At 42.9% G+C, this 288,358-nt stretch overlaps 1 protein-coding gene across 9 annotated transcripts; it reads right to left on the bottom strand.

Moving 5' to 3' along the window:
- Positions 1 to 149,798: 149,798 nt before the first annotated feature.
- CHD7 (chromodomain helicase DNA binding protein 7) lies at positions 149,799 to 282,393 on the bottom strand. 9 transcript variants are annotated; one of them, XM_049820536.1, is made up of 39 exons: positions 280,024 to 280,221; positions 279,261 to 279,364; positions 238,223 to 240,080; positions 208,523 to 208,944; positions 200,021 to 200,159; positions 196,506 to 196,643; positions 195,357 to 195,422; positions 190,320 to 190,375; positions 188,792 to 188,906; positions 186,976 to 187,059; positions 186,086 to 186,223; positions 185,868 to 185,989; positions 185,147 to 185,390; positions 179,242 to 179,418; positions 177,617 to 177,760; positions 175,037 to 175,292; positions 170,222 to 170,432; positions 169,487 to 169,682; positions 169,089 to 169,256; positions 168,258 to 168,437; positions 167,860 to 167,970; positions 167,558 to 167,763; positions 166,408 to 166,607; positions 165,652 to 165,811; positions 162,490 to 162,579; positions 161,815 to 161,918; positions 160,308 to 160,437; positions 159,955 to 160,027; positions 159,693 to 159,747; positions 158,742 to 158,970; positions 158,361 to 158,569; positions 157,543 to 158,220; positions 156,972 to 157,132; positions 155,101 to 155,328; positions 154,429 to 154,872; positions 153,631 to 153,852; positions 153,074 to 153,214; positions 152,472 to 152,576; positions 149,799 to 151,689 (listed from the first exon to the last, which is right to left on the bottom strand). In XM_049820536.1, the coding sequence occupies exons 3-39, from the start codon at positions 239,903 to 239,905 to the stop codon at positions 150,736 to 150,738; spliced, it is 9,039 nt and encodes a 3,012-aa protein (XP_049676493.1). In that variant the 5' UTR covers positions 239,906 to 240,080; positions 279,261 to 279,364; positions 280,024 to 280,221; the 3' UTR covers positions 149,799 to 150,735. The 9 variants fall into 9 exon arrangements, with proteins under 9 accessions (XP_049676493.1, XP_049676519.1, XP_049676477.1 ...); XM_049820562.1 differs by lacking the exons at positions 279,261 to 279,364; positions 280,024 to 280,221 and adding an exon at positions 282,376 to 282,393; XM_049820520.1 differs by lacking the exons at positions 279,261 to 279,364; positions 280,024 to 280,221 and adding an exon at positions 281,556 to 282,032.
- Between the last annotated feature and the right edge of the window lie 5,965 nt (positions 282,394 to 288,358).

Raw genomic sequence — 288,358 nt, 5'->3', positions numbered from 1 at the left:
AGCAAAAAGCAAGCTATCCATAAAATCAGCAGATGGTAAGAGGGAGATAATAATGAGTGGTGTTACAAGCAGCGGTTGCAGCTCAGCAGCCGCCGCAGCATTATTAAGTGTTTGTTGTGGAGCGCTCAGTGTGACTCCGTGAGCCCCCCTGAAAGGAGCCGTCAGCTCCCTGCAAGGTAGACTCTGTACCACCTACAGCTGAGCCCTAAATACAGCCCCTACAAGATAGGGCTGGCAATATTTTCTTCCCTCCCCCTTGACCTTCCTGACTACTTATAGATCAGCCACTGCTGTTCCAGTGTTTCTGTAACCTCTGGCAGGATTCAACAGTGTGGACCCATAAACCCTCATCTGGCAAGCGTGGAAGTCAAAAGTGCTGCAATTTTGGGATGAGTGCAATGGTAATTTCAATCACACAGAAGAGCAGAAAGGAAAATCAATACATCTAAATGGGGAAAGGAAAATGTGAAGAAAGAGGAATAATTCCCTAGCCTCCGTGCAGATATGACAAACACTGGAGAGCAGGACCGAAGTACAAAGCCTAAAAGAATTACTAGGTGGAGTTCTGTCAAGATTGTCCCCCTAGGCTTCTCCTGGATCTTTCTCTCTGCAGCTCTTACAATGGCATCGACAAAGGGAAGTGCAAAACACTTAGAGACATATTTTGGTATCTACAGTCTTCCTTTCTTATCTTCTCAAGCTGCACAGGAAAAGTGAACTGTTATATCTTAATAGGATTTAGGCTATAAGGTTTCAAGTCATCTGTTCTTTCTCTGATTCATACTGGATGGTCAGTTCCTGACAATGCTGTAGGTGGGATTTTCACAAGTCCTTAGCATTGGCCTAATTCCTCTCTCATTCAATTCATTGGAAAGATCTGCGCTAAAAATAAGAATTTATGCAAACTGCTTGCATCAGGGACCAATATGAGGCCTGGTATGAAGGACAGGTCACCCTGTCTCTGCTTCAGTCACTTTCTTTCTCTAACAGGTCTGACACATATCCTGAGATGGCATGCAGAGCTAAATCTGACCCTTTGGGGTATGGCTAACCCCATGCTTCCTGGCAGCCATACTGGCATAGGTAACTCCATTGTGTTTTCTATATATGTTTTCAGCAAGATATTTCAGAAAAATCAGGGAAGACAGTTTGAGTGCTTCAGGAAGAGATAGGAATCCTGGAGGCCAGTCACATGCAATGCAAGTTGGAGCAGGCGGCAGGACTGCTGACAGCAGTGTGATTGCAGCTGCCTGGCTAAACTCCAGACCCAGCATTGGGTGAAATCGCTAGCGTTCACTGCTGCCACAGCTGACAAGCCTTTGTCTGCAGCTAAAGTGGCCTGTCAGTCCCTGGGATCCAGTGGGTCCAGTCAGAAGACATCACAGATTCTTCTGGGCTTACTCAGACCGTTTTTCTCCCTCAGGAAGCAAAAGAAGGAATGGCCCTGGTTTTTATTTTGGTCTCCTCCCATTGTCCAAATTATATCCAGATTCAGGAGCTTGGAAGCTCTTATGTCACCTCTGGATTAGAAACAGTTTAGTAGGCAAAACCCACCAGCCCCAGGAATATTGCCCTGCCTATGGAAGCTATCAGAATGCGCATCAAGTCACTCGCAGAACACCACTGGTTCAAAGGCAGAGGGCAGCCAAAGCTGCAGTCCTGGGGCCACTGAAAGGGGTTTGAAATCCCAGAGGAGAAAGCTGGGGATAGGTCAAATTGAATTATTATGGGAGAACATCGTATTTTATTTTGTGTCTATATTCTTGACTTGTAGGTAGTTGTTCAATTTTCCTGGGCAGTTTTTGTTGGCATGAAAGCTTAGAGTGATGCCAGAATTAGATAGTGTACCCTTACTCTGATTATATTGATCTGCCCATAGGCATGGATACACACATGCATTGACAAGCAAAATTCCTCACTTCTGCACACAGACACCAAGCTATATATGAAAAACTGCTGGTTTTGAGATTGAATTTCCTGCTCAACAAAAATGAATGTCAGGGCTGTTCTGTTGCAGAGCTCCAGACCAGAGGCACTAAAATTAACACTGTTAAGCTTGTGGTGGGATGTGAACACACACTTTAGAGCAAGGCCCTCCAACGGTAGGTCTACCAGGGAGGAAATTAACTCAAAGAGTCTGGCTGTTCCCTTCACAACCAGAAAGGAATGTGCAACATGCGGCATAATCACCTGGAAACAGAAAATTTGGTCAAAAATCTTCCAAAAACACCTGATAGATCCAAGGTTTAGCCATTTGTCTATTTTCTGTATTCATATGCTTTCAGTCAAGGATGAACACTCTAAACTTAAGGCTTGCGTACCATTTACACAGACAGGTTCCGCTCGTCTCCTGTTCCATCCCTTCTTTGAGACCTTGCCTCAGAGATCCAAGGTCTCCTTCTGTATGGTATGTAGAGAGTTAATAATCTACTCACAAAGGCTGTAGGGAAGAAGCCATTTATAAAAGTCACTCATATGTGTGGCTAATGCCTTTTTGAGAGACCTGTTTCCCTGCATAAATATGACACATGACCAATCAGATGGAAGCTAATTGAAAGAGGGAGTTCTTGCACCATGTATTTTCTAAAAAATGCTATTGCTTTTTATGATACTTTCCTTACTATTTAGCCTTTCAGGGCTGTCCTTTCATCACAAAGTCCCTTAAGGACTGCTAGGAAAAAAAAATTCTCATTTAGCCTGTCTTCCTAGGGCAGTGAAACTTATGAGGTCCTGCTATCTGTCTGTCCTTTGCCCTCCTAAAGAGTGTTGAAACCCCTAACTGGTTTCAACCCAATTTTAAAAAAGGGTAGGAGTCTCAAATATATTTATGTTCTCACAAGCTTTGTGAAAGCCAGCAGCTGAGTAAAGGCAAGACAGACAAATCAGTGCCATCAGTGAAGGAAAAGTTGCAGTGCAAATGTGCAATACTAGCTAAGAGCAGATTCAAAGAGACCCATATGAATGGGAAAGCCTTGGTGAGAGCTAACACCCTACCACACAGGGGATAATTTAATTGTATAAGCCCCTTATTTACACAGGCTTAGTTTAGTATCAACTAAAATAACTTGAAGGCAATTGTGAGAAACATTCCGGCTGCTCATGACTGGTCCTGATGCAAGGCTCTACACTGGTATTTTATGGGGGAAGATGGAATAACCTGGGCAATAACCAACTGACCCAAAGCAGGAAGGGATCTTTGGTGCTCTGCATCCAACCAGGGGTTGAGCAAGGAAGGAAGGGAGAAAAGGGCTCCCCGCCACAGCACTGGTGTTGGCTGACACCACTGCCAACCAGGGCCCCAGACTTCCCTCACAGACCCTTTAGGCTACCCCAGAGCTACAAAGCTCCCCATCACACCCAAGAAGCACCATGATGGCTGTCCTCTTTCCAGCATATTGAACAGCCACTACAGTCAGCAGTAGGATCTGTCTTCAGTGCATACTCAGTGCTACAGTCCTAAAGATAGACCCATCCCACATAGTTTGGCCCCAGCAGAAAACAACAGCGCATTAAGCTGTCCATCATGGCCCTAACCACCATACCGCTGCAGTAGCACAGTAAGCTTGTGCACACCTACCCGTCTCTGTCCTGGGTGGTTGTCTGCATTGGGTAACTGGAGAAGTCCAGTGGGAGATCTGGCAAAGCTCTAGGCAGTGACATAAGGACTCTCTGGCCCTTCACCAAAGGGCCTTGTTTTAGCTGCTGTAATGGATGCTATGACTTCACCTGCCCCTAATCCACCCCTCGCCCCCATCTTTTCCTGAAGCATGGTGAGTCAGCAATGCCTTCCTGACCCAGCTGAGATTAAGCAGAGCAAGTGACCTTGAATGTGCTGATAGCAGCAGGAAGAATAGTTGTCAGCGCCATAGCTCAAGGGCATCCAGATCCTAGAATGTGACTCAAATACAGAAATCAGACAGACTTAAAATCATACCTTACTCAAAGTGCATTTGGGAACTTTATGCCCTTCTGTGCCTTCTGAATGTTTTTTGTCCTTTCATTTAAGGACTGGTTCTTGCTTACACCATTGAATCATCCTTATGTTTCACACTGGGCGATTCTAATATAGTTGTGTTGTATACTGCTCACACTCCAGCTTGACTTTTCTCCACCTAGGAAAAGATGCTGTGATTTTTATTCACGCTTTCTGACCTTGAGTGGATGCATCAGACATCTGTTCAAAAACATATTTTGCAGGGACCCGTCATGACACGTTCCTCACGCTGTGCAGTCCTTGGTTGTGTTTGAAGACCAGGCTCTAATGCCACTAAGGGACATAGGCATCTAACTGCCTTTTTAAGATCTGAAGTCTGAAAAATATCTCTCAGTTGCCTAGCACCTGTGTTTCTGCCAAAGACATTTCCCACTGCTAGACATAGAGAACTACCTAATTTAGAGGGTGACAAACAGATCCTGCAAAAGGCCTGAGTACTGTGGTGACTAGGGCTGCAGTGTCAAATGCTCATCTCAGGTGCAGAATGTACAGACCTGAGTTACTTAACATACCCAGAAATCCTGAAAAATGAGTGTGGGAGGATTCAGTGCTAATTTGCCTAACATACCCAAGCCACAGCAGTCACAAGGTAATAGTAATGCTTGCAGATCAAGATTGATAGTTCTGAGGTCTGGTCTTACGATTACAAAGAAAGCCAGAGCTGATGAAAGGACTTTTCACCCAAGTAGTTCAGTAGATAACAGGTCAGCCAGGCACTGGGACATCATGGGTCAAAGGACACTTATTTTCAACTCCCTCTTTTGCCTGTAGATATCTGATACCTCTTCTCTCCCAAGCAAATGGTCTCATCACCAGACTATGTAACACATTCATGAATGTGACTCTCTGACTTTCAGTTGAAGTACTTCCAATCTGAACAACATAAATAAATAGCCTTTTTGCTCAAACTGGAGCCAGTGGAAATACTGCAGTCTAGAGGTTAGAGCACTCAGCTGGGAAGGAGTCCTAGATGTGCAGCCCTGCTCTAGTGAATGTTTACATATTGTACACAAAATATAGCACTGTCGCCAAGGAGAAAGGAGAAAACCTCACTTTCTGGGCAGACGACACCATGCCAATTTGACTCAGTACCTAGAGGAATAACGGGAGGGAGTGGTTTGAGATGATCAAGTTCAAGTCTCCCCAGATGTTGGTAGGATTTGAGCTTCATGCACTCTAACCTCTTCAGGCTAAGCAACAAGATGCTTACCAACTGCTGAGAGCTGGCTTTTACTGCTTTTATGCATTGGTTACTTACCCTGCAGCTATTTAAGGTGAGTCAGGGTGCCAAAATCTGCCTTAGGCTTTTTCCGCAGTTCAGCATTGTGTAGAAACCTTTTCCACTTAGATTCTGTCAAGCTCCAAATACTGTTTCCTGAGAAATCTTTTCAGTTCCCAGAAATCTTTGTGTGGTGCATAAACTATTGCCTATCATCAGCCAATGGTTCACTAGCACTTGTAAAAATAACAGCATTAGCAATAATAGCAATTTAACACAGTCCATTCAAATTTTCATCTAGAGAAATGAGTCACATAATCAATACCGAATCTTTACAAGTGGACATAGTAAATTTCAGAAAGATTTGTAAATTAATACACCAAGAACAATTCATTGTGATTCAGTGGCAGCATATGGAAATTCCAAGTATGAGCTCATGAGCTGCAAAGCATCCAGTGGACCTAAACCGGCAGAATGGATGCAGAGATCTAACAAAATTAAAGTGATTAAAAACAGGAAAAGGAAGAATTTCCAATGCCTGTTTTAATCACTTGGCAAGGTGTCCCCATGGTAAACTACTATTATTCTTAAAATGTGCATCATCTTCATCCTGGGATTTCTCTAGCAAACAAGGTAGCAAGATCACTCCTGTTCTTCCTGGAAAAACTAACAGAAAAATGTTGTGTGTGTCCTGAACTGAAGGCAATAAAGAAGCGTTGAGTGAAGGTAGCTTTTAAGTGGTCTTTGTAGACAGATGTAACCTGCGGTCTGGGGAAAAGTTCTTTGTCACTATGTATGAATTGGAGTAAGAGCCTGAATGAGCAGTCATCCTCTGTCTGGGTACACTTGTTACTACTTTCACTTCAACAAAAATAATAACATTTGCTGGTTAAAGCAAAAGTAGTAACTGCAGCAGCAAAGTAAAATGTTATTATTCTCATATAACTGCAGTTTGATAGATCTCATTCTAATATGTCCCGACTGAGGAGTTTGCCCGGCCAGCAGCTCAGCTGCATATCCCAGGCAGAAAAGCTGAAGGAGACAGGAGATTTACCAGCTTTGGCATTATTTAGAGCTGTTGGAAGTCATTAGTCATCTCCACAGGGTAAGAGCAGAGGTGAGATCCTGCACCTAACATGTCAGTGGAGAGGGATAGCAACTCCTCTCTGACTCGACAAGGGCACTCAACAGGGGTTTTCCTTGTCAAACAGAGATGATCACCACACTAGGGCAGGACCCTTGTGACTGAAAATTCAGCAAGAAGCAAGCCTGGTTTCCTACTGCAGTTACTGCAGTACAGCTGGTAGACTCACATGAGGGATGCTTTGCGCAGCACCCAGACAGCCAACAGCATGAGGGTGATGTTTTCAAACCACATTGTTTGGAAGCAAAAATGTGGTGCAAAAAGACTGCCAGTAGTGGCAAGATGTTCCTCCACAGAAGCCCTGTAACACCTCCTTGAGGGGCTAGAGAAGGGCATCTGAGAGAAACTCCCTGAGTCTTCACAAAACACCAGAAACCACACATGAATAAAGCATGCAGGAGAACATAAAAAGGGCATGCACAGGATGGTCACCCAGTGCAGGGAACTCAATGTTTGTGAATGGAAAAGTGTTACATATCATGAAGTGATTTATGCTTTCCCATGTTTTGTACTTTTGATGAACACCTATCTCCTGGATACAGCCCTAGTTTCTGCAGATAATAGATGTTGTATGGTTGTGCAATTTTACTCCCATATATATGGTCCTAACTCCCATTAACTTCAGTGCAAACAGCAATAAAAAATTTCCTGTTTTGGAAAGTGCTGCACAAAGTAAGTAGTAAGTATCTGTAGCATTTCATAAAGTCAAGGATTATCACACCAGATTGGAGGGTCTCTTTCCCACTAACCTTCATAATTCATGTGAAACTTTCCACAAACACCTGGATACTGCAGTTTTCCTTTTTTGATGTTTTGTATTAAGCATTTGTACACACTAAGAGTTTGTATTTGTAAAGGCCAAGGCTTCCCCAAGTAACTATGTGAGCAGCTATAAAGATTTTCAGAGGAATATAACCTGTACTAGGATTTACTTAGAAGTCCCTTCACTATCTTTGTGTAAAAAGTTGTCTATTTGATAAATCAGTTATCCTGGATGCTGATCATGACCTGTTATATGAATCTCTAGGCATATTGGGGTTCTTTCTCTTTTAATTCTCAGATGCTTGCACTCTACCATGTTTTCTGTTGACCTTTAAATGCCTTTTCTGTCTCAAATACTGAACATGTAAACTCTCGCTTGCCATTTCTTCTTCCTTGGATTTTGTACTTTTGAAACTGGTATTTCAAAAACTGTTCAGGATACAAAAATTAATTTTAGCAATTGCTTTTCTCCTTTTTCTCCTACAATGGAGAACGTTCTTTTTTTTTTTTTAAATTGCATCAGAAGTCTAGTCTTACGTTGTCTCAAGTATGCCTTCCTGACATATACTGAGCCCTGTTAAGAAGGCATGGCTTTGGATGATTTATGTTTCAGAGGAGTTTGCTGATTTGGGGATTGCTGTTATTTGTTGTCTTTCCTCACTGGTAGCAAGCCTTGCATCTCACCTTGCTGGGGCCCAGCATGTTGGACGCTGGTGCTGTGCACCTCACAGACTGTGAGCCAGGGGACAATTCAATAACTACCTTGTGTTTCAACCTCATGGAGAGCTCAGAGTCTCAGGGACAAGAGGTTAATTGGAAATTGCATGATGCCCAGAGATCACATCTTCGCCTCCCTAAGCCTTTTCGGTGGTGTTGGACTGCATGATTTCTCTTTTTTTTCTCACACTGGGCTCCTTTTCATCTTTTGAATCACTCAAACAATGACAATCTTTACAAATACGACAAGCCCTCCTCTTTATATCAGGCATTCTTCCCTCTAGGGATACAAGTGATCTGAGCTGAAGCAAGAAGTAATTAAGGCCATTTTTAAAAGCTGTGTTTCCCCCTGTATAGCCTTAGCAAAAGTTGTGTCTAATTTATCACTTTGGTGATGTGTTTGTGCTCTCTGCTGGTTTTGACCTCTTCCTTTGAAAGACACTTGTATAACTTCAAAGAGGTCTCAGATTTAAAGTGTCCCCAAAAGGGATGATGTAAAAACTTTTTGACTTCAGACCATTCTGCCTCTCTCAGAGTGGGAAACAAATACAGACTTCCTCATATATTTGAAAATCTGCTCTTTGCTGGTTTGAAAGGATGCAGCAGAAGCACCTCTGAGATTACATGCGCAATTATGTCCCAGTACTACTTCTGTTAGTGGGAATGAACAAAAAAATCTTAAGGGCTCCCCCTCCTCCCAGTGAATCATGTCCCAGAGCTCATTATTATGAACAGCAGATAGAGAGGTAAGAGATGGAAACTAAATCTGAAATCATAAACTCATTAACAGACATCTATGACCATGTCCCACATGGCCATGAATGTGGGCCATCAGGTATTTCTGAATAGCTGTTGAGGTCTGAAGTGTACCATAGGGAAAACAAACATTTCTTCACTGAATACTCCTTCTCAGCAGCTTCATAGTAAGGTCGAAGTTATACAAATGAGTAGGTGTAAGCAAAGGAATAGATTTGAGAAATACTTGTGGTCTGTCCCTCTTAGGAAAAGGCTTAGGTGTTGGCCAAATCATCTATTACCAGCCATAAGGTGCTATTGCTGCAGTGTACGTTTTGTGTGACCTCTTGCTTGCCTGTGGGCATCAATTGAGCTTTGAGTTTATATGTTGCTGGAAAGTTGAAGCCAAGCTACAACCTGTATAAAACTGGAGGAATTTCATCTGTCATTTGTCACAAACTTTCAGCCAATATGTGAATGCACCTTGTCACCCCATGTCTTTCAGCTGTTCCACAGGTGACTATATCACATCATGGCTTATCTCCAAGCAGCTCGGAAAGGTAGTGGGAGATCATCTTTACTCTCTGACTGGGAGTGGGGGAAATCTGTAAATGTTCAACACAAATCTCTCAAATACAACTCATCGGGACAGAGATAGCAAGTGACAGGTTTTAGTATTATCGCCTTAATATAAACCCTGAATTACTCTGCTGGCTTCGATGAGAGTAAGAACTAGAACTTCATAGAGCTTCTTCGTCTTGTGATCTGACCTTCATATTCTCTTGCTAACCTGCTGGACTTGGACAAATCCTCAGTTTTCTTGGAAAACCTGGGACTCTTTCCAAGAATCATTTGCAGTCACCACTTGAATGCCTTTGAAGTCATGTACCTAGAAACAGAACCTAGGCATAGATAATAATGTGTACTTTAATTAGGATTCAGAAGACCTAAATAAAAAGAAGATAGATAGATAGATAGATAGAAACTATTAAAAAATCAGAAAAAAAAATCTTATAAAAGTCAGAATTCCAGATAATTTTGATGTTAGGAAAAAGTTAAATTTGGTTTGAAATAATGAATGTAAGTCTTACAATTTGAAAGAATATACCTGGTCAGAAAAATTACAAACCAGCTGTGCTCATAAAGCTATCTCATTGGAACCCAGCTCCATAGCTTATATTTTAACAGGAGAAGGTGTCACAGAGGGAATTTAAAAATGAGAGAGGCATTTGGATCACTTAAAGAATCAATTTCAATTGTATTAAAAATAGAAAAAATTATTTAATAGAAAATTGCATAAAAGTGCAACTTCACAGAATTTGTTGGCAAGGTTCACTCTATTACTTAGTACATGGATGAAATGCACACAGGAAAAATAAATCAGAATCAAACTAAACTTATGTATATAGGGACCGAAAACATAATAGGGTAAAAGGAAATGTGGGAAAAGATAAGGGAGACCCTCCTATTGAGTCATGAGGTTCAGAGAAGACCCCCTTGCTTTCTAAACTCCTGTCAGAGTCTAGGTGCGGCTGGATCGATTCCTAGTCCCAGACTTGGACAATGGTTTATGTCTAATAGAATAAAAGGGTAAGAGAAACCCTCCCATTGAGTCATGAGGTTCAGAGAAGACCCCCTTGCTTTCTAAACTTCTGTCAGAGCCTAGGTGTGGCTGGATCGACTCCTAGTCCCAGACTTGGTCAATGGTTTATATCTAAAGGGATTATAATAGCAGCCTAAAATTCATTCACAGTTGCATAAAAATCACAACAGTAATTTAACTATAAATTTGAAAGTACTAACTTATAATATATCTTATAATATCCTTGCTATAACTTACTTAATAACTCATAATACACTTTCTATAACTTACTTACTATAGCCTATTCAGGTTAGTACACATGCATGCATAAAGACACTAAAGAAATATATATAAGAGAAAAAGAGAATAAAAGAGAGTAAGAGAGAGATAAAAAGAGGTATATCTGTTAAAAACTCCCATCAAGGTCAGTGAAAATATTCATGTCAAATGCTTCAGCATTTGTCTCAATAGGCAAAGGGTCAAGCCTCAAGGAGCGAAAAGAATCAGCCCAGGTCATGTCAGCTTTCAGCGACAGACCTCCAATTTTTGCAAACAGGAAAGTTTGCAAGCTCTGGGAAGTGTCCCACTCAGAGGGAGATGCTGGTCACAGCCCACTGTGGTCCAGGAGAGCTCAAAGGACCTCACTTAGTACCGCTGTTTATGGGTTTGGGAGGTGATTGGCTTTCATCGTTAACAAATTTCTAGAATCCCAGCTGCACTGGAAAATTCCAAGACTGTCGGAGAAGAACTCAAAATATAGATACAAGATGCTCCAAGATTGTATGGGGAGGATTGTAACATCTCAAGGTTGTTACGAAAAAGAACTAGCTGCAGGTTGTTATGAGAACTGGCTATCTCTAATCCCATCCCCCTGCCTTTGCCAGGCAGCAGGAGTCCTTGAGATGCACAGTCTTAGCTGTGTAAGAGTTCCTAGCACAGTCAAGGGTCGCTTAACTGCTCGACTCATTACACTTATGCTAAGGCCTAGTGAGCCTTCCTGAGTTCGTAAATCAGCCTGGAGAGGGGGAAAGAAATGCACCACCACAGAAGGAAAACTGGATCCCATTCACTGTTTTATGTCAGAGGAATCCAACTTTGCACACCACTGAATTTCCCAATCAATTCCATTACTTTTTGTACTTACGTGACACCAAGATGAATGCATTCCTGCACAACAGAAAAACCAAGCATCATAAATACAGAAAAGAGACTCTGCCACACAGGTCACTTGAGCTTGTGAAAACCTAGGCCCTTGCATCACTGAAAAGCGGAGTATTCATCTGTGTTGCTTTGTATCAGGGAAGTATGTTGATGCAGCGCAGCAAAGAAGATTTTGGAACATATTTATAAAGATATCACTTTGTTCATGTAACTTTGGGTTAGCAAATACACTGTCAGAGGGACTCTTACTGAGAGGTTTTGGAGAAGACCAGCTTCATTGCGATGAGAATGATCACAGAGTGAAACAGAAGAAAAGGGTACTCAGTATCTTGCTAGTCCTAGTAACAACAGCAGTTAGGTTGATTTCTCTTAGGACCCTTCCTAATCTGTGAGACAATGCTATTGATAAGTAACCTATATCTCCTTCCAAGACTTGAGAGAGGCTAACACCATGTCTTATTGTGATGGACTACAGTTTCCAGTATACTTTATAACTCCAGGTTTCAGAAAGACTCGCTGAGATCTACCAACAGGCAGCACTGAGGTGAGAAAGAGTTGAAGCCTCTTCTGATGACATAAATCTAACCAACAACCATAAACCAGGATCACCAAAAAAGGCTCTTTAATGTCTTGCTGTCACATATTCTCTCTCTCTTACCATTGTCCTTTTTCTTGACACCTCTCTCTCTGCAGTGAAAGTGATTTTCCTTGTAATGTTGATGTTCTAAGCAAATTTATGATAACAATCCTAAATTCCCTTTGTAAGAATCATTCACAGGCTCTTAGTAAGGTGCAGTATTCCTTATTTCTGTTCAACAAGATGTGTGAACGATAGTTGCAAAGTAATCTGTGGCACCAGGATAGAAAAAGAGAAAGAAAAAAAAACGTTTGCAGAAAATTCCTCCAATATGGAAGAATATTTGTGCATAAGCATACATATATTCAAAATATATATATTTATTGTATAGGTAAAGCATCAAGATCCAGCCTTGATCTAAAATACAACAGTGCAAGACAGATGCATCCTTATCAAAACTAGTAATGTTCAAGTTCTGCTGTTATTTTGCTGCTGACAATAAAAAAAAATCACTCCATAAATGGCAAAGTCAATGATACTTTGGATATACAATGGAAAAGAAAGAAAAAAATGAGTTGTTACAAGTTCTTGTCCACATTAATTGGAAATCTCTTGGAAGTAAATGATAAACACTATCAAAAGATCTGTTGCAGCACTGAACCTGACAGCTGTTACTGAAAGTAGTTTGCTGTGGTGCAGGCTTTAATATACCAATATTATGGCTTTTATTTCTTACAAAATGTTTTATTGTGTAAAGTAGCAGATGAGGAAGAGGCTTCCTGTAGTTATTTAAACTGAAACCTGCAGGGATTTTAAATGCAGTCAAACATAATATAGAGACTACAAACTTTTGGAGTTAAACTGCATCACTAATGGTATATTACAGGGTTGCTTTTTACAATTGCGGTCAACACTCAGACTAACAATGTTTTTAAATACTCTGCTTCTGCTTGAGAATTGTATTTGTGGGTTTCCTAACACTGCAAAACTGTTGCATTAGTGGACAAAAAGGAGAGCCACTTCCATGGCCTGCAGGTGCTTCAGCATCTTCAGTGCTGGCAAGTGTTCTTGTAAGTGATCGCTCCTGTCTTGGTGTATCTTCACAACCCCCATGCCGTGGGAGACAGATGCTATGCACAGCCCAGGACTTTATTGACGCAAGAACTTAGTGGACCCCAGAGGCTGATGGCTGATTACAACAGAAGTCTAAACCACTTGAAGGCTATCTGAGAGGAACTATTGGTGGTCATAGTGGCTAGGCTGACCCCACCAGCTGAACGTCACTATGTGGATGGGAGGATTGTTATGGTCATACCAGATCCTGTGTCCCTAGAAGGGCTCTGAGGTTTGAGGAATTCTGAAGGGCAACTTGCTCAAAAACAATTACAAAACCCGCAGTACCACAATTTCACAGCTGAGCACAGCACAGTAACACTGATGCCTCCTTCTCAAGGGGCAGCTGACAGGCTAGCTGCAAATAACTAGGATCTGGTTATTCACATGACTGTATTAAGTCTGGAAAAGATGTCAAGAAATAATTCTGGTTTACCTGGTGCAAAAATGAAAATAAAACTTTCAAGAAAGAAAAACTTTACAGAGAGAAAATCTTCCTTTCAGAATAGTATGTGACTAGAAATAGCTTTTGAAATCACTTTTGAATCCCCTTGCTATCTATCACGGTGAATCTTCACAATTGAAACAACATCTCATGTAAGATGTGGGGAGAGGGGAAAAGGTGGATGATGAGTACAGACACGAATTTTACTGAGTGCACTGGCAAAAGGTGTTTTGAGTTTATGGGATGATTTTAAATCTGCTGGTCATTCTACAATTTCAAAAGTTTTCAAAAAGTTTAACATGGCCCCAAAAAAAGTATAGTGCAAGAAGAATTTGAACTTTTTGAAAACTGTGTGATGTTTGCTTTAGAGATAGATAAAAATAAAACTAGAAAATAAAACTTGAGAGGTCATGTAGTCCAAATCTTACACCCCAGGTAGCATCAGCTTTTTCTTAAAAGACTTATTAAAGAGACATTTTATCATGAACAGACTCTTCCTGTGTGCAACTATCTTTATGTCTAGGAAGCTTTCCCTAGTGCTACATTAACTTTCTCTTGCTGCAGGGTCAGTGTATTACATACCCTATTCACTGCAGACATGGACATGAGATTATTCTCATCCTCACTAGAGTCTTCTAATGTACTGGAAGATTGTTATCATTAGCCCCTATGATTTTTTAATTCCCTTAGAATAAACAACCCCAGTCCTTTCTATCTGTCCCATAGGCCATGAGTTCCTATTATTACAAGGCAAGCCTTGGTGAGCTCTGGGAACATGTATCTCTCAAAGGAACCAATATATAGCAGTGTCCTCATTCCACATACCAGAGCTGAAGATCACAATCACATTCAGCCTGGCCCATGAAAGGCCATGTGGTCATAGGGGCTTTCTAATGAAGAAAACCTAAAAGTATTGAATCGAAGGAAGGAAGCTAGGAACAGAAAGCTGAAAAAACTGTTCCAGTGTTCTGGGCAACAAGACTTCATCCTGTACCCTATCAGCATGGCAAGGTTACATGGTAGAATTAGAAAATGCCATCATCAGCTACACCTCTGGTAAAAATAACCAAGAGTGTGTAACTCAGCTAACTGTTTAGATTGAGAGAGGGTAACAATAATAAATTATTTAACTAACATTTGTAACTGAAAAATGGCATGCTTTTTATTCCTATGCTATTCTAGCTAAGGATTTGAAATATTCATATTTCCCCCAGTCCAGGTTGCTCACTGCCAGGCTGCATTCCCGTGATGTTAGGAGATGTGAAAGATTTACCTTTCCTCAATATTAAACAAAATCATGAGGTAGCATTTCCTTAGCGTAATGTGTGGTGGCATCTCCCTCTGGTAATGTGATTTATTATACCCACTCTACATTTCACAGAATGATGCATGTAGCCAAGTAACTTTAATGAAAAGTGATGCCTGGAGAAATGTTTCCCCAGAATAAAGAGTATAAAAAGCAACTGCTGACTTCTCCCCATCTACAGTGATGCATGAGTTTCTCCAACACCCAGTGAAGCATGGAGTTACATTTTGCTTATGTAAATTGAACTAAGATTTAATGTTTTTCAGAGATCCAGTGATACTTAATATTCGTTTCTCACATACAGAATGAGAAATCCGAAGACAGAGTTCCTTGATATCATATTATCAATGGTGCTACCATTTAATTATATATTTTTAGGCAAGAGACACCAAAGATCATTGCCATGACACAAACTGTTTGATGAAGATAAGTTTTATTGCTAGTCCCAGCAATGCCTTGCTTAAAGGCCTTGAAGAGGCAATATTTTTCTTAATACAAGAGGACAGTTTTCTATACAGAGGTGAAGGTGTTCATTCCTATATTTCTGATTTTAAAAAGAATGCAATGTACCAAATCTGTACTGAATTCCAGTGCAAAATTACCTGCTGATGGAGGGATTGGACTGTAGAGAGTCCATCCCACTTCTGCACTTCACCTGCAGGTGTCATGGGCCCAGCCCACCAACTTCATACTGTGATATATCTGTTCCTGCTGAACCGCCTACTAATATATGAAATCAGCTTCCCTCAGTGTAATGTGAAATGTAGCCTGGTATCTACCTATGTAAACCACAGCTGAAACAAATGTCCGGTTTGCATTCTGTTTGTCTGTGAGGGTGTAACAGGCGAATATCGCACCCCTTAGACGGACAGACCTCATTACAACTAACAAAGCAGTGAGACCCAGCACCAAAACTCTCACAGAGTGATAAGAAGTTTGTCCCATTTTAGAGAGATACATTATCTGACTGTATGCTGATTTTCTCTTCCAAGTGTAGGAAATCCCTCCACTGGAATCTCTTATTCAACTCGGTGTATGTGCTCACTAAACATGTACTTAATGAAATAGAATGAAGAATGAGAGAAAAACACTTTTTTTACCCTAATACAACATTCCTCCCATTTACAATACATTTCCTCATGTTTTTTTCTGCAGGACCATCTTAATCCATCTATTACATGCAATCATTTGAGCTCTGAAGCCCTATTGTTGACATGAGCAAGGTCTGCCAGATGTTTGAACATCAGCTTCTGCATGCTCCTGCTTTTCTCTAAGATGAGGAAGTTGAATGTCTCCAAGATAAAATTTAAGCCTGAAATTCTTTTATGGCAGGTACTAAGCAAGAATGAGTTTTCCTGCCTCTGTTCAAAACAGGAAGGATGCAGTTAGATAAATTCTTTCTCAGAGGTTTTGTGCCAAGTAAAATGAATCTTGTGGTGTTGTGTGGTGCACATGGTGAAGCGTCTTGTTTCTAGGTACAATATGAAGAAAAGGCTTCCCTGTCTAGCAGTAAGGAATATTTTTACTCTTACAAGATGGGAGCAGAAATACCTTGGCATGCACTGAGGACGGGCTATGGAACTTTCTTTGATCTGAACTAATGTCTGTATCTAAATTCCTCTATATTAAGTGATCCAAACTGGTGCATTTTTCCTGAAATGATGTGGTACAACTAAACCCAAGCTCCCTTCATGGACAGCATTGTATTAGGCAATACTTACACTCTAATAAGACATAATAGTCTTGAGCCTTATTCACTTTTTTGTTTTAAAAATATTTCCAAGACTAGCTGGCATCCAATTACAATGACAGTAATCTGTTACTTACTGTTGTTTGGGGAAACAGTAATATGCTTTATTTTCAAAGACCTTACTGATATTCTTCTTAGATTACAAAAGCAAACATTAGGTAAGTGATAGGTTGGATGTTTTTCCTCCATAAACGTAAACATGAGGCAAAATTTCTTTGCTGAATGAAAGCAAAGAATCTCTCTGTTGGAGGATATTTGATTTTTTTTTCTGTAGAAAGCTTCCCAATCTCAATACCATTTATTACTGCATCATTGTACTTGACATATGGAGACAACATCAAGGTTATTTAAAATGGACTGTGTGTTTAGTGTTTGTGCAGGGTTGTTACAGTAGCTTTTTGTTTACATAGGGCTGTCAGCTGCACATTACATTACATTTACTTTGCAGTGCAATAAAGTCCTGTCCTCCAGTGGTTTCCTGGTCTCCAATCAGAATTCCCACACTAAAGGTAATGTAGCAGGTTTATCCTGATCATAAAGTGAATATACACAGGGTGATTTCTGCTGTATGGAGACTTTGTTCATCTTATGGGAAAGATAATGCATGTAATACTAATATATGAATGCCATGCAGTATCTAAAGATATATATCCCCAGGAGGCAATTTATCTAAAGGGCTGTTTTTCTGGTGTTCATTCATTTGTGGGAAGATGGTATTCCCAAACTGAAAATGAAGCAAATGAAGGGACTTCCCTGGTGCAAAGTGATGGATGATGATTTTGTTGCTACTGTCAAGAGATGCATTAGACTAGGTTTCTCATTCTGAAATGCTAGATGAAAAGGGATTAATTTCATGACCATTTGGGAGACTGAATTTCCATTCTTAATTATAAAATGATGCCCTATTATAATTTTCTCTGAGGTACCTTGGTGATTGAAGCTGAGTTACTTGACTCAGGGACACAAAGAGATTCCAGAAGGCCCGAAGGCAAAACTTGAGGCATCTGATTTACATAGCAGGATGTACCATACTATGAAAATCCAAGCTCCTTTCACAACAGGAACCCACAGCAGACTGCCACCCTCCCTGCCTGTCCTGCTAAGAATGGATTTCTGTGAAACAGCTGTATGTTTAGAATTTGAAGGTGAGTGCCGTGATCCAAAAATATAATCCACCTGAGAAACTATGGAATAAAACTTCCCGAGTCTTTCCTTGATATGTGACCCTGTACTTTTCTAAGGCTGGCATATGGTTTTATGTGAAACATTTTCTATACAGCATCACTAATTTTTCTACACAAGACAACCAGTTTGCATTGTTAATCTGTTCACTGTTTGCTCAGAAAAGGGCTGATGCCCAGGTCGAAGCTCTCTGAAATCAAGCAAGACATCAATGGTGGGACTTAACCGACTAAATACAGTATCATTTGAGACACAGAGCTATCCTATTCAGTCTCCAATTCCAGCCCTAGCAGGCTGCAGACACATGGGCCCACTGCCATCCTTGCCAGAACTCTGTGGATTTAAAATGGCATGAGACATGCCTGTCTGAAACAACGGAGTCCAATTCTCATAACAATAATGACAAGTTTGAGCCAGGAGTGGTGTTGAAGGGTGGAAAGTTCAGCTCTTTGGCATTGTCATGCCATGTCGCTGCATTGGTATCATCAGAAACATACTCAGCCTATGTGATATTCCCTGATGAGAAGCGCTAGTGAGATCTAAGGCTGAGACTCGTAAATATGTCCTGACTGACAGCTATTTTGTGGTTTTGAGGTTTGGGGTTTTTTCGTTGTCATTAGTTTGTGTAATAGGATTGTCTAAGTGGTAAGTGACAGTTGTGTTGATGTTAGCGGGAGTAAATTATACTGACTTATCACGCTGAGTTTCTCTCTAAGGTAACATGATGCAATGCAAGGATTACCCAATATAAACTGATGCTCAGGTCTAGATTTTCATGAAACTAATGGATACGGCTACGCTTCCCTGAGAGCTAGTGATGGATGAGGTCAGGTTTCACTATTGTTCTCTGATGCATGGTGCTACATTTCTTTAATATAAACTAATCCATGTCAAGGAGTATCCTTGACTTCGTTTGATATATGGGACTGGGTTTTTCCTTTTTGGACATAAAGGGAATACACAGACAGCTTTTTTATCTGTGCAGTTACAAGTGATGCTGTATTTCTTTGTGTTCAGAGAAACTCCGTCTCATGCATCACTATATATTAAGCAGTTGCAGGTTTTTTTGTACTACAGTAAAACCCAGCTACATGCATAAATAGCTATCAGAAAAAAAAATGAGGTTGCTCCATCATTTCTATCAGTAACACCAGCTCGCAGGCAACATCTTTTGTCAAGTAGGCCAGTCTCATGCAAGCCTAAATAACAGAGGGAAAAGTCATTTTATTAATCGTTTTCCTGCACATTAACAGATATCCAGAAATAGTGTCATATGTTTCTTCTTAGGTTAGAAGGAGGGAGACCTACCATTATACAGCAGTTATTCTCTGCAGTCCTCAGTCTTATTCATCACCTGCAACTGGTAAATCTCTGTCATTTAGGACATTTTACATTATCAAACAAATACTGATTCTCTTTATATCAGAGAAAAAAAGCATTGTGCATTACTGATTTCAGGCCAAAAGAAAACTAATGGCAATAAGCTGCATTATTTTTTCCTGTCTCAGACTTAAATGGCTTCTTCAAAATGTAGCTTTCTTTGTTCAACTGCTACCAGGGAACTGAGGCCTCAAACATCATTGGGCATCAGAGAAATCCAGCTCCCCGTGTTTCTTTTCACATAAAGGTGCAAGTGACGCATTTTACACGCACAAGGGCCTTGTAACTCAGTTTCAGCTGTTGTGACCTCCACTCTCTGGGTCTGCCAACAATTATCTTGAATAATGGAATTTTTATAGAAAATCTGAGGAAAAGTGAGTAAAAGTTAAGTAGTCTACAACCATTTCTGTGTCTGGGTAATATCCAGGATCTTACTGCTGTTAGAGTTTATTATGGATTTAGCCTCCAGTGAAAGCTTTTGAATAAATTTTTGTGGTTACAACTCCAACTGACCCCTCCCTTGGCCCCTCAAGGCCTGGGTCTCACCACCACCTGATGGTGACATCTTCATACCTGTCTCAGCCTTTTGACTAAATAGCTGTGTAAGCCCTGCTCCCATAGGACTTCCACTCAGACCTCTCTATGCAATAAATGCCGAGTACAGAATTTACACACGTACATTTCTGCTGCTAGATGTCTTTTCACTTGGTGTTTCAGGTTGACCAATAATAATAGCAGACAGTCTTCCATTTCATGTTAGTCCACAAGAATCCTCTGAGGTCAAAAAGGGTGCACAAAGTAGATGCCCATATCCATTTTGCAGTTACCTCAGCCTTATAAGAAATTCTATTTCTTTGGATGCTTGTAACTTCTGTTCTCCAGGGACTCAAGTGAGGGAGATGTCCATACTGTGCAATACAGTAGTTGGCAAAGTTATATGAGCTAGTCCCAGACAAGCTAGTTCTGGAACAGCAAGCAATTTAGTCATGTAGATATTACATGCTTAAATAATACAGCTGAGGGCTGGTTAACATCAAATGAGGTGGAAAACACAGTTAAAATAGCCCTACGGTTTCCAGGCCCAGGTTAGTATCTCCTTCCAGTGCTGCATCATGCCGTGCTGGTGTGGCAACATGTACAAACTTACCCCAGGTGTCTTTGCACAGAATTCATGCTGGGTATACGTTTCTTTCCTGTCTTTGCATGAGACACCAGTGATGATACTCATCACTGCAAAGTTACCCAATTCTATAATTATGACTACTGGAATGAAATATAATTTCACTTGGATGTTCTTATCAGTTCTTCAGAAAATCTCAGCCTCATACAACATATACTATGGAAAATAATTGTGTCTCACACTTTATCTTGGAGAGACATGGATCTAAGTTTCCATCTATACTGCGAATAGAGGATGCTGGAGTAACCCAGCCTCTTTGGATCTAGAAAAGGATCCACGTGATTTTAAGCAAAGCAGTCAATAAGTTGCAGCTCTCTTCAGCCAGGAAATCACTGGCATGATACCACTTGCATTACCTTAAGTTGTGCATCACTATGGATATTAATTAATTTCATAATTCAAAAACCTCAAGCTCACACAACTCTGCTACATACTAAGGTTCTGCTGCACTGATAGCTGCACTGTTCTGCTTCAGGAGATGAAACAGGCTCTGTGTATGTTTCTGTATCTCACCTCCTTACATCTCACTTTTTATTGGCATTGGACATCATTTGGTCTGGAAGGAACCCAAGTTACAGCCTTCTTCTCAGGAGAAACAGGCATAATGTATCACCTTACATTAGGGAAATCCAGTTTCCTGTAATAGCCTTAAATCAAGGAATCCAGATAGAAAATGATTCATGAAACAGAGCTTTCCTGGAACAAACGGCTCCATGAAGGAGGGTTTTACTGATTGAGTCTGATGAATGATGTTCTAGCTTTTATATCTATAACGATCTGTGGGAGCTTGTGTTGTGAAAGAAAAAGGCACATCAGGCTGGGCTTCTTACAGACAGCGATAAGTGCGATTTTCTCCATATTATATGGATCGTAGAGAAAGTTTTATCGCTGTGCAAGAATACAGGTGCTTTCTTCTCACATAAAGTGCTATGTCAAGCTACATCTCTCGAGTCTGAAAAGCCCATACGAGGTCAGAGTAAAGAAACTACCAGCACCTGCCGCTTTTTTGTCCCAGAGCGTATGAGGATGCGTGCTATTACTCGCTTAGCGGGACGTAATTCCAACTCCTTCTCGGCGTGACGGAGCAACGCGGAAAGGGCCGCGCCACCGGCCCTCCCCCGGCGGCAACAGCGGCAGCAACAGCGGCAGCATCCCGGCCGCAGCGGCGGCAGCATCCCGGCCGCAGCAGCAGCATCCCGGCGGCGGCTGCTCCATTCTCCCGGCTGTGCTGACCTCTGCTGGTGCTTCCCCGAGGCACGACGTTTTTCCCGTTCTTGCCGGTTTTCCATCATCTGGCATCCCAGTAAAGCAGCGATGCTTTTCTTTCACGAATCATCCGTTCAGGTTTTTCGAAAGTATTTGGTCCACGATGTGAAGAAGTGATGAACTCGGCGGTTTCTGTAGCTGGCTTGCTCTGAGGGGCAGAAGCGCATCGTCCCGTTCAGCTCTTCCTCAGCCCTCGGCTCCTCAATCGTGGACCGAAAGCAAGCAAACTTCCCGCTCTGCTTTCCCAAAAAAGCCGTCATCCCACGTGCTCTGCGATACCTCGAGGCAGGGAAGAAGGGCTTGGGCTCTGCTGGGAGCCGGGTCCTCCCTCCTTACACTCACCTCCATTCCTGTTTGAAGTACGCTATTTTACTCTATTCTTAATTTTGAGAGTTACGCTTTCTGTATAATGATTTGGTCATCTGTGTCAACTGCTGTGTTATCCCAGTCTCTAGACTTTTCCAGTTACTCTGGTATAACCCTTCCTATTCTTAATAAAGCAGCTTTATTCAGTTGAACAGGCTTACTGTTTAATCTGGCCTTTTCATTCACACGATAGTTCAAATGTTCAAAAGAGCAAGATTTACCCCTGGCTAATGGTTCCTGTCTGGCAAAATGTTTCAAAGCTCTGCACAGATACCTTCAGCCTGTCAGGCATTTTCCAGGGTCCATTTTCAGTCTGATTCATGTAATTTTCTCTCCAAGTACACAAAGAACTGCCTTTCAATGTCTGATAAACAACTCCTGATGCTTCACTGGGAATTCTGCATGTGTAAGGCTCAGACAAAGCCTGAGCAAGGACTGCAGGTTAAACCCCAGAAGGACGTTGTCACCTCTATATAGACTTAGTTTGTGAGTGCCTGTTGTCTGTCTCACATCTCTCTTCTGAGGAAGGTGCCCTGACCATTTCAGGGGGTATGACAGTAATTTGGTCACAGCTTCTGTAGATGCCTCCTGCGAAACCAAACTCAATTCCTTCCTTCGCTTGGGAAACTGAAATCCTCATCCCCCTTCAGCACAGCCTGGTGAGGAGCTGGGTGCCAGGTCTCAGCACCTTTTCTTCCAAGGTTGTTCAGCGGTGCAATGAAGAATTCAGGATTCACTGTGCAAAACAAAGCAGTATCTTGTAATCTAGTGGTTACTCATTAGGTAATGCCTACATTTTTTAATGACTTTAGTGCTTCAGGATTTGACCTCTAATTAACATCATTGTCCTTTGCCGTTACCTTTGAGTGTTCTCTTTTATTTTTGGATATTCTCTTTGGGCCTTTCTTCACAAGGAAACAAGGAGCATTAGCATGTGTTAGTCTCTCCAGAAAAAAAAGAAAAGACCTTAATTATTTTTTTTTCATTTTGGTCATTAATGATAGATAAAAGTAGAATTACAATCCAAACACAAATAATTACCAAACAGCATTTGTATAATGATCTGTTCCTAAATTATAACCTTGTTTGTCTTTTGACTGTACAATTGGTCTTCATTTCAGCTTCCCAGAAAGAATGATCTTTCTCCCCATCCCTTGTTTTAAGTGGCCATCCCTTCATTCATTTGTCACAGGAGTGAGGAGAAGGCTGGATCAATTAATCAAAGGCTTGCAGAGCAACACTGAGCAATGCAATGGTTGGTTAAACTTTGCTTTCAGTGTAGAATTCAGCCTTAGAAATTCCAAAGTAGGTGTTTTGTTTTTACAAAAACAACCTTGAGGCTGAAAAACAATTTTTTCTTTTAATTGTCTTTTGGCATCAAACTGAAGAGCTGCAACAAAAATCATGTCTGTAACCTCACTTTTGTGGCTGGTCTGTTAAAACATGATAACTACCACAGGCTTCTGGTTTTGTACTTGTAATCTAATGCAAAGGTAAGGTAAGGGCAAGAAAGAAGAAAACTTCTAAATGGGTTAATTAATGGTTATGTAAATAGCAAATACTTGTCACAGCTGTGTACTGATGCTTTGTTACAATGGTTTAGTATGTACCATAGCAAGGTCCAGGTCTGGAAAATGGTAGCAAGCCAGCTCCTAACTCCTAATCTAACTGGATTTCCAGTTAGAGACTTTACTAGATCTTGCAAAATTTTATCGGGAAAGAGTAATGTAAAGTAAGGAGGACATCACTGTCAGGGAGTGCTGAACAACTGAGGACGGTGTTGACAATTGGGAGGATGGGAAACAGAAATGGGATGGGACCTCCTTAAGCCTAGAGCTAGGGGAAGGAAGTTTTGGACAAGAGATGAGATGGAAAACTTCTTCAAAAAAACAGGACACAACTGATCACTGCACTGAACTGAATGCTTAAGGATAGAAATGTATACATAAGAAGACCAGAAAACAACAGAGGAATATCTTGAGCAGTTCTTTCCCAGAAAGACTTCCAAATAGATGAATCTGTGATATCTTCCTTCATTGGACTTAAGTCTCTCCTATATTATACACTTGATCTCAAGCAACAGCAGTTTACATTTAAAACTAAAACATCCTCTATTTCTTTATAGTCTGAATATAGGAAATTACTTCAGCTGCCACTGAAATGCAAAGTTATGTTCGTAAAATGCATTTCAAGAGCTGTGTTAGTTTACTTAAAAAAAATTGTGTCTACTCAATTTAATGATGCCTAATTTCAATTCTCTTCTGTATAGTTATCAGGAGCTAAATACTGCATGTACCTGAATCCATTGGCCCAAGTCACAGAGAGGACAGAACATACAGACTGATGACAATATCACAGTCTAAAGCTGAGTGTAAATATTATTTCTGTATTTTTAGATGGGCCAACCTTATATTTAGCCAGTAGTGTTCATCAACAAGTCATGATACACAGTAAAAGCAAGAATGGTCTTTACACTCATTTGCTTTCTTGAATTAGAGAGGAAATGATTTTTCATGGCTCAGTAAAAGTAGTAATAATTACTGACAGGTTTATAACAGTTCATGAAGAAGGTGTTTGCTGGTGGTTATTGTCAAATATAGGACCACAAGCAAATGAACTGAATCAGAATAATAATTCTTGTGTTGTTTCTAAGAAATCTGAAAACAGAGAAAGATGACTGTTGTGCAAGGAACAAAGAAGTACCATAAAATCAAATTAGTTTGGAAAATATCTCGAGGAGTGGCGGTTTACTGTTCTACCTCAAGATTGGATCGAGTACTAAGTAATTCGTGACAGATGTGCATCTTACCTGTTTGTAAGAGACTTCCAGTGATGCATACTCCATAACCAGGAAACCTATTCTCGGGCTTTAGCAATATAAAGGTTTCCCTAAAATCTAACCTAAAGCTCCCTTGCTGTATTCAGGCACTCTACTTCTTCTCCCTATCTACCTCTGAGATGACGAACAGAGTTTTCTTTTCTTTTTTTTGCACAAATATTTTATATTTTTGCAGTGGGTTGACCCTGGCTGGGTGCCAGGTGCCCACCAAAGCTGCTCTATCACTCCCCCTCCCCAGCAGGACAGGGGGGAAAAAATATAACAAAAGGCTTGTGGGTCAAGATAAGGACAGTTAATAAAGTGAAAGCAAAGGTTGTGTGCGAAAGCAAAGAAAAACAAATGATGTTATTCTCCACTTCCCATCAGCAGGTGATGTCCAGACACTTCCTGGGAAGCCGGGCTTCAGTACGCGTAGTGGTTGTGCCGGAAGACAAAAATGCCCCCCTTCTGTCTCCCTTTACTTAGCTTTTAGATCTGAGCTGACGTCATACGGTATGGAATATCTGTTTGGTTAGTTTAGGTCAGCTGTCCTGGTTATGTTCCCTCCCAAGATCTTGCCCAGCCCCAGCCTGCTGTTGAGGGGGACAAAAATGTTGGAGAGCCAGCCTTGATGCTGTGCCAGCACTGCTCAGCAGTAGCCAAAACACTGGTGTGCTATCAACACCTTTCTAGCTACTGATGCAGAGCACAGCGCTATGAGGGCTGCTATAGGGAGAATTAACTCCATCTCAGCCAGACCCGATACAATTTTCAAAATTGTTATAATATCCTGCCTCTTTCTTTTCCCCACCGCTCCTCATCTTCTCTTCTCTAGGCTATCACTCTCACTTCACCTTATCTTTCAACTTTCACAGACATCTGACCATTCTTGTTGCTCTCCTCCAAAATTTCTCCAATTAGCCCAGACTTCCCTTGGACTCTGACACCTGAATCTAGACACGGTGCTCCAGCTGAGGTCTTAGTACAGAAGAATTTATAGTTCCTACATCTTGTAGACTTCTCTCTAGTTTGCAGTGTATGTTTGCTTTTTCTGTGATAAAATGCCAATACTGAATCGTAGTCAGCTCACAAACCCCCAACCCTTTTCTAGAGAACTGATACTTAACCAAACAAGGTTAAGGTACTTAATCTTATTCTATATGCATCTTTCAAATTACTTCTGTCTAAATGCAGTATTTTGCACTTTTTTCTACTGCTTTTATTCTGGTTTAACCTCTTCTCTCCAATCTAAGACAATTTTTCCAGTCAGTTTCTTTCTTCCCATAGTGCTTCCCATCCTGACGTTACCTGAAAGCTTGAAAACCTCCATGTTATTCCTTATTAGATCATCCAAACTATTAATGAAAATATTGAATAATTCCAGACCCTTGCAGAAATGAACTCTACATATCCTTGTATTTTGCTAGGGAATTGGTCAGTTAACTAAACTCTAAATCATGTGTTTTCTGGGCAGTGTTGTATCTACTTGTCCTGGTTTCAGCTGGGATAGAGTTAACTGTCTTCCTAGTAGCTGGTACGGTGCTGTGTTTTGAGTTCAGTATGCGAAGAATGTTGATAACACACTGATGTTTTCAGTTGTTGCTAAGTAGTGTTTAGACTATAGTCAAGGATTTTTCATCTTCTGATGCCCACCCAGCAAGAAGGCTGGAGGGGTACAAGAAGTTGGGAGGGGACACAGCCAGGGCAGCTGACCCAAACTGGCCAATGGGGTATTCCATACCATGTCACATCATGTCCAGTATATAAACTGGGGGGAGTGGGGGTGGGGGGATTGCTGCTCGGGGACTAATTGGGCATTGATTGGCGTGTGGTAAGCAATTGCACTGTGCATTATTTATATATTCCAATCCTTTTATCATTGCTGGTGTCATTTTATTAGCGTTATCATTATCATTATTAGTTTCTTCTTTTCTGTTCTATTAAACCATTCTTATCTCAGCCCACCACTTTTACTTCTTTCCTGATTTTCTCCCCCATCCCACTGGGTGGGGGGGAAGTGAGTGAGCAGCTGCGTGCTGCTTAGTTGCTGGCTGGGGTTAAACCATGACACTACTCTACACTACATACATGTAAATCTTGTTTCCTTAAAATGACATGAGAATCAATGTCAAAACCTTTGCTAAAGTCACTGTATATGATATCCACTGTTCCCACTTACTTAGAAGGTCTGGTGTCCTACAGTAAAGTAAATGAGATTAGTTAATGACAAATCCATGTGGATCATTCCTTGTCTTCTTCTTATGCTCCAAGCACTAATAAATATTCCATTTGACTATGTGTTCCAGTATTTGTAAGAACATCAAAATGAGGCTAATGGATAACCTTTTCTCATTTTTTTAAAGCTCTGTGCTCTGGTGTTACGGCATCATAGCCATCTTCACAAATTCTCAAGGAGTGGTAGTTGGGAGATCCTGTGAGTCAGTTCTGTAGGTTCTCTAGCATGCAGCTCACAGGGCCCTTTAGTTTGAAAACATCCAGATCTCTAAGTACTAACCACTCTGCTCTAATATCGCTCAAAGTTATGTGTATACAGCAACATGACAGAAAATTATGTATTATGTATTTTGAAAATTCCATCATATGATCTTGGTTGGATAAAAGTTTCATGAATTATCAGTAACATTACAGATTCTCTTTCAGTTAAAAAAAAAAACAATGAAAGATTTGGGTTTAAAAGGACTACTTTTCACTGTGGCCATTGATTTCAGTCTGTTTCTGATAGATGTATAACTTTACAACTGTGAAGAGAATAACTCCTTGTCTGTCTGTCTGTTTTCATTACATTAATGGAATTGTAGTAAGAATATTTTAAAATTTTACATGTAAGCTTCAATCTAATGTCCCAAACTTCAATAACATAACATCAGTTTCAGAACTATTTTCAATCAGATTTCCTCAGCTGCCAAAGACTTTCAGAATTACTAGCGATATTTAATTTGTTAACTCTCAAAACAAGGAGGTATAGACATCTATTCCCACAAGATTACCGTCTCCGTACCCTGTAGATGAAAGGATCGCAGCATGTTTTCAAGTTACTATGAGTGACTACATATGCTAGGTGAAGATTTCCCAGATGCTGTTCATAAAGACAATGAAGATATGGGCTATACTTTGAGACCCTGAATGCTATATAGAAATACATGCCTCTCACAATGTGTCAGCAGTTTTTTACAGTGTGACCATTAAAACTGGAGTGATCTGATCATGTACGTGTTGATGCTATGACCAAAAGCTTTAATTATAAGACAAGTTGCAACAAAGAACTGAGAAATTCTTTGGTTATAAATTCATTTCTTCTCTAAACAAACAGGCAGCTGGGATTTGTTAGGGATCCAGTCTTTGTCTGGAATTTAAAATTACTCATGTTTGAGTAACCCTCAATAACTTTAAGAATTTAGACCTCTGCCTGATTATCCCTTAACTTAGTACAAGAAAATAGTATTATCTTTAAAGTCTGTGAATAATTTGGGATACACTGAAATTAATAACAAAAGCCTTTGATGAGGGCAGGGTTGTAATCAATGCCTAATAGTGCAAGAGGAGAGGAGAGGAGAGGAGAGGAGAGGAGAGGAGAGGAGAGGAGAGGAGAGGAGAGGAGAGGAGAGGAGAGGAGAGGAGAAGAGAAGAGAAGAGAAGAGAAGAGAAGAGAAGAGAAGAGAAGAGAAGAGAAGAGAAGAGAAGAGAAGAGAAGAGAAGAGAAGAGAAGAGAAGAGAAGAGAAGAGAAGAGAAGAGAAGAGAAGAAACATCGGTTTCATTTCTCTGTCTAATGTCTGATAACATCATGGCATTAACTTCAGTAGAGCTGGGATCTGACACTGAACCACAACACTGGTCACTTGGGTTATTTACAGTAACCCAACAGGAACAAGACACCCCATTAAGAAGCAGTGCTTATTCCTTCCAGCCTTTTTTTCACATCACCTAAATCTTCACACCCTGATTTTCCTTTCAGGCTTTCAGTGTTTGAAGTTTATGTCTGGAAGTGTTCATAAAGCAAACCTGAAAATAGAAAATTTAAAAAAAAAAAAAAAGTGTTTAAAATTTCAGCCAAGCAGAAGAAATGTGTGTGATGAGGGGAGGGAGAAGTATGAAAAGTTGCTCAAATACTTGCTGCCAGAAGAGCAGCTTCAGACCACGTCTTCACTGCGAAAGGCCAGTACTGCGAGTGGCAGAGGCCAGGTTTTGGGGCGGCTCCTGCCTGCACTGCTGTGGGCTCAGGGCTAGTCCGCTCCAGAGCCACTGGTGTCTGTGTGGGGTGTGATGTGCTCTGGGCCACAGCTGGCCCTGAGATGTCTCCATGACTTTGGGGAGGAAGAGCTCCGTGCAAAGTGCTAAACTCTTCATGTAGGGTGTCCCCATGTCCTGGGGACCCATGAATGTCCCGAGGTCAAGTCATCTGAAAGTGCCTGGCTGCCATCTCAGCCAGGAGCTCAGAGGGCAGGTCTGAAATCCCACCACTGTCCGTACGCCCCAGAGTATGGCTTGCCCTCCGCCTGCACCCCAGAGTGAATGAGGAGGGAAGCCTGACTTCCTGACTGTCCCTGCAGGTCCAAGCTGGGGTTGTCCCCAGGGAGTGAAGAGCTCAGACCTTGCTCATGAGGGGTTGGAAAACAGACTATGGACATATGTCCCTTCCAGAAGGGCAGGGGAGCTCAGCACAAACCAGTGCCCTTCCTTCCCCACACCACATGGGATGAGATGGTGGTGAGTCAATACAAAACAGACCATTTTTCTCAGTAGCCATCTCAATTTTGCAAAGCAGTTAGCAGCGCTGCAACACGCCAAAGAGTCTGTCACTGAGCTCTGTGTGCATGAAAGGTGGGTTCATTCCTGCCTCCAAGGAAACTTAATGAAGGCAACCTTAAATGCCTTAAATACCAGCTCAGAGCTCAGGCACCATCTGGAAACAATGAGCTGGTAGAAGTTGAGGTGCTGATGCACCAAATTAACACAGGACCCAGGTGCTGACATGTTACTTCCAGCTCTCCCTCAGCCGCGGCGTGTCCCACATGCAGGTTTCAGCAGCGGGGACCCTGCAGTCTCAGGGGCCAGGGTCTGCTGTGCCCGCATGTTCACTGCAGCTGGAGCTGGGCGAGAAGTGGTCAAGACTCAAAAAAGGAGCCTTTTTTCATTTTCTGCAATATATTTCTCCAGGATTTTTCAATTTCTAGGTTTTCAGCATATCCCTTACTCTCATGTTTTCTTAACTTTGTTCTTCTTAGACTACATGTTTCCTTCTTATGTTTATTCCCTCTTTTGTTTCATTCAAATGTAAGACTTTTTCATTATTTTTGCCTTCCATTTGTTTATTGTACTTTATTCCATTTTCATTTTTTCCCTATCTTTTCTCTTGTTTCGCTCAGCGTTCCCCTCCTCCTTTCCATCACCGTATTTACATTTCTCTTTCAAGGCCCACTTTCTATAGCCCTCCTCACATAATCCCTGGACACACTCTCCAACCCCCATATCAATCCTTTTTCTTTTTCTGCTTATAACCTTTTGTCCTTTTACTGTTTTTTTCCTTTCCAATGCACATTTTCTCCCCCTTCTCACATCCAGATGTTTTTCCCTCTCTATCTCCAGCTGTGCGAATAAATGACTTTTTTGTTTGTTTCAAGGAAGTTCGGTCAATCCTGAACAAAAGTACTCATATTTTTCAGGAAACCAAAACTGTGTAAAAGAACATTTTGGGTGAATGTTTCAAGTAGGACAAACTGAAAAATTGATGAGTTTGATCTTTGAGAAAATTTAGTAAATAATAGTTGAAGTAAATTTGTAAATGCTGAAGTGACTAAAAAAAAAAATCAAAGCATTTTAGACTTTGGGGGTGAATATGAGGGCAGGGTAAGTAGCTTTCCATTTCTTTTTTGTCAGGAGTAAAGGGAGGATTTCTACCCAAAATAACTCAGGTAGCTCCCACTACACCTTCGAAGCGTATTTGTTTTTATCAAAACTAATATTTGGGGAGCAAAACAATTATTGCTAAAAAATTTATCCTGGCCCTAATTTCTATGTCCGTCTCTTTCCCTGTCCAGTATGGTTAGATGCAGACAACATGGAGGCATGCTATGCCTTTTAGCTGATATTTGGACATTACTTTAAAAAAAAATGAGTTGATCTCTTCCCAAACAGGGAGCATCAGCTGTACTTTCTTGAGTATCCCAGCCCTTAGCTTCCTGGAACAGCAATTAAAATATGTCCCAGCTGGCTTAAAAGTCTTGCATCACATCAAAAGCACAGAAGCTTCTTACTATCGACAGCAGTTTTTTGAAAAGGGGGCAAATGCGTTTCTTGCAAATGTTCTCCTGCACTTAAATACACAGAGGCAAAACATTAGCCTCAGATGAAGGCTGCAAAGTGAAAAACAGCAGCTGAGGACAGCCAGGCTCTGCCCTCAGACATGCAATATGATTTCTAGTGATTCAGATGGGAGCCACATCTGGGTACCTGGGAGAAGAATCTGGCCCAGGCACAGCCCCAAATGCCGTGTTTTTTCCGTCCATTGTGCCCAGATCACATTTAGCAAAAAGATTTTGTGGGAGAGGAGGGGACAGAAGAAGAAACTGCCAATGAGAGGATATTCTTCACTCATAAATCCCAACTCATTGAAACACAGATTAGACCCCTGCTTTCTTTTTAACCAGCCCCTGCCTAGAGTTCACTCAATCCTGAAATTTGCTGAACTGTTCAGCTCATGTCTACCCTGAAGTAATGAATTGGCAGGCCTATTTCTAATGGTGATTAATGAAGCTTTTCAGAGGCAACCCATTATTTGATCCAAAGTTAAAACAGTGGTTCATCATTAATCACTACAAGACATAGGCTCACAGATTCATAATTCTCAGCAAGCCCATTTCATTACAGATCCCACTCTTTCTTTTGTTAACCCAGGGCTCCCCTGTCTCCCCACCCCTCGCAGTCGCCTTCCTGGCACTCCGTTTCCAGGTCCGCTCAAATAAAAAGTCACACAATCTCGGGGTTATTTTTCACGATCTGCAGCCTTCCAAAATTACATCTTCTTTTAGATTTCAAAAATCCTTCTTCCCATAGAAAAATGTCTCCGATTATCAAATATGAGCCAACATTGGCACCCAGTGGCTGAACAGATTAATCACAGATACATATTCCCTTGAGCCCACCTTTTCTATTCTTCAAAGACAGGTTTTCCTCTGAGATGTATGTGGTACTTACACAGCCTTCCATCTCTAGGCCATCTAGTCATGGCTGTAAACTAGTTATGCTAAGAAAAGTGTAGACATTCGTCTGATCACCCCGTGGGACTCGGCACAGGGTCCACCATACCCTGGGCCACAGAGCACTGACACCAATATGAGGATGCTGCAAATGGCGTTTATTCAACTGCGTCACGCCCTTACATACTGTCTGTCGGTCATCCCGCCTCCTTTAACCCTTCTCTTTCCGTACATCGCGAGATCTTCCGAGCGCCAATCCCTACAGAAAAGAGAAGGAAAACACAAGGTTCTCTCCTCTGCCAGGGCCCATCCAAGTCACTCCACAGAAGTCACCAAGTGGGACTAACAACATCAAGGTGCATGGGGTGAAGAGCCCTACACTGACTCGTGGGAGGACACAGCACCCACACGATGTCATTTGGCACCCAGCAGACATACGGGCTCTGCCCCTGCAGGTATCGCCAGCTTGGAGAAGGGCTGCAGCTGAGTTTGTAAGTCCTGCTCCTCCACAGGGATGTAAGAAACTCATAATGGTATGACTGGTGACCTTAGGAAAAGTCATATTGAGTCTTTTTTCTCTAAATTATTAAATCCCTGGCAGTATTTAAAAGTAGTGTAGACGTGGCACTTAGGGACATGGTTTAGTTGGACTCGGCACTGTCAGGTTTACGGTTGGGCTCAATGATCTTAAAGGTCTCTCACGATTCTGTGACATATGCCTTTTCTATGACAATTATGTTCCTAAACTTGCCAATGACTTGTAGTGGGAGAAGCAATGACAGAAAACTGCATGGTGGCTAGCATGTAAAAGGGCAATCCTGAGCCGTTACTGTTGGTAATGGTGCCAGGGAGGTACTGACTCTCTGCTTTATGGATGGTCATTGGCAGCACTTTGTCACAGCCTGGAGTACCTAATTCTTGGCTCTAGTCACCTCGCAAGCAGCAGGAACATCAGCAAAGAGGGATCCAATACTTCCAAAGGTGTTTCAAAATCAGAAGGTAAAGGGTAGAAAAGTACTTCCCAGTACTCTTTCAAAAGCCGCATTTAGCTCTGAGAAAACTGAAACATTTCATTAGCAAACAGAAAAGTAGTTCCCTGAATTAACGGAAAAATGTTACAGCATAATACTAAAATGTTTTAATGCATACAGTGTATATAGCCTATGTTCGGGTAATCTGTACAAGAGTATAACATGAAATTAAAAGATGAATTTCAAATAAATCCTTTTTTGTCCTATAGAAATGGACAACTTGGCTTGATCCCATCAGAGGAACAGCTGTGGGATATTTCCTTTAGTCCTTTTAGCCAGAACCACCTTCTCCAGTCATTGAATTGAAAACGTTCCATCAGCTTTAATCGTAACTACTCTAATCAGATGCAAAAATTAAGGCACAGAGGAGTAAACGGCTTTTTGTTCAAGGCAACACAGAAAGCTATTTGAGGAATCATCAACTGCTCTCCCTGCAGGACAGTGCCCCTTCCATACACTTCCAGTGACCACTTCCATACAACTGTAGTGTTAATTAATGAGAAGCTGTTTTCAGGTTTTCAAACAGTTTTACAGTATCCTAACCCATTTGAGAATTCACCTTTTATTTTCATTCCTACCCTGTTCCATTACCTCCAACCTATTAAGTAATATCACACACATGGAAGAGAACAAGATGCTAGTGCCTTCCACTGGAAATGCAGGTGCTGCACGGGATTGAAAACCCTACCTGAACATAGATGTTCATTGGCTTACAAAATCAAACACATCTGTACATCAAAAGGAAAAAGAAGTATTTCACTGCTAGCATCCAAAGCAAGATAGTATTAAAAAAAACCCCTCACATATTCGTAATTTTGAAGAACTTACCACAAATAAGATTAAAGTTCTGTAGAAGAAAAGCCACGTTAATTCATTTTCCTTTCAGCCTGAGAAACCTGCTTCCCGGCAAGCACTTTCCCTACTGCAACCAAGGCTGTAAGCTACGATGTAGAACAGCACAAACAGTGAAAGACATTTCCTAAACCTGCTCCGTGGGCACACTGAGTGTGGAGCTGTGAGCTGGCAAGAGTTTGACCTCAGAGAACAGGGGCCCAGTGTCCCAGCAGACCAGAAGTCCTCTTGCCAGGTGAGCTCTGAGTTGGAGATCTGGGCTGGCCCTGCAGCAATCCCAGGAATGAGCTGGTTATGACCGCTTTTAGCTGGCTGCTGCTTTCTCTGCATAACCTCCTGCCTCTCTGGGCCATGGTTCCTCCCAGGACAGCAATGTGCAATGCCGAACATTTGGGTGCAACCGATTACTTGCAGTCAGACGTCAGGTAACGGACTGCGGCCAGCGCTTAGACAGGGGGCACTGTGTGTATAAGTCTGCCTATGGGCATGCACATAAGGAAATATTCCTGCTCTGCAGAAGTGCCCCAAACCATGAAAACTTTGCCTTCTACCCACCAAAAAGGGCTGCTGTGTGCACAGGGTCCCTTCACCTCAGCCCCCTCCTGCGTAGGCTGCTTTTCAGCGTGCAGCTGCACGTGCCTCTGCACCTCTTCAGCCTTTGCTCGCTGGCTCAGCCTCTCAGCAACACCACGTTACCAGCAGTCGTGGTGTTAATGCGATATTGGCAGCCGCTCGCTGGGAAATCAGACGGCACTCCCAAACACAGAAAGTTCCCAAGCTCGCCTGTTTTTATCGCTGGTGATTTGGCACAGCACCTGCCCGGCCGCAGCTGGCTGACACGTTAGCCACACCTCGAGGACACAGCTCTGTGGCTCGGCGTTGCCTGTACCCGTGTTTGGAAGAGGGTCTTTGCTTTAAGCTCCACAAGCTTACAGAAGGCAGGGGCAAGATGGCCTTCCCCTCCCCGCCACCCCCTTATTTTCACAGGCTTTCCTCACGAACCAGTTGGGAATACTCGGTGGGAATGTGTTCTCTGTAAACCGTTTCTTCTTCTGCCTGCCTCCTCCGTGCAGCCAGGAACGTGGGACTTCTGAAGCCAGGAAAAGACTCTTCAGAGGAAGCCTGTCTCTTTAGCACCAGCAGTTAAGACACTCCGCCGGGCTGCAGCCGGTCTCAGTCCCGTCCCCCTGGCATTCATGCAATCTACATTAGATAATGAAGCAAGACCAGACGTGATCCGAAGACCACCTACTCAGCTGCCACCCACCCTCCACGTCCATCCTCCCACTACCGACGCGTGGGCCCGAGCTTTCCTCCCGTTCCCAGCCGGCCCTACCGCCCGGCGCCCGGCGGCGGCGGGGGCGGCAGCCCCGCCGCGGCCCTGCGCCCCAGCCCGGGCGCTGCTTTGCTCCCCGGTAGCCCCCCGCTCCCCGGCACTGCAGCCCTCCCCCGGCACACGGTCCGGCTGCACCTAATTCGTGGCCCTGCTAGAGGAAGGACCCCGTGGACACGCGAAGTCAAGTTGGGGAAACTTCAGGCGCCGCCCGGTGCCCGCCCGCGGGCGCTCGGCCGCGGCGCTGCCCGTCCTGCGGCAGGGAGCGCGCCGTGCCGGTGCGGCTCGTCCCGCTCTGCCGGTGAGCCGGCCCTTCGGGAGGCATCGGGGAGGCAGGCTGCGAATGGCAAATTGAGACTCTTTGTTTTAACGAGCTCTGGCAGAGGCAGAGGCAGAGGCGGCGGCTCTCCGTGTTTCGCTGAAGGTTCCTTTCCTTTAGGTGGCAGTGTGTGTTTACAGCTGCCCGCAGCACCGCCGGCGCTCCCAGCCCTGCCGCGGAGCATCCTCTGCCTCTGCTCAACCATCGCTGGGTTAATTTTCCAGAAAATCCTGCACAAGCAATTAAAATGTTAATGTTGTGAGGGAAATGCCTCCGTTGAAGTAAACTCATTCGAGAGTCAGTTGCGCTCGGTGGAAGGGGAACAGTCTATTGATTTTGAACAAGGTCATATCTCATCAGGCTTGCCACCTGGATTATTTTTGTTTGCGCTGATCAGCTACCGAGTCCTTGATTTCACAGCGAGTTTGAAATCACCTTAATGAAGCAGAAATTTGAGGGGGGGGGGGGGGGGGGGGGGGGTGGCTTCTCTCCCAAGACTTTTCTTTATTACAGAAATGTGCTCCCTCACCTGGTTATCTCTGACCACCTGCACACCTCTGTGCTTGTTAACCTTATTTCACTAAAGCAGCAATAACCGATGCAAAACTCTCAGTCCTGGCAGCTGCCAACCAAATTCACACCTTACGCTGGGATTTGTGCCGCAGCCAGCCAGCAGTGCCTTCCCTCGGGAGGATGGGAACGCCTCGCAGTGGAATTCTGTTAAAAACCAACGAATTCAGCAGTTTATAGAGCCTTCAAGCGACATTTGTGTGGGCATAAGGGAGTTCTGCATTGTACTTTATTTATAGAAGAAAGGACTAGAATAGAAAGTTGTCCGCTCTTTTATGGCAATTCCTACTGATGGAGACTGCCTTGCATGCAGAGTAACTAACCCCGTTAAGACAAGGTATGCTCAGTGAGAGTGCGCTGGTATTTCATTACAAGCAAGAGAAACCTGGGACGGAGAAACAGAAGCACCTAAAGTCTGATTTCATTTGCAGATTCCTTGTGGTCTCCGCCCAGAGCTTGTAGTCTTTCCTCCCTGAGCCAAAGGTCTTACAATGCTCTCTTTTCACAAATGTGGTCACACTGGAAAAGGTGGTTGTGCTTTTTCATCGTATCTAAAATAGGTTATGCTATTTCTAGTGATACAGGCTATGACTCTAACCCAAATGCTAGGGTATTTGCATGCTTAATTCACATCTCTAATTGCCATAATTGCACATGCTCATTAGGCAATTTTGTGTGCAAATGCTGAGTTAGGCACATAACTAGGCATAGTGTTTGCAGTGTGATTTGGTTCAACACTCGTGGAAAATTTGTGAACAAATTAGACATGCAATTGAATGCACATTTTCTATGCTAAGAAGTTGGGCAGGGCCTGGCACCAGGCAGACTGCAGTCTAAATGAACGAGCAGAAAGTACTGCCCTTGTGAATCCCAGTGAAAGATTGAGTCCTTCATCCAGAGAAAAATCAGACCTAAGATGTCCTTCACATTATCCAAAGATTCACACCCTCCTTTCAGACTGAGCTGGAATACTGGGAAGCAAAACAAATTTAACATTCATCGGGGGGGGGGGGGGGGGGGGAGACCAACAACAGCAACCATGAAGCTCTAATTTTATGATCTGATTGCTGAGGACGAGTAGATACAGAGCCTCCCTGTCAGAAGGGAGACAAAGCCAGCCTGTCTCTTCCTATATTCCCACAGAAGACACAACAGTGTGTAACCCAAGTAGCTCAGTGTTAGCAATAAAGGATACTAGCACGGCTTTAAACCAGCACAGCTGATTTGAGTTAGAGCCTGCCTATGGAAGCATGACTACAAGAAAGCCCAACTTTCATGGTCTAATGTTTGTAATTTCTCTCTCTCGCTGAAGATATATGTTCTTTTTATTAAAAGCACAGAGGAAAGTACCCCAAAAGTAAGAATTCAAGGCACAGAAAGATTGAATCATGGTTTGTTTAATCCTTCAGTTTTACCCTTCCCAAGCCAGTCTGCAAACTCTCTTGCTCTGAATTTATGACAAGCAGGACTAAAGGGACTGTCTATAGATTAACATTGACATTTCCTTTGTGCATTAATCCTTTGAATCTCATTTACCATACATTTCTGCTGAATGACATAAAAATGATGATTTTTTTATTACTGAGTAGATTATGATGAGGCGCATTTTCACCACCATTCAGGAAAATAACAAATGGGAGTCAGAGCCGTCTTTATACCTTTGCCTGTACGGTGACAATGTGGGCTCCCTGCGAGGGTCTGCCTTTCAGAGGACAATGAGGTCCAGCTCCATCCATCCTGCAAACTCCCATGAGCCGAAAGCACAGGACGCCACAAGGTCGGGAACACTACAGCGGCTGTAACACCACCGCAGCAATGAGCCCTTGAGATGGAAACACTCACAACTGGGACATCCTCAACTTTGCCAGGGCTGCACAGAGGCAGTCCTCCCGGCCCAGGACAGAGACTGCAGCTCTGGGTGTATGTCACCTAACACAGCTCCTTGCCTGAAGTTTTTTTTGTAGAAAGCACACTTGCTAGCTGTAGGTATGCACCATAGCACTTACTCACCCACCATGAGAATCCCCCACCACCAAGAGCATAGCCTGACGGCTGCAGTTTCACAGGAAAGAAAAGTTGTGATGGCCCTGACTCTTGTAAACTGCAGATTTGCATTAAATCGTCTTAGGTTTAAAAGTGTGAAAAAGCTTAAGCTGACATAGTATAAGAATACATACATCACATATTTAGATATAAATATACATGTAGATATATAGTTGCAGACATAGATATGTAAGTATTTCTAAGCTGTAAAGTTCTCCTTAGGGTGTAGTTTTGTGATATTAAGGCTTTGGTAAAAAAGACCAACTTAAGGAATTTGGCCCACAGTATGCCTGCCCACCCCACCTCATGGTCTTCCCCACAAGAAAGGATATTTTTAACCCAGATGAGTTCAGAGAAGAGATGTGCTGGCATGTGGTGTAGAGCTGGAAACAAAAGCAGAGACTGAGGGAGGCAGTGCTGCTAAAGTCCTCTTTGCCATCAAAACTACAGTCTCATCAATGAGGAGAGGAGAGGAGAGGAGAGGAGAGGAGAGGAGAGGAGAGGAGAGGAGAGGAGAGGAGAGGAGAGGAGAGGAGAGGAGAGGAGAGGAGAGGAGAGGAGAGGAGAGGAGAGGAGAGGAGAGGAGAGGAGAGGAGGCTGCAGCTGTCGTATGAGCAAATGTGATGGCGCTTTCTTCACCCAGAGCCCAGCAGACCCTTCTGATGCTGCCATTTGGCATTTTGTCCTGCAGTTACTCTGATGCTATGTGGAGCTGACTAGGAACCTCCTTGTGTTCAAAGGTATAAAGAAAGCGTGGAAAAATATATACAAAAAAATTGTAACTTGCTGGGAGAGGAAGGAGGGAAGGAAAGAGAGAGAGAAGGAAGGAAGGGGGAGGGAAGGGAGAAAATATGTCTGTGTAATATTGCATGTGCGTATGGTGCTAGCAAACATTGACATTAAGATTCCATGGATTATTAATATAAAATCCTCAATTTAAAAAAAAAGCCTAAACCACACAGAACATATAGAAGTTGATATCATACAGTAAATGAATGTGAATGGGAGAAAAAAAACACCCAAGTGAAAATTCAGAGGCTAAATACCACATCCTGCTTTACAGCGCACACAGCACAGTAAGCCTAGGAAATGTTCCTTAGGCTATAAAATTACACAAAGGACTAGAGTGTCCCATTTTTCTTTTTAATTTAAAGAAAATAGCCAGAGCCACTGAAGAGAGGGAATTGACCTCTTTGGGTGTCTCACTTTCCCCAAGACGTTTCTGGTCAATCAAGCCTGCACGTCATTCCTGGAAGAATGACCACAGCCTCCACACTTCTGGCCTCTACCCTGGAAGCCATTGCTTATATTTCCATTACCCCACTGCATGTCAGACCTGTTCAGAGCCTTCATCAATGGCAGAAGGTCAGAAGTCTCCCAAACTTAGATATGGGCATATAAACTCCCATAAATTAGACACAGAAATTGCAAAATCCATATACCTGAGTGATGGAGCATGTTATTCCCCCCTTTCTGCTTCTTTTCAAGGGGTTACATGCAGTTAGTTTGGCCTGTGCGGCTTTACAATCCATCCATTTTAAAAACAATTAAAATAATAGAACATTGATTTCATTATTTTTTTTTAAGCGCTACGGCTTGCAGGAGTGCTGAGTGTGAATGGATCCTTCCCATATAACATAGCACGTAATACCCTCCTGGGCTGGGGACCGCGGCCACCGAGCATCCCCGCTTTGAAGGCACGCCCCACCTTCATGACACCGGGAACAGCAACAAACATGGGGTTTCTGCTTGGGAGCAAAGAAACGCTGCAAAGCCAAGTGCCATGCCCAAGCTGCTCGGAGACGTGGCTATGTCCAGCTGAGGCCGGGCTTAGCCAGGAGGCATCTCCCAGTGCTGGCTGTGCCTCAGTTTATAAATCATTTTTGATTTTCCTTTGCTAAGGGTTTTTTTTCTCTCCCTCATGGGGAAGACAAGCTCACATGCAAGAGTGGCACAGGCCAATAAGAAGAAAGCCTCCCTCCAAATCCGCTGGGATCCTGGGCACAATGAGGGCTTCATTTACCCTCAGTTCTCAGAGCAATGAGGGTGCTTCAGAGCCAAGGCTGCGCCTGGCTGGGGGGGGGGGGGGGGGGGGGGCAATTATCCGCTGTGAAATATGGGGAGGGGGGACACAACACACATACACACACACAACAACAATGCAGGGCCTGATCTCCAGAAGTGCTGAACACTTGTGAGGCAGCGAACACCTCCAGCGCTCAACAGCAGGAGTTAAGAGCATTCAGCACTTTAGGAGAGTTGCTAAGCATCCCCAGGAATCGGAAGACGGGGATTTCTGCGTGTGGGTTTTTACCTGCGGTTGGAGACTCAGATACTGTGAAATCCCTTTACACCTAATTAAGATAAATCGTGGAGAAATATACAAAGATGCATAATTTACCCGCCTTTCGACTGATTTAAGTGTATCCCCGCAGGGAACTACACCCATTTAACTAAAATCAAGTTAGAAATCAATTTAGTTACATTAGTGCATTTTCGGTATGGAATAGCCCTTAATTTGAATGGGAATAAAGACCCACTATGGGCCGATTGATTCTGTTAGGTGAAGGAAAAGCTTTTATTCTCAATATAGCTACAAACGAAATCAGATTTAGAATGCTACGGGATATTATATATGGGAAACATTAGGGTTTGTGGGTATAGGCTTGTCTTTTTTCACACAGCTCTGAACATCTTCATTCCTCCTGTGATTTCAGGCATTCCCACACAGAGTTATCCCAGAAAACCCTGAAAAAGGGGTCAGTTTCCCTTCCACGAACCACGGGGGATCACTTTCCGTGGCAGAGTATGTGGGTCTCAGAAGGTCTTTCCAATTTAACGTGTGAGCTCAGGAGACACAGGAGAAAGAAAAAGCCTGCCCTCCAGGAGCATGCAGGGGGAAATTGCATACACCCAGAGGGAAAGGAATCAGGATAAGAAACCCCATCTCAGCTGGCTGTGTGCCTCCCTGAGCAGGGGCAGGGACGGAGCACGTCTTTGCAGGGGGAAGGGGAGGGAACAAACCTCCCATTTGCATCCAGTGGGACACGGCAGGGAGGAGGTGTCACGGGTGGAACAGCCTGAGCAGCACAACATGTCCCCAGAAGGAGGATTGAAATGTCCCTTCAGCTTCCTCAGCTGGCTCACTTTCCCCCAAGGCACAAATGGTTCCGAGGGGGCTGGTGGGTGCACTGGGGGAGCCTGGGGACACCGGCTGGCCCCAAGGGCCTGTTTACAGCCACCTCTGGCTAACACACTCTGGCTCCCGCCTGCTGACCTGAGCACCCAGAGAAGACTCCCCAGTGGTTGTGCCCCACAGGCATTCCCATTTGACCCCATTGTCTGCCCACATCTAGGTGTGTGAGGGAGAGATCAGGCAAGGGAGGGGGAACACAAAACGGGGTTTTTCCAGTCACGGTGGTCTGCTCATCCCAGTTACTTAATTTTCACTGTTGCCATTTCTTAGACCACTGAAGATTGCTTGCTAATCTTGCCCCCGCTACCCAGCTCCTGACCTTCAAACACAGTCCTAGGAGCAATGTTATAAAAGATATATGAAGTAAGACTCTAGGTGGCACTTCAGGCTGCGTAACTGTGACCTTGTCTATCAAGACACACAGCATTTAAATCATAAGTTTAATCAGGTAATCCTTGGGCAATCAGGATGATCAGCAAAAGTACGTCAGCACTGTGTCGTCTCTGCAGCAATTCCCAGTATACCTTTCCTGTGTACCCAGACCTATAGTTCAGTTCCACTTCACTGGCAGAAATCAAGAGAAATCTCACTCAAGAAAATGAAACTACTCACTGGAAAACAGGCCCGTGGAGCTCTTGCAAGACTGAAGGTTTGGCACCTAAGTAGAAGGAAGAAGCCTAAATATATGTATGAGCCTAAAATACCAAAGAAGTGTGCGATAGCAAGAACCATAGGAAATTCAGCAAAACGCTGCACCACTCCAATACCTGCAGAAAGGACACACAGGGTGTATATTTTGGTTCTGTTGAAAGTATTGCATTGTCTATTTTCAGTAGATTTCATTGGGACAGAGCTAGCAATATTTACTTTTCTTCTCTCTAAGCCCCAGTTTGGCAGCACATCACGAGTCAGTGGGTGCCTCGGACATGTACTTGCTTGACAATTTACTGAGAATTAAGCAACAGAGCAGCAGTGAAGCACGCCCCAACATGCTTTTTGGAATCAGGGCCCAAGTGCAGAGGCTTTTCTCAGTGGACATCCGAAAGTGCTGTTCCACACCACAATTATCTAATGGCAATGCTACCAAAGGAGGACCCTGCCTTTTCTTACCCACAGCTATTTGTTACTCTCTCTCCTCCCTCCCGTTTATCACTCCTAAGTGTGCTGATACCCTTTAAACTAAATTAGTGAAATGGCCAGCCGGTATTAGCAAAACCAGAAAAACCCCACTGATCTGTTTTAGGCCGCTACACCAGAAATAGCTGCCTTAACATAACTGTGGGAGGGGACAGGAAACTGCAGTAGGGAAAGGAGGAGAGAGGGAATGCGCTGGGCAGGACAAGGACCTCTTCAAACTGCTTTCTTCCTACAGAAATGTTAATGGTGACCAGCAGCCAGCTGTCTATACTAAGTGGACAAAAAAACTTGCCTGCTTCTTCCTAGCTCCTCATCACTGGATCTGCATTAGACTAGCTCATGATTCATCACTGGGAAGTCCCGTAAGCTGCCTGGAAAAAGGCCCGGCATTCAGGGCACACAAGAGATGCAGGTGCCCCTCTGCAAGGGGGTCCTCTTCTCTGCTGCAGCACATCTGCAAGCCCTCAAATGCAACGCACCCTTTACCTCGCTGCTCTTCCCATGCCTCATGCAAGGCCCCCAGGAGGGTTCATGTACCTGGGAGGGGAAAGGCTGGCCTTTTCCCCTCCGGGCTTTGCTAGCAAGCAGCAAAGCTAGCCCAATCCTTCCCCATCGGCTGCTGAACAGGCAGCAGCCAGTTGGCAGCTGCAGGGTTCTGAGGAGCCTTGTGAAGGGAGAAAAGTAAAAACAATAAAGAAGGTGAATTCCAGCCAACTCGTTGAGGATTTGTAAAATGAGGATCAAGTTTTGACAAACTTTTTTTTTTCTTTCACAGTGAAACTGGTGGACCCAATTCAGAGTGGTTCCCATGACAAACTTCCCTCCATTCTCTCCTAGGGAGAAGCAACCTAACCCACCAAAGCTGGCACCGCCATGCATAGGTTAGATATTCCCAGGTAGACAGAGGTATGAATATACAGGGCGGAGGCAGAACAAAAGGGATGCTGTATTCATTCTTTTTCAGGTTCTCTCCCTCTCCATCTCATTCCAGCTTGCCATGGCTGCAGAAACATTCAATAGTCATGGAATTGGGCAAAGCGAGTTTGCCTTTCAGCAACACGGACATCAGTCAGTCATGCCCTCCCCACCTTAGCTTCTCTGTTGCAACAGCATTGGAACATTTCACCATTGTTTTACTGCTCATTACCTTCAGTTTATTGCCCTCACAGTTTAACCTCCGTTTATCCCTGGGGGTGAAGTGAAGGCATATTTTACCCATTGAGCAAAGCTATGGACAAACTTCACGGCAGCCTCAACAGGCATTTTGGTCCTTAATTCCCAATGAGGGAAAGGCTGGTGCTGAGTAACACTGATGCATAGCCTATCTGACCTGCTTGTACTCCTACAGATTGTGTGCACAAACCTGGTACCTTCTCACAGGGGAGTCCTGGCACCCTGGGGTCCCTTGGCCATGTTTCTTCCAGAGAGGAGGAGCCCAAGGGAGATGCAGTGCCACCACTGTCACTCTGCCCACCCGGGAAGCAAGGCAGCCAGGGCAACCGACATGGACGCAGGCTGAAGGAAGGGGGGCAAGTGGCCCACAGGAGGGCCCCGAGGTCACCCTTAGCACCCTAACTGTTGTGTAAGGCCACCAAGACAGCAGCATGCCAGTGCCCAGTTGATGAGGCAGCCTGGCACTGCACAGCATGCCCAACGCCGAAAGCGAGGAGCTGTCATTCCTGAGAAGAAGAGGAGAAACACGGACTGCATGTGGCAGGTACAAGGCACAACGTGTGGGACCGGATCCTGCTTCATGGCCCCGGGCTGGCGCAGTACCCACCTGTGAGCTCCTGAGGCAGTCAGTCCCCTGCTCCTGCCTTTGGTACCTGCAGAACAGCTCTTCCTTTAAATCTTTTATTCCTACCGTCTTCTCTTTGAGCCCCAGTGACAAACTCAAATGATGGTTTTTTATGCTTGCTTTTATATATATAGAAGATGTAACCTAAAAACTGGGGGCTTGAGTCCTCTGGGCCAGCTCTGGACAGCCATGTTGTAATGAGGAGCGTAATAAATGTCAGTTTGTCTTAGAAGACACTCGGCAGGGGTTTAGGTTCACCATCCACAAACAGTATTATCTTCAGTGCTGTAATCAGCCTGAAGGAGGAATGGGTTCCTGGGACCTTTGGCATTTCGAGTGAAGTAAAGTTATACAATTAAACTTCAGTTAGGAAATATCCATAACTTACCAACAGGGGAGAGCAGTTAAGAGCATTACCAGCTGTCAGCACCTGGGAAACTAAATTGAATGGCCAGAGCACTGAGATATGAAAACTGAAGAGAAAAATCACATGTGCCTACTTTCTTTACAGCTGCAATGTCATAGGTCGTATGTTGTGCTAACCTGTAAGAAATAATAGGAACTTGGAGATAAAATATAGCTTCAAATGTGAGCCAGGGCATGGCATAGAAGAAGTTAAGCAAGGACAAACATATTACTAGTGCTCTGAAGTATAAAATCACTGTCTCAGAGACTGCTTGCTCTACTCCTAGCAGCTTCATAAGCTAAACCAGCTGTTGCAAATAACAGTTAGATTTTTAAAGACATCTATTTCCTTGATTATAAATAGAAACGCAATTTATTTAACCCAAAAGTACCCTCCCGTATAAATTTGTTTTTTTAAAAAATTTGAATTAGCAATATATGCAATGACAGCCTTTCAGGGATGTGTGACGCTTGTACAGATATTCCTGAAAAATTTGTTATCACTCATACAAATTTATCACTCCCTTCCCGAATATCATAAATGATTTGGGCAATGTACTGCAAAACAGAAAATAAAGAAATAACAACTAAAATGTTTTGGTGGACTTTATGTGTGAGGAACTGTGGCCTCGCACATAGGAGAGGAGACCTCTTAGCCCAGGCTCATTGAAATGGGGATAAGCAGGAGCAGTAGGGATGGGTTCAACCGATATCTGATGATTCATCCTCTGAGGAGGATGAATGCACTGAAGCATCTCTTGACTGAGAGACTGAAGAGCCATAAACCTCCCACCCCTCCATGCAATGGAGATACTTGTGTTCCCCTACAGATGCAGGACATCTACTATCACCATGTGTAGGGGTGATGTGTCATCACCATGTGGCATCAACAGCCTGATTTGGAGGGTCAGTGCAGGACACAGCCATTTGGTGTCACGCAGCAAGAAGGGCCGGCAGAGTACAGAAGCAGGTTTAGGGAAGGAGAGCAGTAGAGGGGAAGAGGCTGGTGGGAGCTAGGGTCAAGCCTAGTGTGGCGCAAATTAAGAGCCTGACTAAAAGCAGGAAATGTTCACACTTCTCAGAAAGCTTTACGAGCAGAGATAATGAAATAGCAACCCCTGAAGCACTTACGTTCCCATTCACTTTTCTAATGCATCCATTTGAACAGTAGCTCCTGTCACAGGCTGTTCCTGTGGAGCGGTGGGCAGAGCATGTGTGTGGCCTAAGAGGAGCAGGGTGACACTCTCGCAGTGGCGTATGCCAGCAGCAGGTACTAGGCTTTTTAATGAAGCCCTCAATCGCTCCCTGCCCTGCTGACTGCACACTGTGGGTGGCACTGGCATGGATGCCTTCACCAAAATGCTTGCTTCATGTCAGGGAGCTGCACCCGTTTGTAACTCCGCTTCCCTCGCTCTGTGGGCACCTCCGGCCACCCACCACATTGAGGGGGAGGCAATGACGACAGCTGCCATGGAGCCTTCAAGGGAATGTTGACTCACCCCCATCCAGAGCTTGCAAGAAGCGCCCAGGAGTGTCCCTCAATGATTCGCAGCAGATGGGGAAACATAGGTGACAGGCGCAATACCTCCCCAATCTGCCGCAGCTTTGAAATGCCACGGCCTTGCATAACATTGCTAAAACAAATACAGCAATTAAAAACCTCTGCGTAACGAGTCCAGTTCTGCAAACACACAAACGGGCAGCAGAGCGGTGGCAATGCCGAGCGTTGCCTGGTGATCCATTTTCTCAGAGCTACGTAATGACCACATCCATAAAGAAGCAGGGGAGGAAAGGGAGGGAAGCACAGGAAATCCATTACTGCCATAAAGGGAAGGAAACGGAACAGGAGCCTGGACCCGAATCTGGGTCCTCCTGGATTCCTGACCTCCTGCCAGGGTAAGATATTAGAAACCAATACCAGGGGTGGAGCGGCAGTAACCGCTGCAGTGACTCATTCCCTTGTGAAAAGCAGAGCCACCCAGACAACTGGCACAGCGCCTCCTCGGAGAGCTCGCCCGGTCACGTAAGCAGCTGGCACGTTTCCTGTGATTAACGAAAAACGCAGATAATTTAGCCTGGCTACCTGAGCACTATCCCTATTATTGTCTGATAGAAATGGAAACAGAGGCATCCTGATGTGACTTTTGATCCCAAAAAAGCATGTAGTACTACGTGAGATAGGCCGGAAATGAAAGTCCAAATGGAAAGAGATTAGGAATTGCTCTTTGAGTTGGTTAAAATCACAGCTGACCTTATTATGCGGTGTTCAAGCAGAAGGAGAGAGAACTCTGAGACAGGGCAACATTCAGGCTTTCTCCTTCCCCCTGCCTATACTGCTGTCGCCCATACCCAATTCTGGTCATGTGCTGCGTTCTCACAGTTCCCACACAATTCCACCCTTGTGCTCCCAACTCAGGGACGAGGAAGCTGTTTATCACAGCATTCCGTTTGTCACATTCATTTCAGACGACGATAATACCCAGTTCCAAGTTGCACGTTTTACATCAGCAAATATTGCAGCAGTTCTTCTCCAGATGGCGAAATGAAGGCTTAGGGGGCTAAAAAGACTTTCCTTTGGCCACCTAGCGAGTCACTGATCTCCTAAGTTCCAGTGCAAAATTAAACATCACTGCCTAGGCTTGCTTTTAAATTTAGCTTACCAGTATATCCCTCTGAAGTCCATACATGAGAACTGTGCCTAATGACTTGTGGGGAGAAAGTGGGGGGAGAGGGCAGCTCATGCCTTGGTACTGAGTCAATCATTCAAAAGCCTGCGTGCTTTCAGCATTTGGCTAATCAAATTTCAGCAGAGTGCACATAGCCCTGTATCCAATCTGTCTATTTGTAAAACTTGACAAATTTTTGGCGTCAGCAATAGAGAAGCCCATTCACCACCATCTTCTCCAAACCGGGAGTTCGCAGCCTGACCGGTGCAGCTTGTGTTCACATGCCTCACATGTCTCAAGGAAAGTTTTACCTGTAACTGCATCTCCAAATACCAATGGGGAAGGTCTTTGGTGCGATAGGTTATATCCCTTCTGCACATATTTTCTTTCTTCTCCTTTCCTCCATCCACTACGGCTAGCCATAGGCAATGCTATAGAGATCCATCTTGACATTGAGTGTTATAGGGGTTGATATTAGAGACAGAGTTCCTTCAGAGTTCAAGGCTGGCTTGCTGCATGTTTCGTCTGCTTCTTGAACTTTCTTAAAGCCACAGCTGGGAATTTTAATAGCTTTCCCAGCTGCCTGTCTGTGATGGGGGAAGACCCAATGTGACCGAAGGCCGGGTATGACTGCGCTTTCACTCCCAGGTAAAATTAAAGAACTTCCCTGAAAGTAAATGGGGATTTTGGATTTGAAACTACACAGGTGCTGAGATGAGCTGTTGTTTAATTTTGGTGGCACCCAGTAGTTCAGTGTGTCCTCCATCTAACCCATACCAGAACGGGGCAGCTTAGGAGGGCTGCTGTGGAAAGTCCCTTCCAACCTTGCTCCAGGTCCATGGGAACCCAGCACATCCTCACTGCCCCATGGCATCGCTTCCTATTCCCCCGAAGCCCCACAACTGCTCACCAGCCCCAACTGGCGTGTTGAACCTGCACTTCACAGCTCCTGCACTTATACTGAATGTCGACACGCTGTAAGTGTCCTGGGTCTGATGCTACAGTCTGCTGCAATATTATTATTATTATTGTGGATAGGACTATTATTAGTATTTAACTATGGCTTTATTTTCTTGGCTCTTCATAGCAAACAAATGAGATTGTGATCTATGGCTGTTTCCATTTTAGTGTCTCTGCAGCTCTACTGCAGAATGCCATCATCCACACCTCTGATCCCTGTGAGTGCTGTTAGCGCATCTTGTTGGCAGCAGAAGTATTCTTCCACTGCAGGTTTGATCCAAAACAGCATATTCCACCATCTGCAGCTACCTGCTGGTGTCCAAGATGTAGCGAGGTGGTTGCTTTCTTTATCCAATAGCATTCACCAATATTTATCTTTGGCACCAAGCGCTGAGGCTATTTTTGCTTCTGCCAAGTCAGGTAACGTCTTTCGTTGCAGGCACTTGGTAATGAGCAGTTTGTCGTACTTTGATGAGGTGGCTTGGGCTTGTTCGAATGAAGCATTTACCCGCGTGGAGGTTGGCTCCCAGGCCACAGACCCGACCAGGGATGCGGCAACTGCAGCACTGACGCCATCTCTCACCATTCACTGTATTGGCTGCTGCTTCTCCTTCACCCTTGGTGCAGTGGTTACACCGGTGCCATACTGGCTGAATCACTGTCTCTATTTCAAGGTGAAATATGCCTGGAAGACATCCCAGTCCTTTGAAAATATCTTGATAACCTTTCAGCAGTCCTAGCAACAGAAGCAACACAGAGCAATGTCTGCTCTGACTCTTCATGGGCCAGCTTTTCTGCTTTGCCTGTGCGGTTCTTACCACAGCTAATCACACCTGGCCTCATGCACAGGTTATTTTCTAGTAATGATTTTTTTCTGCCTGGTATCTTCCTCTGGAGAGTATTTCTTCCCTTTTTACTTGCCTTCTTGCACAAATATCAGTGCTTCTCCTTTTTGTCCCTCCTTCCACCCCAAAAACGCAAGCTGTAGCAGCACTCCCATCTACTCTGTGGCTGTGAATTGGTGCGCACTGGCTTTCTGCATAGCCAGATCTCTCCCAACACCAGGACGGGCTCTTCAAGCAGCCTCACAGAAGTTATTGTTTCTTTCAGGCATACCACAAATCCCTTTTCTTAATATACAATTTGTTAACAAAGGAGTCAGCCATTTTCTCTGGGGGCAATATTCTGATCTATGTTTGCCTTAGGTTCAGTTACACTCTTTAAGGAGATTCTTTACTAGTGTTTTATTTAGGAGAGAGGAAAGGTTGGAAACTGTTGTGATTTTTTCTAGATCTCACATGAATCCTCCTGATGTGCCTGAAAACCGCTGCAGTATGTCCATGACTGCTACTAGCGTAGTTGTTACTGGTTTGCTCTGTTTTGTTTCTCTCCCTTTTGATCTTTTTTTCCCGCTATGATCCAAAAAGCATCCAGTTGATGAATTCATCCCTTTTCATATCCATCTTCCCAAAGATGTGAATCTTGGATACCATTCTTGTTCTTTCTTCCTCCGTTCTATCCCTTTTCCTTGAAACTAAGCATGCTCACAGCCTTCCCTTCTGATTACACAGGTAGAGGAAGCAGATCACCTCTGAAATCGTGCTCTCCATGGAAAGGAGATGACAAGGCCTAATGAGCAAAAGTGACCTGGAAAAAAGAAAATGGAAGAACCGTGGATAGCTGCCAGCAGCTCTGCTGAGGACCCAGCCTGCTTGCCAGCAACTGAAAAGCTGCTAGCAATTGTAGGTGACTAAACCTGGGACATTGTTTCAATGTCTGCCAAAATCAACAGTAGGCCAGAAGATGGCACATAGCAACTGCTGGACTTGTCTTCCAGTTCTGCTGACAAACTCCTGGCCAGTTCCCAATCCTGTGACTCAGTTTCCCTGTCTCTGGAATAAGAAGAGCTGCTAGCTTTTGTTACAAAAAAATAAACACACTTTATGTATGTCAGGAAATTAGCAAACACAGCAGTGGGAAGGGATCAATAGAACAGATTGTAATGATGAAAGAGCTAAACTAAATGTCTCTGCCTTCAAATGCCTCACGCACGGCCAAGGCTAGATGTCGGCAGAAACCAAGGAAAAAAAATCCCCTTCCCATAAAAAGTACAAAGCATTCAAACCATTTTTAGCTTATCAATAAGACACAATGACATGATAGGGAAACAGGTCCAGTTCCTGTACTGTAAGCCTTGCCTCCTCCCTTTCCTTACAAGAGAGTGTACAGCTTTTGTACAGGGACAGTTTACAGGGACAGCTTAGACACTGAACGCAAGAGCCTGGCCTGGACTCCATCTGGGGGGGGGGGGTGGGCAACTGCCTCCCCTTACCTGTTGATGGCCACGTCCTTTATTGGACCTTGTCTCAAGTACATGTAGATCCCTATTTAGCAAGCTACTTAAGTACTTCACAGCTGTGTTTAAGCATACTTTGCTGAATTAAGGCATAGGACATTAAAACCCGTAACTATATAGAAAAGAGCATAAGCCCAAATATATTTAGCAGTCTAAACAGATTTTACTGTATAACATGAACTTTTGGCTCTGCAGAGAGGTGCTTGTTTCTATCTCCAGCTGTTTAAAAACTAAGCTTGTGTACTGTATTCAAAATTGTTCCTTTCAGCCCCGTGCCTGTACATGAGGAGCGGCAGGACCACAGGGCACCCTGCTGCGTTCACAGATCACACAAGACCGCATCTGACCTTGGCCTTGGCACACTTATGCTCAGATGTGGCTCCACGTGTGGCTATGCTGGTTTCGCTACACACAGGTATGGATCCTTGGCCAGATCCAAGGAGAACAAATCACGGACCAAAGCCATTCTCCAAGGTACTGTACAAACACTGGAAAGAAAGAGTACCTTAAGTCTAAAGAATAAATAGGAAACCTATGCCAAGAATGCTGAAGAGGATTCAACAATGGTAATGTTCCTTAGACCTTTCCACATCATGTTTTATAAACTAAGACTTTTAGCCAGCCTTGAATCAAAAGAGGTATCAAGTGAAGATGAACCAAAGAATGGGCAAGGGGTGGTAAGAGGAATGTGCATTTTACCTTCCAGAGAGGACATTCTTCTTATTCTTCTTCTTCTTACCACAGAACAAGATCAAACTGGTTTAATCACAGAGTATAAACACTAGGCTAAAAAGTAGATCTAGTGTACCTAGAAAGAGTGTAATAATTTAAGTATGCCCAATTACTGTATTTGTAATAAAGTAGCTTTATTTCAGATGATAAAAGACAGGCAGTGCCTCAAGGCACAGTTCCTCTGGGAGTGAACCCATGCTCATGCTCAGGTTCAACTTACAGGTAGAATGAGCCCCTTGCTTCTATGTAGTGAATGAAGTTTGGGCAAGAACTAGCCCTCACAGGCTGAGCACTATTGCATTTTCTTACCATTTTGAAACACTCAATATTGGGAGGAATTTCTTTCTATTAAGTCTGTAAGACCATAGTATTTACTTCTTTCATTCACTATGTGTTTTGCTTCAGCTATTATATTCAGTAATTAACCTTTTCAGTAAACTTCTTTTAAAAGCAGTTCCCTACAATATTTTGGATTTATTTTCTGGAACTGGTTCCTTGAACTCTGGTAGATCCCAGCTCATGTCTGGGGTCAACATAGGCAACCAGGGCTGTTTCCAGAAGAATTAATTTGCAGTGTTTTGTGAGCAGGACAGAGCAGAAGAGGAGCAAAGATGAAGTGCAGACATTTACAATGACATACACATTCATGGGAACCAAGTTTTTGGGAATACCTATCATAATATTTCTTCTTATGAATGTTTTAAAAATTAAAACCATCTTAATATATTCCTTCTCTCCCACTCTCAGGAACAGTTACTGTCACAGATACTTTCTTTAGAAGGTTTATATCTGACTGCACATTTCCAGGAAAAAGCCTTTGGCCCCAGTTGTCCAGGCATCTGCAGACATGCATCGGTCACAAGCAACTCAGCGGGACAACTCACATGGAGGAAGTTATATTTAGCTATTTATTTATGCAGTTTTTTCAGGTTTAAATTCTTTTACTTAGGACAGCTGGACTTGAAACTCTGACATTTGAATGATGGGAAACTATTTCCTCCCAAAGAAAGAAATGTTACTAATCGACATACTGCCTCCATCTTCTTGTGAGAATAGTATCTATGCTTCCTCAAAAGCAAATATCCTTTACATAACTGAAGTTAACTTAATAGAAAAGATAATGTTCTCTCGTTAAATGGCATAGACCATGTATAAAGAAAACATACCTACAGAAAGAGAGGGAGTAGTGTGTTGCTACCATTGTCGTCTGTGGAAATTATTGCCTTTACCTCTTGTCCAGTTTTGGATTTAGTTTCTAATCCCTTTAACAGGCTTTCCCAAATCCTGAGTAGTTTAAACTATTATTTAATATCTTCTTTGCCATGAAGATTTTCTGTCTGTGTCTCTCTATGTACATTATATTATGTATGCACATACACATAATATTATTATTCCCTTAGTAGCAATTAAGCAGTATAATCCACCTCAAAGATATTTACAACAATTTAAACTACCCTGAACCAAGGAGTTTAGAGGATTAGAGATGAGATTTAAGCAGTTACTGAGGGGATAAATTTTACAGTGCCTGTGCACTGCAGCAGTGTTTGACTTTAAGGCCAGAGAACTCAGGGTTTGGAAGTGACTGAAGGAAAGAAGGAAATGAATCAAAAGTTGAGTCAGGTTTAAAGCCCAGAATAGTTTGTTTGTTGAAATCTTTTCACTTCCATGTTTAGAGGACAGCAGACAGCTGGCTCCTTGGACAAGTTTGTCCAACTTCCTTGCAATATCCCTCCCTTAGTGCTTTGAAGACAGTCAGTAAGCGTGTGTGCACTCCTGCACTGTCTCCAGCACCCTGCGTGCCAGCGGGGTAGGCAGGCAGACTAAGTCTGGCTTAAACCGAAAGCTCTGCTACCTTCAGTAACACAGGGCATGCTCTGGGACAGAGGGCATAAAACAGCACTGAAAGTTCAAGCCACCCTGGATTTATCAAAGGAAAAGAGTATCCCGGGATAAAAATTTTTCTATGCTGAAGAAGCAGAGCACTGTTGTTTGATTTTTCTGATGCCTGTGTAGTGAACCAACACACCAGCATTGCTTCACGTTTAAGGGCACACCCTGTCATGTATTTATATCAACACATTTATGCTTTTCAATCTCAGACTCCTCAGCTGAAATAGGGTTTGGCTGAAAGTGTCTTTGAAGTAAAACTCACCCAACGTATTTATCTCCTGCACAGTCCCTGGGGCCCTTTCCTCTAAGTCTACCTTGTCAATGAAGCAAGAGTAAACTCTCTCTGAAACTGCCCTTCTTCTTTATGAAACACCTGGGATATTTCCCATTTCTCTCTCTCTCTCTCTGCCAGTGAGAAGCTAACACTAAAAAGCAAAAAAAATAGAGAAAAATTATTGTTGCCACCTGGTGAGTTAAATGTACCTCCCACATAATTCCCCAATAAATTCCTTCTATTATTCTCAAAGGGTTGGCCTTTTTTTTTCAGATTTATTTATTCATGAGTAATATCTTATATACAAAAATGCATCAATCTTCCTGTCACACCCCAGGTGTCAGCTTGTATTATCCACTCCAGAAGAGAGCAGCAGAGTCAGAGTAGGAAATGGAGCTATCTGGAGGGAGTGGACTTACTTCCAAAGCCGTCGGTCTCCCGGGTGTGACTTTGCCCAGCAGCTCAAGGGCAGCCATCGCGGCAGCCTGGTGGAGCAGCCCCCAGCAGCAGTGCTCCTGCTCCCTTCCCCGCGCAGGGCTCTGGCAAGCCTGGGAGCTGGGAAAATGTACCCTCTGCGTGGTCGATTTTGCTTTGCTGATGAGAGCGTGAGGCAACTCCTTTCTGACCATACATTTACTTCCCTTCCTAAGAAAGCTTTTCTAAAACATTTGTGCCTGCTGCTTGCTAGAAAGAAGAGAGAAATAGCAAAATACGTGTGGAAGACATGTGGATGGAGAGGCCAAGCGCAAGGAAGCCCTGTAGCATAGGTGTCACTTCCTGGAGGTCCACACTTGGTCATGGATGGCACAAGCCCGCTGTGGTCTCCAAATGCTGAGAGGAAACGCTCATTACTATTTCTCCTTGCGACTGTGGCCACTTTGCTTAATCAAGAGACTCATCAAGGGGAATGACCTATTTGCAAAGCCTGTAAAAGTCCTAATTCTTTTGTGTGGTGTTTTTTTCTCTCACTCTCAAAAAAAAAAGAAAAAGAAAAAGGATTTCAAAATACCTTTAAGTGCCTGCAGCCGTGCCATGGGACAGTGAATTGCCACATTCACATGCTAGAAGGAGAAACAATCTTTTGGGTATGGCAATGGATTTCATGTTTCAAGTGCTCAGAAGGTTATTGCATTTAATGGGGAGTGGGGACGGAAATTACAAAAATGATGATAAACAGCTTGCCATAGCCCATCTATAAATTTCACCTGCTGACATGGTTTAGTGGGCAGATGCTAATACCACCCTTGGGAGGAAGAAGGAAACCAGCGCTGGGACAGGAAGGGGTTAGGCAAGATTTAAGTGAGTGTACAGGAAGCAATAAAGGTTGCAGAGATTTAGCTCCAGTCTGGTGAGTGTTTGATTGAATCCTTGGTTAGGGAACAAACTTGACAACATTATCTGTTTTTGTTGTAGGAACAACTGTTCACTTGTCTAAATCCTGCCCTCAGCACTGATATATATCAGCCTTCAATTTACTCTCACTTCCATTCGAATCACAGTATGAATCAAGCACATCCCCCCGCTCCTATGCAGATGGCGTGCAGAGAAGACTATGCGCAGTTTGTTTTAAGGATTTTTTTTTTAATTTTTTTTTTTTTAATTTAATTAGGCCTGATTTGTTCTTCCATTTCCTGCCTAGGGTGAGTTTAGCACAGGTGGTGTCTTCCAGGGCAGGGCGGGCAATTTGGGTGAAACCTCAAAGCTGCCTGAACACGCCGCGCTCACCGCTGCCAAGCTGAGGCCGCGTTTTGCAAGTCCAAGTCTGGCAGGCAGCGATACCGGCGGGGCCAGCCCCGGGAAGGGCTCTGGGAGCTGAGCCCCGGCCGCCGGCGGGGGAGCCCGGCCAGCCGCCTCTCAGCAGCCCAAGCCAGCGTCAGGTGCCAGAGCGGATCAGATCAGAGGCCCAGCTAGCCTGAAATCCTGCCTCTCCCCCCCGCCAGGAACACATGCAGAAGAACCCCCCGCAAAGGACAAATGCCCATCCAAAAACGTGCCCAGCAGTCAAGTTTCACTGCGAGTGGGAAGTACTGCTTGTCACAAGCCCCGAAGCAGAGATTTGAGTCATTAAAATAATATTACATTTAAATATGAGTTAATAGATTAACTTTTACCCTGGATAGTTTAACTGTAGATGTAGGTGATATCGATTGCGATGCCTAACATTTGTTAATCCTGCTAAGCTCTTTACCTCAGTATTTTCTCAAGGCCACGGCAGAGACACTGTGTTAAAAAAGCATTTGCTGTTTTAGATTAAACTTGTTGCTTTTATTTCCAAGTGTCTCTCTGATATTTATTACAAGAGAGGGTAACACAGGAGTGACCACATGACCCCACGGTACCATCTATTATTTTATATACTGCAGTGACATCTCTTACTTGCCACCTTCCACAACTCAATCGTCCATATCTTCATCTCAAAGTGTTTCCATCCCTCTTCATCACAGGTTTTGTTACTCTTTTCTGGACTTAAAAATATGTCAGCCATATAATCTTTTATGAGGTGAAACTACCCTTACCTAAAAACAGCATTCTAGCTGAGGACGTGCCATTGATCTTTCCATAAAAAGGCACTGTAATTCTCACAGCACTATCCTTTATGCCTCCCTTAATAGGAGGATAACCTGATTCTGGGAACCTATTCCCAGCATGCATCTAGCTAGAAAGAGGTTCAGGTTCTCTGAGTTTTGACCAGAACTTTTTATGGTGCAGCAGATCCCAACGCTACCTCTATCAGCAGAGTCACCTTTGCCGTACACGCACACAAGGCTCTGCCCCACTATCTGCATCCCGCTCGATGTGAATTTTAGCTGCCATGCCTGGCCTTTGCTTGCCTGCCCAAAATAAAACGCTGAGCTCCATTGTTGGCTGGCCATTGTCCCCCATGCTGTGGAGGTGGTCGCGGTGCAGGGCTAAGCAATAGCGACATCTCCAGGGGGCCCAGGTCAAAGGTGGAGGTTATGACCTCTTGTGTATCATTAGGCAATTAGCCGGGGCCCTCTCTAACCTCTCAAAACAGAGGGCCCTGGGCAAACCGTCCACCCCTAGCCAGCCATGGCTGACCTTCCTCTATCCATAGCCACACTGAAAGTGTTTTGACACCCTCTCAGATATTTTGTTCTGCATATGAACAACATTATTATATGGTTTTTTCTTTCTGCGTCTTGCAAACTTGCAAGTTTTTGAGGCACTGGAAGAAGACCTTATTCCAAGAATTTCATAGACCAGGAGGGAACTGGCACTCTCAGAACTGCCACAGAAACAGGCTGGGTATTTACAGGTTTTGTCCAAGATACTATCCCTTCTCAGGACCCTGCTATCAGTATCAAAATGTAATGTTTTTACCCAAAGCGGCTTAGAAAAGGGGGGGCAAAACCATGTGTGAAATGAAAAGATACAGAAGGGAAAGATTTAAGTATTTAGATATAATTGAACCTAGCCAACTCAGCTAAGCAGACCCCACTGAGGTCATTCTTGATTCCCTTGAAAATGGACTCAGATTTGGTCATAATAAAACGGGCAAATCTCAAATGCCTTTTTCTAATTTTTCTTCTCTTTATATTTGCAAACCCAGTTTTAGGAGATCTGTGCCCAGGTATGCCTGGTACATTTCTGATTGTGCACTGAAAGGTTAGATGGTCTGATGGTCTGAATATGCTGTTTCTGAGACAGTGGTGCTTTCTACTAGTATAATTGACACCAATGTCCTTTGCAAGAGACAGTGAAAACAAAAGAAAGGGAGGTTAAAAGGAAAGATGAAGGAAGGAAAAAGGAGTCAGTCTGACAGAAGATGAGAAATCCGAACACCAGATGTACGCTACATGTATAGTATTTTATCAGATTACTCTGTAAGCAATGGTGCAATTTTATGTATAAGACAGTACAGGCCTTTCCCTCTCAAGGCTGTGGTAAGAGAGAGAAAAGATGGTCTTGTTGTTAAGGTAGTGACACAGAATTCAGGAGATCTGGCTCCCATTCCTGGCTCTGACACAAACCTTGTGTAAATCACTTAATCTCTCTGTGCCTCTGTTTCCCATCTGTGAAACAGAGATAACACATCCTTTTTCTCACCCCAGTGTGTCTTGTCTATTTAGATTATCTGCTTTCCTGGGCAGGGAAAGCTTCTTACTGCATGGGCTTGGGTTTTCAGTTTGTTTGTCCTCAGTGCTTTTTGCTGGACCTTTTAAGACCAGAGGGAACCACAGTGATCATCTGGTCATGACCCCTTATACAAGACAAGTCCTGGGAGCTTCCAGAATTAATTCCTGTTTCAGCAGCCATGATAGACAAAAAAAGTAGATTTTAGGAGAAATATATATATATATATATATAATGTAAAAAAGAAAAAATCCCCATAGCCAATGTACCTTTTGGTAAACAACTGATCAGTAACCTTCACTGATAAAAGCCCATGCTTTATTCCTTGCTTGATTTTATCTAGGCTCTTTTCCCACTACTAGAGTGAATCTTCAACTACTAGCTGTTATCCTTGCTGGACTCAAGAGCCCTCTCTGATCGATGTGTATGTATTTATGGTGGGACTTCTTTTTCCTAACATTAACTATGCATGTAACCTAACCTAGCTGTCCAGTGATGGAAGAACCTGAATGTGAGAATTCATCCCAAAGATCTTGCACATCTGTCTTGGGACAGGACAAAATGGCCTCTGAAGAGGTCTGTGTTGACTATGCATGGACCCTGGATAAACTTATTATCCTTATTTGCACCCATAGGATAATTCTGGAGCAGTCACATGATGTTCTCAACTTTTCTTCTTGACATAGCATTTCTTTACAGAATTTATACTCGAGATTCATTGCACTTCATGATGAGAGCAATTGTGATTGTAACTTGACTTCAGCCAGGTTGTTCCTCCTGTTAATGTGTATTCAGTCCCTCTTTTCTGCATCATCACCATACACCGATAACTGGTGAGATCCAGTGAGATAAGTGGATTTGAAATATTTTCAAGAGAGGACAGAATTCAATCTTCAGTTTTTCTAACCTGAGCAAGCGAGTGCTCTAACCACTGAGTAACTGAATAAAAGACCTTTTCCTGTGGTCATGTGTTAAATGAAGGCTGCATCTGTTTTTGCATTTTGTGCACAGGCTGATCCTTCAAGTGTGCCACAAGCACACTCCTTGGACCAAGCTCTGTACGGAAAACAGGCAGACAAATGTATAGTTATGACATTGATACTGACCGCTCAACCCTGTCAGGATTGAGGTGTCTTCTGGGAGTGCACAAAAGCAGAACCTCAGTTGCCTTGGAAACTTCTCCAGCTGAAAACTGAGGATATTAAGGCAGTTCTGGGCAGCCACTAAGCTGAGCTTTTAGGTTTGCCATTTTAGATTCAGATGCCTAAACTCCTCCTAACTTCTCTCTTTAACCACTGTTTGCGGAGCTGGCCTCTATTTGAATTATCAAAATGTCAAGCCACGCAAACATCTTACAGAAGGCTAAATCTATTGCATCAAAACTGTAAATTAAATCACCCCATTTGAAATCTGATTTAAAATTACATCAAGTCAGTTTGACAAGAACCATCCTGATTGTCATTAATTCTGTCGCCTTCTTTTAATTTCTTATTACTCAAGCACCCTATCAGCCATTCCATTATTTTGCCTGGGATCGAAGGTAAGCTGACAGGCCTATAATTACTTGGGTCACTGCATTTACCTTTTTTAAATATTGGCACAACATTAGCTTTCTTGTAGTCCTCTGGAACATCCCCAATGCTCCATGGCTTGTTAAAAATCAAAATTAATGGTCTGTAGTGCTCCTTGACTATCGATCTTAAAATCTTGGATGCAAATTATCCAGACACACTAATTTTAATGTATCTAACTTTAGTATCTGCTGTTCAACACATTCCCTTAGTTACTGCTAGAATGGAAAGCATTTCATCATCATTCTGTCCTGAATTATCTGGCTTTTCCCCAAACACCGAACAGAAGTATTGATTGAACACCTCTGTCTTTTCTGCGTTATTATTGAGAATTCTACCAGCTAATAGACGGATTAATACCATATCTAGGATAGGCTTTATACCTGAAATCCTGTAAAATTTCCTTGTGTTCTGTTTACGCATTTCTACTCATATAATTCTGCTTCATTACTGAATTTTCTACTATTTTTGCCTTGAACTTCTAGTGCTTGCTGTATGCTCCCTTTCTCATTTTCCTGTTTACCCATTTATTCCCCTGGTTTAGGGACTCTTAGCAGTTCCCTGCTTTATGAAATTGACCCTTTGGAAGCCAACACATACATGTTTGTGTCCATTAAACTGAAAATAGGATCAGGGACCTGTCTATGCCTTTCTTCATCTAAAGGCCTTTGAAACTTGGCCTCATACACAAGCCCATTGTATCCAAATCTGGTTTTCCCTGTATTCTTGGATGTCCTGGTTTCAGCTAGGATAGAGTTAATTTTCTTCTTAGTAGCTGGTACAGTGTGTTTTGGATTTAGTGTGAGAATAATGTTGATAACACACTGATGTTTTAGTTGTTGCTAAGTAGCACTTATCCTAAGTTAAGGATTTTTCGGTTTCCCATGCTCTGCCAGCAAGCAGGTGCACAAGAATCCAGGAGGGAGCATGTCCAGGACAGCTGACCCAAACTAGCCAAAGGGATATTCCATACAATAGAACATCATGCTCAGTATATGAACTGGGGGGAGTTGGCTGGGAGCAGCGGATCGCTGCTCAGGCATCAGTCAGTGGGTGGTGAGCAATTGCATCGTGCATCACTTGTATTTTCTTGGCTTTTATTTTTCTCCCTTTTTTTTTGTTATATTACTTTTCATTACTATTATTATTATATTTTTAATTATTATTGTTTTTATTTTATTTTATTTTCCTCCAGTTATTAAACTGTTCTTATCTCAGCCCACGAGTTTTACTTCTTTTTTTCAATTCTCCTCCCCATTCCACTGGGAGGGGAGAGGAGTGAGCAAGCGGCTGCGTGGTGCTTAGTTGCTGGCTGGTGTTCAACCACGACATTGGAATTAATAATCATTTTGTTAAGTGAATCCATCAGTATTTAGTTTGTGATCCAAAACTTCAGCTGATGAATGCTGTTAAAGAATTTTCTGTCATTACAGGAAGAAATGAAGTAAAACTGGGTTCTTCCTAGAACTTCAGACATACGTAATAATCGTTTGGAACTGGCAGCAGCAGAACCTCTTTCTGATTCCATCAAGGAGACTCACACCTTCCGCTCACGAAATCTTGGGACTTTTCTACTAAGTAAGCAATGAACCTCCAACAGCTTCCTACAACACGGGACATGTGCCATGCAGATGAGCAGCTTTGATGTCATGCAACAGTGAGCAGCAATGCTTACATAGACGTGCCTTTTTTTAAGCACTTCACAGGAAAAAAAGAAACTAAATTGTTTTCTCAATTCAGTATTCAAGATAAAATGAGTGCTAAAATTCATTGTGAGTTCAGAGAAAAAGGGGATTTTCTAGGAGAAGTCAACAAGTTTTGTGTTGGACTTTATGCATGTCTCTTAATGTCATTATCATGTATTCTAATAGGCTTTACCTACAGTCTATATGGACCAGACACTAAGAGAGAATCAAACCATATTCTCCCTTCAAGTCAACATTGCTGTACTCATTCACCTCACTGAGATGTAGCACTAACTGCTTTCAAGAAATAAGACTGATTCTTTGCATAATCAGCTCGCTGAATGACTGGGGTTGCTCCACACTTCTGTGGAAAGCAACCAGCACTTTCTCCTGCTAGTACCTGTAGTGGTGATGGAGGATGTCATTTCTTTCTCAGCATTAAAGCTACAAAAGCTGAGGTGGAATTTATGAGAGTACATCCCACTAGCAAGGGGTGTGAGAGCTGAAGATGACAAGGTTCCAATAATTGCAAAAAGGGTACAAGAGTGAAAAGTGAAATAGCACTAATTCAGAGAAATTTAGACTAAAAGAGAAAGCTTTACCCTTGGCCTATCCAGATGTATGCAGAAGCTACAGGCATTTCCAAACCATGACTGATCTCACCACCCTCCACCCTGCAAAAACTAGTCCCAGAGAAAGCTGATTGCGGAGATGAAAATGTTCGCTGTGTAAGTAGCTGCAACTAATCAATCCGAAGCAAGGCAGCACCACTTAATAAGTCAATAAAATATCAAAACTAACTTATACTTCTAGAGTGGCATTATGCATACTAAGCAAGCTGCAGAAACTCCTTGGTGGTTCATAACTATACAAAAAAAACCTCAACTCTACTGAACTCAAAGGGAGTGTTCATCTATGCACTTATACAAAGAGCAAAACAAACTTCTGCTGACAATACTTTGTTGTTTAAAATGACAAATGTACGCAAGGAAGAGCAAGTCTGACGTTCCAGAGAGGTGTTAGGGCATGCCTACTCACATCAAGATGCAGAATTGAGGCCTTATCAGAAAATTCTTCAAGACAAAGACATTTCTTCTTTAACCGCTTTTAAAGCATGTTGCAGTTGCAGTCATTTCTGAAAATGAATGAAGAATATGTTAAAGCACAGATTAAGCAAATAAAGACTAGGAATCACAGCTTCCTAATCTGTAAGAAACCTCTTTTACAAGCAAGTGCCAAAAGGAAGAGGTTGGTAGCTTGCCTGATTTCAGAGCTGAGGGACCTACAGGTGCTGACAGTTGTACATCTGCTTTTCTTGTCTTCTCATGGACAGGAACCAGCTCCAATCCAGGAGCTCTGTAGGCACAAGTCCAACATAATAATCTCAAAGTGGCCCAGCTGTGGTTCTTGATCAGTTCAAGCGCATTTTGCACTCATGATCAGCAGCAAGACCCTACAGCCATGGGGACTTCCGTGTGATTTGAGTTCCCAGCTGTGGCAATAAGCAAATCATCAAAGGATGATAAAGTCAATATTTCTCGGTTACCTTGGGAACCAGACAAATGCCCAGACTGTTCCCTTTGGTAACAGAGTGGGGAGATAAGTCATCACTACCTCCCTCTTATGAAGCATTCCCAGAGCTCCTGCTCCCTGAGTTATGTGGGATGCGTCTTGCAGGTTTTGGAGAGATGAACATTTCAATGCATGGCTTGTGTAATTAGAGCTTTGGTTACAAGCCATGGTAATAAGCCATGCTAAGAGGCAGCATATAGTTGCTTGTGTTTAGCACCACAATAACGCAACGGCTCCAGTGCTGGCCCACATGTAGCCAGCTTGGTGCATGGGTGGAGCAGAGGTGTGATTGCCTGTACCCATCAGGGTAGACGAAGCTGAATGACTCAAAAGCAGACATCGGATTAGAGCCCCATATATCTGACTCACAGACCTACCCTTTAACCTCCAGCCACTTCTCAGAAAATGCACCTGGGTAAAAAATTTAAGCTGTATTCTTAGAAGGGGCGGGGAGGTGGGGGGGAGAAGAGTCTATTTTAAGAGAAACCTCAGTGTTCAGCTGAAGGACCCTACCAAGGCTCAAAAACCCCAGGTTTAAACAGCCCTAATCCAGTTTGATCAGCAGCATCTGAATAAAGGCAGAACAATAATCCCTTCTCAAGGTTCAAATATTACCTCGTGTAAGCGCACTGTCTTGCACTTATTTCTCATTTTTCTGAAAGCTACTTCTGTTAAACTACCCAAAACAAAAACACGACACATGCATAGAAAGGAAGGGTCCAAAAAAACAGCTGTTGTAAGCACTTAAACATTTCAACAGTGTTTATAAGTGTATGCCAAACTGGAATTGTTTCTCTCATAATATTATGATTAGTATAGCAAAGAACTCCAAATTCATAAATAATTGTGTAGCATCATTCAGAAGGGAATATCATACAAAGGTTATTTGCCCTAATGTTTTGGTCCAAAGATCTCTCAGTAATGACAGTAGAAATCCAAACATTGACATTAGTGTAATTTCTCTGATATTATGTAACTGAGAGATATCGTAACATTCCGCTGTCACAAATCACCATCAAGACACTTTTCAGAAATTACAGTAATGTGGCTGGCGCTTTCCTTTTTTAAATGAAATTCATTGCTGACTTGACATGTAAGATGTGTAAATGAGAAGTAATTCTTTAAAATTCCTATTGACACCTAAAATAAGAACATCTTCATAAGATCTCCAGCAATATCTTGTGTTAATATATGCAATTAAAAAGAAAGGGAAAAATAACCCAAAACAAAACAAACTAAATTAAGTGAAAAGAGAAAAGATTCTTTTGAGGGAAAAATAATATATATCAATAATTCTAACAGAGAAAAACAAATGCAGATTTAGGAAGACTGAGAAGAGGAACTCTATTTATATTGATCAGGGAATATAAGGATGACAAACAGAATACATACCTCAAGACCTCAGATACCAGTTTGCTGCCCACTGCTGAAAAGGCAATCTCCAGCTCGCAAAAGACTGTATACATTAGGTACATTCTGCAGGCAGACACTTCTGACATTTAAGGAAACATCTTCCAAATATAAAGCAGTAGGTGACAGAAAGTACAAATTATTTGGGCCTTCATCTGAAAAGCAACAAAATGCAGACCCAGAAGATCTGTTGAATTTCTAAATATTTTCTAATCTCGCTAATTCCTCATCAGTCTCAAAGGCAAAAGATTACCAACACTCAAGCTGAACAAGAATGATCTAAGTGCTATTCAACAGGGATTCAGCATACTCTCTCCTCGAGGTTGATTTATGGCTGGTCATCTTTGCTTTAATGCCCTAGAAGTCTCTCCTACATAATATATGTTATCAAGATTGAGTAAATTACAAAAGAAGCATCATGCATAATTCTAATTCTCTTCTCACAACAGGATGTTTATTTCCTGTTTTGAGATAGTAAAAAGGATTTCCAGTTATCATATTACAGCAATTTACAAAAAATGCCTGTAGGCAGGAAGTTCATGAAGAGTGAAACTGGCTCATAACTAGGTTAGCACATGTGAATGGACTCTGAAATGTAAATTTATCTTATAAAAAAAAAAAAAAAAAAAGGATCATCAGACAAATACACCCAGGTATTAAATGAAGCAAAGGTCACAGTGGCAAGATTAGTGCCTAGAACAAGAGGTCCCTGGTCCAGGCTGGAACATCCAGGCACCCATTATGAAACTAATTACAATAACGCTAAGCCAGTCTTTTAAATAAATAACTCTTTGTGTCCTAAGGAATAAAAGAGAAAAGATCTCATCTTTCAGTCTCAGGCTTTTCATCAGCCCCTTTGGGCAGAACCGGATCCTCACTCTGAACTCCTGCAGATGCTCATGGACATGCCTGAGGCTGTCTGAGAGCAAGATTTGGCCTCTGGTGGACTTCAAGCGAAGTTATGTGCTTGCAGGTAAAATTCAGAATTGCACAGAGGCATGAAACCTATAGAAATCTTGAGCCCTGTGGGGAACTGAATGGTATGAAAACATTGTATACACTCTTCCAGAAGATGCAGCCTGAAAACTTGGTCTCTGAAAGTGGGGTGGCGTTCAGGGAAATGTCCTCATGCTTAAATATCTGGTTCCTTTGGGAAGGTTCAGGCTGTAAAGGCAGAGATGTGGTGGGTGCTCCGAGCATGCTGTGACTCCTCTACACTTAGCAATTGACCCTAAATGGCAGGACAACAATCCTGAACTCCTTCAGTGTGTGGAAAACCAGAGCCAACATCACCATCTTTGTAGTCCCTTTCCTCCCTGCCTCCATCCTTCCTCCTCCCTTCATCCCAGCATGTCCCCAGGTGGGAGCACTGGGCCTTGCCGAAAGCCAGTTTCACAGGCTGCTGCAGTACCAGGTAGGGTGTCCCTCAGGACTTCTCTAATGTGCGTGGGTGGTGTAAACAGCCACCCACAGTCCTGCCTCCTCTCCTCTCTTGCCAGGTTCTGCCCTGGACAAAGAAGCACTCCCTCACTACAGCAGAGATAAAGAAAATTATCATCAGGAAATGAAATTCCTCAAGCTTCAAATGCATCTGCAAAAGAATCATTAATCAGCTGTGTGAAGGAAGGGTGGATGCTCTGGTGAACTGTAGGCATACACGTAATTTGAAGGTGCAGTGCAACATCACAGATACCGTTAATTAGAAGAGCAGCCATCCTTTGAACTCTGAGCTCCTTTTTCATTTAACTTCATGAAACCCACCTGGCATGTTGCTCACTGATTGGGGTACTTGCTGTTCTTACGATTACACCAGGCCCTCAACATTTCCATGGATGTTCTCAAGGAACACGTGCCTGGGAAACTGCAGGGGAGTGTTTAGCACGTATGGACAAAGCCACAAAGATAATTCACTAGCACCAGGGAGGCATCCATCTTTCAATAGGATGAAATTAAATACACACCCAAATGTCACTAAAACAATATCTCATCCTTTTCCAAAGTTGATCCTCAGCTGGTATTGATGGGGAGAATTCCACCATTTTCCAAAGAGGCACCTCAGACCCACCTGGGTATCTGACTGAAAGAGTGCGACATATTAGGTACAAGTCAGAGAACCAGAGGTAGATTCCTCCCACTGAAAGTGGTGTAAACCTGGAGTAATACCACTGATGTCAGCTGGGTACCACAGATTGCCACCACTGTGTTTTAAAGAAGCACTTGATATCTGATCTCATTCTTTTTCACAAATCCACCTTATATGGCCATCAGGCATAGTCAGTCCTTTTGTCTTTGTTATGCTGCCACTGCTGTAATTAATCTTTTTCCAACCACCCTATTGGCAATTTCCCTAATGCACACATCCTCCCTCTCCCTCACTCCCTCTCTCTCTCTTCCAATTCCTCTCTGCTGTGCACTTGCCCCTCCCCAGCCTTTTGGGAACAAATCATCTCTTCAGTTAGCCTGTGAACCAGATTGTCTTCAAACTCTTCTTATCTAGGCACAGAAGTCTTTTACTTGGATGTATCTGTGCCCTGAATATGGGCTTCGTTACTCAAACGGTGATATAAATTAAACCTAGGCTTCACATTAACATTAGTACTAACATACCCACTTGGCAGTGTGGGTGTAAGCAAAATCTTGTTAACAGGCTTTAAGTTCTTACTGGAGGGGTACATGTTATTATTTTAAATAATATGTCAATTTTTCCTATCAAAACAAAACTTTTTGGAAGTAACTCTTTTTGAGTTATGTGAATCATCTGAAATTAAAAATCATTCCTTAATACATTTTTAGCTATGAAATTGAAGCTAATTTCAAAGCAAAATATTTTCAAGCAAATAAAATCACGGGTTTTTTCCTAGAAAATTCTGAGATGAAAATTCTAACCAGTATTAAAAAATCGGTATCTGAAATGTAATTTTAGTTAACCCCAAGAGGCAGATCCTATAAGAAAAACATCTTCCAAACATTCTACTCAAGAGCTAGGGGGAAAACAGTCCTTTGGTTCTGGGTTGCTTTTATCACATGTAGCTGAAGCAAGGACTGGAGGTTTTTGCCTGGACTGGTGGGTCAGTGAACTACTGGGAGGAAAGTGAGCATGGCCAGGCAGCCCCTGCTCACCCCTGTTTTGTACTCTCACAGGTGCTGGAGTCAGGGGGATTCAGCAGCCACTGGCACTGGCCTCTCTGGCATTGTCTGCCGCTTGTCCTTGCCCATCGAACCTTTTGCTTATATTAACATTTGTGCTCCTTGTATCACAACAGCAGCGAAGTCTGTGTTTGTACAACCCACCCAGTTACACAATCTACTGATTGTGTGATTCTTCACAAAAAAATAAAGAGGCAGGCAGTTTAAAACTTTTAATAAATTCTCATCATAATAATAATAATAGCAAATAGACAGATTGATATGTGTACTACAGCACTTCCCCAAATTGCTTTTTCCCTTACAATGCAACCCCCTTGCTTTCCTGACACAGCTTCTGTGATGACAGGTGCACTCTCTGATTGCCTGACCCAGTCCTGTGAACCATCTAAATCCTCCTGTTCCTGGTGGAACCCCCCCATCCCTTTTTGATCCATGTGTCATGCCATGCTTTGCACGCTCTAATAGTACAAATAACATTAGAGACACCAGGGTGGGAGTTAGGTGTGCAGGCAGGACGTCTCGCCTGCAGTCAGCCAGGTGCATACTCCCTGGACACTGAGGTGAGTGCAGCCACTTTTTCCCAGGTGCTCTTTCATCCAGGTCCACCTCCAGGAGCCAGCACAAAATATAGCTGCCTGGGTCGCTTGAATAGCAGGAAGGCAGACACTCCACTGATATTTGTGTTACTGTGAGAGAACTTTGTTCTTCATGACCAGACAGGTTAACTTCATAAGACGTTACCACCTTGCTTTCTGTAACCAATTGGCACATCCCACATTGATGTTGATGGTTGTCCAACCACTGGATAATGGCCAAGTACTATCTTCTTAAGTTTCAATTCACACACACAGAGGCAGACAATGAACATATTTCTGCCGCTGGTGTTCCCAGCACAATTTGGGTGTTGTATTTTTTCAGTGGTAACCATGATTTTGGCGGGAAAAGCAGCAATAATAGATTTCATGTTCTTCTATCACCACAACACTGACATCTGGTTTGCCAGTGATAGTCCAGCCAGCAACAGATTTGCAGCGGTGTGGCATAAATTGCTGACAGAGGATGATGGAAATCTGCCTCAGGACTTCCTGAGGGTGTCAGGTCTGAGATGTCCTAGCACTGTAGAAGGGAAGCAAACTCCTTGCACAGCTCCTTGGAGGTCCTGGCCCTCCCAGATCCAGGACAGGCCTTTTTGTGCCATTTTTTCCTTGTGCTCCAGCTCAGCCTAAGGACTCTGAAATCCTCATGGCTGCAAGTCAGGAGTCCCCAGGTGGTCTGTGTGATCCACTCGCCAGTGTGTGAAATCGCCCTCTGAACACCACCAGAAAGCTCTATACCATGTCCCATGCTATCCTTCCATCCCCAGCCTCGCACCAGATTTGGTCTCTCCCATCTCATACCACCTTGGGTCTGCTGAAGGCAGAGTGATTGGGTTGAGGTTTCCCACCTGTCGGGTCAGCGCTGCCTGCGTTTACTCAGCAGTTCCACACAGAGGAGCAGGCAGTCGCCATTAGAACTACAGTATGAAACACTCCAAAGGTCTGCCTCAGCTTTTCAGGAGTCTCAGTACTGAGACAGTGTGGCCATCACCAAACGGGCTGTAACTCAAGAGAAGTATAGCAGAGTGGACGCAGGCAAGCGAGCTTGAATGTCCAGACCAAGGTAAACCCTGTTGTAAAGGGTTACTGGTGCTTTTCCTGCCTCCTATTTGCTTTGTCCCTGCTTTTCAAGTTTGATTCTGTTACTGGTTGTCTCCCTCCCTTCAAATTAATTTATGCAAAGCATCGACCTGTTACACTGAATGGATTTTTTTTCTGAGCATTTTAGGGAGATGCAGAGACCGCCTTCATTCAGATTGTTCAACAATCTTACCCACAACCTTTTCCTAACAGGTGTTGAACACATCCCAGCAGGATACATTTATCCTGAAGCTTCCTTGCTACTTTGAACAAAACCTCATATTCCCTCTGCCTTCCCCTTCTCCTTCCTTTGATCCATCCCTTTTTAAGCTCTGTTTGTGCTATTAATAATCGAGAGTTCAGCGCTGTCAGCACATTCAACACAGTGGAGAACAAAGGGCAGAAAACAGCCCCACCCAAAATGAGTTTACAGGCTAATGAAGGCAAACAAAACCCTCCACTTGGCTGGGTGCACAGGGTGGCAGACTGAATGGTAACTTCTGGGCTGGGAGGGGGGGGGGGGGCTGTCCTTTAAAAAGCACATTTTTAAGTGGACTAGTGTCTGCTTATTCACAAAAGAAAAGAGTTTAAGGGGAAAGTTCCTGAAAGTGAAAATGAAAGCCTGATGAAGTGATTTTTGGGCAAAGGGACGCCAGACAGATGGAGATAGGGAGATGGGTGGGTGCAGAATATAAGTGAGGAGAGATATGCGGCTTAAATAGCTAATCAGTAAGAGGGCAAAGGCACCCAGACACCCTGTGAAGACACTCTCATAAAGAACCAGGGACAGATGGAGCCAGAGCTGTGCAGAGCCTTTGAAGGAGCAGATAAGCAGGTTGAATTTAATGGGGGAATGTGAGAGGTTGTAATTGAAGAGCTCAGGACACTGAGGATCATTAAGAATTTGCAAGGAGAATTGAGCACTGCATGAGGAGCTTGGAAAATCTCCACATTTTAAGGTTTTAAGAACAAGTTAGATAAACATCTGTTGGGAATGTTGTAGATGTGGCTGATCCTGCCCCGGGGCAAGTGATAGACCCGATGACCTTTTGAGCTCCCTTCCCGTTTTCTGTGTGGGTGTGGTAGGCCCGGAAGATAATTTGCCAGATGGTAAACACATTTTTGCCCAGATTGAAGCTGAATAAGGAGTACTGATTTGAGGGACAAGGGGGTCCCAGGCTGCACAACTATGCAAAGGTATCACATGAAAGCTGGAAAGGAGGAGAAAAAATGAGGTTACTGCACTGTCTTTTCTGCTGAGCTTCAGCCAAGTATATCGATAGGAGGGGAATAAGAGAAAGAGGAGATGAAAAACAGGTCAAAGATTACAAGTGTAAATTCACAGTTGTGTTCGATATGATGGAATTGTTCCTATGAAAACTATTGTATCACTGAATGCCACTGTGTATTCACTCACAAGGCCATAAGTATGTCTTTCCCAGACTAACTATAATAGAGATCTTCATGTCTCTACTCTAAACAGACAATGCCAAGGAGGTCAGCAGAAGCAAGGAGAAGCACTTTACTCCACGTAGTCTGCAGGTGAAGTGGAAAGGGAAGAAGAGCCAGCAGCAAAACAAAGGAGTCGGGTATTGGAACACACACACAGAGAAGACACTCACTGAGATGGCAGCGAGAAAGGGTTTAAAGTAAGAGAAGGGAACAAAAAGATACGCCTTTGTAATAGGAAGACCCTCTTTATTGACAAGACCAACTGTACTAAAGTGAGCTGAATGAAACTTTTGGTGTAAAAGACAATTCCCTGTTCTTAAATGGCTCTGAATGCAGCCCAAAGACTGTATCCAGAATGAGGAGGCAATTGAGGTAGTGGAAATGCATGGAGGCTTTATGGCTTTATTAACCTTACCTAGATTCACATGCTTCTTGTATTATTTAGAAAAGATGAGTCAAGTTTTAGACTCTTAAGCAAACTCTGTATGCCTGTGTGCATACACAGAGATTTTTTTTTAACCTGCATCTGTCTTGTGCCTTTGAAGAAACAAAATGTAAAACAGATAAAGGCTGATATTCCTTCAGTGGGATACAAGGAGACATAACAATTGCTGAGAAGAACTGGGCAGACAAGGTACCAGTTCCAGAGCTCTAGCTCTAGCTCTAGTCTGTTAGACTGAGGAATCCCTCCTGGCACTAGGCATGAGCTTTGCTCCTGAAACGCAGGATAGAGGCTTAAAGCCAGGAACAGGGTTTAGCCTGTTCTCAGCCTCAGGAAGAGAAGGACTTACAGCCTTCAGAGTCTGGACACTGTCATGACCATCTGGTGAGAGTCCAGCCATGTCACTTTGCCAAGGAGCTTGGAGAATTCATATTGGTAATGGAGAAAGAAGGAAAACAAAAGATAAAAATAGAATCCACTTGATATAAAGCTGAGTTTGAGTTGATGAGGACATCATAGCAATGTCAGAGCCATAGAAGAAGACTAGACACAGAAAGGCCAGGCAGTGGGTCAAGAACAAGGAGATTGCCATGTGAACTATCAGCATGGACAGGAGAATGGGCTGCCAAGGGATTACCAGATGATGAAAACGAGAACAGGCTAAAGACAGAGCCAAAATAACAAAGAATCACTGAAGGACTGGTCATAAAGAGAAGGCTGAGAAGAGGGGAAAGCACAGTTAAAGGTGTATGAGGAGAGAATAATCAATGAGAAATTGATTATTTGAGTTATCATTGGTAACTCAGTAGTCACAGGCAGACTGGGAAGATGAAAATAGCAAGAAGACTTGGCAGCAGCCAGAAAAGGTCATGTTGGCCTTGACAAACACCTTGTTAGTGGATGAAGGTGCCTTATTTCAGCCCCGTAGTAGAGTAATGGATGGGAGAGTCAGTGGAAGTCAAGTGGTGGCAGTAGGAGGTGCTTTCACAAAGTTTCCAGTCAAAGGTAGATAGAAGGTGCTGAGAAAGGAAAAGTCTAGATTAGTTTTTAAAACACTGAGGAGATGAGAGGTGGGTCAGATGACAGAGGGAAAAGAAATTTAAATGGTGGGAAAGTAAAGTATCTGTGATCTGGAGGATAGGGATGAGCCCAACACTTTCAAGTCTTTGTTCATGCCTATGTGTGCTATCTATTAGCATTTCTAAAACTGAAAACCTCCTCAATCTAAGTAGCGATAACCTGTAGAGACTGAGGAACTGGATGACAGGAGAATGCAGGCCTATCACTACTGAAAGGAGGCTCCTGGCACAACCAGGCAGTCACAGCAGACCTAGTCTAGCAGCAGACTGCTGCTAGAGCAAAAGTACCATTTAGGTGCCCAGTGTCCACATCCTATCTGCATAGCTTCAAAAAAGTATCCAAAGTCCATCCAGAGGGATTTTGAAACTGCATGAAAATTATGTCTCTGCTTCTATGGCAGTGTCTTTTGTTACACAGGAAGGAAGGATCACAGCTTTACGACAGTGATTCACCACCCATACCTGGATGTTATTTCAGCTAGTTTCTCTGCCTCCATTTTGCCCAGCAGTAAGCATAATACAGTGCTAAGCTCACCGAAAACCAGTAGGAATTCTCATACAGAGCTAAAAATCACAGGTCTCACTCTTCCATGTGGCAGCAGAAAATTTGCTATCCTCTGTGCATGTAAGTGGGGGGGGAATGTGTGTGTGTGTGTGTGTGTGTGTATATATGCATGAATCATAAATGATCTATCATTATTAATTCATTAGATACTCATTGTAATTACCCTGCTTGTGATGAATTCATTTGGTATTAATTTAGATGTCATATGTACAGTACTTTTGTAAGGATTGCCATATGATTCAGCCTTAATTAATCTACCTCTAAAGCAAAATGCTAACAATCAATTCACATTACTGGGATGCTTAGGCTGTCGGCAGGAGCACGTTTATTATGATTATTATTATTATTTATGGACACAAGGAAGAAGACATTACAATATTTGCAATCATCTATGTGTTCCATACAGTAGGATATTTTAGTCCCAATATAGCTATATATCTGTGTGGCCTTGCTTAACCGATTTGTCTAATCGATTTGTGAATGTCCTTATCTTTAAAGATGTCACCTTGTATTTACAATCATTGGCAGGTCATTATCCATAAAGATATCTCAACTCATTTTTTTCTTCAGCAATGAATCCTATTACTTAACCACTGTACACCAAAATCTCTTTTCACTCTCTTATGCTCCTTTTTTGGGGTGGAGGAATTTATAAGGCGGTATCAAAAGTTTAAAAACAATCCATGAGGCATTTGTATTTCAGAATGGGACTTAGGTAAATAATGAAGTGACACTCATTTTAGAGAAGGCTTTATTACTAAAGAAGGAAATCTTATTTTAATCACATCTCGCTTCAGTTGAACTACAGTTCAGTTTTCTCAGTGACAGTGCAGTAGTAAGAACACCAAATGCAAACATTGATGACAGTAAGATATACAGAAGGACCAAATAAGAACAAGCAATATTTCGGTTTCAATGCACCTTGTCCTTCACCATAAGAAAGCACTAAAGCTATGAAAGTGGAAGTACTTTTAGAATAGGTAAGAACTATGAATTCTATTTAAATTAAATGTAAGTAGCTAAAACAAAAGTAAAGCTGCAATAGTAAGGAATTTACTGCAGGAAACAATGAGATATGGAACTTCTGTTATGTATAGACTTCCATGTTATTCTTACAGTGATTTTGGATACATGATTATTCCTTGTAGCCCTCTTGGTACTTTCAGTTTCCAAATCCTGGGAACAGGATACTTATGCCTGCTGAGATCTTTTTTCCTAAGTTTTGTTTTCATTTTCCTCTGATGCAGTGTTACATTTTGTGTAGAGACAGTGAATAGCTTATTGTAAAATAGAGGATTAATATTAATGCACATTCTTAACAGCTTTTATCAGGAATACAGTGTGAGCCTCCTTGAAAGATTTTTTTTTGTCCTTTTCTTGGGGTATGACAGTATGATGTATATGATCTATCATGCTCATTTCCTTCACGCATTCTTAGCCCTACTGGAGCAGCCTTAGAGTGATGGTAATCTTATGAAAACTCAAAATGATTTGTTTATTACTGAAGGTTTATTTAAGGCTGTCACCATGACCTATATCCATTAGTAACCTCAAGAATTCTTAAAGGGACACTGGTCCCATTACCTGCTATTTTCAGCTGTACTCCACGATAGTAGAAAGCTAAGGCTGTTGCTTCTAAGAGCTTTTTATAAATTATATTGCTATCCTTCCCTCCCCATCAACCTTCTTTGTTCTATAGATCTCTTGCCTGGAAAAATGTTTAATCCCTCCCATATCACTCAAGCAGCACATATAAGGGCATTGAAAGAAGGGAAATGAGGTAGCTACATCCATGTATTCCAGTGTATTGACTTTCAGCAATTTGAATCTACTGGCAAATTGTTTTGAATAAAAAAGAGCATGAGCCCAGATTCACTCAGAGGACACAATGACCTAGCTCAGCACTGAAGTCCACTACCCACATGGCCTTCGCATTTATAAGTTTCCACCCTAATTCACTTAGAGACAAGTCAACTAAGGTACACCCTTTCTTCCAATGGGGCTGCACAGCCACAGGAAAAGCCCCTGTTGCACCTCCCTAAGAAGTCTGCAAGGCCCAGAGTATGATCACAAGAGGGCTTTGTGCAGCAAAGGTAGAAGAGAAAACGGCACAGTTCCTTGCCATCTCTAGGCTTCACATTTAGTACCCTAATCGTCATTCAGAAAAGTATAACTATTTTTTCACCCTGTTTTGAAGAATTACGTTCTCGCCTCCCATTTCCCCAGATGAAGCCCCAAGTTATGGTCCCTCTCACTGCAGCTAGTCCTGTCAGAGACTGCATTTCACTTACTTACGTTCAGGGCTGAAGCCTGAATGTAAGCCCTGAAGCCAGGGCTACATCCTTACTAGGGGCTACACAATCCTTCTGGCATACCTTTAGGCCAAATGACTGTTCCAATCCATGACATCCAAGGTGCAAGTGAGGCAGCAGTTTCAGTTTTTGCGAGAAAAGGGCAGGCACTAACCCCAGAGAGGACCTGCGGCCATGAGTTCTGTGTAGTGAGAGGCGGCCTCTCCCCATGTAAGCATAGCCAGTAGCTATTTAGGATCTGCCTTAGGGATGTACAAGAGTGGGCCTATCTTAGAACATATTACAGGTATATTATATGTAGCTATATTACCACAATGCAACATGGCTGCCATCTGCCCTTTGCTAAGTACTTACACCACTCAGGGAGTAATAAACTTGGGTTCTGGCTCTTTTCAACCTGAGAGGCATTAAACCCACATCCCAAGAAAAAGCCTGTCGTGGTTTAACCCCAGCCAGCAACTAAGCACCACGCAGCCGCTCACTCCCCCCCCCCCACACACCCAGTGGGATGGGGGAGAAAATCGGGAAAAGAAGTAAAACTCGTGAGTTGAGGTAAGAATGGTGTAATAGAACAGAAAAGAAGAAACTAATGATAATGATAACACTAATAAATGACAACAGTAGTAATAAAAGGATTGGAATGTACAAATGATGCGCAGGGCAATTGTTCACCACCCACCGACCAACACCCAGCCAGTCCCTGTGCGGCAATTCCCTGCCCCCACTTCCCAGTTCCTATACTAGATGGGACGTCCCATGGTATGGAATACACCGTTGGCCAGTCTGGGTCAGGTGCCCTGGCTGTGTCCTGTGCCAACTTCTGCTGTCCCTCCAGCTTTCTTGCTGGCTGGGCTTGAGAAGCTGAAAAATCCTTGACTTTAGACTAAACACTACTTAGCAACAACTGAAAACATCAGCGTTATCAACATTCTTCGCATACTGAATTCAAAACATAGCACTGTACCAGCTACTAGGAAGACAACTATCCCAGCTGAAACCAGGACAAGCCCTAACCACCAGGCCGTTACAAGACAGAGTCTACCTCAAGCCTACAGCATAGGAATGGCTAGGTTTTCTCCTTGAATCCAGACAGGAGTTATTTTTCCAGAAAGAAACTCCAGTTACATATTCACAGGATCAGAGGATACCTCAGGAAGGGACCTCAGGGAAGTCTCTGGTTCAAGCTCAGCTCAGAAATGAGATCAGAATAGGTTGACCAGGGCCTTGTCAGGTCTAGTTTTGAAAACCTCCAAAGGTGAAGATTACAGCCTCTGGGTGACCTGTTTCACTGTTTGACTGTCTTCATGGGGGGAAAGGTTTTCCTTATACCCACCTGAACATCTCTTACCTCAACATACACCCATCATCTCTCACCCTCCTGACGTGCCCTTCTGTGAAAAGCCCGGCTGTGTCTTCTCAATAACATCCTCACAGGTACTGGCAGGCTGTTAGGAAAGACAGCGGTTTGCTCCTTGTGTCCAGACATAGTCTACAGCAGTCAGGTTCCTCTGAAGCAACCCCAGATCCTTCAGTCTGTCTCCTCAAAGTAAGGGCTCCAGACCACAACCGTCTTGGTAGCCTTCATCTGAACTTGCTCCATTTGGTTGATGTGTCTCTTGCACTGAGAGGCCTGAAACTGGATGTGGTATTCTAGGTGCCATCTAAGTAGTGCTTAGCAAAGGGTGATAATCACTCCCCTCCCTGTACTGGCCGTGCTGCTGTCAATACAGCCCAGGATACTGCTGGCCACCTTTGCTGCTGGAGCACAGTGCAGGCTCACGTTCAGCTTGCTGTCTGCCATGGCCCTCGAGTCCTTCTCAGCAGAGCTGTTCCCCAGCTGGAGTGTCCTCAGCCTGTACCACTGCAAGGTGATCCCAGGTGCAGGACTTGGTGTTTGACCTTATTGAATTTCATAAGGCTCCTGTTGGCCCATTCCTCCAGCCTGTCTTTGTCCCTCGGGATGGTGACCCTGCCCTCAAACATATCAGTGCATCCCTGTTACCTCCCCTGCCCACCATTTTGGTGTCATTTGCAAATATGACAAGTGCACTCTGTCATCTCCTCATTGATAAAGATGTTAGATAAGACAAGTCCCCTACAGTCCCCTGCAGTTCTTCACTCGTTACCAGCCTCCAGGTGATGTACAATCCATTAGCCTCTACCTTCTGAGTCCAACCATCCAATACAGTTGAGTGCTATAACTACTTCGTGTGTTGTGTTCCCACCAGTGTTGCATACAGAGCTGCGCAGTGACTCAACTTTGAAAGAAAAAAAATAGAAAACTGGAAAGTGCTGTCACACCAGGTACCCCATGGTCTGGTGTTTAATATGCCTGAGTGCAGTCCTCATAAAGCTGATGAGAACTTTCTTGCCATGCCCTTGTGGTAGGAAATTATGTAAAAGACAGGCACCACCAAAGCTAGTCATAGTCTTAGGCACACCTAGCTTTTCATGATTCTCCAAAGGCTCCAAAATGGAGTTCACAGACCCATGTGCCCTAAATCTGGACCGGGCTGAAGCTTTGTGCTGTGCAAAGGTGATCACCTCCACAGAACAAACACTTCTGAGCACATGGGGAAATCAGAAGGCTTCCAGATTAAGGATAGGCAAAATCTACTGTCATTTTCCATCGAATCACCCCTACAGCTTCCTGTTCAGCATGCTGCTTTCTGTATTTCCTATTCTCAGGCCTCTAATTCTTCTGCATTAGATAAGGGAGTCTGTCATCTAATCATCTGAGTTATGAATTCCCCAAGTTGATAGGACATAAAAGAGTAAAGGTTTACTGTATGAGTTCACCTTGTGAATGTAGTTCAAAATTACAGGGTTTACCTCTCATAATCCAGACTACCTCGATTAGCATATATGCTTTTCCTGTCTGGCTAAATCAACATATTTCCTTCGGTAATCTCCCCTCCTGCCACAATGTCTTTTCCATCTGAAATCTCCCAGTTTATTTTACCTTATCCATGGACCTGTCTATGTTGAGCTCTGCATAAAATCTGCTGAGGAATGAAAGAATTGCTGTTAAGCTATAGTTTATATTCTAACCTCCTTCTCTTATCTTCTTTCTTGTAGAGGGAGAGAAAACTTTGTAGCTGTCTCAGAACCTGGCATTGTTACATCATGTGACTCTTTACACATAGGTCCTGGTCTAAGGGTTCAGATCACAGGCTTGAATCATCCCTTCGCTTGGTCTGTGAACTTGTATGTCTCATACAAGACAGACGTGAACAGGCTGTGGCACAAAGTCAGCCCCCAGAGTCAAGAGGCTGGATCAGTTCAAGTCTATAGGCTGTAAAGCTGTACATAAGGAAAGACCTGAGACACCTAAAAAAGTGGTGAATAAAACCTCTTCTCAGACCCAGCTGAGACTGAAAGCTACAGAAGGGATTCAGAGTCCTGTACGTCCACACAGGGTTCAAATTTGTATCTTCCATACCGACAGAAAGTGCCCTGAATACCTAGACATAGGGGCATTAGCAGGGAGTAATGTAATACCTATTACATTCTCTTTTACCAAGAATTTGAAACCTGTTTTACATAAAACAGGAATAGAATAAACTCAGTGGAAGACCTCACATGCTGTACAAGGAGCCTTAACAATCCTGAATGTCACCCACGCGTCAAGCTCCAAACATTGCTGCGCACCCAAGTCACAGACCTCATCTGGCCAGTGTCCCCTAGGAAGGTGCCCATACCCTAGGATTCACTTTAGCTGGTCAGCTAGTGAAAAATACAAAACCAGTACCATGAAGGATCAAGGTGCCTGACTCTCATTTCCCTCAGGTTTATGAATGCCCATGATGTGAATTAGGTCCCAAGCTTCAAAGTACCTTTGGGCATGGAGGTCCCTGGAAGCAGATGATAAGCAAAGTAAACCACATAGCTTTAGGTTTACAGACCTGTAACAATACTTGTAGCCACACAGAACTATATCCCGTCTGCAAGAACTGATCCAAAGAACTTCATATACAATTATAAACTTTATTTAGACCTTTAGAAATATTTTGTGTTAGTCTATAAAACGGAGCTGTTTGCAAAAATCAGGGAGATAATGAAAACAAAATCTTTTAGAAAATGTTTTTATTTTAATCCTTTCTTGTATTAAGACAAAACTTTCAACTTGTGTAATGCCTGTGCTCCTAAGGTGCATCAATAGTGTACACAATTGGAACTAGTCCCTACAAATGTTTCAATGTGCCAATGACATCAAGAAATAATGAGAAAGGGGTTACTTTCAAATAAATTACTATTTCAGTCATCCCAAGTTCAAGATCCAAAGGTACAGAGACAAAAATGAGGACTTTTCTACGCTCTGTCTTCAAAATCTCCATTCTCTCTGATTGTAAGGGTATGATAGTCCATATGGTGAGAGATGATTTTTAAAGTTTGCAGATTTCACCCTTCAACTGTTGGGAAACAGGTTTTCTTTTGTAGCAAGGCACATCGAGGCATCATTTGAAATTCTCACTGGGTAAGGAAACTTAGACTCACTTTTAGCTATAAGAAAGTGGCCCTTCTTTGGGACACTACAATTCCGATCACAGCAAATGGCCCGCAAGGACCATCTGTTGCTCTGTTGAAATGCTTGCATAAGAGGGTGAAAGAAGAGGAGATAGCTGATAAATTAGAGCTCTCCTGAAACATTTTTGTGCATAAATGTTACATCTAAAATAGCTTAGTGCTGGCAAGGGGGGGATAAGGAACTCTTCTGGTATGGGTAAGGGGGAGCATGGATGGAAACGTCTAATGGAGTGCCATGTTTCAAAGAAAATTTAAAGTCCAGATAGGTAGTTAGGAGTGCTACATAGGGCTGTGTGCATTTTGACTATCTTTCTATAAGCTACGAGTTTGCTCAGCTGCAAATTGCTTGCGTAGGTGAAGAAATCACAGTGTGAAATTGTATGCCTGGTGCTATGCAGGAGGTCAGACCGGATGAGCATAATGGCCCTTCTGGCCTAAGAATCTATGGAGTCTACCAAATCTTGCAGAAGGTAATGTCTCTGCAGACAGGAAACATGAAAATCGAGTACACAGTTACAGTAACACTATATGTTAAATGGGGATCTGAAACTAAACATTGTAAATTAGAGGGGTTTTTTTATTTACTGAAACATATACGTATATATATGGCAGATGCAGATTAAACTGATCTATAGATTCAATCACTCACCAGATTTGTCCAAACTATAGAGATTATTCTATCAAAATCCTATATATCTATCTCTTTTGGAACAAAACTCCAACAGCAGCATTGCATTAGTGGGTGCTATCTCAGAGAGGCCTTTCCAAATCACCAGCATCTGCCTCTAAACACTAACTGGCTTGCTCACAACTGAAATGCACACAAGAAAGATTGGCATCTGGTAATGAAAGTATCGCTTCCCGGCTATGTTGGGTAAACATCATTTTGATTAAATCATTTGGGGTTTAATAAAGAAGAATGGGTGCTGCGGAAACACAACAAAAGTGGCTGGATCCCTGTCAGGCCCGAGATGTATAAATACACACACACACACACACATATGTGTATATGTACATATATAATGTATATGCACGCTCTGCTGTGGCCGCCTTTGGCCGCCGTGTGCTTCGCGGAGGCTCCGCGGCCGGGGCAGGCGCTCAGCGCCCGCGGAGCGGCGGCGGCGGCGGCGTCGTCCCCGGGTCCAGCGGCAGCGCGACCCCGCGGAGCCGGGGAGGGGGGAGAAAAAGGGGGTGTCCGTGTGCCCCCCCCCCCCCCCCCCCCCCCGCGTCCCCGTGCCCCAAACCCGGCAGGAGGGGAGGCAGCAGCCCCGCGGCAGCCGCGCGGGGTCGGTAGCCGGTAGGTGGAGCACAAGGCTAGAAACTGGGCTGGGGGACGGCGCTGGCTGGGCTGCAAAACTGCCCAGTATTTTGATTCATAAAATGCATAAATCCTCCGAGATGAATAATAACAGGAAAACGCAGTGACTGCGCGCTTCCTACCAGGCGAAAATTCTCAAAGTCCCAGCCCCCGTGCTGTGACCGCCTGCTATTTGGCTTGGAATTCAGATTTGGACGGCAGTTCTGTAGGTAGGTAGTGCTGAGATTCGTGCACCTTCTGCGTGGTTCTGTCTCGGTTTCACTCGCCTTGGTGGTCCCAGGAAAAGTGCGTTTCCATCGCTATCCTGCACCTTAACAGCTTCGCATGCAATAACTGCTGCTTGGTGTTGTAAGACCTAGCATGCATTGTAAATGTAGCAGCTTATAAAGTCTGAGAAGCAGAATTGTCCAGTTTTAAAAGTGTATTTACAAAAAAAAAAAAAAAAAAAAAAGGAAAAAAAAGCATTTTCAGGAGCCCTTAAAAAAAAAAGTTTTTAGATAAATGACCCATGAGCAGAGATAAAGCCCTGAATTTCAAGGTCCTATAACTCTTGCAGAAGCTTCATCATCATTGTCACAGCTTACGTACAACATTGATTTTTGTGTTATTATCCAGACCAGCCAGGACATAATGTGTGAACATCTACCATCTATTTTTCCACTGGCTTTTATTTCTAATGTGCCTCAGACTCTGAGCAAATGTGAATTCGAGTCCCTTAGTTCAGTCGAATTTATTATCCTTAAGGGAGGGGGACCAAAATCACAATTGTAAGTGCTCCCTCCGCTCGCACACGCATGCACGCACACACACACTAGATGTGCTGTCTGTGCACCACTCCCCTATTGTTTTCACTGTAACTGATTTTGGCACCAGCTCTTTAGCACTTTGGAAGGGCCTTCATTAGCACTGGGACACTGTCCAAAAGGAATCCAGAAAAATCAACACATGGCTGCTCTTGTTCTCATGATAAATGACAGCTTTGGCTGAAAAACAACAACAGTAAGGAAGCAAAACAAAACCCAAAAAGCAACAAGGGTAGCCATAATGTGAATAGGAGAAGTCAGACATGACTAACTCAGCCTGGATGGGGGAACGGGCTTGGCTGGGAGGGGGCAGGGGGATCCCTCCCTTGGTACTGTATTAAAAAAGTGGTTTGGCCTTCACGCTGACATGGGGGGTTCACTCTAGGAGGGGAGGGATGCTGGGGAACGGGGAAAGACTAGGAGCAGGCAACACCGCTTTGGCGACACGAAGGAAAGGGCACCAGCACAGTGGGTTACGGAAAATAAAATGTCTGCCATCCTCACGAGGAAGAAGAGGGATCCACATCCCTTATATAAAGCAGAGCTTACAAATGCAGAGAATGTATTAGGCTGCTGTATTAACCCATTTATTCCCCAATGGCTGTGTTTACACTCAAATCCTGAAGTGCTTACTCAGGCAAAACTCCCAGTTGACCTAGTCCTGAAGGCTTTAATCAGGAAGTATGCCCAGTGACTTCAATGGGAGCTTTGTCTCAATAACTATTCAGGATATGGCCCATAGGGATCTTGAAACTAGAACTAATTGAATTTCTTGCACGACATGCCTTTTCACTTGAAAAGAACCCTTTTTATCCAAAACCAATTCTTCACAAAGTGCATCAGTCATTTTTCTTTATTATTCAAAATTTTCTATCATATTTTACCAGAATGCTCACAGACTTTTTACTTTGTACCATTAAAAATAAAAAAAACCCAACCAAACAACCAACCAAATCCTTATGGACATTTTTACTGTTTCACTAAGAAAAAAAATTGACAAGCAAATAGTTTTGAAACAATGTTGGTAAAAACTGTGGAAAACACCTAGGGAATGTCAAATGAAAAAGTAAAGTCTTTTTTTTTTAAAGCAAGGAAAGTGAGCTTATTAAGATTTTGTTGTTGCTATTGTTATAAACTCATTCCTTGCATTTTGATCTCTTCCATTAAAAACTACTATATATTACCAGTGAATTGTTATAAACTCATTCCTTGCATTTTGATCTCTTCCATTAAAAACTACTCTATATTACCAGTGAATACACAAGTTTGCATATAAATCACCACAGCCAATTTTTAAACTCATTTTGGAGCCTCTAAAAGGGAAGCAAATATCAGCCCTGAACTGTGAAGTCTTCCATAGACTTAAGCATATGAGCTATAGGGAGTCCTTCAAGTCACACAAAATTCAACAAATATTTTAGAACAGGCTGACATTCAGTAGAGAAGACAGATGTGGGAAGAAACACCATGAAGAAATTTTTGAGGCGAACATCTGCAAATCTGTGAAAAGCTGTACAAACCCACCACAACTGACAAAATTCTCCTGGAGCTGCTTAGAAAGTGGGGTTTGTGCCTTTATTTTCAAGTCTGAGAATAGAGTGCTTTTCCAATCCGAGAGGGTTTTGAAATACATTTTGAACTTATGTTTTCAAATGAGAACATCTGTTGAATTTCATGGGGGAAAACCCCATTTTGCAAGGTGCAAATCTGCTGTAAATAAACCAAAGCAACATTTTCCAGATATCCTTCATGAGCTTTGCACACCACGTGTCTCATCCAAACTTGGCACATATCAGATGGCTGGTCAACAGTGACCCATGAGAATACACACAAGACCCTCACACATCAGCTGCATTACAACTTGTTCATTACCACGCACAGCATCCCACATTGATCATGAATATATATCATTAGAAAACAGGCTGTACACTGATGAGGAGTTTGGAAATTGTCCTGCTTGAAATTCACGAGGAGTGCATTTCTGATAGATGTTTAGACTGTTAATTTAATGTGGTTAAAAGCTAAACAAGTATTTTACCGGAACTTGTACCTACATCTCTATTCATTCAAAAATATTTAGAGAAAAGCCCTACATACTGATTCTGATTTCACTACAAAGCCAAAGGCCTGATGAGGTTTGCTGAGCCATCTCCTCTGCTCTCTGAATTTGAATCAAGGTTTTGAGCAAGGTTGGGTCAGGCATTTGCTCTGAAACAACATGAAATAGCACCTCTCAGTGTTTTCAGATGAGCTTCATGTAAAGCCAGATCTTTGCAGGGCTACAATTCAAACAAAAATTCAGGGACACTAGTAGATTAGAGCTGATGCTTTCCCACATCTCCCTTGCGAAGCTAAATCACCGGGAACAATCAGTTGAGCAACTTCTGAATTCCCCTTCACACCCACCCAATTAAACTTTTATCATATGGGTTGATCCCGTGATATAAAACACAAGTGTGTCTTAATGCAATTTGAAGTCACAGGCAGCCTTCTGGGAGAAGGGCAGATGCCTGATGTACCTTAAGCTGATGTATTGGATGCTGTTTTTTCCTGCTTTATGCCATTAGTACACTTGTTCACCATCTCCCCTACCACATTGCCATCAGGGAGATCTAAGCTTGGCAGCAGGCTGGGATCCCTGCCTCTAAGCTGAAAGAGGTTGAGCTATTTGCAGAAATAATGCGTTCCAGACGTACTAAACAGCACTCATCTTTCCAGATGGAGGGGCATTAGTGTTGCTTCCAGCCATCTCTTCACCTTCTGGTGTACTTGCCACTCCTCCCGCATGCACCACGAGCCTTATGCTTCAGATACCTCCCCTGCATGCTGAGAAACTCTGCGATCTGCCTGCACCTTGCAGCCCTGGGAGCCAGCTGGAGGAGGGGTACAGCCCATCCCATTTTAGTGTGGGACTCCTATCAGATGGGAAACAGTGGGGCCTGAAAGGAGCCAAACATTCAGGGACCCTTTTCCCCTCCCATGGTCTGTTTTTCTACTTAAAGGATTCGGAAAGGAGAGGATTTGGCAGGTAGAGGGTCTGCTGAAGCTAAGCGCTGATGGCAGCCAAGCTAAAGGGATAGAGGGAGAGAGAGAGAGAGAGAAAGTCAGCGATGAAGAGGTAATGGCCCCATTGCTAAACTGAAGCTTTTAATGGTCCCACAAGACCTGCAGACTGTCTGGTCCAATGACTAAGGGCTAAGAGCCAAGCCTTGAACATGCAGATCTTGGATCTGTGGCACACCAGGCTACATCAACCCTGACGAGGTCATCTGGATCACATGAATGCTTCAAGTCAAACAACTGAAAAAAATTTATTTTTTCTTTCTTTTTTTTTCCTTTTTTTGTTCTTCATGTGAATCCCCAGTGGAAGAAATCCACCGAACAAGCATGTTGATTTTGGCAAAGGCACACACAGTCACTCTGTTCTAAAGATGAGCTGACACGTGCAGATTCACAGATTAGCCATTTCTAAAGGTTAATTAAATATTGCCATTGTTTTCCAAGCTATTAATGTATGTTATTCTATTTTTCTCTGTTAAAGAACATCTGGGTTTTGGAGTTAAAAAATATGCAACTCTCCGTCCCCCTTCGAAAAAGGTCTTAAAAAACACACACAGAATGTCTCCTTTAAAAATATGGCATGACCATCGTCAGAGTCACATTACAAAGTTGAGAAAAAAAATCTTTGAAAAAATATTAGGAAAAACGTTCTTCCATAGATCAAAACATTTGGTGTGCATTCTCATCTGCTGAGCGCGTCTCAGAACTAGCTCACACACAGTAAATGAACTGTGGGAGAGGCTCCTGGTATGAGCCAGCCCTTCGTCATTTGCTGAAGTTACTGAAAGTGATTCCATTCAGATATGTTCCTGCTCCATCCTTTGGTGCCAGGATGTATGACAGCCAGTTTTGTTTACAGTGCTGGCACTGCTGGGTAAATGAAGTGGATCTGTACAGCTTTCCTTATCCCTGTCCTGTGTCCCTCCTCGGCAGTTTGGACTCAGCTTATGAACAGATTTGAGGTGAAAGAAAGAATGAGTAGGATTAAGAGAATGGAGGTGTAGACACCCTGATTTGGTAGAGGTTTCTTGGCAGGGAAGTAAATGACTACAAAAGATTCAAGGCAGTCCTAGCCCTAGCGATCAGGTTTGGCAGCAGGAGCAAAGGAAAGCTCGGCTTTGCTTGCAGCTTTACTCTGCTGTTCCTGTAATATCTGAGACAGACAAACCAGCTTCATTCCTTGCACTAAACCTCCTTCATTACACCTCCAAGCCCAGGCAGTCTGAAAACCCAAAGCGGTAAGATTTGTCTCCCCTTTGCACAGATAATAACGACTGCTTAACTTGCACAGAAAAAAAGGGAATTTAATCCAGTATCTCCTGTGCCTCCATCCACCTCTCTGTCAAGCAGTGACAATCACATACAGGTAACTCTCAGGTGTGTGAGGAAGTTCAAGTTATTAATGCCAAAAGAAGTGCTTGGAAATTCTTAGCTGTGTGGAACACAGAAATACAAAATATTGTTCTAAGATTGAGAATGTGATTTTGCATATTCGATGGCTGTTCCTTGTCAGCCAGATTTTGAGCTTCAACTTCATGCTATCTGTGCTAATCAAAGTCCCGTGCAAATCCTAAAGAAGATATTCACCATCCCTGATGCTGATTCTGACCCCAAACACATTTAGGTTCCAGTCATCAGCTAGTGTATAGTTTTGCCAACTTTTGTATAGTATAGTGAATGAACTAAACCTGATGATGATACAAGCCACCGACCAGTGGTGGTCTAACTCATGTCCTTCTGCATGACTTTATCATTTCTGCAGCCAAGCTGCAGTAGTAACTGATCCCTTTCTCACCTCCTTTCTAGGATGGCAAGCTGTGGTGGATCTTTTCCCCTATTTACCTGGTCATAGTAGCAGAGGCGAAGGGAGCCCTGCATTGCCTCCTGCATCCCTCTATAAGGCATCAGGGGCCAGAAAAGCAAGCACATAGCACTGATGGTGGTAGGTAAGTTTGGCTTGAAGCAAGACCAACCAGCTTTTACAGTGTGCTTACCACACACTATGCTGCCATGAACTCAGCTATCTGTACTCTATACCACCATGTGCAGTCGGTTTCCCCAACCTACTGCCCAGTGCTATTATACTCAGCCCTTCCTGATCCTGCTGGGATCACAACAGTCAGATGAAATGAGGATAACTCTGTTATTTATTTCTGTCATGTTCTGCTTGGAAGGTTTGATGATTCCTCCTAACAGGCATTTTACTAGTCGACAAAAAGTTATCCATATTGCAGTGCTTGTTCTGACCTGCGAGTTAGCAAACAATAAATCTTAATTACACTTAAATGCCAGAAATCTGCAAAGAACGAGGCAACATTAGTCAGCTGTGAATTGGTCCTGACTCCTGCCTCTGCTTTGGCTGGAGATGCAGCTGCAGGAATACATAAATTAGTTTTTGATTTGTTTGTGCCAGTACAATCAGTTGTAGCTGTTCCTTAAGAGCATTTCCAGTATTAGTGGGCTTACTGGCATTCATCCTATTAGCATCTCAGATGCAGGTGGCATCTGGAAAGTTTTATTTAAAAGACTTTTCGTATTGTACTTAGGTTAATAAGAAAGCGTTATTTTTAAATATCTCGGCAGTTTTCCAGAGTGCAGCTCAGTCTCATGACATCTGCTCAGTGGATACTTGTTACCTTTGGGTTTATTGAAAGAAACCCTCTGAATAACCTTTTTGTTAGCAATCTGCTTTATAGGCCCTGCAACGGAATAGCGTTGGAGTGCAAATGGAGTCGCTAGCAGAGGGGATTTTCTATGCTGTAACAAGCTCTTTGGTATTCTGGCACTTACATGTCATAATGTTCAATAAAATCGCCCAGGCCTCCTCCTCGTTTCCCTCTTTGTGAGATTCTTCCATCTTTATTCAAGAACTGGAGCTCAGTTGACAGCCCAGCTCAGCTCAGCAGATGCGGTGTGGTTCCCACTTCAGAAATCGAGGTCCGGGGAAGATTTTACTGCAGAGGTATAGGCGGCTTTATCATGCACCATTTTAAACACTGCAATGAGGCCAATCTTAAGCGACCACTCCTATTGTTTAGGAGTGTTGACAAATTACACCGGCTGACTAATGGCTCATTTAAAATAAATAAAAGGAATCACGAATTCCATTTCCAAATTTCACCCATTCCAATATTTAGCATTCAATGGGAAAATGATTCAATGGAAATCTTGTTGGTGAACAAAAGGATTTCATTTATACCGAGCAAAGTAAGTCCCGTTGCCAGAAAGAAAAACATACCCTTCATGAAATTCACCTTTATTAATAGCTGACAGAGCATAGCTGGTAAACCCAACTAGCTATTCAACAATAGCCATAAATTAAACTGAAGCAGAAACTGTTTTTATAAAAGGATCAGCTGGAGCTCAGGCTCCTGTTGGGTGACATCATTCTCAATGCACTAAGCCAAATTTTGCAGATAAAAGAGCAAGAAAGCTGCAAACATAAACCAAAGTGAAGGAATTGAAATGGTCTTTTCCTATAAAACACAAGTGTAAGTGTCACTGAGTGTCACTCTGAAGACTTAGGGCCAAAACCTCTGGCTGGGTTGATTCTGGTGCGGCTCCACAGAAATCAAAGCAGCAAAAATGCAAACAGAAGCTGAGCTGATTCACAATCCCTAAATGTTTTACAACTCAGTGTTGATTCTATTCCAGCATAAGGCCTAGATGTCTTTAAATATAGCTGAGTAAAAATAAAGAAATAACATTCTTAGAAGCTGTTGCAGGTCTTCCATAAGTACTAGGAAAATGCCGTCATTCTAGTTGACAACTGAGCTGGAAACTCCAGATTTGCAAGTGTCCCTAGCATACAAACCGCAGAAATCAGACACAATCTTAGGAGGCTCCTAGAGGTGCACCACTGTTACCAAAATATCAGAAAAACACAGGAGTCACTGAAATGTTGGACACAGAGCCAAAATAACTAGATTCTGATTCTGATTCTGCTTCAGTCAAAGAACACAGACTGAAGTCATCAAAGTCATGTTTGGGAGTGGTACTCAGTAGTTTTCTGGCCAAACCTTGGATTTAGGTTCATTTCTAAAGTAGACAAAGAAAGTTGAGTTAGTCTTGGAAGAAAGAATGTCACCAGTCAGCTGACACCAGTGTGATGCTGTCTTTTTACAGGAGTCTTTTCTTCTGGTATCAAACCTGGCTTCAGGAATAGTTTAAATGATAGAGTTTAGAGAAAAAGTTTAGAAGAGAGTTGAGATCAGCCTTGTGGTTTAGGTGATATCTGCTAGAAAGCTGGACTTCAAAATGAGGTAATATACAAGTGATATAATAAATATTCCACGAGATATTTTAGGAGTCTTGTGAACATTAATTCCGGATAGAAAGCCAAAGTTTTGTCTCTGGCTGCTGGGCAAGAGCTCTCAGAAAAGACAAAGAATAATTAAATAAGCAGGTGGCATGTGCAAATCAGTTCAAACCAAAATGAGCAAAGGCAGCTTGTTTTAAATACAGAGAAATGCCTTTAGTAGCAAGGTCAGATCAGTCAATTTTGGATTGCCTATAAAGAAAACTTTCTCCATTTGGACAAACATATTTCCTCCTAGGTTTTTCTACACTATGGCAGGATTCCTACAGATGCAGGGATCCGTGTCTCTCAGTGCTGCTCAGCCAAGCAACAGCAGTGTCGTCAGGTGCAGTGACTCTGGGTCTGGGCAGAGTATCTGGCTGCAGGGCTGTGAGATCAGGTCCAGGCAGTCCAGGAGCTGCATCAGAGGCTGATGACCATCTGCACTAAGTCTGTCAGCCAAAACTGTCCTGGCCAGTACAGAGCTGGAGAATGATCATGTCTTTGTCTCTTTTTGATCGTTCAGATTACCCTGGGAATCAGGGGAGCTACTGGTAAGGCTTAATACAGGGCTCAGCAGGAGAAAAACAATCCAGTAACGGTCCTGGACCTCGGCATCCTTGGAGCAGAAGCTCTTATTCTTGGAGGCGAGCAAATCTGTTCTGGAGTCTTCCCACTGTTGCCTCCATACACAAGTCCGTATTTACCACTTATGGCCTGCTTCCTCAGGAAGCTGCTGCATGTTTTTTTTCAGGCTCCTGGAGATGAAGAACCATTTGTATTCCCCAGGTAGATATCATTCAGGTCTGAGTGTGAAGCCCTCGTGGAGATGGTCTTTCTTAATAAACATCCGTCATGATTCTGTGAAGAGTCATCCTGCTGAGGTTTGAGATCAGAACGCTGTTCAGGCCATTTCTGTATCTCCCATCTCCAGGAAATTTGTATGTAATTTCATAACATCGTTCCTGGGCCAAAGTTCTCTGACTACAAAGGTGGTAAAAAAATTAGCTCCCAACGTGTTAGTGTTGTGGCTGTGATTAAGGTCCTTATCAAGGAGAAGCTTTTCCATGTTTTTTTATGTTCAAGCCACCAAGCCAGTTCTGCAACAAGATGTGGCACCAAGAGTTTCCTGTCTATCCAATGTCTTATCTGAGAATAGACCGACTTGACTCAGAGCTAATGAGGTTGCGGACTAAATCCATAAGGCAACGTCACATATATTAGGCTGACATGAGATCTAATTATGGGGTGTTGGAATCATTTTGATACCCACAGGAATAGAAGCACTTGTAATAAAGGTAATCTGCCAACAGGGAACTGAGACTTTACTGATCTGGAGTTAGTCATTAGCTCCATAGGCTGAGAAAGAATTAGCAACAACTAATGGGATGCAGAGAGATGTGCATATTTCTATGATCTGAATGCCATGAGTTCTTAGATGGGTACCTGTCTCTGTTGGGCATTTTATAAAGACATTCTTGCTTTTGAGGGGACCAAATGGCAGGATTTTTTTCATACAATTGTTTGACCCCATTTGATCTAACAGACTGTCTCCAGTCTACTCTGCTTTTTCTTTTTTTTCTTGTCTCTTGGTCAAGAACTGACAAATCTGAAGCTCAGGACTAACAACAGATGGGACAATCTCTAGTTTTTGTTTCCATGCCATGAATAGCCATTGAGGGTGAGGAAACTAAGCAAGATCCATGAACACACCCACCCTTTTTTTATTCTTGACTAACTACACAGAGAAGCAGACAGGCCAGAGCTGCTGCTGTTTTGAAAAATCCACACTTGGGTATAGGCACCTTAAGTGAGATCCACTCTTACACAGACCTGAAGAACAACAGCACACTTAAAACGGCTCCTCAAGCTTCCTGGGGGAGGAGAGGTGACAGACAACAAGTTCTGACCTGCTCCAGGAACAGGGGCTGGAGGCAGTTCACAAGGAGACCGACAGGGCAAGGTGGAAGGAATACATGGGTGCATCTCCAAATACAGAGCCGCTTCTGCCAAAAGCAAATCTGTCAGCAAGATCCTTTGAAGAAAGCGTGTAGGTAAGAACCATTAACCACTTCTCGAAGATAAAGAGTGACATTACAGTTTTCCTCTACATAACAATCTGTTCCTATATACCTGACTTTGTAAAGCATGCCTAGGACTCCGGCTCTCTCATTACTCTCCAATATTATTCCTCTCCTTTCTTATGCTCACCCACTTGTGGAGAAAAACCCCATACCAATCCATTAATGGATAACCTCTTCACTTCTTTGGGAGCCAAGAAATGCACACTGTCCCTGAATTCAGTTCCAAGGGACTAAAGAATGCAGGTAATTCATAGCCCTCTTACACCCATCTCCCTTTCTTGGATGCCTTCATCCTTAACTTATGTGCCACTGTGGTCAGACGTCACTCTGGCAGCACTTCTGAGCCGTTGTCTGTGAATTAATAGTGATATTTGAAAGAGGATCAAGCTCTAACAACCTCACTCAGAGTGAGCCAGTACCATCTAGCTCTACCAGAAGCATGTCCAAAGTTAAGGGCTCCGATTGCAGGCTGTTACTGGTCATCCTACCAAGTGATTTTGAGTGCCAGCTTAAGTCCCCACCACATCTTCAGACTACAAGTCTGTAGGCACATCTCTGAGCATGGCGGGAGTGTACCCTCCAAAAGACGCTGGCATTCAAATATCAGGTAGGCACTTGGTCTTAGCAAACTGTCCACAAGACAGCTATGGAGATAGCAGGTGGACAGGGTACAGCATGGACTGTGTTTATGGCATCCCAGAAATCTTTCACAGTCCTCTGAAAATGCCTAGTCCAAAGGAGGGCCATCAGCATTCATCTCAAAGTGTTTAGATAGCACTACGTCTCAGTTTATTTTAGCTCTTCAGCTGCAAATCTGCTACAGCACAGCACTTAAAACACCTTTTTCCTTTACAGCTTTTTTCCTAGGCTGACCTCGAGATGTGTAGATAGGGGAAATGGTGGCAGAGGAACAACGCTGCGCTTATCCGCTTCCTGCTGCTGACAGGCCTGGCTGGGTTTACCTAAGGCTTGACCCCTATCTCTCCTGCACAGCTGCCCCAGCAGATGCTGTGCCCATCGTGGAGATGTGCTACTCATCAAGATAAAAGGAATAAGAATCTATCTCAAAGCACTTAGGTATGATTAAATAAAGGAGGCCATTTCCTGTGCTGCTAATCTGGTGCCTTTCAAAATCACTAACTTCACTTTTTTTTTAAAGTTACCATCTTTTAATTCTCCTGGGTCTCCTCTAAAGTTCTCCTCCTCCTTCCTGGGAAGGGGTGATCCACTTCATGATATGACAGTAGCTCACAGGGCTGATTAAACTGAACTCCGTGCAACACAAACAGCAATTTTTCATGTACAAAATGAAAGAATTGAACTGTGCTCTCTTTTGAGTTTTGTCTGGGTCAGGATACCCAATTAACCTGCAGGCTCCTGTACTGGCAGTTACCTGCTCTTCACTTTGAAATCAAGTCACTCTCCTGTTTTGGGAGCTCTACTGCCCTGGAAGTCTTTCTGTCCTTTAATACGATAGAACAAAGCAGAAGCAGCTACTGTGAAAAAAAAAAAAAAAATGAAAAAAACAGGCTCATTCAATAACGCCTCTTACTATACGTTTGAGTATTACAAAGTTCAATAACATCTTAACTGCTCGGCCACTAAGAGACAAGGTATTTTAGGACTTTAATATTTGATAAGTATGTATGAAGTCAAGTAAGTCTCTAGGTTGTACCTTCCCACTCACAAGAAATCCAGGGTTTAGACTTTGCAACCTCCGCACCTTTTGTGTGCGTGTGTGTGTGTGTGTGTGAGTCATTTTTATTCCCAGAAATTCACATTACATACTTTGCTGGGCTTTCCACATTAGGTACCAGATGCTATATACAGTTTCCCATGGAAGGCTCTAATGTTTGGTAGTCCTCTTTTTTTTTTTTTGTTATAAAATATCAATTAATTTGTATATTTATCAACATGAGAGCATGTGAGAGTCAAGCAGTGAGTATGACTAAGCTGACTTTTACCTGCAGTAACCATACAAAATGGCCATTGAGCATGTGAGGAAGGACCGCGCATAGACAGCAAAGTCCAATCTGTTCTAGGCATAACACAACCCCAAAGCTACAGCCGTGGTGCTTGACACTTGAAGCGCAACAGACGTCTGACCACAGCGAAGGCATCCCATGCCTTTACTTTGGACTGCTGATCTGTGAATGTGTCTGTTGAGCAAAGCCATAGGCAAAAAATGGATGGATGTATCTGACGAAGTGTCAGATGCAGGGGGCATGTGCTGCGCAGAGCACAACCCATATCTCCACCTCAGTTAGCCTAGATGGAATGTAAATGCCGTAATTTGTCAGAGCCCATCTTCACTGCACCGTACTTAGGGTCACCAGTAGTACGTGGGTAATAAAAACTACAGAAAACCATATGCAACTGATATTTCTCTGCTGCAAACTATAGCACAGAACTAAGTTATTTACAAACTGGGCCTGACTTTACCTTATCTTATGCCGTGAACAGTCTTTTACATTTGTACAAAAGAATGTTAAACTACCGCCAAGTCAGCATGGTAATATAAGGTGGAAGAAAATGGAGAATGAGGTCTCCGGCTCATAGACATCTACACTTTTTTATGTGTTTTTCTTTTCTATAAATACAGACTTGTAGTCAGAGCTATGTATGACATTAAGATGGACATTTTGGAAATGATGGAAATCAGTAAAACTAGTGTTCTTTACTCTTCCTCAGACTTTACTCAGTGCAATTTCAAAATATGTGCACTGCTTTGGAGCTGACATTTTTGCTCCAACTTTAATTTCACGTGTACCACAGATTGTAAGGCTATGCCATGCCATAAAATGCAATTGTATGTGTGAGAATGTCCTGCACTAGCTGCATGGAGGTTGATTGCTAAATCTCCCAGAAACCTTAGCTTTTCTGCATCCCAGAGCTTCTCATCATTAGAATTCCCCAGGTTTCCACCTCCTTCCTCGACAGCCATCTGGCCTGTCCACACTCCAGCTGCAGTCAGACGTCCCTCACCACTTACACCTGATCTTTTGACTCTACACACCTGAAACAATTCTCACTCAATCTATCAAGCAATATAAAATTAGACAATCAGGAAAGCTCTTCCAAAAGCTATGAACAAACTGCCCAGCTTTAAATCCCTGCTTCCTTTCCATGCTATCCCAGGCAGTATTAAAATGGAGGGGAAGACATATTTGAGGAAGAAAATGCAAGTGCTTTTCAATACCACAGTGCATCCTGATGGAATAGTGTTTGTACAAGTTTGTACTTCTTTGGCAGTTGTTCTTTTGATGCTTACTGTTGGGATATTTTGATGGACAACTCCAACGTCACCTCCTGCTAGTTAGCGGATCAAAGTTTAACAAGCAAAGGAAGGTAGTGTCTACTCGGAAAGGCATTGCGGAAAGGGAGAGTAGCACGAGGAGTGATCACGTGGGGCAGGCACTGAGCATTAGCAGACTGTCACTGAATAGTGGTGGGACGTGAGACTGAGAGGAAGAAGTTGCGATGCTTTGAGCCTGCCTTGTCTCAAACCTTAAGGACATCCAGCTTATAACACAGACCTTTCTTTTTCACTCTTGTTTTCTCCTTTATTTTCCATATTGAAAGGCAATGCTGGAATATTTTCAATATTTTGTCCACAAAACGTGCGATTAAAAAAAAACCACCTCCTTTTTTACACAAGCCTTTTCAAACTCTTCCAAACAGCAGTCTTTTGTTAGTTTATAGCTCAGGTTAGAACGAGGTGTTCTATATCAGCAAGAAATCTCCTACAGGACAGACGCCAGCATGATTACAAGAGATGGGTAAACCTCAAAAGGCCTAAGATCTGGTTTGGTTTCCATGAAGCTGAACCTCTGGGGATCATTGCTTCCTGTTGGGGAATCTGGTTTTGGAAATAACAAGAACAAGGAGTATTGTTTTTAATGGTATTTTCTGCTCCTGGTTTTAGGCCAAATTTGAGAGTGCAGAGGTGCTCAATTACTTTAATGAACAAATACAACAGTTTTGCAGCCTGGAAATAGATTCGCTTGTGGTTAGTTTCCCATACTCAATTTTTATTTTATTGTTGAATATGGTGGCCTACCTCTAGACCTCTGTTGCATGGTAGACCTATCAGAGCTTGCCAAATCAAGAAAATCTGACTCCTTATGCTAGTTTTGTCACTGTCCCAGCAACCACAGAAGCACAGTCACTTTCTGTTAAATTTTTTTGGCGTTTCTTGTTAAAGGCCAGAGTCTGTTCTTAATACCTGTTAGACTGCCATTGACTTCCATGGAGCAATTCCAGATTTACATTGATCATCATTAAGAGTTGTTATATCGCCAGGCTCACAGCAATAACTTAATTAAAATTAGTTTTGCTGATGTTACTCCTCAATTTTTTTCCAGTCAAGTAAAACAAACCCTAAAGGAGATTTCTTCACTAGTCAGCCTGGAGAGCCTGCACACTGCCTCTCAGATCTTCCCCCTCTCTGCCTTCCTGTGCCCGGTCTCCCCTCACCAGTCCCCTCTCACACACACTGTTTTATAGTAACGGGGTCAGTAGAAAACATAGAGTTCAGCACTATAGAAGTGGAAACAGAAAGCAGCCATGGGCAATTAACCAGGGCTGTGACTGCTTATGTTTGGTTCCTGCTTCCATTTCTGTTTCCATGGAAATGGACATCAGATCATTGGAAATAAAGTAAATTTTCTACTTCTCCTCACCTTCATATCAGCTGGGCTATACAATCCAAATAAATCTAAACTTATCTAATTAAACGTGAATTTAGAAATCTTTTCATTTTATTGAAATAAATTGACAAAAGCAACATCGCTTTTGAAGTAGTCAGATGCTATTGGCTGTCCTTTGGGAAAGGAGTAGGTAAGTTTGCCCACCCCTTTTTGCTTTGTAAGGTATGGAAACATGCAAACAGCCATCCTACCCCTTGCTCTGTGCTCCTGCCTGCCCATTAATATTGTTGTGCTGAACAGTACTCATCACTTGCCCATTAGGGGTCATTTAAGCATAAATGACCCCCCTTACAGAGACTGTGTGGGTTAAAGACCTCTTCTTTGTCTGGCTGCTAAAGCTTTGAGGTTCATTTGTATTGCAGAGCAGCTGCATAAAAAAAGGTTCAAGCCCACCTTTAAAGGTCATATGGTCTCAGAGGAGGAGCTTTGACCTGGAAGGGTTTCCCAGGTGAAATGCTCAGGGTTTGGGAACAAAGAAAAAAAGTGGGGTTTAAGCTTTCACATTCCTGTGAGAGACTGAAAAAGATAAGACTTGTGCCTTTTGTAAACAAACATATTAGAGACTGAACACTTGATTTCGCCTCTAGACATGAAGCCCATCTGCAAAGCTGCCAGACCTGTAGAAGGGTAACAATAATTTTCAGTTTGGCTTCTGACACAACAGATCGGACAGACAAAATCTCAAGGGCCAGCTTCAACAAAAATGTCCTATGTCATGAGTCCATATTCTTCCAGATGTAGCAATTGCCTTTACTGGTCAGAGAGTGAAGGCACAACTTGAAACAACCTGCTAGTCCAGCAGTGTTTGTTACCCACCAGAAGACGTTTCATACTTTTTTCTCAAAGCAGCCCTCTAATTCTGTTAAACTCAATGAACTAATAAAAACTTGCCAACAAAATAGCACCAAATAGTATCTCTGCTTGAATTGGCATCGCACTTTGCAATTTGCAGTGACTGAAAGCATAAATATCATTACTGTATTAATGCAAACTCAATGCCAATAAATGGCTTGTTTTCTAACGGAGTCCATTTTACAGCAGGAATTGGGGAAAAATGGCTTTTCCAGCATCCACCAAAGTGTTAATTTCTGGAGTCCAGTAAAAACAGTAAGAAAGCAAGCAATCAAAGTGGATCTATATAGGATGGTAGATTTAAACCGTTTAATTACTGTAGCTGTAGCTGGTTATTGCTAATGCATGGATCACAAAACCTTCACTCCTGTAGAAATCAGTCATGCGAGGGAGATCAGGAATTACAGATACTTCACCAATGTGAGGGATTTGCTCTGGTCCTTTAAAAAGATTTCCTCCGGTGACAAAAGCCTCGTGCCTGATACTACAGCACGGTATGTAACAAATTTACTTTAATGAAAAGTAGCCTGTAACCTAATCATAGCCAGTGCTAAAATATACTTCTTTAAATGGCTCGTATCAAACCATTCAGTCATGATGCAGATCTCTTTTTGTAATTTAAATCCATCTCTGTTGAAGATGCTAGAATGTCTTGAGGAGGTGGAGAAAGACAGATGAAGGCTAACTATATGCTGTGGCAAAAGGTCTGATTTTTCCTCTCTAACCAAAAGACAAGCTTCAAACTCTTTTTCTGCTATAATCCCAATCATTATGGTCACTATCACAACCACAAACACCATCTCCAAGACAAATGTATCTGTATGAGTTTCCTTCCTCAAAAGGCATTGCACACACATTTAAAACTTAGAACAAACACATATGCAATTAAAACTGGTGTGATCACCCACAAATGAACGTGGATCAGGATCTAACTTCACAGCACTGGTGCAACTCACAAAAGTACTGGGAAATTAGAGCATTACAGAGTGAACGAAGGAGAAGCCTATTAAGTATCATTTTGGTTTGCACAGAAATACATGCAAAGGGCAGGGAGCAAGGTACAAAATATTTAAGGGGCACAGTAAAAGAAATAAAATAGCTGGAGTTGTGTGTTGAGGTGTAGTCTACATTAGTAGGGTTGCACTGACAAGACTTCCCAGGGGTGATGTAATATATGCTGATAAATAAGTAGGTATGGGCCGTATTTATTCAACAGTTCTAATAAAGCTATGCAAGGCAAATCATACTTTTCTGAGAAAACTGCATCTATACTTTAGCTTTTATTTCAAAAGTTTAAAGAAAGAGTCATACCCTTAATTGTTGTTATGATCAAGCCCCTAGTTTAGATCTTGCCTAATTGTCATTTTGTAGAATAGATCCCCAGAGACCCTTATGCTATGTGTATTGGTTTTGTTCATTTCTTAGGAGACTTTTTTTCAAGTAATAGGAAAGATTTTAAGTGGATGTCTCTTAAAGGATAATAAATACCTGGAGAAGAATGAGGAAATACATTAAAGCTGAATCACTGCTGTGTCACACCAATTTTCCCCTTTTACTCTAGAGATTCCACTGAAATCAATGAAGTTACAGTTACTTAAAGCTGTAGGATTATACGAGTGAACCAGGTACATCACGTTGCAATAAACAACTGGAACTTGCTGGCAGACTTGCTCAGAATCAAATATGTCCCCTTAAATTTCACACTATTTTCACAATCTTGTAGGAGCAAAGCAAAACAAGAAGTTCACTGTGCAGTCGGAACAAAATCTTTTTTCTCTGGTCTAAGTATTTAGCCAATACAGTATCACAGAAACATTGATTTCTGTTCCCAAAGAATCCTCCTGATAGTTTCATACAGAACCAAAGACCCAACACAATCTCTTCTTTTATGGCTAAGAAAATGCTAGGAGAATCGTTATCCCTGGGAAAGATTTCTCTGATAGACGAGGAAGGACTGTTCATTAGTGTCATGAATGATGCTGCCTCTTTTTTATGCAACTTGCATTCACTGATGCTGGCACTGTCAGGGTCTCCAACTGTGTGCACAATTCAGTTCATCGAACAAGGCGGCATCCTTTCCAGATACACTCAACGTGCGGTATTATGGTTGGGAAATTCATTCCACAGAAGAGAAACATGAATTATTTCAATTCTAAAAAAAAAAAGAAAAATAAAAAAAAGGCACAGTCTGTGCCTTCTTTTTCCATGCTATTAGAGAGATTATCAGGAAAAAAATAAACACAGCAGTTGTTCGAGGTCCCACACAAACAAAACAAGACTGCAGGCCACTCCGTACACAGCGCTGAGGCATTGCTCTGTTTACTTTTAAGATGCAAAATAACACATTTTTCAATTATTTTTTTTTTTAATAATTATTCAGTGCTGACAGAGTGATTTTGCAAAATTTTAAACAGGAAAAAAGCCCCAAATGTTCACAGTTTTAAGTACGCCCTGTTCTCAGCTCCTCCAGCTCAGCCATTTCCTTTTGGTGTATTTAGTGCGGTGGCGACACGTCAATTTGTCTGCAGGGAATGGCTGCCTCTCACCGATACCAAATGTAGGTAGAGGCCTGTCCCACGCTCCTGAGTCACCTGCAGAGCTCAAGGTGCATGAACAAATCACATCTGGTCCCTAAGCAGCAAGGACCAGATCCAAAAAAAACGAGCTACGACACATGTCTATGTATGTGCCTTGGTGCCTGCCATACGAGAGAGCCTGGAGCTAACGGCAGGGGAGCAGATATATCCACTCCGAGAAGCAGAGAGCCCTGCAGAGATAATAGCTCACGTCCCAGGAGCTGGGTAGGTGCTTTACATCAGCAAAGCTGACACAGGGCAAAAAGCCCAGTCTTCTCCCTCGGGCTGAGCTGGTACCGTCCCAGGCTCCGGCTCAGCCAGAGGTCAGCTGAGCGGGCACAGCTGCGCAGGACAGGCAGGGTTTGGGGACGCGCTTGACTCCTGCACCCCTTTCACCCTCGCCTCCTCCAGGAGACAGGGGAAATGCACAGCTGGGGCACAGGCTTTTGGGATCACAGCATTTGGCCCTGATCCACACAGCTCTGAGCCTGCACTTTAAAAGCAGCAGACTGAGCAAGGAGCCATTGTAGCCTGCCTCCGGGAAAACCCTGAGGATGGGTGACAGGAGTGCAATTAAAATCCCTCTGTTCTCCAGAGCTTCGTTATTTTCCATTGTGCATTTTCCCACTTTGGATGCCCCTTTCAGAAAGATGCCTCTTTCCTGCAGAACCGAGCAGAGTCACACAGGGTGGTCAGAAAAAGAACCCATGTCACTGAAATCCTCCATCTTTTCTAACAGTGGAATAGTCCCACCCAAAGTGCTCTGTCCCCTTTTCTGCCTGAGGAGATTTGCTTCTCTGCGCAGGGAGCTCTCAGTCACCCTGCTGGTAAGGCATTTGCAGTGGAAAGACCACCCTTCCCTCCTCTTTACAAAGCAGTCATGCTTCATAGGAAATATATATATAATTGTTGGATAAGAAAGACAAAACTTGATAAGAAAGAAGAAGCATTTGGCCTAATGGTCAAAGGACCAGATCTGGCAGACGGCAGCAGGCGGATTCGAAGTGTTCTTGTGAGACTGAGCCCTGCAACAAGATAAGTGGATGAACGCACTGTTCATGGTTTCTAATCCGACTTAAATGTCAGATAAGTACCCCACTGCACAGCCTGGTCAAGGCAGAAGCACTGGTTAGGCATGCTCCAAAACAGCATTAGATGCCTCAGGAACTTTAATAGCAAGGACTGAAGGACCTGCACAGTCTAAATGCCTGTAAAACCAGATGGGAGCTTAACATGGGTTTCAGGGAGCTTTACACTCGGGTCCCTAATTTCCTTCCGGTTACATTTAACATGCCTAATTTCCCTCTTTCATCTGGTGCGAGATGCAGTTACATTTGGGATGCAGAGCTTGCAAGGATCCACATTTCCCAGCCTTTTCTCACAGGGAGTCCTACAGAAATGAGGAGGAATGTCCGATCAACCGCTAGTGAATCACCCAATAAGGACTTCTTTGGGTCCTTTGAGATAACCACCAGCTTTAAAAAACAAACAATCCAATGAACATGCAAATAATCCACGGTACAAACGGAGTGGTCTGGAATGTGGAGCATTCATTTTTCCATTATCAGCCATCAAGGTAAAGGGAAGGAAGTGAATAAATTATGTGCCCAAAATATTTGTGTGGAAACCTTTTCAAGCTAGATATAAAAGGCAATTATTTATTACTTCAGGAAATACTCTAGCATCAAGAAATGATCCCAGGTTGGTGTCAATGCTTACCCAACAGGATTACCATTCAGAAAGCTTTATGGTTACCACATAAAGTTTAATCAGTGCATTAAAAATAAATTAAAGATTTGCTAATTGTAATGTAATTAGCTTAATTTAATTACATTGCTCAGTGACTGAGTATTTTATTGTTATTGTGAGATCTTTTCTCATTTGGGGCCTGAAGTTAAGTGGCACAGTATTGACAACCATTTCCTCCCTTAATATTCAGCTCCAGGAATGGGCTGAAATTTTTACCTGAATCTTGCAATTTATCACAATCAGTATCATCACAAATTACAGAAAGCATCCAGTAACATGATAACTTCTAAACGAAGTGTCTGTAACCAGGGCAGTAGCAGCCTCGGCTGTTAATTTGTCATATTTCATAGCCAGCCTGACACCCTGTCCAATTTACTTGTAAGCTTTATCACAAAGACAGCTATGTGAGCTGCCTCTGACTATGAGCAGGATAGAGGAGATGGACAGAAATGCAGCGGGGGCAGCTTGGCTCTTCAGGTTCCCTGGCTTTGCATACAATCCAGCCGCAAAATAAACGGCCCGATGTCTTGATAATGTTTGTTTTCTCCATTAAAATCCCTCCCTTCTTCTCTCCCCTCCCCACTTCCTCATTAAGACAACCAAATCTTTTTCTTTAAGACTCCCTGCTGACTATAATCCGATGGTCAACATAATTTATTAGCAGTTACAGAAATTAAAAGAAATAAGAGGGATAACAGTACTCAGGGAGCATTGTTACCTATCTTACACCAGCTCGCAATTTCAATCCAAAGCATGTCATCCTCTCCAACGACCTGCAAGTTTTTCCTTTTGGGCAGAAGTTGTGTAGCACTGTTAAAATGGCCATGAATATCCCTTCAGGAAATTAGTCTCTCTTCTCCTGTTATCTTCCAGATGCTCTGAAGCCTTCAATCAATTTGCATTGATCTAAGCAACATCATTCAATACATATTATCAATCTGATCTGAGGGGAATTGTGTGAAGAGTAGGTCTTCCTTTCTGTTCCCAACGCGCTAAGCACAACAGCACAAGACACTACGAAAGCCATAAGATGGTTTCTAAAAGACCAACAGGTGTTAAAATATGTCTGGACCTACAAAAATCGAGAAACTGCATTTTAATTTGTCTAATGCATTAAAATCAGGTTGGCCAACTTGGAGTGCAGACAGAGCAAACATCAGCTTGGCTGGATTTTGTTGGTAGTAACAGATCCAGAAACATTTTTTTAAATCCCTGGTCTGGGTGCACGCAGCACCAACCACTTCATACAGTACTGGGGTACAACCAACTAATACCAGCCTGACACCTTTGGGCTTTTCTGGAAAAGAAAAATAAGCTTCTCCATGAGGCAGGAGATGGTGTGCTCCCTTCTACTGCCTGCTCCAGCAGGTGAGCCCGAACGCCTGCCCTTCTCCTCCTGTTGATGCCTGCCCAGCCACTGCTGATGCCCTCCACCAGAAAACCTAGCAGCCAGGCTCTGCAGAACTCACCTCTGCAGCCTCTAAGTGGTTTTGCAGATCTGTCCCTTATTACACCAGCAACCAAGAGAGCAACCAGCGGGAAATTAGCAGAGAGCATTCCAGTCTTTACAGCTGAGCCTCCAGAGGGGCTATAAAACCTCAGATGCTGTTGGGGGGGTCAAGAGAAAACAGAGAGCTTGTGGTGCCTGCTGTTAATAAGAGGAATTTGAGAATGAGGACTGTCCAAGAACGCTGAGACTAAAGGAGACGGAAGAAAGAGAGGACAGAGAAGAACGAAGTAAGGTAGGAACCAGTCAAGAAAAGCCACAACTGTAGAAACGGCAGAAAGAAGTCAAAAATTTAGACAAATTTTCAAGTTTGAAGGAGCTTATTTCAACCAAGTGACCATATGTCAGTCTCCTGAGGTTTTGCCTATCATGTTGAACTCCAGGCCCACTGATTCTGTAGGATGCAGTCTTCAGCACATGGCTACCACTGTGAGTGAGTCATTTGGTACAGTTCCTGTGGCAAGAATCCCAAATGTGTCAGGCCTGGACTAAAAAGCAAGATGGAGAATGAATACACCTGAAGGCACATTTGGCACTTTAATTCTGAGCAGATATCACTTCTAATTATAGCCAGCCTTATGCCAGCTTACTACCGTTCAAGCGCTTGTGGGTTCGCGCATTGAGTGCCAGATTTAATCCATTCAAGGTAAAGCGCAAGAGAACCAATTGCATTTTGCTTGCCTTCTACCTGAATGATTTGCTTTGTTGTTCCCAATTTGCAGTTTGACTGGAAGATTTGCACCCCTCTGGTTAGTTCTGGTTGGCTCCTCTGCAGCCACGGGTGCGTATTTTTCAGCTGAATGAAGCCCAGCTGGCAGGCTCAATTTGCCCCACCAATGAGTCATATCTTTCCCTCTCTAATTTCACCTGCATGAGAGAATTGCAGGTTCTTCTCCAAATTCCTAGAGTTCAAAATTGTTCCTGCAAAAAGAAGGCTCATGCCCACCCCAGCACATGGAGCTGTAACCCTGCTTGCCTGGAAGACAGCAGCAAAACTCAAGAGAAAGCCACTAGTGAACATTACTTAAATAGTAAGTTCACTACTTAAGAGAAGCCTTTCCTAGTCTGATCCTGTATCAGATTTTGATCTTATACGGTCCCTAGTGCTTCACAAAGACCAGTGCTCAGCACCCCACAAGGACATGTTGTTTTCCAGTATGATGCAGGGCTTGGAATGGAGGGAAGGTTTAATACAATCATGCATCAGTTTTCTTTCCATGCAGCCCTGTGAAACACAACAGAAGGAGGATTGCCTCTTCACCCCATAAATCCACTTAAGCTTGGATTACGAGCCATATTCACCCAATTTTTGCTGGGAGCTTAAGGCAGCACCATGCTGCTGTTGGTCTGCGGGATGCTGGGAAGCTGAGGCAAGATTTGGGAGGCTCCGAACTTCACAAGTGAAATGGCCACATTCTTCGATGTGCGGGGCTGGAACAGCATAGGTCTGTGTTCAGCCACACTCTAGGTCTATGTATGGAAACAGACAAAGTGTACACAGCACAGGCGGAAAGGGTTTGTTTTAATAACTAGTCTCATGCCAGTAGCTTTCAGAGCATGTGTTTTTTAGCAGCTCTGCCACACTGAGTTGACAAAGAAATAAAAGTGAACACTTCCCCCCACACAAATCTCTATTGATCCAAATATGGATCTTGTTTCAAGATAGAGAACAACTAGCACTGATGCTGTCAAACAGAGCCTTCTGGAATTATTTCAGAAGCTCCATTTTCCGCCTTTATGCCTCCTTCCCTTCCTGCCAATACAGAGAGAGAGACAGAAAGAGAGGGAGGAAAAGAAAGGGGAAAGAGTAAAGAAAAAAAATTTAAATTAAAAGAAAAAGGAGAAAGAGAAAGAAAAAGAAAAAAACAAAAAGACAAAAAAAAAAAAAGAAAGAAAAAAGAAAAGGAAAAACGAAAAAGAAAAAGAAAAAGAAAACAAAAAAAAGAAAATGAAAAAGAAAAAGAAAAAAAGAGAAAAAGAAAGCCAGCATGGCCGCTGGCAGGCTACATGAAACCTCTGCACACGTCACCTGCTCCAAGCACTGTCCTTCCCGTGCCCATCCCTGATGAGCCGGCTCAGTTGTGCAAGGTAGCTCCTAATTACCTCTCTCCTGGTTTTTCTCTTTCCCCCCTGAGGCCAGCCTTTCCAAGAACTAACTGCACACACACACACCTGGCACTGTGAGATAGGGAGCCTCACCATGGATACCGGCCCCCCATTCCCAGTCCGACCCGTGCTCCTGGGATTCGAGCAACTATCTCCAGGATGCTGTGAACTCCAGATGTGCCTTACCTAGTGCCTGGAGACACCGCGTGTGAGCACCGCTTACAACCGTTATTCTGCACTCACACACACACACACACGCGCAAGCACGGTTTCTGGCTATGCATATCAAGCTTTGAGAAAAGAAATAAAGCAAAATGGTAATCTTAATCTTCCCTTTAATATGCTGCCCCATGCCAGATAAGAGCAGCTGTGCTCGCACAATGGGTCCAACTGGACATGATAAATAGCCTGGGAGAAAAGAAAAATATATACATACACACACAAATACATACGTGCATATGTGCTCTAAGGAATTTAAAATTCGGGTTTTTTTTCAGAAGTGGTGGCCTCCAGCTCACAGCTTCCTTGATTAATAAAAGGGTTGATTAGAAATAAATACAGCTTGTCAGGGTTGGAAATGTACAAAAAATCCTAGAGTAAATATCTGCAAGGGTAGCCCAAAGGGTTAACCTTACCAATGCACAAATACTGGCTCTCCTCCTGTTACAGTTTAAATGCTGATTGGAAGGAAGAGATCATTCTAGGTCAGTATGTCCTTTACATTGTGAATAGCTTGACAAGGGCTAATAAACTCCCCTGCCTATGGCACCGATAATTTATTATATATTCCTAGGCATCACATGCAATTTTTTTATTTATACACGTATAGTTCGTTGGTTTGTTTTTAAAGAGGTGAACCAGGGCAATCTGGGTCAAGAAATATGCTTAAGCCCAAGGATGTAGAGAGCTGCGCTCTCCTAGTCTTAGCCTATGGTGGAGGATAACAGCCTGGCTGCTGCTCCCCGCGCTGCTGCAGGGATTTTGCATGGCAGCCGGGCAACGCAAAGAGATGGCCTGCAGGGCAGCACAGCTGACTTCTTGCACAGGGATCCGACGGGTGCACGCACGAACACCCCTGCGCAGCCCTCTCACGCTGCGAAGCAATCCCAGCTGATTTACGAGGGACCTCTTGCATCGAGATAATTGCAAAACTAACAGATTTCAGGTTTATTTCCTGAGCGGCCGGGCAGAGGACCGCTCCTCCGCAGCCGGCTGCCGGGGGGGAGCCGTGCCCCCGAGAGCAGCCTGCCTCGATCCTGCCTCAGCACTCGCTGCATTTCCCATCGATGAGGTAATTCGACTGCAGATGAGGTAACCCTGCGAGTTGCCCACGAGCTGGAAGAGGTTACCATATGATCACTCATGTAAACACGCAGCCCGGTCCCCCCGGACGGCGGCTGACAGCTGCGCTCTGCCGACACGCCGCGACGCCAGGCTGGTGGGCGGCAGTGGCCCTGGGGAGCCCCCGGCCTGCGGGGCTTTGCACCTCTCCGAAAGCAGACGGGCGCCCGCCATGCATGTGCCACACACCGAGCACAAACGTGCTGGGCGATGCTCGGCTCTCAACCCGTCTGACGGGAGACCCTGTTTTTCTGGCACCCCTGCAGCCAGGTTCACCGTTCGGACGGCTCTTCCTCTCCCCACACCGGTGTTTCTAAGTGCATGTGTCTTCTCACGCCTGGGCGCGACGGTTCAGATCTTCCACAAGCACTGGGGAATGACTTCCTCTGCGGTTGCAGGCGTTAGACCTGGGGGAAATCCCTCCTTCCCCTGCCCAGGGCGGGTAGGGGAAAGGAGGGGTGCGGGGGCCACGGGGCAGCGCGGCGGGGAGCTGCCCGGGCAATCCCCACGGGTTCGCTTTGTGAGCACTGACTTTTTGTGTGTGTGCACTTTGCACAGGTGCTGTTCCTAGAAAGTCCCCTAATTTGCAAGCAGCGAGAAAAGTGACTTTTGTGGTTAGGTAGCGCTGACGACTGCGCCCCTCTCCTATCTATCAGCATATGCATCAGAGGATCTGCGGGCCTTGTGCTTGCCTGACGGGCAAAAAGCTTAAACCAAAACCCCAAAAACCCAAACACCTTGTCTTCAGGGTCTCGTATCATTGCCAGTTACACCACAGCATAGGCTAGGAACCCTACTAGCTCTGCTGTGCTAAGTAATCCCAGTGCTGATCCCTAACTGAGTGCTGAGCAAAGCAGACCAGTGTGATGAATGTGTAGGAAGGAGCAGGAATTCACAGCAATATAAACAAAGAACGAGACACAGGTTTGTCAATTCCCCAAGCCCAGGGCTCATCTGCAGCCTGCTCAGTGCCAGGATTTTTCAAAGCCTCCTTATGACTAACAGGGTGGCCGGGATCAAATCATACCACAGCTCCCAGTAACTACCTGTGCCTCCATGGGCCCTGCTTAACCTCACAAAGCATGTTTGAGAAGTTAGTTTTAACAAACTTCATCTCAGCAGTCGCGGCCGCTGATCTGGAAATCTGTTCTGGGCAGACCTCAACTTGAACTACATGTGACAAGTGACCCAGGAGGACTCCGAGGGCTAACGTGTCATTAGATGTGGGAAAGCAGCTAGACTGAATGTCTTCTGCTCCGTTCCCAGGTTACAAGCTCAGCTCCCCTGGTCTGGCTGGTCTGGAGGAGGTCTAACGAAGCATCAGCAGTAAGTAAGGCACACCTGTGCCAAGCACCCAAAGGAAGCCATTCGCCTCGGCCCTGGGGGTACGAGGATCAAAGAGCTCCCGGCAAGAAGGAAAGGCTTTCCATCACCCCCTGGTGAGTTTATTTGGCCAAAAATGGGAACTACTATGAGCAAGCCCTGGAGGAAGTCGTATCTCTCTTTCCCCCGCCTCCCAGAGCAGCTGCTTATACAAGGAACAGGTCAAAATAAATGACTGTTACAACTGGAGTATATGAAGGGACACAAATCCATTACTGCTGGAGTTGAACTCACCTCACTATGCAAGGGCTGAGGCCAGGACTCTTCCTGCTACTGTGAGCTCACGAGACTGCCAGAGGGACAGACAGATCTCCTAAATTCTGCCCAGAGGGGATTCGAAGAAGCAAGGGGAGAAGTGGGGACACATCGCATTTCCCTCCCTCCCCACCAGCTTGGCGATCCGGCAGGCTCTGCACCAGAAATCCCGTGGCAGGGCCCTGGGGAGCCGTGCAGCAGGACGTGTGTTGGACTCCAGACATGGCAGCTAGATTTTTAAAAGATGTGGCTAATTTTATAAGCTCTAGTGGTTACTGTCATGCGTAATGAGGTACAGTTAATCACATCGCTGCCTCATGCTGTAGCTGGATCATCTGTGCAGCCTCTTTTGCAGGGAAAAGCAAGGTGTGGCAGGTTTTACATCTCCCTCTCTTGGACTGGGTGGCCGTCACTGTTTGGTGGAACTCCAGTCCTGGCAGAGCAATGACCTCCCTCCACCTCAAAGGGGTCTGTGGACAGCAGCTGGCAGAGGCCTGGGGCATGCCTGCCATGACAGACCCCAACCTCTTGTCCACATGCCACCTGCACTGTTCAGACATACGCTGGGCAGAGGGCAACATGTGGCCATGTCGAAGCAGTCTGGGTGGCCCGAGCTCTCCCAGAGTAGTGGACGAGAAGCCCAGGTGGGATTCACTCCCCTGACCCCTGCCTGCAGTGTAAATGTCGCCATCCAAGCTTGTCACCCCCCGTCACGGTTTGGGGGGACAGCCACCTCTGTTGGAGGTAGTTACGGCCCAGGACGAATCGCCTGCCAAAGGTGCCACTTCCTCTCTGGTGGCCATAAAGTATCTCTCGGGTCACTAGCTCAGAGCAGTCCCCTGAAGAAGCATGTGTTTGGTCAGGGCAGTCCCACCCTTTGAACCCACTCGACAGCCGGGCTGGTACCCACAGCACCATCCTGGGTGGCATGGGTCCTCGGCCCTGGGGCACAGACCCCAAACCTCTGCTGCCCTGCCTCAGGACGGAGCTTCCCCTCCGACGGCTCGAATACAGGTGCCGTAACGCAGGCAGGGCTTTAATTACGGCAGGAGCCGATGGAGAACCAGCAGGAAAAGAGTTAAGAGAGCCAGGGCTTGTTGCTATCCAGGAACCCAGGCTACCTCACCTCCCAGGATAACCATCAGCCAGCCCTTTCTCAAGCGCTTTTTTGGCAGGCTTCGTTGTCAGAAAACCACCTGTTACTTGGGAGAGATTCAAATGCATAATGAATTAAAAAAGCATATTGTGTGTTACTATCTAACCCCCAGACAGATGTGTTATTTAAGTGTGGTTATGATCTGTGCTGTTAATTTTAAACAACATATGATCAAAGATCATGTCTGGCTTTGTGCTTTGCTTCCTTTCAGGTTCTGGCTTGTGTGTCCATGCCAGCCAGTTGCGGTTTCTGTCATATGGCAGGAAAAGCTTATTTTACGTGCTGCCTAAATTTATATTTTATAGCACATTAAAACAGCCCATCAGAATCAAGTTATCGCATTGTTTATAATGGTAAGTGAATCGCAGCTGTGGAAAGGAGGGCACCACACCAAGGGCTCTTTAGGCACACCTACTCCCTACGCTAAGGACTTTCAGCCATTTTAAAGACAGCAGCAGGCTGAAGCACAGACTGAAATATATAAACCACATCACCGCTCCTGTGGGAAGGCTGGAAAACTGTTGGAAATGACAGTCCTGCCAACCAATCAGTCCAAAAGCACCAGCCGGGTCCTCGGCAGACAGGGAGACACGCTTAACAGATCACGAGATTTTTTTTTAAATAATACAGTTGGGGTTCTTTTTATTTGCTCCCTGGCCTGAGCCTTCAAGCTTTGCTGCCCAGCTAGAATAGCTAGACATCTGCCCTGAACGAACAGGTAAGTTAATAAACAGACCAAAAAAAAGGAAGAGCAGCCCCTTGTGATCGCTCAGCTCTAAGAGGTGAGGCTTGAACTCAGAGGCAACACGTATTTGAAGACATTGGGTAAAGTTGCAGGAGCTCGGGCACACTCAGAATGGTAGAGGAGCAAATCTTCGCTCGATGCATGCCTAACTATGCCGCTTTCCAAGGAACCCACACAATTTAGGACAGACATAAAGTACGGCCAAAAAGTCACTCTTGCTGATTCAGCGTGCAGAATACATGTTTCACCCCGGTAGCATCTGAGGATACAGAGAGAATCTCAGTTCAGACTTTCCGGCTAAATCTATGAAGCCCATGAGGAACTAGGATTCAAAAGAGAACTGAAAGGGAGAGAACTGCTTCAACACAGAGCCAGACTCAGCCCTCATCTGCACCGAGGTAAATGCAACGCCGCCGCTGTGGCGAGTGCAGGGGTGGGAGCGGAGAGCAGCCGCTGCCAGTTGCCCACCTCCGAGACGCGTTGGGGCTTCAGCCCTCCTTTCGCTAACAGCCTTCTGCCAGGCTGCCGGCAGCTGCCAGGCTTTGACCACCCTCCTGGGGAGGTAATAATCCTCTGACTAAATAAACGAGTTACTCAGCCCCTTTACAGGGATCAGTCATCTCTTCTGCCCAGGTGTGCCAGGAGGGCTGCTCTGACTCAGGGCCAAGGGCAGTCTGCCCCTGCTCTACCCAGCCCAGTGATTTCGACCCAGGTCCCCTTCCCAGCCTCTCCAGCCTCTGAGAAACCATTCTCTGCTTGTTGCAGGGTTTCAGCTCTGCCCACTCCAGGCCCGGAGGAGGTTTCCTGCTCCCCCAACACCGATGTGCTCCCAACCCCGCTCGGAGCAGATCCATGACCCAGGCTGGACACCGGCTGCCACTGTCCCTGTGAGAGGCAGGCCAGGCCCGGATCGCAGCCATCACAGGAATAAATAAAGGGAAAAGACAACAACTTTCTCCCTCCGAGGCCGTATTGAGACACGCCATGGTGGCTGTACCCCAGCCAGCCTCCAGCTGCGGTGCTACGGCTCTTCAGCCATTTGGCAGAGGTACCACCTCTCCTCCCTGCTCGGAAAAACATTGCCCTAAAACCTCTCCGTGGAGGGGACCCAGACAGGAGATATCTGTGATAGATCTGTGAAGGCTATCCTCACCTCTGGCAGCTGGGCTGAAATGCTGTGTGAAGACTCAGAGGTGAAGCAGCGAGCACAGGTTAAAGGGATCGCACGGTGCAGCTTTAACGTAAAATACATCCTGCTCCAGGGCTGCTACTGTTGGAAGACCTGAAAACACCCTTGCCCACACAGGCAGTACTGAACAGGAGAGCATGAGGGGTAAGAGGGGATTGTCTGAGAGAAGAGACTAGAGCTGAGGAGAGGATTTTAAAGAGCACAAACTCATTTCATATGGCTGAGTGCCGGCAACACTAGGAGAAATTCAATGGATTATGTTGCACCAAAGGTCAGAATATAATTGTCCCTTCTGGCCTTTAAAACCTGTGAATGTATAGAGGAACCTTGAAATGACCAGATTCCTCAGGAATTTGATTCCTGGGGTTTATTTATTTATTTTCTTACCAGCTGCCAGACACAGCATGCTCCTAGACAAATAAGGAGGTGGTAGCTATGGTGGTGAGTATATCAGTAGTGCTAATCTCTTGCGGGGCTTCCCGGTAGAATTTCTCTCTCTCTCCCTCAGAGGAGACAAGGTTAAGGGATATAAGACAGTTTCATCTTAAAAACCTAAGAAATGCGGGGCTATTTTAGAAGTGAACAGCTGCTAGGGAGAACAAGGGAGAACTAAGCAACTTAGTGCAGGAGTATTCTTCTAGTAGATTTTTTTTTTTAAACAGCACTTTCCCAACCCCCATATTAAGTAGCTCTCTGTTGTCCTTGCAAAGGGCCAAAGAGCTAAAGATAGATCCACTAATTGCTACTTCCCTTTGTCCCTTTGCTCTAGAGATTCCCATCTTCTATATTATTACTTCATCATTTTAATTGTGCAAGAAGCTTTTATGCATCACAATATTAATTAGAATAAAATAATAATAATGCAAAATACAAAAAGAAACCGTTATTCGTGTCTAAGTAGCATCATTTTCAGAGCAGGTACTTTGCAAAAGAGTATTAGCCAACACTTCTGTCTGCACGTGCTCGTGATGGGTGGCCTTATCCTGCAAACTGGGGACCCGTCCTGTGACCTGCACTCACACCAAGGGGCCGTACGCAGCAAGTGCCTTACTGTCTCCTGGGACGTACACTAAAGCAAGTAGACAAAAGTAAGTAATAGGGGGCTGTTCCAGCTCTGAGACAGCCTAGAAAGAGAAAGCCTAGAAAGTTAAAGGTGACTTATGGCCACTGTTGCCTTCTCCACGCCCCTGGAGGTACAGGACATAATCTGCTCTATAACTGATATCCACACGGAGAAGCAACTTGGAAACATCTGACCCTCTGATACCAGGCACAGACATTCAAGCAGACCAAATTACCAGTGTCATTCATTTGCACCTTTCAACTTAATGATACCTTACAGGGAAGGAAAATTCAAATTAAAAATTGAAGCTATTAATATATCTTTGAAAATGGTAAGGGAACAAGATTAAGACCAATAGGAGGCCACTAATCTTGGCATACTTCTGACTTGTACCCTTTAAATCACTGTAATATCTTGTTCAAATTCAAACATAAATAGGATTTTTTATGAGGGCGTTAGTGCTCCTGCTGCATCAAAAGCCATATTACATTTTATGATTCCTAGAGCTGAGAATGCTCATTCCCAAAACAGGCGGCCTTCTCGCCAGATGAACGTTAACACAGATGACAAAATAACGTTACACGGAAAAATACATCTGTGGAAAGTGAAATACAAAGTCAGAAGAACTTTTCTCCTACACCTTTTGGGAGGGTTCAAGGGGCTCACAAGGTAAGTAGGATGCATTTTGCAGCTTTCTAGCGGAGATACAGTATATTGCAAAGTAACCACATCCTCTCCCTTCAGCTGCTTCTCCCTTCCTGGCAACTAGTTGCAACTCACATATACGTGACAAGCGATAGCCAAGGTCAGGCAGTAGGAGGGAGCTGTTCCCAACCAATTAACTGCATCTTTAAATTTCTTTTCCCACCCCTCCATTCTGCCTGCCTGCCTGCCTGCCTGTCTCCATGAGTACCTGTTTTGCCCCCGAAGGCAGGGGAGGACACAAACCAACCCTGAAACGATCCCAAATTTCCTTGGTAGGGGAAAAAACCTATTCTCCAGAGACCAAACCTTCGGTGAATCATTTTCCACCGCTCTGACATGTCAAATACTCCAGTGATTCACCAGTCATGGAGCTCTGATTCACCTGCAGTAAACAGGGCTGGCTGTTTCCCAGAAGCACGGTGGTTTGCACTGCTCTTTAAAGGCTCCACTTCCTCCACGCCGCCCTGTGCTTCTCACCTTCCCCACCACGCACCACCGCCACTGCCCCCCTGCCACAGGAGCCGCCGGGGCAGCAACGAGGAACAAAAAGCCCAGGCTTATTGCTTTTAGTCCGAGGGGCCGGGAAGGAAGGCAGTCTTGGGTAAATGAACAGCAAGAGGAGAAGTTAGGAGGGCTCGTGAATCTTCCCTCGTTCCAGTTTAAGCATGAAAAGGGGAAGGAGAGAAGAGAAGGGACGGGAGGGGTTTGGTATTTATTTGTGTCTCTCATTGGGTTCATCTCCCTGCCAGCACAGGACGCGGTTTCTCCAAGAGGGAGCACCAGAAATAGAACTGACATTATGTCTAATGAGCTTTTTGGTGGCATATTCATTAAGTTTGTAGAAAGGGTAAAGAAACGCAGGAAGCTTAGTCTTGGAAAGCCTCCAACCGGACCCCTTTGACTCATTAAAGGAGGGAGTAAAATGAACCATGCCCCAGGGCAATCGTAAAAGGATAAGCAGGAAAGCAGGAAAGGGTCAATTCATTAAGGACCGGGGGACCCCGGCGGTCCCGGCCGGGCAGTGCGGGGCCGGGGCCGGGGCCGGGGCCGGGAGATGGCCGGGCTGCGCTGGAGCCCGGCGGCAGGGGTGTCCGCTCACCCCCGCCACGCTGGCGGAGCCACCCGTGTTTTGTCCTGGTGAGCCCCAGAAGGCAGCAGGCGCCTCCCCAGCTGCGGTGAGGGGACCTCGGAACAGCCTCGCTGTACCCCGGGAGGCGCTGCCTGCCCCCCGCCGTCGCCATGCGCTCCCCGTCCACCGCCACCGGCGTTCCCGTCTCCATCTCCCGCTCGGACTGGCCTTCCCCGCCGCCGAGGGGAGGGGGAAGGGGGGAAAAGTCACACAGACCCTCCAGAGCCTGGCAGGGGCAGGGGGAGGGGAGGGGGAAGCAAACTCAATTGAGCAGCTTCACGGGGGGCCCCAGATTTGCTCAAACCAGTCACGCCAGCTGCAGCCCAGCCATGATGAGAAAGGAGGGGAGACAGTGCAGCAACGGCTTCCACGACCCCGAGGGAGGAGGAGGAGGAGGAGGGAGGCCCAGGCTGCTAAACTGACACCAGGCAAAAGTTGGCCACGTTTTCCCCCAGCCACGGAGGAATAGCGCAGGCAAGTCAGATGTGACCGTGCTACAGGAGCCAGGAGAAAATAAAAACAAGTGACAGCTGACTCTTGAGGACTTTTGCGGGGGGGGGGGGGGGGGGGGCGAGGAGGGAGGGAGAGACCTACAAATACTGGGGGAAGGGCAGAGCGCAGCCCAGGAGCCTTCTGCAGCGGCAGATGGAGAGGGGAGCTACCGCTGATTCCTGCAGAGTCAGGGAAGGAGAGAGAAAGCATCACACCGAGGTGATCACATGAATAGGGAATGAAGGCGCAGAACAAAGAAGGGGTTTCGGGCAGAGGGAGCGGGAGCCCCCACGCGGGACCCCCAGAGCCGGGGCATCCCGGCGCCATGGCCCCGGGTGCAGCGGCGGTGGGCAAGGCGGCACAGGAGCTCGGGCACGGCCAGCCGGGGCTGCAGGGGGACAGGGTCAGCGCGGGAGAGGAGGGAGACAGGAGACGTTCGTGCAGTTACTAAGGCGTGAGGTTCGGTAAGACCCCACGGAAGACGTGATTCCTCAGACCGGGACCTGAGCACATGGTGGGAAGGAAAATCTAAATTCCCTTGCTCTGGGCTCAGGGGCTTCCTCTAACCCGCTGCGGGATGAAGCCCGGGAGGCGGTGAACAGTGCTGCCTGCCTTTCTGCTGGTCCCGAGGTCCCCGATGTGCCGGCGATGATTGTTATGACAGTCACTCTGGCTGTGATTGGCATCTCCCGGTTAGATCAAGGTCACTGTTAGAACACATCCTTTCATTAAAATGGCCGAAAGCCTGTCAATGACCACAGGCCACGCTAATTAAGGGAGAACCCAGCGCCCCTGTGCGGGTCGGGAATCGGGGCTGACGCCGAGCCACCCACACCAAGGGGAGCCGGCGGAGCAATCCTGCCCCCCACGCCCTTGCACGCGGGGAGGAGGACATACCCGCTCCCGGCACGCCGGGCCACCCACCACCCTCGCTGCTGTCACACCAGAGCAACAGCGTCACCTCCTCTCACACAGCTCGTGGGAGGCACAGTTGCATCCCGGGCACCCGGGGACAGCCCTTGGGTCCAGCTAGGTCGAAAGGGGAAGGACAGGTGACAACAGGCTCCTTACGACGCAGTCAGGTGCACATCTGAGGGACAATGACCTGTAAGTGGGCTTTAGATTTGAGGAAAATCCATTTACAAAAATGTCTAAATGCAGCCACGGTGTTATAATAACTAATTCCCGGGATAGTATGAGGTCGGTGCTGTGCAGGACTTAGCAAACATGCCGAGGTCTTCGTAGGAAAGGACACCGTGGGAACGGGTCCACGCTACTTGTATAAATTAGCAGCTCAAACCCTGACCCAGGTGGGATACAAGTACACTGACCAAAGAATTTTTTGATGTCAAACACTGAGGGGAAGCCATACACTGCCGGGGACCCCTACAAATACTAGTATCTCCTATTTTACACACATTTTGGGTAGTACCTGCCCATGGACTTGGTTTGGCTAAACAGTATATCAATAGAAGTCAGTTTCTTCCTCAAATAAAACCAGAAATAAATCTTTCTTGAGAATAAAGGAAAACAGTGTTATTCCAAAGGCTACTGGAGTCTCTCAGTCCTGTGTTACAGCACTTCTGTCCAGATCCTTTCCTAGGGCGCTCTTATTTAATTTCCCACCCCTGAATGTTAGAGCAAGAGTTCCTCATCGTGGAAAATGGGCCCGTGGGCTGCCTCCAGACCGCCACGACTGTCACCCGTTTACTTTTGGCATCCAGCTACTATCTCCCAGCCACACTACCTTGTGTTCTCATGTGGCCAAACTCTTCCCAGTTCAACACCATTTGCACCTTACAGAGGGGTTGTGCTAATCTCAAGAGCGCTACTCAAGCCTCCTGCAACGCGGTTCAACGTGAGCTTGCTCACTGATGCTCTCTCCCCTGTTTTGGCAAAATGTTTCCACTTTGTTCCAGCTCAGAATGAAAAGATATTTGGAAATATCTTGACTTCCCTTGCAGCGTCCAGGTGTGCCTCCCTTGTTTTGTGTCCGTGTAGGCCCTGCAGCAGCTTTCCATCTAGAGATAAGAGAAACAGTTATCGGCATTTGGTTAACAAACACGAATGCATGACATCACATGTTTCTGGCCCAGTGAATACAGGAGAGAAGTTTAACTCCCTAAACAGCTTCTGATATACCAGACACCTGCAAGGGCTTCCTGGCAGAGGAGAGAGAAGCTCGATCTCCCCCCCCCCCCCGCCCCGCCCAAGTTGTTCTCAGGCTAAGCAAATGCTTTTCTGCCTTTAGATCAGTTTCTCCCAGTTACCCTGGTTTATAACTTACATATTAGGCCCTACGCCTGAAAATAGTTTTGTAGACTATCCAGTGCAGCTAGAGCCTGGCCTTAGCAGACGTTGCTTGGCACAAGGCACAAGGTAATTAAATAATGACAATAATGACGTTTAATTTTGTCTGTGATTGTGGGCTAATAGCAAAAGACATAGCAGGGACTTACTGCCTTGCACATGAGACAAGCTTTCCATTGCAACTTTTTTCAAGTGTGCTTTAAAGAAATTTTTTTCAAAATTGCTGTGAAAAAAGGTAAGCTATATGTGATGTAGTCAGCATTTCACTCTAATCTGTAACTGCCTAATCCAGGCCGGGACTTCGAGAAACCCATTACAGTGACACTAGGCACCCACTGTGAGAGTCAGTCTGGGAGCTAGACAGCTAGGAAAAACCACAGCTTTGGTCTGTGTCCAGCAGCCTAAATAAAAAGTTTCCTTTGCATGCTTTGCATTCATCACAAAAGAGCGCTAGCTATCTCTTTTATACAGTAAATATGCACCGTCACAGAAACGTATCACATTAAAGTCACACTGGTAAAAGCTTGAGCACAGGACGTTAAAAATGAGGTATTGTAATTATGTTATCTCAGATGAATTCCTCCTTTTTATGACTCATGGTGTTCACGGAGAAATGTCAATCCCAAGTGTACAAAGAATATGTGTTGCTTTCTCCCCACCCCAGTAAAACGTCATACAGTTGGCTTTCATAATGATGATTTAGGTATAAATTTGTACGTTTATGTAGATAGGTGTATGTATGGGATTGTGATTGTTTGTTTATTTTATGTTTATCATTTCCACTTTGATGATGCTCAGCATGCTTTTCACAAACATAAGGGTGCTAAATCTGAGATTTTTCTGTTATTCACAGGACTCCAGAGGCTCTGGCTTAAGTGAAGTATCAAATGCTATGAGTTCACGATGAATTGCAAGAACTGCCAACATTATTAACGTCTTACAAGATAAATGATATGCACTAAACCAGAAAAAAATGCAACTTGAAAACACAACTCACCTGAAATACCTCTGTGCTAATATCGCTAGGAATTTAACGGCTGCATCTCCTGACTTCACTATTAACAGTGCTTTTCCAATAGCTTCCTATGCACTCAATCTTCGTGGTGCTGTTTAAAAAAGAGAGAGAGAGAGAAAGAGAGAGAGAAAATTGAGCACTGAAGTTCAGCAGTCTCAGAGGGGAATATGGTGGGGAGTAGCGAATTTCGAGCAGTGCTAATTCCCATGCTGCTAATTGGACAGAGGCCATTTCCTGCATGCTAAAGTCAAACAGGACAGGAGCATATGGGCTTTCAGAGAGACAGTTGAGCCTTTGCAATGGAAAAGAAAACACACATTTAAAAAAAAGCACCCTAGAATCCCTGCAGAATATTGGCGATTGCAGAGAAATTACAGACAAATTACAAACTTAAAAGCTATATGCACAGATGCTGCTCCTATTGCTTCTGGGAGAACTGCACCTTTGAAAAGATGGTGCTTGTTCCTTGGGGATATGCCATTTTCGGTGCCCAGTATTCTCCCTTGGCCCTACTGTTAAAAAAGGATAGGGTTTTATTTGTTTTCTTTATTAATTTTTAATTATTTTTCACTTTATCTGTGGTTCATATAGGTTTCAACAGCAGGATGAGATCCTCCTTTGGTAAGCTTTTCTAAGAGCAGTCGGTGTAACTCTCAGGCCTGAAGGAGGGTTGCACGCTCCGGAACGTCACAGAGGGGACAGACCTGCCCTACAAGGCCGAAAGTCTTAGCAGACCACATCAGCTAGCCACGGAGTCTTTTTTTCAGCTGTTTCATATTCAACCGAGCAAAACACTTATCGTCAATAGGAACCATATCAGGACAAGTTTCAAACGTCACCTGCTCTTCTTTAAACACGTTAAATTCAAGCACAAAAGACTCACATGCCTTGCAAAATTAGTTTTGGATAGGCATAGGGAGGTCATGCTTCAGGGATGTGAGAAAGTGGGGATCCTAGGGGTGAGAAGGATGCTCTTGGAGGAGATGCTGATTAGCCCACTTCCCTGTATCTTCCCGAGAAGAAACCGGTGTAGGGCAGGGTCAAAACCAGGGCACTGACAGAGCATCATCCTGATCCATTGTGGCAAGGACGAGGATGGTCCAAAAGAGTCGATTTTGTTCTATTAGCTGCTAATCAAAGGTGTCTCTTTTACTTTGTTGGACAGTTTGTTCTCCCTGCAGCCATCTCTCCTAGACAACCCCCTGCCAAAACCAGATACGCGAAAGGTGCTCTGCATGGACCGAGCACGGGAAATTTCACGTGGCGGTTTATAAAGCGGGTGGTTTATAAATTCAACAGCCTCATAAAGCCAGAGGGACACAACGGCTCTCGTGACGGAGCCGGTCACGACGGGCAGCGCAAGGAGCAGCATTCTCCTTCGAGGAGCGGACCTGCTGCATCCAGTTTCTGCCTGCAGCCCCCAGCTGCCGCCTGACCGCCTGGTTTTGCCGCTGCTGGGGCTCCCTCGGTGGCTGTCACTCCTGCTCTGCCCTCCCCTCGGGAAGCTGCCAGAGGAGAGAGCAGACAAAGGAAGAGCAGCACAGCTGGAGCCGCTGGAAGCTGCACGCTAGCCGGGATTGTTTTTGCGCTCGCCCAACACCCCTCTTCCGTAGGAAGCGTCTTTCCTGCCGCCCCGCGAGTTCGGCTCTTCGAGCTCCCTTGTGTTTATCGCTTGCCATCGTTTTTAAGGCAGAATTCCCGTGGTTTTTTCGGAGTATTATGGCTGCTTCTGGCTGCTTTAGCCACCGCAGACCGTACGGCTTCATTACTGGCGCTGCCCACGAACACAAACGCTTACGTGGCCTGCCTTGATGCCCCCACTTGTTTGAATGGCCCAGGACAGAAGAGCTCTCCCGGAGCACGTGGACAGCGGAGCAGCAGAGAAGGGGTTAATAAAGGGTGTAATACCAAGAGGCCACACAGCAAAGCCCAAGTTAGGGCCAGCTGCACCCCTCCCCCTGGCCTCCATCCTGCTGCAGGAGCCCTGGCAGTGCTGCATCACTCAAGTGCTTCTTTCCCCACTGAGCTCCTGCCCCACTTGTGTGATGTAAAGCAATCCTTTTGTTTCCTCTTTAAGACATTAGCCTCAGGGGCCATTACAGGGAAGAAAGGTAGCTGGGGCTCTATTATCTGAAGGAATCCATTAGGGAGGGGGGGGGTCCTTTCCTTCCTCCATGCCCGGGGAGCAGCTCCTGCCTTTGCACTGCTCCAGGGATGTCTCCTCACTGCTCCATGGCCACCTCCTCCCTGCTCCAGGTTCACTTCCTCGCTGCACCATGGCCACCTCCTTGCAGCTCATGGCCAGCTTCTCATCCCATTCCAAAAAATGGGTCAAATGCAGCGTCACCATGCAGAAAGCATGAGTCTGCTGCTCAACTCTCCCCCCAGGTGAAATGAAAAGGAGGACGTGTTTTTAAATACACCTCAGTGTAAGACTGGCTTTCTCTTTGCTGACATTTTGGGTGACTGAGGGGTGGTTAGTGCTCTGGCACGTCTTTGTGGCTACAGAAAGCAGAAACTCATTCTTGCTTTGTTTATTCTTGCACTGAAAGCAGCAGTTCCTGTGCATTTGCAAGACTCCAGGACCTGAGGCTTTAAATCATAACCCCAGATATTATATTAACTTGAAACCACTGAAATAATAATAAAGAAATGAAAAAAAATATGACAGGGAAATTAACTGGGGGGGGGGGGGAGGGCGGTCTTTTTGAGCATACCCTTCGCACTTTCCCAAATCATGAAATCACAGAACAAACATTTGCTCTGTACAGCGCATGCCACCGAGACCAACAAGGACCTCTCTTAGGCTAATATAAATTGCCTGAGTTCTAGTAAGACATTAACAGCAGATATGAGCCTGCCCTGCTTACGCTCCAACCTCACCGGAGACCAAGCAGCCGTGGTCAGCCCAGAGCCAAACCAAGCAAGCCAGCCCAACTCAAGGGCAGGGTATATTTACCCAGGCTTGGTGTTAACTGCTAACACCATTATGTGGCTTTACCACAGATAGGAGCTGGCTTGCATGTCAGTGATTCAAGACAAGCAGGGTGAGGACACCAAAATAATCCTAGCTAAATACAGCGTTCAGCACAGAAGATGCAGATCAGGGTAGAAAATGTGCCAGCGTGCCTCGCTCCTGTTTAAGTCACGAGGAACAGGATGCTTTTGAAAGCCCTACTCATCACCTGTCTGCATCCCTGCATGGGGAAGCACCTCTGAAAGCCTCCACCACAGACACAGTCGAAATGGGCACCACTGAGGAGTGGAAAATAGAGGGAATAAATGAGAGCAGCTCCTGAGGCCGTGGTGGGAGCCTGCATTTGAGAGGAAATAGGTGTGAGCCCACAGCTGGTGCTGGTGTGAGCAGGAGCATTACCACGTCTCCTTGTCAAAACCATCGGGAAGAGAAATGCCAGCGGGCTGAGAGCAGGGTATCAGGGAATCACCTTCCCGAGCCCTGCCCTGCCTTGCCCTGCCTTGCCTGGTGGCTCCGGGAGGGAGGCGGAGGGTGAGGGAAGGAAGGAGGCGCAAGCTTCCCTATCCGATGCAGTTGCTGTATGAAATGTGGGGTCTTGGGGAAAAGCGCGTGGGGGGATGCACGCTCCGCTCTTCAAAATTCCGTGGTCGTGCGCACCTCGAAGCTACACACTCAAGCACCAAAATATTTCAAGTTCAACCAATACAGCAAAAGAATAAAAAAGAAACGGAGGAGGACTTCTGCCAGGGAGCACACGTGAGGAGGCCAGCGTCCCTGCCGCTGCCTGCTGCACCAGCTCTCCCTCTGCTCTCTCGTAAACGTCCTCCCCACTCGCCATATGTCACACACCCCCTCCCCGAACACACCGACACAATTACGCTGGGCCTCGGCGCGGCCAGGGGACAACATCGCTTTCCCAGCAGTCCTGCACTGCTGTCGGTGGCTGGGGAGATAACTGACCCCCAGCTACTTCAGTCACAACCAACAGAGACCGGGATCAGGGACGAGTCTGGTTGTTCGAGGTGGGGACGTCAGACAGGCGGATACACAAAGGTAGCGGGAGCAGCGCTGGCGCGAAAGATGTTTAAAGGTGTATGATATTGCAGAAGTTACCCCCTTTGCTGTGATGACCCTCCTTCAGCATAGGCTAGTGCCATAAAAACGAGGGGGCCGGCGAGCGTGCAAACCACGGGGCAGACCCTGAGCACGTCCGGCGACACCTGCAGAGACCTGTTAAAAGCAGCTTGGTTTCCAAGCCCAGGCGTACCCCTGCAGATCTCCTGGAAGGAAGGAAAGCGACTAGCAAGCCCACAGCTGCCCATTAGCGAGACCTCTGGGCTACACGGTTGTCACAGCTGCGCCGCCTGCCCCTCGGCACTTCAGGGGACCGTGGCTGAGCGTGACACCACCTTCACAGTGCCATTAAGTGGGTGTCTGCCGCCACGGCAGAGACACGCCAGCCGGCTCTCAGAGAGCCACATCTGGTGCTGGATGTAGCATTAGGTGTCTTGCTTATCCTAGGCTGATGTTCCCAGCAGGGCTGGTGAGCAAGCAGAGGTTTATCGCCTCCAGCCAGCAAGGATGGCTGCTCAGGCCCGGCTGGGGTAGCTCTGTACAGCATCATCCTCGGCCACGTAGGTATGTGCTCCTTGATCCATGCAAGTCAGGCTGATAAAAGCCAGAGAGAACTGCAAGGGCTTACGTTTTGCATCCAGTTAATACAAATAAACCAGGTCATCTTTAGGCGAATTGCAAACAAGGTTCATCTTTCTCTACCCGGAGAGTTACTGCCAACACTGAGAAACTGTCCTAACAAAGAGCTCCTGTGAGACGGTGGAGGGATGTGATAGAAACCCCACCATTTGAGATGTGATTGACTGGACAAAACATTGAAAATATGACAGCTCTGAAGCTGCCAGAAAAATACATCAGAGCTGATCTCATCTATGACAAGTGTATTATGTACTTATGGATGGATCTATACAAAACCCCACATATGACCCAGGGTCACAGGCATAAAACAGTGGGAGTCACTGTAAACACACTTATAATTATTTGGGAATTTCTTTCCTCCTTTCCATTCATTAAAGAATTTTTTTTTTTTTTCTCTTTCCACTTCTTTACTCACGAAGAGCTTGAACCACAGCCGATCAAGGTTTGCAGGACTTTGTGAGTTTTGGATCAGACTTTAAAATTTGAACCACTTACTGGCAGGAACTGTCTCTGCCAAGATATGGAGAAAATGTAATCCTTATCTTTGGGATTTGATTCTATATCTCATTGGTGTGCAAACAATAAACAACATTAACAGTGATGTTTCCAACAGTCTTTGTAGCCTCACGGGCAGGACTTACAGTGGGTGCCTGTTACACATTGCAGTCCCAGTCCTGTTGTTTCCTGTGCAATTATACTCAGTCTTGGGAAGACGCGCCTGGTGTTTTTGACACCAGAGTGCTGCTCTTTGCAGAGGTGGTACAACTTGAAGAGGATGCTGTGTGAAGGGCCAGGGCAGGGGCCAGCTGTGCTGGGAAAAAGGGCCCATGTTACCTGGTTAGCCTTGCTGATGGACTGGCACACATTGGCAACTAGAAAATAACTAATGCTTAGAATTTGTTTTAACCTGCTTGGATGTCACTTCCGGGGTCTGGCCATGGATGGTCCCAACCCTCATGAGAACATCGCTCTCTTTCTCCAGGAAAAGTGGTGTCCTCAGGAGCAAGTGCCCCAGGCTGAGGGGACCTGAGAGAGGCAAGTGGGCTCCCCCCAGCCCTCCCTTGGCCCCTTCATCCTTGCTCTCGCACAGGCAGGAAGGTTATGGCTCAGCCCAGTCTCCAGGCACCGCGGCGGCTGGGGCTGGACCGCCTTGACCTAGACTTTGTGTTATTCATTTCTCCTCTGCTGGGAAATGGGTCTCCAAGGCCTCAGACATCCAATGCTGCTTACCCGGGCTGGATGCTGGTATAGGAGCTGGCACCGTTTCAAGAAGGGACTGCGATATTTTATTGTGCCAGTGCTGCTTTGCGGAACCCTGCCCCAGAGGCCAGGAGGCTGGGCAGACAGGGAAGAGGTAGGTGGACCTGGTCCTCCACATCTCTGTGGTGCAGGGGGACTCCCACCCCAGCGGGTGTTGCAGCTGAAGGGCACTTTGCTCGCACTTGACAAGTGGCTGCATGAAGGGAAGACATCTCTATGCGGGGGGAGAGGACGTTTTCCTTGGCTTGGCTGGGGAGGGCTGGAGGCAGGAGTGGGAAGAAACCCTCCCGACAGGCAGGAAGGCAGGCAGGGGAGTGAGAAAGATAGGAAAAGCAGGGAAGTTCAAGCAGGAAGGCAACATCAGCAGGCAAGCAGCATAACAGAGGGCACCTGTTGGAAGAGCTCCAGGAAAGTTCCCAGTTATACAGGGAGTCAAGAATGTGTTGAGTCAAAGTGTATTAGGAAATAAATCTGGTGGGCAGAGAGAGAGAGGTGCCTGCATCTATCTTGCCCTCAGAAATACTTTAGATAGTGTCTCACAGTGATTGCCCTGAAAGTCCAAGAAACTCACCGCAAATTGCTGTATGATCCCCAGGACAGCAGTGCCCTCAACCAGGAGTGATTTGTCAGCATGCGGACAGCCAATGGCCACAACAGGAGCCACGGACTCCCCTCTAATTCAAGAAGGGAGATTTTTCCCAGCAGGGTCTTGATGGGCCCCCCCCACGCCACCCCACAGCACACCACTGAGGCTGGGTCAGTCTGCAGCCTCCCATCCCTCACTTGCTCTCCTTCGGGACACAGCCCTCAGCTTTCGTCGGTGTTTCTTCAGCCCTGATCAGATAAAACCCAAGGTGCAGATGAGATGGAGCTGCGATGCCCATTGCTGGGGGCAAAGCAGCTGCATCCACGAGAAGGAGGGCTGGGGCTGTAACAGCTCACCCCACGAATGCTGCAGCAAACACCACACCAAAGGATCGGGGTCTCCATTAGACGGTTTCCCAAGGATTTACAGCTCAGCCATAAAACTGTGCACTGGGGTGAAAGTCGGCGGCGCGGGAACTGTTGTGGCATTATTGTTCATCTTCAGATTTGCCTCAGCCGTTTCTCAACCCTCACCCTGCTAAAGAAGAGTACGCGTGCTCTCAGCTGGGGTGATCACGTTAAAGCACTGCCTGGCCAAAAAACCCAGGCATGCAAGGAGAGGTGGAGGAGGATCCGGTACAGGATCAGTGTTACCGAGCCTTCGTGCGCCCCGGGGATTGCTCCGTGCTGAAAGAAGACAATAAATAACAGTGACTGATGCCGGTAGCAGCGTGCCCTGCCGCAGAGGGCTCTGTGGAGGATGCCAGAGGGATCCGCGGGGCGCAGGCTCCTGCAGGCAGGACGGCGGTTTAGGGGTGCCCAGGTGGTGCCCAGCTCCACGCTCTGCGGGCAGGCGCTACCGCCTGCCACGGCAGAAAATTAATGCCTCCCCTCCCTGCCTGCTTCCCACCCGCCCCTCGCACCACCTCTGTGGCCGCTGGGGAGGGGGCCCGGGGGGGGGGCACCCGGTGGTGCGGGGACGCAGGTGCCCGTCACCTGCTCCTAGTGCCAGCTGAGGGAGAGGAGGATGGGGGGAGCAGCCTCATCCCCCTCATCCCCTTCCTTTGCCTGCCCGTGGGAGGGCCTGCGCCCAGCAAGAGGGGAAATGGGTTTCTAAAAACCACAGCCATTTGTGAGTCGAATCAGGCGGAGTCCTTGAAATTGCTTGAAATCCCCTTTTTTCTTTCTTTTTTTTTTTTTTAAAAAAAAAAAAAAAAAAAGGGGGAAGAAAAGGAAACTAAGCTGCACAGCGGTCCAGGTGGGAAGCAGCAGGAGAGCAGCCTCGGGGTCAGTTAACCGTGGTGGCAGGAGATGGTCCGACCCACCGAGGCCGTGCGGTGGACACCACCGCAGTAGTTGATACCCTCTGCCACCCCCACAACCCCCTCCCCTGCAGCTGCAGGGCCCCCAGCTCCCCGAAAGCTGCCTCCCTTCAGCCAATGCTCCTCTGAAGGCACCAGCGCGGGGGGCAAGCAGGGCTTCCCGTCACTGTGAGCCACGGCAGGTTTCGAAAGCAAAACCTCGCTGGTGCCGCCCTGGCCCCCCACTTCTCCTTTTCCAACTTCAGACTGCTTTTTCTTTGCACATAAACCCGCGCTGAAATCGAGTTAAGGGAGGCCTGGGTTTTTCCTTTTAAACAGATGAAGTGGGGGGTGTTGCGGGGGAGGGGTTGCTATAATTGGATCACTTACTGTGTGACTAATCACAGCCGCTGGTAACCACAGTGACTATGGTTTTAACCTTACTTGGTCATTTGCAAACCACCCGGACAACCCAGCCATCTGTAGCAGGGCAGGCGGCCATGGTGTGGGGCCAGGGGCACCCAGCCCCGCACCCCTCCCTGACCAGCCCTTGGATGGGGAGGGGGGCGATGGGACCTCGGTGCTGGTCTTTTTCCCGTCTCTGTGCGGGTGGCTTCCCAGATGGGCGCGAGGAGGTTGGAAGCGTGGCCACAGAGCAGGCAGGACCAGTGGCTCGCGGCGGGGATGGGCTTCGGCCAAAAATCTGGCTCCAGATCTGAAGTTGGGGAGGGTTCCCCAGATGCATGGTTCAGGCTTGGCCCACCGGATGAACCCACGTAGCTTCGCTCTTCCCTTCCTGGACGTGACTGATGGCACCCACGCTCGCTGTGGAGGTGCCATCTGACTGCCCACATCTTGCCCTGGCGCATCTATTTCTGGCAAGGGACCGGCGGCTAGATTAGGGATGATAGAGCAGATTAAGTTTTGATTCTTATTTATTTGAGTAAGAACAATCCTTAAAAGCCTTTATTAACCTCCTTACCTTTAATCAGCCAATTGCTGGGAGTCCTGGTAGCCCTGCTTTTTACCGGGTGACCCAGTGAACCTGAATGTGGTTCAGGGCAGCAGCGCGTGGGCTGCCGTCGCCGCCGCCGCCGCCGCTCACCAGGAAGCTGAGATACCGTGAGGTGTGTGTCAGGGCACTCTCCTTTCTCTGTAATAAATTCAGGGTGGCAAGTTGAGGCTGGGGAACCACCACCGCCCCCCCCCGCCCCGTGCAAACACAGCCACCCAGGAGAGCCGGGCGGCCGCTGCCGCTCTCGCTCGTTTTGAGCCCGGCGTTCAATTTCTCGAAACGAGGACGGAAGGAAGCAACAAATGGGAAGGAAACGGGCCTGCTTGTGAAATCCAAAACCGGATCGGTAAGAAAAACATCATAAATTATGGATCCCTTGGAGCCGCCGGCAGCCTGTCATTGTGCATGATCTGTCTCCATTGTACTTTTCTGTGTGGGTGAAACTGTTGTAAACTAACACAGGGCAAGCTTTTTCTGCCGAGGATCACTGCCCGCTGCTGGAAGAGCCCTCTGCCTCCCAGCACAAACAGCCCATTGCGAACCAAATGTTTCGTGTAACCGATAGCGGCCCCAGTGGATAGGCGAGCCCTTGAAGAGGGTGAAGGGGAATGAGGGCTTCAGCTGATCCTGCTCACTGGAGCTTAGCACGGGTGGACGCGCCAGCTGCAAGGACGGGGACGGGCAGCCTGGGCCAGCACAAGGCCGCCCATTGTTCCCCAATACGCTTCTGGAAAAGACAACCGGATTAGGGTAGTTGAGCGGCAGCGCTGCGGCGTGGGACACCCACGCTGGGCAGCCAAGGGGGCCGCTCCGGGCCCTCAGCCCCCGGCATCCCGGGGGCTGCGCTGGGGGCGGCCAGGGAGCACCCCCCGGTACTCCCCGCCCGGAGCAGCAGGGCTTAAGGGGCGCGGGGAGGGGGATTTTCGGCCCCCCAGCTGCACCAGCCTGCCTCGGATGCCAGATGCAGGCGGGCAGGGGGAGGAGGGGAGCGGGAGCAGAGCAGAGAACGAACTCAAGGTCAAACGGCGAGGGGAGGGGGAGGAAGAGGAGGTGGCGGGGAGGGGAGGAAGGGTGTCCCCCACGCGGGCGGAGAATCGCTCTTTATCCACCCTCCTTCCCCCCTTCCCACACGCCAACCGCAGAGGCAGCCTCTCATCAGGATATTTATGAACACACGCACAAATGGGAGGCTGAGGGGAGGCAAGAAAAAAAACAAAAAACCCCCCCACCAACCACCCAACCCTATTTTGCTCATTCTCTTTCTTCAAAGAGCAGATGTGCTGTGGCCTGCAAACCGAGAAGGACACTCCCTTGCTGTTAGCTAATTTAGGCTGACATGCTAGGTTTTTGCGGTTCGAAACGAGAAGTTTAGTAATCAGCCGCTAACATTAACCAACACGCTGCTCGCACAACCGTCCGCACCGGGCTCAAGTGTCCTTCGACGTTACAGGCGAAAAAAAAAAAAGATTTGTTATTTTCTCTTGCAGAAAGAAAAAAAAAAAAAGGCAAAAGGCTTGGCAGCACCAAGGACCCAGCTAGTGCCGCGGCACCCAGCCGCGGCAGCGTGGCAAGCCCCTGGCCGCAGGGGCCAAGCCAGCAGCCCACTTTCATGGGAGCCCAAAAAGTAAATGAACATCAACAGCAGCAGCAACGAGAAAAAGGCTGTTGCATCACCCTGGTGCTCGCCAAAGGCGTGCCACCCCCGTGGATTTGAAGAAATAAGTCATTCTAGGGGGTTTATATAATTTTAAGGGGTCTCGTTTTTCCTTCTAAGCCACTTTCCTGCTTATTTTCTCTATTTCTGGCCACAGTTCAGCAGCTCGTCAGAAGGTGGGCTAGTCCCTCATTGCAGATTCAAACGCGCTTCTGTGCCAAATTGACCTGCTGTTATCCCCCCTTTCAGCTACTGTAACCAACACCACACAAACAATGAATTATGAGATTAGAGTTACAGAAAAATGGCCTCATTCTGCAGATGTTGTGTCTGGAACCGGCTGCTGCACGGCCTCGTGTTTGTTGTGTCATCTTCCTCGCTCCCCCCCCCCTCCTCCTCCTCCTCACAGCCCCACCTTCGCCGGGTGGTGATGCGTGCCAGGGACTGTGTTATGTGAAGGGTTAATTAGCAGTTTCCAACCCTGCCCCCCTCCACCCCCCAAAAAAAGGATGGAAAAAAAGAGGAAACGGGTGAGAGAGAAAAACAGCACTGATAAGAGAATAGTCATTGCATAGGCAGAAAAGCAAGTAATTGATCTGGAATAAAAAAAGCCACAGCAGAATTATTTTAAGATATATTGGAGTTTCATGTGGGAGCTGCATGGCAGGGACAGTGCGATGCTGCGGAGGCCGGAGAGGGCACGGGGTTTCTTTGTTGTGTGAGTGCTGGGGGGGGGGGGGGGTTGTGTGTGCGTGTGTGTGTGTGTGAGTGTGCACACGCATGTGCATGTGCTGGAGCCGGCACGGCACCCTCAGCTGCTCAGCACCACAGCAGCTGGTACCTGTGGACTGAAAGCCCCTGCGTGCACCGTGGCAGCATCAGGATGCAGCACCGCAGCCTCCAAAATACATTTACTGAGGAGCATCAGGGGGTTGTGGGGTTTTTTTCCCACAGTGGATCCAAATTTTCAGGTTGAAAAGGGGTGCTTTAAAGCAGATTTGGGGACGAGAAAATGTAAAATAAAACAAATCCCTGAGACTCCTGATGCTGCTAAGAGTTTTGCTGTTGACTTCGGCTGGGTAAGGAATTTGCCCAGGAAGCCAGTGACTGATGTGGATCGAGCCTGGCGGATACACCTCATCATTCTTCTCTTTCCCGCTATGCACAGTTTACACAGCTCAATAATTATATCTTATGTGCAATTTTTAATGCACATTAGGGAGCGATGAATGGAAATAAAGGCTTTCTGCATGCTGAAGGGCCAAGGCTGTGCTCTTGGTTAGCGGTGGGACAGGTTTTTTTCAAGGGAGTAATTGATTTGGAAAAAAAAAACGCAACTGTAGGTCAGTTGAAACTATTTGCCAAGTTCATCGTGTTTTTGGTGAATAGTTTTGACAATTAAAAAAATACCCTCCAGCATTTCATTTGGGGTTTTCAGATGAAAGTTTCTACAATTTTCAAAATGAAAATACTCAGTTCTGTATTTTAAAATTATGTTTCACTTTGGAAATTATTTATGTTTAAGGACTTTAAAAGGTAAAACAAAATGAAATGGTCTTCTTTGGAGTGAAATTATTCTTTAATTATTTCCTGTGTTGCTGAGCATTTTTTTCCAGTTCACTGAAACCTTTTTTTTTGTTGGTTTTGAATTTATGTAAGAGAGAGAGCTGGGTGTCCCCGGCCTGCCTGGCTCTCTCTTCCCCGGCGCAGAAGGAGGTGTAATTGCTGGGGAAGGTAATTGCCCGCACGGTGACAATAACTCTCTGTTCATCGGGATGCGGCCAGGGATCCCTGTGAAAGCACAGGTCGGGTGCTGTGGAAGTGGGACAAGTGCGGTGCTGGCCAGGAGAGGGAGGAGGGCCACCAAACCTCTCCCTCCTCCTCTGCTGGGAACACAGCCTGGGGGGGGGGGCAGCCCACATGGGACCCCCCCTCTGCATCTCCAGGATGAGCCTGGAGGTCATCTTGCACCAGAAAAGCGGGAGTTTCTGCATCCAAGAGCAGATGGCTCCTTGCCCCAAAATGGGGCAGTCCCGTGTCCTCCAAGGAAGACACAAGTGTCTCTCTGAATTGCCTCGGGTTGCATCCATCCTCCCACCGCCCCCCACGGTCACCCGTGCCGGCACGCTGCGGTGCTGCCATGTGCCTTTTTAGTAACGGGGACTGCCGTGACACTCCAGAGGACGAGAAAGCACAAGGCAGGAACAGGAAGGCGGCTGCGAGAAGAAGCCCCATGGAGATGCTGCATCTGCTCCATCTTTTTCTTTTTTGCTAGTATTTTAATCTCTCGGCTAAAATGAACAGCAAGTTGCAGAATTTGGCTTGATCTTTCGTGTTTTCTGCACATTCTCAACCTACCATTGCATCCTGTTGTGCTTCAGGCAATGTGCACTTTTTCTAGGCTTTGCTTGACACCAAGCTGAGCAGGCAGGAGCTATAGGTAGGCTCTAATCCATTAAAAATACTTAGCGTTCCTTAAGAAACACACTTTTCTGAGATGCCGTAGTCCTGTTAGGCAGCAGGTTCAGGCTCCTTTTCTCCTCTCTGTGTCTCTGGTCTCAACTTCCCAACAGAAGATTTCCCTTTCCACCCTGTATTTTTCCCCATTGTTTTTACTTCCCTTTTTTAAGGCGATCTCATATTGGCATTCTTGTCCCAGTCCTGTGCTGGTAAGGCAGGTTATAAACATAAGTTTTCCTATCAGCAAATTCAACTAATAGTATCAGAAAGCAACATCTGATAAACATCAATTATTAAGACCCAACAGTGACAGAAAAGGACCTAAACCTCCAGCAGCCTGTGCTCCTTACCCTGTTTAGTTTCTTTGGCTGTATTCACAGCAAGTGTCTTCTACTGTGCTATTAAGAGGTTTTGCATCCTCCAGTCCACACACCCTGGACATTTCAATGGGGTTTACACTGATGTATTTTGGGGGAGTTCATCATGCTCAGAGACGCTCCAGGAGAAGAAGATGGGGAAAAAAATATTAGAAAGGTCCTCAGGAGCTGAATATGTGCATATCTGTATGCTAGCTAGTCCCCAGCCTATTAATCCAGTCTTACCATGTCTATACAGAAACAATTACTTCAGTTTTCTTAGAATTTGGATTGTTACACAGAGATCTGTGAGGTTGTGCTATGACTGAACAAAATCTGTTTGGTTTTGTTTGGAATATTCAGGTCAAATGGGTGCATTTGGTTAAATCCTTCCACAAGAATCAAAAAGGAGACTAGATTTCTGGTTGCATTTCTGCCTTTTTCCCTCCCCCACCCCTTTAAAAAACAAGAGGTCACTCATGAGGGAAGCTTCAGCAAGGAAACCTAGCATTAATTTGAGAAAGTTATGGGGAACGAGAGAAAGGTCTAGTAATGGAAATTGCATTAACTTGAGTGCTCAAATCCACTATTATCTCAATCCCAGTGTTAAGAAGCCACCATTTGGTGCTACAGCTCTCTCAGCAATGCCCACTGCTGTGTCAGGGGGGTCGCTCCCAGCAAGGGGACAGTTGTGGTAGCGAATGTTTTGGCAGGACGATGCCAGGTCTGCCGTGCCATCGCCTCAACCCCATCCGCTTTGTGCTGTAGCCGTCTCAGGAGGGTACATGTTTTCCTTCATGCTGGTGATATATGAGCATCAAGGTACCTGACAGCATCCATCGCTGGATTCTAATTTTTTTTTTTTTTTTTCCCTATCATCTGCATTTGAGTTAGGGCTTTAACCTTCGCAGCATCCTCTTTTTTAACCCTTTTCAGAATCACCCCATGGCTCACACATGACATCTATGCTATTTGGTATTCTTTCTGGCTGTTGCCACTCATACGCATTTTAATCTCTCACTGCTCATGTTGTCCTTATATAGATGCTGTCCCAAACTCCTCCCTGTCAACTACAGCAGTGAACACCTGTTCTCACATCATTAACTTTATGTGCTTAAATTCTTCACGAATATCACTCCTGGCCTATAGCACTGCTGCGTGTTGAACCCTGATGGATAATCTATGAAATCTGCAAAATAGCTTCAAGGATGTAATACAGAGGATTCTCCACCCAGATCTACTTGCTGGTTCCCAACCGTCCCATCTGAATGTATAATATATATGCTTGTTCTGTTCGGGAATACATTTATTAAGCATCTGGGGGATAAAAAAAGCCCAGTTTATCCATCCGTTATTCTTCCAGCTCAACTGGTGGTAAATCAACAGCCTTAATAAAGTGTTGCATTTTCCAAACGAACAAGAAGCGCTTCAGGACTCCTGGAGGACAGCACAAGTCTCTTTCTGCAGCTCCGTACAGCCAGCGCCAACTCCATCACCTTCATCCCTCCCGATTTTTTTTTCACTCGGATGGCAATTCGCAGCGAGCACCTTGATGCGTAGCCTGGTGCTCGCTGTCCCTCAGCTGAAATATCTGCTTCCCATCAGCAGCAGTATCGCCGCGGATCCCGGGGCCAGCCCCCATCCCTCCCTCCTCTTTTCTGAGCCATCCCCAGGAGGTGCCGCGTGGGCTCTCCCCACGTGACGGGGAGCAGCTGCACTCCTGCTCTGCCCCCCCCGCTCCCCCCGCGTTGCAGCTGCAGCCCATCCTGGCTACAAAGGACGAGGAGCTAACTTTTGTGGCATATGCTGTTACAGTCAGCTTTGCTGCATCTTTTGTCTGGATTTGTTGTCTTCGGAATAGCTGAAGCCCCTTTGCTTTTTCAGCATTCACTGAGCCTGAGCATTCAGCCAGCCGACGCATTAGTATTTTGTCTTTGTAAGCACTTGTGGCTGCTATGAATGTGGTCAAGAGTCGTTAGGCCTGGGACATCACAGCACCCTCTTGCCTTCTCTCGCAGCACGGACAAACTGATGCTTCATGCTCAGAAAGCTGCCCTCAGCCAGCCCCCCTACTTGCCTGTGGGGGCATCCCATGCCATCCCATGCCATCCCATCCCATGCCATCCCATCCCATGCCATCCCATGCCATCCCATCCCATCCCATCCCATCCCTTCCCATCCCATCCCTTCCCATCCCACCCCCAGGTCATCACCTGGGGCTTGGACCTTCCTCTTTGCTGCGCTGGGGTCCCTGTTCAGCCCTACAGAACCAAGCCATAATTAGCGACCTAAGACCCTTCCCTTCCCAGCATCTCCCTAACCTTTGCCTTCGTGGTGTTGCAAAGATGCCCAGGTTAGCAACAGCAAACCCTTTTCCTCTTCTTCTGTCTGCACTGCTCCCTGAAAGGTTTAGGAAGACTTATTCAGGAATTATTTCAGACACGACTTCTTCACAGCCCTGTGCACAAGGAGGTTTCCCCATGACATAAAAGTCACCTTTACAAACAGGGGTTATGCTGGCAGCCCTCTGGCATGGTCAACAATGTTTGTTATGGTGGGTTTGGGCATTTGTGTGTCATGGCACTTGCAAGGAGCACCGAAAGCGGCATGCCGCCTGGGCCGGGCACGTGCAGGGTTTTAGAAAGCTTCCACAGCCATAAAACTCACTGTGACTTCTGGCGAGAGTATCTGAAAATATGATCCCAAACCTTTCTATGCTCTCAAGTATTTTTTAGAGTACAGAGAAAAATATTCTCTTTTTCTAAACTTACGCAGCATTCAAAATGCAACTATTGTTTTTCTCAAATCTCTCTCTGAAGCCAAAGCGGGTGGGAGGGCTTCCTTACATCCACAGACAAATGTGGCTCATGTGTGGGAAAAGAGAGACTTTACAAAATAACACCAAAACACCTCATGTGGTGTTGTCACATATGAGAAACAAACACAGCTTTGGTGCAAAACTGTTTTATGCCAGGGAGTCTGGAAGTAGCTGGTGTAGATAAATGAGTTTCAGAGGCAGTTAAGTATGTGCATATTAGGTGAGAAGTCTTATGCTCAGGAGAGCATTATGGCGCTGCATTACACACATTAGCAGCTGCAAAAATCATGAATGTGCATTTAGAAACAGGAATTGGAGGAAACGATGTTCTTTTCTTCAGTGTGTGTAGAGAAAACGAAACGTTTTTCACGCAAACTTTTCATGCTGCCTCTTTTATTCTGCATACTCTGTGCATGATACCGGTCTTATTAACCTCTGCCTCTTGCACTCACCCATCAAGTACAATAAAATGGCTCCTCTGATGTCCTTGGTCTGCAGGGAGTTTCCAGAAACGGCATCTGTGCTGACATTGAAATAATCTGCAGTCCGAGGCAAGTATGCAAGTTATCGACGAGGCTGCCTGGCAGTCGCGGCTGGCTCTGTGAACTGCTCCATTCTTGTTTACTTAAAATCCTTTTCCTTCCTCTCTTTATTTGAGAATACAGTATGCCATGCCACGATGCTATCTAATAGCCGTGTCCCCCCTCCAAGGGCCGGCCAGGGACCGCGGGCTGATAATCGCAGTGGCACGGAGGAGTCGTCGCTCCCTGCTCCGCTGGCAGAAGCTGCGGGCTTTTGCCACCTCTGAAAATCAGGTTTCTGCTCTTGGTCTCCTGGCATCGGTCCCACAGCAGGGTCACAGTGAGAGCAGATTATACCCACCGCATGACAGGAGTCAATTCCTACTGACTCCAGGTAGCTGCCGCTGCCACCGTTTCAATCAGTGCGCTGGTAATTAAAAATTGGTCAAGGTCCAGCCGCTTCCACCTGATATGCTGGGCAAAAGCATCTGGATGAGAGGGACGGAGGGGTCCCGAGGCACAGCTGGCTGCTCGCAGACCCCGCACCCACCGCCCGTGCGGGCAGCCGGAGCCCCGCAGAGGCTGTACGCAGCTCAGACCTACCGGAGCCTGTCTCTTCCGGCAGCCTGCCGAGCAGGAATGAGCCCAAACCTGAAGCACACCGGCGCGGTGGGACACAGCACTGAGGGGGAGCAGAGCAGGACACGGGCAGGCACGTAGGCAGCAGCACAAAGTCTCGAGGATGGTTTTGGCTATCCTTAGGTTGATACGGCCCCCAGCAAGGACAGCTCTATCTTATAGATAACTTTGTGTAGTTATACAAAGCCATCGGCGTGAGACCTTTCTGTGATAGCACTTGTAGTCTGCTACGGCTGAGAAATACAGAGTATGACATTTAACCCCCGCAAACATCATTAACAAGCCATAGTACCTGGCCTCCCCATGCACCGCTGGCTGCTCCCCAGTTATCCCTTACAGAAAGGGCTGTAAAATCAGGACAGGGAGCAATTGTTGCCCAGATCCCATCCAGCCGCTTCCAGCCTGTCAAAAACCGTGGCTCAGACACAACATACTGAGATAAACCTGGCGCTCTGGCTTTGAGCCTTTGATCTTCAGCTGGTTTGCGAAGAGAGAAAGAAGAAAAAGGTTAATCACAAACAGCTGATGTAGAAGTTGCTGGTCTGATACAAAACCAGCAGATTCCCCTGTAACCACGTACCTCCCAGAGCAGGAGCCTTCACTAGAAAGCAACTGTCTCCCCATTGCAGGAACTGGCTGCACGAGAGGTATTTCCAGAGAGGAGCAGATTAAACTAGTTTTCCATCTAACCTGGGCATGGGCTTGTTAGGGATACCAAGGAAGGGGCCACAAAATGAGCTCGCAGGTCTAGCAGGTGTTTATAATATGTGCTGAAGGGTTTTTCCAGCTACGTTGCAATTTGAGTTTCTACCCTGAGGGTTACACCCTGAGAAGTTAAATGGGATGCTGAAAAGTTTATAAATACAGAAAATATGCTTGTCCCCCCTGGCTCTCACCCCCTTTCCATGTGGGCACGTATATGGGAGCGCACACAGCAGCCTGGCCCTCGCCTGTTGTTTCCGAGCTGCTCTTTGCACAGCTCTGCTCAGCCGGTCCAGCCAAACCTGCTCCACGTGGCATGCCAGCGCTGAATTCTTCAGCTTGAAACCTTCCCCCAGTGCAAATGCTTCTCCATGCCTGTGCTACGGGCTCTTCTCCGTCATATCTTTCTGGAAAAAGGGTGGCAATGGGGCTCAGTGGGCCCTGCGAGGAAAGTGAGGGTCACCCCCAGTCCTGACATGGCGCCCAGCTGCTGGCGCCTGCTGCTCCCCTGCCCCCTAAAACCCCGGGCTCCTCACGCAGGACTTTTGCCAAGGAGATTTTGGTACCGCCGCCCTGTTTCTTGCAGGGTCTCTCTGGCTGAGGCTGAGGATATCGCAGAGGAGAGGGGGCAAAGCTGGTCTCTGCTCAGTCTGGTGCTCACTAAAAATCCTCCTAACGAGGAGAAGAGCTGGACTTTGCACCAGGCTCGGACCTTTCCCAGCTCCATCTCTGTTTGCCACCGAGATAGATAGGCAGCACTGGGTGAAACAAAGAGGGAGCAAGAGCAGCTGCGGGAAGCTTTTCCAGAGAATAAATATTTCTATTATTTCCCAGCCTGACTGGAAGCATTCATGGGCTGCAAGGAGATGGTTACTCCCTCAACTGCTTTACTTATCTCAGCCGCTCTAGGTGGTGGTTGTAGCAAATGGCACGCTTGCAAGATAACAGAGGCTTTAAAGGGCTGCTGTCTTGCAGAGAAAGGGAGATGCTGACTCAGCTGCTGGAAAAATCAAGCAAAACATGGAAAAGGCACAAAAGTTTGTTCGCAGCCTGAAAAGGAGAAAATAAGGGAGGGATTCTGAGAATAGGAAGACGCTGAATTCAGGGTGCATCCGCTGGCGAGGCGAGGGGGGATGCCGGGCAGGCCAACAATGGAGCAAAACAAAACAACACAAAGGCAGGAAATGCAGAAGTTCAGGTTCACACAAAAGTTCAGGTTCACACAGCGCGGCCAGGGCAGCTGCCCCACGCACGCTGCAGGTACAAGACCCTGCGACATGGCTGCATCCACCCAGGATTTTTGTGGGTCTGCCCCCGCCAAGGCTCTTTGGTGGGTGGGATTTTTTTTTTTGAAGTAAGTACGGGACACCTAGTAACGGGCCTGTGGAGCTGAGCTAGAGGTGCAAATGGCACAGCGTACAAAGCATCTACACAAAGATGGTTTTATAGTTCACTGGAGAAGCAGAGTATTTTTTTTCAAAGCCAAAAATGATTAAAAATCAAAATAGCAGATGTCCCTTGTGACTTCTGCTTGCTGAGGATTTGTTAACTCACTAGACAAGTTTTACAGTCCAACTACTTTAGCTTTGATGAGATAACCAGACCACTGTAAAACATGAAATCTATACTACCATGCACCTTTAGTGCTGATATTTCTATAAGCATTTAGGCAGGCATTATTAAGCACCAAAGCAGGAGCATATAAACAGTCAATTTTCACTTACTACTGATTGTGGGGTTTTTTTGCTGTAATGTTCATAGTGAACAATATTTACAGAGGGCTTTTAATATTCATTAACCAGAGGGTCTTCATGGGTTCATTTTCACTGCATCACTATATGCTGAGCAAGATGGTGGAGCAACAGCTGTGGGCGTAAAGGACAAAACCACATGAAACTCCACTTGGTTAGCAGGTGTATTCAGGCTCAAAGATAAAACGGTTCAAGTAGACTTCAAAACAAAACATAGATGGGAACCCAATTCATCTGCATGTCTCGGGGCCAAATTCCAAATGACCACCCTCCATCCTTTGCCGTGGTGGCGGTGGTTCCCAGGGCCATGGGTTCACGAAGCCTCCCCGCTTGGCAGAGGGGAAAGGACGGAATGGTCGTCGGATGCCCTCAGCCTGCCGGGAACCACGCTTGCAGGGCGGCATCACCCTCGCCACCAGAGGTGGGGTACAGGTCCCAGAGGCTGAGCGAGGAAGGGCTGGTTTGCATTGTGGGGCTTCTCCCTATCGTTTCAGAGAGGCTGCTCCCGGTGTTTTGGGGGTTGTGCGCAGCCCACAGCTGAGCCCCCGCCTGGCTTTGCTGCTGCCAGAACAGCTGAGCTCATTCGCATGTAAAGGAAACGAAACTGCAGCTCCCGGTCTGCTTTGGGTGCAAACTGGGAGACCACAGAGCCGTGCAGAAGGCACGCAGATCCCCCTGCATCTCAGACCCTCGCAGAGAAGCGAAGGCCGCAAAAGTTTTTGACGGGGCAGCACCGTTTGCCGACAATACCTTGGCAAGAGGGAAATGCCTTGCTCCCATCTGGCTTCTGCACAGCCGCTGGAAGAGGGAGGATGGAGCCTGCAGAGGAGACCCTCTCTCATCGGAGCCAAGCAGCAGCGTGCAAACTCTTCTGGGTGGCCAGGGGGTCTTATCTAGTGTCTGTAAATCTCCACGTAAATTTACAGCACTATATAAAAGTTTAAAAAGAAGGAAGAGGCCACCACTCTGGAAGGAAAGGAAGTGGTGGGGAAAGGAATAGAAACAAGCTTAATTTGTGCAGTAGCCTGGAAAAAGTCCATAGGGAGTTTAAAAAGCAATTGTATTTTGGATCCTGAAATTAAGCAGCGAGCCACTCACTGTTTGGCTGAGGGTGAGGTGGTCAAATGTCATGACACGTGAGGGAAAACAGCAGCTTTCCATCGCCTATGGGAGTCCTGGAGTGAGGGGTTTGGACGGGGAGGGAGGGTTACTGCACCGGAGGAATACAAAAAATAAACCAAAACAAAAAAAAAACAAAAAAACCAAAACCCCAAAAACCCAAACAAAAACCCAGGACAGGAAAGCATGGACGGAAATTTCAGCAGAAGGCCCAAGACTGCCGCAGCAGCAACAGACAGAGGCTGTAGTGTGGCTGGAGAAAGGAAGAGGATGCACAGGGGTGGGGGGAGTGAGGGGAAGGGAGGGCTGGGGATTATAAACTACTGTCAGCTTAATTTCATTTCCCAGGAAAACAAAATAACTATTTGTAGGCACACAGATGAGAACGAGGAGATGAGATTCAGCCAAGATGGGTTTGTCAAAAACATATTGCATCAAATCAAATTAATTTCCTTGTGTGGTAAAGTAATAGGCTACGTGGATATACTTGAGGTTAGCAAGGCTTTTGACACAGTCTTCCAAACATCCTCCTAAGTAAATTGGGGAAGCACGGTCTAGCTCGAACTCCTGCAACGTAACTGAAAATCAAATTGGAAACTGTACAAAGAGATTTAGTTCATGGTTAAAAGCAGATTCTGCGAGGCCTCCCAGGACCTGGTGCAAACAGTGTTTAGTAGGGAACAGAGATCACTCCTTCACGGAGAGTCTCAAAATATTTTGAACGGCAATGTTCATGCCTAAAAAAGGTCTTCATTTGAAATGACGAAGTGGAGAAATATTCATGCAGTCCCACGAGAAGCAGCACAGTACTCGAGTTATGCAGAAATAACACACGAAGGGATGACCGGCCAGGAGACCGCCGAGGGGACCTCAGGATCACAAGCTGGGCACAAAACAACAGCACACCAGGGCAAAAGAGGAAAGCCGGGTAATGGGAGGTGTGAATGGGAAGAGTGGAAGCCCCAGGTGAAGCAAGCTGGCCACATGGGCTGTCCCAGCCCAAAGAGGGTGGCCAGTGCCAGGACCTGCCTTAAAACTGACTGAAGGGAGCGGTCTGGAAGGGACAACCTGCAGGGAAAGACTGGGCCAACCATGGGTCAGTCTGAAGAAAAAAGACCGAGGGGGAACACAACAACGGATTTCCAAGGTAGAAAACACTGCTGCCGAGGAAGAGGGGTCCTTTGGTTCTCCGTGTTCATGGACAACAGGAGTAACAGCAATAGGCAAAAACTACAGCAAGGACAGTGAGCTAAAATGCAAGCAAAGCACAGCATGGTTTGTGGGATCTCCGTCTCTCAAGGTCTTTAAGAACAGGTTAAGCAAATATGACCAGAAAAGCCTGAAGGGTGATTAGCCCTCTTTTAGGGCAATGGATTTGTTAGACCTCCAAAGGCCCCTGCCAGGCCAATGAGAAGCAAATATAGATTGGTGTAGTGAAATAAAATGCTTGAGCACTAGTCCTTCAGTAATAACTCAGGGTATACAGTCTAATAACTTAATAGGACAATTTAGGTTATTTTGTTTAGGACCTGGATGCCGTAAGACCAGAATCCAGAGTCAGGATGAGTTTTACTACTACCTTCAATACGGCCAAGTTTTCACCCTGGGATTCCAGCTCCTTCCACCATCAACCACAACTCTCAATAATAATGTTTATATCACCCTTTTTTATTGGTTATTTCTCCACTGCCTGATCAGTCGCTCTGTGAAATGCCTAAGACAGCCTCGCCTTTTGAAATTACACACAAACATGCAAGGGCTCCAACAGCTTTTCCTGTACCCGTAGGCACCATTGCCGGCACCCAGGTCAACGTGTCCTATTATCTTCATGTTTTGCTTTGCTGACATTTATGAATGCCACTGCTCAGTTAAAGAAAATTTTATTGGGCTAAGAAAGCAGGATATGGTGATGTTCATTACTGGTATAACTTCTCTTTTCATTCATCATAGCCATAATTAATTTTCTAGCATGGGTATAGGCTGAGATTTAAAGCCATCCTCGTGAAATGAATTAGTCCCTTTTCTCATCTTATTTGGAGTTCCCCATTGTGAATATACTCCAAGTGTAATAGAGAGGCAATTTATGAGAATGAAATCTCATCTATGTCCTATTCCTTGCCCTCTCTCTGGTGATTTTATTATGCCAGGGTGCCTCCTCCCATTTGTTTAGAGGGCAGCCTGCATTCGTTATTGTAAGTTCAACAGGTTGTTTAGCATACATCAGCGCACAGCGAGAAGCGGAGACAGGCCTTGAATGCACGACATCCAACAGTCAAAGCGTGCAGTTGGGGTCTGTGAGTGAGGGATGTTGCTGCATGTAGCATCTCAGCACCGAGGAAATGCTTAAAGAAAGGCTCACAGTGCTCCAAGACTCAAATCCCACTAAGCCCCAGGTCAGTCCCAGAGGAAGAGATGAACGCAGCAACTTGTGGGCATGAAGCGTGACCTGTCCCAGGGCTGGTACCCCAGCGCCAGCACACCTCCCATCACTCCCAGTCTGGCAGGCAATGCAGCTGAAAATGCAAAGATGGGATGGATCAACTGTTTTCATCCAAAGAGGAGTCTGCTATTGCTGAATCTGGTGAGATTTAAAGCCATCCTTCTGAAATGAATTAACCCCTTTCCTCATCTTATTTGGAGTTCCCTGTTGTGAATATAATCACAGCAGTGTGTGGAGAAAGCTACCAACTTCTGGGAACGAGCCTTCAGCTTCAAGGGAGCTCAGGAGAGCTGAAGGGAAGAAGCAAAGGTTTTTGCAAAGCAATGCGATGCGATGACAATGCTCCGAGGCCCTGCTCGGGGACTCTGGTGTTTGCAAGCAGCTAAAGCTCCCCAGGCCTTAGTAAAAAAGCTCGTACCTTTTGCTTGTGTCAGAGAACTCCAGTGCTGAAAATTTCTCTGTTGAGGTGGAGGCAAAGGTTTTTCCATGTTGCTGGGCTCTAGGCTTATCAGTTTGCAGGTGGTTCCCTAGTTAAACCAAGGGGTAACTATTGACAAACTTATAAAAGGCCTGTGGCATCAACTGTTGACTCCAACTCTTTCTTTTTTGTTGCTTAAAGCAAACATCTTGCACGGAAGAGCAGATCCTGGCAATCACACAGTTATAATGGTCCTTTTGCAGGAGGACATGCAGATGTAGCTGGAACTGGGGAGAAAAGAACCATGGCCATCGGCGATGCCCCTACCAGCGGCTGGGGCGGCTGCACGGGCTGATGTTCCATGACTGCCATCTCCACCGCTGCTTCGAGGCTGGTACACTGACAGACTATAATGGCTTATCTTAATGGGTTGGGGTGCAAAGTACGGCAGCTCACAAAGCATGGAGCACAACTGCATTTGCAGTTTAAAGCATCCAGCTCTCTGTCCTGGGAAAATCTTCATCCACCTTAGCACTGAATTTTTATTACGAATTGACTGCTTAGGCAGTTTGCATGCAGCTTTCAGATGAGACGAAGAGGATATTTTGCTGGTTTAATTTCAACCGAATTGAAAATAAAAATTAGCAGCAGTAACTTTTCACAGATTTTACCTTTGGAAAGCAGTTGCATTTGACTTTCCAGAAAGCTGGGATATAGCTAATTAAAACCGCACATATCATCCTAACATCATATCCTCACTACTGAACTTCTAACCTGACATAAATACATTGCATACTGTAACCTGTTTCTCCTGATTATTAACCTTGAACATGGCAACCTATAAATCATCAGTGAAACAGCTGGTGCTCAGCATTGCCCCAAAGGTGTATGATTATGATCATTTTATATATATCTTGGTATGCAGACATGAAAAATTCATTGAAGAGCTTGGTATTGTAAGACTTATTGTAATGAATTTTCTTAAAAACATAGATCATGTTTAAAATAGGTGTCTGCTCATTATAATGTAGCCATTTATATCTTCCTGAATTACTTGTGCATAGCTTGGCTGATATCTTAAGAGTCAAATGTGATTCCTAAACAAATTCAGAGTGGTCAGTTTGCCTGTACTTCAGGGTGAGATTTTCATTTTTAGCTTTATGCCTTTATTTCTATGGGGGCCAGGACTCAAACTTGCAAAAATATCAAAAGGATTACAGATTTTTCCCAGTTGGAGATTCTGCTGCAACACCCGGTGTTACATCCATCACTGCTGGGATTTCAGTAGCTGCCGTTAGCATTTTAGCTATGAGGATGATAGCTGTAGATTCATGTGAGGTTCGGTGCTGGCAAACAAGAATTGTGCAACTGTAAACCAGTAATAAAACAAAAGGGACTAAACTTACCATAAAACAGGACGTAAAACCAGAACTTGAAAACGATCTTGTGAAAAACAGTAAATCTGCTGGCCAGGACCTCAAGGAACATGGAGAGTTAGTCCAGAGGGAGTAGGTCACTTGGTGACATTTTGGTCTTCAGGATGGTGTCCACACCTTTTCCATCCTCCCAACAGCCAAGTACATATATACAGCCTGCACCAGATAGAAACGTCCTCCGTGATTTAAAGCTACCCAGCACCGATCTAGTGAGCAGTAAGAAGCCTGTGCCACATGTTCCCATCCTATACACATTTTGCAGAGGCTCTGACTGCTTGTGTCCAAGGTTGAGTGGTTGTTGGCAGGTGAAAGGAATAATGAGGGAAAGGCCCTGCATTTTGCTACTGATTCATACCAGCAATTTATCATCTTGCAGATGAAACCATTCCTTTCCAATAGGTGACAAGAGGCTTTTGTCACCTCTGGCTCCTCTCCCTCCTGAGGCTTCTCTGTCAGAAACCCTGCCTAGGATGGGATGAGGGAGATCCTTCTTGTGCCAGCCCTATCCGTGCATTTTTCCCAGGATAACTGAGTCGATGAGGGAAGCTCTCCGCGCCCTTGCTGTAGTCTCCATTAACAGAGCGCACCAATACAAGGAGATTCCATCAAGGACCGCTTTACTGCCTTGGCCACATCACCCTTCAGTCTTCACCTTGCACTGGAGGGGTACAACTGCCACCTTGAACCAGAAGGGAAATCACAGTATTCCCACAGAAATCTCCACATTTCTCCCAGAACTCCTGGTTCTGATTTTTCCCAATTTTTGTTTGCTGCAAGCAGCAGACACACACACATTTTTGTGCAACCCTATTGCACACTGGTCATCAGAGAGATTAGTGCACATTTAATTTGCTTTTGCCTGCTCACAGCATACTCTCCCTTACCTATCAGAAAGAGTGAAGGCAAACATAAAAACCAGCTCCACAATCGCCTGCAGATTATTTCACGTAGTGCAAACAGTAAAGGCTCAGCAAGAAAACCTAGTATCACTGCACACAAATGTTGCTTGGGTCACCACAGGCATGAGGCCCAAGAAGAGATCTAAAAAGCTACTTCTCCGTGAGGAATAAATGAAGCACATGGCAGAGAAGCGTAATTTGTTCCAATTTAGTTAAGATCCTCTTGGCACGCCAACTTGCAACTGCTTTAGGAAGACTTCATTAAATTGTGTGCAAGAAAGCCCACTCAGCCTTTAGCTTGTATACAATGAAATCTACTGATGAAAACAGTTTCACAAATCCTATTCCAAATCCAGGTTAAAAACATCCACCTCTGAAATGGTTGTAGTCAAATACTACACATATTCAAGTGCTGCTACTGCATAGCGTGATCCCTACTAGCCACCAGCAGAGAAGCTGATCCAAATTCATTAGAGGCTGTTACATAGAAAGGGTGCCAAGAAGAGCTGACAAACATGAGGTATTTAGCAGCATGTACTGAAAACAGGCTGAAAGATCTTTTGGAGCTTGCCTTTCATAGCTTCTAGAAAATTCATTTTTTTCCTTCTTTCCTTTGGATTAAATATAAATATAGAGTAGGTAAGAAATTATGGCAGCTCTTCATGTGGCAAGGGAAACTAATAGGGCAATGACAAAGCTTGCTCAAGTGAAACACTGAGTGTTTAAAGCCAGCAGATGCCTTTTTCTTTTCCCGAATGCTCCTTTTTAGCGCAGTTGTACAGTGCCAATGACAGAAGGTACTCCTTCATAGGAACTGGTACTTGTAAAGCTGGACTCAAGGCCTTTTTAAAACTACCAATTTCTACTAAAAGAGCAGTGGGCACTGGAAACACCAGCTAACCACTTCTTGCTATCTGACAGAAAGCAGACGAGGCTGGAAAAACCCAGGAATGTTATCTTCTCTCTACCCACCCCTGATGTATCCACAAGCTCCCCTATCGAGGCAGCTGTAAACACAGCCAAGGAAGAACTAGGGGAGAGCTTTTCAGCACTCCCACACGACCGGGGAGAAAGAGAAGCTGTTGGCTTGGAGTATACTAAAGCTTCAGCAATCTACCATCTTAATTTCAGATTTGCCCCATCAGCAGAGCAATGCGTACAGCAGAAGCCTTTTGAGGAGTACGTGGCGCTGTAACGACGCAAATCCTGCCACTTAAAACCAGTGTCTGAACAGGCAACTTTGGTAACCGCGTTTGCCAGGTGAAGCGGCTCCACCATCAAATCCAGGTATGGCCAAAGGAGCATTAAGGAAACGCAAACAACAACCACCAACCTTTCTCCTGAAGAAGTCAGCGCACTGATTTATATTCACATTTCTATGATGTACTACGCAGTCAAAGCAGCAAGCGGCCCCAAGGTCGAGTGCTAGCAAGTTGCAGGGGGGAAGCAATAGCTCTAAGTCCTGCTCTGAAAGCGGGACTCAACAGGAGAACGAGAGGCGAGACCCAAAGCCTGGCACACGGTTTTCCGTGGAAGCAGGAGACAGCAGAGAGAAGCTGACAGATTTGGTATCTCACAGCAGGGTAGCAGGTTCACCATCGCACAGTGGCAGCAATTGATTGAGGGGGGCTGTATTACGACAGCCCGAGATGTAATGAAGATTGTCATGTTCAAGGATGAGCTGAAGTCTCTTACCCAGGCAGTCCTAATCAGGGTGGTTTGAGTACCGCGTGATTGTTGCTAACATTAGCCTCACAACATCCCTGTGAAGAAGGCAAGTGTCATTCTCCGTTCTGAAGATTGGAAACCGCAATTAAAGCAACTGCCTCGGGGAAGCAGACAGAATTAGAAATTGAATCTGGAGTCCTGGTCTGCCAATTCGCCCACGGACTCATCCTTCAAACTTGTGAGGAGGCAACGTAAGGCGGTCAAAGGGCACCTTTTACCTGCGGCCCGAGAGACACGCTCCCCCAGACTCCAGCGGTAGCTCCAGCCTAACCAAACGGGCACAAAAGAGCAAGCGCTGCTTGCAAAACAAAGCGCATACCCCACTGGTCACTAGAGTGCTGCAAGCTGGAATCAATGCGATGATTGTGACAGCTGAGAACAAATTCAGCTATGTTTGACAACTTCCAGAAAATATTGGCAGAGGACAGGGAGTCGGCACTGCCCAGCAGCACCTTTGTGAATTGATTAGCCATATAGCAGATGGCAAGCCTGCTGCAGACTGAGACAGCAGAAGATGGCCAGTCTGGTTGAGAAGAACTTGAAGACGACTGGGAAGAAAAAGCATGTCCTTACAGTGACAGCCCAAAATGATATTTCGGAAACGTCAGATGCATGGCAGATGAGGAACAGGGCCGATTTTTAACATTTTCTTCGACTGTTTATTACGAGCACCTGTGCGGCTCATAAAGCAAAATTATATGGCTTAGTTTAAACCTTTCACTTTCACCTCTTTCCTTCACAAAAATCCTTAAAGAAAACATCGAAACCCATTTCTTCTTTTAAAATGTTCTTCTAAATAGGACTTATATAAGTAATTCAGGAATCAACTGCTACGTTTGAGAGAACTTCCATGCTTTCTCTGAAAGCCGACATGCCTTGAAAGTTTGATTCTAGGAAAACACTCTGGACAAAGAGCAAAGGCTTTGCCTCCGTCCTCCCGCTACATATTTTTGGGAGGGGTTTGGCACGTTTGGGGAAAATTCATATTTTTAATGGTTTTAGGAAATGCCTTAGGCTATTTGGAGTCTGCACAGCTGCTCATCAGTAGCCAGCCATGGCTGAAGGAGCAGAAACTATAGATCGGAGAAATATGCCATCTTTGTCTGGTGCAGAACAATGCTGCTGCAGTGAAATACAATGGCCGTCTCTTATTTTCTACTAGCCCTCTAAAAAAAAAAAAAAAAAAAAAAAAAAAAAAAAAAGAGTGGTGGTGGGGGGGGGGAACAAAAAAAGGGAAGGATCATGGAGTTTCCTTGCAGGGCCTCTGAGCGGAGGGAGCGAACATTAGCTCTGCGCTCACAGATATGCAAATCCTTCCCCGGGCCCAACAATAGCAGCAGCCCTGTGGGAGGAGGCCGACAGCACAGACCAGGCGGCTGCTGCTCCCAACTCCTACGCCTGCAAAGCCCACCGGTTCCCGGACTTCCCGAAAACTGGAAGGTCAAAGCATTGTCGAAGGAGAGCTGCAAAAGCTCCGATATCAGAGCTGACCGCTCATCGTCCGCAGAGCGCACTGTTACTAGACGTTTTAAAGCCTACAGTTTGCCCGCCATCCAGTTTCCAGATGCAACTGGCTGAAAGATTGACGAATCCATGGCTCAACATCTCTGTGTTGCCCTTTAGGTTAACAAGGCTCACGTATAAAAAGCTGGAACTAAAAGAAAAAAGGGGCGTCTGTGGCGAGACCCCCAATTAACAATGCTTGCATCTACATACTCGAGCAACCTTCCTGAATGGGTGGGATGGGTTTTTGTTTTTAATCTAGACTACAATTACCAGGATATAATGAAGTCTCTGACTTGCAGCTATCACCAATACCTAAATTTTTTAAGCAAAGACTGAGGGAGTACAAGTAACAGATTGGAAACTACCAGCACTGAGCTACTGCAACACAAATAGCTCAAACGATTAAGATTTGACGGTTTTACTAGCGCTGACAGCAATCTATAAAAGCTGGAAAAACAGAACCATTCAGCAACGTGGACTTATCCCTCTTTAAAAAATAATTTTTTGCACTATAGTTCACATTATCATAAATATTTGCTATTTTGCATCAAATCTATTACCTGAAGCTGCATGCAGACTGAGCTGGGACATTCACCTTATGGTCAGAAGGTTTTTGATTGCTTCCAAAACTCCCATCAAGCTTGGATCACAGCTACCGTCGATCCTTAAAATTTCATTTTCTTCACGTATTTTCCTCGCAACAGCTGACTCAAGCCAGTGATTAGAATGGATGCCTGAAACACCATCTCTCTCTGTAAGAAGCCAACTTCAGGTCTCTCCAAGGCATCATCACTCGAACCCAAAGAGGGCTACGACAGCTTATTTACACAGCACGTGCAGCAAAACCTGCCACCAGCACTCTCTCCTATTGAGGGGAGTCAGAAAACGTTCACGGGCTGGCACCTTTCAGGCCCCCAGGGAAGAGCCTGGAGGCAGCAGGACCGAGAGGTCCCAGGTGCCCCGACATTACCGGACCCCCTGCCCCAACATTAAGGATTCAGAGGTAGCCAAAACGCAGAGCAACAAGGAATCCTAAACGTCCCCAGCAGTTTTGTATACAATATGAAATTCAACGGGAAGCTTAATACTAAAAATACAATCGATTACCCCCAGCCCCAAACCTTAAGCCACTCTCAAATGAAAAAGTGCTTATTTTGCTGTACTAAATGGCAAAAGGTCCTCAACAGAAGTGCGGGTTATTCCAATGAACAGTACACTTAGTTTCATATCGATGTCAAATGTCATTGAAGCTGACAGAAGGTACCTGGGACTAGTTCAGGGGTTTGTCCGCTATTTCATCAGTGACAGTTTTCAACACTCATACTTGAACTGATTCTCCTTTACAGTCCAGTTCTTAAAAAATATGTCTTTAATAGCCTGAGCAGATCTGTCGTTTCCCTTGGCGGGACTGCACACCATGCACACAGAAAAGGTTGTGTTAGTATGCAGACCACTGCTGTACTTTGACACAGGTACTTTCTTGAAAGCAACAAAAGAAGTCATTTGTATTCCTCAATAACCCCATTAACATTTCCGTGACCATTAGGAGGTTCAGCAAAAAATGGTTGGTGGCAAAAAAAGGCTTCTCATCGAGACAGACAAAAAGGGTGCTCCAGATGTGAATCAAGTTCAGAATAGTATCTGATCTAAGCATCTTACGTAAGCTTTTATTCGTTTAGACACACTTCAAAACTCCGCAAGAATCTCTGCAATAATTAACATGTAAAAACTCTGTGTCAAATCAAAGAAAAACCTTCATATTTTCATGTAATACATTTCTCGGACATTAGATGGCAATCCCCCCACTTCATTTTTCATACTAGGGGCCCATATCCCTTCCAAAAATCAAATGTCACCTTCTTTTCAACAGGTGAGCTATCTGTTTGGCTTGTAGGAAGCAAGGCTGTTTTGGAAAGCAGAGTCAGAGAACAGAGGCTCCCCCATTACCACAGCATTTGTTCTGTTGCAACAGTCTCCAGTTCTGTTTTTTTCTTTGATAGGAAAGGCAGATGAGTAACACCATTACGGAGGAACGCTTGTAATAGGGGGCAAGATTCCCTTATTTGTTGCTTGGACACCCTATGCTATGACTTGGATGTTTCTGTGCCAAAAACCTATAGGCAGAAACAGGCAGTTAGCAGAATTTCCCCCTCATTTCGACAGAGGAAGAGGGTTAGGAGAAGAAAGGGAGTTAGTGTGGCATTTAACAATATAATTTCTAGTCTTGCCAATTAAAAAGGGCCCTCCCAAGGGATATCATTAGTGTGTGTATATCTTTGCTGGGAATTATAAAACTGAATTAAAAAAAAAAAAAAAAAAAAAAGGCTATTTGGTACCAGTACGTGGACTACACAAAACAGGATGCACCAACCAACTTTTACAGTAGGAATTCTATAGGTAGAAGAAAAAATAAGACACGAGGCATTTAAACAAATAACAGCTCAGCTGAATTCAACAGAGTATGTAACACACCTGATCAAGTTAATGTACCTTGGCTTTCAGCCCCTCACTTTTTGTCGTGGTCTACGTGTGATGTTTTAGAAAGAAGCAGGAATAACACACCTCGTCAACCGTTCAGTGATGTACATGGCGGGGGGAATCCTTCCTGACCTTCATTAACTCCGTATGATCTATTTAAGTGGCAGTACAAGACATCCTGACATCTATTCATTTCAACAGTGCGTGCCTGTGATTCATTCACACAAAATTCACTTCCTAAGCCTTCATTTCTCATCTACTTTCATCATTCATGAAACATTCTTTTCAGACCAAGTTCACCCCTTTTCATACATCCCCCTCAGGACCAAATTTTGGCCTTGCAATACTTGTCCATTTGAGCTCTCATGCAAATTCACAGTGGACATGAGAGCAAGGTTTGCAGCTCTCCAGCATTCCAAAGGCATAGATAATATTAGTCCTAAGACAGGGGTCCACCCACAGCTGGCTACTCAAATAGCTAATTTCTCTTGTACTCCACTGAAAACCTAACCTTTTATCCTCGCTCTCAAGATGGTTGTGTATGTGTGTGTCAAGGTGACAACACTGTGAAAACAGAAGTTCTCAAATGGTACATTATCTCAAATATCAAAAGGTCACAAAAGGGTACAAATCGGTAGCTCTCCAGAAGAGACACTGGTTTTTATGAAAAGTGGGTCAGTTTTAGTTTCATGTAGGTTGTTTGACACAGTGGTTTCTGGCATCACAAGCTCTGGTCTACAGGATACCACAGAGCCTTTGTATCCCTTGCTGTCACTACAGCATTGTGTTTTTCTACCCATTAACCAAGGATAAATGACCTAGATATTGTGCCTATTAAAGCCTCATTTTTCTTTTGCCCTTTTGTTCTTTAGTGTACCACATTATCACATGCTGAACACATTTTAAAGTATTCTCAGTCTCTCATGCCCCTTTGAAGGAGTAAAGTAGGGTTTTTAGTCTGCATTTCTGTAGAGTTACTTAGAGTGGAAAATATGAAGGTAATTCAAGGTTTCTCTTCCTGCCTAGTCCCTTGAACACAATCAGTTCAGCATTTACAGCCACTAATCTATAAAGAATATAGCAGAAAAATGCTATAAAAAAGCCACAATGCAAATACAGAAAGCAAACACCAGTTTTGATGTCCCTAAACACTACATTCTATAATTACATCTCTGCATATCATGGGTCACTTTTATTAAAAGCATCATTACTACAGTTGGCAGCAATTTACATCTTATCTTACATGATAGCAGTTTCCAAAGAAAAAAAATAAAAAGACATCACAACAAAGAAAAACAATACATTTACAAAGTCATGTCTGTAAACTTCAAGGCTAGTTTAGAGTTGAGGTAATGCTGTTTAGCTTTGTGGCTAAAGTAACAAAGTCCTTTAATTTAAAAAAGGTACCTGATTTTTTTCTTTTTGTTTATACCAGTGCATTACAAGATCACGAGACGATTAAACTGTAGCTTTATCCTGTAAGAACCTTCTTCGCGGGTTAATTTCCAAAAGGTACTCTTCACATTCAACAGCTGCCTTATTATTGCTGCGTCTCAAGACAGAGACATTCACACTATCATGAAGATTGTCAGAGAGAGAGTGTGTGTGTGGGTGTGTGCGCGCATGTGAGTGGGTGAACTCCCATACAGTCAAAATGAAGCGCGAGTACGATATGTATGGTAAATTTCATCTTGACCTTCACAGCAAAAAAAAATAAAAATAAAAAAATTAAATATATAACTTCATCCTTCCTTTAAGCAGCACTTCCTTCTATTAGTGCCACTTGATTACAAATTGCTGCTTAATTCATAATACCAATGGTACCAAAAGAAAAAAAAAAAGCAGAGCATTATGTCAATTTCCTTAAAAAGACATGATCACCTCTCAAATTTCATCTCTCCTAGGGATAATAAATAATGCACTGCACAATACTTAATGACCAAGATACCTTTTGACACATCTGTATAACATGACTTGAACTTTTTGTTTTGCTACACTATGTTACAGAACAGCTTATAAAAACTAAGTATGGACATTAACTGTGAGTGTAAACAGTAGGACTACCACTTGTCAAAAGTTTAAAACACTTTAACTGTAACTGGTACTGGTTATTCATCATTTTCATTGTTTTCTATTTCTTCCCCCCCATCAAGTGAGTCTAATTCTTCACCCTGTGCTATTTCATCTTCTAAAACGGAGGAATCTGCAGTTTTATCAAGGCTCTCCTCTGCATCACTGCCTTCGAGATTTTCTTCATCTTTAAAGGCAGTTCCTTCAGTTTTGTCAGTAGCCTTCTCTTCGTTGGAGCCCACTGCGTTTTGAAGTCCTGCTAGTGCTGGGAAACCGGGCAGAGTCAATCCTCCCAGTCCTGGAGGTAGAAACATAGATGGATAGAAGAGGCCAGGAGCCATGGTAGACAGCAGGAAAGGATTGAAGGCCAGAGGGTTTGTGGGCAATCCAGTGTTGGTGGTGGTGGTAGTGGTGACAGTGGCGGTAGTCGCCGCAGTAGCAGCACTGACAGATCCATTTGCAGAGTCAGTAGCAGAAACAGTGTCTGTGCTTTTCTCAGAGTCTTTGTTCTCCTCTTCATTCTCATTTTTCTTCTCTTCAGCTTTTGAAGCGCCATCCTCAGTCTCTCCTTGACCGGAAGCAGTAGTGGCATTTCCAGTAGTAGCCGTTATCGGGTTATTCAACAATCCGCTTAGTCCAAACATATTGGGCAATCCTGCCATCCCTGGCAACATCAGAGGCAACATGGCAGCTGGATTTTTAGCATCCCCCCCAGCAGCAGCAGCTGTTGCTAGCCCTGGTGGAAAGCCCATGAGGCCTGCAAGCTGGAGAGACTGCAGGTTCTGTAGGTTCTGGAGGCTTGTGAGGTCCATTCCAGCAAACAGACTGTTCATTAGTAGTGGGTTGATTCCCGAAGTTGATGCTACAGCAGCAGCTGCTGCAGCTGCTTTGGCAATTTCACTTTTTGGCCTTCTTCCTCTTCTGCTTGCTCCTTCCTCCCTCACAACAGGTCCAGCGAGAAGACGATCAAACATGGACTCTGGAACAAAACCCTGCAAAGGGGACGTGAAAAAACAAGCTTTATTCTCAGTTAGCTTTTATAGCTTTCAGCAGTTAACTGACAAGGATGGAAGAAACAGAAAGGATTTCAGCATACTCCAAAACTGGTTTGTTTTTCAACCCTGGCAAATCGTGACTAGCTAGCTACTACAGTGAATGGTAGTAGAACATGTAAGAAAAACTGAAGAAAGCAAAGTCACAGATTTTTTAAACACATTAAAACAACACATGCTCAAAATCTGTAGCTTCATTAAAAAAACCTCACCCTGATGTACTGCAGTTACAAGTTTATACCTTTGTACTTCATGCTGAACTTCAGTATAGTAGTATTTTATTCAAATGAATATTTGCAGAATTGTACCCTTTATTTTCAAACTGTTGTAAAATAAAAGGCAGAAAACCTAATCCTTTGATGCCGCCTGTTACCAAGATGATGAATTCTGTTTCTGTTATGAATATGACAAATATTTTCTTAATAGTTCCTGATGTATGAATACCTGTGTTTATTAAGGATTGTTGTTTGCAAGAAAAAAATAATGCAAAACAAAAGCTGAAGGCTGCCTTACTGCAGCTGATTTTTCAAGTGTACTTCAACCCCATTCTGCAGCAGCCTCCTATCACCACCCACCCCAAGCTGGGTAACTCTCACCCAGACGCTACAATTTCCTCAGTTCAAAACCAGCTACAAGATAAAGACTTAACAATCAATTTACACAGCCTTCAACTTTTCTGTGCTATAATCTACAGTGAAGCATGGAATGAGAGTTTCACTTACAGACTGTTTAACAATGTCAGTCCAATCCGGAGCAACAGCAAATTCAGGATTTTCTTCCAGCCATCTTGGCAAGTCCTTCATTGGAGGGGCCATAGCTCCACCCATCTAATGCAAAAGACAAGGTTAATACTTTAAAAAAAACCCAACCCGCCCCCCCCCCCCCCAAACCAAACAACTATTTATATGGACATTTTCTATCTGTGCACTTTAATCTCTGAAGGATGGCAGTGAAGACTTTCAGTTCAGACTGTGGAAAACTACATGGAGACCAGCTAATGGTAATAGAATTGAGAAGATCATATTTTAAAAATATATAGTAAAATGCTGCAGCTTAGGCAGGGCTAGTAATGAAATTTGTACCTGATATAAGGAAAAAATCTGCTATATAGTTTCAAAAAGTAAGAGTTATTTACTCAAGTGATTTATATGAACTTATCAGAAGAACGAAGAAGGAATTAAAGTAACTGGGTGGTACATTACATTAAGAATAACTGCCAGTGACAAATTATTAAACTTTCAAAAGGAAAGCTTGGAATAGAAAACCTGCTTTCCACATGCAAAGACATTATTAAAGACCTCCACTGAACTAACTTAATTTTTACCTTCTTTCCATTTCGCTTATTTACAACAGGTACCCTTTCTTCTCCTGTCAAGGTGTTTATATCCAGTTTATTAGGGTTTCGACATCTGTGTCGTTTTTGTTTCGGCTTCTGAAATGGGGAAAACAGCACATCTGCACTCTTCTGGAAAGAAGAGAAATGTATTGCTTTTTATTTTTTCGTTTTCTTGACAAAAATCACCAATCAATCATGGAACCCCATCTCACAACAGTTTTAAGAAGGGGCCAATTACCCTCAGATTATCGCAGAAAAATCTTTTTTCTTTTCAGATGAAGAAAATTCTGCAGAACTTGACACAAATACTGTTTTAACACATTGTTATATACAAATATTAAGAAAGGAAAAGCAACCCATACACTTTGGTGCCACTTGGGTGTTTAGATACTATACTAAGTGAAGCTAAACAGAAAACCTCTACTGAAAAACAATAGTTACAAAATCCAATGACTACGCCCAATGTGAGGAAATTAATTCTGATATCTCTAAAACTAACTTCTGTATTAATATAATACAAAATGCTTTTAGAATCACATACTTACTGGTACATAACTTGGCATATCTACAGTGTAAGTAGGATGCAATTTAAGCCATTCAACTAAATCCTTGTTTTTAGGAGCATCCTCTCCCACCAGCCTGGTCCCATCCTCTAGATTGATTACAGGGATGCGAGTGTCTGGGTCCAGTTGACCAGGAGATGGAATGTTCCTTGCTGGTAGGGCTTCCATATCTTCTTCAAAAGCTTTGGTCACTTCTGCATCCTCCTGAAAACATTAAACATCTGTATTAATTCTCACTTCAAGGGAACAGTTACCTGGGAGAAATAATTTCAGGGACTGAAGCTAAATGCTCAAGGAGATTTTGCATACACAAGAGTTAATGGGGTTGAAATATTCATACTATGTAAAGCAATATTGTTGCATTAGGGAATTTTGTAAATTTAGCATCCTTGAACATTAAAGAACATACAGCTAAAGACAGAGCAGTTTTCGTGCATTTCCAGTTAATGGCCCCCAAGACCTTCCTTTTTCTACACAGTAAGACAGACATACTTAAGCCTCAAAATGCATGTTGTTATAAATATATTATGTTTTGTTAAAAAAAAAGTCTTTTTGAAAGTACAAGCTACTTAAAACTGAGCTACAATTTGCTAGAGTAAAAACCTGATGTGAACAACGTTTTGTTTGGTTCAAAAATAACGGCTCTAAACACAAAGAAAAAGCTGATTGGGTAAAAACTGTACATTACTATTAGGGAGAGCATAACAACACTTTCAACTCACATTCAGAAAGTACTAGACACAGAAGAACAAATACGAGACAAAAAGGTTGCTGTCTTACTACAGTCAATGATGTCCGTTTGTTGCTCATAAATAACAGATCAAGCCCTTCTACATTTTTCCTCCTTCCTCTCCTCCTCTTCATGGGCGGTTCTCCATCTATTAAAGAGCCATTTAGTAGATGCCTTGTGGGTGTGCGTGAAAGACCTGCTTGCAGCAGCTCCATTTGAGTTTTAAAGGCATCAGACACAGGTGTGGAGACATTAGGCAAGATAAACTTTGAAGTAACAGATGAAAAATTTGAGGTAGAACTTGTTGCCTCTCGTGAGGCCTTTGATAAATCTACAACCTTTTCTTGTCCATTTTCTGAGACCACCTGAGACTCACGTAACTGGGCAACCATTTCCATAAGATTTCTCCTCTTGGCAGCTCTCTCAGCCTCAATTTCAATCTTTCTTCGTCTCCTCCTTCTCTGACGTGGAACCGATAAATTGAGTGCATCTTCCTAATGAAAAATGAGCATTTCCAAACATTAGCAAAGCTCTATTGCTGTGCTGAATTTAAAATAAAAGTCCAAACATATAACTCTGAAAACAAAGCCTTCTTTTTATTCAAAGAAACGCTTTTTTTCCTTATTTTATTTAAAGAAATGCTACTTTTTTATTTTTTCTATTATGCAAAAGGAACACATGCAAGATAAAATGTTCTATGTAAGAAAAAGATGCAGCCTTGCCTTTGATAACTGAGGAGAAGCAGTGATATCTTCACTGCCACTGACGCTGGCTTGACCAACCATGGAGAGCTCTGCAAAGCTCCTTTTTTGTAGAGGGCTGTCCACAGCTGTTGGAGTATACCCAGGTATGAGCCCCTGGAAATCAAACATCTGGCGCCTATTTACTGGCCACTTCCCTTTCAGCACTGCTTCACAGATGTTGTCTAATCGGTTGATCATTACTCGGTCCTGCATAAAGGAAAAGTACGTAATGAATCTTCAGTGCAAAAGTTGCCTTTTAAACTCAAATGAGTATAATGACACAGTCCAGCTTCCAAAGCTTAAGAAATACATTCAAAAACAACTATTCTTGCAGGTCAGGATAAACTGATCACCTTACAAGAAGCTAATACAGACAATTTTGTAGAATAAAACATCACTAAAATTTAAAAGCTGCATTTAAACTGGGGGGAGGGAGAAAGACAGACCAAGTTTTCTGTACAATACTGTACTAACTGACAAATTTAACAGAAACTCACTACTGTTTTACACTGCAAAACTGCAGGAGTTAGGAAAATCTCAAGTTAGGAAGGGAAAACATCTGCAGTCAGTATCTTAAAGCTGCAGTTCTTGAGATCCAAGAGGCTGGATCTGCAATTCTGTCCTAGGAAGTGGATCCTCATTAGCGTCACTATTAATAAAGTTCAACATTATGAAACGGGCACCAACCTAGGGACATCTAATGAATGTCAATTTTCATTCCACGCCCATTATCACTTCAAATTTCACTGAAGCGTGCACACTAAAAATCTCTAATTATGTTTATTAGTCTACTTATGCTGAACCTATACAGATGAAGGATTTTTTGTTTTAGTTTTACACTATGACTGGAATTTAGTCCACGTTTCCAAAATACATGCTGAGAGCAAAGAAGAGTATCATTTGATTTTTTTCAATTTCAGTGTTCAAGCACATTCTATGCTAGCCTGCCTGAAGTAGTAACTTCAGAACTAGGAGAAATACTGCTGGTTAGGGAATACGAGCATCAGTTAGCTTCCTGAACAGCTAAACAGTGCAAAAGCCACTAGCACATCTCAGCAGCTGCAACAGACTGCTTGCTTTCCCCAGGAATAAGCCTATTAAGAGCAAGGTCCCCCTGCCCTGCCCCCCTGTCCCAAACCAGATGGCCCTGTTATGGTGATTAGTAAGCTTAAGACTATTACTACTTTATTTCTCTCTCTACCCTTACTGCAAAGGAGAGTACTAAATTATGTATGGATTTATTACAAGGTTATGGTTTAATATTTTTAAAAACATTTTATATTAGATAAATTTATGCATTGTTACCAAAATAAGATATAGCTTTAACCTATCTAAAACTGCTGCTTAATGTTTGCAGGATACCTTAATACAATTACATCTGTCAACATTATATAATGGCTTAGATCATGTAGGTCACCAATACTCTTCTCTAAAATCTCCTCACCTCAAAATAAAAAGGTGATCTTACAAAATCTCTGCTCTCAACACTGCAGACTGCTCTGCAGATGAAATCCATAATTCAAAATCGTAAGTTTGCTTCCATCAATAGAAGAGGCGTGAGAGGTGCGATTCTGCTGACATACACTTATGGAGCCTATGAGGAACTCATGTCTGTCAGTAGTTTGTTGTTTTACTAAATTACACGATTTACAGTAAAGCAGTTCCTTTCATTTCCTCTGCTAATTTGTATGAAATTGAAGAATAAAATGCTATTCCACAAATCATTCATAGAAAAAAGTCCCTTGCTCACCAGAAGTGCAGAATCATACAAAGCTTGCTGTTATTTTGCAAACACATTTCCCACATTTTATCTGTATTGAAAGACACATGCCATTCTACCCCTAACCAACCTTAGGCCAGAAAGAGAAGGCAAATGTTCTCTCATGAAGCAGCTGAACTACAGAGGGATCCCCATCTTCCATGTAGAATCCATCGCGTGTTTCATCCCTTGCAGTACTCATAGAGGCATTGCTTTCTTCATCAAAATTCTTACCCTGAGAAACTGCTCCTGCTGAATAACAACCATGACGGTGCGTTAACTACAAACTTCCCAACCACCCAATGTCAACCTAACTAGATAGGTTACGACAACCAGGCTTGACACAACATTTCTAACTCAGGCTTTTGTTCAGTAATTACAACAGCAGAGCCTTAGCCTTCTGCATTTGGCACAGAGACCAGGCTTATTGGCTCAGTAACCTATCTTGGAAATCATCCCTTGTGGGGGAATACCCGCTGATGCCGGATGGTTTTTATGAAAGCTTATCTAGCCACCTGATATGCGGAAGGGCAGAGGAACTGCTACATGTAGCCCATCCCGAGCTCCATAATGGCTGTGTGCGCCACTTACCAGCTGGCACAAGTTACAACAGCTGTGGGGCTCATGCTAAGCACACAGAATTAATTTGACCAGCACGTTACCTTCAGGTTGGGAGGATTCTTCTGATTTATCATCATCATCCAGTTTCTCCTCTTCATCTTCTTCTGAACCTTTCTCAGAAATAGATTTTGGGTCTACGTCTGTACTCATTTCTATGTCTTTCAATTCACATTTAACAGAACCAGGCTCAGCCTCAGCATCACAGTTGGGTTTAGTGTCCTTATCTGCAATATCTGTCTCCTCTTTGATATCAGACTTTTCTGTGGCTGCTGGATTTTCAGACCCTTCAACTTTAGACTCTGTTTGTTCTGTAGTCTTTTCTTCTTGTACTGGTGTGGATGGGACAATAGGTGGTGTTTGACTGCAGCCAGCACCCAGAGGGTTTACAGAAGAGACAGTATTTACATTACCTGTCCCTCTGTTTTGAGCAAAGTTTTTGTGAGCCTCAAGAAAAGAGAGTTCAGGATCATTCAGAATGTGATAATCTGTCCTACTGACTCCATGTTTAGCAGCACCAATCAGTAAGTCTTTGTCATGTTTACCACACTCCCACCACTCTGGCAGGTCCAAGCTTGGTTGGCAAAGTTTTAGCCTCTCCCCCAACTGCGGGTGATGGAGAACCTGTTCGCGGATTTTCCGCAGCAGTTCTATGCGATACAAAGTTCTAGAAGCACGCTCTTCTGTGATCGGCTCAATCATAGTGGATAGATCAGGTGGTTCTGCAACGACACCAATTTGTATTGTTTAACATCGATTAAATGTACATCCATTTTGAAATCATTACACCTGGGCATGAAGTTTCAACAGTCCCATTGTCTCATAATAGTCATGTTAATTTCTACAGTCAGTTAAAACTTACCATCATCTGGTTTGACTGGCATTCGGCACACTCGTCTACACATATTCACAAAGCCATTAAAATACTTTTCCAAGCTTTCATCGGACTTTTTATCAAGCCTGGCAAATGCTCTGAATTGATTCCAGTCAAATTGATGTTTTACAGGATCAAAAATTATTCCAAAAGTAGACACCACACGATAAAAATCAGCTTCTTCTCTTCTTGTCCATCTAGTCAAGGAAGAAGCAAGAGAAGTGAGGCCACTGAATAAATGAGAGTCCTAACATATTTTGGATGCCGCCAAACCCCTTTAGTTTATTCTTTCAAAACAGAAGAGCGGTAGGTACTGGTGACACACAAGCTCAAATAAGATTTAAAGAAAGATATCACTGAGAAACTCACTTTTGTCGTTTTTCAGTTATTATAGCTTCCCTTTCTGCTTCTAGTGCCCTCACTTCTTCCCGAGGCCGACGTCTCCTGCGGTCAGTCTTCATTAGTGCCTCTTGCCTCATTTGTTGCCTTTTATAGCTGCGCTGATAGGCAGTAATGAGGCGACGCAGACGGGTAGTCAGGGTTGAAGTGTTGGGCCAGTAGAGTTGGCCTAACTCAGCAGTGCTTTCACTGTGCTTGTCTAGAGAATAGAGAAGCATTTGTGTGCTGCAAAACCACCACGAAACATTTCAAAATTTCTATGGCTATAACCGGATCCCTGGCTTATCAGATAAGGACGTATGTCTCATTAATATTGGTGCATAACAAATTAGAAACAGCGTAACTACACTGGTAGGAAATAAAAAATAGAATCAAACCATCCAACTCTAGGAACTCAGAAATGCTTGTGAAGCATTTAGAGATAACCATCAAGTGTTATTATTCAATGTTATGAATGCAAACATATCATGAATACTCTAAGTATTTAAATTAATGCAATGCATCTTTAAATATATTATTAAGACGACCATTCTGCCTCTGAGGAAACACCTACGCTTATGATTTCCCACTTTATTATTCTTACTTAAACTTGGCAATTTTCCTCCATACTGAGGAAAGAAACATATCTGTAACTTCCAAGATTATCTCGGCAAAACCATCAACGGCTGCATTATGAAACATCCGGTCTTCATCATCACAATTTCTAAGGTAATTAGAAACCCAGAAAGCCATACTGTGGATTATTCAGAGACAGTAAATAATTGTTGTGAAAGATGTGAAGCATGAAGAGATTTGGCAGTAAAAAGTTTACTGTGGTGTTTTTCTAAAACACCACCTATCCCCTCATGTGGTAATATAAACAGTCCACCTTTCACTAAATGGTCCATTTTTGCCTTTTTAATTTCTTTGCTATAGCCTTACTTGGGTGTATTTCTATGGACTCCTCTTTGTCTTCTGGAGGTGAGTTTGCAAATTCCTTGGGGAGAAGACAGAAGTTATTTTAGTTTTCAGTTTTGACCATAAGTTATCATTTCAGGAGAAAGTAATCTCTCAAACACAGCAGCAAACAATCTTTGTAAGGTGTGTTTATCTGGTAGCTCTCAAACTTAAGAACTGCACATTGATAAACATCGAGAATCAGTATAATATATATTTGTAATTACAGAAAGTTGGAAGATCTTACATCAATTTCATCCTTGAAAGGAGTTCTGGTTGGCTTATATTCTGGATCTTCATCCTCTCTGTCAAATTCACCACTATAAAACATTTAGAAGAAATATTTTCAAGAAATGTATTGTTTTTGAGAGGGGGCTGATTTTCTGGACAAAATTAAAAAAGCTACAAAAGCCATCAGTATGGTGTACCAAGTTACACATTTATATTTCATGTTCAACTGTGTAAACAATTCTGTGTACTTTTTACATCATATGATCCCTTCAGATCCTCAGGCAAGATGTAAGCAAAATATGACATATGAACTCATGCCAACATATACAATGCTGATAAAGTTTATTAATTTTTTCATGTCCTCCTTACCCATCACCGCCATCTGCTAACATGTCTGTCCCTCTCTGTTCAGCAGCTATGGCCTTCGCATCAGGCATGCCAACCCGTTCCAGAAAGCACAGTGCTGGATCAGCTCTCATAGAATTGTACTTCTCGTAACCTGCATGCAAAACATGAGACAAATTTTTTTTAAAAGCTATGACCAACTGTGAATAGAATAGGTTTAGGCAGTAGAAGTACAATTTTTTTGATTCATTTATTTATTTTAAATAAAACAAAGGAGTTGTCACTGTGCTGGAAACAACCATTTCATTCATGTAATGAAATTCTTCATATTGGTAAATTCCATCAGCACAGAAACATTTTCACATCAATAACATTAACAAATAGTAGATACTGAAGAAAGCATTCAATTTAATGTCTTTATAAGGTAAAGTAAAAATCTTTCACAAGTGAAAAACTTCTTTAAGTTTTCTATACCACTTTCCGGTAGTTCTCCACATTCAGTACTCCCTACTGGAAACATGCAGATGTGAATGGAAACACACACACACACACACACACATGCATTTCTATAGCTCCAGCCCTGCTGGAACCCTCAATCTAGGCTGCAAAAATGCTGTATACATGGGTTATACGTAAGGCCAACGAACCTGTCTTATTAGGTTTAGGATGATGCATGTCAGTAAGATGACACTGTTCCCTCTATGGTTTTCAAACTGCTGTTTGCTTTTTTACTGCCCAAGTTGACTAGATGGAAAATGGCAGATCCCAACAGTGCACTGCAGGAAAATGATTTTTAGACTAGACTTGCCTCAGCTGAGCCCGCAAACAGAGCTGCTGTACATAGGCAGAACAGCACAATTCAATTAGGATTTGTACTACAACACACTGCTCCTAACTGCTGTAGAGCCTCAAGCCAAACTGTAATCATGAAAGGTTTTATAAGCCATCATTCTCCCCTTTAGTCAGGCTGGGCTGCTGAGAATACCTCTGCGACCTCCAGAGAATTGGGATTATAATCAGGAATCGCTCACTGTATATATCATGCCAGCTCTGCATCCCCAGCCTTTCAAAGTTAACAAGGCTGCATCCCACTCAAGGGAGCCGGGAGTTCTCAACACTGACATTTGTGAAATATTGCTTGGAACAAAGCCCAGGAGGCACTTGTACAGATTAATAGCAGAGGTTAAGCCCACCGTCCACTTTGACACTGGTTGGCAGAGTTAGCAAGTGAAGCAGTGCTAGAAGCAAAGTTTATGGAGATCTATCTTACTATTTGGCTATTATTTAAACAAATATGGTTTTGTTTTATTTACAGCCAAGAAAGTAATGTTTTCTTCTCAAATGTTCTGCAAACATTTAAAAACAGCATCTGATATTTACAGCTCATATTAGGTTTTTAACGCAGGCAAGAAAAAAAGGGAGATACAAGCCAACAGTTCTTTGGAACAATACTTGTTAATATTATGACTGAACAGTCCTACACACAGAAAGCTTTACAACTGAGTTTTGTTCAGAGTGAGACATCACTTACCGTGTTTGAATACTCCAATTAAAAGGGATTTATCCGCCTCCTTATCCCACCAGTCTGCAGGAACTTCGGCATGGAATGGTTCAGGTATCCATACATCTACTTCACTGTGAAGACAGCATTATATACATTCTCAGAGGTATTACTGAAAAAAAGATGTTTTCTAAAAAAAAAAAGTGGTTCACGCTGTTCTGTAAATATTAATTTTGGGGGGGGGGGGGGGGGGAGTCCAAAACCCAACAGAGAAATTGAAATACCTTCAAAAATAATTAGGATGGTTAAACAAATAAACAACTCTCCCCCCAGCCCCAAAACCTCACAGAAAATACAACAACCCCAAACCAACCAAAAACTAAGATTAGCCTATATTAGGTCTAGAATGCCAATGGTTATCCAAATACGATTCATTTAAGGTCTTAGCATTTTTAATTTTTTTTTTAAATTGAGGTAGAATAATTCTTCAATATTAGCAGAACTGAAAATCCACTTCTGTCATTTCCCACAGTTTCCTCCCCCAAGAAAATTACCCACTGCGCTTCATGAAATAATAAGGCTGCTTGAGAATAGACATTTAAAGAGATAAAGTGTGACAACCTTTAAAGGCTGCATTATTGTAGTACGTGTACTTTATAAAAGCCAGCATCTTAAAGCAAAAAATAAACCTGCACTTGCACTAACCTTGAGTCAGCACCCTCTAAGATCTTGTCTGCTTGGTCCCCTATAACTTCTTGTCGTAGATAGTACAGCATGCGGACACGCAGCAGGACCCTGGAGAGGAAGGCAGAGGGGGGAAAAAGTTCTTAACTTCAGGACTGTTTGCCAACAGTGGCTTTTGGCAGCTGCTGCTGTTCATCCATCATCCTGCCAAGGCTGATTAGCCATGCTGTATGGTAGGCTTGAAGCGTGACAGATGGTGGCACATAATCACCTCTGTGTGGTGCTTTCTGCTGGCTTCCAACAGGCCTGCCTGGCAACCGCTTACACTGCACAGAGAGGGACCCAGCTCAGCCCAGCCCCAGCGCATTTCATTTAGTTCTACCTAGTGCAGCTTGTGAAGTTTAGACACGTACTCTACCACTGCCTCTGAAGTATTGAAGCAAGTTTGTAAACAACTGAGCAGATGGCTTTCAGTAACTGTTCTGCTTCATTATCTCATAAAATTTCCTCAGCTGCTGCCTTAATACCATTTTTGGAAGCACATCAGAAGTTGTAGGAATAAACGAGATATAAAATCTGGTTTTACTACCTTACAATAAACCCTCAATATGGAATGTCAGGTCTTTCAGATTATACAACTTTTTGCTTCCGAGAATGGTGGGGAAAAAAATAATCCCCCACTTCCCTTGGGAGATATTAACTATTTTTACTCTTTATAGTTCAAACTGCTATTTAATTTCACCCGTGAACAACCTAACTGCTATAAGGAAGTGAAAAATCTTCATTGCCCATATTTATTTTTCCCCGTTTCTGTACTACTACAGTCGTTTTTGGAAGTGCTGTCAGGTGTTGTGGTCATGCTTGAAGCTGGCAGGAAAGAGAATGGCAGACTGGCTTTCCAAGACTAGAAAAGACGTCATCTCTGTAGAAAAAGTATCTACCTGAAAAAAATCCTGCTCTCCTATGTCTACCCAATTCAGGGCACCCCCTGCTGCCTAGTTCATGAAGTAAAATCAGTACAGGCTAAGATGGAGATTACTCAGCCTGCCCTCTCACTGTACCCAAATCCATCACGGCAACTGTTGAATTGCTGCTGCTCCTGGAACAGCAAGGGTGACCAGGGAGGCAGTAATCTGATCACCCACTTGCATGAAAAATTTAGACCACCACCAGTTTTGAGAGCTCCTCATTAGAGATCTGATGAAACCAAAGCAATACCCAGTTTTACATGTGTTATCCAAGTAAACCTTGGAAGAGTAGGGATTTGAATGAAGGTCAATGTCTGCAATTCAAAACATGTCAGACATGCTTCTTTCCGTACGTATGATAACTGGGACCAGTAAGGCATCCCTGCTCCCTGTGCAGCTATGTAAATAAGCTGTTGAGGGTCTCTATCATAGTACTAAGCAATAACAGCTGTTGCATCAAGCCAAAGAAGAGGAGCAGGGAAAAAAACCCCAACATCAACCAAAAACCAGAGGCTCTTTGCACCTTTCAGGAGTCCTATGCATTAAAACAGCATACATGTTACATAAAGACAGGACACCAGTTCTTATAAAGCCAATTGCTACTACTACCTTTTGAAGGGAATTACTCAGATTATTAATTGGCTTCCACCTCTGTTTGATTTTACCTGGGCTAAACATGTTGCTTCTACAATTCACTTACTCCCAGTGTATCTGGGAAGTGAAGGAAAAAGATAGCAACTGAAAACATTCTTGCACATTTACCAGTCTTCCCAATCCTTGTAATTGTTCTACTATATTATTACAGAAGCAATATTTTAAAAATGAATTTGTCTGATCTACAAACTGATATAACAAGTAATGAGGACATGTTACCTGGGAGATTAAAATAGTGTTACAGGAAAGAATTTAATTACTTTAAGAGCAAGTGAAATGTAATAACAGATCTGAGTAACAGTTTAGAAAAAAAAAATCATAAAGCAGTTTATTTGGAAGTGCACTTGCTAACGTAATTCTCTAAGTATCTGTTTTCATCAGCTGAGAATTAAGCTTGGTTAGCATCTGGAAATGAGCTAACAAACCCCTTAAATGCCTTTCCTCCTTCACATCACACCCCCTATTGACAGGCCACAGGTACTTTTCAAATCAATAATTTCTTTCCAATAAACAGTATTAGTAAGACACAATACATTTTAGAAACACAAAAGTAATGACACCTTTTAGTAACACTGCATTACATCTGTATGGTATATATACAATGAAAGAAGAGTATAAATTTTTAAAAAAACAACCAAACACAAACCCCCCTAACCCCCAAAAGCAAACAAACTCCCCCCCCGCCCCCACCAAAACAAGGTATTTTGGGGATAAGGGTTAGGTTCGGTGTCTGTAATGGAGAAGATAATTAGCAAAACTGAGATGAAGAACTAGGACACTGTCAAAGGAAGCTGACAGAAAAATAACTAAGATATTACAAAACAAAAGCTAAAAGAATGTAAGAGAGGCTCTTGAGAGACATTCATGCAACAATAAAACAATGTAACTCCAAATCAAAATACAATGATCTTTATCCCCAAAGGTTTTCAGTTTAGTAACATATTTGGAATTTCAAAAATCAAATCAGGGCACTGATTCAGGTAAGAGAGCTCGGTGAGACATTTTATCTCAAACAAAGGAGAAAAGAAGAAATATTCTGTATAAAGTGGAGAGCAACAGAGGAAGGGAGAAAAAGAGCAAAGAGATACACCCACACGTAAGTGAACGAGCACATGAAACTCTGGAAACCAAGAACTGGATATTTGAGTTTAACATCTAAGGAACAGAACTTCAAGGACATCAGCCTGAGAGACCCCACAAGAAGGGTAAGAACAAACAGCTTTTGTTTAAAGATAGCCGATTGTCAAGAGAAATAGACATACTGTAGGGATATAGTCTTTCCTTTATATGGTAAAAAGAATAACCTCATCCGATTCCATTCTTATTTAGTAAGTAGAAGACAATTTTCTTCAGAACTGTGTTTTAATTGCTGATCAGTCATAAAGAGCTTACAGAAGTATCCAGATATCTGTTAAGATGATTGTCCCCAAATTAAACAGTAATAATGGCCTTTACATCCTACTAAATGGCCCTGTGTTCTATTAAAAACATCCAAAAGAAGTCATGGATTTTTCAAAAGCATGTAGTAAAAAAAACCCTCAAAATATTTATTAATACTTACTTATTGCAGTGATGTTTGAGATGTTTCCTATAGCTGTCTTCTTGAAATAATACATCTGGATTACAGGTTGTGAGCCAATCAGCATCTTGCAGCATTGGCTGTGAACTCTGGGCTTTTACTTTCTTGCCTTTCCTCCCTCTGGGCACTGGTGCAGACAGACCTACATAAACCCCAATATTTCTTATACAATCTGAATAGAAAAGCCCTCACCCCAAACTGCATTACAGACAGACATTTAAAGCTAAGTATCACTGCTATATTAATTCCTCTGTGGGCAACATAACCACCAAAAACCGAACAGCAACATAATTCAGTACAGAAAATTGCAAATAACAAAATCAACCAAAACTTTCATGCAAATTTAGGTGTGAAGACTTCAAAAATTCAGAGCACTAGCCAGAAAATGGTGTTATATAAATATTTCTTGTAAAAACTCTCATGAATCTGAATGGCCATAAGGAAACAGGCTTTCTGTTTTATGGCAATTTGAAAGAGATTAACTCCAGCAGTAGGTGCCACATAAAAATTATGCTACAATATTTGTTTAAAACTGATTTAAGGGAAAAAGCACTGCATTCACTGTCTGAGGGAGACTTCCCCTTTAAGTACAGACCAAGTCAAAGCCCACCTTATTCATAAAATCTGACAAGATCCTACGACATGTCAGAATGGCTATAGTTTAAACTAAATACATAGCATGACTGAAGCAATTCTTTCCTATTTACTAGCATCATTATTTGATTGTGGTAGACATACCGGAATGATTAACCAAAGCTCGAGTTTGTCCATCTGCAGTTGGGGTGATCAGATCCCAGATGAAACTTTTGATATTTTCATCCCCTTTGTAATGATTAAGACAATATACCAGGATAGTCCGGCAGATGGTTTCCACATCTTGTTCTGTTAGCTGACGTTTATAGCGCCCATGTGAGAGGATGTCAGTCCATCGACCCCAGCTATAAGAAAAAATATGTTCAGTACAACAGCCAGGGCACTGGTATGTTAATTTGTGACTTTCAATTTAACTCCAGGTACCAAGCAAGTTGGGACCTCCTGTGTTAGCACTAATGCATTTTGCATTTGCAGGTTATGTCAGGGAATCCAACCTCCAGCACCAAAGAGTTAAGAACGTTTATTTTACAGAACAGGCAATAAGTTCACTGCTCGTAAAGCTGCAATTGAACTACACTCAAAATAATAAAGTACATATGTTTAACTCTAATGGTCCCAGTAAGCTATGACTAGGAAATTCAAGCAGTTCCTACAATCATGGGATTTGGGGATTTTTATTTTGATCCTGAAATCCATTATTAGCAATTGTTGCATGCCAATTTCCTAAAATAAAGAGTCATTCTGAAGGCCACCATGTTAGCAGTCAAATATAGCTACTTGCTTGCAAAGAGATAAACCCCAAATTGGTAAATCCAATGGGGAAAAATATAAAGTGTCAAACAGCTGAACTTAAGTGGTGCCAAATACCAGAATCTATGTTGAAAACCTCTAGACTGACTGTTGATTTCACAGCCACGTTCTTCTTTACAAATACTCTTTGTTATTCTCCACAACACTTAGAAAAGATTAAACCTTGGTAACTCAGGAATTCTTTACAGTGTAAGAAACCAGAAACAAATATTCTGTCATCACAGAACTACATATCTTACCAGTGAGCTCATAGCCATCTGTGAGATACTTAGATACTTTAAGCTAAACAACAGATATATAAGCAATTTATATATATTGCAACTTAAAATCTCACTGGCATGTCTACAGTGCAATGAGGTAAAGGCTACACAGTAAAGAGATTATGTGAATGTGTCCAAGAGAAGGATGAGTTATTTACTATATATAATTTCCATATTTTCAGTTCTTTAGCCACAATCAGTATATTTAATCTGTATATCCTTACCCATAAACCAACAAGTTCTTCTCAACCCTGAAACATTCACTTCTTGCATAACCCTGTGATTTGTCCTGAGGCCTACGGGGCTTTGTGCTAGGCTTTTCTTCAGAATCACTTTCCAGGTCTGAAAACTCCATCAGTTCATCCTCTTTGACTGCACTGTAGAGTCTGGTTTGCTTTCTTACTCTTGGTGTATCTATAACTAGGTTATTCTAAAATGAAAGTGAAAATGTAGAAATTTAGGTGGGGGGGGTGTGGTGTGGAAATCTTCAATTTAATTGTACTAGGAGCTATCATAAAGCTCTTACCCTTCCATTTAAAGCATCAATATCCAGCTCAGCTTTCTTTGCCCACTTCTGCCAAAAATTAGGGTCATCCAAGGAAATGTCTGTCCTGTTCCCAGATGCAACAAAACTAGCCTAGTAGATGTGAAAACACATGCATTGGTTTCTTATCTGTATGCTACAAAGAACATCTGTTTTCACTGGTAAATACAATACTTAGGACTTACAAAATGATAGTTTCAAGAAAAAAAAGGTAAGCTTGGAAACTATCATGACTGGAAATACAGTTATCCCAACATTTGTGAGGAAAGTATCTGAGACAAGTACATTGAAAAACTAAATTGACATAGAAGGCAATTTAATACCACTTTCATCTATCCTGGTCACATTTGATTAATTTTCCTCTGAATGTCAATGCACACCTTTGCAAATGTTGAGCCTTTTCCTTCAGATTCAATAGTAATTGTGTGTGTTCGCCTTAAGAGAATCTGATCAATATCCTCTTCACAAAACTTAGACCCTTCATCTTCCTCATCCATCAGAGCACCATATGCCCCCTTTCGAAGAAGATCTTCTATTTCTTTCTTAGAAAGCTGTTGCACCTGTAACATGCAAGAGAAGGCTTTGGGTTGAGGGGTTTTTTTGACATCAGCCAATGTAAAATCAACCAGCATAATCAGACTGACTGTCCTCTTATTTAGCATTTTAAGAACTGAAACTCTAAGATAATCTGGTGTCGGTCAATTAAACATTCATGCTGAAGTCACCTTTAAAAGAATACGAACAACAAAATTCTTAGGTTGAGGTTATTTGAGTGGTTTAAACAATTTAATAATTCATTGTCACTGAATCCCTTTAGCTCTGATGACTGCTAAACGCCTCCTGCGAGCAGATTTAACTTACTAACCTGATAAAAAGCTAAAGCAAAGAAGTCCAAAGCAAAAAGGCTAGACCAGAAAAAGCTGACTAGAACTCCCAAAACTGCCAGGATCAACATAATGTGAAGGGTGGAATGATGAGAATGGATGAAGATTGAGGGAACATGACTCCACCCGCCCCCTTTTGGCAATAAGTGAGCCATTAGATAGGCTGAGTTAGTTCATGTAGCCTTGCACTTAATTAACCCTACTTTAAAATACATGCCATACTCCATCTGAACACCACTGTTCTCCAGCTAAAATACAAACAAGCAAGAAAAGCATTACACATTTGTAGCATTTGTTGATCATGCACTTTAATATATTAATTCTCACCCCATTTGTAGCGTTTTCTCTTCCGCTCATAGATTGTAGCACAGCCTTATCAAGGCCAAGTTTCAAGCTAGCTTTGTCAAACATTTCCCTTTCATAAGAATTCCTTGTTATCAACCGGTAAATTTTCACTGATTTGCTCTGTCCTATTCTGTGACATCGTGCTTGAGCCTGATGAAACAAAGACAGATACTCAGTTACAGGTGACAAAAGGAAGAAAAAAAAATATCAAAATAATCAATACAGAGAACTTACTTTAGAAGTTACTGGTTTCAATATAAATAATAATCTTTATGCTTTTAAGAGAAGGAAAATGGATAATTTCTCTTGTAGGTAACGAAAATTTCACAGCAAGAAGACAAAAGAAAACTTTTCAATAAAATCATCTCTTGTAACTTTACCTGGAGGTCATTTTGGGGGTTCCAGTCTGAATCAAAAATGATGCAGGTATCAGCAGCAGTAAGATTAATGCCTAAACCTCCTGCCCTTGTACACAGCAGGAAAACAAACCTATCGGAATCAGGTCTTGAAAACCTGTCAATAGCTGCCTGACGCAAGTTGCCTCTTACTCGGCCATCAATTCGTTCATATGGGTACCTGAAATAAAGACACATTATAAGGAGAACTTTACTGCAACGCATTGTTTCTTTGTACGAATATGCAATTAAAAAAAAAGGAAAATATGCTACTATAGGGTCAAAAGAACTACAACAAACTGAGTGACTGTTCCTGCATCCACTAACTTCATCAGTGGAAGACATACTACTTTGTCTCCTGCTTTGTGCCTTTTGGTAAAGAACAGACTTTCTCTCCAAAGAATGAAATAAACGTTCAGGCTTAAGCTAAAAAACTCTACAGCCACCAAAACATTTAACAGAGTACAAAACATTTAACTGAGTAGAAAACTAAGAGGTTTAAAGTTCCCCACGTGAGGTCACTTTGTATTCACCTGAAAGAAAAAATCTCAGTCCTTGCAGCTTACAGGTATGCTTTTCCCTTTAGTCAGATAGCTACTGAAAATACTGTAAAGTGTTCGAATTTCATCCTTTTTCAATATGGATTACTCACAGGTTAAATACTGTGGCCACTGAGGAAAGCACAGTTTATTTAGAATTGTATTATATTGTTGCTCTCACCGTCTTTGAATGAGGTAGTCTTCCAGTATGTCCAAGCAGCGCACCATCTGGGAAAAGATAAGCACCCTGTGGCCACCAGCCTTCAGTTTTGGCAGCAGCTTGTCAATCAGTACTAGCTTGCCAGCAGCCTGGATCATTGCCTGGAGCTGAAAATCTGGAGAGTCGGCATTGTGTGTTTCTTTAAACTCTTCCAAAATTTTCTCTTCAGCACCTGCAAAGATTGGACAGCAATACATGAACACTGCAAAGGGTTTTATTAATAAACAATGAGCTCGCCTTCAATACCCTATAGAAATTGCAGGAATGTTTTAAGCATTATGTGAATAAACATTTATAAGAAATATTAAGCTTAAATTTAAGGCAAACATATACACAAATATAGCATAAATAAAAAGTAACTTTGAGCAGGTTTTTCTTTTTTTTTTTTTTTTTAATCTTTTAAACGGGAGTAAACCCTTTCCTAAATAAATTCATACAACTATTTGATGCACACAAACTTATGAAAAATTAAGAAAAAAAAGATGAAAAAGTAAACCATATTCCAAATGATCAAATGGATTTTCTGTTTAAAATGCAACATTAAAGAAAAAAAAAAATCTCATTTCCACAGGAAAATACAGAGAATACAAATCACATTTGAGATCTGTGCCTCCAAAACCAAAACCAGGCTTAAACACGGGCATGACCTGGACCTGCTCCTTCTATTATTAATTATAGAATTAAAATCCAAGCAATGAAAAAACTAGTTTTGGGGAGGGGGGTGGTGGTGGAAATATGCAGCTGTGAAATAATTATTTTACCTTCTCTTTAGCTTTCTTTTCTCCCTGAATGTATGTTTTTTGTTCGGTTTGATGAAGCTATTCCATGTATATATTCTTTCCAGAATTAGTCAAAAGTTCTTTCTTACCAATTCCTTTGCATATGAATGATATGCACAGTAGTAGTAGCAAGTATTTCCTAGTCCTGCTCATTACCTGAAGACTACAGACTAAGTTCAAGTTTTCTCTTCAACCTCTCCTATGCTTTTATTCCATTTTTTTAATGTCACTTCTACAAACAGTGGACTATTCCAGGAATTATCTGTTTACTATTCTTGGCCATGTAAAAGGTTAGGAGTCTTCATTCTAAGCTTATTTTACATCCAGATAAACCCCCTTTTAGGGCTGTCTTTTTCAGTCCCTCTGATTTTATTATTATTTTTTTTTAAAATGTAGTTTATAAAGTATTTCTGGTTTGTATAACAATCAGCCTCAATACCGCTTTTGAATAACACAAGGAAAGGTGAGAGGGTTGGGGGAGGGAAGGAAGAACAGCGTACTGCCAGGCTTCTGCTGAGCATCTCATATCCCAGTTCTAAGTAGATACCTGTAAACAAACACGCAAACGCACCCTCCCTGTGTGATCGCTGATTCAGTGCCTACTGTAATGTGGTGTCTTAACTAGATACTCCCCTAAGCAGGCTGTCTGACAGTTTCATATTACTAAATACGTTTGCACTACTAGCTTTTATGGAACTTAACGGACTCAAGATGTGACCATACTTGAAGGTACTTTTACATCCCTGAATTTTCCTTCTCTGGATTCCCTACTCCAAGCATTACTGATCCTAATGGTTTGCACATAAGAAAATTAAACTCTTGTGAAAATAGTACAATCAGACACTCCTTCAAGTTCCCTTCAATTATATCACTTCCCATCTTGTAAAACAGGCAGAATTTTGGGTACTAAACCTCAAGATTCTGTACTGAGCTTAGGCAGTTTCAGGATATAGTAGGCTATCGAGTAGTTCATATACAGTAACTTCAGTGATCTTTCTTGGTTACATCATTTATTTCTTACTCAACGGCCATATCCAAATTGAAGTTTCACTACTACGAAGTAAACCAGTATGAAAACACAGCATCTGCAAAAGCAAACCACCTAAGCCAAGCCCACCACAACAAACCCTCAAACAGGTCTAACAAACGGTGACTTTTCAGTATCAGAGTTTGGTCTTAGCAAGACTCACTTCCATAACAGATCATAACCTCCAAAAATCTGCTCTTTCAATAACCTTATCCTAGCTAAACCCTGTAAAGGACTGCCCTGTCTTTTTCATTTCTACTTCAGTTGCTATAAAGTGATGTACACCGAGTAGCCTGTTACCCAAAATTTACTTGATGTAGTACCTGTAGGTCTGTAACACTAGTTCCTATCATAGCTGATTTTTAGTAGGGGATGAAAGGAAGGTATTTGAACGTGTGCTTGGTCCATCAGGGAAACCTCCACTTTCACTCTTAACTAGGAGAGGGTTCCAGGGCTCAAGAGGCCATAAGGAACAGAATAAGAAACCTTTCCAATGTTCAGCACTGTAGGGTAAGGAGAGAGGCACTCCTCACTGCTGGCTCTTGGAGACAGAGAAAGAGGAATGATGTATGAACACTTGAGAATGGTTGCTATGGAGAAAACAAGGAGTCCATTGCTAAGAAGAATGACAGATAATGCTTTGTCCAAGTTGGTTGGAGAATACACAAAATGCAGTAACTCCCTCTAAAAGTCTACTCAAAGACAGTCTCAGCAGACCACCATTCTCCCAGCCAGAGAACAGATCTACCAGCCAAGATACAAACAAAAAAACCCACTCTACATTCAACTCCTTCCATACTACTACCATCATATAACCTTCTATGGCTCTTAACTGAAGATCATCTAGAAGACTTGCTTGCAACTTTTATGCAGAAAAAAACATGCAGTGTTCTACTTGCGTATTCAAGTACACATGCACTACTGCTTGCTCACAAAACCTATAAACTTGGAAGAAAATGAGAAGGGTTCAGAGACACCTTTATAAAAGCAGTTAAGTCTCGAGAACTTGCTACTGCAACAAATCATTCATTGGGAGAACACTATGCAATATTATGTACTAGCACTGCAAGACCTCTTGGTAGAACTACAATAAACTCGTGCCAGCACTCTAAGTACAAAGACGTTAATTATTGATCAACAAAATAAAACCTCAGGCTCAGACAACTACAGGATGTACGACTATTTTCTGTCCTAGAACTACAAAGTACATACTTGTTTAGTTCCATTTCCATACTAATAATAGGATTTATTTATTTTTCCCTCAAATCAGAAGGCTTGACCCACCTGCCATGGTGCTGCATGACACCAAGAAAGTCCAAATGTTGAAAAGTCACAAAAATGTTATAAAGGCGAAAGTGTTCAAGAGACAAACCCACCTCCCTTTTTATTAGGGTTAAGATACAGTCATCAAAAAATACTTGGAATTTTCTATAGTGCCACATGGACTTCAGCAGTCTTCTATCAGACGCAAAATGATACAAGACTTGTAAGGAAAAATCACTTTTGTAGACAACATTGCAAGCACTATTCATGAACTCTATTAGACAAAACAAAGTAACAGCAAAATATTCAGTTTATTTCTTTTAGCAAACGTGAAAAAAAGGAAAAATAATGGCAAGTTTAAAACTAGCTGAAAACCAAGAAATGTAAAAAGCATCAAGGTCAGAAGCTCATAACCTGAACATCCTCAACTATTTTCTGGTAAACCCATTTATATAATGGGTTAACTTAAAACAAAGAACCAACAAACAAAAAAACCCTACAGCAGAACCACAAAGCTACTGTACTGTAAGCTCATCTCAGTTTAGAATCTGAGCAGCCCACCAGCATGGCTGTGCTGAAGTACTTTGGAGTAACCCTGTATCAAGTCTTTGGAATAATTACTTGTGCATGAAATATAATGAGATGTCATTTCGTGAATCAGTTTAAGCATTTCCACCCTCCATTTAAACAAAAAATGTCAAGAAAAAACCATAAGCACTGCAATATGGAAGTCATACAATAAAAAAACCCTGAAATCACATATGGCTCTTGAATAAAACAGTCTTTCATCATGAAGCTTATAACCAGCATTAAACCAAACATAGCATAAATCATATACAGTAAGGAAGAAGAGTTGGGAAACAAACTAGTAGAATGCAACCCTGTACAGAGGCTTGTGTTACACCCTCAAAGGGAAGATTTGATGTGACCAACACATACAAGTTTAGCATACTTCAGGCAGCTATAGCTAGCTGGTTCATCATATGGTCCATCACTGGAACAGGGTCCCCAGGTAAGTTGTCATGGCACCACAACAGGATGATGCTCTTAGTCATATGATTGAGCTTTAGTAGCCCTGCAAGGAGCAGGGAGTTAGACTTGATGATCCTTATAGGTTCCTTCCAACTTGAGATATTCTATGATTCTATAGAACTTGCCATAGATAATCCTGATCTAAAACCAATACACTGTAAAACAGTATTTGTCATTAAAGTCTAAGACAACATTCATACAAATCTTTTTCTGACTAGTTAAATTAGCAAAATGAACTGTCAACACGTGGCCACAAAAGCAGGCCTCATCACTTCTTACCCCACAAGTTTTATTCAGAAATTTTAAGGTACTATCTCAAAATGTTCTATGGCAAGAAAATTAGTAACAGCTAACTATAACTCTGAAGAAAATTTTGCCATATTTATGCCAGCATCCAACAACCTGCATGATAACTGAAGTCTTGTTCGTCAGAAATAACAGAAAGGAAAACTTTTAATCCCAACACTAACTCTGTCAGGGCTAGGAAGCCTTGGAAAAAGCAGCACAGATGTCTTCAAAAGCAATGCTGTCCTGGCTAGCAAATGCCTAAAAGGTATCTCACTTTTCGACTTAAAATAAATTAATAAATAAAAAAGACACACTAGAATAGAATTTCTAACTTACTGAACTTCCTTACAACCATTTTTTGAATGAGGAGAAAAACAGGTGGCCTACCATTAATAAGGTATGGATGATTGCAGCATTTTCTTAGTTCCATCATAGTGTTTAAAAGATTAGGTACATTTGCCTGACCTCCACCCTTGGAAAGAAATGTGAAATTCTTTTCAAGAATAGCACGATAGTATTTCTTCTGAATATTTGTCAGTTCAACTTCAATGATGGTCTCCTCTTTGGGGGCCAAGTTCTTTTCTACATCCTCCTTGAGACGTCTCAGCATCATTGGCTTCAAAATAGCTTGGAGTTTTTGCACCTAGGAAATATACGTTTAATAAATAACTGAATTAAAACTGCAAGGCTTCAAATATTTATTTTTCGATGTCCTTAATTCTAAAAACCTTGTTTCCTACCTCAGATCCCAAGTAGAGAACATTTGTAAAAAAATCGTTCCTCAGTGACCCAGAGACTGAGTTATCCTTGTTAACTCAGTAACATACATATGTCTAAAGTCAATTCTTAGTGTGCAACCCTTCTGTTTAATAAACCCTTCTGTTTATTAAACAGACCTCACTTAGGACTACCCTTCTAGACAAGGACAGTACTGCACACCAGTCATGCAAAGCTAACCCTAAGCAAGCACAAGTATATAAGCAAATCTGACTGTAAGATCAAGCTTTCCAGTTAACTTCTAACCACTAAACACAGCGTTTAATGGTTATTTTTTCCCTTTATATATCTGCTTCTCATTCTTTTCTTATTTCCCTAGTTTTGATATCCACTTAAGTAGAAAACTATTTAGGCTTTGTCTCAAAATGAAAACAACTTATTTCTGTAAGTTTTTAACACACTGGTAATTTTTAAGTGTCTCCAGGTTTTGCAGCATATACTTTAAGACACATCCTAAATAGGGGACAGGCGAAGAAATGCCCATTTTCCTCAAAAAAATTAGCTAAGTTTTGTCAAGTTTTTGTAAAGTCCCTTACATAAAAAGCTCAAACATATTCCATATAGAAAAAGACTGGTATTTAGGCTGCTTTAGGTTGTCTCTCAAAGTACAAACCACCTCAGTGCTGAAGAGCTGATAATTCACCCCGAAATAGGTCATCATCTCCTGATGCAGAGCTGCATAGCAGAAACATGAACAAAAGACACTTTCTCCTGAATTCACATCATTCCCTTAGTAATAAAGCAACTTCAGGAGAAAAAAGACAAATTAGTACGGAGGGATGAACAATTAAAAAAAAAAAGAAAAGGACTGCAAGGAATGGTGGAGAAAACCCAAGTCATTAACACATTATCTCTTCCATCACTTGAAAGATATATCAAATTCCAAAACATCTAATGGTTTGTCAGCAGAGAATGCACTTCTTCCAAAACTTTTTGGCCCAAGCAATACAAGCTCCAATTCTGCTAACAGCTGATGGCATTATTTTAGTGATATTTCCACGTATGGCTTCAAAAATTTCCAGTTCTGCTCTGCTGACATTTTGAGCTGGCCAGACGAAAGCTATGCTGAGAGTTAGGATATATTAACTCCAGCTCAAACACTATATTAACGGGACTACATGGCTTCTGGATCAGAGCTGGCTCACTTCCAATCAGGTCAGAGTCCATTCTGACTGGCATGCAATTGCCTGCACAATCTGTGGAAACATATCCTATGATTCCCTCAGGACACACTACGATTCTTCCAGGAGGTAAGGGACTGGAGGGAGAGCTGTTTTGTAATTTAGACTATTACCTATGGAATAGTTGCTCTTAAAGAAAGTTAATAAATTCAAGCAGTCAAAAGTTAGAAATACCAGAAATTGAATTTTCAGACAAAACCAACATAAGTCACATACAAAAATGCATGCAATCATGACATTAGATTATCATAGGGTGGAAAGGGCCAAATTAAGGTTCCTAAATTAAGATGCCATGCTTCAGTTTATTCCTAATATTAAGGCGATTTGACTGTTATCTATTGACTTTTTAAAACTTTTCCGTACATACAAGAAGAAATTTAAGTTTTATGTATGATCATCAGAAGCTTTTACATTTTAGATCTAAACCATGCTGCATTGAGGGTCTTTCAGTTTGCATTGATTTATGCACTTGTTTTATTGCACAGCTTGAGAAATCTGTTTGAGTCAGTCAAAAGACTCTCCCTCCATTTGGTTGCGTCTTGCTAAACTAGGTTTCAAACATGTTCCTGTTTGCACAGAAGTCACTGATAAAACTCTCAGATGTTAACTCCTGCAGAAATTACAGAGGACAGTCTCCTCATTCTGATACTGATGCTTAAGAATGTCAACTGACAAGTTAATTCTCTTAAGAGTGAACAAGCAATTCTAGAAGTATTTTCATCCAGCAACTGTTACAAGACACCCCACCCTCATGTTTAACCACTGCATTTTAACAAGAGGAAACTTTCCCTATTTCTGCATGACCAATGGACAAAAGATAAAAACTAGTGATAAGGCAAAATGACTTCTGATCAAAAGGAAAAAACTTCAGAAAATGAAAACAAATAAAAAACCAGGGATAAAACTACTGTGGTCTTCCAAAAAGTAAATAGGCATTACTTGTAAAAACAATAAAATAGATAAATTCACAATATCTAAATAGAAAAGTAAGTGTGCAGGAGAAGTTTACCTGTTCTTCAGTTTTCAGATCACCAAATTCTTGCATGAATGTTGTTTCTGATGGGAAGCGACCTGGTTCCAAGAAGTGAAGCAAGCTAAACAGCTCTTCTACTGTATTTTGCAAAGGGGTTCCAGTAAGCAGCACTTTATGTTCCTGAATGATTAAGAAATAATTGCCTATGAATCCATCTAAATTAATTTTCAATGGAGAAATACATAAAATTATCTCTTTTTTCCCCTGTATCTCTCATCTTTGCTTCCTGTCCATTCCTCCAACTACTTACACATAGCTCTTTTCAAGACATTTCTAACTAGTATTCTGGCCTTCCTTCAGCGATAGCCCAGAAAAATAACTTCACTACTTAAGCATCTTCAGAAGTCCTCTAGATACAAGAAGAGATTTTACTGATCCACAACATCCCAGACCTTTCACAAATATAATGAACTTTAAATGGCACAGTAACAGCTAAACTTCCCATCACTTCCAGTATAAATCCATCAGTTTACTACACCACCAAGAGATCTCAGTGCATTAGTCTCTCCAGGGCAGGTGTAAGTTTCTAACATAGGAAACCCGAAGCAGAGTCCTACTTTTCATCTACACACAACAGAGCATGATCCTGGCAGACACAAGAGGAAAAGTTGCATATTGGTTTAGAGGAGAAGCCTAGAGAGGTTAAGCAACTAGCCCAACATCAAACATTAATTTAGTAGTAGAACAAGAACTGGAGTGAGAAGTTCTGTATCTCCATCTGTAGCCACACCTGTAAGCTCAGCTTTCCTCTAATAGCAACTATAATAAATAAATTGTATAAAGCATATTTATAAACTTTCATTCCTTAAGCCCCAAGACTCCCTCAAGAAAAGTACTGTTTAACAAGCAGAGGAAAAGAAACTAAAAGTGACCTATAGGTCACCACTGCTTGTGTAAGATGATGTTTATGCTGCTTTATTCTTATCAGAAATAACAGGTTTTGAGTTCCAGGTGTTAGCATGACTGCATGTCTCTCACATTTTTAAAGAATCTTCTGAACACACACACACGAAAATAATTATTTTGCCTTTTAAATGGTAAATACCTTTAAAAACCATTATCTTCTTTTTTCTGTGTGCTTAATACACATATTTTGTGCACATAACATAATACATATCTATGCAACATCAGAAACCAACTCACTTTTCCGTTTCTTAGTCAGCCTGAAAGAACATCCTTATGGCCACACAACAAATTAACATTAGAGCTGATATTAACGCAGAACAGTTTAACTCTTGCATCCATATCTGACCACCTAACCACATTAAACCTTTAAATAAACATCTATGTGAAGAAGTGACTATGGAGTACGTCACATGAAAAGAGAGAAAGGAAAGAACAAATTTATCTTCTCTTAACAGAGCCCACATAATTCTAGGTCTAAACCAGTGAAGAGACTTATGATACATCAGTACTCCAAAACTGAAGATATGCATATGCTTCCAGGTATTTTAAAGACTTTCTCAGCTGCATTCCCTCATTCTTCTTAGCACTTGATGATTTTACTTGAGAAGAACCTTTTATTTTACTTTTTGATGAAACCATAAATCAGGAGTAATAAAAATACAGAAGACACAAATGTAAGAGATGTATGCACTGACCAGGTCCATCATCTTGAGTCCTTCCAAAAGCTTACAATTCCTGTTTTTCAGCCTGTGGGCCTCATCGATGACCACGCAACGCCATGGAATGTTACGCAGCTCCGGGCAGTCAGTCAAGATCATTTCAAATGTTGTGATAATGGCATGGAACTTGTAGGACCCCTTTATCACGCGACCCTAAAAAGAACAGCAAAAGTTAAACTCCCTGGCAAAAAAAAGAAATACATTTGTTTAATCTTCAAAATCCATTCTTTAAAAATACAGAACAGTACAATGGGCAAGATATTTTAAGTAAATGAAGTCATTAATGCTGACTCAATGAGAGAATATAAATGTCTAAGTTTACTACTGGCTTCATGCTAGCTATGTTTTTAATCCTGTAAAAAGGCCCACAGAATCACTGCATATTCATTACAAAGACGTTATACAAGTATTTCAGATGTAATTCATATGGATTATACTAATGCCTTGAAGCATTAATGTAGTGCTGCAATATTCAAATAAGGTTTTCAGACTTTGTCAAGAGAATTTTCTTTTTTCTTTTAAATCAAATATATGTGATGGTCCTCCCAGACAATCCAAATAAGCCAGAAGAGCATTCAGGCTTCATTTTTATGACTATTAGAATATTTTGCTCTCAATAAACAGTAATTTTTTCCTGGTAGAAATTGAGTATCCAAAACACCTACAATTCTAGTAAACAGCTTTGAAAAGAAGCAAATCTCTGAACTCTTAAATGGAGAATGTATAACCCTGCATACATTTCCTTGATAGTTTGTAATGTTAAGGAAAGTTCAACAGGATGATTTATTTGATGTCTGGCACCATATTCACTATTTATGTGGTTAATTGAGGGTCTTGTTTTCAGGGCTGATACTAAGATTCTGTTTCAAAAAATTGCCCTGAATAAACTTTACTCAATATCATGAAATGAGCATCTTTCTGACATGATGCTGTATTTCTTCCCAATATTGTTCAAAGAAAAATCTAACTTGGTATCTCCAGTGGCACTGGGCCTGTGCAGGAACACTGTCCAAGGATGGGCATCACACAAGTTCAAGGCCATTCTACGTTTTCAAAGCAGGACTCTCATGGGTTGTATACTGAATACACTTTGAAAGAAACAGATATTTTACAGTAAGGTGACCATTTCTTCCTTCAAACATGTGCAAGTCTCAATCCTTTTATAAGTGACCTGCATATAATCCTCTCCAAACTGTGGGGATCAAAACTGGCTACTGACTCAATAAAATTATTGGAAACCTGATACCCTGAACTCAGCATTAAATCTGCCTATGCACATCAAGGGTATTTCAGAGGAAGTAATGACATGCTCAACAGTGCTTTCTCACAGCATAGTCCAGAAACATTTATCATCTTAGGAAGAAAAAGAGTTGTTACTTAACAAACAGAAGATGAAGATACACCAAGTGGGCAACTTACAAAGACAGCAAATTGAAATACCGTAACCTTTTCATGAGCCAGTCAAAACTGTAAAAATATGAGAATGCAACTTAGGAGATTCTTTCCAAGTAGTGGAGAACACTTCTATGAGCAACCTCACAACTGTACAGCAAGCAGTACTCTTCAAAAAAGACCACTACATAAAGCAGCACATCCAGGTGAAGCAAAAATAGTAAGAGGGACCCTTGATTATACATTTAGAGTTGTCTAAATCTTACATTAAAATATGCACAGTGGTCTTGCCACAAGAGCTCATATTATTTGCAAGACAGTCAAATGGTGTACTGAAGAACACAGGAGTAAATCAAGCAGAAAGTTCCAGGAACTTTAGAAGGTAAATTATGTTGTTCTTCAACAGTTCTAGGCCTCCAACACTTGGGAAAGTATGGGAAAGAATCCTAAGTAATCCTATTAATGTCACATTTGAGAAATTTAAATGTAGAAACTATCAGGAAAGTGACCTATAGCATTGTCACAGGTGCATTCTTGGGCAACTAGGAATCAATTTATCCTGTTTCAGTGTGACATCCAAATGAAGTTCTCTCTCTGACGTTGGAACCACAGGAATTTCATATCTATTTATTCAGAGAAGTTCTTCCATTTGAGGAAATCAATCGTCCCAATAGGTAACAGTTTCCTGTTCTGTTTGGGAACTTCTTCTGGAAGTAACTCAAGCAACAGAGGTAGCCACAAAGTACAACAATTAGATATGAATATAAAAGTTGGGCTATGTTTTGGGGTATTACCTCCTAGCAGATACAAACTGAGAAGGTCAATTGGATGTGTATAAGAATTGGACTTCTAAAAAGATGCACATTCCACCAGTGGGAACCGTGAAAGATTATTATGGTCTTTTCCCACCAACCTCAGACTCCACTTTGAGGAACAAGAGAACAGATGCAAGAAATGTGCATGTTAACCAATTCCAGCCAGAAGGCATCTGGATAACTAAGTCACAGCCACTCTATAAAACGCAATTCAACATCATCTTTGGTTAAAGACGGAGTCCCTGTTGGTGAAATACTTCCTTAAACTGCTGCATGCTAACCGTTCTTTGCAGATATCTGAGGTAAACCTATGCTGATGACATGTTCATAGCTCAGTATCTTCTCAGCAAGGAAAACCATGTAAGCAAAAAAATGCTCTCTTAAGCCAACAGCCACTGAGCCCAAAAGGAATGAACCAGGTAAGCTAGAAAAAGTCCTGAACATCAATAGCATTATTTTGAGTTAAAATCAAACTGTTTCTACACATGAACCAGGTGGTTCTTCTTTTTAGTCCTCATTACACTGCAAAGTAAATTTCCCTCACAAACAAGTCAACTCTTTCGCAGGGCTCTGTCATTAATTTTATTTGGCACATATAGTTTTCCTGCTCCTACAACCGAACTCTTTCTCAGAGGTAGAATACTATAGAAAAGCAACTGGTTTATTTGATATTCCAACTGGGGAAGGCCCCCAGAAGGACCTTTCAGTTATATTGCTCAAGAAGACGAGAATAGGCTTCCCTCACAAGGGACCCTCACAAGCAACAAGGCAGAATGGGATTTTAGGGGAATGTCCCTGGTAGCATGGTGTCCTTAGTGTTGAAGTCACACCACTGCAGAAATGTATTTTGTTATTGACTACTCTCTAGTTTTTCACAACAACTTGACTCTGGTTACCAGTGTTGACTCTGAAAAATCACACTACTGCAGATGGCGTAGGTGCTTCTCATGCATGCTGTCTTTTATTATTGCCCTTCAAAGCCACTCATACTTTCTCAATGTTCAATTGTCTTTTTGAGAAACAAAAAGCCTCTTTTCATGTTAAGACCTAAAAAGCCAAAGATGCCGATGTCTGTGTTGATGTGTTTGGCAAATGAGACTGGAAATGATACTGCCAACGCCTGCCTTCTTTCTCTCCCTTATCATCCCCCATTGTACACCCACTGATGGTACTTTAGAGGATGCCAGACTGAACACTACATCGGGATTCTTTCAGTCAGAACATGAAGAGACTTTTTTCACATAATAAAGTTTCTACCATGTGTTTCACAACTGACACAGTCTTACAAAGAATGGAATGCAGAAGGTGATTTCATAACACATCTAAGCTAGCTGCCAGCAAAAGGACGAGTTCACTCCATTTCTCCTTTATCCCCAACCATGGTAATTTCCGATTCTTCTCTTAAGCCAGTTCAGGGAGCAAAGCTAGCAGAAAATGATTCCTTTTTCTGTGCCATGAGTGCTTTGTCATTACTTGCTATGGGGTCAAATGACTCCCATGGTCATTACAAGAGACAAGTTAAGAATATGGCAACAGTGGGAACAAAACTTTCTGCAGCACCTTGCTTTAGATTCTTTCAGTTGTCTTTAGATCAATGAAATGATATTGCCAAAATAACACTAAGAACCTGCACCGTAAGTGGGGATTTTTCTGATGACACTCCTTCAGGTTTCATGCTACATAATTGCTGCATCCTAAGGGGAAGAACACACTGAGAACAAGCACTGCTTAAACAACAAACAAACAAAACCCCAAACATACGTGATTTTTAACACAGGAAAGACTTCAGCAGAGACAGTATTTGCATAAACCCAAATTTTTAAATTTGATACAAAACATCTATCTCTGATAAGAAATAGTTTTAAAACCAGAAAAAGTACAAATCAATTCCCGTTCATTTGTATACTATCGTACGGCATATAAGCCATTAGACCTCAGTGTTGCAACTGTTATTCAAATCAACCTTCTTTTACAACAGCATATATGATTCTGAAAGTTTCTTTGATAAATTGCTAAGAAAATGGCCAAACAGATGTAACTTCTATAAATTGTAGTTAGAAGTTACATCTCTAGAAGTTACTACAAATTACTATGTGTTTTTCTCCTATATTTAAGTGTGTGATTCTATTTCTGTTTGCCCTAATGGCATGTCAAGTTGTGCTCCAGTCAAGACCTTCAAAACAGTTTTTACTCAGTTCTTTCCCTCTAAAAGCGTGTTTTCTCTCTCGCAACCACCCGCATAGCTTTGCTCCAAGGACTCTGTTTTTTCAACACTCTTTTTGAGGACAGGAAGTGAGAACTAGGCAGAACTGGACTACCCACTACATTACTGACAAAGGGAAGAATGCTGTAACTTCTCTACTCTTTAATAAAGATTTCTCTCCTCCTACACACTTGCACTACACTAGCCCTTTTAACCACAGTCTCACAGTATGAACTCATGTTTAACCGGTCATGTGTCATGACACAATAGGATCTGCATTTGTCTTGCAGCCTTCCCAGAACCGAGCTCTTCCTACTGTAAGAATCATCTCTATTCCTTGTCCACAGATAGCCCTATATTTAGCTATTCTGAGTACTGTTAGCTTGGATCCAATTTATTAAGTAATACAGCTTACTCTGTATCCATGATCTGTGTTAATTATTTACTACTCTCCCCATCTTTGTGTCATTTGAAAACTTCCTCAGTAATGATTTTATGTTTTCTTTCAGGTCATTGATAAAAGTGTTATATAGCTCATGGACACAAACCAATCCCTGAAGAACTACGCTGGAAATGCAAATCATTTCTCATTTACAATTACATCGAGAAATATCAGTTAGCCAGTTTTAAATCCACTTAATGTGTGCCATATTGATTTTATATCATTCTAGTTTATTAATCAAAATATCCAGTGGCATAAAATCAAATGCTTTACAGAAAATCTAAATATATGAATTCACCACTATCACTTCTTTAAGCTCAGCTGGAAATAATACTCCACAATACATCCAATCAGATTGAACTTCAATTCTTTTTTTCTATTAAGTGAGGTGGGTTATGTTGTTTTGCAACAACACTTGATGCATGCACATTATTTTTCCCCAATCCTTTTTACCTACTCTCAGCAAAGCCATGCATTTAAGTGTAGAGATCTGTTGCTCTTTATAGCTTCAGTTTTCCAAATAATTTTCTGTTTCTACCCCCAATCTTTTCTATACCTGCTCTCCTTCTCTCATAAGCACTATTCAACATGAGTGCAGTAACACAGATTCAAAATATATATGACTTATAAAATCTGATGAAGAAGCATTGACAAGTTTAATTTTTGCAAGCTGGTCTTTTCCTGGAATGGTAGGCAAAGATTGATTTTTAAGCTTAGTTACAATTAAAGTAGTTTCTCCATTAAGAATCTTTTCTGCCAGCTCTCCTCAGGAACACAAAATAATGAAAACCTTGCATGAAACGGTGAAACCCTGAACAAGAGTTGCACCATCTCAGTAACTCTTGGTCCTCCTCTATTTCCAGTTAATCTCTTGGCTACTGTTAAAAAGCACTCTTTATTAATACATATGCCTTCATTATTAGTTAAAACCTACTACTCAGTACTAAAAACTTAATCGATGCTTAGATTATTTAACAACAGTAGAGCATATATAAAAAAAGAGAAAAAAAAATCATGAAGAGTTCTTACCTGCGGGTCTTTGAAATACATTTCATACAACTGAATGGTCCGCCGGCTTGCTTGACTCCCATGATACACAACCACATTCAACTCTGTCCAGGTGCGGAACTCCCTTTCCCAGTTGGGAATTGTAGACAACGGTGCAATAACCAAGAAAGGACCATGGATTCCTTTCAAATATATCTCATAGAGAAACGTAATGGACTGGATAGTCTTTCCCAACCCCATTTCATCTGCTAAAATGCAGTTTCGTCTGAAAACAATAAAAACAGTCCAAATTATTTATTCCCAACTTAAAACATTGAAAATCAGTAAGGAGCTAAACTGAATAAAACAGAATTTTCTAGAATGGCAAGTATACACTCAAAAGACATCATAATCTTTTTGCATTTTAAATAAATGTTATAATTTGTCATGCAGTAAGCATGGATATAGCCATTTCATGTACCTCTCAAGTTCACACAGGGGAGGAAGGGGCAGCAGGGGTGTGCATGTACACATGTATATACAAAAGCATTTGCCACAAGAATCTTTCTGAAATATTCAAGTTTTATGTAACAATATGTTATCCACTCAAAATTAGTTTGTATATGACTCCTACAGTAAACAATGAGACATGTAAATAATCCTAAACCCTCCCTTTAGAAGATTACTTTAAAAGGTTATTGTTTCAAATAAACCATAAAAGACTTCCAAAGCAGGATTCAGCAGTTAGCAATATTTTACGTACGTGTTGTACCAATTGAAAAGAAGCCAGTTTACTCCCTCCAACTGGTATTCCCTGAGTTTGTTATTGTTTTTATACTCCCTGGAACTCTCCGATTTCTTCCAGTCATCGGCAGGAGGTCGCTCCTGTTTCAAATACAGCAAATCCCATTAGTGGTTTCTGAAAGACCACATTACTTTACTATTTTCAAATAAAATCCTCTATACAGAGCCAATTCTTACCACACGCTCCATTTCTGGCTCCCTAGACATCAGTTTCTCAAATTCTTCGATCTTAGCATGGTCGATGTCTTGCTTGAGCTCCCAAGTGCTGTCTTCATAAGGAAGCGAACACCACTTCACCAGATAATGTGTTACAGGCTTTGTTAAGACAAAAATAAGATTACATCACAATTTAAAAAGAATAAAAGTGTAATCTTTTTTACAGGACATCTGCAGGATTGTATCTGCTAGATACAATTCAAAAAACTTTACCAAGCCCGAAGGTCTGAATCAGCCAAAAGGATAAGCAAATAGCAGGCTGACACCTTGACTACCTAACGAAGTAAGATTAAAATGTGGGAAATGCAGGCTTACCACCAAAACAAGCACAACACTACATTTGAAATTACTAAGGTTAAACTAAAATTTAAAAGTAAAACAATGTTCATTTTCCAACTGTTACAATTTCCACGCTTTACCACATATTTAAACCGTCAACTGTTTGTTCTTGTCAGTGTCATCAGAAACTTCCTAGTAGGCAACCCACCATTCACTGACAGAGCAATATGGACACATTGACTTTGCCAGTGATGCTTTATATTCTCCCAGGACCAAAAACGAGTCTCCTGGAAGACAAAGTGATCTTGTTCTGTAGAACACGTCATTAAAGAGTAAGAAACAGTGAATTCATGACCTCTTCTGCAACAGATTAATAAGCTTGGAATTCTTACAGAAACCCCTTTATTTTAGGGAAATCACTGTATTAGCCAATGTTTTCTCAAATATGTTCCTATTTTCTACACACATATATGCTGGTAGCTTCTGAAGTGTTTAATACATTCACATTTCTAAACAGTAAGTTCTAAACACAATGTCTATCCGACTACAAATGCACTAAAAGTTTTGTTTACCTCTCCATTATCATCTGTGCTACGTGAAAAATCCATGATTCGATCAACTTCCACATAATCTGGATTAAAAAGCTCATCATCAATCTGTTCAAGGAGAGAGGCAAAAATATAAAAGATATCTCTATTAGCCCTCCCTGAGAGGAAAAATTATTATATATTTCACCATGTAATAATATTTTGGGTCACGGTGACATAGAATTTATATTTGGCAAACTTCAACATGTTAATTGAAATGCTACAATTCAGCAAGATCATTCCCCATGAGGGAATCAGACTTCTCAGACTTTGTTAACTGGGCCTCTTAATTACTGTGTGAAACCTTTTACTGTGAGAGAATGTTTAAGAATATTTTAAATGAAGTGTGAAATTACAATTCACTAATGAGCAATCGAAAAGGCTTATGGCATGCAATGCATTTAGCATTCTTGAAAACTACAGCTTGCAATAAAGAAATTAGAGCCTTGTACACTAAGTGCCTTTGGATTATTTTAACTACAGGAATTGTCTAACTGCTTTATAAGCAAGATTCAAAGATTATTATTTCAAAAACAGAGAAAAAACACTGCATGAATACACAGTTTCACCCCCCCCCAAAATCACAATTTGTTATGTTCTTTCTTATGCCTTCAACAACTTACAAGATTGTCTTGCATACTAAAGCACTGTGTTTCATTTTATACTTTTAAGATCCCCTCCAATAGAAAAGGCAGACAAAAGGACTAAAGACTGTACATTTTGATAGCTTTTTCTAAAACAGGAACAAATTCCAAGTATCTACCATAACTTGTGACCCACATGGAAACAGATTTAAAAAAAACCCCAAAGTAATTTAAAAAAGCAGCAATTCCAGGCATCTTCACTTAGAAGAGATGTTAAATTTGACAATGCTGCTGCTTAATGACATGATACACTGTACTGTTATTCCAAATTACATATTTATTAACTTCTTTAAAAACTCAAATATCAGGACTCTTGAAAGTTAATTTAATCTAGTTCTTAGGCATTAGTATTATATGATGTAGCTAGTTCTTTATATGTGCCACCCTATTTTATAATCATCTCAAAGTATTTTGGATGCTCTGACATAGTGTTCATAGATGTTCTATACTCTCCTAGAAGCACAACACATCGAGCCCTCCTCCCCCAAATTCCTGTAAATTTTATCAAAATATGTCAATCATATGCACTTAATGAGAAACCCATTCTGACTTTTGGAAGTTTTTAATTTGCAACAGGTTTTGTTTAGCTTGAACTCCATAGTAAAAATAAATATAAATAAATAAATACAGCAACACATGAACCTGTTTTTTTTTCCCCTCAAAAGACAGCATTTTACTGAAAGGTAAGCTTTCAGAGACACAAATCAGCAGATCTCGTCTTTTATTGACAGGACCCCTACCACACGACTGCTTATGGCTCTAAGTGAAATTAAATTGATGATAAAAAGCTTAGAATCCCTAGTGAGCAGCAGTCCATAACACAGAAAAATGTGATGCATTTTTCTGGCATAATCAGCTCCTGAGAAGAGAGACCTGGTACTGATTCACTAAGAGTCATGCTTATAATGCAAACAACTAACCACTCACTTTAAGAAAAAAAACAAAACCAAAACCTCTAATAAAAAGTATAAAGTCAGGATAGATCACTTGAGCTTCATAAACTTGAAAGACTTGGATCAAGCATGGTTACACTTTATACCAGAATAAATGCTACTGATATATCACACAGTTGTTCAAAATCTTCTGCTTGTATACAGAACAAGAATTCATAAGAATATTCCTTAAATACCTAAAAGAAACAAACAAAAAAATCGTACTTCTGAAAGGAATTTGTTCTGGCCCTGTTTTGCCTTAAACCGCTTAATCTTCTGCTGAATTCTCTTGTCCTTGTCCAGCTCTTCCACAGATGCCCACTGACAATGAAGGTAAGAACTAAAAAATGAAAGAGAAAGTCTTACTCAAAACTACTCTTCCATTGCATACTCCTATATATCCAACTAGTATAACTAGACCCTTCCAGCATATTGTAGTGCTACACTTGGAAAACCGGACAAAATCTTCTACATTGTACAAGTTATAAACAAATTGTCTTTACTGGAAGTAATTACAATTACTAATGGATAAACTTTTCAGTAAATAAAAACAACTCCCACTCAAAATTTAAATACATACCCCATACATTTAGTGTTTGGCACAAAGCTAAGAATATTTTTATTGGGTATGCTTAAAGCATAATTACAAGACATTTATCATAAATGACACTATTTAACATCATATTCTAGCACAGAATATGGTTTTTAGAAGTTAATAAAAATACGCAAACATTTCAAATACTAACATGCTATACAATGATTCTTGTGAGAACAGCATTGTAATTAAAAGTCACATGAGTTTTAACACTGACTGAAAGAAAAGAAAAACCCTTGTAAATGCAGTTCCATGGTAATAATTCATCTTTAAGAAAACACAAAGTAAGGAACAGCATCTCTGCCAAAATGACTAGTCTCACTTTATAAATTTAGAGTTTGTCAAAAGTTACATTGCTAAAAAGTCTAAGACACGAATAGTTAATAGAAAAATTACATGCCAATGTCATAAAACTAAACAAAGCACAATTAAGCTATTAAACATCATGCAATAATCTATATAGTGCAAAACGTACAAAGGTGGCAGCATATTTAAAGTGAAGTCAACTATCTGCAGTTACCTGCAAGAAACTTGAAGTGAATTTCTGTCTCTCAGATGGAAAAGTTGCTAAAATTAAACAAGATATGCTATTTTTCTAAAAGAAAAATGAGCTTATCCAGCTGTGAAGTATCTTATTTTAAATAGTGATTGCATTGCAGTTTCAGAGCTCAGAAGTGAAACAACATACCGCTCTCACCACTATTACATCCCTCTTACGGAGGGGCACCTATCTGCTGGAATACTGGAAGCCATCTTGTTTGTTATCTTAGACACTTTGTTGAACACAAATGTTGTTTTTGAAATAACATTAAGGGTTATTTTTTAGTAGTTTGCAGGCACGTTACTCTAAGATCTATACAGCTACTTAGGTATGTGCTCATTAATCTGCATGCATAATGAGCCTTAAAGTTTTTAATAGCAGAGCAATTTTACCTATGGATTTCATTTTGGAGAGAATGCAAATTAAGACAACGCTATCAAACCCACTATCACCAAGGCAAGGTATTTCCCAGTTTACTTGCCACTGTTTTGGATTAAACATTAGAAATGTCTGAAGTTGGATAGTAACAGTTATATCATTTACAAAATCAGTTTTTCAAAACTATTTGGAAGCTACGTGAACTTAAAGATAGTAATCAAACCTGTAACTTTACTTACAAGTTTTTGTACTTTACATAGAATTCCTCTATTTCTACCTCCTCTCCATTCTCCATCTGCAAGAAAAGAATTGTTGAAATGTGAATTAAACCACTAAATGGTCCAATTTAGTTAATGATTAAAGCCAACTGAAATACAGAATACAGTCCCCACATAGAGAGACAAGTGGAGGTGTAGGAAAGCGTTAGTGGGGGGAGGACATGGGTGAGGAGTTTCCTCCAGCAGCTTACCCAAGTACATACTGCACTGCTTACTACAACTTCCAAGACATGAATCATTTGAACTCCTCCCTAACCACATGCAGCTTCATTCACAACCTCACCCCAAATCTGGCTTTCTGCCAAACCCACAGTGTTAAGTAGAAGCCAAGTGTACCATTTTCTCAGGCAGCAGCCAATTAGCAACTGCACTCCTGAATGCCATATGTATTATTTTTGGCTGGCTCATGGCAACTTTACATTGTGGGTTTTGTAATGTTTTAAAAAAGAGTTTTAAAGGGGGTTTATTCCTCCATATAGTTAATAACTCCAAACAAGAAGCCATATAAAACTAAACCTTATACCTCTGCTAGAATTTTAGGGCATCAGTGTTCATGGCTTTAGTTTTACTCAATGGTGCAATTAAATTCACTCAGGCAAGATGTCTCACATACAGAGCAGCCAAATTAAATTAACACCCCAAAACTACATTTAAAGCAAGGTTAAAGTTGTGATATAAACCAGCAAAACCAAGGGCATTCAGTGCTAAGGGTTGAGACTACCCTTAACTCATCCCTAGTGCCAAAGTATTGCATAACATATGGCATGTAATACTGTGTTGAATTACTCCTGAACCCAGCCATAGGACAAACTAAGGACAGTGCACCAGGCACACGTTTAAAATTCAGTTTATGTCACAACGTTAACGGTTTGTGTTTACTAATGAACTTTGGAACAATTTTAAATAGAAGAGGATTTTTCAATTTACATACTTCATCAGGGACAACATCTGTAATAAATATTGTATATAGCGCTAAACAGACAAAACTGTTGACCCCTGTATAAGTCAACATCCTCCCATCTTTTTTTATATATACATACATATATATATATTAAAAAAGGGGGGGGGGGGGGGGGGGGGGGAGGAGAGACTACTCTAAAGCTAGAGGATGAATTGTCATCTTCCAAATTCTCTCTCAAAAGAAAAGTTGCTGGCCAGACATTACTTCCATAGCAGTGCAACTAAAGAACAACAGTAGCAGCTGCATTAAACTAGCACAGTAAAGAAAAACTTAATGCATTCCTAACTCCTGATTTACATAGTATTCCCTCTCTTCCAGACTAGCAAGGGATTTTATCATTTATATCACTCCAATACAGTCTGCTTGTGTTCCTTTCTAGAGTGGAGCAACACCAGCTTCCACCTAGTTGTCCCTGAAGAAATCGAAGAAGACAAGGTATTCCTCGTGCTACTTCTTGATCTTCTTGAATCCTCTGTTGAAGAAGGTAAACTATCCCCCAACCCCAAACACAGGTAAGAAGTTCCTCCGTCACTTACGAAGATACCATCAAAGGAAGGAATTTGAAGACCATCATTTTGGGTTTCTTAAACAAAAAATTTAAAAGAGAATATTTCTCAAGAAGGCATTCATAATTTAGAGGTCAAAACTGTATTAAAAAAAAAGAAGTATTAAAAAATGGATATCCCATTACCTGAATCTATTCACTACCCTGAGGCAAAGTTGCTCTTTAAGAAGTCATCCCTAATTTTAAGACATTAACTTTTTTTATCTTCTGAAATGTATTATGGCCAGGTCTCTTTGATTAGCTTTGTATCAGAATCCTTTGAGATACGTCAATCTTACAATGACAACATGGTGAAACACCTTTATACAAAGGTTTCATATTAGCCAACTTAACTGCCCTCAACACCATTTCAGTCAAGTATATTTTCTGTCAACTGCCAACTTAATAACAATAATTTACATTGTAAATCTTGATAAAGCCTGTAACTCTTATGAGTAAAATGTACTTTTTGTATTGTCTAATAGGTAATAACAGGTCTATGTTACTATATGTTCTATTAGTGCACATCAAAGATTCAACTAAATAAAAAGTATTTCAAAATAAATTACTTTTAAAATCTTACTCTCGCATTCATGCTTATGGCCAAAAAAAGAATTCTAATGAAGTTACAATCACCAGCACTCAAGTAGGGGTTTAACAATACATCAGTTTAGGATATATGAGACAGAAGCTTATGCAGTTGACGTCACTGTCCACTACAGTGGACAGTGTATGCCCCCACTACACATATGTTTACATTAACCACGTAAAAAGGTGAGATAGAACATTATGCAAAATTCTCCCCAAGCTGATTACGCAGACATCCTAAAATAGTGCATGGCAGACTTGAGCAACACAGGACACTTCAAATTATGATTGCCCAGGTGCGACCATAATTGACAACCTGATCCACAGTCTCTGCAGATAATTGAAGAAATAAATGATCCCCTCCTTCAAGCAAATACTTAAGAGCACACAATCTCACACTGCCTTCGCCACAGAAGGGATACAGTAATATCTGCTAATGCAAAAGTTATTTGAGCAAGCCACTCAGGTGTAGAGACAAGTAAGAGCTTAAAAAACAGAAACCCACAAAAAACCCCTAGAAATATCAACTGCTAGAAAAACAGCAGACAGAACACATTAATAACAGATGCAAAGCAACACAAAACCCAATCACCTCAATTGATACACAGCACTAGATTGTAACATAATCGGTTCTTGAAAGAGATGTAGGCATTTGTATACAGTTGAATTAGATCTAGTTCTCACCATGTACTGGTAGGCAAAAAGAGAAATTCATATGTGTAACACGCAGGTACAGCGTTCTACAAACTCCACATCTTTCCATAATATGTGCTATTTGTGCTGAATAGCATATTTAGTTCTAGCCATTCCTTTTCAAAGTTAAGGAGCAGAAATTCAAAGGGGACTGAAGCTGGCCAAGAAAATAATTAGAAAAATGAAAGATTTCCACATACAAACTGAAGATGTCAGGACTGTGATGGTTTAGAAAGAGAATGATACAAGCACTTAACACTTTCTGCAAGAGGAAAAAGTATTCAACAGAATTCAGAATTCCATGTTGAGAACAACAAGGAAAAACATTGCCTTTTATACTTCAAACATGAACTAAACTAATTTCTTTTATTCTGTACATTTCAAAAATGGTTGCAAGTACAGTGCTGCAACGTATCTGGTAACTCCAAAACTAGACTAAGGCTACTTTTGAGAAAACCAGCATAATTTCATGATAAGAACACTGCTCCAAAAGCATATTCATTATCTAATGTCCTTTACTTGAATGCCACATCTTTGTTACAACCTAATCCACTGAAAGGTCTCCTAGTGAAGCCTTTCCTCATGTTTATTTTATGCACTGGTCCTGATCGCAGCAATTCTACTTTGATTAGTAATCTAACAACCAGGGTTTTGATGACGTTAGTAAGAGTGTGAAACACCTCTAATAAAAGCACAGTTGGGTACTTCAGATGTTAAATATTAACATCCTGAAATCCATTTTTGGGGGATTTTGGAGAAGAGGGTTGGGGAGAAGAGCAGGGAAAGAAGAGACACCCCTCAAACCTGCAAATACAATCCATAAAAAACATTAAAGAAAGAGCTCAAAATAGAGCTTGCCTCCAGCAGAGCTTGCAATCAAAGACATGTAGGCAGCAGACCAACCACTTCCCACAAACTGCAGCAAAATACACACTCCCCATGAGTAATCACACCTTTGTTTGCAGGGGAGAGGAAGAAGAGAAGAATAATTGGTGAAAACCAGCTTCCAATGTAAAGACATTTATGAAAAGACCACATTCTCCTCTCATGCCTAGTAGACCATCAGGACAACTAATTACTAAGTGTATATTACATGAAGTTTATCTGAAAAATAAGTGCAAGGCTTGAAATACAAAATATAGCTCTAGACTTCAAAAAAAACCCTAGAGGTTTTGTGCTGTGAAAGCTGCAGAAACAGGTCAAATTTAATCACAGCCAGTCATGACATTGCATGAATTTAGGATTACAAAGCTGTTAACGATGTTAAGACAGTAGCAATAAAATTAAAAAAACCAAAACCAATCCTCCCCCCCAAAAAACCAAAACGCCACAACATGAAAAGAAAAATAAAAAAATCCATGAATAAAGAAAATTTTCCCTCCTCCAATTTGAAAATTTACACTTTGAGAAAAAGAATTATTTCTAGTTAACCAAGATCAACAGGAGTACCTTATCTATATTAATCAGATGGTCTTCTGCCCAACTGCAGTACAAGTCAGAGAATTAGCTACACAAAAAAGTCTATAAAATATAATAATGCCTTTTTTGCAACAAGTTCTTTTCTACTTCCTACCCAGAGTTTAAGAGTTTGGAAGTACAAAGGCCAATCAAGTTGTGAAGCAGATTAGAAGAATCTGTAAGCAAAGTAAGAACATAACTAGCAACCAGGGCAGAATTAAAAGAGAACCACGAGACTGTTTCTTTCACCGTTTTAGCATAGTGACAAGGAACATATTAACCACCTGTATATGCAGCATTCTTGATGGCATGTAAACTTCTTTTAGCTGCTAAGCACAACCACTATCAAAAGATGCAAAAACTATGGGCAAGCATTTTTCTTTACTTAGAAAAGGCAGAAACTTAGGATGCAGGAGACTTCTCTCAGTCCTCAAACTCCTATGAAACATCACTCTGAAGTGAAGAGCACCATAGATTTCGCTCAGGTACACATATATTTGCAAAAATCAAAATTCTCATCTGAAAAAACGCAAGAAAAGAGTGGAAGACTAAACAAGTAATCTGTTTTGTGAATGTCTATTGAAAAGCATGTTAAATACCATCTAAAGACACTTTCAGGGAACCTCCTCTATTCAATACAACAGTTTCTTAGTTTGGAATACCTAAGGTATTTTAAGAACTTAATATGGGCTTCAGCAGAAAAATGCTTAGCCTGTTTACAAATATGGGGGGAAGGGATTTTGTTTCATTTTACCTTTTTCTTGACTGAACGGCTACTCATGATTTTCTCCACAACAGGACCTTCAGCATCAGCAGATTCCTACATCGTAAATACCATACAAGAGTTAATGGGAGTGCATCTTTGTTACTTAAAGACTTCCTTCATTAGAAAAATGTCAAACTTTTTTTTTTTGCAACTGGAGTTTAATACACAGGAAGGCTTCCTCCCCCTAGCATGAGAACTGAGAGGATTCAAAAAGTTTTAATACCATAATAAAGGATTGAAGGACACTTGTTTAAGCCCATTTTTAAGAGCTGATGCAACTCTAGCTCTCTCACTAAGGCCGACATGCACATATACACAGATAAAATCACATGGGCTGTTCTCTCCTAAAATACCACATGCTTTCAGCACCACACAGTCTAAATATTAGATGTTCAAAAACTTTAGTTGGCTGTGTAAGCATCCACACGATAGCTATTGAAATTGCCTGCGATTCTTTATTACACTATTACATTAATTCACTATTACAACTGCAGGCAAACCTACCAAATTCTCCTTCTGATAAGACACAATTAGCAATGGAGATCACATACAGTATTTCACAGGGCTTAACAAATTGCCAAATGGAATACCAAAGACCATGTATATGTTCTCCAATAGGTCATCAGTTAGTTAAGTGAAGTAGTTCTTTGAAAAAGCACCACAAAACAATGAGATTGTTACAACAGTCATTCCTACATTATTACCCCTCATCTTATTCAAACTATTTTATCCATCATTTACATTGCACAGAGAATAAAGTGTACCCTGCTGGGTACTACAAGGCAGTAATTTCATAAAGGGGTTCTTATGGTGCCTAGCAGCAGGGGACAAGCTTGAGTGGTTTATTAAAGTCACAGAAGCCAGACCACTGAATTCAGCGAAGTAAATGCAAGACTCCTAGCAGTCCAGTTTAGGTTTCCTTTAGATAGAGACCATTAATTTCAAAGAACTGTGTCAAATTGCATATCATCAGCTTATAAACAAAGTCTTGAATTAATATATTCTTTAAGAAGGTAAAAAGCTAATACCTTCTGGCACACAGTGCCAACCATGGATTAATATCATTCAGGAAAGGGCCTATATTTGAACTTTGAATGCTGCAGTTACAGCCACCTTTCCAGTCCGTTCATATCTGACCTGTTGCTCTGACTGAGAAGTATTTGAAGGAGAGTCTCTGCCAGCAGCATCAGCATCATCGGCCTCCTCATCTGAAATTTTGAACTCCAGGTCTTCTGTATAACGCTTCCTCTTCACTTGCCTGCTGGAGCGTCGCTTCTAAATAGAAAGCATTGATATTCTTCATGAGAAACAAAACGGATAAATTGCAGAATAACTGAGAAAACTTCTTTGTATTTCTCAAATACACTAGTGTGTAGCAAACACTATTATTTTTACAGCATCTTGAGAGAAACAGTGGAATCAAGACACTACTATTCTAAATTCCTGCCTGTTAGCCGCTTTTGACTTCTGTTTAAAAAAACCCAACCAAACAAAAAACCCACTTCGTGCTTGTTCTGAGTTGGAAAGTGTTATTTTTCTTTTTTAGCATTACTAAAACCACATAAGAAAATTAAAAAGCATATCTGAGAAAGCAATTAAAATAGAAGAAGTTGCACCTCTCAATTCACATCTACGACAAACTCTGACAGATGGCCAATGCAGGAACCAAACACCACCTTTCCACAGCATGGCCTACAGTGTTGCTAAGCAGTGACAACACACCTTCTTGCCCTCCCCATCCGTCCAGTTGTACCCAGATTATCTTGTAGGGGAAATACAATGAAATACGATTTCCTCACCCCACTGACCCAGCACTGTTCAGAAAGACATCCTGCAGCACAGCATGGGGAAAGACCCCACACTAATAGACAAGAATAAAGAACGTGAACCACCCTAAATTGAAAACATGGTTTCTGTGTCCCCATACCCTCATCTCCAGGATGAGAGAAAGCTTCAGAGAAACTGCAGAAACTACCTGTAAAATACACAAGCATGCATTTGACAGAATTTGCGACTTGATACTCAGTGCCAGACACCATTTTCTGCAACAATAAAATTCAAATTCCCACATAGTCTGCATCAGGTTATGTATTTTGAAAAGCTGAGAGTGTATGCTGTTGAAGGAAACTGTCAACTGAGCATCAAATATCTCAATGGACTGATGCATGTGTGTGTGTATATATATTTATATGTAAAAGAAAAATATGTTGAATATCAACTGTTAAAAAACCATCTTTATGAATTGATATACTACTTATTTTTACATCTTTTTCAGCTTAACACACATCTTCACTGGTACATGCAAATACCTAAGTAGCTTGTTTAACAGATCTACGGACCGGGGTCTCTCAATGTACGTAGACAAAGTCAAATATTTACTTTTAGATAGTTAATCATACTTTTTGAAGCACAAATACCTGATGCACTTCACAACATTAGAAATTCTTTCTTTAACTGAAAATGAAATTTTTGAGCAAACGTTAAATTTACATCACCCTTTTGAACAATGGTGATGTGGCTTCTGCCTTTAACATAGTAAATTATGGGGCTTCCCACAGAACTGTAACAATATTTTTCTACTTGAAAATAGATACCACTTGGCAAATTTGCACCCTCATTTCCATAATTACCGATGAGAGAATGTCAGTTTTCTTTTGGCTCAATAGGTAAGTCTTACCATTATTTTTGGTGCCAAAAATCTCTTCCTCCATTTCCCCAATAAAAACGATGCCTAAAAAGTAATGGTAACCCTCTACTTGATTTTTATTGACTTGGTTAGCTTCCTGTTTCCTCTAACACCCACACGAGGCTTTGCAATTGTTATGCACTGTTGTCAGAAACTGTGCATACATTTACCTGCATCAGATTATCTTTTACCCATTAAATAATCTATAGCTAGAAAGGCAATAAGCTTGATAATGGAATAGAAAAAGATCTGTATGGTGACGCACAAAAGTAAGTATTTTTTCCTCTCTAAATAACAATGAATTTCCTCTCTAAATAAAAATAACAATGCATCACTTTGTGCATTACTACATAGTAACGCTACAGAAGACTCGGTATTTAACACAAAGAATGCAACAGCGTTTTAGACGACTGTGTAACACCAATCTCAGTTGGGAAATGTATAACAAGTTTATTAATTCTAGCTGTCCTAGCACATATGGTTGTAACCCTTCCATAAGTTTACGCAAAGAAGCGTAGGTGCAGTGCAACATGCGCAGTGCAAAAAAGCATTAAGAAAACAAAAATCACCTGAAATACTTTTATGACATTTAATTAAAAAGTGATGCAAATACCCTGACGCTTGTATTTACAAAAAGAAAAAAATATTTCAAATGTAAAGGTTATCACCCAACTGAGTTTCACAAAGAGAAAGTTTTGTCTCACCGAACTAAAAGCAAGGAAAAGATGCATGTATATTGAACTGTAGATAGTACATCATCATCTGCAAATTAACCCCCAAAATGATCAACTCCAAAAGTTTCTTCCTGTATCTTTTGCCAGCGCCATTAATCAGGCTAAGAAAGACTTGTGGCACAGGACAGAAAAATTTATCCTTCAAACATTTTAATGTTTGCATGGTGTATCTCAATTCAGAATACTTGACTTGCACGAATCAGAAATAACACTCTCTTTTATTGCTGCTTTTTTTTTTTAACTAGAACGTATTAAATTTTTCGCATTTCCTTATACTCTACACCCTTCCGGAAAACAGTAAGAGGGAAGGCATAATCCATGTTTGTGTTAGGATGCCACTGTTTGTCAACCTTTTCACCAGGCTGCTTTGACCATTTTCAAGTGATCATCAGTCTCATAACATCAACATCTCTCGTAACTAGAAGCAACACATCCACAACATGATATGCAATGGAAAAATGAAATAGATTTCAGTAATACCAGCACAACTATTTAGAAGTCTCATACTTTCTCCACCGCAATTTGCCTCTATCCCTTCAAGAGGGAATTCTTATTTTTAATGCCTACTCTGATCACTGTCAGCAGAAGCAAGCCAGGAGCTGACCGCTTCTTAACATGACTAATGACAAGAGCACACAAAAGTTGTCATATATGCTAGTTCTACTTCCAGGTTTTCTTTACACGGACGAAAGTTTGGACAGAAAGTGATAGGTGCATAGTGGTCAAGAGAAATTATCAACGTTAGCCGATGACTGGCCATCAAGCAACAAGGCCCTTCATCCATTAAAGCTGTGTAGCTACAAGTCCATGACACGCACGTTTCCAATATTCTGCTTCGTCATGTCTTATTCTTGATTTCAGAAGGTTTGCAAAGCCAATGCAAGAAGAAACACGAAGCGTAAGCAAGGCCTCATGATGGTACATTAAGTCTACAGAGCAGAAAAATTCAGCACCGTAATTGCAACAGTAATGAAAGAGAACACGTGAAAACTCAGCAGCACTGTGTGTGTATCTGCAGGTAACAAGACTGTAAGGCAAAATTATGATGATGAACACTTGTTTTAGTAAAATATTCACCACAGTGATATCCAGTTCTCACCTTCTTGGTATGTCATTCTGAACAACACAGAAAATACCCAAATACTTGCATTTCTGCAACAAGCACTGTGAGAACTACTGGTTTATGCATCTGAATTGTCAAAGGTTACATCAAACTTGAAACATAGCATTACCTGAACCCCTGGGTCATCTTCATCTTCAGGATGAGGTGATGGTGGCGGAGTTTTTTCCAAATCTGAGTTTTCAGAACCTTCCTTTCCCTTGTTAACCTTTTTCTTTGCAGCACTGGTTTCTGAATCTGATTTCTTGTTACTGAAACAGAGGTATTTTTAATCAATATTTCTATAAAAATGTAAGCAAAAAGTGCTTAACAAAACAGCTAATCTGTGAGACGTTTATTTTCAGTGACTTCGTTATTTTCAACTGCCTTCCTTATTCAAGTATTTAAACATAACTGCAAAATCAGTGATGCATGGGCTATCGCTATACATTTCCCATTCCTTAACAACAGACACCTCTCTTCTTTCCTTCAAGATCTTGGACAGCGACACTGAGCATGTATTCAACAAGAAACTAAAAATGAGACTGTAAGGGAAGAGCTGCTTTCTTCAAAACCTGCACTTTCTGAAAGCGGTGTTTGGGCAACCTGACACACATGAAGAGAAACAGGATTATGTGTGCACTTGCCTTGGTATTAACTGTGCGAACCAGGTAAGCAGAAACAGAGGAAGCGTTACCAAAACAAAGGACCGAATGAGAAAATTCTTTGTTTTCTTCTACCATCCCTGTTATTTCCAAGCAGGAAAGGTGCTTGTGTCAGCTCTGACGACACCCATACAGCCTCAACGCATGCAACCGCAGCTTGTATGGGGGGAAAAAACCCACCAGCTGGTATCTCAGTATCTACACAATACTAGAAAGCTATATCCACTGATGGTAGAGAAAGGTTTGGGGGGGATTGTTTCTCCCCCTTCTCCCCCATGAAAATGCTGGCCACCTGAAGACCTGCGACCACATCTCTCCAACTGCACTCAGAGGCCTGGAAATGGGTGAGGATGCACATGTCGAAATTCAGCTTTAAATACGTCGTCACCAAATCACTCACCGATACGATCTTCAGCATTGTGGGGGTGAAATTTTTAAATGGCGACCAAGAAAAATCAATGGTAAAAGTTAGTAATTTTAAGCACATGTAGCTTTTGAGTCTCGCATGGGTTTTTGCTAGTCTTTTTTTCCCCTCTGTGGTCAACTCCCCCAGGCCCGTTACCGATTTGACAGGCTGGTTGTGGAAAGTTGCTGAGACATTTAAGAGCAGAGTTACATGCTGGTATCTGAGAAACGGCGAGTACAGGTCGCCAAATGTTATGTCAGCCACCTTTATACGGCTTCTGTGCCCTCAACGTTTTAATTTCATACCCGGGACACTGCCTGGGGTTTGTTTTTCCTTCACAATCCCTGGCCTTGTAACTTCTCAAACAAACATCAGCTTTAAGCTTGTTCATTTTGATCAGCGCATTGGCCCACTAAAAGTGTATTTTGGAGCTGTAATTTACAATTCCTGAGTACAGTGGCACACTGCTTCGGAAGCGGGACAGCCGGGTTGTGGCGTTTTCCTCTTTTGCAGCCCGTGTTTAATTGGTTTAAACTTAAAAAACTGGTTGACTTAAAATAGAGTTCAGGAGCGAAAAGACCGGGAGTTTTGGAAAGGAATTTGTATTATCGTGAAACTACAGGGCGTGACACAGCTTTCCTCTCAAAAAAACCACCTCAAACTGTGACAATTTAAAAAAAAACACAACAAACCAACAAAACTGGGGGTGGGGAAGGCGGAGTTTGACGCCGCGGAAAGAGCGCGGACATCAGCCAAGCCCTCGGGAAAGGCGGCGGCGGCGGCGGCGGGCCGAGCGCGGCCCTCGCTCTTTCCCTCCCTCCCGGCCTCCCTCCCTCCCTCCCGGCCTCCCTCGGGCGCGCGGGCCCGGCCGCGCGCGGGCAGCGGCTCCCCTTCCAGCGTTTGTTTCCGCTCTAGCTGCCACCAATGGCACAAAGCCGCAGCTGAAGCGGGGCCCCTTGCCTTTCATCCGCGCGCCGAGAGCGCTCGCGTCGCCCCGGCAACCCGCGGCCACGTGACCAGCACCTGCTCCGCTGGCTGGCGGCCACCGACTGCAGCCATCTGCTTCCCTCAATCAGCGCCCGGGCGCTCCCGGCACCTGCGCGGCCGCGTCCTGTGCGCCCCCCGCCCCCCCCCCCCCCCCCCGTCTTTATCAAATCTCCGCGAAACCGCTTCCAAAAAAAAAAAAAACCAAACCCAAACCCCAGCCCCAGCCCCCCCCGCCCCCCAACCCAACCACTTCACAGATCTCTCGAATTTGTTTAAATGCAAGGTAAGGCTGCCGGGGGGGGCTGGACGGCCGCCAGGTGAAGCGAGGTGACAGGCTGGCGCTCTTCGCCCCCGACCCCGTAAATCAGAGCAAGGCGCGCAATTAAGTTCAGTCGTCGTTACCGTGCCCCGGGTGCACCGCCGCCTATCAATAACAGGCTTAAAGTGGGGAAGAATACCGTGGCCTAGGTTTGACAAAACACCAACTCGCTGAAAGGCCAGGAAGCGTTGACGAGGGCCCGCCTGCCCCGGGGCGGACCGACTGCCGCTCCGCTCCGCTCCCGGCCCGGCCCGGCCCAGACAAAGACCCCGCCAGCGACTCCGGCGCGGGCGGCAGGTCCGCCCCGGCCAAGGTTTCCTGCTAGCCACCCTTCTTCCCCCTCTCGTAGCGGCAGGGACTCCCAGCCAAGAGTATTTCATGACTGTATATACCCCCGAGCCGTGCCCTGGCGTACCGAGGTGCGCCCGGTAAGGGAGACGCGGGCGAAGCAAGTCGGATACAGTTTCGAATCTCCCCCTCGCCAGGCCAGTTAGACGCATCAAAGAGCCACCGACCTGGGGAGAACAAAGCCCGTGTGCGGCTCCACCGGGAATTTTAAGTTCTAAATTCAGCAGAAGAATCGCTCTTTTCAAACGCACAGCTACGGTTTCTTTCAAGGGAAGAAAGGGAAGGTGAAGCACGAATAAACCACGGAACAGCACCGTCCCCTCCAGCGAGGGGACACGCTGCTTCCCAGTGCCTCGCACACCCAGGAGCTTCACCTGGCCGGTGGGAGCATCGGCTTCCTCCGATTGTCAGCAGCCGTTGTTCCTCTCCATCCTCCCACAGAGCCAGCGTGATTTGTCCCCAACAATTAAACGTGCCCACTTTGGACTCAGCCTTTCCACTTTCCAGCAGATTGTACTCAGGCCATTCAGGAACGGTGTGAGCCTGGACCAGAATTACTTTTCCACACGTAAGTACAATGCAGGGAAAAACCTGTTCCTAGAGACTGTGCCTAATAGGGCAGTTGGGGACTGTGTGTCAATGCTTATTAACTCTCAATGCACATCTGATAGTACTTTCAAAATTCGGCAACAAGGAAGGCGAACTGTAATATACGCATTTAGACAACTACCTCTCATATTTGGTTTTTACACATGCATGAATGCAAAACTTAGCCAAGTCCCACTAGAGACAAGATAGTGTCCAAAACAAGAGCTGGAAATCTGGGAGAAACGGAAGTAGTATTTGCCACGCACAAAACACTACAATATTTTGAAACTGTCAGTTAAAACTAGCCCTTCTATTCAAGTGATACAAACACAGACATTTCAGATTAGATGTCTTACAATCTAGCTGTCGAATACCACTTTCTGCTTTCATCCTCTTATCCCCCAGGACTGCACAGCATACTGACCAAAGGGGATCAGTAAGAAGACAACCTGCAGAAGGTCAGACGAGTGAACAATGTGAAGGAAAACAGGCTGAAGAGGAAAACAGCAAGTAGGACAGCTGAAAAGAAAGCTTGAATTACAATTTGAGAACAAGTACCCAAACTCTGACAAAGTGTTTTGTGTCAGTTAGTCAAGCAGCCACCTACAGAGGTAGGTCAAGCTCCCGGAACTTACAGGGCCAAACCATCTGACTCAAAAATACCCCAAAAAGCATGGCATGCTTTGCAGGATTAAGAGGCGAAATAATTAGCCCGTATGTTTACATTGCGCAACTACTTCACCTGATCTGGGTAACTGACAGATCTGTTTATTAGTGTAATTTATGATGGCTATCAGGATTTGGATGATGCTTTTTTCTGCAATTTAAACATCTAAAGTAAGTCAAACGGACTATTGATCCCTATTTTACCGTATGGGAACACTGACCTGTGACAAACTCATGACTGGAACCTGGCCTAGAAAAACGTTACACATCTGCTCTGAGGCATTAAAACCATTAAAAAATAAAAATCCCACCCTCTCAAAATGTTAGAGCTGTGAGACTTTCTGTACTGCTTTACCTAAAGCTCTCAGTGTAATCAAAACCTTTTTTTTTTTTTTTTTAACAAATTGGTTTCTACATGTCGCAAAAGTAGGAAAGACAATAGGACAACAAGGTTTTATCCAGCCTGAAAACCCAGCCAAATTACTATAAGGTATGCTTTGGTTAACAGTGAAGCCCACAAGGCCTGCCTGCAGTGAAGGCAAAGGTAACTATCTGGCAGCTGGGCTGGCTGGGAAGGGAGACGAGGTCAGGTGTGAACAGGAACAGCCCCCGTGGATGCGCACATGGAAACCTCGCACGGTTTCCTGTTCTCTCCCACAGGCAGCCCCTTCCTGCCTCGCTCAGGACGATGAGAGCTTGGGAGTGGAAAGTGCCACCACCGCCGCGGGACCTCTCTTCCTGCCCTCCGGCTCCCCAGGGTGCTGCCCGCGCAGCAGCCTCTTCCCGCTTCCGCAGCCAGGAGCCATCCCCTTTCCGATACAGCAAGCAGCGAATCTGTGCGCCAAAAAAGTCTGCCTCCACCTCCCTCCAGAAGAGGTAATTATGCTCGCGCTTGGCTCTCCCCTTGCAAGCAGCAAGCCCCTCGCCCGACCCTGCATCCCAGGCTGCTGCTGTACGTGTGGGAAGGACGAAACGTTTTCCCCTGCCTCAGGGAGGGGAGGAAGCAGGTAAGAGCAGCCCTGCAAAGCACACACAGCACACTGCTTCGAGGAGACGGGAGAAGGGACGAGCTCCTGCAAAGAGCTGCCATTTGGCCCTTGCAAATAGTTACTACTTCTGCCCACCGTAATCGGTGGCCACTCTCTAGGGTTTCATAGGAAGCAGCGGGAGAGATATCAGCTGTGCTGCAGCGTGATCTTCTCAAACAGGTGGTCCTCATCTCCTCCAGGGACAGGCACAGGAGGAACAGACATCTGAGCCATGACTTTGCAATTCAGTAGGACTACTTGCCCTTCCCTGTCCAGCTACTTTTGGAAAAATCTGCCTGCTTTGCACGTGCCTGAAGCTGGCTCCGTAACATTAAGAGCCCACATAATAGTCAGCACCCACACAATACTCAGCAGCCGCACAATTTAATGAAAACCCTTCATTTGTGTTCCTAGGTATACCTACATTTTGCTTTCAAACCTGACTAGTTTGGTCCACAATAGATTTGTTTTGCAAATGTTTTTTTTTTCCAGACACCACTGTATTCGTCTTTCTGTATTGGCAGGATTGGGCTAATATCCATTACAACTGTAACAGTACAATATTAATGTGTGATCTTCCTTTCAAAATCACCAGGTACACAGTATAACATATTAGCAGCCCATTTGGGTGTTTTCTTTCTTTTTAAGATGCCATGGGACATGCAATTCAAACAAGCATGAAATTAATCAGCTTCTTCCATTCTCCGATCTGTTGTCCCTCATATGAAGGTGCATTTCAGTGAGGCAGGCCGCTCATTTTGTCACACTTCCACCAAAGACAGAAGGAGATGTGAAGGATAAAGTTTTTGCGGTTTTTGTTCTTCTTTGTTTAATAAAAGGATTACACTGTTAGTCAAAATTGGAACTGAAATAACAGGGTTAAATTATGAGCTATATTAAATTACAAAATGGTTATGATACAAAATGGTTATGATACTTAAAATACCAGATTTTTTTATCTGTGCGTATACTCTAAGACACTAATACAGCCTGTGTCAAAATTAACTATCATGGACTTGTTATGCTCTATCGAAAAAACTGTTGCTCTTCAATAAACGCATTTTCTATGTCTGACTTAATTTACCTGAATTCTACATAAGTGCAAAACTTTCCTATTAAAACTGATCAGCTGATTCAGGAATGAAAACCATTAGTTTTGCACAGCATTTAGAAATCTAAAAACTACACTACTCCCCTTCAATGCTTAGAAGCAAAATACTGAACAATATAAGCAGTAGTAGTAAACACATGCAGGATACTAACTTTATCAAAATATTTTACTTCTACATAATCATCCATAATCTATATTAACTTGCACTAATCTCACTCATCTCAGCTGCTGTAATATTTCCTTTCTGGAGTTAGTGCTGCTGAAATACTGTGGCTTGGATGATTAAACGTTTGGACTGTTGATTTCTTTAAAAACTTGATTCAATGATTTGTCACTGGACAGGTCCCCCAGTCTGTGATATTGCCAAAGTACGCAAGTTTCTTTCACCAATTTAAGAAACTTTGGCAGCACAGCACCCCAACACAGTCTCAGAGTTCAAATAAGTTTGATACTGAAGCTGACAAGAACACAAAATGAGAACGACCTTCTTTTCAAGAGAGCATTTTGTAACAGAGACACAAGTCCATTATGGGAAAAGTAGGACTTTTCTCCACACCCCTGAGGAAGCATAAGGAACAGCAAATGCCCTTAATGCTGCTCCAAAGACATTTCTCTCACAGGTAAAACAACAGGGCTTAGTACTTACTAGAATAACTAAGTCATCTAGCCACCCAGGGACAAGAGTCATTGCATGGGAAAGAAGATAAAGACTCTCCTACAAATACAACTAAGAAAGCAGTGATTTGTTCCTTCAAAGAAACACTGCCCCTTTAATCTGCATGGCATGTCCGAAGATTTAGAGAAGATGCATGAAGAGATATTAGGACTGAGTGGATGGGACAGGCCAGCTCTGAGGTCTGATGTCCAGCACAGCCACAGGAACCCATGCATGTTTTTGAGGCAGACTCCTAACTATTGCTTGTTAAATAAAGCTTCATTGTAGTCAAGACCTTGCAAAACCGCAGTAATTGAGAAGCCCTGCAGTAAAAGCCTTTTTACTTCGTGGTGGCAAAAATTACGGGGAGATGCTCAATACTGTGCAATATGGCTTGGTCAGCCTCTAAACGTATAGGTAAAAGGAACAGAAAGGTTATCTTAGCTAATACAGTATTTTGGTTTCAAAAACACATAACTGGGAAATGTATAACTCAAGAGTTTTTCTAAGCTGTGAATTGCTATGTATGTGAACCCCATCCTTGGGACAGTTTGGAACACAGCTGAAGTAACTTCCGCAATAGGGATAGGCTAATCAACTGTAATTTACTGAACAGTTAATACAACCTGTTCACGACAACATTTGATTTTACAAGCCAGTGTTTATAAATTCTTCAGGAAACATCATCTCTGCTAATACAGAAACTTCTCTTTCTTGTTAAAGGAACAAATAACATCTTACTGTCCATGCCTCGTTTAGCCATATAACTGTATCAAACCTAACCAATAGTCAGTCTTGGAGAATATGTGCAAAGCTGATTCATTAACTGCAATTTTTAAACCCTAATACAAATGGATTTTGCAAACTGATTTGGATTAACCAAGTCTGGCTGTGCTTCCATCTGGAAGTTATATTTTATAACGCTAGCCACATCTCGAAAAACAGATTCAGATGTTTGGAACAAATTCAGAACAGTTGTAAGAAATTCTAGGTACAAATAAAAAAAAAATTGAGCTTTAACGTCTTTTTCCTCTCAGTGTTCTTTCAAGTAGGCATTTATAATCATGGTGTTTAGGGAGTTGAGGGGTAAGGAAAGAGTCTGTGTTATTATCTATGACGTATTTACTCATGTGTAACGGCAGTTTGTTCTTACACTACTCTGTAGCATTTTAAGCCTATCCTGATAAAGGGACACAATGCTGAGTGAAAACAGTTAAGAAACAGGGTCGAAGCATCTGATCTATCCACAAAGATTTTCTGCTAGGAAAATTGTCTTTACATGAAAAAGCAAAACGAATATAATCCCTACAGTGAGGATACATCAATATCCATATAAAAATGCCTTTTTAAAAGCAGAGCTTATAGCCCATGGGTCGTGTCAGTATAAAATAGTGTCTGTAAGGGTTGTACAACTCGTAACAACTCTTAAGTACCTAACTTCTTCATTTAGAGAAAAACATCATCAAACCTTCTTTCTGTAAGCCTTCATCTCTGGATTTTGTCAAAGCTACATTAATGTTGAAGCAATGTAATTTCTTAATACATAAACCACACACGAGGACAGATGACCATCAGAAGAGAGTTAGTTTTGAAATCTAACACATCCAGAATTTTTTATGCCTTGCAAAGAAAAATTAACCTTCTGCCTTTCCAGCTTGTTTAAAATAACCGTGAAGCCATAAACAGGAAAGCCAAACAGAAGAAGTGTGCCCAAGTCCCTCAAAAACATGATGTCGTAGATGGTAGAAGGCAAACGACAAAACAAGATTTCCTCTCCACCCACGCCATTTAGCACAGATGCTCTAGAAATCCCACAAACACATTGTTTTTCTTTGATTGCATATAGAAGTTTCCTGACTTACCTCGCCTTTTTGCTGGTCTTGGGTTTTGGTGTGGTATTTTTTGCTTTCTTTTCCTTTGGCTCTTTAGGGGTCTTAGGGACTTTGGGGGTCTTGGGTTCCTTCTTTTCCTTGGGTTCTTTAGGATCCTTCGGTTCTTTCTTTGCCTTGGGCTTTTTCTTTTTCTTCTTCTCTTCTTGAGAGCAATCCACTGAATTTCTGCTTAGATTCTGGCTGTCAAGTCCCCCAGGAAAGTCTTCCTTACCAAAACCTTTACTGGGACCTTCTGCAGCAATGTGATTGTTTTTCTTCTTCTTTTTCTTTTGCTGTGGCTGCGGCTCAATTGATGGCAGATAATCATCGCTCTTCACTAGCTGGGTATTCGGTCCACTAACCTGAGTCATATCCGGCACTGGTTTCTCTAAAAAGGGTTCCGACGGAGAATGCTGAGAGAGACAAACAGAAACAAAATTGTAGATTTGCAACTTTGATTTCTAAAACTTTGCTCTTTTAGAGCAAGAGGTTACAGAGGAAGAAAATACTAAGCAGAAGATTAACCTAGTAGCATATCTGAAACATCATACTGTAAGACAGTAAACCCCAAAGCTTTCTGCAGTTAAGACAGTAGCAAAATGACCAGAAATTTTTGACATAGCAAAGGTAAAATTATTCTAAAGCTCGTATATAAATTGGAAGTATAGCAAATCTTTAGTCTTCAACATATATATACAAAAGGAAAACAATTGTTATTTGAGGTATTTCAGAACAGTTGTTAGTAGAATTAATAACTTGTTACAAATCATTCAGTTGCACTAGAATTTTGTCCTCTTGGAAAAAAATTGTTAAAGTATGTTTCTAGACATGCAAAGGAAAATAAAGTATATTCACAGGCTGTATTTATAAAAAATGAATCAAGGCAATTTGCATTGGTTCAGCTGTGACAGGAGGTATTTTGATCAGCATGTGAAGGATTAAGCCACTTTAAAATGTAATATAATGTTACACTTTATGTCAAAGATCCACAGCTCCCTATTTGTAATTGAAACAGATTTGTTCCTGCTACAGATTGGACAGAGAACTACAGTAAGTGTTTGTGAACCTGCAAAAACATCCTATTTCAAAGTCTGTATAGTGTATCAGGTTTACACCAGACTTACAAAGTACATGTGAACCTATGTATAACTGCACAAATGTCAAGTGCCTGGACCAAACATATTTGATATATTTGAACCTCTTTTCCTCTTAATAGTTCTGTTCTACACAAAGAACTATAAGTCTGCAATGAAAAAATGCCTAAGGTCTACCATGACTTTGCAGCGTATCAAAGCTCTAACCTGCTTCTCCTCACTGCCTGCTCGTGGTTATAAATGTAGGATAACAGTGCTTTTCAAGAAGTAATAGAATGACACCATACTGATGCCTTTCTCGCAACTGCATATACGGCCAGACCATTTTCCCACCCTTCCTCTGTTTCTCCTCCTTTTCTCTCCCCTAAAAATTAAGTTGGCATGATTCTAGGTGGAAGAGTTCCCCATTAGCTGTGGTCATGAAGTCTAGCAATTTCATGTTTGATCCATTGAATTGGGGAGAAGAAAGGTTTATAGCAAATCAGAATTTTACTTCTAGGAATAGCAGTTCTTGTGTAACTTTGTAGTGCTATTCGCATTTCCTTTTCTCTGCTTTTTATTCAAACTGCACACACTTATGAGTGGCAAGCGTGCAAACGAATGACTACAAACCCAACCCCTGAACATAAGCAGAACTGATGGGCATACAAAGACATATAGCTTAGCCGCCTGGACCTAAAAAAACCAATGCACTTAAGACTTAGGAGATAAAATTTTTAATATCATGAGAAAGTGAATGCATGTGTATTTTTCCAAATATATTAATACAGTTTTCCAAATGTAAACAAACTGAACCAGTGCAGTCCTAACTATTTTCAGCATTTCTTCACAGTAGCAAAAAACTGCTGTGCCCTGAATACACTCACATACTCAGAAGATACCCAAGCACCAGAAGGAGCAAGGCTGTCAAGAAGTGGAGACAACTCTTCATTGCTTTTTGGGAAAGGTTTGAACTGTACAAGCTAGACACTACAGTTCTTCATGGAAGGGACTCCAGGACAAGACGGAAATCCTGAGTGATGGACTGAAGATCTGGGTCTACTTGGCTAAACCAAGAACTTCCAGGTTGACTTCTGCATGTTTCCGTCCTCCACCTGCTTATTAAGATACCCGATGCATCCACTGCATTAGCACCACATCAATCAGCCCCACCTCAAGGCAATCTCATGTTAGGTATCCTGAAGTATGAACCAACACCTCTTCTAGAAATCTGTAGTCACCATACCACTTGCACACCTTCATGGTGGAAAGTTCACAAAGACTGGATATCTGTATAGAAAATGCTGATCCCAGGAAGTCAGTGGTGCCAATGAGTTCTGCAGTCCAATTATGCATTACATAAAATAGAGATATTTTAAAATCTTCTGATTGGTTCTGAATTTGGCTGACTGAATTGAATGTCTCCTCAGATTTGTTCTATGACACAGAACAAAACCGTCTTCTCTGTATGTCAGACCGTTATGTACTTGTACTGTCTAACACTTATTTTTAGGTAGGAAAAGACAGGAATATGACACAGATCACCTCTAAGTACTTCTTATCCATAGGTTTTCAGAGCATTACTTTTAACCTACATTTTCCCAAGGTAGTCAATATATTTCTGTATTATCTGCCATTTTGTATCTCATACATCCTGTTTTTCATAGACCTCAAAGTCTTCACCGAGCTGTCCACTGCAATACGCGGTCCTCTTTTTAAATACTGTTCACCTGCTGTGTCTAACATATAAGAAATCTAAGTTTTTCTTTCTATTATTTGTAAAATTTGTATTAAGCAAGTACCTTGTGTTTGGCACTACAGTATTTGTTTGCCATATTAAGAGAGACTTCTACAACTATCTAAAAGCTTTCGTGTAAGGCACAACTTTCTAGAACAAATCAGAATTGGTAGCTTATTTTTCTTCCTCTTAAGCATGTGAGATAGCCAGGCCAACAAATATTAAAAACCACAAGAAATCTAGTAATGCTACATAAATTTAATTCTATAAAATTTTCAAGGTTGCACCTTCATTAGTGACAATTATTACCGTGTCACTGAAATTAATAAGAAATTTTATACATGCTTGAGTATTCTCATTACCTTTTTAATCTAATGCAAAAAATTAATCCTTGCCTCCTTTCTAAGACTTGTGGGTTGCTTTTTTGGTTTGTTTGCTTCTTTGTTTTAGAAGTCTGAACAACAGCTTTCAGCACAGTCATAAGCAAATCTGAAGGTAAGGCAGACAGCTTTCCAAGTCTCCACAACAGCAACGTCAGCCCTTCATGATTTGACATTTTTAACTTTAATGTAAGGTCTGGCCAGAAGGTACAGCACTGGGAATGGCCGCAATTGTTGCCGCACTGTAGTACTCAGTAACTCACTCTGGAAGATGTCATCCTATGAAAATTCAGATTTCTACTACCTCAAAAAGCTTATCCACAAGAATCATTCTCAGGCTCTAAACCAACTTAGACTATACATTAGACTTAAATGTTATGCATGAAACAAATATTAAAAAAAAACCAAAATAAAACCCCCAAACTTGCTGCCTTTTATTTACAGTACAAAGTTACGTACATTACCAACCATACAAATTTAAATACTATGGTTTTGTTTCGTATCATTCACAATTCCCAAAACATTAAGCTACAAAAAGCCAAATCTGCCCTAATTAGGCTTTGGTTATGTTTCCTATTACTTGAATATACATTACTTTTGCCACACACCACTCCCTTTGCAGTTTGGCACATTTTGTAATTCACTTATAGCTCATCTTTTAAATTGTAGCACTCTTTCAATGAAATAGGTGTGATTAACTTTATTTTTCTAGGAAGTCTGTGCCTACACTTTTGCAATATGCTAAAACGGTTTATCCCTAACTGACAACCCCACATTGCTCCCTAGTGTGAAGCTGTGTAGGAGCAGCACAAATCTCGTGAGGAGAACAGAAGCAGCTTGAAAGATGTATTTTCTTACCCCAAACAGTGGTCTGCTCTTTCTGAAGAGGGGAAAGGAAGAAGAACAGGCTTTCACTAGTAAATATTAGTTCAAGCCTATCACAGGGAATTATTTCAAATAGTTCCACTTGAAATGTACAAAGGATTAACTCTAGTTACAGCGCCACAATTTCTAATGGAAGAACCCCATTTTCCATTTACAAAATTTAAAAAAGTATGTAATTACAAGTTTTTACCAAAATTGAAAGATTTATCTGCATACTTCACAGAAATTGCTTCTCCTGATGCTTTTAGTAATAACAAAGCCATAATTTAGTATGTTAGCACAGAATTTAATCTTCCACAGGAAAGAAACCAGTGAAGATTAAACACAAATCGGTATTCACCCTACTCGATATTACAGCAGAATTATTTTTGGTATTATTTGAAATAAGGTGAAAAAGGTGCTCAAAAATATTGGTGTGTTTACTAGACCCACATCTCTTTAAATCTTTTAGAGAAAAGCTGTTTTTGTAAACATTTAACAAAGAACAGATGGTCTGTTTTAATCATGCGAAAAAACCTGGAGCTCACATTAATACTCCTACCACCAACTACTGGGGCTAGTTACCTAACTAACCAGCAGCATGGTACAGTCTTCAGTAATACCATTTAATTTCACAATGGACATTTTCTCATCAATTCCCACTGCTTGACAATTAATCGATGCTATTAACATGCAATATCACAATGCAGAACACTCCTACTAAAGATTGCAGCGTATTAAAGCAAAACTGAGATTCTTCAGAAACTCCGAGGAGTTAAAATAATTTGCAGCTCAACAGGTTACCCAGGATGGTAATATGCTTTTGCATTATCAGCAAAAGCCAACAATATCCGAGCAAATAATACATGAAAACACAACTTGTGAAATTGTTTCTGGAGTGTAAAAATCTCACTTTTCTGGAATTCAGACTTATTTTTAAACTTCCAAACATGTCTCACCAAGATTTGAAAAATTAAAAATGAAGCTGCCTGCATTTCACAGCAGCTTACACATTTAGAGCTAAGCTCATTCTCTGCAGCCACAGCACAGCTAGATGTCTCAAACCAGCCCTGTTACATGAAGTAGCAAGATGGACAGGATGTAGGATTAATCCAGTGAGGGTTAGTGGCAGGGAGGGAGGTTAAGGAGGAGAATCTTTCTGTTGCTTGAACAAGGATTGAACTAGAATCAACCGTACTTAAGCACTGAAAGTAGCTTGAGTGTCGCTTCCCTAGCAGAGCAGCAACTTGAGCCAATATTGAGCTTTAAGAAGTATGGAGCAAGAGCAGCAAAGTATGCAACATGACTCAGCTAACTTCGTGAAATTTAAAGATCAGCACCAACCAAAAAAAACACTCCTTTTTACTAGGACTACTTTCATTTCCCCGATGGGTATTTCCACACTCCCTGGTCTCTTCTGTAATTTGAAAAAGATCTATGGTAACCACATTTGTTTAAATTTTCTTGAACTTTGGTTTATTAACTAAGTTGTGTAACAGTAGAGCACGTGCTTAGTCAGTTCCCACTGGCTCCAAAACACAAACCTCTCCAATACAATATCTATACAATGGATAATTTCACATTAGGTAAATCATTACTGATTATTCTCATTTGCAGCAAGTGCAGTCCTGCTAAATTGTCGCCTTCACTTTGGAAAAGTTAAAACAGTAACCTGCAACCAAAGAGAGTTCTTTTAAAACGGAACATGGACTACAGCATCACTTCTGGAAGCAGCTCTACCTAGTGCCACAGAGATCACTCGTTTTGAATTTGTATCCTTCCTGATAGCACAGTCCCCAAGGTGTTAAAAGCCACCATATGTAGAAATTGCTACACAATTCTTCCTTTCAAAGGTTAATGAAAGGATTCATCATCCCTCTGGATTATTTAGAACAAACTACTCATCTTGACTATCCTCCAAAACAAATAATTTGGAAAGTTTCCACGTCATGTCTCTATACATTGCTTTGTCCCTGCAATTCTCAACTTGTCTTATTAACACTTGCAGCATAGGCCTGTCTTGGAGCTCCCTCGATCTGAAGCACGGTTCGGCCTTTCTAGACCAACATAAATACTTTTCAGACATTGTCTGTCTGCAAAGCTCACATATCAGTAAAAACTCCAGAGTAAACAGGAACAAATACCATCTCTGAAATTGTAACCAAATACCAGTACCTACATTCAACAACAGTACAGCTGCACAGGATTTTTTCCTATAGTAGCTAAAGTCCAGAAACATCGTCAAGACTATGGCTCACACCCATAATCCTTTCCAAAACCTGTTTTACCAAACAGTTTCTTCTCCTTTATTGTGAGTGATGATCCCTTCCCTTTTCTGTGAAACTACTGCCTTGAATTGAAGCTGTATATGTCTTTTGTTACCTTACCATATGAAAATACTTAGTACTACCTTAAAGTTTTGGGCAATATGATGCTGTTTAGAAACAACTTGTGTCTCAGTACTTCGGAAACTCCTCTAAAATTGTAGTTCCAAAGTGACAACTTGCATTTATAAACCAACAAGTGTTGTCAAGTGATCTTTGTAATAAAGGGAAAGGCATCACACACCAGATGAGAATGAAAGAAGACTATTTTGCAAATATACTCGACAGGAATCTTGTAGTTTATTAAATCTCTTACTATACTTCTACAAAACACAGACGAAAATGTATGGAAAACAAAAGTTCTATTAACACCTTCTTAGTGAGACATAACTTGACAATTAAAAATCACTTAGCATGAAAATCGTTCATGTTTTAGTGTAAGTGCTGCTGCAATACCATTTGATTTCTTAAGCAAGTTGAAGAGAAGGAAGGGGAGAAGGGAGAGGGGAGAAGGGAGAGGGGAGAAGGGAGAGGGGAGAAGGGAGAGGGGAGAAGGGAGAGGGGAGAAGGGAGAGGGGAGAAGGGAGAGGGGAGAAGGGAGAGGGGAGAAGGGAGAGGGGAGAAGGGAGAGGGGAGAAGGGAGAGGGGAGAAGGGAGAGGGGAGAAGGGAGAGGGGAGAAGGGAGAGGGGAGAAGGGAGAGGAGAAGAGAGGAGATCCTAAGTCTTCCTGCTCTGTTACTACTAATGGAGACCATCCTTAAGAAACAGGTGCAACTATTAGAAAGTTAAAACTTGCTGATCCAAAGTGTTCAGAAAAACTCTGAATCATAACAACTAGAATTCTGATGCCAGCAGCATCCTAACAGGGGAGTGGAAGTGATTAAAACCAATCTTAATGCCCTCTTCCGTCACTGCAAAAGTACACTCATTGCTGATTTGGTGGAGCTGAAAATATCACCCAATTACTTTATGGGGAAGAATAAAAACATGCTATACAAAACACAGAGTTCCTTAATTGAGTCTCAGCACAGCTACAGTATTAGAATTATTTATTTTCTGGTCATATACTCTGTGGAATAACACAGATTACAAAATACAAATGATACTAATGTGGCCATCCTAAAAGCAAACATCCCACTGTATTTTACAGTAATCATATGTAGCAACACTGTTTCATGCTCACATAAAGTGAGAGATATTACTAAGCCTATGGAATATCAGCCAGTGCAATGAGCACTGATGGTTTGTTCACAGCTCAAAAACAACTAACTTGTCCCATAAGAGAGCTCTTAGGTTGCTGTCGATTGATCAGAACCAACATTAGTGTTGATCAGATAATCTCAGACAACTGCCACCCCTACGATAATGAAGCATGTATGCTCCAAATTAGCTTTCCACAGAAGAAAGTGCAATAGCTACCACATGGATTGTACGTAACTGCTTATGTGATGGTCCACAAGACAAACATTTTAATACTTTTTTGCTACAGATTCCTTTGTAATATATACTGGCTTTGACAGCAGTACACAGATTGCTCCTACTGCAAGCAGGGCAGGTCCCAAATATTACACAACAGTAGCCAGACTCTCCACTCTCCATCATCACCATGTAGACTGGTCAGGGACTCACAATTTCGGCAAGTTTTTACTAGCTCTAGCTGCAGAGACATGTAGGAAGGGTGGTACAGTTAGGTACCGAATTCTACTGGCAAAAGCCATACTGCTCATGTTGACAGCTAGTCTATCTCAAGCCTGCCCTCCCTGCACAGCCACGGTCAAAGGAAACCTCACTCCTGTGTATGCTCCATTATCAAGTAGCAGACATGCCAGAAACATGCCAATGTGAGTTTTACCACAAAAGTTTTGCAGAGTTCATGCTATACAGTCTATATCACAGGTCGGAAAAATGACAGGCAGACCAGCAGGAGTCCTACTGTAAAATGGCCCATAAGCATCTTTTTTCTTAATGCCTTACTTCTGCCAAGTAGAACCTGCATTTAAAAATGCAGATATTTTCTCCATGAAGTTACGTCTATGGAGTTATGCCTAAGCACAGCTATCTAGATACCTAGTGCTTACTAGAGAACTCCTTGGATTAGAGAATAACCAGGAAGTTTACCACTAGTCTTTTCCAACCCCTCTAAAACAAGGTGATAGCTGCACATCTCCAGGCAAGACAGGGAAGTCACACAGTGAGAATATGTCAGGATGAAATGGTTTCTAGAGGACCTAGCACAATACTTCAACTTCTCCAGGAAAGGAAGAATAGGGGCGGAAACACCTTCACATATTCAACAAAATCAGTAGTATTGAAACTGTTAGTATTAAATACATAAGCATTATAAAGACTAACCTAAGATTTTAGCATATATACAGGCTGAGTTGTTGCTCTTGGGCTTGCCTCCATGTACCCCCACAGCCCTTCAACTCCAAATGGAAAGCGAAGCAGTTCCTCTGAAATAGTAAAATGCAAACATCCTCCCTCTCCTGGGCACGTTTCATGGCCACGCCATGAAATCCAAGGTCCTGAGAGAAGAAGGGAGGTGTACTGCCCTGCACATGCTGCCTCCTCCCTCCGCCAGTAGAATTCCCTCCATTCAATTACTAAATGTCAAATACGCAGAGACCCATCCTCTCTGAAGGGTAACCCGTTCCTACATCACGCTGTATTGCCATCATCACAGATTATGACGCTCTGGTACCAACCAGTTAACACCCTGTCCCCTGCCCAGAAAAAGAAAACCCAACAAAACAGTCCTGATTGACTTGGTGTATTAAGCACTTACAGCCTGCCCATAGTAATTAAAGTGATAAATGTCCTCTAAAATTTTGGTTTTCTACAGAAGACTTAAAGTCACTCAGAGAACCATTTTAAGAGGAACCTTAATTAGCTCACATCTACTTCTACCAATACGTTTCTCTACTGTTATTAAATCTAAATCACAGTGACACAGAGCAAATGGCATCAGGTTTAGGAGAAAAATCAAGGACCAGCATACGTCGTGCAAACGTTGCTGCTTCTGACTGCAGAGAACCAAAAAAGTTCCATCTGTGCTTTCATTGCTGCTTGCAGCAGTAACAGCAAAAGCATTACATGATACAACAGCAAAAGCATTTCTATTCTGGTACTTTCCCTCCCCACCTCTTCTAACCCTGAAAAGAGTTAACAGGAAAACTTATTAACAGGCTATATATGTAAAAAAACCTAGAAGGTGAAAGGTAATAAGACACATATGTTTACATAAGAGATACATGCTATTAAAAACCATAAAAATATAAGGTGTAGATGTAAATTCAGAAGTGATACCTCTTTTCTGATTTGCAAAACCTCTAATAAAGTATGCTTTATCTGAATTCAGATAAAGTACCCTTTATCTTCTCATACTTTACAGCAAATAAATTGCACTTTAATCTAAGGAAGGGAGAACAACAACAGAGAGAAAGGCAGCATGTTTGAGGCTTTTGTTTTTTCCTAGATGAAGCCAAAGACTAGCAGGCGAGGAAATTTCTATTTCTTCTGCCTGCTCTGCAGCGCCTAAGGATCAAGTAAATACAAGCTTCAGAAATACCACCTTTTTGACAGACAACCTGTGAGCCCTAGTCTGTTGCTTGTAAGGACAATACAAAATACTTTTCAACAATGAATCAAAGGACCAAACTGCAATAAAGACTGTAAGGAGGTACACTAGGAGCAGAGATGAGCAGATGGGAGCAGCGTGGATATATGTGTGTATTGCCCCAATCTATTTACTTGGCACCACTGCATGCCTACGTATTTTTTTACATCATGCCTGTGCCAGAAAGTCTTCAAACTCAGCTTTATACACTTCATCTCCATGACTACGTGCCACACTTGTGTACGTGCACCATCATGTCCTTTCTTCTGGGCTTGGTTATCTTCCAGTCTCTCCCTACCCAGCCTCAGGAAGCCTTACAGACACTAGTCATAGCCAGTTCTTTTCGGCCTTCTCATGGTAAGCCACGCTCTGTTTTGCCATGCACACCTGCCCCAAGGCAGCCTCTCACCACTCTTCTGAGGGCACTCTAATACCAGGGTCTTCAATGGTTCTAGCCCACCTCTCAGGAAAGCCGGTGCTCAGGAGACAGGCTGGGGATCTCAGCTGCTCACCAAGCCCTGTCTTGTAGAAACAAATAAGGGCAGCAACCAAAGGGCTTTACTTCATACATTCATAAACCAGTAAGATAGAGCAACAACTAGCAAAATGCTTTCAAATGTATTTTAGGCAATTACATTTATTAGCATATGGTGTTTGTTCCGATACATTAGGAAGACTTTAGGGAAGTCTCTGTCACTTACAAAAGCCCAACTTTTTGTTTTAAAAGTTCCCCCCATCCGATTCTAGACTTGCTAAACATGCATGTTTAAGAAGCCTGCACATATCAAAAATGTATCCATCGACAGTTTAATGACAAACCTGCATCAGATTATGAGGCTGGTGAAAAGAAGATGCAATTCATAGAGAGCCTTTACTGAGAACTCTATCACTTTTCCTATCTGCAAGCCCTCATGAAAAAAGCAAGTTTTCCCGAAGGTATGAATATATATCACATTCTAATAGCTCAAGAAAAGGGCAGTGGCCTTAGATGTTTAAGATTTCAACAGATGCAACAAAGGACTCGAACCCCTGAGTTTTTACTCCTGTCCCTAGAAAGCAGCATGACGTCATATGGTCTGGAATATCCCTTGGGTCAGTCGGGGTCAGCTGTCCCAGCTGTGTCCCCTCCCAACTCCTTGTGCCCCCCCAGCCTCCTCGCTGGTGGGATGGGGTGAGAAGCAGAAAAGGCCTTGACGCTGCGTAAGCACTGCTCAGCAGGAACTAGAACATCCCTGAGTTATCAACACAAATCCAAACCAGAACCCCATACTAGCTACTGTGAAGAAAATTAACTCTACCCCAGCCAAAACCAGCATACAATCTCACAGTCCAGGTAAGCACAGTTAGTACTAGGAGATTGACAATTTAAAATAATTTAAAAGTTAACATTTTGTTTTGACATTCTAAATGCGATTTCCTTAGTCACAAGGAAGTTCCATATAACAAGAGAAAAAGAAACTCCAAAATCCCACTACCACTTTTACTTCTATTAGTTGTCCCTAATAAGTTGGGGTGACTTTTCTAAACCATTTTTATTCAACATTAAACTGTTCTTGTCCAGCAGAAATTCAAAAGCTTTCTTCAGACATTGACCAAATGAGTCACCCTGCAAGTGAAATAGTAAACACGCAATGTTGTCTGGGAAAAGAATACTTAAAGTTCACTGTAACCATAAGAAAAGCTATTATAAATTATAAACATATTTTTCTTTTTTTAAATGGCAGTCTACATTATTAAGTATTTCAAATACTTGAAAACAAAGAATAAATGTCAGTAGCACCACTTATGAAACAAATTCTACTTCCTGGTACTTTACTTTTTACAATAATATCTCTAATATACAGGGTGACTCCTCCCTAGTTACTTCCAGAATTGCTGCCTCATTCAGCTTACAGGATGGATGAGACTGCTAGAGTAAATCAGATCTGAATGACTAAGAAGTTATCCTGAAGAGAAGACTCATGTTACCTTGAAAACTTAAGTACAGAGAAGGGGAAGACTGTAAGAAGATGGTCTGTAATGAAAGCAGTGAACGTCAGGCAAGGTTATTGACTGTTCTTTTTCCACCAGCCTCACCTCGCTGTGATAGTTTTCTATTTTTTTTCCAGAAGGATGGTTTGTTGGTTTTTTTTCTTTTAAATTACATTTTTCCTTTTAAATTACTCTTTTCTTTATAACATGGATCTCCCGCAAAGGACTTGCCATGGATCCTCTTCTTTGAGAAGTGCCCAACCATGACTGCAAGAGAGTACCTAGTTGGATAACTACTGGCCTTAGCATTAGCGCAATACAGCCCAGGATAATGCACACTAAAAAGCCCCAAACCCCATGTCTATCACTCTAGCCTCAGGCAACTCCCTGTCCCTCTGTCCCGGTTTCCTCGTATGTAAAATTAACAACAGACATTGTAGGAGAGTTTAGAAGAGTAATAAATTGGTTGTTATTAAGGTTCTTCTGTGTTATGATTAAAATTACCATTAAAAAAAAGCTCATTTAGCTATTAATTCTTTACCATAATATAAAGAGAAACAGCGTTTGTAGGAAAAGTCAGTCTGTTTCATGAGATTCAATGACATTCAAGATTGGGTTTACTGAATAATATACAGTAAATAAATTATCAGGCCATACCAAAAATAATAAAACCAAACAGATTAAACAGCTACTTATATCACAGATGATCTTCTGCGGGTAGAAAAAGGGAATAGCAAAACCACAGTTTCATATACAGATTACATACTACTTCATAGGCACAAGGACCGTGCAGCAACAGTCCTACTTTCGATCTCTCTTAACCTCCAACTTTGCAGCTTGCTATAACTCTGTAAGCACAATCACTTAAAATATGTGTATTAAATTACACAGTTTAACATTTTCTACAACTAACTTTGTTGTTTCTTGATACTTACTTTCAACAGACAAAGTATGTACAAACGTAAGAACCAAAGACTTCTTGACAACTGTAGATACAAACAAAGCAGACTCTGCAGATGGTAATGAACAGTTTTCTGGATGTCCTCATCACACCCCTCTTTCAGAGGCATTGATGCTTACAGCAATATAAATACTTAAAAGCCCTAAGGCGTCACATACTAAGTAAGTGGGGAGATAACAAAAGAAGAGTTAAAACCTACTTATTTTTCTTACATGCATATATTTACAAATATATACCTATGTATTCAAACATGTAACTTCCAGTGTTCTTTGAATTTCCTCTACTGATGTCTGACCCCCTTCCCAAACTACAGCTGTTGCCATGTTCACTTTCCAGTATATAAAAAACAAAACAAAGCCCCAAACCAACCTGCAACAACAAAAAAAATCATCAGCTAAATAATGCAGCTTCTACCCCGGTTACATACTCAAGAATGGACATTTTCCATCCTGTCATGTAGAAGATACCCAGTCCTCAGGTTAAATAAGTTCTATGAAGATAAACCAAAACATGATGCAAGGGCAAGTTTTTCTTTTCCCTCTCCTGTCTCTAAATAGAAAAGGATAACAACCTGAAAACATAATGACCTGTGCGATGGCTTTCTTACATTTTGTTTTAGATACACTCCTAAATAGTTATGGAAAAGCAGTAATTCTAGAAAACTCTCTGATTAACCAGCCTTTAAACACCTATAGTTCATCAACTCATGGAAATCAGAGGGCAAAAGATACAATATATCTTCAGCAGTGATGCATTTTACACCAATGATACCTATTTTATGAGAGAAAAACTACTAAAGATTTAATGGTGCCAATTAAAGAAGCCAAGAGTTTGCATGGCTCAATGGCTGAGTCATAGACCTTTTGCCTATAATAGGTTCCATTATAGCCCTGAGCTCAAGCTGTGGGAAGAGGATCGCAGATGAGTAACAGGAATTAGTATTTTTAAATGTTACTGCTAAGGAAGGTGTCCTTTAAGCATTACGCAGCTGCAATTCTAGCAGCAGTAGAGCAGCTTGTGCTTACTCAGAATCCTAGTTTTAAATGAGATGCTCTGCAATTTGTGGACACCTCACAACTTCAAAACACTATCAAAGAAATTTAAGCCCATCAGTGTAAAGCCCTCACAAATTTAACCAGCATTTCATATGCACTTCTGAACTTGGAATACTTCAGTACTTGTAATTTTTGTGCTATGTTATTACCCGGATTTTTGGTATTCATTTATGTTTACATAAAACAAGGTAAGACTGTGTAACTGAAGACTTAATTTGTACTTAACCATAGGATGTCTATAAACAACTAGTGCAATGTACAATGAGAAAAAGAAAATTAAAATGTTGAAGTGCCTCTCAAGACGGTTCCCAGTAATCCCAGGAAAGTGTTTGTGCCATAGTACAGTATTGTACAAAATTCTGATTATCCACATCAACAATTAAACCTCAGACACAGGTATGGATTATCTTGAAGGAGAAGTCTAATGGGAATTTAACTTCCTTTAGATAGATTGATATTTATGAAAACATCAGCAGATTCTAATACAGGAAATAAAAGAATTAAGATGGGTAAAATTGGCACCAGAGCAAATTGGGTATAAAACCAGTGACTAATAAATTTAGGACAGAAAGTCAGATGCCTGGTCCAACGTTCAGAGTAATCTGATTTGGGTAAGAATTTTTAAAAAAAAGGAGTACTGGGAGCAAAAGGTAAGTGGTCTTTAAATTGAAGTTTGATAAGGTTATGAAAAGTAGTTCATAAGATGGCACATGTGACAGCTGGAGGCTCAACTCAATGGCCCAGACAATCTTTACAAGTGCTTTGCTCCTAAAAAATGGTGACAGCAAAAATCAACAGCAAAGTCTTGTTTAGATTAAAAAATAAATGTATTTTAACAAATGTTATTTGGAATATGACAAACACTGAACACACTAGTTCAGAAATGAGTTAAATATGCTTAGAACAACCATTTATGTTTAATTTCCGAGGGGAGGGAAATCTCTATTAAGCAGACTAACAGGGCTGGTAAGACAAGTTTCTCGTCACAGAAGTTTTACCTTCAAACCTGAAATAAGAGGGGGGGTTACCCAAAAAGTTTTTATAATTACACTGATCAATACAGTCAGAAAAAAAACCAACTTAGGTATTACCTCTTTTATAAGCCTTACTTCACTCACATCCTCAAATCGTCACAGCTATGAACGTGACTACTCAGATACCGCACGGAAAACCTCTGTTATTTCAAATGTTTGTGTTTGTAACACTGTCCTTTGACTATAAATTGTCTTCATTCATATCATGATTGTCATACAAAATGCAATAGTGCTGTCTAAAACAGAAAGGGTTACTTTTTAAATGAAAATGCCACAGTCCCAGTGTCCTTTTACAATAGCTTTTCTATTCCCTGGTTTGGACAATTTTCCCAAAACAATGCAGAATTCATTTTTCTTTTTTTAGGTACTCTAGATGATAGAGGTTTGAGAAAAGTAGAAGTAAGCCATTTGTGAAATTACTGGCAATCAGTTGTTCATTTACACAGTTATGTTATTTAAGTATTAGTGATATACTTGTAAGGAGCAGGTTAGTGCAGGAAACGCTGCTACCCAGTTGTTGTTGGGCATCTGTCTTAACTTGCAACAGGAATACTGCAACTAAAAAGGCTCTCGAGAGAACTTCACTTCTTTCTACTGTGTTGGAAAACTTGTTCTTCCTCAAGAGCTTCCTACACGTGACATCCCTAACACAAGTTACCTGAATCAATGAGGATAAATGAAGGTAAAACAAATTCTTCCCTCAAAAAACCAAATTGTTTTCGATAGAAATTATCCCAGAGCTCCCAGACTAGAAGCTCCTGGCCTGCTTTGACAGCTCTCCATACCAGTTAATTAACAATGTAAACCCCTTCTCCCATCCCCACCCATTGAGGCAATTAGGTAGTTCACAGGAATGCTTTGTTTTGGGGTAAGTTTGTACATTTGGTGTAGACACACTTAGAAGAGATGCAGAGGAGCAAGAGTTTTTATCTTTTACACCTACTAGTAAGTGTATCAGACTTAAGCAGTTAATCATTGAAAGAGCAAGACAACCTGCAGATCATACTTCAGCTGCTTACAGCCCAGGCTTTCCTGTATAATATACACTTCCCACCCACAAGGTTTTCTTTGCTTTACTTATGAGTACAAGCATCTACTTCTTCAGCATCTACAACTCAGAGAACATGTTCCCAAGTTAAAAGGAAAATACACTGATCACAATTTCAATAATTCTATGTTTGTGACTTGCAAAAAATAACTCGGTGGTTTTCTAGGATTGAAGGTGGTATTTTCATGTGCACAGCTAATGCTCCTTGTACATATTAGTCCTCAGTTCTGCACGAGAATTTTTGATTATCCAATTAGACATAGTTAGTATAAGTCCTTTAAATGCAGAAAGTTACTTTCCGAAGCTGCAGCGATTATTCTGGATATACTAAAAAGACAAAGCAGAACAGAAGACTACACCCAAAGGCTTCTTGCCTTTCTGAGGACATACAAATGCACAGCAGAAGTCAAGCTGGCATTCGAGAAAGCGTGCGGGAGCTGAGGAACAAGCAGTGTTAACTCTTCTCAAGGGAGGGGAGCACCAGGCAGCGGTGGCAGGGACGGAAGAGGGAGGAGGTTTGCGGCCGCCTGGGTAACCCCAGGCGCCTTACCGGGCTGCACATTTCCACTCTGTGAAATGGAAACAGTGATAGGGTTTGCCTGCCCCGCCAGTGTATTCCCACTGACTCAAATTACTCAAAGGTTCTCCAGTGGAAGAAGTTAACAGACATGGAGGGTACGTATCACAGGCTAAAGCCATCTTTTTCTAGCTGACAGGTTAGTATTAGTAAGCCAAACAACTCAGGTAACTGTGGTTTCATGCTGCCACTTTCCACTACGAGATTTGCAGCTCCACAGAAAGGCTCAGTGATGCCCAGTTCCCTTCAATCCAAAGGCAAATACAACAAGCATTTTTGGTATACATTCTCTTCAGTCTTTCCTTTTCGTTTCCAAAAAGGTGGCACCATACAATCCATTACTTCCAGGTGAGGTGAGGATACACCATCCCGATCAGCCAACACAGAACTCACCGTTGGGACAGCCCCCTGAAGAGATCATAGAATGGTTTGCGTTGGAAGGGACCTTTAAAGATCATCTAGTACAACTCCTCTGCAATGAGCAGGGACATCCTCAACTAGATCAGGTTGCTCAGAGCCCTATACAAGCTGACCTCGAATTTTCCAGGGATGGGGCATCTACCACCTCTCTGGGCAACCTGTTCCAGTGCCTCACCACCCTCACTGTGAAAAATTTCTTCCTTCTATCTAGTTTGAATCCACCCTCCTTTACTTTAAAACCATTACCCCTTGTCCTGTCACTACAAGCCCTGCTAAAAAGTTTGTCCCCATCTTTCTTATGAGCCCAAGTACTGAAAGGCCACAATAAGGTCTCCCCAGAGCCTTCTCTTCTCCAGGCTGAACAAACCCAACTCTCTCAGCCTGCCCTCATAGGAGAGGTGTTCCATTCCTCTGATCAATTTTGAGGACCTCCTCTAGACTCACTCCAACAGGTCCATGTCTTTCCTGTGCTGAGGACTCCAGAGCTGGACACAGCACTCCAAGGTGGGGTCTCACCAGAGCAGAGTAGAGGGGCAGAATCACCTCCCTCGACCTGCTGGCCACGCTTCTTTTGAAGCAGCCCAGGATACGGTTGGCTTGCTGGGCTGTGAGCGCACCTTGTTGGCTCATGTCCAGTTCTGCATCCATCATTCCCCCCCAAGTCCCTCTTCACAGGGCTGCTCTGAAAGCCTTCATCCCCCAGCCTGTATTGATAGTGGGGGTTGCCCCGACCCATCTGCAGGACCTTGCCCTTGGCCTTGCTGAACCTCAGGAGATTCACACAGGCCCAATTCTTCAGCTTGTCCAGGTCCCTCTGGATGGCATCCCAACCATCAGGCATGTCAACTGTACCACTCAGCTTGGTGTCATCTGCAAAGTTGCTGAGGGTGCACTCAATCCCATTGTCCATGTCACTGATGAAGATATTAAACAGTACTGGTCCCGATATACTTTGCTTTATACTGAGATGTAACCACTGCCATTTAAGACACCAGCCTGAGCAGACCCCATCTGAAGTAAGATCTACATTACAACACAGAACTCTGTTCTGTCAAATTTTTTTCCCCATTGTTTGTATTTTTTAATCTGTAAGCCTCTAGTAGCGGACATGTAATTCTCTTTAAAAACTTCCCATACGCATATTGTTGCTTAGCATACAAACCTGCTCTCCTTAATCACCTTTCCCAGGCCACTTAAAGCATTCTGCAGGGGACTTCAGAGGTATACAGACCACAGGGTGAAACCACCAACTCAAAGAAATCTTAATAGATACACATGAGATACAAAACCAAAAGAGATCATCAGTAATCAACTCTATTTTTCTCTTGGGGTGGGAAGAGAGCAGTTCTCCAAATGGCCTTTCCTTTGCAGTATTTTATTAACTTCATCATGACAAAGTAGGCTTGAAATCACAGACTTCTTAAAAATCCTTTGATGTTATATATGCTGCCCAAGATCCATTTATGTCAAAGAGCCCAAGATACTTCTCAAGCTCTAGTTCTTTAGTCACAGGAACAAATGAAAAAAGCCTTTGAGTATGTTATCTATGGCATGTCACAGGTAGGCCTTTTCCCGGCTCCTCTAGTAATTGAACTAAACTAACAATTAAATCAGAAAGTGTCAGAACTGGAGGGGATGAGGGAGAGAGGAGGTGTGGAAAAAAGAAAAGAAAAAAACCCAACTAAAACCACCACCTAGTTTTCTGTGGACAAAACACCACACTTAGCAGTACCAATTGAGATAACTCTTGATTATAATGTCTAAAAATCATACTTTAGTTCTCCAGCCACTTTGATTAACATTGTTCTGTGAAACATTAAATACCTTATCTTTAGTGCAGATATCTGTACTGTCCTACCTCCAGCCATTCTTTACGCAACCTATAGTAAAATGTAAAAATCACTGCACATAGGTCTTAAATCAGACGTGCCTACAGCAATATCGGGTCTAAATTTTGTTTTATATTGTAACATTATATTCTAACTGGAGAGCTGTGCCTAAAGCAACCCTTTATAACTTAGCCCTCATTGCCGCTAACAGTTTCTGAGTTATGTTTTTTGGCTGTTGCTGTACAGCACAGCAGGGAACTGCAGGAACTGCTCTGCCGTCCCCTGCTCACCACTACTGCAGAGGAGCACTCTCAAGCACACCCGACAGCAATGCTGGCAATGCAAACACGAAACAAGCAACCTGTGTCAGACAACAAAAATTCCCTGAATCCCAGCCTAATGCCTCAGTATTTCAAAGGAGGCTAGCAGAGAAAAAGACTTGGAACTAAGTAGTCTTCCAGTACTGTAGGTATTTATCCCTATGTCCACAACTGACAATGCTTGCCCCAGTAAACATTTGCAATATTCCATTAACAAACTGAGTGAGATACAAATAACAGCTATAAAGCCCAATGTTTTAGACTAGTTTTAATGACTATGTATTTCATATACAGTTGTACAAGTAAACTGTGATGTCAACTTTTTATGGTAAGGTGTCACTTTAAATTCAAACAGGCACTGTATATTATAAGCCTCCCACTATATTTAGCAACAATTGGCTGGTACAGAAAGATTTCTTCCAAAAATAAAATAAAGCACTTCATATCATTCAACGCTCACATGTAAGGAAAATTACAGTATTATCACAGTTATCAGAGTCTTGCAGGGCCAAAAAAGATATGAAGTACCAGAATGCAAGTGGATGGAGGGCCATCTGGAGAGAAAGGAGATGTAAAAGGAGACCAGAGTTCATATTGACTACTGGATAGTGGGAAGTTTGTTATGAAGCTTGTTATGAGTCCTCTCTGTCTTTTCTTACAGGAGCACTAAATCAAAAAAATCTAGGAGTATTAACTTCTCAGTTACTGTGGCCATTATGTTCTTTTGTTTGTGGGAGTTAGAGACATAATAAGACACAATTTAATTAGCACAATTAAAATTGACTAATGTTTTTCTGATTCAACTGATTAAATTATTCAGTCTGTTTTAAGAAAGAAGTCTATTGTAGGTGGGTATACCTTCCTTTCGGGAACTCTTGTGTTACATATGAAAATTTCCTCTCTGATTAAAATAACAAGAGTTTATATTTAACAAAATATAAAAAAAAAAGAAAGAGGAAACTTAAGTAAGTGTTTGGCACTCCCTACAACATGTTATATCAATATAGCAAAGACACATTTGGTGCTGAATACTGAAGAGTAAGTGTTGCACTCTTGAAGACAAATACTTGCAAATTTCCAAAATTAAAAGGTTAATAATACTCCATAGAAACCTGCCAAGCTCCAGAAGTTAACATTTCTTGACGTTTAATTTCTACAGCAGCAACCCATGCAATATGAACCCTCTCCCAGTTGTTCTTAATTTTTGTGCTTGTCCAGTGTAATACATAAGCTGCTGTCTCCTAAACTTGGCTAACACAATAAAACCGCTGAGGAGGAGTACAGGAAAGAGTCAAATCCAGACCCACGGTACTGATTCAGGGATGAACGGGTGGTGAAACAACAGAAGCAAAGAAACAAGGATTCCTCCCAACCCAACAGTGGAAGATCAGAGAGAGATCCACTTCTTTTTCTTCCACATCTTGCATACCTGCACTACTCTCAGGTTAACCTCTACAATTACCAAATTCGTACACAAGAAGTGGGATTTCCTGCTTTGAACTTTTAGACTGATCATGTCCATCTGCTTGAGCTGCACCCTTAAGCAAGAACAATACTGGAAGGAGGAACAAGGAGAGCAGGGAGATGGCATGTTTTAGAGCAACAGATACCCGAGTAAGAATTGGAATTGGGTAGTTTTATGAATTTGTGTTTTGAATAACAATCTTTATGCCCATCATCTATATGTTCCTCTTCATAAACAGGGGTAACACCATTACCAACCTTGCCCAGTAACTAAGAAAATTCTGACTAAATAGGTGATATATCAAGGTCAGTAAAATCAGAAAGAATGCTGGTTCCAGAGTTTATAAATCAAACCCACGCTCGGATCACTAAGCCATCCCATCTCCCAGTTCTGTTTCCTCAAAAAGACTAAGAAATTAATCTTGAGTTTTATTTCTAGCTTTTCATGCTTTTAAATGATTCTCTATGTTGAAGAAAAGAAATTCCATTCAGTGCTCAAGGAAAACAATTCATTGACAGATACTGGAGGCATCTTCCCACATTTCAGTGCACATGACACACATCTAACGAAACTGTGCCAAGCTCTTTTTGCTAGAAAGGGGGTGTTCTTTCATCTCTTCAATAACAAAATAGCTGCAAATACTTCAGTTGGAAGAGGAAAAAAGTCCTTCTTCTCTAAAAAAGAAAACACACCTCTGAAATCAAATCAGTCATTTATATTTGTGTGAAAAAGGGAACAAAAGGTGAGAGTTAAAAAAAATTTGGGAGAACTCGGAATGTAACCTGCCACTAATTCAATAAAACAAGACAAAGCTTTGAATTCTAACGGAAGTTTTAATTTATCAAAATTTGAAGGAGGACTCAAGGGCTGGTTATTCAGGACAAGTGCTACAGAAACTTGAGCTGTGTAAGCGTATTAAAGGGCCTGAAAGCTCGCTGCCAGAGGAAGAGGCAATCCCCATTTTCTCACACCAAGCATCCCCGCTCCCACAGCACCAGCTTGGGTGATCTTGTGGTCGGGCAGTGAAGAGATGCCAGGAACATGACCTGGCCAGGTAAGCCAGTTCACCAAATGAGCAGGCATGCAGATGGAGCAGGAAGGAGCTAAGGTTCTGTATCCCAGGCCTCAGCCACCTTTATTTGCACGGATTATTTTTTTTAAGCAGATTAGATATTGAGAGTTCTTCAGCTCACACAACTATGCTGGGAAGCTGTTAGCGGATTGTCTGCCCACAGCACGGTGACGCACGAGGTGCACCCCGCAGCAGCGTGCAGAGCACTATCGGGCACCACCGTGCCAAACGGCCACCTCCGGCAAGGGATGAAGAGGTGGGCGGCTCAAGCAGCTGGCGCAGGAGAGGTGGGGTGAGCCCCTAGACTCTGTCCCCATCTTAACACCGGCGTTGGCCACCTCCTCTCTGCTCCCACCGCTCAGCACCACTCCACCAGCTCAGCTTCGCCTGTCGCTGCCCACTCCCGATCACCGCTTCCTGCCCACGCTTCCTACTCCGCTCCCACCAGCTCCCAAGAAGCAGCTTCACCATCTTTAAACCACACCTGCAAACTTGGGAATATTTCAAAAGAAAGATCTGTACAAACAGATGCTTTAATCACCGTGAAAAATTCAAGGGTGTTAATCTTGCTCCTTAGCTACCAAACTTTACAACTCTGTTGACAAAAGGCGGCACCAAATATTTATAGATGACATCTCTACAGAAAAAAACACAAGCTATTTGTTCCCAAAATCCAGACCACAATACCACCTGTAGAATACGTATCTCTCCATACAATTAAAAGAACATTGATACCTAGAAAGCAAAGCTCTCCGAGAATATAGAAAGGAACGGGAGGGGTACACATCCATTCTGACGCATTGTTCAGGTGAGACCGTCCCTTTTTAAAAACACCATTCCAGTATTTTAGTTTCATAATTGTTTGGTTATCAGTTCTCTCGTTGTAACTCAAACGTGAAAATTCAAAAGTGGAAAACCACTGGCTCACTGAACTGAGGGAGAAAACAACCTCTACAGACAAAAGTGAAAAATCCAACTTCTGAGTGATGGTGTCCCATCATAGTGGGAACCGAGACATTTACTATCCCCAGAGGAAAAAAGGACATTTACGCAAGTTTGTGACACTTGCATTCAAGATACAAGCAAAGGCAGATTAGTTTAGAACAAATGGATGCCTCAAATTCCACATGAAAAAACAGGATGGAAGACCAGGAGGACGATCCATAATAAAAAGGCAGGAAATTATTACTTCGCCTGCAACTTGTTCCTTATTAAGATTGCTACTGTATTTAATGAAATAACAAATAAATGTAAAAAAAATAATCAAGCATTTCTCCTTTCATTTGCCCCAATCTTCCATCCTTGTAAGTTATGTAGCTGATGATCATACACACATTTCCCTATCAGCTTTCAGTCATGAAAAAAAAGCTTCTGTGAAACGACAGATTTATATTTGTTCAAATAAATATAAAATATGAGAAAGTGTTCAGCCATGGGAAAATAAGATGACTGCCACATCGCACTGGAAGTGACCATCAGCAGCTAAGAATACTGTACTGAGGTACTGAACAGCAGCATACATTTAAAAATATTTCTAGTTAGGTGATTCCTCAGATAATGCTAAATGATTTCAAGAAAAATCACATTCAGGTCACCAACATATCATAGAAACTTTCAACATATTCACGCTGAAGAACAAGTCTAGGAACTCTTAAGCCTAACAAGATCAGTGCGCTGATGCAGACTTGTGTATTTATGCTAATGCTGCAAACTGGCTTTACCCAAAACTCCAGAGCAGGTAATTTAATGGCATGAATTACTTTCATCACAGTCAAATCATGGCACCTGAGGGAATAAGTATTCTTGAAGTTTCTTGTACATCCTCAACAGTAAAAGGGACCAAAAAATCCATAGCAAAACCATCTCAAAACTACAGTTTTTTGGCCCAAAGGCCTATTCACTGTAGAATCACTGCAACCCCTTATTTACAGAAGTACATATAGCCTTCTCAAGGGTGAGGAAGAAATAAGCCTTTGGATATGTTAATATTAACTGTTAGACTGGAATATATCTGCGAGAGACCCGCACGTGGACTAGCTCATGGATGGATCAGGTTATCAGCGTGCGTAACAGGCTATTCTACCCCACAAAGGTGAAATAACTTCAATACTTTTAACCAAAGGTAGCTTTAATGATCCACTTTTATTTGGAAAATCATTGTTAATTATATTGCATACATTGTTCAAATACAGGAGTTCTTCAGAGCCTCAACAACATACAGCAGAAGCCTGTAAACTTTTAAGAAAAATTTGCTGTTATCAGCCTTTACTTTCAGATGAATACTATGGATTTTCTTCTCAGGTTTTCTTTCATCACTCTCCCCAACTTCTGATCTGGCCTAGGTTTTTTACATATATTTTACATAAATACACATGCACACATGTATGCTTATCTGTATATAAAAATAATATACAATTGTAATCAAGGTTCGGTATTAGTGTTTTTTTTAATTCCATTTAGTCTGGCACCTTCAACAATCTTGCCAACATATACTAGTTGCTGGTCTATGAACACTTGGAAAGGGAAACTAGAATTTCTAGGGGCAGCCATGGGATTCTGCTGAACATGCAGCATATACAGTACCCCAAAAGACCAGCTAGCAGTCACGTGAAATAGCCTCTGTATCAAAACAAAAAGTAACAAATAGTGTTTGTAAGTCTTAAAAAAAAAAAAAAAAAAAAAAAAGAAGGAGTTGTTCTACTTATTGACAGGAAAATAGTCAAAAAGCTAAACACTTAAAGGATGAAAAAACTGACAGTTCTCTCTGGAGCTGTGGGACATTGCTTATGAGTATTAATTATGGGAAAAATCCTAACCATCTGAAATGATACCATTTTTTACTAAGTGAAATTATAGGACACACATTGACATATAATTGGTTATGCGAAGACAGTAAGGAGGCAAGTAAGGAGTCAGTCTCTTCTTACTACTCGTAGGCATTAAAACAATTAAATACCCAGGAGAAAGTCAACTTCATTTTAGTGTGCCAGCAGTAACTAACTTAACCTGCACTCTCTGCCAGGTTAGAGTATTGTGTGAAACCACTCCAGCAATGGTAGTTTTCATTAATATCCCTCCCTATTCAGGTATATCCAAGTATAAATTAAACTGAGGCAGTAACACAGAAAATGCAGGAAGGGCCTGTGACAGGGGTGACCCAGCTGGTAACTTAGCAGGACTTTCCCCTGCCTCTTCCCCTGCAAGGGAGGGCAGGAAATTTCAAAAGAATGTGTTCATACCAAACACAGCTATGAGTTATGATTTAAAGCAAAGTCACATGCCCACAGATAGTAAGGCCAGCAGAGCAAACCTGGCAGTAACACACACAAAATGAATTCCTTCTCCACAAGAAGCTGGACACTGCAACCCAGCATCCTTCAACACTGTTGCTGCCCACCATTGAGGTCCATCATTTATTCAAACATGGAGGCTACACGATAACTATTTGTCATTTAAGTATTCCTGCGCTTAACTATAAATAATGTAGATCACATTTGTGGAACATGATTAATGAACAGGACTCGAAACTTCAGCCCACACAGTAGCTGTGGGTAAATAAGAATTTCTGTAAAACAACACACCCAGGATAGCCTATTCTTGGCAGAGAGAACTCCTACACTTGCTCTATCACTAATAAAGTTCTCTGGAAATAACGATACATAAGAGCAACTGCACAGCATTAGACCCCCAGAGGCCTGTCTAACCTGATACCCTTCTCTGACAAGGTCTGTGGAAGAGTACAGGAACCAGACATGCACACAGTAGATGCACCCCAACAACAAACCCTCAGCCGCTTATTTACGGCACAGACCTGCTGTACCAAATGTGGTGCTTTAATCTTTATCAAATGATGATACATTTTTCTGTGCAACATCTCAGAGATCAGCATCTTAATGTGCAGTTCTGAGCTCACCACCTGATAATTTGCTGAATACCGTAAAAGAACTCAAGGAGACAAAAACAGGTGACAAACAACCCTTGTTTCACATTCACCTTCTTCATGCACCCATATCACTCAATTTTAGAGGCTTTTACCATCTCTCTCCTTCCCTTCCCCTCTAAATCACCTCCTTCCGTGCTTTTTCAAGTGCTGCTGTATTTTCTGAGGCCAGAGGAAGGTGCCCAGAGCTGCAGAGCACTTTCCACATAGGGGTACCATGCATACACGTAATAACATGGTAACCATCTTTGTTTTCCTCTCTGCTGCTTCATAACAGTTCCTACTGTTTTATTTCTTTGACTGCCATAGCACATTTTCAGACAGCCATCTAACACCAAGACCCTATTCCTAAGGAGAGGGTTTTGCCTGTCATTTCACTGCCCAGGTACCACAGAATCATTTAGGCTGGAAAAGACCTTTAAGATCATCAAGTCTAACTGTTAACCTAACACTGCCAAGTCCACCACTAAACCATGTCCCTAAGCACCACATCTACATGTCTTTTAAATACCTCTAGGGATGGGGACTCCACCACTTCCCTGGGCAGCCTGTTCCAATGCTTGAGAACCCTTTTGGTGAAGGAATTTTTCCTAACATCCAATCTAAACATCCCTTGGCCGTGCCTTGACTCACAGCTTATGGCCAAGTGATTGATATTCCTCTTGTATTTCTAATTATTTAGTTTCATTATTGTTAGGCTTTTCACCACGTCTGCACTTGGCACTCAGCTTTCAGTATGTTAACAGCAGCAGCAAACTTTGCCATCTGACTTTTCACTCTCCTCCAGATCATTTATGAGTATTTTGAAGAGCACAAGCTCACAAGCCCAACACAGATGCCTCCACTGTGAAAACAAGCAAGCTACTCCTACCCTCTGCTTTGCACCTTGGCCGATTACCCTACCACACACAGCAGAACCCACCTTCCCATTCCATGGCCACTGAGCTCTTCCAAAAGTCTTTGGTGAAGAACATTTCAAAAGAGGGCTTGAAAAACCAAGCACACTGACTGAATGTCCCAACACTACCATGGTTCTTATGAATCTATCAAACTCTACTGAAGTCAGCAACTCACTGCTAACAAGGTCCTTATAACCATGTCTAGTTTTCAGCTATTAATCTAAACCAGCTGAATTGTCAACCACCGGCTCTATCTCCCAGCCAAAATAATTTGCAGTTTTGCACACAAAAAAGAAGTAACAAGCCCTAGAAACGACACGGCAATTCCTTTTAAGTTAAAAGCAAAAGAACTTCACTTTCCTTCCAACATATCTAAAAACAAAACAGTAATTTGGTTAACCACAAGTATTACAGCCTTCCCATGATAAGGCTAGCTTCAAATCACTGAAAAATAATTACTAAGATGGCTTCTGTTGATTTAAAAGTACATAGTGATTTCCATTTTACTGACTGTATTAATTTTGTTGATGCATTTTATACAAATAAAAACAAACCAGTCATTTAAATAACTGTTCTTCAGTGAACAGTTTTCTGCCAACTGACATGAAGGGAAAACCACTACACAGACAGGCGAGCTACAAATTCTGTATTCAGTCTTAAGAGCAGGGGTTTCGCACATCTGTATTTTTCCCCGGGGGTCAGGAGGAGTTGAGTTTTCATTGACTTGAAAAATATTTATTTCATCCAAACAGTTTTCAAGGGGGAAATGACTGCCTGTCAAGAATTTCATTACTACATTCAGGTCTCAAACTAATTACTTAATGGGAAGGTATGTTAACAATAACTTTTACAAATAAAAACTTAACTTCTCTGTTCACCTACTTCTATTATTTGACTAGCTACAACTGTCTGAATTACTGATTTTAATCAAATAACTTATCATGTGGTTTTCCTCTATTATTTAGTTTCAGCACTTACCTTTGTTCAAGCTATTCATCTGCAGTTCAGAACTTTGTAACAGGATACATAGCTCATTTAAGGGTTCAACTGTCTGCATTTTACCTCTTCAATCATTAAAGGGAAATAAACGTCCCAAGAACATTTAGCAAGCCTGTCCATTCTGCAAGTAAACCTTCTCCTCCCAAACCACCTCTTGCTTCCAAAAAAAGGTGTACCGGATGGTCAGATGAAAACAAGGAATTAATGCCAGTGAAGAACACCACAGCTTTAGGGCACAGTCGATCTCAAATCTTCCCTTCCCACACCCATTACTAGTTGCGAAGAATCCCCGGGACGCTGGGTTTTGTTCCTTTCCTTAGCAGTCTTACGTTACCATTTCTACAATTTTCCTTCCAGTTTTTTCTGCTAGATGTGTCAGCTCTCATCTTCAGGGTAAAAACCACATCTTTTACGTCTTTTTTTCTGATGCCCAGTCCTTCTGTACTGATTTTGCCGTGTTGTCATTACCCCCTTTCCAAATACCCGCTCATTCTCTTGCGTTTTTTCGTATAGTCTCGAGTTCTCTCCTTTCTCATTCTGCTTACCCACACAGTCGATAACACAAGAGGCATTGTCAAGAGCTGCTCTATCAAGGAGGAACACAGAACTCCACATGCATGCGAGAACTGTAATTCAGGTCCTCCAAACAAAGCCTGTGCGTGAAGGTGGGGGGAGAGGGAGGGCCAACACAGGTATAAAATTTCACACCAATTTTGAGGGGGGCAGGGGAGAGAAAGAAGATCTTGAAGATATTCTTTGCCCCTTCAAGAGGGGAGCTTCCTCCTCCCTCCCAGAAAGATGGTGTCCTTCCCCTTGCCCAGCTTAGGCCCTTGATCTCCCTCCTGGGGCTTCCCCACCCTACGGCACCTCCAGCGCTCCCCCCTCCTCTCTTCCAGGGGGAATGTGGAAGCCTCTCCCAGCTGCTGAGCTGCTCCATCTACCACTCCTTGTCAGCTGCCTCTCTGCAGCGCATACATCTGATTCCCAGACCCACCTCACGCTGTGCGGAGCGGCTAACAGAAGCAGCCGGCAGGCAGCAGTGGAGGGGACTGCTGAGCAGCTGCTTTCCGCACAGGCCTGGGACACTGGCTAGGACAGCTGTTTTTATGATTTATTAAGCTTATTGTAGCATCGTATCATTATGACTGCATTCCAACAATTGTCTCCAAATATTTATGGGCAGAGCTACTTGGCATTAATTACTGACTGGTTTAAAAAAATAAAATTAAACCTCTGATATCTTGACCACCTATTCAGTCAGTACCAAAACCTCCTGAATGATGACTGATAGAGTCAGAGGAAAGCAATGGCAAATGCAAAGATCCCAAAAGGCACTTTTTCAGCTGAGGCTTAACATACTAGCATGTAGTCAAACCCGCTAAGCTACAGAGGATCAAGATGTTTTACCATTTTTGGCTTTTAATTGAAAAGTGACGTGGAAGCAATACATTTTCATTGAAACCCGGCAGATCAGAGACTCAGGAAAATAAAACTTCTATCCTATTTGAGATTTCATTTAAGCCTCAGAAGATTTGATTTCAGACTATGATTCACACCTGCTGTCTTCTCCTTGCATAAACTGTTGCCCTATCACTTCCCAGTTGCATTACTTAGTGCTGAAGCAGTTCATCCTGAAAATCTTTTCACACGTAAAAATTTCAGCTTTAACTTAAAACCACAAAACATTCCCTTAGGATTTAAGTAAAACTCTGAGTTTGGCCAAAACAAACACATTATAACACACACTTCTTTCTCGAAGTTGCAAATACAAAAATTAATAGTTTAAATGACAATTCTCACACATGCTTTCCATTTTCCCCCTCAAGGGAACCAACAAGGAAAAAGAAGCAAGTATTCAGCTTGTCCTGTTGCTGTATCACATTTCAGTCTATCTATAATGTTATCCTGTAAAAATTACCGTAAGGACATTAGCAAGCTACCTGAACCTCATTTTACCTTCAGCTTCTGTGCACCAAGAAAGCCACATAACCAGAAACAACCAGGGAATTCAAACAGGAGCAACTATTTTGAAACCATAGATCTTGTGTACCCTGAAACGCATTTACAGTAATTTAAAACATTTTCTGCTCATTGGAAGTAGCTTACCTGAAGGACAGGCACTTTTTGTGGTGTGTTTTGTGGTGACTGGTGAAGCTGTGCCCAAGGCTGATGATGAGGATGTGGGGGTGGTGAAGACTGATGATGTATCCCTGGATGAGGCTGCATGGGAGGACAGGTTGGCATTTGCTGTTGAAAAGACTGCTGCTGACTAGGAAGCTGCTGGCCAGATATTAGTCGCTCTTGTATTGCTTGTGGATCTGCAAGGCCAACACCTGGACAACCATTTGGTCTCATGTGCCCACCCATCTCCCGTGGTGTTGAAGACATACCCATAAACGGACGATTCTGTTGCATGTTTCGGGGGCCCATATTCCTTTGTCCAATTCCCATGGCACCAGGGGGCTGGTGTGACGGCTGAGGATGGGGTATATTTGGATAACTGCCAACTTCCATTGGTATTCCAGCACTACCAGGTCTAACCTGCGGAGGAGGTGTACCTGCTGGATTACTCATTGCTTTCATAGGTGACATGGGAGGTGGAGAGGCATAAGTTCCCTGAGGCTGTGAAGGGTGCATAGTTTGCGTGTTCATTTGGTTAAGTGAGCCACTAGGGTGGATGGGTTGCTGGTGCATTAGTCCTTGACCACTGTTTGATGGAAATCCGACAGCATTTGGGTATCTTGGTACAGATTGATTCATTGGAGTGTTATTTGTAAGGCCTAAATTCTGATTCATCCCTGTATTATTAACTAATCCCTGATTAAGGTTACTGTAAGGATATCGAGAATACTGCCCTGAGTTGTTTATAGTAGGTGAGGGTACCGTCTGGCTCCGAGAACTAAAATTAAGTGTTTGCGGCCTAACAGCACCCTGCTGGGGAGGATTAGGGGAGAATCTGGGACTGTGGGCTACTGATTCTCCATGGAGAGCAGTGGGGGGATGGTGGTGAAATTGCTGGACTGAGTGTCGCAAAGAAGGTGCCATACTGGGATTCTGCTGGGGCACATGAGACAAGTGGCCAGGTCCTGAGGTGGCAATGAAAGGGTTTCCCTGATTGAGGCCTTCTTGGCCTTGAGAAAACTGGTTCATCCTCTGCTGTTGCGGCTGACCGTGCTGCTGCATTGAAAAATCACCGCGAGCCATGTAGTTTCCCATCTGCTGCATGTGCTGAGGATGGCCCTGCCCGGGGGGTCCGGAGGGTGCCTGTGGCGGCTGTGTCGGTTGCGGTTGCTGCTGCTGTTGCTGCTGGTACGGTGCTCTGATCTGGTCTGGCACTTGAACTGCCCGTGGTCCCCACATGGAGCCACTGTCTACGAAGGGTTGCCCGTGCCTTTCGTTCTGCATGCTGGGATAGACTCCCATCTGACCACCAGCACCACTGCCGTGAGGAACCTGAGGAACTGGAGGGTTGTGATACTGTGAATGAGGAGACGCTATACCATTCCCAGGGGCATTGCTTATCATCCTGTTCGGCTGATCCATCAGGTGCATTTTCTGCTGTTCGTATTGATTATAGTGATCAAAATGGGTCAACTTGGCTTGATTTTGATTTGCAGGGGGATGATGAAGAGATGACTGTAAAGAGGGAAATCCTTGATCCATGGGCATTTGCTGCCCCATAGGATTTACTGTATTTTCAGGATATCCACATTCTCCAAGACCTTCCAACCCTTCACTGAAAATATTCCCATCTTCTCCAAACAGACTCATCATTCCTGGATCTGCCATCTTTTTTCAGCACACAGCTCCTCAGAGCTACAACTAGAATGCTAGTCTGTGCTTCACCTCGGCGAGGTGTTTTGTCCTCAAAGCCTTTAATCCTCAACTAATCTCCTTCATGTCATTCCATATTTCCTTAATTCTTTTGGACCACGCAGTGTCAGGCAAAGTCTGGTTACTGCTCCTAGAAAAAGTGGGGGAAGGGGGAGAAAGAGAGGAAGATATTGAAATAAATAACGTCAGGCAATATAAAGAAAACATACTTGACTGTTTTTTAGACAATGCTAGCTAGTTTCAGCCCCTGAAATACATCTTAAAAATCTATTTCACTTTATGAAGGATTCATTAGCTTTATCAGAAGCTTTATTATGATAGAGAGTTAGAAAGCAAGCAAAACACTAGCCTTAACCTTAAATTAATCCATTCACTACACTTCCTAGTGCTCCTTTCTTGGGTGGAACAGAACAAAAGAACACAACATGCAGCAGCAGCAGCTGCCACAGCAGGTAGGCAGATGTATGAATACAGCCAAGCAGCCCATCTGCCGAACTAAAGCCCTGAAAACGCTCTAGTTACCAACAGCATGTCCTTAACCTTATTCCCTTGAGCTGTGTAATCAGATGAGCAAGCAGAAGCGCCAAGTCCTACGATGGACTAAAGTTAGTTATACAGACAACAGAGTTTTCAAATGCACGCAGAGATGACCCTCTAAAACATACCAAACTCCAAGACTTAGCATTTAGGAAGAAGAAAAAAAAAAAAAAAAAAAAAAAGGTATTTTTTTAAACACACCATTTATCTTAATTTAATGAAGTTGTAAACTGAAATACATGATGCTTCTTCCCATTTAAGCAAAACTATACACTCAGTTTGTGTAAGAAAATTAAATTCAAAAGCTTCATTCTATGATAGGGTAGATTTCTCAATCCATACCCTAATTTCTCTCATGATGATAACAGGGAACACTGTCATTGGAGTCCATTATTCAACTTCAGGCAATCATGCTACTAACTGCAACTACAGCACTTTAGAAGACCACACTGAAGTTTTGTTCTCTCCAGAATTATAATCTTGAAAACTCACTCAGGTGAATAAGTAAAGGCAAAAGAATTTAAATAATAAAATGCTAACCTAACAAGGTACACACTTGGACTTGGGTGAAAAAGAAAAAACCAACACACAGTAACAGAGTAGATTCAGAAAAGTTCCCATTTAGATTTTTCACAGGAAAGACTGGCATGTTCTGAAACGTGTCCCCCATCCTCTCCCTGCAACAACTCAGAAGATTTTGTTTGGATCTGCTTATTATGAACAAAACTAGTCTAATTCATCTTTCCTTCTTAAGATCAGAACTTTAAATGCTATGTCTTATATTTCAAAATAAAGTTTAAGACAAGGAAGCCTATCCACGTAGCAAATAAAACCAAGTATTTTTGCATCTTTGTCATAATTTAGTAGCAACTGTACTTGCAGATACCAACTTGCCCTTAATCGGTGATCACAGAAAAGATTGACGAGTTTGCACTATCACATCTCGCATTTTGTTGCGGATGAGGGATGCTTTCAGTCACTTTGGATGCAAAATGCCAGGCCAGACTATTTTAACTAAAGGCAATTTGTCCCAGACAAGTTTTAGGGATAAAGTATCAGCACATTTATTACACTTTTTGTAGCCATTGTCAAGAGGACCTTCTACAGCATGAAGCAGAGGGCAAGAGGAAAAGCGTAAGCATTTATCACTCCTCTTAAAATAGCATTTGAATGTCACCTTTAAAACCACACTCTTAAATCTCTTTAGTGCTCAGCTGGGATATTAACACATATTTCTAAATCACTTGGGGGTAAAGTCCTATGAGCCATCTTATATCTCTAATATCTATTTCTTTTGATTTAATTTTCTTTATTAAGCAGAAGCTATCTGTAATATTTACCACCTCAATCAGCTCATTAAAGCACAGTTAAAAAAGTTTCAACAACAAGGTGAGAAGGAGCCTCCTTCACCAAAACAAGCTGTTGGTATTAGACTGCTCCAGAGCAGACCACTCCGTCGTGGTGAAGATCCCTCCAGTGATTCAAGATTGCTGGAGGACTTCTGACACTGCTACCTCAGCTGATGCACACTGCCATCAGGAGCTGGCAAAGCTGGACATCAGTGTGTACTGAGAGTCTCCATCTAACGGAACAGTCTCTCTGCTTAGAAATGCTAAAAAGCGTAGCGCACAGATACTGTTACCTCCCAACCGCTGATGTAATCTGGGCAATATCAAACTTGAGCCAAGTAGAGGATCTCACCCATCAGCTAACCTATTTACAGCCACAGAATTATGAACAAGTAAGAATTTTCACTCATTTTATTATAAATCATGCCTACTGAAAGAACCGTTTTTGACAAGCGTGCTCTACTCTCCTGAAGCACTAATACAACTTTGCAATAAAAGTAACAGAAATCTACATAGAAGAAGAATTCTCTTTGCTATCTGTTATAGACAAGCTAACAGAGCATCTCTAGAAACAAGGTTTCCAACATCAAGCATGCATTTGAATCATACTGCTTCATTTACTGTTTTTCAGCTGACAGGCTTCCAATAAAATTCAGGCCAGAGTCAGACACTGGTAACAGTCAACATCGGCTCTTGCCAAACCTTCTTCTACTTCCCCAAATAAAAGTCAGACCTCTGATGTGATATATGGCTAACAGCACATGGTGAAGAATGAAAGACAGTAGCAGCTACAGCCTGATCAAAATAAATCAACCAATGTTTTGATAAGGAAACAGTCAATATTGGAATTACCTAATAAGCTCTTAACCTTCTACGCTAACAGGATAGATGTCTTCTAGATAGTTAAGCAAGTCATAGAGTCACAGCCTTATTTTAAGTTGCAATCATTTCTTTGCTGCTTTCACTACAAACAATGTACATTCTCTGCTTAAATCCTCAAGGCTGGTTAAAAAAAAAAAAAAAAAAAAGCCTACAAAGGCAGGACCTGCATCAAACAATAATCCTAGCTAAAATATTCAGTAAGCACCACTGTTCACTTGCCCATGAAAGCAGACATACTAACAGCAAGACTGACCTTGATAAACTCGGCTTCAAGTCTTTTTTTTTTTTTTTTTTTTTATTAAATAGTTTAAAAATATGAGTTTGTGCATCTTCTTCTCTACTATCCCATAAGCTAAAACCAACAGACATTCATGAAGCAGTGACTATTTTCCAGGTACAAAGGAGAGAATATATGAACCCTTAGCAAGGCTGATTGCTGAATAAAGTCTGAACGTATGAAAAGATAGTGAACTTTTTTTTTAAAAATCATCTTAAACAAACTACACAGATTCTGCTATAAAATTCTATAGCTTTTCTTTTCCTGAACATGAAAGATTGCACCAACGAGACTGAACTAAAGAGTGAATGAATGTATTTCCTTAAGACTGCCTAGACAACCTACTTCTGTTCAAAACAATGGTACGATCCCAACTACCAGGACACAGTCAATTGCTTAACAACCCTGTTGTCTCAACAGACAAAGCTTACATTTACTCCAGTCTGCAACATTCCAGTCCTAAACAGCTAGATCTCAAATTTAAGTAGTAGTTAACTATTGCTCAATTTAATATTTCAGAGTTACATGGACTCAGCAGCCTTGGGCAGCTTCCCACTTTTATGAGTGGAACTAAACTGGCTGCTGCATACACATAACCTGATGTAGGGCTGCAAACACTAAAACCTGAACTTCATTAGTCTTGCCCCCAAAGCAGCAGATCCAGGCAGTCAAGACCAGGAAGCAGCATGGGCAGCACAAAGATGCATGTGCTCTCCAGAACACCACCCTCACATTCCACCCTTCAGAACAACTTCTTGTAAATCAACAGGTTCCTCGATTCAGCTCTCGATCCTTCTATAGAAAAAATGTAGCAGCAGTTCTTGATGGCCATGCAGCAAGTAAACTGAATAAACAGAACGTGAGGAGGCAACTAATACTGCCTGCTTCATGCTTTGAAGTGAGATATATCACGCACAGTTGATATTTTTACAGTTATCAGTTGATATCTCAGACAAAACTCTTAAGTACTTGACAGACACAAATGAAACAGTTACTCATATAATGGAACTGTGCCCCTACAACACAATACAATAAACACTGCGAATACCATGCTATTTTGAAGAACTAGGCTCTTATGCTAAAAAAAAAAAAAAAAAAAAGCCCTGCCAAAGGTCATTTTGAGACTGGAGCCTCAAAATGTAGGATTAAACATCAGACTACTAAATCTGCATTTAAACACTGCATATTTAAACTGCTTTTCAAAAGTGCTAAGCTCCTACTGGCTGTTAGGGGTAGTAATTTAAGCATTTGCCGCATGGAAGTAGATGACAAATGACAGCAATTAAAGTCACATTCTTATTTTATGAACGGAGGAAAACTTCATCAAAAACTTTCATAAACACATATAACACCCTGACAACATCGGAAAAGTGAGATGGCTGATGAGACTTCTACCTTTCAGCTCATCTACCCACTGAGCGAACAGCACTGCTGATGCCGGGGCAGTTATGCAAGTGCCTGACCACGTCTGTGGGAAGCACGCCTAGTCTCCTGCGTGTTTAATGCTTAGTTGTCATTGCTGTCACAGACAACTCTTCAAACATGGTACATTCCTCCTGCATGTAGATTAGCCAAAATAGAAGAGCAGATCTGTAAAGTGATTGCAACATGATTTCTGACTGTAACTTCCCAAGAAACTTGGGTTATCCGAATGCCTAAAGACACTTTTTTTTTTTTTCCTTCATATAGAATGCTTTCCTAGTATACACTTCACACGGTACAGCTGTGTTAAATATTAAGTCCGTATAGTTCATATCAGATCAAAGGATATCAGGAATCGTGTGCCGCCCCCCCCACCCCCCACCCCAGGAAAAGGGAGACAGCACTTGCAAGGATGAAAAGAATGACCTCACACCCTTCAGCAATATTCTGCCTTCAGTGGGAAGAGTCAGCAAATATGGTATAAGTATCTCTGAAAAGTTTAATTTCACAACTACCTTAGTAAAATTCAGTTACTTCTTTACAGAAACACATCCTTACAGAAATTTGCAGTGGCAAATTTAAGGCAGTCAGTATCTCTTGTTAAACTAAGAACTGGGGGAGGGGGGGTGTAAAAACCTCACATGCCTTTCCTCAAGTCACAGGTTTTGCCTATGTGCAGCTAAACGCGATGAATGCTATTCAGTAACATCTTTTGGGCATGAAATTCATGAAATCGTAACTTTCCCATGTACAATAGTTAAGCAGAAGCCAGACTGCATTTTATTTCCTTAATGCATGATGTACTTTGGCAAAGAACAGGCTTTTACAGAGGCAACTGAGGGCACAACAGCCTTCGAATATTTGGCAGCTTGCTGCTGTCAAGCAGCTGATGCAGGAATGACCAGCTAGAGTTCAGCCTGTGCCACACATTTGGAAACAATATCCTACGTCATTCAAGTTCACGGGAGCTCTCATAGGAGACCACAACAGCATCAGGTAGGAGCACTCTGATGCAAACCCATCGAGCCTCATTCTTACATCACATGTGCCTATTGCGAACAACTTCTGCGTTTGCCGTGCCAGTTGGGCTGCACAGTCTTTTCCTAACACGGGGCACTGCTAATTTTAAGTCAGCACCTATAACATGAAGTAAGAAGCCTCAGCATGTCTTTCCTTTCCAGTCCAGAAGAAAGAGGGGAAAGTTCATAGCTATTTATCAGAAGTACGTACTTAGAGGTTTTTAATGAGGTAACCAGAGGAATAAAAAAAAATGTTTTTCACATTTAAGTACGTTACAAACATTAGGTGGGAGGAGAGGGGGACAAGCCCAAGGCAGAAGCACTTCAGTTTCAGTGTTACGTAGCCTGGAATTTTAAGAGGCCTTTTTTGGTCACACGACCACCCTCTCTCCCAACACAAGTTTAAAATACAGATGTGAGGAGGAGGAGGGGTGTGTGTGTGTGTGTGTATCTAAAAATAGTCCTAGATGAGCAGGAGAAACAATTGCAGTCACAAAAAACATTTCAGGAACACTCTTTAAAGCATTCGGCAGCAGCGTTACCTTGCGAGTACCTCCGCGAAGGGGAAGAGCAACCCCGGAGGAGGTTTGAACCTCGCCAGAGCAGCCCACGCAGCCGGCAGGATTTTCGGTTTCGGCGGGGGCCGGGAGCGGTTCGCGGCCGCCGCTCGCTCGCTCGCTCGCCCGCCCGCCCGCCCGCCCGGTGCCAGCTGCCGGGCTGATCGGCGGCGGTGCGACGGCCAGGCGAACAAAAAGCAGCCTCGGCAGGGCCGGGGGGGAGGTGGTGTCAGGGAGAAGACTTATATTGTTGCCATCAGTCACCAAGAAATCTCCCAGCAATTACATTCTCTTATAAAGCTGACACTAAACCGGCCGGGAGATTCAAGAGGTGGGGCCAGCGGCGACCCGCTGAGGCGCTGAAAAAACACCCCGCGCAACTGATTACTCTTGTTAAGGGCCATGCTTTTTGTGCACCTACTGCAGTTGTCACTGATTAACCAACTGATCTGGCAATTTCCTACATTCTTTTGCATTTAAAAAGGATCTGAGAGGCCGAGAGTCATCCCCTTTCATATTCCGGGGGGGAGTGGGAGGCTGCGCCCCGGCCGGCCGGCCGCCTGGCTGGGGCGCGGAGGGGGCCCCCGCTCCAGCAGGCCCCTCTCCTCCCGGCTCCGCCGCCCTCCTCCCCCAGCCCAGGCCTGCCAGGCCTGCAGCTGAAAATAATTTATCTGTTCGCTCTGCCGGGCTCCCGGCATATGCGATCGGGAGGGAAGCGTATCCATCATGAATAAACTTGAGCACAAAGACAGGCTGAGTGTCACAGGATACAAAAGGGCAGAGGTCGCCGCGGCGAGCGGGAGGGTTTGCGCAGGGCCGGGCCGGGCCGGGCCGGGCGGGCATGGCCGCCTCATGCAGCCTCCACACGGCAGCGGCCGGCCGGAGCCTGTCCAGGTTTTTTTGTCACATCCCCTGGAGTAAACAAAGCCCCGCGCGGCCCAAGTCACAAAAAAACCCGTTGTAAACAACAAAATAATCGGAGACGTGGCTAAACGCTAAGAAAAACGGGGCCTTTTCCGTTTGCGGGAAGTAGCTCGCAGTGTTTACACCCGGAAAGCTGGGAATTGTAAAAATTCATGAGGTGGATACTCAAATGTTTCCCAGGGTTTCTGAACATGTGATTTTCACTGAAATGTATTTTTTTAATCACGGGCAGGTTTTAAGACTTAATCGTATCCCAAAAGGCTATTTCCAGCTATAGAATTATGAGTGCTTTAAAGTAGCCAGACCCTATATTTTACTTTACCTGTTATAAGGCCAATACAATCATGTTTCATTCATAGTTTATGAAGTCTGAAAAACCACTTGATGAAATTACAGTCTACCGATACCACACATGGTATATTTGTCCACATATATTCTATAATCATTTCAATTTATGACTTGTACTTAAGAGTCATTTTCCTGTACATGTGTTCTTCATAAATACTGGTAGATCACAGTCTGCACTTGTACAGGAACCACATATCCACACTCATTTCTGTGAAGATAAATACACCTTCTACATCCAAAGTGAAAAGCCAGAGTTTTCACAGAACTAAAGAGAACATATTTCAAGATTGTGGAACAAAATGGTAGTTCTCCCTTACGCTCTTTACATGTGGCAAGATGAATCATCCTGCATCTGAACTGAAGCCCTCACTCAACTTCCAGTATTTACGCTAATTTTTGCCCAGTACACTTAAGCATACTGTCTTGAACCGTTCAGCAAAGAAAAAGAAATTATTACGTATTATATTGGGAAGGGATTACAAATTATCTTTTAAAGAAGAAAATAACATCAATGTTTTATAAAGTATTTTAAATGAAATCACACATGATCTACTGGATTTTACAAATCTTAACTTTCTGTTAGAAGAAAGACTTGTAGTACCAGACTAATTACATATTTTATCATATACAATAGACTAATTAAAAGAAGTGTTAAATTATTTCACTAACTTAAAGTCCACCATAAAGGAAAAAAGAGTGGGGAGAGAGGGGTGTGGAGCAAGACAGTTCACTGCAGGACACAATGCAGTAGATTGGAGTGCATAGATTTCAGGAACCTTCATTTACTGCCTGGACCATTAAGTAGGTCCGATAACATCCCAAAGAATATGGGGACAGCTGAGAAACATGACAGACACCAAAAGACATTCCACAACTACTGTTCATTGAACTACCTGAGTTTTTTATTTGTTTGTTTGTTTCAACAAAATTAAGATAGGCATCTGGAACATCCTATTGTTTTTTTGAAGAAGGATATGCCAAAAAAGGTGGTTTATTCTTGGCCTGTGGAATGGAAGCAGGCTCCTGCATGTACAAATGAAGTTTGATTCTTTTGGTTTAAGAGTAAACAAACTGCTGCGTTCAAGTTCACTTAGACGTGGAAAAAGGGTGCCTACACAGTATAAGCAATGGTGCCAGTAGTCATAAATTGGCATGGGGACTGTCAGCTGAGTGCAACCTTCATCATGCATTGTATGCAGTGTGGCTTATCTTTCCAGGCAGGACCAAGCTAGAATACTTTTCCCTCTATAAAAAGCAGGGGAGATTCAAAAGGAAAAGAACCCAATTTTCTTGTGCAAAACTTTAATGGGTCTCCACTTTATTCTTCACAAAGAAGAAAACTGGTGTATTTTTAAGTGTTGCTTAATTGACATGCACATCTAAAATTACTCCAATGTAGTTATGTTCAAATAAACAAAAAAAGCCTTGTCCAGGGAAAAATTTGCCATCTAAAGTTTTAGAACTATGCAATCCCTCCCCCTTCTCATCAAGATTTTGAAGAACTTGGAAGTAGCTTGCAAGTCAAAGATAATTACTGACCCAGTACCCAGAGCCATAGCCATTCAAGCTATTGCAAGCAGTAGGAACAGCTGACATTCATCTACCACAAAATCTTTACACCCAACAGGGAAGTTCTTGAGCTACCTTCAATTCTCCACAAGCTTTTCAGAGATTGATGATGAACATACAAGAGCAGTACTGCATTCATGGATAAGATAAGAAAGGAAATTTTTACTTATCTGAAACAAACTTTGAAACTGGTTCCATTTCACAGTAGGTAGCTCTCCCTTCTCTCCAAAAGCAGGGCTAAAATGAGCTTTATAATAGAAAGCCTAATGATTCACATGCCATTTAAATTTACCTTTCAGGTGTATCAATCTTGCTGCAGCATCTACAGAGGACTAGAAATTTCCAAGTCCTTTTAAATAAACAAACAGAAGAACAAAACAAAGAGATACATTCCCATACTGCTCTCCCCTCAACAAAACCAAAAATTTATTTCTACTCACTGGAAACCTGTGAGGTTAAAATTTAGTGTAGAGGGGTTTTTTTGTTTTGTTTTTTTTTTTTTTTTCTTAACTAGGAAAAGCAAGCCAATTAAATGAGGGAGCAGGCTGACTAAAAGATTGGAGTACTATTTTACAAGTGGAAGAAATAGGAAGGTTTATTTTGTAGAATCATAGAATGGTTTGGGTTGGAAGGGACCTTTAAAGATCATCTAGACTTTGGAAGAGTTTCTACTGCAAGCTTAGTTGGACTAGCAATTTCTTTATTTTGTGTTTGTAAATACCTGAAAAAGTGAAAGTCTGACCCATAACATGGCTCATAAAAAAAACAGTTACAAGCAAAAACAATTAAGTAGCAAAGATCTCAGAACAGCAGAATTCAGTACTCTTAAATCAGGTACTACATGAAGACTGCTACCATACAGATTTGTGTAACCAGCCAAGTTTAGAGCTATTTCACTTACTATTCACAGTCTGGTTGTCAGAACAAGACCTGCAACAGCTAGTGTATTACCTACGCTCCAGTGCCACGCAGAAACACTACTAGGAAAATCTTCATTCTATCAAGGGTCAAAAACCTGGTAGTCAAAAGTGAATAAACTCAAACAGCTAAAACGTATTCCTTTGCTTACAAACTATGCAGAGAGAGAAACTGGAACAGGTACAAAGAACGTGGAAGTTCCAGTGCTGAACAACACTTCCAAATTTATTTTATCTCTACAAAAAGACTCATTCAGAATACAACAGGCATCAGAAGACTAAAAGCATGAACGCCTACACTGTGTTTCACTTAAGAAGCAAACAGTAAATAGCATTATTATAGCATCCTTAGTACACCAAGAACTATCTTGGTGGCCTGTCTTTCTAAATTAGCATGCAAAGACCAAATAATACAGTGCACAGCTGAGGAAAAAGTATGGATGAGGCTCTGCTAGAGATCAGTTGATTTAGGAGGCATAGGAATCAGTGGCAGATGAAAAGCTTAAGTTGTATAAGCAAATATCATTTGCACCTACAGCTGAGACTAGGGTAACTTCATTAATGAAGCAATAAAATCTAGCTCCTTGTCCATCCGTTCCAATCCCCCCCCCCAAGTTATATATACTATATAAAACTAGTTAGAAAAGTAAAAGTACTTAGAAGTACTTGAAAGGTATGACGAACTGCCTGTTGCCACTAATTAAACCTCCACAATGAGCTTTCCTGACCAACTTTTTACAGCACCTTTTAAATTACTGTAACCAATCACAAGGCGTCATCCAAAAATCTGAAACAGGTAAGATCGTGATTCTTCCCTTCCCTACCCTGCTCAGCACCTGAAATCCATGTACCTCTGTGTTTTCAGACAATGGTAATCTCTGAACCCAGTTCTGAAATAAAAGCAAGAGAAAAGACCACCCCAAAAAAGTATATGTTCTGTCCTCAGCGGAGACTGCACCTTCAAAGCAAAGCAAGCAATGAAACATCTCACCTCATTTAGCAGCCAGTCATCAGAATCAGGTCCCCTTGGACACCATATACCAGTGTGCCAAGCTTGGACAAGAAGGAGTTGTTGAGGAAAAAAAATTTATTTGAGGAACTTGAGTGTCTTACCACTCTAAAATACATGAAGACTTAACTCGATAGACTGATTTTTCTACCACTTGGCCTTTGTAAAACTGTTAAGGGGGCTCTTTTGTTTTTTATTTCCCTAAAACCCAGGTCTTCACTTCTCAGTTTCATGGATGGTAACAGAAGGACTTAACACCAAGTGCAACTTTTGTATCTCCATAGCACCCAATACATTCTGCACAGCTCTGCAAATTACTCAAAAACAAAAAAGAAAATAAAGAAGCAAGAGAGATACTGAGACCAGCTTAATCAAGAGATGTGTGCAAGGCAGTAGCAATAGCAACAGCTGTCAACCAGATTTGTTCATCAGGATTGTCAGGAGTCCCAGCCTGCTTCTGAGCATCCAGGTAAGCCAGCTGCCACCTTCCCTTTCAAATGCACCCCTCACTAGTCAGCCATGCCTCTCATGGTAAGCTTGGGTTACAGCACAGGCTGCATTCTCAATGTATTCAAAAAACATTACTACCAAAAGCCAGAAGTCTTTATTTAAAATTAAGATTTTTTTGGTGTCTTTTTTTCCTCTGGGGAAGACTGCACTTGTGTTTGATTTTTTGGCTACTTACAAAGTAACTTTCTAGGGGCAGGCTAAGTGAAGGTTTTATTGAACAAATTCTAAGCCTCAGACTTGACAATATTGACAGTCTCTTATCAAAAAAGAGAATCTCTGTAATTATCCAAAGCCATAAATTGCATCAGACTTATTTTTCTCATTATTTAATACTACGCTTTTAGGCATCTGCATCAGACTTATTTTTCTCATTATTTAATACTACGCTTTTAGGCATCTGCATTTATAGAAGCAGCAGTTAGGTGTTAGCAACATTAAATGCTAAATGGTGTACATACTCTAGTAACTCTTCCTGACACCTCCATAGAAAATGAATTTTCTTCAGAAGGGAGGGAACATGCTATGAAACAAGAATTTCTCTCTATACATAATTGTTTTATTAAATAGTAATTGAAGCATTATGTAAAAAATCCCAAAAGAACACCACCATCCCCCCCAAACCAATCAAGAAAACCCAACAAAACTACTTCAACATCTGTCTGCTTAAAAGGAAAAAGTCCCCTATTCTTTAGGGATCTCAAGATTGTAAGCAGCATCACATACAGGAGGGACTGTTAAATTTTTTCACAACATCAAGATGTTCTTCTAAGAAACAGGCTAAATCACTTTTTCTGTCTACAATAAACATGTAATTCAATTTAGTTCATTTAAACCAGGAGTGAGCTCCATGCTATCAGCCTGATCTGCAAATAGCCCTTGTGGTTAGTCTGGGAATATGAGAACATTGATATGACCATGACATACTACTTTACCTGAGGATAAACAGTTAATTTTTCATGTCTTATACCTGTTCCCTGTGTCTTCTTCACAAGGACAAAACTGGGCTTCCTCTCACACCTTCTAAAAACTGGAATGAAGTAACAGCATTAAAGCTGGAGTGAATTTACAGGTAAGGTCCAGAGCAGTATTGTAATAGCCTTTTTTTCCTGAGCTGAAGCCAACTAAAACAAGTTTAAAGACAGTCTCATTTGAGAAGCAAGGAGGAAGTATACATCAACAAAGCAGTGATGCACGAACATCTACAAGACAGAAATCTATGTAGCGCCTCTATTTCAAACCTATGATGGCAACATAGTCCAATCATTTCTACTTTATTAGAAAAGCAGTGTCCATCTATTATTTCACAAAAGACATACCACCTTTTATGATAACTGATACAAATGAAACGGGGCTACAGAACACACTCTGAAATATTTTTACAGTTTTGAGAGCTAGACTGAAGATTTCAGTGTTTACCACAAACTTCACATTTCACTGGAGCCAAGAGACTGTCCAGCCAGTTTCCCCTACTTCTTTTTGACCTAGGCATCTGGAGCTTTGACTGAATTCAAACCCCGATAACTACTAATTCATCCATTTAAATTAATCTCCCATTCCTGCTGCACCATACAGTAGCTACTTAATCTAAGAGCCTTGTAGCTAGACAGACTAGCATACCAAATAACTCCTTAAACCATCAGTAGACACTCACTCCACTGTTTGTTGTTCCCAAACTTTAGAAATCACAAGCTGGATTCCCCTTGATCCTGATTTTGTATCTTCCCTAGGAATGCTCCAAGTGCAGAAGATGAGGTGGGGAAGCTTCTTTCCAAAACACTGCAGAGCCTCTTACCTGACATCTCCACAGCCATTCTTGTTGCCCAGCTAAACTACTAAACTATTAACAACATGGTAGTTGCTCACAACCGAGCACACAACTGAAATGCTGAGTTGCACAACTGTTATCCATCAATAAAAACATTCCTGTTTCACCCATCAATAAAAACATTCCTGTTTCACCAAGTCCTCTCTTTCTTGGTCACTGTTTCGTTCACTCCATGTTTTTCAAGAAGGCAACACATCTCACGGGCATGGAGCTTCTCTTCTCACTCTGCGCAGAACAATGTGTGGCAGCTGCACTGACAGTCATGCACTTGGGTAGAAAACCACCCAGAAGCGTATTACATACCTGGTAATGCAATACATCTATCCTCCCAAAAGGCAAACAACTGCTCCTATCAGCAACTCTATAATATTTTATTTCTGCGCTATCAATTTCTGCCAACATCAAGCTAATAAATGCATGATCAGTGGTTAAGTTACACATACCGTATTAGGTGGCATCTGGGGGCAGAGGGGGGCTAATTTGAGAAATACGTAGAAACCTTGCTTTCAGGAGAATGAGCATTAGCACTTTTAATGTGCTCTGGGATTTCAAGTTGAATGTAAGAACGACTTAAAAAAAAAATCACTTTACAGTAATTTTCAACTGGTTGCCTAACACCTATCTCCTAAGTGACTATCATCAAAATACAACCATAACACTAGTGATGAATTAATATTAAAACCCTTCAGTGAGATCACAGAAGTCCTCAAAAAACAGCCCAAGTTGTCAGAGCGCACTTCTCCCACACACTGAGAGGTAGTCAGGTTCTGGAAATAAAAGCTTTGTTCAATTACAAAAGTGGGTGCTAGATACGTTTCTCATTTACACATATAATTTTGAAATCCAAAACCAATTTGACAGTGTCGAAACAGATTTTAAAAGCTAAGAACGAATACTTCCAAAAGGAAGAGACACAATTGTCAGAAAAAGGGAAGCCACTCACTCCCTAGGACAACTTGACTAGCAAGAGACTGCACTCTGACAATTTTATATACTTCAGCAGGGACAATCAATGAAGTTTTGCAGGGCTCCTCTGTACTGGCAAGTCAGAAGTAGTTACAATTCTTCGCGTATAAAACGGCCGTTTTGTTATTCACCTATTTTGCTTTACAGGAATACTCCTTGGTTGCACGCCTGCATTGCAACCGTCTCTGCTGCTGTCGGTAACTTACCAGTATCACTCAAGAAAGAGCAACAGCCCAGCAATCTGTGAAAGGGATAATCTAAGTGACTGCAGGATGAAAGAAGTGCTAAAGACAAGAGCAGCCTAAAATAGCAGTCTGAAGATGGGCAGCAGGCATCTGCCTGCCAAAAGAGAAGACACCTCGCGGGGTAAAGTTCCCCAGCTCCTGGGCCAAGAGAGTGATGGCCACTCCAAGGTTTCTTAACGCCTCCCTTGGCTCCCTGCTACTTCTTACTAGTCACGTATTTTTGTCTTCACAAATAAGGCTTCAGCTATTTCTCCCACTGTCTGCTGCAGCTGAACATTTGGCATGGCTGTGCGTTTCTGAGCCCACCACAGACTGAAGCACAGCGCTCCTCCCAGGGCGGGGGGCAGCTGCCATGTAGGATAGGCCTACAGCATCGCATGCACAACTAAGATGAGTAAACACGTTTGCTACAAAGAAATGAAAATGCACCTAAGAAAGTTTTTCAAGATATTAGATGTGCGTGTGTTGCATGCCAAGTTTCTGAGAGGAAAGGAAAATAAGCATGCAAGCCATTTTCTCCAAAACCACAATCCCCTAATTCCCCGGGTCAGCACAGTGTCTGGTCCTTCAACATTTTACTCGGATCAGCAGATGAGGAAACAGTCACACCAGAAGGCCCTGTAACAGATGGAAACCAGAGCAGCTGGAGAGCAGGGAAATGTCTGTGCGGGCGCAGGGCGAGGGGGTGGGGGCAGAAAGCCCATCCCCGCTCCTGAGCTTTAAAGCTGTGTGCAGCCATCACGCGGTGCTGCAAACTCAGCCCACAGATCTGGTGGGGAGAAAGTTGAAGGAAGCGGTACGTGGCCGGATGATTTAGTGCTTCCCAGACTTCCCATCAGGAGAGCAACACTGAGCCTGCAAGCACTGGGTGCGAGCTCCTCAGAGGAGCGGGAGGTAGCGGAAAAGAGCAAGCCAGGCATTTGCCTTACTCATGAAAAGCACAGCAGATGAAGAACTGCCAGCTCGAGAAAGCCTAGAACTGGAACGGTGAGGAAGGAGACAAAACTATACATGCTCACTGGAGAAATGAGCAAGGAAACAGTGGATGAATGAAGATCAAAACCAATCAAGGTCTGAGGGATGCTTTTTCTTTTTTCCTTCTTTTTTTAAGTAACAGGTATTACAGAACCAAAGCGGCACAGAAACACATTTTTTAAAGAGGAAAAACCAAACTTGGTAAATGAGGAAAAATAAAATTGAAGAAAAACTCCCTGCCATATGGCACAATTATTCCACTACGGTTCAGATTCACAGCTTTACAACACCTGCGCAGTTAATAACCACATTAAGTCATACATGATGTCACCGGTATTTCTTTTCTCAACTTAGTTAACTATTAGGGAAATACATCTAACAGGGGTTTCCACACTTTTGGAAAGACAAATCAGTGCCCATGATTAAGATGCCCATCCCCTGGCACAGCTTGGATGGCAGCCTAACCCCAGTTCCCAGATGAGGGAAATGGACCAAGCCCGAGGAGGGAAACAGAGCGATTAAGCAGAGATAGTTTTATAAACAAGAAGAGTGGCGTGGGTTTTTTTCTTGTTAGCTTGTTTCTTTTAATCCTGGTTGGAACTACCTTCTGCAATCCTTTTGGCTCCTCAAGTCAGGAGACAAGAAACTAAACTGATCAACGTGTAAGACGGAAGTCCTCATGTGAGAGCACCAGATTACAGTGTTAACCCAGATCATGCAAACAAGGTCATTCAATGCTTGTAAAAGGCATACAGAAATACTTCATTTTATATTTTTATATATATTACTGTTCTTTACCTGGCCTGCCACGTTGAACATTGATTTTCAGCAGCTGTGAGCAAGTGCAAAATTGACAGGACAGCAGAAAGTTTTCATGACAATTTTTCCTCCTTAGTTATTCCTGTTCCTATCCGCAAACAAGATGCTTTTATTCTCCTGCTTACCGCAAACATCTCAAGAAAATATTCAGGTGCAGTCTGACAGTAAAGGTAAGCTGATCTAACCATTAGTTGCCATCAGAAGATAATCAACATAGGGGCAGTTGAACAGCAATGACAGCACAAGGGAAGAACCAAGAGTGGTATGGCTGATTTCAGGCAGCACAACCATTGGATCAGCCTATTACTATACCACTCATTCAAACTGCCTTCAGGCCACAGCCAGGTGGTTCAACAACTTAACCCGAAAAGCACAGCACTAAACCAAGCCAGGCATTTGCTGTATAGCAAGAACATGAGAAACCAGTGTCTGCTGTTATGACATCCAGAGGAAAAATTAAAAAAAAAAAAAAAAAAAAAAAAGGAGTTTAATTTGATCAAATACGTGAAAAAATACTTTGCATCTAACTGATCAAACACGCAATCAAATCAACACCAAACACTACACAAAGAAAATCATACAGTTACTGCTAGCTACTCCTGCTGGCTGGAAGGGAAGATTGCTGACTTGGAGTTATTTCATACCAATGTGCAACTCCAGTGAAGGATGTGCAAATATTCTGGGGTCTGGCGCTAGAATTTCTTTTAGACAAGAAATGTTATACCTCAGTGTGATTTAGGAAAATAAAGGCCACTTCTGAATACTAAGGATATTTGTCAAGAGAGTCAAAGAACAGGTTTTAGTTAAGACATTCCAAAAGCAATTAATCCATGGTGCTCAGAGGACTGCCTCCAGCAGTTCAAGCCAAGCACACACACAGTCCCTCAATGAATGGCTGTGATGGATAAACACACTGCTTAAAGGGAGAATATTTCATCTACATCCATTCAACACCTAGGAAGCCTTCTGGACACAGAGAGGTAAAACTTTCTTAGATTTCTCGTAACACTTCTCCTGCTCACATTGGACTTGTCTGCAGTCTTCCCTAAATCCCCATACTAAAAGTCCATTAGCATAAGATTGGATTTTACATATTCTTTTTTAAAAAACATATTCACCACAAGAATTTTTAAATATATCCCACTATTTGAAACACTTTTGTTCCAAGAGCTGACCATTACAGACTATTTTCTAGATATGGCAGGACAAATTCCTTCCTGTCTGAGAGTTTCCATGGTAATAAAAGTCCCCTTTAAACACATTCACGGTGGTTTGGGCAGGCCAAACAGGCAGCCTTTGTACTGAAAAGCTCCCTCTTTGTACTCCTCTGTGCTGATCCTGCACAAACTACCGTAAAAGTGTATTTTAGTGGAGGCTGAGTAAAACTAAGGCTCACATCAGTTTCACACGACAACTGTTTATTCCACAGCACAGATACAATCCTCTGGAAGATTCCCTTCCCGAAGAATTGCAAGTGGCTGGAGAAAGCAAGCTACAGGACAGCCTACGGCACGTTTCAAGCAGACCTAACTTGAGCAACTTTGCCCCATATACTATTAAAAAAGATGAACTGAAATGACCATTCTCCTTTTCCCTTCCCCCCTCCACACCATGTAGTCTCATTGCTATTTGGAGATGGCATATTTACACCAGTGCGTGCATCTCTAATTAAATAAGGGTAGTCTTAATTGATAGCTCCGTATCCATATGCAGATCTGTCATGGAAAGGGACTGGGAGAATGGCCTAATGTGTGGTTCAAATTGCTGTTTGGAGGAATATACAGAAACAAAAAATAGTTTTAGGATGTCCAACAAAGCACCTCCCTCTAAATTTCTATCCATTCACATTTGTACTCTGACACCTTTGAGTACTAGCACAAATTCCAACGCATTTAGGTCTTCCTACAAGTGGAGCATTTTTGTACTAGGGGTTTACATTTTGGTAAATCTCACAGTATTTCAGATTTAGAGAGACTTTTTTTCCACTACTCCTACAGCAGACCTTCTACAGATGCTGGACCAACTCTGCAGGCAATGGATTGTCTTAAAGAACTAAATCATTAAGCATAAACATGCAACTTTAATTCACTGAGCAAGTTTTCAGCCATCCTTTGGATTTTTCTTTTGTTAGGTTTTGAAAATTTGTATGCAATTTCATTTTATATAAAAAGTTTCTATTTCCTGATCAAGTTTGTTCACTAGTTTTCAAACCCTGTAGCTTCAGATGTCTCCGTAAAACTCTGAAGTGCAGCTCAGTTCCCAAGCCAGTATTTCTTTGCTTGCAATAAGGGAGAGAAAATTTAAGCATCTAACTTGCACAGTGAGCTTTTCTCCAGTGTTACCAATAAAATTTGGGCTTTTTTTTCCCCTACCTCATCTAGTGAAAATTTCAGTATAGTACAGACTCCCTCATCCAGACTTTTCAAAAAAATGTATGAAGAAAGAAGCAAGAACTGTAGAAATAGCTGAGAAATCAACATAATGTTTCATCTCTCATCTCAAAAGTTTTTAAAATACCCCTAAAACACACACACATGCACACCCCCTTTCTTAACTTCCCCCTGCCCCCCGTAACTCATTTCCCGTTGGGTGCCCCCACTCCCAAGAGGTCTGATGTTGACTGCGGACTCTTTTTGCTTCCTAAGAATTGAAGCAGTTTGTATGGAAAGCATTATCCAGACGAGTGGAAAAAATCAGTCTTGTGATCACTTTCACAAGCGTAAGAATGAAAATACCTGATCTTTGTCAGATCTGATTTAGAGGCATTTAAGTTTCCTTTTTGGCAATAGAGGAAACAGCCTTAAAATTACAGCAAGTTTAAAATTGTGGGAGGCAGTCCAGTAACATTTAAGACAAGCAGACTGAATAGAAAGGAGAGGTTTGAGAAAGGCATGTTATGCAGAACTATTTGGACCTATAAAACCAAGCTGTAACTTTCTGGAGAAGCTTTTTGGTAGGCAAGAACAGAATCAGAGCAGATATAGAAAAATCAGAAGACAGCAAAGTATTCATGAAATGCCTCTCAAAATAGGTCTAGTAGCTCACTGACTACTTGCAACTGAAAAATTATGGTTTTAGCTTAAGCAAAAGCTGACAGCATTTATTTTTTTCCAATAAAAAATTTCAACTCAGGAAAAGAAACTGAACAGAATTTGTTTTGGTTGCCAGCAAAACCTGGTCTATCGCTTTCGTTGAAACTAGTCCAATTTAAACAAACATCAATGTAACATCCCACATTTCTCATGCTAGCAAATCTTATTAAGAATACTTTCCACAAACACATGGTATTGCTCAGTTATTAACAACAAAAAAAAAATCTTACGCAGTCCTTAAGGATCATTTGTAGTAAATCCATCTACTTCAGCAATCTAGCTATGAATCGATCTCCTTAAACAGATGCAACATGTTAGATGATTTTCACTGTAGGTTATAATATTTCTGAGTATGTTTAAATTGCCCTCAAATTATGCTTTATCAAGCTATCATGCTGATTGTAAAATAACTGAATATAATCAGAAAAGGTAAAATGTAGCCTCTCTTTCTTATGCACCCACTTCTTAAAATCAGAGTCATTGTACGACAAAGATTTCATTACCACCCTGTTCTGACAGAAACCAATATTAATTATTATTTGAATTAACCTTTGAGCCATAGTTTTCATCAGTACTCAGTAAAGACACGGACAATTTCTAATTACATTCTACTCTCATTATAAGTCACTAGGCTGTAAAGCTGTATCTGACAAGACTGCTATACTTGGCCTTGAAATGCTTTGGACTTCACTATAAATCTTTCAGAAACATCTAAGAACTCATTGAATACAAGAGCTATCACACAGGATGCTTCTCCAACAATTTAGAAGTGTCTTTAAAGGGATACCAACTGTGATATCACAGAATTGCAATACTATTGCTGAAGGAAAATAAATTATCAGTGGCTTTATCATTCAACATCATTATATTGATGATCTTTTACTTAAAGTTACATATAGTGGATCTACTCAGTCTATCAAGGCAATTGCGCAGTGATCATCAACTGAATCATAATTATACTCAACAAATAGTGTAAGAAGAAAATGAAAATTTATAGATCGACAAAAATCTGATTCTAAAGCTTACTGCAAATATCTACACCATAGGCTGTATTTATTACAAACTAGAGAGATTTTATCCACTAAAGAGTTATGGATCATAAATGAATAATAACCAGTAATTAATATACAAAAATTAGTGCAAGAGGACAATTTTTCTTTTGTAATTTTCTGCTTTACCTCACATAATCACTTCACTGCAGTCAGTTAGCTAGCCAAGAAAAAATGAAATATATACATGGATATAGGGAAAGTGAATGCCATTCTGGAGAACAGGTTTCTACCCTTGACTATGCCAAATCTCTTGAACAAAGAAATTAAACTTCTAAAAGAGCGAGTTCTGGCTCTGTAACCCGAGCCTCATTTTCACAACTTCACAAAGCTTACATCTATGACTAACTCCAAATGTTCAATCTCTGAGCAAAAGACAGTTTTATTTGAAGGAATACCAGAGGTTGGGATCTATCAGGTTTCAAAACCAGAACTTGACTTAGCTGCTGACTCAAGACATATTTCAAGATAACAGGAACATATTTCAAGATACCATTTTTAACCTTCCACTGTTGAAAATACCTGTATCTTAAAACAGAAGCCTCGGTACGAAATCAGTTTTAATTCCAGTGAATAACATTTCATGTTATAGAAACCTTGACTTGGACTAAGATGCACAACAGATATGACTTTAAGTTTTGTTCATCTCCAAAAAAAAAAAAAAAAAAAACCCAACAAAAAAAAACAACCCCAATGATCTTTCCTTCACAGAATCACTTTTATGGATGCTGTTACTTACACAGAAGATCCAAGTTACTAATTTCACAAAGATTTTAAAGAAAATTACAAGACATGAGGAAACCCAATATAAAGTTTGGAGTTGTTAACCCAGAAAATGCCAGTTGTGCACATATTTAAACATATTATGGATTCCATTAGTTAATGCACAACAGCTTTGTAATCACTTTGGGTAAATGATGGTCCATGACCAGAAGAATAGCTAGATACAATCAGGCTTATCACAAGACAGAATACGCTAACAGAATTCAGATCTCTCGATTTTGGGGACAAGCTAGAGATGATGGATGGAACTTCAGTCTATAAAAATGCAAGGTGTTTTTAACATTGGTGTCAACAGTGCTACCAATTCTAAATATGCATCCATTTAAACACAGAAGTTGTACTTTTCCTTCCAAGCCAGGTGACAAAGACTACTGTCTTAAATTGTATCTCCATATTATGAAACTATCTAGACCCCTCACCTTAAGGCCCCAACTTGCTTGCCCACTCAAAAACCCCTGAGAATTAGCCATACTGGTTTGTTGCCTTTTTTTTTTCCTTGCAGTTGCATGCTTTTCAGAAGTTACTCCAAATTTACACCTCCTTTGTATTACAGTAATATCTACCCGAATATTCAGATAAGCATCTTCCTTTTATACCTGATACATTAAATGCCTGGGTTATTCTTCCAGTGCTCCAGCTAAAAACACCTAACTGGTAGTTTAACTATTTCTTTTGTAGACATAGAAAGGTAAAAGGGGAAGAGGAAAGAAAAAGCATGCGAAAACCGTGCTTAAACAGAAACAAATAATTTATTTCCTTCCTCTTATCCACCTCATTAATAAGAAAATAAGGCTGAGTGATGGGCAAATGTAAATCAAATCATGCTCTAATCACATACATCTGTCTGATTCAGATCAATAATCATATAGGGGGAAAAGGAGGCATCAGAACCGCAGTATGATAGTCCATCTTTATGAACATTTTTAAGTACTTTCCACATAAAATTTCCAAGAGCTTTTTGTTGTAGTTAACTCGGGATGAGCCCTACCACCCTGTTAAACTTCAGGGTAGACCAGAAGGAACAAATATGTATCCAAGCCTTTGAAAAAGCAAGGAAAACTGACAACTTACTGTCAAAGAGTCAGTTTTGATTTTATTCTACAACAAACTCCACGTTGGGACTGTATTCTGCCAATGCATAACTGCTCCATAAATCCTCTAAAACAGGGACGTGGAACCCAAAGCACATGATTTCATTTCATACCACTCATCAACACAAATGTCTTTTCAATTAAAAATAAGATAATCCTAACAAGAACATTAAATCATCAACACCAAACTTATCTAAAAGACTTGTTTGGCCTGCAGAAAGGCTGTCCTGCTTTTTAGGTTGATACCTTTTGCGTATTTCAGACGTAAAACACTGAGCATCTAACATAATTTAAAATAAAGAAACCTAATATACAGTTGTCTCAATTTTCAGCAATTCAAAGCTACAATTTAATGAGTAATTGTCATTTGTGGTGCAGTACCCAGCTACTTAGAGGTCTTCCTTAAGAATGTACTTGATGGAGCACAGCCTTTTAAAAGCCTGTTGCCAGCCCCAAAAGATATTGCCTTATTGCTGGGGGATGGGGAGAACAAAAGTGATATATGCCTTTGACAAGGATCACAGAAACAGGAGCAGATACCTTTAATCCATAGCTTTGTTGATGCTACTAGATTAAGACCTCCTTCCCCCTCCCAATGCCACTCTGAGCATCCCATGTGCGTGGGGGGGATGGGGGACAAGGAGGTTAAGGGAGGAAACGACAGCATTACAGCACCTCATTTTGTTTATCAGCTATTCATAGACCATGATGAAATCTCCAACTGTCTTCATGCCATTTTTTCATATCAACTTTGCTCATGACACTTTTAACCAAGCCTATAAGCAATGTATTCTAATAAATCAGCCTGTAAAAGCCCCTATTCCATTTGAACGTGGGCACTAAATGACTGATAGCTTGTGATCTTCCAATAGCTGAGATATGTTGTACTAATGCACAACAACTATGCAGCTCTTAAACAAATTCCAGACTTCCCCTCTATTCTTCATGAAAGTTACTTAGCAGAAGTTCAAAATGCATTAGTTCAGGAAGAGAAACAAAAAATGGCACGAGCACCCCTTATTAAATGCCACCTAAGAGAATTTACCGTCTCACAACATGCTGCTTTTGATTGCGTCTAGGCTGGATTAGTTTCAACCCTTGTTACTTCAAATTTTGTTACCAACCTTTACTTTGCAGATAGCAAGCCACGCCTCCACTTTCTTCTAGGTGCTTTGCTAGTATTATTTGAACTAAGAAACGACACTGTACTAAAATTCCTTTAAGTTCTTTCTTAAACCAAAACCCTATACTTCTACATGGTTTCTTTCCCTGTTACCCTCAACAAATGTACCTGTAAGCACATTGACTGCAATTTAACTCATTTTAATAAGAAAACAAAACAACTGATGAGCTTATCTTGTACACATGGCATGCTATCTAGAAGCTGAAGTAGGTTGCATGAGAAAGTTTAAAAATTAACTTATCAAAGCTCAGCTGTGACTCCTCAACAACTGGAATGGGCACCAGCCTTTCATGATACCTGCATTCCTGGTAGGAAAAAGCCAAAAGAATTTTTTAAAATCTCTCTTAAAATTCTATTTATTTCTAAGTGTTAAGAACCTATAATTGCCACCTTTCAGAGCATCCATTTTGAAAACACAACTGCTGCTTCTTTATAAAATCAGTTTGCCTACTTTCATGACCATAGGGTCTCACATATTTCACAATCTTTATACAGCAAACCTTTTTTCCATTACTGAGTGTAAAACTCTCCCAAATTCAGTTGCTTATGCTGAAACACTGCATGAGTGCATATTACACACTACTTTGAAAGTCTAAGTAACTTTCAGGGTAGCCTCTTCTCTAACAGAAATTATCAAATGAAACACAGAAGTACGAGTCAATGCCTATTACTTCAGACTTACAGACTTACTACTTTCCAAGTACTTCTCAGCTAAGCAAAGCAACATTCTCAAAAAAACCCCCCAGTACGAAGTGGTTATTGTTTGTGCAAGTGTTCTTCTAAATATGGTACTTGCGTAACTATACATGAAGACATGAATAAACTCTTACTGTTCCACCACTGCTTCAAGCACCAAAGGTTTTTATACAGAGTGGTACTGTAGCATGTCACATACTATGATAAAACAGAGAGACCTCAGTACTAAACAATTAAATAATATACTACAGTACAGTTTTTCACATAGGAAGCCAAGAAAAAGAAAAGTCAAAGTTATGGTTCCCATGATAACTACAGCTTGATTGTAATACTGTTTTATACTGCGTATTTGAACAAATGCATCAATTTACAATTGATGGGGAATTATAACTGAAGGACACAGTCACATCCTTTGTCTCACTCTTAAATAAATCAGTGGCATTCAAAATAAATTTCCATGACACTTGTACAACTTGGTAAGGTGACTGGTTTGCCGGCAAGAAGAAAAAAGGCTATTAAAAACATATAAACCCTATCTATCAAACAACTTCTCCGAAGTTATGGTGAAGCACACAGGGCAACACTACTGCATTTTAACTAGATTATGGACTATTTCAACATCCAACAAATTATATTACATTCAGATTTGTCCACGTCGTACTTGACTTGACTTACCATGACTCATGGCTACTGCTAATGAAATCCACTAAATATGTTTAAGCTTAGCATTCCTAAAAAAGCAACAGCAACAAAAATGCACTATTGGAGTGCTTACCTTCACAGAGAAAAATGCATGGAAATGAGGAAGCTTGGTAAGAGAAACAAAATGAGACAGTCGGACAAAAGGTTTGCAGACAACGGACAAAAAACACTATCCTGAAAAGGCAGAGACGTGAGAAAAAAAATAATTCATCACAGGAAAACCACAAGCTGGGGAGACTATCCGTAAGAACAGTTTTCATCAAGAGGGGAATAAACCAGAAAAAAATAACTAGCAAGTAAAGCTGCAAACAAAGGGTATGTTCATTAAGGGGCAAAGTAATAAAAGGTCCTTTCACAAATACCAGGTACATGAAGCCTGCTAGAGAATCCACTGAGCCAACGTATAACTAAAATACGAAATAAATACTCCAAGAACAAAAATTAAAGTTTTTTGCATTTACTGTCATTAGAGAAACTAAGGGAGGCTTTCATCTTTTTTGTCACATAAAGCCTCAGAGGTAGTTTTGGTCAAACCAAAGCAAACGGTAGCAAGTTACCAAAGCAAGATGGTATTCACCCAAGAGTTCTGAGAAGCTTAAGGATAAAATAGCCTATCTATCCACTATACCACATAATATCTAGGTGTCAAACACTGTTTTCATGTCAACGGTGCATCAGTTTTGAAAGGTGGTCACACCTTTAGACTGTCAAGAACTACAGACCAGCAAGTCCAATGTCTCAGCAGGGCAAATAACTAGATGATAAAAGAAATAATGTTCATTGGCACGCAGCTAAGTACAGACAACAGAAGTGACATTGATACTTTCCCATAGAAAAGTCCCGTCTTACTAATACATGAGAATTCTTCGAAGCAAGTGGTAGGTGGTCAAAGTCTGAGCTAACCTGGATAACCAAAACACATGCCACCTGCTGAACAAAGGTTCTCCACCAACGGTCCCTGAAGAAACTAAGCTACAACAGCAGAAGAGGGAAGGTCTTCACATGGACAAGTGGTTCAAAACAGGGAAAAAAATGTTAGGAAACATGATGTGACTCTTTCCCAGACCTGTGTTGGTTAGCATGCACATAAAAGATCTAGAAACAGTGGTGAGGCTTGAAGTAAGTTTGCTGATAATATTAACAAGTTCATTTTGCTAAAAATGAAAGATCATCTATGCAGGAAGCAGCAGACCTTCATCATACACAGTGAAGGTGTAATAAAATGGAGATGAGATTCACTGTAGGTAAACAGAAGGCAATGCACGTTGAGAAAATACAATCCGACTGTTTTACATACATTGTACTGAGCTCTGACCCGATTACCTCATTGTCAAGAAAGAGATTTGGGAGCTAGAATAAACAGATCTACAAAGACAAGATTTGTTAGAAGAGTAAACAGAATGCTAAGAATATTTAAGAAAAAAAGAAAAAAACACCCACAGAATTGTTTGAGACATGAGACACACAAGTCTATGCGATACCCATATCTTGCTGCAGTGCCGCTGTTTGCTCTGCCCACCTCCACTTCAGGAGTAAAATTACTGAAGGACCAAAGGGGGGTGGCAGGTATTTGAATACCCTTCAGAATCTCCAGCCTCGAGAAGGGACAACCAGGGAGAGAATAAGAGAGTCTATGAAATCAGGAGCAGCATGGAGCAGGTAAGTAGTGAACCATTGTTCCCTTTTTCTTTTAACAAGGAAACTAGAGAACATCAAACAAAACTAGCAGGTGGTAGGTTCAAAATAAAACAAATAAAAGGAAGCAGTTCTTCATCCAATGTGTACTTAAGCTGCAGAACTCATTGCCATGGTCCCAATGGAAGCCAAGAGTTTACACAGACCGAGAAAAGACTAGATGAATTCATGCAAGAAAAATTCATTAAGTGTTACCTATCACTTTTTCCAAGGTAATTCTGAGCTGCAGAGTTGTGGAGGCTAAGGGGCTTGCTCTGTTTCTGGATAGCCTCCACCACAGTCACTGTGAAATAGGACGCTGGATGAGGCAGACCTCTGGTCTCAACTGGCAGAGCTATTCTCTCATACTAAAGAAGCAAGATCAACATTCGTAACGTGGTTTTACTAGCTCTTGACAAATATGCTACTTTGATAATAACACAATTCCTAGCGTATCATTTCACCTTCTTTTAATGAAGAAACTGTGTTTCAGTCCCCATTATCAGTACTTCAAGAATGCAAGTGAGATTATAACATTTGAGAGGACCACAGCATGAATGAGACAAGGACACCAAAAATAGTGAGTATCAAACTCTGCTGAAATCTACCATTCCTGTATAAAAGATTACCCTATTCCAACAACAAAAAAAATTTGAAGAGAGTTTATGATCTGGTTCTAACCCCTTGAGGGAGTAAAAAAAAAAAAAAAAAAAAAAAAAAGGGTGGAGAAGGGTAGTAACAGAAACGCTGGCAATACTAAATACTGCAGCACAAGCAGTACTTCTCTGGATGCTATTCAGTACCTGCAGTGGTTTTTAAGTTCAGTTTGGGAATAACTCAAAATGAAGTTGTGTTATACATTGAAATTTTAGGAGTACTGAACTCCTATTGAAAACATTTTTTCAGGTTTGAAGGAGAAAGAATTAAAACCAACACTAAGTGGTGAAAAAATTAAAATATTCATACTTTTTCTGATTTAAACAGCAGTTGTAAGAGATAGTATCAGCTCAAAGCACTGGCCTGAATCTTTACTACTGTTATAAAAAGGTACTTAAAATAACTACAACATATTTAGGTTAAGCACTTAAAGGAATTACTGGAAGACTGAATTCAATCCTCAGCTCCAATCCACAAGTCATTGTGCAACGTTTTAGCTGCTGAAAACAAACCCGCTCTATTACCTATAAAGTGGGAGCCATGCCCACCTCCTCCTAAATACAGAAGACACGGCGATTGTTGTGGTAAGCAATGGAAGAACTCTGCCTCTTTGCACCTTCCAGCCTACTCCCGCTCCCTCCCACACAAGGAAAGTGCTGCTGCCACTCTATGCTGAGCACAGCCCAAGCTTGAAGACAGCAGTGTATGCCCAGCGCAGAACAGGCCTTCTGCTAAACCTCCGTCAGACACAAGGCAGCACAAGCCAATGGTTTATTTTCAAGGACTCGTAATGATCAAAGCTTTCACAGGTACAGTAAAACTCACCATAACCCCCAGATCACACCCAACAAATTACATACCCTTGCTTGGAACCACGCAGTTCTTCAAAGGCATTGTTCGGTCATAGTCTGGTTTAGTCAAGTTAAATACTTGACTTGAGGTAGAATTAAAACCTCACAGAAAATGTGAGTCAAAATGGCTAATAACATAGCATAGAATAGAAAGTATACTATCTAAACTCCTTCTGCTCCTAAACCTAAGCTCAGCATATAATAATCACAGATTATTTGGCAGAGCTTATTCAGCAAACTGTGTAGGGCAAGGGGGGAAGCTTATAGTCCCTAAACTCAATACACAAAAAGTAACTGTTTAGACTCTACTCCTGAGAAAAGTATTTAAAGGAAGAAGACATAAATTCTGAAAAATAGAAAGCTATTCAGACACAGACTCTAAACACTTAAAATGGATTTTTTTAAAGTGCTAAATATCAGACCAACTCTGCTTTTAAGGATGGTATCTATCTACTTCATGAGAGCAGCAGCAAGGCAAAATTAATACTTGGTAAAGAACCAAGATCATCTGATGAGAGCTGCTAAGTAAGTAGCAGCTACTACAAACCCCAATATGGCAGACCTCAAAATACATCATTATGAACCTGGTATACCAGTAGAGTAGCACTTAAGTTCCTGGTTTCCAACTGTCTGCTCTGGCCACTAGCCCTGAAAAGAAGCAAAACCATCCAAACACTCAGAGATGCAAGCACAAAACAGGTATTTTGCCTTCTATCACTTCCATGCGTAACTGATACGAAGAGCATCAAATTCACCCACTGGAAATGAATGTACTTTTTCTTATGGTACACCAGAACTGTGTGCTCATAATTCCTCCTGACCTTTCAGCAAGCCTTGTGCTATTGCACAGACCGTACATCAGCAACAGTCAGCCTCAGCAAGTGGGGAAATACCCCCGCTGCTCCTATTCCCCCCCCTCCCCTTTTTTTTTTGAGGCAACACTGCTTCTCAGTTCCTCTTAAGCCCTTCCCGTAGCAATGCCCACCACTCCAGACACCTCCAAATTTAATCCACTGGAATAAGCAGCCTTTAAATTAAGGTGTTATAAGGTCATATAGCAAGCAAGATGATCGGATTAAAGAGGAAGTGGAGTTAAGTTAATACTGAGTCGCTATTTTAAGTTCTGTGTTCAAGACAACAGCATGATAGCCTTTCAAGTGTGAACCAGTCTTCAAGCAGGACAGCCAAGAACTGTTCTATTTTTAAAAAAAAGTTTTATTTCTTTTTTAAATCTGAACATGCAATGCAGGACAAAAATTCATCAAACAGACAAGATCTGGTCCCAGAGACAGATGTTTTACAGCTGTGCTTTGGGCTTCCTAAAGCCCATTAGAGCTAGCACATACAATTCCTAATGTAAACAAGCTGCTTTTAGTAACTACAGTATTCACTCTGAACACACACAACGCTAGTCAGGGCCACCACTCCTCACACAGTTTTCACCAAAAGCAGCTTGCAGTATCCTCAGTGCCTTGAGATAGAATTTCTAAGTCCCCACTCCTGCTCCTCCTGTCATCCCCTGTAGCTCCTGAAAGGGAATTTTTTAGATGTAAAACCTGCAGAGAATCTAGATGCACTATACTGGTGGGGTTTTTTATAACTATGCAAGTATTTACCTTCCATTAAGGCACGTACAATTGCCCCAAATCTTGAGAAAAACAGGAAGGAAAGCATGAGATTCCACTCTTCCACCTGCTAAGACACCCCTTTCTGTCACACTGCAGGCAGTTTACACAACTCTACAAAACAGCCAGGGCTCTTCAGAACGCACGCAGTTTCTCATGCCACATTCCTGCTACGCTGAAAGAGTCACCTCAAGCTGGCAGGCGGCTTGAGCAGAAGCTACCGTCAGAATCCCTGACTGTCTGTAAGGTGTTCAGTCTGCTGCTGAGCTACACAGTGTAAACTGCCCGTTTCTCTCTCTGGAGAACAGCAAGAGCGTAGCATTACAGGAATAACTGATCAGCATGTTATTTTACTTGCAACGTGATTTTTTCACCAATTTTAAACAAATACGAGTGTGTTCATTTCACTAGGAGAAAGCTTTAGACTATGATAGGAAGTAAGTCTTAGCCATCTACTATGACCAAGAGCTCTCATACCGTCTCAAACTAACACGAATAATGTAGTTACTTGGGATAAAACTCAGAACAACTGAAACCACTTAATTAAACATTGATTTGACAAAATTTGAGACATACAAATTGACTCAGAAGGTTGATGTGGAGAACTTCAAGCTTGCAAAAAAAAAATCCCCTCCCCCCCAGCAACATACTTTCTTGTGAATAAATTGTTTTAAAGATTAAATACTTTACATTCGAAATATTAGATAAGCCATTTATACATTAGTAAATCTTTAAGGCTTTTTTTTCTCCTACCTCAAGAGGAAAACTGATTTCTGGGCAGTGGATTATTAATTCTAACAAACTGTTTATAGCATGCAATCCACACCATCACTAGAATAAACAAATTTTAATATCAATTTGAACTCAGGCCAGCACATTTTTCTTTTGGTGTCCTTTGCTTCACAGATGATTACTCTGTTTCTATTTCTCCCATGAAGGTTCCCAGGCAACTGATCCAATCCACTTGCTCACTGCCACCAAAATGAAAAGATGAAAAGGGCTTGCTGCTCTCCAAGCCACCGGCCCCCCTCGTCCTTAGTACCAGCTCTGGTGTTCATCAGATCCTTTTATGAGCCAGTTTGATTCATTACAACAGCAAAATGCTCTCCATTTTACAGAGTTATTTTTCTGCCATTTTAGTGAACTAAAGTGGTTCACAGAAGGACCTGACAAGCGCTGCTGCTATAACAAAGTAGCAGAGCCATGTGGTTGGGAGGAAGGGTGCAAGGGGACAAAAGGCAGAGAGGAAACTTCTCCTTTCAGAACAATGTCCGGTTAAATTAGCTCACTGCATTTCTCAAACCATACCCTGACTTATAAATGATTAGATGGAACACAAGACAACATTCAGTTGCTTTCAGCCATCTTCAGAGCTACAAAAAATTTATTGTACAAAAAATATGTTCATATGTATCCTCATACAGATTTAAATATAATACTCCAGCGGAAAAAAAGAAAAGTTCTTACAAACATAACAGCAAGATACGGATAACTCAATTAGAAGAGGAAGGTAAAGAAAGCTTGGCAGATTTCATCCTAGCTTTCTTTTTATAAGAAAAAAAAAAAAGCCCTGGGAAAATGAACACCAATCTGGTAAGGAGAAAATATCAAGAACTTTACCTTTTCTCCTGAAGTTGTCACCAGTATCCAAGTAAACCTGTTAAGGGAAGGCTGACGTGCCCAAGAGAAAAAAAGGCAGTCGAGCCAACGACTTGCAAGGTAGCGTACCACAGGCAAGTGGCAATGTGCTTTAGATGCCTAGTCCCCAGGTTTTCTGCCCAGTGATTTCCCTCCATGGATCGATCTGCCTCGTTCTGTGATGGACTGCCTACTGTGGACGTGCCATTTCACTTGAGAAGCAAGAAGCGAACATGTATCAAATATATCACTCCCACAGCCCAACTGAATCGATGAGAGCAGCAAACGGGACAGCTCAGCTGCTAGAGTCCTTATCTTGCTATTCAAAGTTCATTGCCTACCTGGAGGCACCTCAAAACAGAAACAATTCATTTCAGTAGTACGCACGGAAGAGAAAAAGCACCCAAAGCACCGCCATCGTTACACCTTATCACATCAGACAAGGGTTTCTAAGCCTTCCTGACTCTACCAGCTGCCTACCAAAAATCTTAATGTTGGGCAGCCACAAAGCACACCACGAATCTCTTGAGTGCCATAGAGACAGAGCCACAAAGGGAGACAGCAGCAGATCCCAGAAGCCCCACTGGGGGATAAGATCGGGCATGCAGCCTGCATCCCAGCTGGCTCTGTAATATCCGCCTCCAAGAGCCCCTACTCGTCCAGTTCCTCCCACAGCAAAAATTCGCGTTGCCCAACCATCCCCATACTGCACAGTCCAGTTGTGCCACTAGTCATGCGACAACCTCGGCAGCGGAATCGCATGTGAACCGCTGACAAGCCAAAGGTTGACCATCCTTCATCTAGAAAGGCAGGCAGAAAGGCAGGCGTTCTGGTTTCCTTTCTTTTGGGGGAGGGGGCAGGGAAAGGGGACTGGTGGTAGAAGGAGTGAAACAGATCAAGGAGATTAATCTTTCAAATAACAGTGTTAGGGAAATTTCTTACAAGAGCAGCAATGGAAGCAATTCCTTTCACCTGCCATCTTTTCCGTAGCCAAGGTTTTCTTTTTTAACACTCCAAAATTAAGTAATCGTTGGTTTGGGCAGAGGGGAGCAGGGGTGCAAAGCATTAGCTTATTTCCTTGAGAACTAGCCGTTCAAGAACTCGGTCACCTTAGCCATACCATTTCTCTAAATCTAACCATGATAAGTGAAAAGCCACACAAAACCACACCCCCTTCCTTTTTTTTTTTTTTTTTTTTTTTTTTTTTTGTTTCAGTGCAACATCTAACATGCTCAACTTCTAAGACTACCTACTACAACAACTATTGGACCCAAGTTGGAAAGCATGTTTCTGTTCTAGCGCTGCCTTTAACAAGCTTATTTTTCCAACAGCCATGCCGTTTCTATGAAACAAGTCCTTCCTTCTGCATGGCTGCCACAAAGTTCAAATCCTGTTTAAAATACAAAAGTATGCTCACTAAGAGTCACTTCTGTGAGGGAAGGTGGCATGGGCTGGAGATTACTGCAGAACTGCAGTAAAAGGAGAAATGCAGGTGGAACTGATGCAATTTTTTCAGTGACCTCTGTTAACGTTACAATAGAATTAAAGCAGCACGTAACTGCCTTCGCTTACTTCTGTACAAAAAAACCCCAACCAAAACCCCAAAAAAACCCCAACCAACAAAATGACAATGTACCTTTGCAGAGATCAAGAGAGAAAGGGGAGAAGTGAAGCTGAAGCCTGCTTATTCACTTCCCCACCAATGAAAGAACGATGATTAAACTAAGGATGAATAAGGCTGTACCCCATTTGCAGAGCTGAGTGAATGCAAAGCACAGCAGACACCTCGTAACGGTACTGATAAATAAACTGAATTACTTAGCAGGTCTCTCCCAGGCTTACCTCCTGAGGCAGTCCAGAAACCCCTATTTAACTCACTTTCTGAATGATTCCTTCCTAAATCAAGAGAGAGATTAAATTGCTCACTATAAACTCTTAGTTTAATTCTTCACGGTTAAAACAACTTGAGGCAAGAATTATCCTCTTGGCAAGAGTCCCCTCATCAGAGTTTAAAGGAATCTCTGAACTCACGTAAGCAATAGCTACAATGGCACAGGGCCCTCGTTTAAGCCATCCTGAGATGACTGCATTACCCTGTGAAGTCTGCAGGATCTTCCCAGGAACTAGCCACATAGTCCCAAGTACCTTTCAAACCAGGAACCAGAGATGACAGCCTGCCTGCTTTTTGCCTTGCAAGAAACCAGCAAATCCAACAAGCAGCTACTCCAGTCCAATAGCAGTGCAAACCTGAGCATTCTCAAGAAGCCACAGGACTTGCCTAGATGTATGCCAGACAGTTGAGAAAGAAAAAGAAAATCATATTCTTAGATCTTGTTTCAAGCTAATAAACGCAGTTACGGTTGTTTAGGTATTTCTGATCCCACATGAACAAACAATGCACATTCAAATGTAGAACTAAACAGCAAGTTACCTGGGAAGCCAGACTTCAGATATGCTCTCCTGCCCAGGAATAGGTAAGATTTTGAAAACATTTTTTATACCCTAAATAACTCATTAAGATGCATCCTTCAAGTTTACCAGTCTCTCACCTACGTGCAATTTTATCTCAGCCTTGTCTGAGTGATTTTTGAACGTCTGTTAGCCTCATCATTACCTTCCTTTCTTTAATCCTCCTATTGAGCATTAAAAACCAAGTCAGTCCTATCTCCTTTCTGGTTGTCTTATTTTCAACTTGAAGAAGTAGTAAACTGCTATTCTCTACAGTCCAGGCCGACATGCACTTTCCTGTAAGACGTTTTACCAAGTAACATTTCAGCTTTGGACTTCAATCTCAACAGCCACATCAGTGAATCCTCTCAGAAGCAAGGAATATTTTCTCCTAGTAAGTTATCACCAACTCAGACTTCCCACTTACTAGGTCACCCAAGTTGTTAATACCAAAGACTCTAACTGAATTTCTCCATTTCTCTCACGTAAGGCCTTGTTTCACATTTCTCCCAGAACAGCACTACCTCAGTGCTTTCTACGATGAAGACTTTTTCTCCTCGTTTTGTCCTATCACTGATCTCTGAACTTCTAAAATTCCAGCTTCCAGTTCAGTTTTAGTTAAGTTTTCCCCAAATTCTCTCTCAAAGAACGACCGGTATTCCTTCACACCTAAAGACTACCCATTTAACAAATCCTGTTCACCCTGTAAATAAATCCCCAGGCCTCCTACTTTAAGATCCAGGACAAAAGTGCCTTTATTAAAGTCTTCCTTGGACCTGCTCCAGGTTCTGATCTGCTTTACCACTGGTCACAGAGTTCTTGGTCTCCAAACCTTCCCTACTCCTTTCAAAAACGTCACAATCCCCCCCAGCAGCTCCTCCCCACACTCCAAATTTCTCTGTTTAGCAAGGGATATCCCGCAGCGGCTTCATTTCACGTGAAGTGTGACGGGACTAGACTCTCCCCACCCACAACTACCCCCTTGCACAGAGCCAGAGAAACCATCACAGCTGTTATTTCCCCACCATGAAACGATGGGGAAACGCCATTCTCCCGAGACCAAAACGTGAAATGACGAGAGGCCTCTCCTGTTCGAAGGGTCACGAAGAACCTTCGGAAGGCTGCCGGCCGGCTGCAGCCCCCGGCTCAGGCTCTCCGGTGCCGACCACCCCCTTTCCAGGCAGCGCCCAGGGTCTAACGTGAGACTTCATCAGGTTTTGGTGCAGCCAGCCAGCTCTTCCCACACCAACAACAGCACCCCTCAAGCTTTGGGTGGGAAGCGGTATTATTAGGAGCCGAAACGTGTGTTTATTTTGCAACATACCCTAATTACCCAAGACTGGCAAGAAAACGCAACTCCACTAAGCAAACAGAGAGCAATATAAATTGGAAAGAAGATTAAAAACCTAACAGGAAAGGCACAATCTGAAGAGGAAGAAAAATCTATGGGAAAGCTGGGGGGGGGGGAGTGGGGGTGGCAGAAAAGAGAAATAGAAATAAAAGGTTTAGATATCAGAGCAGGACTGGTTTTGCTGGCAACAGGAATGATACTTTGTACATCTGACGTACACCTCCATAAAATGCTTTAAGAAGTGATGCTTGCTTGACGCTTGCTTGACGCTTGTAGATAGAAGTCAAAATAACTGTGGGTAGGCCAATTTCTTTCAAAAAAAAAAAAAAATCACTAGGAAGAAATTTTAAAGCCAGCTACCTGTTGCAGTTCTAGCAGTAGACAGAAAGCTCAACCGAACAGCTTAAAAAGCAGCTCAAGGACATTAAAATTAAAGTGCTTCCAGAACCATTCAGCACTGGATTCTCCACATGCTGGCTACTCCCAGGCAGGTAAGTTGCTGCGCTGCTCGCTATGATCACCGGCCCATATTTAAATGAAGCCTGAGCAGAATAACCTCTAGGATCAGGACCATAGACGTGAAATTTAATTTTCCTCTCAGAACCACTAGGAAGAAGGCAGACATTTTGGCTGCAATGACTTTTTCCAGACAATTGATTCTCGAAGTTATTTATTCCCCACCATTCCCCTCAAGGCCCTCTCGTCACTGCAATTGTCTATATCAGAGGAAGGTTGGACGCAGCTCCCATGAAAGCCAAGCAAAACCACACCCAAAATAGCTATATAGGTCACTACAAAGCAAAGCGAGCCCTACGTCATGCCAGCAAGGGCTTCTGGTTAGTTCCTATATGCCAATAAGCTTTCAAAGTCATGTGTTACAATGCTCTACTAATACAGTACCATATTTGATAATTAGCACTCCTTTACTGAACTCCAACTTTTAAATGAAAATGCTTAAATTAAGTAGTATCTCTCTCCTTCCCCCCTGCCCCCCCCCCCCCCCCCCCCCAAGGAGAATGCATTCAGCGTAATGGCAGCAAAATAATCAGGATGTTTAGAAACCGCTACTGAGCTGCATTCATGAAATGAGAGAACCCAACGGCACGAAGACCCTTGGTTTTGACTTGGCTTCTTCTAGGTGCATGTTTACATCTTTGAAAAGTCACAATGTTGGAAGCTAAGAGCTAATCAGCTTTTGTATACTTAAGAATATCCTTAAGAGCTTTGTTGTCATATTCAGGCGCTTGGAATGTGTCCTTTAGGTCACAGCCTCCTTTTTGTTTTTTGTATCATGCTTTCCAAACTCGTTTTCCAAGTAAGAATTTCAGCATGCAACTAACTACAACATGGTATGTCCACAACCGCTAATCTCGGCTAAGATACGAGCCACTAAAAGTTACAGTTAGATTCTGTGGGCAGAAAGAAATCAAGAGGAAAACTCTTCCATTCAGTATCTTGTCAGAATCCGAATACAAACATGGGATGTTTCTGCATATTGTACCTCACTCCTTCCTCTGAAAGAGTTCTAAAAATAAATTATACTTGGAGCTTCCCTTTGCCTTTTTATCACGGCCAAACTACAGACAATATTTGAGACTCTTCCGTTAAAATCCAGCGGCTTATATTTCTGCAAACAAGCTATTCACAGAAATACAAATTATGAGAAACGATGAAGTTAACGTCTGTCTTAATGATGAGGCTAAATAGATGTGGTAAATTAATACAATAACTTTTCTGTTGGAAAAGTGAAATCTGAAGTCTCACCTACACACAGACGACTCATTTGTAAAAAAAGACAGTTTAATTATTTACTAAAATCTGCAGTTTTCTCATGTATACAGGAAACATAAAAGTAACATAAAAGTATCACCCGTGTTACTTATGGGCATCAGTTAACCAGCTCATAAATCTGAGCAGTTAGTGATCTGTTTGTAGCGGACAAATACAAAAACGTTTGGAAATCAGGATTTAAGGGAACTGGGTGAAGGAGGATGTTCAGGCACACACCACTTGTCACACAGTTGCCTGTATCCTTGCCAGCCACACAAATTTATTTGGGTAACGCTAGATTCACGAGAGCAAATACCAACCAGGAGGTTCTAAAAGAAGCTTCCCCTCTGAAAATTAACGTAGAAGTAAGATGAATGGGAAATAAGGGATAGAGTTAAGGCACAGGATTCAAGGCAACGCATGTGTTTATCTCCACCCTCCTTCTTTCCGGTTACTTTTTTCCTCCTCCTCCTCCTCCTCCTCCTCCTCCTCCTCCCACCTTACCAACCCTTACGTATCACGCCACACACTAAAAACAAAACAAAAAACCAAACAGCCAGCTGCCATAGGATGCCACGGCTATGGCAAACCGCAGAGTCCACCACGAGATTTCAGCAGATTCTCTGAAAGCCTGCAAAGTTCCCATCGCTCAGGCCTTCCACCTTTACCGAAAAACACATCGGGGTCGGATTTGGCCGTCTGTTAAGGTTTTAACGCGGCGTTGTATTCTTAACACTGCAGATTCTCCCCCAGCGAAGGGCCTAGGCCACGTCCCGGGCATGGGGCAGGGACCTGGCACGCAGCCCCGCTCCGCGCTGGGGCAGGACGGGGCCCCCGATGCCGAGAGGCCGCCCGCCCCAAGCCCGGACCGAGCAGCACGTCGCCTTCGCCAGTACACCTTTTCCAAGCTTCGCCATCGGCCCCTTTCACCTTTACTTGCAAGTAACTCGCTTTACGTCTTAGCAAGTCCTAACGTTACTGAAGCGTTAACGGGAAATACCGTGGACGTTCGTCAAAAGCTTTTCGGTGCGAAACAGCAAATAACGCGCGTGGAAAAAAAAAGCTACGCTCTGGTTAAGTGACCCCGCTACGTGGACTGGGAAGTCTTTTCAGTGCTCCGTTGACCTAAGCCTTCAGGTTTCTGCATTAACCAAATTTGAAAGAAAATGGTTACAACTCACACCTCCTGCCACCGTACAGAGTTTTTACTGCAACAGAGAGTATCCTGCTAGACCTCATTTCGACTGGCATTTTCACAACACTACGTCCTTGGAAATTGTTGTTTTTTCTAAAGGGACTGCGTGATCTTTACCTACGATCAAAACTTTCCTTAATTACTGAAGAGGCAATAAAATCGTTTTGGGTTTTGAATCTGAGTGAGTTTTTTCCACTGTTTAAATAACCTAACCAAGTTTTACAAGTAATAACAGAAATATCATTACATTGCTAGATATTTAGTAAAATATTTGGTCAAATACGATTATCCAATTAGTATCAGTGAATCACTACTTCAGCGAAACTTGCAATCACAAGCATTTAACGCTCTTCTAAGAGCCTGTTCTACAGCTTTTATAATGATCTTTATACGTTCCTTATTTTAAGAAAAGCTCAAAAGAGACTGAAAACAAGCAGTTTAGGTTAACAGAAATGCAGGACCGGATGCCTGAATCTGTGGCGTTTTCCAATGCTATAGTAGGGGAAATTTTGTTCTGTAAAACTGTTTCAAACTTCAAATGATGTCTCACACAAAAAATAATTACTTTTTCTAAGCAGTTGTGGTTTTATCCTAGAGGAAAATAGCACAGTATCAAAAGGATCTCTGCGAAACCCTGAGCACGTTTACAACACCAAACAAGAGGAAACAAGCAACGTTCCCGCATTTAGTGGCTGGAGATAGGAAAATGTAGAGAATGTAATTGCTCTAATCACCTGTTACAAACCTCAGAAACAAATGGTTAATTTTCCCCCTCGGACTGCATCTTATTTTAAAAGGCATTACTAGAATTTTTTCCGCTGCTGTTAAAAAGGCAGACCTCTCGGAAGAAGCCCTCTCTAACTATCTCCTCACCGTTAAGTTTGTCAGCAACCCTGCCGTCTAGACTGTGTTTTATGCCGAGCAATGTGCTTTTTTTTCTTTTCTTTTTTTTTTTTTTTTTAAATGGAAAAAAATAAAAACCCCAAAACCAAAAACCAAACCCAAAAACATGTTGGAAACTTTCAGGACAGAAACTAGAGAGCTTCCAAGTTCCTCTCTTAGGGGCGCCTAGCAATGGAAAGGAGAGTTCTGCAAACGTGCCCCAAGCATCCAGCTACATTTAGCTTTCAGCCTTTTTATTATCATTGTCAATGAATGGGCCCCAGTCAAATTAAAGCTGCCATTTTAGGTTAAAGACTAGAGAGCCTCTGTTGTGCAACAGCGAGACAAAAACACTCCAAGCGACAGATGCAGCACTCTTATTGGAAAACGATGGATTTCAACTTTTATAAAAAATAAAAAAAATAGTAATTACCGATCATGCTTTTTAATATGAATTATATATTGATACTCACACATTACCGCAAACTAACGGGATTTATAATTGGGATAAATCAGCTACCCATGCTGCTAAGGTCATAGTCATTAAGATTTTTTTGCCGTCGTTAGAATGGATGATCTGTGAGGAAATGAACAGAAACATATTTTGTTCAACTTGCTTGTTTGTACCTCCGCTAGTCCCACATACCACGAGAAAAGAAAAAAAAAAAAAGAAAAAGGGGAAAAAAAAAAAAAAGGCAAACACATTCTCCCGAAAGCCATCTTCTAGGATAAACACAGCTCGCGATCTGCTTTGATGAAAGTAAAATCAAGACGCACATCGACACAGAAACAAACTTATCGCATCGAGGTTATTCTGATATTCCCCGAGCCAAAAAATCCACGAAAGACCAAGTGGCTGGGGGGGGGGGGGGGGGAGGGAGGGGGGGAGAGAAAGAGCTTCTCGCAAATGAAAAAATCGCCCTTTTCTGTAGTTGGAAGGCACGCTCAGTCCCTTCCCAAACGAAAACAAAGGCAGAAAGTGGGTAAGTGCGGGAGAGTTGCGCGGCGCGCCGAGCGGCCCCCGGCGATGGGAAGGGAACTCCCGGGCATCGCTACTTTCCTTTTGTCCATTGTCTGTTTAAAAAACAACTAGTTTAAGCCCGGGCGTGAGGGGGCTGTAGGAGTGAGCCGAGGAAGCCGGCTCCATTTCCAGCCCGTGCCCCACAGCCGCCACCCCCTTCCCAGGCACCCCGACCCCCGCACCACCCCCCCCACCTCCCCGCCCCCGGCACCCACCCGCGAAGGCCGGTCCGGCGGCGCGGGGCCCGCCCGGAGGGGCTCCCCCGGCGTGGGAGCGCGTCCCCCTGATGTAACGCTACCGGGATAAACGAAGGCAATGTAATGATGGCTGCTCATTGCCTGCAGCGCCTTCTCCCTGAGACTCACTAACAACCCTGCCCCCCTCCCCCCGCCACCGCACACACACACACACACACGCGCGCACACGCACACGCGCTGCCCGCTCCCCGCACGCAGCGCCCGCCGCCGGACCCGCTCCGCGCCGCTCGCCGCCCCCCCCCCCGTCCGCCCTGACCGCTTGGCCTCAAACCACCTTTTTCCGCTCACCCTCAAAATGGCCCGGAACGGGGCGGGGGGGGGGGGGGGGGGAAACGGACGTGGGGGCACGGGGGACGGGTATATGTGCCCGGGGGGGGGAAGGCGCCCCGACCCCAGCCCCATGTGCGCGGCGGCACCCACCCGCCCGCCCCAGCCCCGCGCCGGGGGAGCGAGGTGCCCGGCGGGGTGAAGCCCCTATTATGCGGCGTCCGCCGGCACCGCTCCGGCGGCCTGAGGTAGCGTCCTCCCTTCCCTTCCCGTCCCCTCCCTCCCTGCCCCCCGCTCCCCTTTCTTCTCCGGCCGCTGAGAGCGCCGGCCGCCCCCTGCCCCCTCCCGCCGCCGGGGCAGGACGGTTCCCCCCGCCGTGCGCACCGGCGGCCGGAGCGGCACCTCGTGCTCCCGCCTCCCTCCTCCTCCTCCTCCTCCTCCTCCCTGCCCGCCCGCCCGCCTTCCTGCCGCCCGCCGCCACCCACCGCCCGGCCTCCGCTGGGGGTGCCCCCGCCGCGGCCCGGCCCCGGCCCCGCCGACCCATGTGCCGGGCGCGGAGCGCGGAGCGCGGCGGGCGGGGCGGTGCCGGGCCGGGCCGGGCCGTGCGCGGCGGGGAAGCGCCCTCACTTTGTTAGCGCTTGTTGTGCCGCCGCGGCCGCCGGGAGCCGTCAGCGTGGTCAGCGGGGGAAGCGCTCCCGCGGCCATCCCGGCCGGCGCTGGGCCCCACCGCCCCCGCCCGCCGCCGCGCAGTTTCGCTCAACTTTTCCCGGATTTTTAGTCACCCTCCAAAACTTGCGGAGCGGAGCGCGGGGGGGCTGGGGGGGGGGGTGGGGGGGGCGACGACGGGGAGGGGAAGAAGGGAAGGGGAAGGGGCGCCGCCGCTCCGGCTCCCCGGTGCCCTCCCCTCCCCCGAGGCGAGGCAGGCTGCCGGCCGGCCGCAGCACAACAAAAAGCCATTTACACCCGGGGAAGTGCCCTGCTGAGACACCACCCCCCCACCAACCCCCCCCCCCCCCCCCCCGCCCCGCCCGGAGCCGCGGCCGGGCGCAGCATCCCCCACCCACCACCACCCCCCCACTACCACCCCCGGCCGCCGCCGGCAGCGAGCACCCCCGCTCCGCGCCCCGCCGGGGACGGAGACCTGCCGCGGGTCCCCGGCTGCATGGCCGGCGCCCTCCCCTGCCTCCCTCCCTCCGCGCCCAGCGAGGTGCGGGGTCACTCACCGGGCCGGTGCGTGGCCGTCGAGGGCCGTCGGGGACCGGTGTCCCCCGCTCGCTCCCTCGCTGCCCTCCGCCGAGGGGCCGGGGAGGAGGAGGGGACACGCTCCGGAGTTGGTGCCGCCGGCCGGGGGGGGGGTGGGGTGGGGGGGGGGGCGAGGCGGGGTGCGGGTCGCGCACACGCACACACACACACACACGCACGCACGGAGTTGCTCGCTCGCACCGGGGCTGGGCTAAGAGGGGAGGAGGGGGATCCCTGGCCGGGGCGGGCGGGCGAAGGAGGGGTGGAAGGGAGGGGAGGGAGAGGAAGGGTCAGCGCGGGTCTCGGGTAGTTTCGGGGTCTCCGCCGGGTCCCGGCTCCGCTTCGCTCCTTTGTGTAATTTCACTCGATTCAAGTTTAATCCGATAGTTCCCGAGCGAGCGAGCGAGCGCGCCCGCCGGAGCCGAGCCGAGCGCGACACCAGCCAGCCAGGCGGCTGCCGCGGCTGCCGCCCCCTGCGCCCGCCCGCCCCCGCCTCCCCCCTCCCTCCCTCCGCCCGCCGCCACAAGGCGCGCCCCCGACACCGCCCCCTCCCCGGGGGCGAGCGCCGCCGCGCGGCCCGCCCCCCGCGACGTCACCGCCCCGCCCGGCATAATTTATGCAACGGGGAGGGACGGGGACTGGGGGGGGGACGACGACGAGGACGACGACGACGAGGAGGAAAAAAAAAAAAAAAAAAAAAAAAAAAAAGAAGAAAATAAAAAGAGGGAAGGGAGAAGAAAAAAAACCCCACCCCACAACAAAACCCCGGCACCGGGCGGGGGAGGGGCGGGGGTCACTAACCTCCCCGCCGCCCGGCCCGCCAGCGCCCCGCCGGGGCTCCCGCCGCCGCCGCCGCCGCCGCCGGGCGAGGAAGCGCTGCCGCGGGGCGGGGGACGAGCGCGGGGCACGGCGGGGCACGGCGTCTTCCGTGCGCCTCCCCCCGCCGCTCCGCCCCGTCTGCCGGTGACCGGGGGCGGGGAGCGGGGAGCAGCCCCGCTCCGCGGGGGTCAGCGCCGGGCCCGGCCGCCGCGGCGCGTCCCGTCCTGTCCCGTCCCGTCCCGGGAAACTCCCGGTGAAGCCCGGGGGTGTGGGGTGGGTGTCACTGTGTCATTGCCGCGCTTCAAACTTCCCAAACGCGGCGGCGAAGCGGAACCGAGAGGCGCCCCGGCAGGCTGCCCGGCCCCCCGCGGCCTTGCCCCGGCCCCGGCCCCCGGTCCCGGTCCCCGGCCGAGCAGCGCGCCCCCGCCCGCCGCTCTCCTGCCGGCCGCCGGGGCGAGGCGAGGCGAGGCGGGGCGGGGCGGGCGCAGCGGGTAGGATCGCTCGAGTCCCGCGATTTGGGGTGGACTTTGTCCCCAGCGGGTCGGGTTCTCCGAGGGAAGCGGCCATTAAGCGCTGCCCGCCGCGGCAGCGCCCCCGTCCCGGCGGGGCCGCTCTGCCCCCGCCGCGCCGGCACCGGCACCGCGACCGGGATGGCTGCCGAGCCCTGCCGCTGTCGTGTTTGTAAGGCGTACCTTCCAAGTCGTGATACAAACCCAAACAAACTCACTCCGTAAGTAAATTGGACAAATCCCACCAAAAAGTGATTACCAGTAGCACGCTTAAGAGTCTTCCCTGCATCGCTCTGGAAACTACATAAGCGTCTTAAAAGTATAAAGAGATTAAAATGTAAACCCAGCGTAAAGACACTCTGCGTTACAGCAATTTTCAGCGAGTCATTTGACGAGGTAACTTCTTACCATCATTGTTTGTAGCAGGTTGGAGAAGGGAAAACAAAGGTCATGTGCTGCTGAGCAGGGGCACCCTCCCCCTCCCGCTCCCTCCACGCCTTTTCGGGGGGCCGCGTGCTGCACCCACACTCGTACCTCTTCCGTGGGAAAGCGAGAAGGCGTCTTCACAGGATCTCGCACAGGTTTTGCTCTACGGTCTCTTAGCACGCAGTTACCAAGCCGGGGAGCTGGACCCGGACAACGTGGATGGCAAAAGCTCTTCTCGCTTCTTGGGTCGTCGATCCAGGCGTCCGCGGCAGTGCTGCGGCCGTGAGGGCCGCTACAGCCACAGAAACGTTTCAGGCTTCTCCGGAGGAAGTCTGAAACTCTCCCGCGTCATGTCGTTCGCATCTGGCCTACTCGGTCTCTCTTGGGTTTAGGGGGAAAGCACCTTTTCGGGAGAAGGGCCGGTTTGCGGATAGAGAGGCGTCACCTCCTCCCATGCTGCCAGGCCCGTGCAGTCACGCAGAGAGGGGCCAGCGACCGGGGAGGTGACACTGTCCCATGCTTTCAACTGAAAAACGTCTTGGAAAGCTGATAGCACGTCACGGTGCGATATAATACGTTCCCTGTTCTTCACCGTGGTCTTCCATAAAGTTAAAAATAGCAAGTGGAAATAGTGTTTAAAAAAAAAATTGAAGCAGCACATGCCCCGAGTATACCTTCACCAATTTTGCTCAGTTTACGATCGTTCTATTTTTAATGTGCATTTCTCTACTTTGTAGGGAAAAAAACCCCAACAACAACACCCCCCCTCCTCCCCCCAAAAACAACCCAAACCCTACACAGGTATCCTCCCAAGTTACTAAATGTAATCAGTTTCAGTTTTCTCTTGCAGTATGTTGACAGACCAGAGAGTAAACAGCCTAGAAACACTTACCCGCAAGTCTGTTTTTCTGTGCGTATCATTTAACTGCGCCCCTAATCTGGCAGCCAAGCACCCTGGCATAGTGCAAACCCGCCTGGAACTCCCCTTGCTTTCAAAGATTTAAGTTCTCCAAGATTTAGGGGCAGGAGAAACTCATTCTGAGACCAACCGCCAGCAGCCTCGCTGCTCCCCCTAGAAACTTGTTTCAGTTTCTTGTTGAGCAGAAATCAGATTGCAAAGCTTCCGAGCATGAAAAGTGTTTAAAGAATATCGTAGAGACAGAGTAAGACAATCAAAGGCATGCAGCATTTCTTTAAAAAAAGTAGTATATTAGTATGGCACCAGTAACGAGGGGGGACACGTGTAGGCGCTTAGTTAAATGTTTGTTCCAAGGGAAAAAAAAAAAAAAAAATAAAAAATGCCCCTGTCTCTAGTGCATGCCTCTTGCTGAAGGCACAGAACCAGCTCCTCGGGTCCCACAAATCACCCTCAGGCCATGGCCTATGAAATCAGCTGGCTTACTGCTTGGGTAATAAAAATGAGAAGGGAGTCTCCCAAAGTTTTCCAACCTTAGAAGAAACAGAATCCGCAAATGGCACTTTGACAGAACGGAGAGAATTACGGCCGCTCTCCAACTCCTCAGCAATGATAGGAAATGGAGTAAGGAAAAGTGCTGCAGGGGTTTCAGAACTCCAAGGTGGGATGCGGTCCAGGTGCGGCACATGTCCACACACATGCGTACTCAACGGTCGCTACAGAGGAAAAAGTTTTGAAACCTTAACTCGTGCTTCAGCCAATCCCCAAAGAGAAAATCCCAACTCCCCAAGTTACCAACAAGCACTTTGCAGCTCCGTAGCAGAGCGAGGAAACGGCAACACGGCAGTCTTCATGATTAACCTTACTGGTAACAGCTTATTAAAATATCCAAGAGATGACAGGGATGGAAATTCACTTGTAGCCACCCAACCCTTTGTACGCTGTTGGGACGAAGTAATCCATCTGATGTAGGCAGCCATTTGGCTCACAGATTAGAAAGTATTTGCATTAATGGCTGAGAATTTCAACAGCAGTTGCAGAGCAAGGGTACGGGTACCAACAAAACCCCAATGAATTGCTACGCTTTACCTAACTAGGTAAACTTTGAAGGTGGGGATAGTTTGTACAAAGCTGAGCAAGTCACTGTGTATGACAGGCATAATTACACAGAGATAAGTTAACGCACTCCATAAGTACAGCACAGAGACTACCGAGCAGCATTTACATCCGTTTTAAAACAGCAGTATTACAAAATGCAAATGATTTAGTAGCACATGAAGATACAAAGGAAGCTTATTTATTCAGCAGACTTTGAAGAACCAGCATCTGTCTTAACAGGCAGGTACAGCGAAACGTGGTCTTAAGGGCCAGATGTTGTCACTTCCGAAGGCAGCAGGTGACACCTCAGGGTGCCGAGTCCCCACGCGAGACGTGCGCAGGTAGGCCTTGGGGCCACAAGGCCCCAGCAGTCTGCGCCTCATTCCTGACAACCCAGTCCAGCTACGCGGCTTGTCCGAGAGCTGCTAATGCTCCGGACTGCGCACAGAGAGCTCGCAGCAACCCACCCTGCTTGAGAAAAGCCCTCTTAACTACATCCGCCTGCTCAGCGCTCCGACGGTCCAAACCGTGCGTCGGTGCCGACAAGAAGGACCTGTGCCTGTGCCATACCCTCCAGCTGCCTTCTTCCAAAAGGCTTTTTTGCCTTGATGAAGGAACTTGCAGCTCCCAAGGAAATTCTGCACAGATGTACCCAAACCTCAACAACCTCTCGTCTCACAGCCATTCTTTTACTTCTGTTTGTGCAAGGATGGATGCGGAACTGCACCAGGAACCCAAGCTTGCGCCTGGAGTAGCTGCCCTCCAAGCACTTCAGGCTTGGTATTCCGGATGCCATTTTGCGGCCTCAGACGAGCTAAGGCATCACGGTTTGTCCCACGATCGGTGCGAAGTGGCTCCGGAATTACACGACCCTGACACACACTCACATTCTATTCATCGCTGAACATTGTTTTGGCCAAATGAAGCGAAAAAGACAAACGTTTCTTTTTCTTTCACAAGTGCCAGTTTTACTCAAAGTTTTTCAAAAATAAGGCAGCAATGGAAGCACAGGAGACAGAGGGTGATGTGCCATATGCTAAAGGAAAGTAACACTCCTTTTTTAGAAGAAATTCTTCACCAACGTACAGCACGCTGAAATACCGAGAACTCGTGGATTTTGGTTAGTACCAGGAAGCAATAGACTCCTATCAGAAAGAACAACCTTAATGATTTCAGCTAAAAAGCTAAAAGCGTTAGAAATACAAGCGCTACAAGGAGCCACCCTGTGGCACCAGAAAGCTAAGGGAACAGAGGGCAAGCCAGGGTAGACACTTGTGTGGGTTGGGGTTTTTTTTGTTTTGGTTTGGTTTTTTTTTCTCTTGAAACTCAGGCCAGCCGGAGTGACAAAAGCTGGAACTGGCCCAAACAGCCACTTCTGTGGCAGGGAACTGCTCAGCTGAGGAACTGAACCAGAAAAGCAGAGGGGCAGCAAGCTCCGGCAGCTCGTGTCCAGATGCCACTCACCTGCCAAGCCTTACAGGAGCAAAGCTCTCTGAGGGACGTCGGCGTTCCCCCCGCCTCACCCTTGGGAATTCAACAACAAGAAGAAGAATTAATACTACTCCCAAAATTCATTCTTTTCTGTGGAAGTTTTCTGATACAGTAATCTCTCTCAGAACAAGGATAAGATGTAGCTCTCTCAAGGCTAACTTAAGGACATAACCAAAGACTTTAAGGAGGGAATAGGTAGCTGGAAATGCTACCTGAGACAGCACACCGTGACTCGCCACTGTGGGTTGTGTGGGTACGCACATAGTTGTGGGCAGTTGCCCCGAACCTGCCGGCATTCTCCCCCTCAAGTCTTTCAGACACACTGCCCGGGTACTGCCACTTACCCGTGACTATCTGTACAGCTGGAAGGCAGCACCCACTGAAGCGCCAGCGGCACAGAGGCGATAAACAACTCGCTTTCCTTCCCAAACAGACTCACTGCTTAGTTTACCAAAGTAAGAGGCAGGATCGCTTAGCTTTCCATCTAAATTCTGATTTAACAGGCCGGCGCCCGACTGCTCGCCTCAGCCCCCCAGCTCCCATTACTACTGAAGACACTCGGTTACACCGGCCACCTCTTTAACCAGGAACAGTAGCAAGTTCTTGTAAAAATGGAGCAACACCAGGGAACTGACCTACTCCAACAGCATCCCTGCTCCTGAGGACGTTTGCTCTTGGACTGTGACATGAACTGACAGTTTCACGGTCGGTTTTGTTTTCACCGTGCAGAAGCAGCATTAAGGGCTCCCATTTCCATCTTTGGCGGCTCAGTAGAACGTGCCTCTTCTTATATGGAGAGACACAGCTATCACAGCACTGACAATTTCTGACCTTTGTCCTTAATAAATGGAAGGCTTCATATCTAAGAATGAAGTCACACACCCGACGAAAGTATCAGCTGACATAAAAATACGGCAACTCATCTGCTTAGCAACACAAGCTGCCACCAACATCACTTCCTTCTTAAATACAAAGTTCAGTTCACAGGCTCCACCCTGACTCAGAGCCGCCTGTAAAATTGGATCTGACTCGCCGGGAGGTCACGTCTCCTCGCTGTGAGCAGGACTTTCCACAGCAGCTATATTTCACTGGAACTTCCCAACGCGCAGCCCAGGGGAGGCAGGGAGGGAGGGAAACGCCGCTGCAGTCGCAGAGTTCACCTGCCGAGGAAGAGAGGTGCTGACTTTCACGTTCCCATTCCAGACAGCTTTCCTTCCAGACAAGATTTTTCAGAGCAGGTACTGAATAGCGTGTGCCTTCTGTGGACTGGGGAGCAAGAGGGATCCGTCACGATTATTTCCTAGGTTTGCACATGCCAAGGAGCACCCAGGTGTGACATTCTCTGACACGGTCAGAAATACCTATGCATGTTTGTCATTACTTGTTTTAAAATGGGAGGCAATTCAAAACCCACGGCCAAACACACATTTATAACATCCTTGAAAAATAATTATAAACTTGGCATTTTTGCTCCTTACATTCATCGAGAAAAAGATGTGTTTAAAATTGTTTCTTTAAACTGTTA

This window comes from Accipiter gentilis, chromosome 2, assembly GCF_929443795.1.
Source record: "Accipiter gentilis chromosome 2, bAccGen1.1, whole genome shotgun sequence".
Lineage (NCBI taxonomy): Eukaryota > Metazoa > Chordata > Aves > Accipitriformes > Accipitridae > Astur > Astur gentilis.
This window is presented reverse-complemented; position numbering and strand designations above follow the sequence as displayed.

Excerpts from the sequence above, each read along its gene's own strand:
- CHD7 (XM_049820562.1), bottom strand. The coding sequence starts at position 239,905 with ATGGCAGATCCAGGAATGATGAGTCTGTTTGGAGAAGATGGGAATATT. Across the intron at positions 165,812-166,407 it reads AGCTTTGGTTAATCATTCCG|GTCTGTCTGCACCAGTGCCC; the intron begins GTATGTCTACCA and ends GGGTTTATGTAG. Across the intron at positions 158,221-158,360 it reads GCCAGTCAAACCAGATGATG|AACCACCTGATCTATCCACT; the intron begins GTAAGTTTTAAC and ends GTGTCGTTGCAG.